This window comes from Dermacentor silvarum, chromosome 1 (genome assembly GCF_013339745.2).
Source record: "Dermacentor silvarum isolate Dsil-2018 chromosome 1, BIME_Dsil_1.4, whole genome shotgun sequence".
NCBI lineage: Eukaryota > Metazoa > Arthropoda > Arachnida > Ixodida > Ixodidae > Dermacentor > Dermacentor silvarum.
In genome coordinates this window covers 30,353,909-30,569,751 of record NC_051154.1, presented here as the reverse complement: position 1 = coordinate 30,569,751, position 215,843 = coordinate 30,353,909, and the positions used below count along the sequence as shown (strand labels likewise).

General features: G+C 43.5%; 4 protein-coding genes across 8 annotated transcripts in view; 3 read left to right on the top strand and 1 right to left on the bottom strand.

Annotated features, from left to right (window-relative positions):
* Nucleotides 1-34,307, top strand: part of LOC119459165 (aspartate aminotransferase, cytoplasmic-like) — a 35,283-nt gene extending 976 nt beyond the window's left edge. The window contains exons 2-9 of one of the 2 annotated variants that reach the window (XM_037720992.2): nucleotides 1,956-2,137; nucleotides 3,359-3,467; nucleotides 12,395-12,507; nucleotides 16,923-17,027; nucleotides 21,845-21,995; nucleotides 25,634-25,799; nucleotides 32,385-32,527; nucleotides 33,677-34,307. In XM_037720992.2, coding sequence (XP_037576920.1) covers nucleotides 1,956-2,137; nucleotides 3,359-3,467; nucleotides 12,395-12,507; nucleotides 16,923-17,027; nucleotides 21,845-21,995; nucleotides 25,634-25,799; nucleotides 32,385-32,527; nucleotides 33,677-33,822 — 1,115 coding nt within the window. In that variant the 3' untranslated portion in view covers nucleotides 33,823-34,307. The remainder of the gene's footprint in view (nucleotides 1-1,955; nucleotides 2,138-3,358; nucleotides 3,468-12,394; nucleotides 12,508-16,922; nucleotides 17,028-21,844; nucleotides 21,996-25,633; nucleotides 25,800-32,384; nucleotides 32,528-33,676) is intronic. The other variant, XM_037720999.2, reaches the window with a different exon arrangement.
* Nucleotides 34,308-58,011: 23,704 nt separating this feature from the next.
* LOC119459137 (protein O-GlcNAcase-like) lies at nucleotides 58,012-136,658 on the top strand. 4 transcript variants are annotated; one of them, XM_049666049.1, is made up of 16 exons: nucleotides 58,012-58,442; nucleotides 59,127-59,178; nucleotides 59,298-59,395; nucleotides 79,385-79,515; nucleotides 79,646-79,814; nucleotides 81,492-81,590; nucleotides 82,501-82,776; nucleotides 86,346-87,092; nucleotides 87,545-87,601; nucleotides 89,459-89,544; nucleotides 94,135-94,239; nucleotides 102,217-102,308; nucleotides 104,225-104,242; nucleotides 112,410-112,608; nucleotides 121,040-121,199; nucleotides 136,334-136,658. In XM_049666049.1, exons 1-16 carry the CDS (start codon nucleotides 58,361-58,363, stop codon nucleotides 136,468-136,470), a joined length of 2,508 nt encoding a protein of 835 aa, XP_049522006.1. In that variant the 5' UTR covers nucleotides 58,012-58,360; the 3' UTR covers nucleotides 136,471-136,658. The 4 variants fall into 4 exon arrangements, with proteins under 4 accessions (XP_049522006.1, XP_049522017.1, XP_037576897.1 ...); XM_049666060.1 differs by lacking the exon at nucleotides 87,545-87,601; XM_037720969.2 differs by lacking the exon at nucleotides 104,225-104,242 and having other exon boundaries at nucleotides 58,014-58,442.
* A 2,776-nt stretch (nucleotides 136,659-139,434) lies between these two features.
* Nucleotides 139,435-141,109, bottom strand: LOC119459154 (putative GTP-binding protein 6). The gene has a single exon (XM_037720986.2). It carries the CDS (start codon nucleotides 140,983-140,985, stop codon nucleotides 139,453-139,455), a length of 1,533 nt encoding a protein of 510 aa, XP_037576914.1. The 5' UTR covers nucleotides 140,986-141,109; the 3' UTR covers nucleotides 139,435-139,452.
* A 5,528-nt stretch (nucleotides 141,110-146,637) lies between these two features.
* LOC119459128 (eukaryotic translation initiation factor 2-alpha kinase 3-like) lies at nucleotides 146,638-203,606 on the top strand. The gene is made up of 18 exons (XM_037720960.2): nucleotides 146,638-146,908; nucleotides 151,206-151,403; nucleotides 151,585-151,712; nucleotides 158,340-158,571; nucleotides 158,660-158,795; nucleotides 163,996-164,130; nucleotides 170,757-170,876; nucleotides 171,254-171,374; nucleotides 177,530-177,638; nucleotides 177,775-177,893; nucleotides 178,986-179,108; nucleotides 181,937-182,080; nucleotides 184,426-184,834; nucleotides 190,387-190,536; nucleotides 193,860-194,045; nucleotides 196,105-196,206; nucleotides 198,971-199,033; nucleotides 202,859-203,606. Exons 1-18 carry the CDS (start codon nucleotides 146,726-146,728, stop codon nucleotides 203,030-203,032), a joined length of 2,832 nt encoding a protein of 943 aa, XP_037576888.2. The 5' UTR covers nucleotides 146,638-146,725; the 3' UTR covers nucleotides 203,033-203,606.
* Nucleotides 203,607-215,843: the final 12,237 nt, after the last annotated feature.

Genomic DNA, 215,843 nt, shown 5'->3' with positions numbered 1-215,843 from the left:
CCAAGCATGTTTGCTTGTTTATCTTTAGCCATCATTTGTTCATTTATTTTTGTCTGCAGTAGTACACCGCCACTCGTTCAATAGTACATATTATTATTATTATTATTATTATTATTATTATTATTATTATTATTATTATTATTATTATCATCATCGTTGTTGTTGTTGTTGTTGTTGTCGCCTTTGTTGTTCAACAAGAGTTTGCATTCCTCCTTTTTACATTTACGTTTGTAATGAAGTCCAAATTTAAGCATCCATATAAAGCTGTCAGATGCACCAAGTTTGCCATTTTTGTTTCCTGCCTTTGTTTTTCTTTTTCTTCCCTTTTTTCTTTCTTTTTGGTAGTATGCTGCTGTTCTGTCAGAATCATGTTCATTGTAAGCGACATGTTTTAAAATTTCACCTCCTATCTGCTGCGTTAAATCTTAAGATGAAAGACTGAACGGGGCACATCTTTTCAGCATCTAATTATCTCTGCTAGAGGCATGACCTTGTGCATGCATAAATCTGCTTAGGAAATGTGGCTAAAAGAGAGCTCGCAATACATGTTCATAAGTGAGAGAGGTAAAGAGTTAATCTGAAGTAACTAGTAATTCGAGGCTCATGAATGAATTAAAAGATGTTTAGGTGTGAACTCATGTCTTGTACAGGATTTCTTGTGCCCTTCTTTGCCAATAAATGGAGTCATACCAAGTCACACAACTTTCTGTCCTTCTTTCATGTCACTTATGCTGTAATGCGGTCCACTGTACAAGTTTAGCTAAAGTGTTACTCGTGCCATTTGGTTTGTTTTAGCATTTTTGGCTGTGTATGGTGCAACCTCACCTTTGTTTAAAGTTCACCTTTGTGCGTGAAAGTTAACAATTATATTTGGTGGTTTGACAGATATGCAAGCATATTTCTATAGCTCTTTTTTTTTTTTTCTGCTTGTTGCAATGTCTTGCTGATTGTACTATGGATGGGACACTCTAGAAAAATGCCACTTAGAATGAATGCAAGACACTGTAAATATATAACCACTGTGGAAGTGTTTTCACCTAACTACCCTCTTCTGTTATGAAAAACACTCATCATCACAGGCTAATGAATTCCACTGCACAACGATGGCCTCTCCTTAAGCACTTTGTTTACCCTTGACCTGCACCGACCGTGTTCACCTTATGCCCACAAGTAACATTGGCAGTCTGTTTGGAATTAGATCCAGGGGTTTTTAGCATTCTATATGATAGGTCTGTCAGCACCGTTGGGAAAATGCTTGCAGCTGTTTAAATCATGACGCTCAAGTTAATTGTGAGGTAGTGACTAAGTATTACACCAGCTTGGCCAAGCTCTGTTCTTATTGGAACAGAGTGTCTTTTTGGTCATTCGCTGAGCCTTTGTTGTTACTTCGCATCTATCAAACTTTCCATTGAGAGGTCCCTGGACAACCATCACTATAATACCATCTGGAGTCTTGTGAGCGCATGGGAACAGCTGCTCAAAGGCACTAGGAAGAGTAGCAGTATGTTCACCTCACGCCCATACACAACAATCTAGACAGCGTGCATTTTCGCAAGTGATGGGAAGGTCGATGGCCTCTATGTGTGCTCTGCAGAAAGTCATTGATGGAATCAAGTGCCACTGCAGACCATGTTTGTTTGTTTGACAACACTTACTATAATTAGTGGTCTCTCAATTACTAAAATAAATGCTACTTAGCTTTGCTACTGAATTGTACATTCCACATGGGAAGCTATAGAAGCACTGAAAAATGGTATTAATTATTAATTTTGTGTGAATGCAATTATCACAATAAAATTATTGAACATTGCGTGCCCGCTACAAATATGGTCCTAGCATTTCTGAGCGTAGAAGACCTCTCAATGTAATGGTGCATATGTCCGTGAATGATAATGAGGCGTAACATTTGTCTCTCCAGTCTGATTACATTGTGCCTTTTTATACTTTTCTTCAAGCTTACAGGACTGAGGAAGCCAAGCCATGGGTTCTGCCTGTAGTACGCAAAGTTGAAAAAGAAATGGCTGAGGACTCTTCACTTAACCACGAGTACCTTGGTCAGCTTGGTTTAGATGAATTCAGCAAGGCAGCTGTCAGCATGCTGCTGGGCAGTGAAAATGAAGCCATCAAAGACGGCCGAGTAATTGCCTCTTAATCACTTGTGTTATGTTTTTTTTTAGTGCTGCATTGCAACCCACCTAAACAATATTCACAAAACTAAAAAAATTTTGATTATAACTTGTTACAACTGTATCAGGATTGATCTCAAAACTTCTGATAGCATTTGTACTTGTGTAAGTGTGGTATTTCATTTGTTTGTCCACTTGTGTTGTCCGTTTCCCTCTTCTTGTGGTCGTACTATGCACCTAACTCTTTTCTAACTTTAATGTGGTACATTCCTGGAAGTTTGTAACATGAAAAACATGAATTTTTAAAGGTGTTGGAGCTGTGTGATCATGTGCATGAACCTACGCTACAGTGTTTGAGAAGCCACATCACTGTAATTAACATTAAAACTTACTCTATCATAATTTGTGTTTAGGCTACAATAAAATGAAATGTTCGTTGTGATGACAAGGAAAAAATGGCATTTCTGTTTGGCTCTGTCAAAAGCGAAACTTGGCAAATTCATTGTGTAAACAGTTGAGTGCCTCTTCAATAAACGCCGCCTCTACAATGAAATGGCCTCTATAACAAAGGAATAATTCTGTCCCAGTTCTATTGTTGAGCTGTGCGGTGTGCGACCTTTGCAACAAAGAGACCTGCATAACGAATAATTTCAGAGGCCCCAAGCACTTCGTTCTTCGTTATAAAGGTGTTCGACTGTGTAGTTGTAGAGCATGGGAGGTTTTTGTTCTGAAAATACATATTTAGTTGTGGCATGTACATAATATGCCATAATGGAGAGGAACACAAGCATTGCATTTAGAGCTGGAGATTTTACTTCCAGTGCAGAAATAAAAACTTCATTACGAGGATTTTATGGCACGAGAACTGTATAGCAGGTAACACTGAGTGCTGTTGCAACTTGCACATTTGCAGGAATTGCTGTTTAAACACAGATTAACTGCTGTCTTTCATGTTTATAGAGAGTGTCCTGACAGCTGCCTGTACTAAACCAGGTGCTTGACATGCTTAATTGCAGAGCCCACTCGGTGGTCTGTTGTGATGATTAGCTCAGATCAGTACTGAGTGCTTGATGTAATTTGATTATTCTACTTTATCTTACATCTGATTTCCCTAGAAAGTAGCTTTTCAAAGATCAGGATTTCAGTGTTATATTTTTGCTTATAACCAACTGAAATGTCAAGTGGATAACAGTGTTCGGACTTTCTGCTGTATGTGTGTTTATTATTTTTAGGCAGTCGGCATCCAGTGCCTCAGTGGAACTGGCTCATTGCGGGTTGGGGCAGATATGCTGCGTAAGCATGCGAAATTTACAACAGTCTACATGTCGACTCCTACCTGGCGTGAGTATATATATTTTGTTCTTTACTCATACAGTGGTATAAAGGCAAGCATGACTGGGGTTGGAGACAAGTATGTATAGTCTACACACTTGTGGTGGTGAAGTACAACTTTTGGGGGTCCTAACAAAGACTGAATACTCAAAATATTTCACTCCAGAACGATAAACACAAACTCATTTTAATTCCTTAATGACTTCACATGGGGGTATTACACAAAGGATGGGTGTGCTATAAATTGTCAGATTGACAATCTTCTTACTGTGTGAAATGGGTTGTAAATGTGCAATGAAGGCTTGTAAATCATTCATAGCAGTGATGTAGGAACGATTGTTCCAGTATGCAGCTGTACAAAAATAAAAAGGCAAAAAGATGCGAGTGTGGGTAAAAGGGGCAAGTGACATTTAGAAAATCAGCTGTACAAAGTGGAATGCATATTGGTGGCAAAATCTTGAGCTCTTCGTCAAGTCAAATGTAATATACCCAGTGGAATAGCGATAAGCTGGTGATATGGTGGCATAAGGAAAATGTCAGCAAACTTGAATACGCATTTAAAGGAATGCTTTTCATGCTTTCTTTTTATTTATTAGATAGCTTTGAACTCTATAGTCATGGTATAAGGCCTAATTTTTTCATATGCACAACAAATCATGAATTATACCATCTTTTAATGCAAGCAATTCAGAACCTGCCCAAAGTAGAACATGGCTGCATGAATGTTGAGCAGGACTGATCATGAAAATTGATGGTGTTAGCGGCATCATGCCACCAATGTGTGGATTGATGTGCTTGTTGCACGCCACTCCATGATCATGTCTTTGAATGGTTGAAATGATAGGTTAATAAGGGAGAGAAAATGAGAAGGGCTTTTTGCATTCCAATAGATGTGACAGCAGTACCAGCGGTAAAGTTCAATGTCGAAGCAGAAAGAATAGCCAATGCTGCGTGTGTCAAGTTTTGGCGACAGGGTCACAGTGAGGCTTGCAATCACTGCACCAGGCTGACTGATACGTGCGTCAACAGCTTGTGATCATGGTGCCACCGCCTTTAATTTTCGTGATGTAGAAACTTTTCTTTGTTAGCACAACATAACCACGAAGCCATGCTGCACTTGACGCCTGTGTGTCTTGAACAGATCACCTTAAAATATATTCTTACATACCATATATTGTTATGGCGGCGGGCATCACATGATGAAGTTGCAGCCGTGTTTAGAAGCCAGGTGAACTGTTGTGTTATTCGGTGATATTTGGCTTGTTCATACCACCGACATTCTTTAATGATGGTATCGACAGTGGAGACGTTCGCATAAACAAGCAAGTTGAAAGCGTCGTCTGCAATGCCTTTTAACATGTGTGCAACTTTGTCCAACTCAGACATGTGGTTGTCAGCCTTGTGGCAAAGAGCCAAGACATCCTGAATGTAAGCGACGTACAGCTCTGTAGACGTCTGAGCTCGAGTCGCCTGTTCTTTTTTAGCAGCAAGCTTGCGACCAGAGGTGTTGCCAAAAAGGTCGCGGATGTGCTGCTTAAATGTGTCCCAGCTTGTAATGCCAACTTCGTGCGTCTTAAACCATACCCATGGTGTGCCACCGAGATAGAAGAGAACATTGGTGAGCATGAGGATCAGGTCTCACCTGTAATTTGGGCTGACACGTTCATAGAGATTTATCCAGTTGTCAATGTCAACATCAGCCTGGCCGGAGAACATGCCAGGATCACGGACAGGAGGTAGAGTTATATAGGTGGGAGCCACGGGAGGTGTGATCGGCAAAGGCAGTGTTCCTTCATTGGAAGATATGGTTGCAGTAGCGATGGAGCGGTGGCTGCAGAGCTTCATGGTGGTACAGGGAACAACTCGTACTGCCACCAAAAATGTTACATAAAGAAAACACTATGTACAGGGTGCATTTACACAGAGATCCAAGGCTCTCAACAAAATGGCGGACAGCTCGCACTCGGAACGACACCGTCCTCTTTGTCGTCTTTGCCCAGTGATGACTCTTTCCTTTTGCCTTCAGTAGTAGTGTAGCAGTATTATTAATGATTTGGTGCATTTCGAGGAGTTTATGCACTATACTGTTACGGAGTTGGCAGCTTTATAATAAAACAAAATAAGCAAAATACAAAATTAGTGTGCCAGTATCCCATTAAAGGGCCCCTTAACAGGCCCTGTTGAAAATTTTGGTTATAGTAGTGCACTTTAAATATTAAAGCACCATTAAAAAGGGTTCAGTAGTAAGCAAATGAAATTTGTGAATTGATGCTGCCAGTAGGCGAGCTACCCTCCCCACAGCAAAGGCTTTCTTCCATTCCTCGATCAGCTTCCACCAGCGACATTCCTCCCCATCCTTCTCCCTTATTTGAGCTGAGGGCCGATTTGGCTTTGGTATCACAACCCGAGTCTCTTTTTTTCTTTCTCTGCCTTATTTTCTCGCTGCAAACAGACAAGCACGGTGTGCTTGTCTGTTTGCAACGTTGTAATACTGTGAGAGGCTCTTTAATGATGGTACACTTGTGTTGTATGAATATGATGAGTGAACAAACCTGGCTGTACGATTCTGTATTCCGAAATGTTTTATAATTTGTTGAGCATTCCAGACGGCGAATACATATTCAAGTTTCGGCCAAATAAGGAACTTGTGTGTAATTAGTTTAACAGGGGGGAGGGAGCTTTATAAATGATACCTTAAGAACCCTAAGATTTTATTAGCAGAAGGGATAATTCTAGGTGCATGCATCAACTAGTCAACATCATAAGATAGCACCATCCAGAAGTGCTTGGATTTAAAGTGTACAGAAGCATCAATTGGTCAGCAGTTGAGATAAGCAAGAGACGTTTAGAGTATCGGTGGAAAAAGAAAGTAGGGAAGAGAGTGATACAACCCTATCCATTACAGGCATAGGTAGCGCGGTACAAGGTAGATAGAGAAGTTTTGAGGAAGAGAAAAAAGATTAAGGAGATGTATACAAAAATGCTAAAATGTAACGCATGTATTGCATACCTGATTAAATCAAGCAGGCTAGGTGACTATTTGTCACCGCCTCATTTCAAAGGGGGTGCCAATAAATCAGCAGCAGCATCAGCAACACTTGGGCACTTAAATGCAGTAACTGGTTTGATAGGCATGTTAGCAGCTAGGTAGGGGCCAAAGAGTGGATTAGGATAATATTAAGTGAAAATGAACTTGACTTTACATTTAATAGTATTTAGGAAGATTAGCCGGCGATCACACCAGGTTAGAATGTTTATGTTCTACAGGGAAATCTGGTCGTTAATGTTATACCCATGCTATAAGGGCACAAAAAAAAATCAAATGCTTAATGCCTCAAAGTTCAATGCCATTTTCATGGTGCCACACAGACATACTTAATATCATTAGAAATCCAAAACAAGAGAGATGTTCACAGGTAGATGGAGGCTTGAAGTGATTAACAGTGATAAAACCGAGTGTCACTGAAGGCAATGTTTCGATAAGTCCCTTTTTCAAAACATTGGCTGCAGCAACATTACTTGTTCTCCCAGTGTTAATCACTTAGCTCTTTCAGTGTCACTGACGTACTGGTATGTTTCCGCATTTCTTTCCTGCCATGTCACTGACGTACCAGTACATTCTCCACTCGGATGTGCACAGTAACACGTAGTTGGCAAGTTCCTAGGTGGTTTCGCCATCTGTTGTATATTTCTAGAAGCATATTTTCTCCTCTCTGTGGGTTTGCTCGTTCTGTATTTTTTTTTTTTTTTAGCATCTGCGAAATACATCCCTGCGTGAGCGTGGTAGTGCTGCACGAAGCGCACCTCAGCAGATAGGAGGGGTGGCTCCCGGGCTTTGTACACCACTACAGTGGCCATTCTCCATTCAAATATTAGCGCCAGTGCGGAAGGCCACCACTCTTGCATGTTTCTGCCACATGTCGTATGTTTATACAAAGCTTTCCTTTTCTTTTCTTATTTATCTCATCTCCTGCTATCTTCACTACGGTATGCCTCCTTTCCAGTGACAAGGGCGCTCCTTGCGTCAGTGTGCTTTCTCTAGGATGGCTGTGCCCTCTGTCGTATCTTTCATCTGTTGATCAGCGGGGCCGCGTGATCGTTTTGAGATGGCTGCTTGCACGGCACCTTCAGCTGTTGATTGGAACTGTGGCCCTTCTGACTTCGAATACGAGACAAGTTCCGGCTCAGAAGATGACAGCTTGTCGTCTGAGAAAGAGGCAACTATAACCACATCAGATTCTGAACCTGACACCGTGAAAAAGTACTGAGAATGATGGTGGTTTTGAGTCTGCTGCGCTTTTTATTCTTGTCAGATAGGAATGTGAGGACCATACCAAGAGAGCATTTGCCATTATCCATGTCATTTATTTCCTTTTGCATAACCAAAATTAAACCGTTGTGTTCATTCTACAATATCCAAGAAAAAACAGAAATCCAATGCTGGGGGATGCATTACCTCCGAAAAAACCCGACACTGGAAGGGTTAATGGCATTAAAGCTTTCCTATTGCGTATACTATATCGGCAAATCCTCGTGTTTGCATATCATTATGTAATGCCACTTGTTCTCACATCTCACCCGGCTGTCAAGTTATGTTCTTGCTCCCAATGTTAGCAGCTTTGGCTGCATAGGAAAGACACACTTCTGAAGTAAAGAAATAATTATACTTGAAGTATGCCTATTAATGTTTTTAGTGGCGTTTCTTGAACTTCTGCCTGCTCAGTAAAATTTTTTATATTACGATTGCCAAACTTACTGCAGCTGTCACTATTGTGATGTTTAATGTCAATAAAAATGCATATGTAGCAGCAGTTTTACATATAGTGGCATTAAGGAATGCTCTAGACATTTAATGGCATTAACCTAGCTTGTGTGGTGCAGGTATTAGTAATTGATTGCTAAATTATGCAGTTGTCTGCAGACATGAGGATTTGGCACACATGCAATGGCAGATCACTAAGCAATTGAAAAAGTGTTAGTAGTAGGCGTTGATAGGCTAGTTTATCAAATGCTTCAGTAAAGTTAAAGAAAATAGCACTGATTTGTGTGTTATGCAAGTTTAAACATCGGTCGTGGAGAAAGATAGCCAAGTTTCACAGGAGAATTCCTTGCAAAACCAGTGTTGTGATGGATGGAAAAAGAGTCGGGAAACTTCAAATGTGTTCTATGATTTTTCAAGGTGCACTTGTTTAGGATTTGAACCGTTAGTGCAATGGTGAATCTGTTAACTTATAGACTGGAAGTTGATGCGTAGTTTTCATTGATTTGGTGGAATGCCAGAAGATGAAGACTGTGAAAACATTAAAAGTGATGCAGAAATGTTCTCAGTGTTGTCAATAGTTATGAGGCAATTTTGTCAATGCCCATGCACTGACAAGAATTCTAGATTTTCAGTCAGCAACATGATACCGCTGGCCAAAAAATTGTAGCAGGCATTTCATACATGGCACCAGCAAGAAACACAGGTATCAGAATGCTGGGCCCTATCGTAAAAACTGATAAGGCATTGATGAACATATTGTATTCAAAATCTGATAGGACCTCAGCCAGTTTATTAAAAATGTGGCTGAAATTGAAATCGCCAGAGAGCAAGATGCTTGTGCTGGGGTACTTATTAATTATTGCGCTCATGATGTGGTTTAGTTTGCAGGGAAACTTGGAATGGTAGTTGGAGGGCTGTAGCAGACACTATGAAGGAGCTGTTGTTTGGCATGGCAAATGAGCCACAATATCTCAAGGTCACATGATATGTACGGTGTAGCCTGATAACTCACTTTTTATGGTAATAAGAACACAGTCTCTTCTGCTGCTCCTGTTTTTTCAGAGCGGATATAAGTAGGGCAAGTTATACACACAGTTATCATGCACAGCGAGAGAATGACCAGCATGGGAAGAAGCACCAGGTTCATAGCTTGGGCACCTCTCACCTTACCCTCAGCATCTGCTGTGGGTAAGGTAGCTCACCTATTCTCACCCATAGCCTCACAACATCTGTGTCCGCTACTACTAACCCCTTTTATAAATTCCTGCGGTAAAACACTCCTGGATGCTGCTTTACAATATCCAGTGGAGAGCCAAAATTTTCCAAGGAGCCTGATGCTGAAACCTCTTTAATGTTCCACTCTCACATAATGTAAGAGAGCTTACAGTGCTACTTTATTCAGTACAGAACAAGCTGTAGCGAAGCAGGATGCACATTTTTTTTTTTTTTTCATGCATGCGTATTGGCTGCAACAAAGTATGTGTATATCATAGATATATATATATATATATATATATATATATAAATTGAGAGTCTGCTAGCATCCAGTAGTTGAACAGGCACTTAGAGGTTGAGGACGCCTGTACGAAAGAAACGATGCTTTATTTCCTATGTTTCAGCCGGGGTCCAGCCTTCGTCGGGAAGGGCTGGACCCCGGCCTTCTCTGACATATATATATGTCTATATATAACTAACGAGAAGAAAGGGCACCGAGGGGGCCCGATTTTTATTAGTAATATCATAAGAAGCCAACAAACAGTGACACCAAGGATAGCATAGACGAAATTATCAGCAGTTCTTAATTGAATTAAAGAAATTATAAATAAATGGAGATGAAAGTGGCCAAAAAAACTGGCCATCTACGAAACTATGTAACGTAATAGTTAATACATAATATAACATAATACAAAACCACGTCTTCGCATTACGCGTGCGATGCTCTTACCAATTGAGCTACCGCTGCGCCGTGTTCCCATCTACTTTCAGGGGTATTTATGGTTATCTTTTAGAACTAACCCTGGCATTGTTAGCCACCACCATCCCTCATGGCCTTGGCAGCGGATGTGGAACATCCTTTCCGCCGCAGGCGTCATGTCTACATTAACTTTTTCGGTGAAGGCAACTCAATAAATCCACACATGCTACCCGAAGGCATCAAAAGCTGCCGGATTCGAGACCCTCACTATTTGAGTCTCCCACTATGGCATGCCTCATAACCATATCGTGGTTTTGGCGCGTAGAGCCACAGAAATTTAATTTTAACACACACGTACATACATACATCATACATACGTACATGATACATACATACATACATACATACATACATACATACATACATACATACATACGTACGTACATACATATACATGCATATGCATACACACACACACACATATACATACATACATACATACATACATACATACATACATACATACATACATACATACATACATACATACATACATACATACATACATATTTCTATCGGTCTGGTAATGCATGCTTTTATGTCCAGTAGAAACCTGTGAACATTGGATTTGCTTTGGCTCTGTGATACTATATTCACCCTCTCCTTTCATATGGTTATTTCCAAAGTGGGGAAATGCATTTAGATTGAAATCAAGTGAAACAGTATTACAAAATCTTATGAACAAATAAAATTTTCATCTGATCTGCAGTGACCTTGTTTACCTTGTCAGTTCAGTTGAAACAAACAAAAACACTACTTAGTATCAGCGTCACAACTACCTGATGCGTAAACTCAGACATACAGAGGGAACTTCGCTAGCTTGCATACTAAGAAGTTCAGGAGTAATGTTTGATTGACAATGAGGCACTGAATAGCATTTTTGTTGCTTATTCATATTGCCCACTTATCTTGCGCTCAAGACATTTGAGAGCAAACTATGTGAAGAGGAATTGTGAGACTATGTGCACCCGGCTGTTGAAGGTATTGCAGGTTTCAGGCAAGTGATAAGTGTGGAATGGAACAAGGTCTTACAGTCAAATCCTTGTGACAAAGAACATAGCCTACCATGCAACTGCAAATCAGGTGCACTGGAATACATGCTGCATGCTTGTGTATGGCCGAAATGCATTTATTGGACAGGTGCTGGTTAGAGACCTTAGTAACTGATTTCTGGGAAAAGATCTCCCTGTGTATTATTTTCAGGTGGCAAGCATTTATCTGATGCGATGTTGACAGTGCCATGCATAGGTTGTTTCGCTGGAAGTTGCTATAATGAGCTTCTCCTATAGCAGACACTTTTTGCAGAACAAATGCAATTTGTTGTAGTTAGCTTGATTATGTGTGCAATGTGTCAATTACTGCAGTGGTTGCTGCATGGGTCACTGCTTGGAGGAAAAAAATAAAATCTTTGCTGGAATGTGAGCACTAGCATTGTCATGATTGGTTTCTTCCTCTGATACAAGCAGGGGGCAAGTTCAGTGGTCAGCGAATGCTTGGTGGCGGTGATGATCTTGTCGGTCTTGGCTCTCTAGAGAAGAGTGCCTTATCACTAGCAGCATCAGCCACCTACCTGAAAGAAAAGTTCAGAAAGACTATGATATGACTGACATCTTGTGTGGGCATGGCGATATTTTTTTTTTTTTTTTTGGCTGATGCAATCAAGAAACTTTTTGGAAGGAGCTGGGCATGGGGGGCAGGTGCATACAGGGGCTGCGAACAGCTACGTTGTGAACATTTTTTTTTTTTTTCCAACAAACATGCACTGAAAATTTGAAAGCTTATATAAATTTTACTTTCTGACTGTGAACATGTTAATCATAATATCTGCTCAATTTAGTTTGTTTTTGTCATTAAACCTGCACACAGATTGCATTGAAGATGTGATAATGGAAATAAGTTTTTTGTTATAACCACCACTTTGCATAAATGGGATTTCTATATGGGGTCTAAACAGTATCCTCAGTTTCCTTTAGTATCTGCATTTTCTGTAGTATTTTTGTGTCATTCAGTTTTTATTTTTATGTAGCAGCTATGAGATGTGGTCCTTAGTGATACTGCACATTGGGTGGTTGTGCTGCCTGACCGTATGGTGACTCAAATGTTATTTAAACGCTGGAACAGTGTTTCATGAGTGATTACTGATTTGTTTAGTCAGGCTTTTGCAATGCAGTAAAAATTGATATATTTTTTTTTCTTCAGCTAATCATGCTCTAGTATTCAAGTATGCTGGCTTTGAAAACATCAAGTATTACCACTATTGGGATGCCAAAAATCGTTGCCTTGACTTTAATGCCATGATTGAAGATCTGCAGGTACAGTCACCATGCTCGCTTCTTTATTGTTTGAACACAAGTGCTTTATATGCTTGGCTTCAATGCAAACCAAGATCACGTATCTGCAGCAGTAACATGATTTTGTGGTATAAAAATATTTGGCAGTAGCTAGCATTGAAGAAGGGAGGGTGTGGTTCTGTGATGCCAAATTAAAAGATTTCCCACTAATTTTAGCTGCCTTTTCTGGTGTTTAGTGGAAAAATCGTTCTTTTGCAGGTGGCAGGTTTTTTAGTGGTTTTCAGACCATATTAGCTTCTCAAATGGCAGTAAAAGAATTTGTAATTTTTTTATACTGATTGGTGCTTTGGATACAGTAAACACACTGCTTATCCATGCCCTTACAGGTAATTAGGGGAATAATCACCATGGACGTACCCAGGAATTATGCTCGGGAGGGGTTTTGTGGGGACAGTGGTGGCCATTTTGAAATATTCACTTACTTTTGCGTGTGAATCAAGCACATTGCTGTCGTAGAATAGCATAAACATATATATTTTGACATACACATACAGTAGAACCCCGCTGTTACGTTCCCGGGTGCTGCGTTTTCCCGGCTGTTACGTCGTTTTCGGCCGGTCCCGGCACAGCTCCCATAGAACCCAACGCATTGGTAACCCCGCTGTTACGTCGCAACTGTGGGACCGTTCCCGCATCATACGTTGCGAACTGCCACACGGCGCCGGCCCGAGCGGCCATTTTGACTTTTCATGTCGCTTGGCTTGGTTGCTTGACGATGGCATTGGCCGCCCAAAGTGCTGGGGGCGACATTTATTACGTATTTTCGGTTTCCGCCAGCAAAAGTATGGCCTTTGATATCCGCTTTTGCTATCTAAAGATGATGTCTATGACGCGTTGCGGCCCTAAAATTGGTTTTGGCTCATAAATGTTCCGTATAAAGTCCAAGGGCGATAACGCCGTCACCGCGCGCCGTATGCTTTCTTTCGCGCGCGAGACGCAGTCGTCGGCTCACCTCGCACGCTTTCACTCGCACATACAGCATACGTCGCCGCGCGCCGTATGCTTTATGTGCGAGTGAAAGCGTGCGAGGGAGCGCGACGTATGCTGTATGTGCGAGTGAAAGCGTGCGAGGGAAGCCGCGCGGCCGTATGCTGAATGTGCGAGTGAAAGCTTGCGAGGGGAGCCGACGACCGCGTCTCGCGCGCGAAAGAAAAGCAGGGAGGAAGCGCGCCTCCTTCCGTTGCGCTCGAGGCACCAGCGAGGGGGGGGGGGGGGGGGGGGTAGCAGGCAGCGTTGTGCTCTGGCATCATACTGCGCGGCGGTCTCGCGGGCCGTATCTTGAAAGCGATCTGCGTGGGGGCAGATTCTACGCAGTGTAGGTGCGTCGGCGGCTCGTGGCTTTGTGCGTGCTGCGTGTTCTCGGCGCTCAGTTTGGGTTGAAGCGATAGACAACAGCACGAAGGTCACTTCGCTCGCTTCTGCAGCGACGCTTAACTGCACGTGTCCGCGCTCATCGAGTGTGATGTATTCATGTTTGCCTGTGGGCGCTGACACCATGTTTGTTAATTAGTTAATAACCGAATGTTTACAAGTTTATACAGACGATAAAACTACTATTCTTACTTTGTATAGCTCATCGCAATCGATACTTCGGCTGTCGGGCGAAACTACTTTTTGTCGCACGTAAGAATTAAAATAATACTGTGTGCAGTTCAACACTACTCCCATTTCTCAATTTTTCTTGTTTCCTGGCTCTTGCGTTTCCCGGCTCTTACGTTATTTTTTTATGGTCCCGTGAAAGACGTAACAGCGGGGTTCTACTGTATAATGACATCTATGTATGTTGTGGTAAACAGTATATCACCGCAATGATAATTTCAGGGTTGTCAGAACCCTAGCCCTCCCCCTGGTTATGGCCGTGATAATCGCCATTGAAGGATATGTTTCTTCACAATTCTTCCTCCATGCCTTTCTTGAACAAAAGCCGCAGAATGTTCAGCAGTTCTGACTAAGGGCATTTTTGCACGCTGTGTTTTATTTTATTTCTTTCCTCCCTCTTCCCCTCCACCTCTTTTTTTCACGCACGTGTATGTGTGTACATTAACTCTTTTCTTACTGGGCCTGAGAAAATCAATCAATTTGATTGGCTGCATTTTGACACTTTGTTAAACACTGCCATTGGAAATATTCCACGAGTAACGCCATTCACTGTATGAAATGAAGACTGCAGTGTAATTATTGGTCAGATTTGGCAATATTTGGTGCACTTGGGATCGAGTTTTGAAAAATAATAGTTTGACAGGAGGTATCGTCAAAACTGCCCTCCAGTGCTCCTAGCATTTTGTCAATGAAGCAATGCCAATAAGTCCAGTAAATTGTGTTCCAGTAATTTTTTAGCTTTAATGCATAAAAAGATGTTTTGTTAAAAAAGTAAGTATAACAATAGTGCATTTTTACCACAAGATTTGACAGCGCTTATCTCAAAACTGGTGCAAGTTTCAAAATTCATTCTAAGCGGATGTGCCTTGTGAAATCACTGGCTTCAATTCATGTGTTGGGTATGTGTGGTGAAGTAATTAGTTAGAAAATTGAACTAATCAACATTTTAATTCAAATATGCATTTTGATTTTCAGTGTAAGTAATGTGGGCCTCGTCGAATAATCGAGTTCAATGAGTAGAGCTGTGCTATATGCCACGAGCAATTTTTTAAAATTCTGTTAACAGAAAATGCACCCGGTATGTGAATTCGTGAGTAGAACTTCGGCAAAATCCCTGTAAGCAATGCAACATTTTCATGTAAACTCCGAGGTAATAGTATATCATATTTGTCCGCTTCAGACTCTGTAATGTATACAACTTGCCGAATTGTGATATGTTTTTGGTGCAGAGCTTGTATAGTTGTAAACATTGTGCTACAATTTTGTTTTGTTTATCAATTTTAGTCAATTTTCATTCAAAAAGTTTCAGGTCCTAAATAAAAATCTTGCTTGCTACGAAAGCTTCAAATTTGCTTTCACTCTCAAACGCAACATATTTCATTTGAATCGATTGAGCACTTGTCTGATGAGAGCATTTCTTTTGAATGCTCTTATTGAATGCCCTGTCTGATGTATTTGAATAGGGAAAGTTGGCCCCAATCTTCTTAATGAATGGTGTTGTTTTATTAACAGTTTAAGGGAAACAACTTTGTCTCATGGTGCTGAAATTGATGCTGTGAACTTGGGCTTTCATCTTGCAATGGTTTCAGCGATATTGTTCAGTTAAGCCATAAATAACTTGCACAAAAGTGACTTGCCTCTATTCCTGTTCCACATTTGGCATGTAGCTGAAAAAGCACCAATCAAACAATTTTTTATTGATCTTTGTAATCTTTTTATTATATCTATTTTAACATTATGCACATGCAACATAATGTGCTTTTGTTGTGTAGAAGTATTTAATAGAGGTTATGTTTTCAATTCAGTGTAGTATGTGTTGCACAAATATTTACAATTTCTTTAATATGTGCTAAATTTGTTACATTGAAGAATACCTGAATTCGAGTTTTTTCTTTGAGCATTTTGATGAGCTGTGGCAGATGATGCAGTTATTTTTTTTTTCCACTCTAGTTTTACTATGATGTCCTGCTAAAATAATCTAAAAAACATTTAATACAGTAATGTGGTTTTTGTGTTACAGTTCTGGTCATAGTTGTAGTTGTAAGTAAATGCTGCTGAAATTTCTTTTCAGATCATTTGGCATGCTTGTATTCAATAAAACTTGTGTTTATGCATGGTGTACTGATATCAGGCGTTTAAGCATGGGTTTTTGATAGAATATGCCTGAATAAATGAGATGAGTTGAAGATGCTGGAGTTGACTCAGCTAGAATAGTGCAGCTACAGTACATAAAATAACCTTTTCTATAAATTTCTGACATGCCAGCAGAGAAGACTGAAGAGGCAGTCATGAGGTAGACAGAGCCACATTTGTCTGCACATCAACATTAGCACTAATACATGATTGTCATCATTGTCACTCTTGATCACTACCCACCGTGGTGGTGTAGTGGCTTTGATGTTGTGCCGCTATGCCCGACGGCACGGGATCCCATCCCAGCCGCCGCAGCTGCATTTCAAGGGGGGCAAAATGCAAGAATGCCCTTTTACTTTGCATTGGGTGCACGTGAAAGGACCCCAGGCGGTTAAAATTATTCTGGAGTCCCCCACTATGGCGTGCCTCCTAATAATATTGTGGTTTTAGCATGCAAAACCACAGATTTATTGTTTTTTGCTCACTAGCCATATACATAGTGAAGTTTGTCTGTAGGTATCGGGATGTTGAATGGCCTATAGAGGCATATTACTTCTGTCACTTAAGAGTGGCCTTTTTTTTTTTTTTTAACATATCAGTTTGTAAAATCTGGTGCCCTTTCTTTTTCTTATTGATGTGTGCAGAATGCACCTGAAGACTCTGTTGTTGTGCTGCATGCCTGTGCGCACAACCCAACTGGCATCGATCCTACAGAGGACCAGTGGAAGAAGATTGCTGAAGTCATGAAGGTTTGGCACCTTCTTTATTAACTCCTGCATAAAATTACCTGGTGTAGTCAAGTGTAACATAATTTGAATATATAAGTAGCAGTTACTGTTAAAGTATAACTGTTGCTGTAAAACTGTGGAGTATGGTGTTCACATCATTTTTGTGGCAACTTGCAAATGTTGGTACAGTGTGGTAAAGTTTGATGAGAGCAAAAAGCTTTACCCTTATTATTTGTAGTTTTCAGGCATATTGCAAGGCATGAAGTCTATTTCACCGCTCATTCCCATATTGTGGGAAGCATTTATGAAAAGTATAATCAGTGACTTGTACTAATACCATTGTAGAGCTGCGTATAAAATTCCTCTTTCCTGTGGGTACTCTTACATTGTGCAGACAGGAGTGGATGAAAAAAGTTGTCTGTGTCACTGCAAGTGGGCTTGTGTCCGTCAGCAACTAGGCCTGTTACTATTGGCATAAGTTTTGTCATGGACTGTGCCATTTCCGTGGTTGATGGCTGCAGTGTGAGTGGTATGTCATCATCAGAGTCTGCGTTTGAAACAGCATAAGCATTGCACATGAGCTCCTTGTCGGTCTGCACCTTGCTTTAAAATTTGGCAGGTGTGTTGCTTATATTTTGTTGTAGGCAGATCCATTAGTTTTTATTGCTAGTATAAGATGGCAGAACAACTGAGAAATGTGGTCTCTTAATCAGAAAGTGTTGTAACCAGGGTGGCAAACCGAAAAATGTACTGGTTTGGTTTGGTTTGGGTTCGGATTCAGCGAGCTTCGATTTCGTTCCAATTCAGTTCTGGTTCAGATAAATACAAATTTATAACTGTTTGCGATCTGGTTTGCAATGCTGGACCAGTTAGTGCAAACTGGTTCAGCACAGTAAACCTTATCCTGGTATGGTGAAATGCTACAGAGTGCTATCGACTTGTCCACATGGCACATGCACAGTCTTTGTCAGGAGGTGGAAGAAATGAGCTTTCTGGCACATGAGAGGCAGAAATCAATGTTTCTTACATGAATATCAATGAAGTTTAATATTGTGCAGCCACAGCAGCCATACACATAAAGACAGTCATCTTAGGCACTGTTGTCGCGAGAGGGCGTGGCACGCGGCCTAGTGCCTCGATGCGTCCTCCCTCTTTCCTGCCTTTCTTTTGAAATATTGTTATCCAAGCAATAGAAATTTATAGGGGTGGTCAAATACCAATATTTTCAAATCAAATCGCGATTACAAGTATTTGAGAAAAACGATCGTCCAATATCGATAGAATATTGAGTATATCCAATTTCAAAAAAAAGTGAAAGTGAAAATTTTACGGGGCCTGTTCGACAACAAAAGGTTTGTTTGCCGTGCCGCTAACGTGGTCGCGCCTTTAATTCTGGTGCTGTAGATACCATAAGTGGCTCCAAAGAAATCAACCTCTCTCTTCCTACGTCGGAGCTGTCTCCATTAGCGTCTGGAATATGCAGAAATGAAACAAGTGATCGCTTACTTAAATTCCGATGGCACTTCTTTACTCGTGAATTGCATTTCACTGAAACCCTGAACCGCCGTTATCAGGTATCGTTTTCTCAACGTAGAAAACAATTTACTGCATGCAATCCTTGCACTTCTAGAGGTATTTTGCATGAAAGAATTCTTACAGTGAGTTGATCCTTTTAGAACCGTACTGCAACACTATCGGAGGTATACTCTTGCAGGTCAAGACACTTCTGCGTCGTCTTTCACAAGTAAATTCGTCCTCTGGGATCATAGCCTCTTCACTGTTTTCAGTAATCACACTGAGAGAAAAAGAAAAAGGAAAACACGGCAAACTCACTAAAGTTAGTTTTGTGAAACGTAAACGTGCTCCCTGCGGCCCCGCATTTGTTTGGGAGACTAAAAGTTACAGCGCTTTGTCACTAATGACAAAGCGCTGTAAGTGCGCCCCTGTAAGTGCGCCCCCTGGGCAGTGCTGGTTTCCCATAGTGTTCATTGAAAAAGCAAAGGGCAATACTATAGTGCTGCGTATCATTTTGACGGAATCTAAACATGACGAGATTGGTCAAATAATAAACTTGTCTAAATCGAACACAGCAATTTCATAGGATGCCTAAGACGAGACATGCTTACTCAACGGCTGGTAATTGTGCAGAAGTGACCTCCTTTGTGTGTTTGTTCAGGTACTCGATCTTCTGCACAAGCAAATATTTAACAACTTCGAATAGTGTGTTCTCTAATTGAGGCTTCAATTCATATTAAGATTTTGAATATTTGCAGACACCTAGTAAACAGTAAGAGTCATCCGACACGTATAAGTGCACGGATTTGTAAATGCATATTCTCATGGTCATAACGAAATTATCAAAATGTTTCTTTTTTTTTTTTTCATAATTATCAGATTGCAACTAAGCAACATAACATTGCCAACTTGAGGATTCAGCATAGATCCAGGCGTTGAGATGCCAACAACGTGAACAGTCGCAGCGTGGTAATGCTGGGACCCTTTTTTTTTTTTCTTTTAAGAATGAGTAACAATGAGCAATGATGTTTTTCTCAACAACGTGGAGTTTATGAATGGATTGTGTAGATACGGAGAACATTTTGTGTACATATCAAAGACAGAGTTAATTAGTGAGAACGCCTGTATCTGCATCGAGTGGCCTAGCTTTCATGCTTTGACAGCGTCACTGTCAGCTAATTTTTGTTCTGCTTCAAGTAATTACTAGTGAACTGGTGGTGAGCGAACTGTAGCATATGATACAGCACAAGATCACATTGTATTGCATAAATTACAACTCCAAACTTCTAGTCTGTAGCAATACCCCCAAATTGGGGGTCTTTAAGGTAATGAAGTGTAAAAAGAAGCCAGCAAGTGCTTTTCTGCTCAGTTTACTGCTCTTTTCTTAAATAAAAGCAGATGACGACATTGGTGCTTCTGAACCATGAATAAGGACAGTTCATGCTAAATAGCACTACTTCCTACGCAACTGCATGTGGCATGGAGTCTTGCACTGACTAAGCACTGATAAAAAAGTCCAAATCATGCATATTGTGCTCTGGGAATGATTTCCAGAAATCGAAAAGTGCCGTACCCTGCTTGGAGGCGCCGAACGTGCATTGAACCATGGCATGCAATGAGCACATTTCCCATGCACTGAGAAGGTGATGGCATCCATAAGTGACTGCAGTGTTATTCTATTTCATTCTTAGAAAAAGCTGTGCTGGTGAACTACTATAATTAGTTTTCCCATTCTCTCTCCTGAAGGGCACCGTCTTTTTTGCGCTCCGTGTCCAGGCGTGGGCATTTTGTGGTGAATCTAGTAATTGTAGTAGCCAGCTAGAAGTTTGGAGGAGTGCCCTGGAACTTTTATCTAAATCTTGATAACCTTCACTGGTGCAAGGGGGGGGGGGGGGGGGGGGCAGCATTTAAGTCAAAATAATTTATTCTCTCTTCAAGGAAGAGTTTCTCTATGCCATGACAAAAACACCGCAGCCAGCAGCCTCAAAGTTGCCAAAGTTTTTTACAGCTCTGATTTCACACTGAAAAATGCTTAATTGCAATAATAGCTTGACTGTTGCTATAGCTTGCTGCCAAAAAAAACTATAGCTTCCTGCCAAAAAAATGTTTTGGCAGGAAGAAAAGGTAAACTTTCAACTTCTTCAAATTACCTTTGCAGATGTTTGTTTTTGATATATTTACAGTTGCTGGCAATGGTTATGTTGGGCATCAAATTATTAAGCATCCTGGTAGTCACTTGGATTGTTGTGTAGCAGTGACACAGTTTCTTTGAGTTCGTGGGAGTTTTAATAACTCTTTACTCAAAGGCCATCAGAATTTTCCCATGTGATGGAACTGTTCAGCACTGCTGCTCATCACTCTCTTTTGATCACTTCCTTTGCGCTGTTTTTATTGTTTTAGACATTTTATTTATTTACTAATTTATTTTGTTGTTGTTTCTTGAAATCTAAGCTCTTCTTCAGTCGTTGGTCGATCTCTGTTATATTGTTCTTTCCTTCCTCTTTCCTTCCCTTTCTGTGTGTTTTTATCTCCTCCTTCCTGAAAAGCAGGCAGGCATATTGTGGCAGTTGCCAGCCTGCTCCTTACTTTATTTTTTTCTTTTAATTGTTTATATACAGGGTGTTTCAGCGAACACTTTCAAAAATTCTTAAAGGTTGCCTGTGGCAGATAACACAATTCTAGTTAATGAGCTGGTCTACTCGAAGAGGCGGACAATACTTGCACAAGAAATTGAAATGCTTCGTCGAATAATTAACAAAAATTCACAAATTAAATTTTAAACTAATTACCTTACCTCGAACCTATGATTTCAGGAGGCACTCGCCTCCTGAAATCATAGGTTCACGGCATTGAAATATCTCTATCTCAGCTATTAATGAACCAATTTGAAAAATTCTTGTGGTAGAACGCTCCTTAGAGGGCACGTAACAACTTCCAGCATATAACCAAAATTTGCTAGGTGGCCTGGTGAGGGGTCCTTTAAATGCTATGAGCAAGAATTGGAACAGAGAAAGTAAACAGCTGGAAAAATGCAGTGGCGAGTAGAACAAGCCTAACAAGCATAGTGATTTGCAACTGGTCATATCTAAATTATGTTTACAGATGTATGTTAATGCAAATAGGGAGCGCGTTCATGAGGTGGTGTCATTTTTTATAAGATATAAAGATAATGTGTTTTGAAAACATAAAAAATAGATTGCATGGGCTTCTTTACGCCCCCCCCCCCCCCCCTCCACCCATTTTGCCATGCCTTGTACCATTGCCACTGTATGGTTGAAAGTTGACTAACCATGAAGAGTTCACTTTTGCTGTAAATTTTACAGGCCCGAAAGCTGTTCCCTTTTTTTGACTGTGCTTACCAAGGATTTGCTTCTGGAAACCTGGAAAAAGACAGCTGGGCTATACGGTACTTTGTTTCTCAAGGCTTTGAACTCGTTTGTGCACAGTCGTTTGCCAAGAACTTTGGTTTGTACAGTGAGTATGCGCTAACCTTGTGCATTTTTCTGTTCGACAAGTGTTTGTTACTTTGTGTTCTGGCATCTCAAGCATTGCATTTTGCAATAATCTATTTCATCATTGTAGCTATATTTGCTGCAAAATAATCTCACTAGTAGCAGGAGAGAGAAGCTCAGTACTAAAATATAGGGAGACGCCTAAGCTTTGCCTTTAAAGGGCCCCTCACCAGGTCTGGCTATTTTGAGCTGGCAAGCGCAGCGCACACATTGTGCACTAACGATCGTGTCTGCTAAGTATTACATCGCTACGCACTGCGAAAAGAGCTGAAATTTCAAAGCAAACGCTGTTTGCCCTTCTCCTTGCGGGCACCGTGCTCCCAGCCGGAGAGTTGACGTATATGTGCAAATGGGGGGGCGCCTATGTACATGTGTCTGCTGTGACGTCACTCTCAGTGACACGCTACTTCGAGAATTATATTCAAGGCAACAGCTGTTATTTGGTAATCTGTTTCTTCAGTAGATGAATTAAAGTTGAGAGAAATAATAAAACCTACAAACCGATTGCCTGCGTGTTTTCGTTTTACTTCGTACCATAGCAAGAGAGATTTACTTCCGTTTTGTCTGCTTGTTCCCATGTCATGCAGTCGCATGCGCACAGAGCAAAACTCTGTCATTTTCTACCATGTTCCAGTGCGGCGATCATGCTCTTTCATCCTCTCATGCCTGCTTCAATGCTCGTGATGGTGGCACTGATCAGGTGTTCTCGTGCATAGCACGCAAAGTCATCCGCTGCACGAAACGAGACAAATGCAACAGCTCGCGTGTGAGAGAGAGAGAAAAAAAGAAGGCGGGGCCCGTGACGTATGTGTCATGCGATCATCCAGCTCCAATAGGGGAGAACGCAGGGAAGGAATTTCGCTTGCGGAGGCTATCGGGGCAAGTGGAGAGTGTCCTTGTTGGCAGTGATGCTCGCCTCCTGAAATCATGGGTTCGTGGCACTGAAATATTTATATCTTGGCTATTAAAGGGACGCTGAACCGCCCCTCAGGCTTGTTGAAATAACTTAGTCCGTGGGTAGCATACGCTGCTCTGAACAACTCAGCCAAGTTTTGCTGTCGTATGCGGTGTGTGGAGCCTGCAAGCGGAGCGCAAAGTCACCTTTCTCTCAAATGCTCTCTTTTTAAACAGAACCCTGCTCCTCACTCTCTTCTGGACACTTTATTTCATAATAAAGCAGATTCCCATACACGGCTGCTATTGGTAGCTGCGCTCGCTATGCAGTGTAGATTACCATGACCGCCGCAGGGTGCCGCCATGAGTCCACTGGCTAACCGCACTGCGGCTCGCTGAGGGCAACCGCGTTTGGCTTACGTTTAGCACATCGTACGCACCAAAATCGGAAGTCGGGGCGTTTACGTTAACATCCAAAATGAAATTTGAACTGCGTTTAGAAGGCAGAGTGTTGTGGCCATGCCGCACTCCTCTGTAGCCTTCGCAGTGCAAGGCATTGAAGAAGGAACGGGAGCACAGCGGAGGCCATGTTTGATTACCAATAACTCCGCTTCTGCTGAACTCATTGAAGTACTTTTTGCGGCAAAGTATTTCTGAAATAGCCTATTTTCACTTCAGATGCATTTCTCCACTTCGATAAAAAGTGGCTCAGGGCCCTTTTAATGAACTAATTTGAAAAATCATTGTGGTAGAACGCTCCCAAGAGGGAGGGGCACGTAACAACTTGCAGCGTATAACGAAAATTTGCTATGTGGCCTGGTGAGGGGTCATTTAAGAGTAGAACGTAATAGCATCCAAAGATCCCTGACTGCTTCTCGCGCTTCCCGGAAACTGCAGCCTATGTAGCCATAATGTTTACCAGGAAACGCTGATGGTGAATGCTATGCACGAAGGTGAGCTTTTTGGTTCTTTTTTCTTTCTTTCCCCCGGCCGGCCGGCCCGCACTGTGGATACAGCGGCGCCACACTATGATTCGTAGAAAGCACGGGGCGTGTGCCACTCTGTGATTGGTACAAACGCGATACGCGCCTTGCTGGGATTGCTAGCGAATTTTCGCTCACGCTCAACGCCCTTGGCGCTGTGCTTACTATGTAATGGGGCCCTTAAATCTATTGCTTTAACAAAGTGTACAGCACAAGTGTGGTGGGTTTGGCCAAGGGTAATTCATAGCAACAAATGTGTACAGCATGGTAGACGAGGGCATGTGTTCTCATCTTCTTCCACAGTGTGCCCATTCATGGTTATGAATTACCGACTTGCCCAAGCCTCTACAGATGTAAAAGGTTCTGGGTGCTTTAATCTTGTGCTTTTAGTTACAATATTTTACAGCTGATTAGATATGTTGGTAGTGAATATTCACAACTTTCACGGCCTATAGGTGCTGCGGTTATACATCCAACATGGTGGTTGTTGAGACGATCATGATGCTGGCGGAATGTGTACGTTTGCAGAAGACCAGAGTTCTTTGTGCCGCAATTCCCCTTTAGTGTATGTTATTGCGTAGGCAGGGATGCGATGAGATTTTGTCATAACTGAAGACATCTTGGGTACATGAAATACACCCACATGAACCACTTAAATGCATAAAATTGTAAATACTGCAAATGCAGCAGCCTGTCAGGTTGATAGCACGAAATCATTGATGAGAGTTTTTCGCAAAGCATGAAATGATCATGCATACGGCTCAGTAAAGTGAGAAAAATTGTTAGAGATGTGCTTTATTATGTTTTGTCTGCAGTGTACTCTACAGCGTAAGGTTTTAATTCACTTCTGTCTTGGTCGAGGGCTGTCAAATCCGGCTTGTTTTGTATTATGAGCTTCAAAATGAAGAGGAACAGGACGAAGTGGAGTTTGCACGTGTGTAAGCAAACATAGTCAAAGAATTGTGTTTTGCACTTCACGACCAAACAGAAAGAGCGCTTCCAGAGACATACCCGAATACTGGTGATGTGCTTTTATTGAGTTCCCTTGATCAGGAAACGGGGGAGAACTCAGACAAGAAGTCATGCAGTAGCGAACAAAATCAGCGGAAGATAAACATAATCATTTTTAAGAAATGTATCCTCTCTTTTTGATTCTACATTTCCGGTGTTTGAGGAATTCGAGGGAAAAAATCATGGGCAGGGATGACAGAAAGAGTGCCATCAGCAAAGCAAACCAGACAAAAGACAGGGATATAGCGACTGCGGAAGATGTGAAGGTCAGGGATTATAAGAAAGGTATACTTTCCAGGCGCTTGAGACTGAATAATGCGACGACTATTTTGAACATGGGCCTTTCGTGATGCATCTTAGGCACGCTGCGTCTAGCAGCCACGTGCATCTTTTTGCTGTCTCACACAATCAATAAGAACTCTTTCTTGGCGATTTAGTGCATAAACCTATATCTGCTTTCCATGAATATCCCACACTTCTACTTTGGAACGGCATTGATAGGCTTGTTTCCCGCTGTTCTTTCTCTGCCTGAAAATGTAGCAGGTGCACGTCCCGCCAAGACCGATCATCTTATCACTGGTTCATGAGCAAACCGCGTGGTTTCACCACCGTCGTGAAAGTTGCAAATATCAGCAGGTGCCACTAAGGTTAGGCTGGACAACATGTGTGCCTTTAATTCCATATGGATTTTTTTATGTGTCTTACTTTTCAGATGAACGAATTGGCAACCTCTTGCTTGTTATTGATGACAAGGAAGCCCTAACAAATGTCCTGGCTCAAATAACATTGCTTGTGCGTGGGAATTATTCGAACCCTCCCAATCATGGTGCCCGCATTGTCTCTAAGGTTCTCAACACACCGGCATATTTTGAGGAATGGTGAGCATAGGAACTTGCGCTACTTTATTCTTTTGTGCCGAAACTGCATGGAGCAAGTAAAGTTAGGCATGGGATAATGGCAGTGGTGCACTACAGCATCCTGCTTTTGTTTGTTTCATATAAAACAGTGAAATGTTATGCTACTGGATGTATTGGCAAGTATGGATTACAAAAAACAAGATGTGGTTTGACCTCGCATCAAGTTCAAGTGAATGGCAGGCAAAAGTTCACCTTTATAAACCAACTGCTGTGTGAGGGCTGTTGCCCTGAAATTGGGTGTTAAGAGTAACAAGTTGTGTTGCTTAAGCCAAAAACACGTTCATGATTACAGCTGGAACAAAAGCCCCATTGCAGGAGCTTTTGTGTAGGTACCTAGGCATTTCATTGAAAGCAAAAGTAGTGAGCTTTTGCATTAATAGCCTGTGTAAACATTTAAAGGATACCTTACCAGATTTGGGCATTGCAAAAAAAGAAAAGAAATCCGCTTCCATTCCACCCTGTGAAAGTGGACGCACAACGAAGCTGTTGCTGACGTTATACAAGCACCACCACGTGACGTACACTTGCGTGCACACATACGTCATGTTTGCATGCACGTGTGTGGTAGCGCAGCATACATCCTCATTCTTCTAGGCCCCCTGCCATTGAACTAATTGAATTTTTCAAAGTAAATTGCGTCAGACAATTTGTAAAGTACGACTTACACACAAGCTGCAGACATGATAGTTTCAGGTTGTAATTCGAATATACGAGAAAACATATTTCTGTTACGCAAAAAAACTCAAAGCCCTTTTCCAGCTGCCGTTTGAGGTCTGTCTGAGTGACCATGGCCGCTAGGTGGCGGTACTGTTTTTGGCTGAGCACAGAACGAGCCTGCGAGAAATTCTGACCAACTAGAGGCTAACAGCTTTGCTGTAAAATGAAAAAGCAAGTGCAATGCATTGATCATATGTTGACAGCCATGTCTGCAAAGTGTTACTTTGGTGTATGGTGCAAAGGTGATGTATAGTGCAAATGAAAGCCTGTACGCCCTCCTCCTCAAAAGATCCTGTCTTCCTGCCAGCAAAGACGTCGCAGTTTGCATGCGATGCATTGCGCTTTCAGCACACAGATGGCCAGCAGCAGTGCAAGCAGCTTAGGAATTCCTATGAAATGCAGCGCCTAAGAGTGCCACTGAAAATGCATCACACAACGAGAAAAGTTGAGGAAAAAAGAGAGGGGGTTGTGACATAAACCTAGGGTTCTTGGATTTCAGGTAAAACCCGATAACTCCCGAACTTTGCACCCAGAACAAAATTTCTGAAAATAGAGTTCAACCTGATTTCTCCCTGAAGTATGCCCTTTTGTAAACAATAAACACAAATGGGGTCGTTACAAAACTAATGAACGCTGCCCATCTTTTGTGAGTGAGGGGTCAAATTTATTAAATTATTATAAGTAATATGTAATTATGGTATATGCCTCGTTTTCTCTTAATGCTCAAGCGAAAACCTGCATGAATAATATAAAAATGCAATATATTCAGCACCCGCCGAAGTTCAGTGAACGAAAGCTTGTTGCTTTTCTTAGTAGCAGCGTTTACATGAATTCCACACTGGCGCACTGCATCGCATAAATGTAAACTGCGGTAATGCACTAGGAAACGAATTAACGCAGTGCTGACGTTTCTCTGTATTGCGAATGGTAGCCGTGACGTTGAGAGGATGCAGCTACGTTATGTTCACAGAAGGGTGGCTGATTCGTCTAATTGGTGTTCCATTAGTTCTGTGGCAAGAGCATGTTTTTGAACTGGTAAAACAGGACAACAGACGGACGAGAGGCCCAACAGGTCCTCCCCTAGGATGGACATAGAAATTCCCCCAATCCATATAATACTGTATGTCAACAAGGGCTTCTAAGATACAGAAAAGCATCACATCTCCGTGAAGCATGCCCATGTGCAGTACTTTTTGTACTTTTTCCTTTGTTAAAAAAGTGATCAGAACTAAGTAAAGAAGGGATCACTAAGTCAATACCTATGTAATGCTTTTGTTAACATGGTTTTGTTTTAAATGTAATAATATCTGACAATGGGGGGGGGGATTTGTAGAGATGAGTATGTCACATGATTTGCGAGCAGCTGTCTTCTCCATTACATGTTCCTGCAAATGATTTTGCTTGTTTTAATAAAATGTGTGCATCCAAAAGGAGGCTATTACTTGTTTTAATAGTTTGTAAAAGTTACCGGAAAAATTGAGAGCAGTGGGATGAAAGACAACAATATCCCTGGTTTCTCCCCAGTGTTCCCGCCAAACAACAAAACTTCCTCCTCGGTCTTCCCCGTTAAAAATACCCCCGCCCCCCCTCCCTGAATTGAAAAAAATATATGAGACTTGAAAATGAAGGACCCTACACTCTTGGCTCTCATGAGGGAGAAGGCAGGGGAGGAACATTGCTTGCAGATGCTGATTGAGGCAATGGAAGAGAGCCTGTATGGTAGCGAGGGTAGCTTGTTTCCTTGCACCATCACCTCACGACATTTCATTTGTTTCTGTGTCAAGCATTACTATTTTTTTTTTTTTTATTCTTGCAGTATAATACTCGCTGGATGGTTCTTTACAACTTTATAACCAGAATTTACAATGGGGCATAGTGAGGGGCCTTTTAAGAGTGACATGCATATTAAGGGGATTGATCAACTGAAACCCGTTTCTAGATAATATCTGCGAAAATAACAATTGCAGTTTACTGCACTTCATACACTATATACAGGCATCCTTGATAAGTGTGTTACTGGTTACAAGATGGCGAGTCGGGCTAGTTGGTTGATGTTCATAATGGACAGATCTTGAAGCACACCAGCACACTCTGTCCTGTCTGCTTCTTCGTTCGCTTTTTGTGTGTGTGCTTCAGGATTTGTCCATTATGAACAGCTCTTGTTCTACAGAAGTCACCATAGACATATTCAGTCCTTTGTCCCATTTTGTGACCAATCTACGAATGCCATCCATGTAAAGTTTCTAAGATTGGGTTTTGAACCATTGTCAGATGGCAGTCTGCAATATCTGATTCACACCTCTGACCTTTCAACGCCTTCTTTAGAACTTGCAATGTTGAAGGCCATGGCTGTAGAGAAGGTGTTGCAACATTCCCAATGATGAGGAGTAGTCGAACAAGGAGTGTCGCTTTAAGCCAACGTTTCGATAAGGGGATTTGTCTTCATCAGGGCAGCAATTGCTTTCCTTAGCAGCATTTTTATGTATGCGTAGCTTATTCTACCCCACTCTCAATGGGGGAGGAGTAGGAGAATAGGCCACACTTTGCCCTGGCCTATAAACTTCTCCAGTAAACTGTTGCACATGTGCACTAAAGTTGAAGGCATCACATTCAGCTTGTTCTTTCAGCGATTGCTCTGCAGTCAGCTTACAGAGCGCTGCAAGTCACGTGCCCGGTGCATATTAATTTGGTGTTCCCTTTAATAAGAGTGGACCATATTGTAAATCTCTATTCCCAAGTACCAAAGTTAAAATAGCTCTTTTTATGCAATAAGGGTAGACTCCTGAGCATGTGCAGCACTTGGTTTCCTTGCGCAAAATTTGGGAGCATTAAACTTGATAAAGTTTCTAATATTCAATATTCAATTCGATATTTGTCTTTTTTTTTTTTTTTCTCCATCACTCAGTTTTACTCAAAATCTACCATTCAGTATTTGCACACTCGTAATTTTCAGCTTCCCGTTTGACTTGGTTATACTACTGAGATTCTGACATTCTACTACTGACAGTCTACTGCCGAGATTCTACTGACAGTCTAAAATTAACAAGATTTTTTTTTTTTTAGTTGTGGTATAGCACACTGGAGCAGGCTGCTGTGTAGTTTACCATAATTGATACCATAATATTTCTGTATAGGCTTGATATTTGCTATTTATTACATGAAATAGTCTATAGACACTTCCCATGGCGGCTTAGTGGCTATGGCATTACGCTGTTAAGCTCGAGGTTGCAGGATCAAATCCCAGTCCCAGTGGCCAGATTTCAATGGGGGCAAAATGAAAGAATGGCCATTTACCGTGCATTGGGTGCATATTAAAGAACACCAGGTGGTCAAAATTAATTCGGAGTCCCCCACTACGGCGTCCCTATGGCGGCCACGCCACGCCCTGGCCTATTCTCCTCTTCCTCCCCCATTGAGGGTGAGGGAGAGTGAGCTAAGTGTACACCCGTGAGCAAAAGTATACGGACCACAGGGTCACCGAAAAAACTGAATTTCTTCATAATTAACACACATAAACTGAAATTGACAAGTACACTGGAAAGTTCGCAATGCCAAGTTTGGACTGCAGTACTAAATTTCAAGTTTCATTCGCAGGCACTTGAAAAAATGGGCTTTTTCGCACAAACCGTGGTCTGTATACTTTTGCTCACGGGTGTACATAAAAACACTACTAAGGAAAGCAATTGCTTCCCTGACATAGACAAGTCCCCTTGTTGAAACATTGGCCTAAAGTGACATTCCTTGTTCAACTACTACTTATCATTTCAAGCCTCCATCTTCCTTTTAACTTCTGTCTTGTTAACATTTCCCAGTGGAATCTTTGGAATAATTCTTGAACATCACATGCAATATGTGAACAGGCATTATCTTGCAACACAATTACCCCAGAAGTCAATAAACCAGATCTCTTGTTTTTATGGATGTCTGAAAATGGGTCAAACTCGCACAGCAGCGTTCGACATTAAGGGTTTCTCCTAGTTTTTTGAAGTCTATTATTAGTGGACTCTCGACCATTTTCTGAAATGAAGATCCTTGTACCATGGCCGTATGCGTCGATGGCACAGAAAGCCACGAAAGCCTTGTTGCACTATCTCAAGTCGACAGGTCTTGGCGACCGTCTGTAGACTTCGTGCGAAGTTTCTTTGTGCGCGAAACTGTGCTCTCTCTATTTCTTTCTCTCTCTTTTCATCCCTATACCCCCTTTCCCCAGTGCAGGGTAGCAAACCGGACGTGCGTCGGGTTAACCTCCATGCCTTTCCTCTCTTCTATTTCTCTCTCTCTCTATTAGTCCATGGCATTCGAAGAACATCGAAGCATACTGGAAGAGTTTGCACTTGGTTCAAAACAGTGACGCCAGTATTCATCCTTATCAACAACACGCAAAACAGATGTCATCCCCCTCAACGGGTTACCGTTACAAATGTTCAAGGGAGCACACCATACACTCCAACTTCTGTCCCTCTGTCAACATCCTGGGAATCTTCTGTGCATGCACTTCGTGATACCCGAGACCTGTCACAATCTTGTGGGCAGTTCTGTAACCCATGTTCAATTTTTCTGTTATGCAATCAATGCTGCGGTATCTGTCTGCACAAATAGCGTCATTCTCCTTTAACAATTGTCCTCTGTGGAAACAACCTGAACTTGAGCAGGACGATAATAATCGCTTGTTCATTCATGTCTTTCTCTAAATATTCTTTCCCATCCATCTGCTCTTGTTTCCTAGGCACAAGCATCGCCATACACTTCTTTCAATGCTTCAGTTGGTTGACAACCTTTCGCACTGAAGAACTTATTACAGCATGTTGATCTTTGGATATGTTGTGTCTGTGGAATCCATTATCCATGGTTATTCCTGCGAAGACAAAAATCATTGCCAATTTATATATACTGTACATGAACAAGGACATATGCCATGATATAGTACAGCTACATATTCCTTTCGTCACACCATATTGCCGTTATGGTCAACAATCAGGTTCCACTTGATCACGCCATATAATTATTTCCAGACCTGATTTCAAATGCTGTGTGTCTGTCTTCATTAATTGACTCAGGTTTAATCATTGGTAAGCAGGAGGCCGCATACACTGTTAATATTATCAGATGGAAATGTCACATCACCTCGATATAGGCCATGCTGCAAGTCCACCTCCACTGTCCATTGAAGGTGCTTGAGAACTGATTGGAGGTTGTGGACTTAGTGACTCCAATTTCTATGATAATTATTCATAAGGTAATGTTCTGCTTGCATATATTTCCAGTATAGCATAGCTGTAACACTTGCTCAGTCATGCATTACGTACATGTTCTTAGTAACATTAAACACATATAGTTTATATATAGACTGCTTTTGAAAGCAAACTTTACATTTGCAGAACATTGTTATTGGAGAAATAAAAAAAGAAAGTGAGGGCAGGAACCTAGCAAAAGTATTTTTGCATGACATTTCTATTTGGGATACTCATTGCTCAGTGCTATAGAAGTTCTGTTCTAGAACAGAAGATATGCAGACTTTTGAAGAGACGCTAACTGTTTGTCGCTTGCACAAGGGTGGCTAAGATATTTTGATGCGTACTGGTACATCTTAACATACTGTGATAGAACTTGCAAGTGACAACAAATGATGCTATGTCACCTTGGCCAATCAGACGTGCAGACTGTAAAAGGAGCTGGGGTAGGCATGGCGGGAGAGGGGGAGAAGGGGAACAGGGTGTTTTCCTTCAGCTCTCAGTTTGTTAGAGGGTGTGTTAATAGTTTGTTTGTTTGTTTTTTCGGTGTTGGTTCCCCTCATAACTTGTATTTCAAATGTTTGGTATCTTTTTGCAGGAAAAGTCACATTCAGACTATGGCAAGCCGAATAATTTCAATGCGGAAAGCCCTTCAGGATAAGCTGCATGAACTAGGAACACCAGGAAGCTGGGAGCACATCACGAAACAGATTGGGATGTTCTCGTACACTGGGCTAAACCGTAAGTGGCAAATATCTGCAGTATTTTGTGTGGAAGGTTCAGTGAGAATTGTCAGTGTTTCTTTGTTATGAAGGGAGCCTGAGAGCCAACCACAAGGCAGTGCAAGTTGGACAATTGTAATTAATGATCTTGACTTTTGCACTATGTAGACACACAACTGTTAGAGCGTGGGAAATAAATAACACAGTGCATTTTTAAAAGTAACGGTATCAATAGCATGCGCGCACCGGCTTGCAAATTCATCTTTGAAAATGTCATTTTTCAAAAAAGCTGAAATTCCTCATAGGCATTGGAGCACTGTCTGGAATTTAGAGGTTATTTGTGTAGAACACACGTAAGCATAGGTGTGCCTCTTGATTTTTAGTTTACCTAATTCCTACGTTGGAAGGGTATTTTGATGTTTTTTCATGGCATTTGTGTTCCTTAAGCTTCTGTGGGTATATTGTTATGAATAAGTGGATAATGCAGAAGTTGTAGAATGGCTGTGCACCTGTTAAAAGTACTGTGACAGAATGAATAATTTAAAGAGCATTGATTAACTAACTTTTAGACAGGTGTGTAACAGCTTTCTAATGTTTAATAAGACTTAATTAGGATTTAGTAATGTAGATGTGCATCATTAGATTCATGTGGTACAATATGTGCATACAGATAAACCATTTCGTACATAATATGTGTATGTGTATACAGTATGTGTATCTTTTTTTTTCTTCTTATTTTCCTTCTTGTTCTTTTTTTAATGCAACTATTTGCTGCTTTGTCGAAGTACAATCACAATGAAACTGCCATTTCAACTTGTGTCCCATACCTCTTGCACTCTATATTGTGGACTCGCACAAACTGCCATATAAAGCCATTGCAGACTCCACCACATTATACCCACACAGTATTAAAAGCCAGAGCAGTCATTGCATAATCAAGATACAACCAGCAGCATGGGTTTCTTCATTGAAAGTAAAGAAAAGCTGTAGAAGGCAATAAGTCCAGCCTGATGAATCTTTACACAAAAGTTCACTCTTGGGAGGAGTGAGGGAGGTTCTTGAGGGTTTTTATGCATATCCATGTTGCATAGTTGGGTCTCAGTCTTTTTACTCAGCTTGATGAATGACACATTTTGTCATTTTTATTTCTCTCTCTCTCTCTCTACAGAGCAGCAAGTGCAGCACCTTGTGCAAAACTACCATGTATACTTGCCGAAAGATGGCCGCATCAGTATTTGTGGTCTGAACACTGGCAATGTGGAGTATGTTGCTAAGGCCATCCACGATGCAGTCACAAAGTTTCCCCAAAGCTAATCGACTGGCTAGTGTCATGAAAGAAATAGCGAAGGTTGTAGAAACACTCAGCCAAGTACTGAATGTGTATGGACTTTAGTCTTTAATCATCCTTTTTAGCAAGTAATTGTTATTTTGTGTTCAAGCTCGTATTTTTATAGAGCTTAAGCCTTTGAAGACTAGTTTTATTGTGACTGTTTTGAAATTGATCTGATGCTGCTAAGTGCAAAGCAGTTTAAGCATGAAGATGGTTGTAAAGAAGAACATGTTTTTTGTGCACTGATTATACCCCAGGCACAAAAAAGTATTTTTTGTTTCTGAGATAGTGAATTTACACTAGGCATACTGTTTAGATTTTTGAAATGGGCAATTCATCAGCTATCTATCTTGAGTGCACATGTTTTTATCTTATTCTACCACAGCATATGCACTGAATTGCCAAAGATGTATCTTTTGAAATAATTGTTTTTGTCTTGTTAATATTAAATTTGCTAAAAATCCAAAAATGCCTTTGTTCCTCTCTTTCACATTACAAAATATGTCTGAGCTCTATTTGTTGGACTCGTTCATTTATGGCAATTAGAGAAACTTTAGTATGGTGGAGACAGAATAATGTGGCTGGAAAAAGATTTCTGTCCAGGCTTCTTCTTTGCGCCTGCTTTTCTAGCACAATATTCTGCCTTTTCTTACCATGTACATACTATAAAAGCCCGGATAATATACGTAAATATTGTTGGTCCAGTCTGTGTACAAAAGTAACAAATTTAAATGTGACCACATGAAAACACATCCTTGCACCGCAAGAATGAAGAATGGATTTTTTTTTTTTTTTTTTTGTGGAATACCGAAAGAAAGGAATGCAAAGAATGGAATGCAAGTTGGCCACAAGAAAGTGTCTACTTTGGGCATCGCCCCCCGTGGTGGCGTAGTGGTTTTGGGGTTGCGTTTGCAAAGCCTGAATGTGTGAGATTGAATCCCAGCCACAGCGGCCGCATTTCAATAGGAATGAAATGCAAAAACGCCTGGGTACTGTGCATTGAGTGCACATTAAAGAATCCCAGGTGGTCAAAATTAACCCAGAGTCCCCCACTACGGCGTGCCTCATAATTGTGGTTTTGGCACGTAAAACCCCAGAAGTTATAGTCTGTAGAGTGTGCGTCAAAGTGTGCTATTGGCAATGGTATTGGTACTGATGTCTTGACAGAAGGTTCATGCAGAGGTTAGACAGGCAGCCAAAAATTGCTCTTTTTATAATGGTGGTAGGAAAACAACTTTGGTAGAGGAACAACTTTGTATCAGATATGCATGCAACATGTGATTGAGCATGCAGTCACTAAAAGCAGTAACCTAAGCACTTTTTTCTTTGATGTGCTGCTGTATCACTCAGTAGTTTTTAAGGCTTTTATGCCAACATGAGCATCATGCACAGTGGTCCCAAGAAGCATGGGTGTATCACATGTACTTTTAATCTGCAGAGTGTGGCATCATGGAGCCACAGTTGTTCTATCTTCTGAGCGCTTATTAGATTATGATCTTTGATCTTTTATGATTAGACTAGGATCTTTAATGAAGAGACAACTATTACATGGTATCAATTCAACAACAAGCCATATATAAATGCCTCGGCATATACATAAATGAAAGAAATACTTACTGAAGCACCCACTAAGATAATCTGAAAATATAGGAGAAGCGGAGTGCAGCAATAATGAAATAGCACTTTGGGGCCACAATAAATACGAGGTGGTGCATGGAATCTGGAAAGGAGTAATGCTGCCAGCGCTGACATTCGCAAATCAGATATCTTTCATGGTTGGAAGTTAACCAAATATCCATAGGCCGGTTGGCTTTGGGATCCAATAGTAAAACCACAAATGAGGCAGTGCAGGGTGACATGGGTTGGGCCTCTTTTGCAGTTGGAGAAGCACAGAGCAAAATTATTTTTGAAGAAAGACTGAGGAGCATGGATGAAAATAAATGGGCAGCTAAAGTGCACGAGTATCTGTATATAAAAAGCATGGACAAAAAATGGAGGAAGAGGTCAAGAAAGTTGGCAACCAAGTACAGGATAATTAAAACTGTAAACAACCAGGAATCATCAGAAAGAAAGTGAGAGAAATAGAAACAGTGAATTGGATGCAAAGAATGGGAACAAAAAGAATCGTGGAGATTTACAAGAATGAAAAGAAAAAAGAAGGAATAATCTGTACGATAACACAAAGGGCTCTGCCTTGCTATTTGAGGCTCGAGCCGGTTGCCCAAGGACCAACACGTACCGGAGCAAATATTCGGAACTAGATGAGGCATGCGTATGCTGCAGCAAAGATCCGGAGGGCACTCGGCACATCCTAATGGAATGTGAAGGTATTCATCTAGCGAGACTTGTAGGTAACGTACAGCTTCCAGAAGCACTTGGATTTAAAGTGGATGGAAGCATCAACCAGTCAACAGTCGAGATAAGCAAGAGACATTTGGAGTTTTTGTGGAGGAAGAGCAAGGAAGTGATTGATACGACTGGATCTGTTACTGGCATATGTAGCGGTACAAGGTATATAGAAAAGTTTTGAGGAAGTGAAAAAAGATTAAGAAGATTTATACGAAAATGCTAGAATGAAAATCATACCTGATAAACTCAAGCAGGCTAGGTGACAATTTGTCACTGCCCCGTTTCAAAGGGGGTGCTAGCAAAACATCATGATCATCATAATCACCAGAGGACACATACGTTTAAAGGCCTCTATGATTAAAGTGGATGCAAGCATCAACCGGTCAGCAGGCGAGATAAGCAAGATACGATTAGCAAGAGAAGCAGAGAAGAGATTGATACGACAAGATTCGTTATAGGCATAGGTAGTGGTACAAGGTAGAGGAGTATTGAGAAAGAGAAAAAAGATTAAGGAGATGTATACAAATGGTGCTAGAATAAAAAGCATGTATAGCATACCTGATTAACCCAAGCAGGCTGGGTGCCTGTCACCACCCCATTTCAAAGGGGATGCCACAAAATCATCATCATTGAGGTGGAGACGCTCCGCGGTGGGGTGGCTTCATGCGCACGTCCTCTCCCGCTCCATACAAGGGGGCAACATTCTTTGAAGGGGTCAATGTCGACAAGTCCCCCACGAAACCAGTTTTCTCGGCATGCTCTGCCATTTTTTATCTCGCCTCCGACGGCCGCCGCACACGTGCGTGGTTAGCAGCCGTCGCACACCTTGCCAGCCGTGTTGCGAACTTCTGCAAAATGACTGGGTGCTGCATCCCGCAATGCTCTGATAATTCGAGAAATGGCTGCCAATTGGTTGCATTTCCTAGTGATCGAAAAAGAAGGTTTCTATGGACGCTGAAGATTAAACAGGACAAGTGGCAGTCAAGGAACACCTCGTGTGTATGCAGTGTGAGTACAGCATATATGTTCTGCTTCTTTTCTTTCTTTAACGTGGTTTGTAATCGCGAATTAAAATTCAGGGAAACGGTGCATGTACAGTAAAGTTTACATTCTGTTACTCAGGTGGCTGCTGCATATGGCGCGGCCACGCGAGCCCTATCTTGAACGCGATCTGCAATGGGGACAGAGTGCACCAAGTGCTGATAGCTTCGTGTGTGCTGTGTTTATGCCGCTTAGTTCGTGTTGGAGTGAGAGCCAGCACGAAGGTCAATTCGCTCGTTGCTGCTGCCGCTCTTTCTCACGCCGGCGTTTTGACAGCGAATTTCCGCGGTCATCGAGTGAGATGTGTTCATGTTTGCTTGTGCACGGCATGACACCATGCTTGTTAATTTAGTTAGTAAGCGAATGTTTACACGTTTATACGGCTGATTCTAGTTGACATTAAGAGGAAAGAATGGAGTTGGGCAGGCCATGTAATGCGTAGGATGGATAACCGGTGGACCATTAGAGTTACAGAATGGATACCCAGAGAAAAGGGAAGTGCAGTTGAGGATGGCAGAGGTGGGGTGATGATGTTAAAAAATTTGCAGACGCAAGTTCGAATCAGCTAGCGCAAGACAGGGGTAATTGGAGATTGCAGGGAGAGGCCTTTGTCCTGCAGTGGACATAAATATAGGCTGATGATGATGATGATGACGGCTGATAAAACTACTATCCTTACTTCGTATAGCTGTCTACTAATTTGCTATCGCAATCAATGCCTCACCTTTCGGGCGAAACTCCAACTTTTTTGAGGAATTATCCAGGGCTGAATGCTGCGTGTTGTTCTACATTGGTGGTTTCCTTCTAAAAGGAATCCTGAAGAGGATAAAGCATTGTGTGCCATGCAGAGCTGCACCTTTGGGGGCAAGCACCAGCGAGCAAGCCTACCTATCCACCCTGAAAGAATACATTCGGGAAGGCAACAACCTTCATTACCCAAGCAATGAAGCGATGAAAGTGCTGAAGTCACGTGAAGAGCACTTCAATGGCATTGTTGCTTGGACTGACACGGTCCTTAAAATGAGGTCGTCGGCGCAGACTGTGGCTAGTTATCTCACTAAGACTCTGAAGCCAAGTGTGCAGGTATGCTGCCAGCACAAGGAGATTGTTGAGAACCTCAATTCTCATCTCCAGCAATGCTGAACTAAGGCTGCAGATACATCTGCGTGAACTGAAAGTACGAGTGATTGGGGGGCATGGGGAGCAAGATATGCGCCGGAGTCAGCCTCCAATATTGGCTCATTCAGTGCAACTATAGTCTACTGTTTGCTGTTTCTTTCTTGTATTACTTCCAAAAAATAATCTCCCGGCTGCACCATGCATGCAGTGTACGTGTATCACCTCTAATTAACTTTCGAAATGCATGAACCCAGACAATGCAAAGGATGCGCATCCTCAGTAAGTCTTAGATGTTGGCATCAGGACATTTGTGCATACTATGGATGACCTGCACTATTTCTAGAAAGCTCCTGATCAAGTCCATTTGTCGGTCCTTAGTAGATACTGAGAACATACCAGGTACATAGTTCGAAGACCATTTTAGGATGATGTCAGGACGTGTTCCAAGGCACTACTGTTTGACGCTACATGTAAATAGAGGGCAAGTCATTATTTACAAATTGGGTTAATATATGCGTGATGCAGCTTGGATATGAGAACCCATATTGTAGGCCTCCATTTTGATTTTGTGCACTTTCATGTGCTCTGAAATCTCAAATTTTGCGCCATTATTTCTTGCCACCATTAAGAAGCAGTTCGGTATCAAACCAACTAACTCTGGTGCAGTACCGCTTATGCACTTAAAATATCACAGCTTTCGACACCTGCTTTTGTTACTTCAAGAGAACCGTCGGTGGAAGATGCTCTTTGGACACCACAACCAATAATAACATGTTAGTAGTAATAATAATATTAGTAATAATTATGTTTAAAACAAAGTAGTCTACAAATAATCTTTTTTTTTTTTCCAGTTTGCCATTAGTATTTCGTTTTTGTTTATACTTGCGTTCGTTCGGGTAAGCATAAATCTCCCAAATGAACACACCTGGAAGCAACGTACTGAGAATATCCTGCTGAGGATGTTGCTCGGATATATGTCAAGTTTTCTAAATTACCCTGCAAACATTTTTGACTAGTATTTACTTTTCAAAAAGTTATGTGCTGAAATCGCGCAGAGGCAGATGGTGGTCTGTAGTTTCAGTTTACAACTGTTAAAAACGATTTTTGATGGACCAGCTCAAGAGGCAAAGTTGTTTGAGCTATGTCCGAGCTGAAAAAAGAAAAAAAGAAAGGATAAGCAAATAACTTGATTAGAGAAGACAGTTGGGATAGTTGGTGCTTATTACAGATTTGAGACATCATTAACAAGCTCGAAAAAGACACCGGATGACAATAAGAAGCACACAGGACAGGACGCCAGACTTCAACGGAATTTTTTGCTACGAAGAACATAAGGCAGCCGTCAGTGCCTTAGAGGCTGGTGGCCATCTGGCCAATCATTGCCGTAGGTGCTCGTGCACCGCGCAATTTCATAGCACTCGTGTGCTAAGGCAGCTCCAGAGGCAGGTTGATAGGGAAATATTCGAAGCGTCTTGTATTGAAAAAGCGGGTGATAGGTGCATGTAAGCACGCCGTCCCTGGCACTCGCCAAGAAAGAGTTCGTATCTAGAAATTAACCAGTCCATCGATTTGTTCCGATAGCTCCTGTGTTAGAAGGGGAAAAATTGTGTTCTGTCCTGTGTGCTGAGCTTCTTGCTGTCGTCCGGTGTCTTTTTCACGCTAGTTAAGATGTCTCAAGTCCGAAATAATTTGAATTACAAAAGGTCACGCAATATACCTTTTGAGAACACTTCAGCGTGGTTATTCCTTGTACGAACGTCTGTATATTCCCGCAGGGGCGTCTGCGCAAGCCGGCAGTTTGGTGTGTTGCGACACCACGGACCCGAGCACACGAGGGTCGGACCCTCCCGCGTCTAACCGTGCGCGGCTTAGCCGTGTCCGGGGAAAAGAGGATGCTGGGGGTTGAGCCAATGCTGAGTGCTTGGACCTTTATGGCCCCTCGGCGGAGGCAACACACCCCTTTGGCCTCGGCTTCACGTAGACGGCACCCCCGGGCTGACCCACCCGGGGGAAATCGGTAGTTGCCTCTTCCTGTCCCCCTCTCCAATCTGCGTCTTTCCCTCTTTCTTTCAATCTTTCCTGTCTCCTCCTCTCTTCTATTTACTTCCGACTTTCCAGGCAGCGAGGGTTAACCTTGTGTGGTACAACCAACCTTGGCTGTACATATTTGGTTATAGCGGGAACGTACAGTTGGCGTCTGCATGACTTGCTTCCTATATGTCCTGCGGCGTCCCCTTGTTGGGCTCCATGGTGGGCGGCTGGCGTTTCTGCCGAAATTTAGATATACCTATGGATCGTGCTTTCCCCAAACTCCCTGATCGCCCCCAGAAACGGGGGCGCACCGAAGATGTCTTCAAGTTTTTTGGCCACCAAATAGAGAATTTCCCGCGCTACCATGTAGTACACAGTGAAAGACCAGAGAAGACTGTGAGGATTATCTCACCGTTCCTCGTTTCCAAATGTATGACAGAAGCTATAGGCCCAGGCTACAAAGCAACTAAGTTGGCCAGCGGTGACCTCCTCTTGGAGCTCCGCGACAAAAAACAGTATGAAAAGCTGCCTAAACTAGTCTCTTTCGGACAAATCCCAGTTACGGTCACCCCTCACCGTACCATGAACACCATCCGTGGTGTAATCTCAGACGATGACATGATGGAGCTCACTGAGGAAGAACTTTTGGAAGGACTCAAAGAACAGAACGTGGTTAACGTAAAGCGAATTAAGATGAGGCGCGATGGAAAGGAAATTCAAACAAAACATGTTATTCTTACCTTTGGTTCTAGTGTGCTACCCGAGACCATTGAGGCCGGGTATGTCAAGATCCGTGTCAGGCCATACGTGCCTAACCCGCTCCGATGTTTTAAGTGCCAGCGATTCAGGGCACAGTTCACAGAACTGCCGAGGCCGTCAGACTTGTGCAAAATGCAGTGCCAATGAACACCTTTCTGAAGCATGTCAAAACACTCTCCACTGCGTGAACTGTGGTGGGGAGCACGCCGCATATTCACGGTCCTGCCCATCCTGGAAGAAGGAAAAGGAAATCGTCACAATCAAAGTCAAAGAAAATATTTCGTTCAAAGAGGCACGCAGGCGGGTGTCATACCTGCCAAAGAACACCTTTGCCGAAGTGGCGCGTCAGGGGGCAGCGTCACAACGGCTTCCGGCGGCTGTCCGGCCCACACACAGTGAGCCAGCAGTGACGCCATCCGCCCCCTCGGCGGCTGCAGCTAGCGCTGCTCCGCCAACTCACAAGAAGGGGCCATCGAACTCCGGGCTGGTGGCCTCCAGGGCCTCGTCCCTCGAGGCGAGGCCTTCTCGTCAAACCAACCGCTCGCAAGAGCGCGTGTCCAGCGCCTCACAAGAGGCGATGGACACAACAACCGGCCAGACGGCACCACCAGCGCCTCAGGAGCGGCGAGAATCTCGCGATCGCTCCAAAAAAGAAAAAGCCCGCATCACAGGGCCCAACAAGGGCTCTGTAGCTTAAGTTAGTCTCCTATACACACAGCACAAAAAACACTTTCAACATGAATACACAAATAATACAGTGGAACGTCAGAGGACTCCTGCACAACCTCGATGACGTCAAAGAAATCCTACACAAGTTTAATCCGAAGGTGCTGCGTGTTCAGGAGACACACCTTAAATCTACACAGTGCAACTTTCTCCGGCAATACGCCATCTTTCGCAAAGACCGCGATGACACCTTCGTGTCATCCGGCGGTGTTGCTATCGTAGTTGACAGAGGTGTTGCCTGTCGAGAACTGAAACTTCGTACGCCCCTAGAGGCAGTTGCTGTCCGAGGGGTATTGTTTGACAGGCTAGTCACTGTTAGCTCTATATACATCCCTCCTAATTATCATCTTAATAAAACTGAATTTCAGAACTACATAGATCAACTTCCGGCACCATACATAGTTGTCGGAGATTTAAACGCACATAACACATTGTGGGGAGATTCTCGTTGCGATGCGAGAGGGCGCCTGATTGAAAACTTTCTCTTTTCTTCAGGAGCATGTTTACTTAATAAGACAGAGCCAACTTACTACAGTGTGGCACATAATACATACTCCTCCATAGATTTAACTATAGTATCGAGCACACTAATGCCATACCTAGAGTGGTCCGTTCTTAAGAACCCTTTTGGGAGCGACCACTTCCCTATTGTATTAAACTTAACAAAAGAAGATATAAGCTCACCACACATTCCCCGATGGAAGGTTGACACAGCTAACTGGGAACGTTTCCGAGAACTTACGTATTTAAGCACGGATGATATTGCATCCTTTAATATAGAAGACGCTGTGGCGTATATTACAGGCTTTATAATTGACGCTGCCACGAAATGCATCCGTCAAACTAATGGACTAGCGAATAAACGTCGCATCCCATGGTGGAATGAAGAATGTAAACAAGCACGCAAAAACCAAAACAAAGCTTGGGGACGACTTCGTGACTCCCCAACTGCTGAAAATTTGATTAGTTTCAAACAAATAAAGTCCCAGGGTAGAAGAACACGTCGACGTGCTAAAAGGGAGAGTTGGGAGAAGTACATCTCCAGTATAAATTCTTACATGGATGAGACAAAAGTGTGGAATCGAGTAAATAAATTAAAAGGCCGGGAGGTACACCCATTACCGTTAGTCAGTACCCAAGGTGAGAGCCTGGCAGACCAGGCAGACTGTCTGGGCGAACACTTCGAACATGTATCCAGTGCGTCCCACTACACACAAGCATTTCTGAGGTTCAAAGAACGCGAAGAGCGACAGCCCCTTAAACGTAAATGTTCATCGAGTGAGGCCTACAACTATCCATTTACTTTAACTGAACTTAAGGCATCCCTCGCTTGCTGCAATGACTCGGCGCCAGGCGGTGATCGTGTCATATATGAAATGATTAAGTACGTACATCCTGAAACTCTGAAAACACTCCTGCATCTTTTCAATGCCATGTGGGCGGATGGGTATATCCCGTCCTCGTGGAAGGAAGCTATAGTCATTCCCGTGCTTAAACAAGGCAAAGACCCGTCCCTAGCCAGCAGCTACAGGCCAATAGCGCTAACAAGCTGTCTGTGCAAACTATTTGAAAAAATGATCAACAGGCGCTTAATCTGTTTCCTTGAAAATAACAAATTACTAGACCCCTTCCAATGTGGTTTCAGGGAAGGTATGTCGACAACAGACCACCTTGTTCGCATTGAGTCTTATATTAGAGACGCTTTTATACATAAGCAGTTCTGTCTTTCAGTGTTCCTCGACCTAGAAAAAGCTTACGACACGACATGGCGCTACGGCATTCTCCGAGATCTCTCTGCGATGGGTGTCCGTGGCAACATGTTAAACACAATCGAAAGTTACCTCTCTAATCGCACATTCCGCGTAAGAGTGGGCAACGCTTTGTCTAAGTCATTCACCCAAGAGACCGGTGTGCCACAAGGGGGCGTGCTTAGTTGCACACTATTTATCGTAAAAATGAGTTCCCTGCACACAGTCATCCCACGCACTATGTTTTATTCTGTTTATGTCGACGATGTGCAGATAGCCTTCAAGTCATGCAATATTGCCATCTGCGAACGACAAGTGCAGCTTGGAATAAACAAATTGTCCAAATGGGCGGATGAGAATGGTTTTAAAGTTAACGCTCAGAAGAGCACTTGCATACTCTTTACTAACAAGAGAGGCATAACGCCAGTCCCAAGTATTGCAATCAAAGGAGATGCGCTCTCTGTGAGCAGCGAGCACAAGTTTTTAGGAATCATTTTAGACTGTAAACTCACATTCATTCCTCATATTAAGCATCTGAAGGCAAAATGCCTGAAGACAATGAACCTTTTAAAGCTTCTGTCGCGTACGACTTGGGGTAGTGATAGAAAGTGTTTGCTTAACTTGTATAAAAGTCTTGTCCTCTCACGCCTTGATTACGGGTCAATAATTTATAATTCTGCAACGCCAAGTGCGTTAAAAATACTAGACCCCGTTCACCACTTGGGTATCCGTCTCGCTACTGGTGCTTTCAGGAGAAGTCCAATCCAGAGCCTCTACGTAGAATCGAATCAGTGGTCGCTTCATCTGCAGCGGTCATACAGCAGTCTTATATATTTTCTGAAAGTACAAGCGAACATTGAACATCCTTGTTATTCCACAATAAACGATATGACCGCTGCCACACTCTTCCGTAACCGACCTGCAGCGAGAAAGCCGTTCTCTTTGCGTGTGAGGAACCTCAGTGAGGAAATGGGTGTTCCGCTGCTTGAACAATGTCCTATGGCTCCAGCGAAACTATTACCGCCGTGGCAGTGGCAGCTCATTGAATGTGACACATCGTTCGTAGAGGTCACTAAACACGCGCCAGAAGCACACATTAGAATCCATTTCTTAGAACTCCAATCTAAATACTCGTGTACAGAGTTTTACACAGACGCTTCCAAGTCACATGCCGGGGTATCTTATGCAGCCATCGGTCCATCGTTTTCGGAATCCGGTGTACTGCATCCGGAGACAAGTATCTTTACGGCTGAGGCCTATGCAATATTATCGGCTGTAAAGTATATAATGAAATCAAAACTTTAAAAGACTATCATATTTACAGACTCGCAAAGTGTTGTGAAAGCATTGCAATCACTCTGCCTGTACTTAATGAGCTCTATTCCATTCTGTGTAAAGCGTATATATCTAACCAGCATGTGATTATATGCTGGTTGCCGGGCCATAGAGACATTGAGGGTAATGTTCGAGCAGACCAAATGGCCACATCAGTTACATCTCAGGCATTACATCTCCCTACAGCTGCTGTTCCTGCAACAGATTTGAAGCCTTTCCTGCGAAAGAAACTGCGAAGCCACTGGCAACGCTTGTGGGGTGCTGAAATAAATAACAAGCTTCACTTGATAAAACCACAATTAGGTTTCTGGCCCCCCGTAACGAAAACACGACGAACTGATGTCCTGTTCTGTCGTCTAAGAATAGGACATACATATGGCACCCACAACTTTTTGCTTACTGGTGATGAACCGCCAACCTGTGGTAGATGTGGTGAGAGGCTGACCGTCCTCCATGTCCTCGTGGAGTGTCGGGAAGCCGAAACAGAGAGAAAGAAATATTTTCCTCAAGCGTACCGGTATCATGTGCCTCTTCATCCCATCATGTTTCTTGGTGAAGAACCGCTTTATAACGCCAAAGCAGTCGTCGATTTCTTGAACGATGTGGTCCTGCATGTTATTAGCCCATTAAGGTCGTAGCGCATCCTCTTTCCAGAGGATGCCGCTGTGATAGCAGTTTTTTATAGCACATGCCTTCCAGGCCCTTGTGGTTCAAGGGCTCTGTTTAGGCAGTAGTGCTATTTGCCAATTACTGCATCTTAAATATTTTAAATACCGTGTCATTCTTTCTCAGTGCATTCTTCATTTCATAGTACACCTCATGAGTCATTGCCATGATTTTAGTACATGTATATTTTACGCACTTTACAGCGATTATTTTTAGGCCCCTTTACAGCCATGCTTCATGTACTTCTCAGAATTCATCGTTCCACTGCACACTCACAAACACTGACATGGCGCTCTTTGGTCATAACTGGCCCTTGCGCCATAAAACACCACACATCATCATCATCATCATCAATCATCATCAACGTCTGTATATTGTCAGCCGTGTGTGATGACGATGACATGCTTCAGTTGGAACAAAAGGTTATTTATTGAAATGGAAAACTAGAACTTAGCGATGCCATGGTGCTTCGGCTCGTCACGTTCCTCCCAAATCTCCCTGCGTGCCTTCATGTCCGCTCTCACAAGCCAGCATTAAATGGGCTCCTTGATGCCAGGTGGCACTAGTTGTCCATAGTTGATGCGGTCCCTAACACACCCAGGTTCCTAAATAATGCGTCCTCGCATTACATTAAACTATCACGAAATCTTCGAGCCAACGTGGTGGCTTTCTTTGTCTGCGTCGGTCATAGGAAGCTGTTGGGGCTTGAGTAGTTTTGGCGGCGTCATCTTGCAGTTGTGAAGTTGTGTCCTGTGTTTTCTCATGGAAGCACTTTAACTGCGTTGCGGTAGCCAACCTTGTTTCTGTGCAGTTGTTCTTCGTTCTTGAAATAGTGTATGTTTCCTTGTTGCGGTGAGTTATTGTATATGGTCCATCATACCAAGGATCAAACTTCCCAGCTTTTGTGGAAGTCTCGTACCATACTTGATCGCCTACTTCATACGGTGCTGGTGGGTGCTTTCGGTCGTGCTTGGCCTTCATGCTGCTTAGGTGGACTGTTACGTTGTCAAACGCTTCTTGCCTGGCCTTGTCAATGTCTTCTTGGGGCTCTTGGATGTCTACTTCTAGTTGGTTGTCAAATTATGCTGTAGGGCTCCATCCTAACCGGTTTCTGGTCCGTGAGTTCAATTGTGTGTTCGACATGTCTGCACAGGCCCATATCGTTGTTAGGGTGGGTGAAGACATTAATGTTGTTTAGCAGAGAAGTCTTCAACATTTCTGTTTGACTCTCCGTGAAGTCAGTGGGAACAGGCTTATGTTGAATCAATTGGGCGACTTCTTCTGATGGTAGTGTGGGTGCTTCCCGTGCAAATGTTGCCTTTGCGTCAATGGCTCCACACACTTTGATGGGGTCTGTCGAGGAAAATTCTGTCTGATTGCAGGCTTGCTTTGATATCTCGATGCTTTCATTCTTTGTGAACTTGTCTGGGCTTTGAAGTTCTGTTACAAAGTTTGACATCGATGGCTGTGGTTCCAGGACATTTTTTGTCAGTTCGTACACATCCTTTTTTTTTTACGTTTCGGAATATATTTGATCGTGTGGATGCCATTGTCAAAGTGCTCAATGTAGTCAAACGGAATGGCTTGTCACCAGTCGAGGCCTACCATCACCTGTGGTACAGTGTACTAGAAGGCGCAGTGCAGCGGGCGGCACTCTCCGCGTGGCTCCGGCGGCGGCGCCAGTAGCGGCGGCACTGCGATCGACGACCACTCTTGAAGAGAAGCAGACGACACACTCGCATCCACTGCGACGCTTGTATATGCTTGGCGCGCGCTGGAAACATTGTTCAGACTTTTGCCCGTAAGTACTTCGTTTATTTAGTCTGTATTGTCTGCTTATGATCAGAAAATACAATGCGTACTGCTTTTATTCTTTTTTTTTTTTTGCCACAAAAACAAAAGCGATCTCTGAAATAACTATAGCGCGTCTTTCCTCGCCGCTTGGATCTTAAGTGCCACGCTCTCGAGAATACGAGCAGTTTTGATCGCAATTGAGTCCCATCCAAATGAACTTTTTCAACACGTTCAGCAACCAGTTTGTTAAGTGACCGTTCAGCAACCAGTTTGTTAAGCTTACAGAGCCTGAGGGCGCAGACGAGTCTACGATCGCGAGCGAGCAGATTCGGACTGTACATAATCGCAATTGGCTGGCCGCATGACAGAGGAATTAAACGTAGCTAGGGTCCGCAAACAACGAAAGTAAGTTTAAATTAAGCAGGTACATTGTACACTCGTTATCTCCTTCGCTACACCTTTCTATGACACATTAGGTGACGGCCTGGAAAAAGAGAAAAAAAAAAGAAAAAACTGCGTCAATGAATAACGTCGCGCAGAATCACCTGGACTCGTTGCTGTTGACGCGAGCTGCAATTTTCACGAATTAAAAGCTACATAGAAAACATTCATGCACAAATTGAAAGTCGCATACGTCCACAGAAGCAATTTATTCTGAAAAAAAAAAATCACTGAAATTCATCTGTTTAACCATGTCCCACCCACAAAGTAAACACAAATGAACAGAAGACTAGCACATCAGTGATGCAGGAAGCCAAATGGCAATGTCAGTGAAATGGCAAAGCAGCTAAACGAGCTACAGCATTTCACAAAAGGGGCACAAGCTCATGGTCTGTGCAATCTGCAACTAAATGCTAACAATAAGGCATCACAGAGTATGAGAACACATATACGAGGTAGGGCACAGAACATTGATATCTGGAATAGCTTTCCACACTAATGCAGTGACAGTATTGCCATGGTAATGGGCAGCAAATGAGCTACACATGTGCAGCTGCTTGCTTTGCTTCGACTAATCCACACAATTAGCTAGGTGAAGTGCAAAAACAAAGTAAGAGCAGGTTAGGTTAGCGTAAGGTGTTTGGCTGAATTACGCTTCCTCAGCAGATTGGATTTGTTTTCGCCTTTCACAAAAAAGTGCAGTCTCATGATAACATAAAACCCGACCATACGTGCAGTTAGGCTCTTTTCATGGTCTTCGCAACCGACCTGCAAGGGGGAAGCATAATGTATCATGTGCAAAACATCCTTTCACTGTGAAATTTGCACCCACTGAAGCAGTTGGTAAACACATCTTTGGACCTCTTCTTTATCACGTTTCTCTTTGGAGGCAAGCGCTTCCTTAAATGTGGGACAATGTTATAGGCAACATGGTGGAAACATCGTCCGAGTAATCTTTGGCGTCCCCCATGGTATCCGTATCACCGTGCCATTGATCCAATGCACATATTCTCTAACGATGAAGCACTGCTCAAAATGTAGTTCACACACTGCGGAATCATGTGTAAGCCTCTTATCGCATCTGTGCAAATTACGTTCCCAAACGCTTCTTCGCTCCGGGTCTACGGGCGCTTCAAACAGTGCAAATTTCGCCATTTCTTTGCTTCGTGAGAACCCTGCGCTGCATCCAGGGGCGAAACAATGGTTTAACCGTTGCTTAGGAGCCATGTGCACGCTTTAGCACCACACATTGACAGAAAAGCAAGAGAAACAGCACCTAGAAGGAGGAGGAGTAAATTTTAATGAAGTGAAGGGAGGAGAAGGGAGCACCTAACAAGCGCCATAGCAAGCGCTTCCAAGCCACGAAGCAAGCAACCGCATGCAAGAGTGGGCGATTGCAGTGCCACCGCTTCTTTCGCCACCGGCGGCGTCAGGCGCCCTATGGGTCGCTGGCTCCGTGCGCTGCACTGCCCCTTCTAGTACACTGTACCTGTGGGGATCGAGGTGCCTTCCCGCGCCTCATCTCCCAGCTCGCGCGTGGCGCTTAGCTCGATCTCCGGGAACCGCCGCCGTGACGGCAACATGGCAGACATGGCTAGCGCGCCGGACCTACTTTCCCGCGTAAACTGTGCTTCTCCCCCCGGGATTGGACTTGCCCCGCGAGAACACGTCACCGGGACGCACCCTGATTGGCCTCCCGAGTGGCGGCCCCAGGGTACCCTCTCCACCTAAGCTCTCGTCCACTGAGCGCTTCCTCGCCGCGTATCCTCTGCCAAGACCAAGGCTCTCCTGGTCCACCCTCGTTCGGCCACCCGACGGAGCGCTGCCTGTCTCAGCGTAGGTGGCACCAGGGCCGGTATCTTGTAGCGATGCCTTTAAAGTAATAATGCCTTTTCGCGCTTATCGTGCTTTGTCAGTGGTCAGAACGACGGTCCGCTCACGATATCAACGTTATACGTGAGCGGACCGTCGTTCTGACCACTGACAAAGCACGATAAGCGCGAAAAGGCATTATTACTTTAAAGGCATCGCTACAAAATACCGGCCCAGGATACCATGGCAAAGGACAGTCACGTACCTGGGTCTGCAGATTGACCACCTGCTGACCTGTACTCCCGCTGTAAAGGCTGCTGTGGCCCAGGTCCAGAGGGTCCAGAAAGCCGTGAGCCGCATCTTCCTGAGGGGGCGAGGATGCTCGCCATCCTGGGTGCTGCGATTGCATTCTGCAGCCGCCACCTCCAGGCTGCTCTACGCCCTGCCACGCATCACGCTCTCACCAACCCGGCTGAGACGTCTGGAGCAGCTCCACCGAGGCTTCATCAGGAGCGTGCTGGGGTTGCCCCGGACCTCACAAATAGCAGCAACGCTCGCAGAGGCGTCTGTCTCTCCTGCTGCAGCAACGTGGCTTGCTTCATATCAACAGGCTGGCCCATGCCCCTGACGGAGAACCCCTGCTCATCCGCCTGGCGAGCCGCCCCTCCTCCAGGATGGGGAGCCTGGTCGACACCTACCAGGCAGTGGTCGGCCAGGCACCTCCAGCGGCGCCACTTCCGCCACTACACGAGAGGCGCTTGGTCATCTCCATCTCGCTTGAAGGGCACTCCAAGCGCCAATCTTCCAGCTGCACACTCCTGCAGGTTGCCACCTCCAAGCTGGAGGAAGAGCTGGCGGGGACTGCTCGTCTTCACGGATGTACCTTACGACTTACGACCTTACGGATGTACCTTACGAGATGGCGGGCCTCAACCTGGCCGTAGACCTGCTGGCAGCTGACCCTCCTGGAGTACCAGTCGCAGTGGCCAGCGACTCGAGAGCAGCCCTCCTGGTGACGAAGCTCCATGCCCTCCGCGCCAGTGGCACCGATGTCTCATTGCACTGGATACCTGCACACGTGGGAATCCCGAGCAATGAAGAGGCAGATGCCTTGGCAAAGGAGCACCTTGCAATGACTGCTGCTGAGCTGCCACCCCGACGCACGCGTGGCAAGGCGGAGTCCTCCGACACGGCTGCCTGACAGTGGACCGACGAGAAGGGAGAGATCCCTCCTGCTACGCCTACGGATTGGCTGTTGCTGGACAGCTGCCCGAAGCTTCCGTCTGGGCAGAACCGACTCACCAGCCTGCTCTCAGTGTGGGGCAGATGAAACGCTGGAGCACCTCCTATGTTTCTGCCCCGCACTCAATCAACACCGAAACAGCATGGTGGCTCAACTTCGCCCCATGGGCCTACCATAAGCCGCCAGCACGGACCTGCTGTTTCCAGCCCGCAGTCCCAGCAGGGTATTCAAGGTGGTGCTCGGCTACCTTGCTGATTCAATGCTGGCTGACCGACTGTAGAGGCACCCTGCCCGAGACGAGGACGACTACCCTCTCCCTTCCCCCCTTCTTCCACTTTTTCCTACTTTCTGCCCCCCACTCCCCGCCCCTCAGATGCTGAGCCGTGCTCCCTACAAGGGCTGCAGAAATATGCATCTTTCCTATCCACAACCTCTACTACTACTCCTTGCCGCGGCAGATGCTCACAGGCCCGTAACAAGGTGGTTACATGAGACCTTTGTTGTCGCGACTCCTCGCTCTCGCGCTTGGCGGACCGCTACCCGGTTAGCCCTAGCACAGCGGGCGCGCGTACTTGATCGGTCTTGCGGTGAGCCTTGGCCCGTAAGCGTCGTGACTGTCGCACCGTGCTGTATCTTGGGTGAATAAACCTGTGTTTGTTGGCAAACTGACTCCAGAGCCTTCTCTGCGCCGTGTCGGAGAGTCGATGAACGCTGCCGTAGTGCCTTTGTGCGTTGCGGAGTGGAGGAGCGTCGTGCCCTTTCCTGACCGTCGCTCATAGGGTAAGCCTTGTGCAAGCCCATCTTCACACACCTCATAGGGAAGGTTCTTGATTACCTTTGCTTCCACTGTCGCGCAAGCAGCACCAATAACAATGTTCACTTGAGTAGCACCAGTACGTTTGCACGAGTTGCCAAATGGACCGCCCAATACACAGTCCACGTCTGTAGCAACTTCATAGTTGTGGTTTTGTGCAAACTGTTCATCAATAAGTGTTACTGCTGAGCCTGTGTCCCAGAGTGCACGTGACGCGATGCCATTTACATTGGCTTGTAGCAGTATGATCCTGTGCCCACCTGTGTCTGGGATGGCGACACTGTTGATGCCTTGTGGTGAGCTTTTCGCTTGACGTCGTCACGCTGCTGCTGCTTTTTCTTCTTCTGTGCGTGTGTCTGGATCGGGGCAGTCTATTGCTCTGTGTCCCTTTTTTTTGCAATGGGCACATGTGTCGGGCGGTAGACGTGTGTATTTCGGCGCCGTAGTGTTCGCAGAGTCGGTTGTATTTCTTTCGGTCGGCTTTGGAGTTTTGCTGAGTGTTGGAGGCTTTCTGTCATCGTTCAGTCCAACATCTCGCCGGTCTAATTGTTGCACGTAATGCAAGAACTGGCTGATAGTTCCGCGTCGGAGATCGTGAAAGGCTGCCAACATTGGCTTTGCACTTTCTGAACGCACTCCCTGTACGAGCCAGTCGACCATGTCGTCGTCGGACAGTTTGTATGAACCACGTCGATGCGCTGGAGGCGTGCGTACATGTAGTCCGTCATGCTTTCGTTTTGTCGCTGTGCTCTTGCGTCATCGTAAGCAACCCATTGGCAAAATAGTAGTGGCTTGTCAAATTCCGTTTTCAGCGCCGTCGCCCATGTTGTCCAGTCATTGTACTGGTTAACCGTCGTTTGGTGCCAAGCGGCTGCACGGCCCCTAAGTCGTGAAATGCATGCCTGCGTTTAGCGTCGCTGCTTCCGTCCATGCGCAACGATTGCGCATTGATTCCACTGCGGTTTTCCACTGTTAAAAATTGTCCGACTCGGTTCCTGAGTACGTCGGCAAAGTTCCTGTTAGGTCCGGTGTTGTCGTTATTTACAGTGGAACGCTGGTACCACTGTCATTCGACATGCTGGGCGGTGTTCCCAATTGTCTTTCGAGAAGTCGTGCCATCATTTGTTGCGTTGTATTGAGCATCGTGAGCTCCGTCGTTTCGCTCGAGTTCGGCATAGTTCCGTTTTCGTCGTGGTTCGTCCACGTCACCAAGCGAGTTGTAAAAGGACTGTCTTCGAAGTTACCTTGTGGCGTCGTAAGCTGCAGATCGTTGGTGCTGGAGCCTGCTTCGTCCGTTATCAGCGTGGAGTTTTTCACTTCGGGGTGATCATTTTCCATGTTGGTCGTCGTTGCTGGCTGCACTCGCTGCGGCTCGCCTTGGTAGGGACAGCCTCGTCTTCTCGCTTTGTCTTCAGTTTCCCGTCCGCCTCGGTTCGTTCTACAGCGTAAGCTGTTATGGGCTCATTCCAATAGCAGTTTCTGGTCGCGATGATGCCGCCGCCGCCCCGTAACCGCCATCGCCGGAAATGCGAAAAAAAGTACCCGCTCTCCGCCGGGATCGAGCCCAGGCCCGCAGAGTGGGAGTCGGATACGTTACCACTGAGCCACACAAGCGCTTGCTATCAGCATAGAATAAAGAACTAACTTTGGCTATCAGGCAGAAGAAAAATTCCCTTTATACGCGCCCTATTGACCCTTTTCGCGGAGCAGTTTGTTTTAGAGAAACGAGATGGTGCTCACGGCGGCGTGCCATACGTCTCCTCAGCGACCGTGCACAAATACGAAACCATTACAGCTTCTACCTTGCTTCTGTGCGATCAGCTGTCGGAAATGCAACTGAGTTTTCGCTAACACACTGTGCTCCAATCATGTTAGATTGAATCACGTGGATTGAAGACGTGTGCAGTAGTTGGCTGCAAAAATAGTGACTGTCATGTTAAGGAATGGAATGAATCTGTGTGGCCAAGTTCGGGGACCGCTGCTGCAACTTTCCGAACGTGTTACCGGCACTTCGACATCAACGGCTTTCGTTGAGGATACAGAAATTTTCTCATCCGCCAGCCTTGTATCGCTAACCTTCAAAGAAAGGGCTTCATCCCCAGAACGTCGGCAAGAGTGAGTACCACTCGTTAAACAATGACAAAGGCAGTAACGCCGCTTCCTGTCGTAGTAAGTTTCGCGCACGTTATCTATACACATCTGTCCCAAATGGCAGGAAAACTTACGCCCACTCTATCGCCGACGTATCAAGAATAAGTGAATGGGCGCACGCTTGAATATATACGCACAATAAATGACGGACTACACCGATGGCACACGAATGGTCGAAGCTGAATGTTTCGTGACGGTCCACAATAGTAAGCGAGTTACTGACTGTAATATATATTTGCTACAAGGCATTACAATGTACAAAACAGCTACGTTTCAAGCGTTGTGCGCAGCAAGAACAAATCTATCGGAACTGAGCACACCCTCAAGCGATTAGGCAGAAAATAATCATAGTGGCCGCACCGAGGAACTTCACTGAGTCAGAAACTGACAGGCCACTGCTTCAAAATACTTGCCGAATAAATAACTAAGAGCAAAACACATTAATCCTGACTGAATTCATGAGTGGGATGTTTGGATAGCTTGGAATACATATTTGGCCCCGCATTTACAACAAGCACCATATGCGCTGCTAGCGCCGTTTGGACATAGCTTAATCAGCTCCGACTCCGAAAGCACTTTTGCATGTTTTCTGAAGCTGTGATCAAAGCTTCGTGTCGTCCACCTAGTCACCGTATACGATATCTCTGAAAACAGAGGTTTCCTAAGCCGCGCCGGCGTCATACACTTCCATTGAAAACAAGGAGGTAACGCAGGCAGTTGAGGCAAGCAATGGACGCGTCACCATGTGATCAAACATGGCAGCGCCCACGGTATCGCCGCGAAAAGGGTCAATAGGCTGGCGCCGACGACCCGAGCCTCCGCCAGTATGGTGGCGCCATCTAGTTAACGTGCCTGCAACCGCCGCGTGCGACGAGATGCGATTCAGACGAGGCGCGCAATCAACGGTATCCCGATGTTAGGTATTCTGGGTACCTCTTCGGTGCACGTTATGGCGTCTCCTCGCAAGGTACGAACCGCTGCTGAAGAAGCGAATCGTAGAGCTACGTGCGCAGCTACAACCAGGCATCATCAGGCTCAGCAGACTGCTGTGCAGAGAGCATTACAAGCTGCAGCTTGCCGCCGACGCCGGGCGGACAGTTCAGATCGTTCTCGTCAGAATCGAGGCGAAGACACTTTGCCGCGAAGACCTTGTGCGTGGTGCCGAAATTGGAGCTACTCTTGCGCCGCTCAACCAGCTTAATTACGCTGTGACTGTGCTGTGTGTGCCGCGCAGGCCTGTGACTTTTTTTTGGAGTCCTCGTCGCCATGTCAGCCGTGTATGATGACGATGACACGCTTCAGTTGGAACAAAAGGTTATTATTAAAATGGAAAACTAGAACTTAGCGATACCATGTGCTTCGGCTCGGCACGTTCCTCCCGAATCTCCCTACGCCCTGTCGTGTCCGCTCTCACAAGCCAGGATTAAATGGGCTCCTTGATGCCAGGTGGCGCTAGTTGGCCATGGTTGACCATGTTGTCCATGTTGATACAAAATGGAGGAAGCTGACCAGAAATATGTCAATCAAATATTTGGACTGCAGGAGGGGTGCAAACCAGGAAACAGCGGTTAAGAAAAAGGTTAAGGAAACAGAGAGGGGTCTGTGGAAAACGGGGATGCAGACGAAATCAGCACTGGGAACATACCGAACTTTCAAGCAAGAAATTGCCAAAGAAAATATCTACGATAATTCTAGGGGAAGCTCTTTGTTGTTTGAAGCCAGGACGGGAGTATTGCGGACTAAGATGCACCGAGTGAAGTACCAAGGTATAGACACGTTGTGCTGTGCGTGTGGAGAAGAAGAGGAAACGGCTGAACACCTAATACTTTTCTGTAAAGGGCTTAACCCTACAGTGCAAGGCAACGGGGCTGATTTTTTCAAAGCATTGGGGTTTAGGGACAGTGAAGGCAAATAGACTTTAAGCGGGTAGAAATAACCAAACAGAGGTTATCTGATTGGTGGATAAAATCAACGCAGGGGTGAAATTTCACCCACCACAAAGTACAAATTATGTTAATAGTCATGGCTAGGTGGCGTATGCCACCGCCCGATTTAAAGGGTTCAGCCTCATCCATCCATCCATCCATCCATCCATGACGCCATGGTTGACGCCATATGCCTCCTATATATTCTTATATAACTATCATAGTCCCTTAATAGGGGGACTAGGGTAATATGAAACTATGGTTGAATACCGTCTCGCGTCACCGCGCTAGGCAACGTTACTAGATTACCTCTAGTAACGCTGGCGCTAGGCGCAGGGAACGCAGGGTGAGTTTAAACTTGGTTTAAACATGGCGACCGCCGTAGCAGACGACGCGGTTGTAGCCACCCTGTACGGAGACTGACTGACTGAAAAACTTTATTGGTCGAAGTATTGACAGCTAGGGAGGGTATAGAGCGATCTTTAAGGGACGTTCCTTATAAACACTAGGTGGGCTCCTCATTACAGAAGCCCACTGGCTATAACCGCAGCTCGGGCACGCACGACCAAGGCCTTAATTCTGTCTCGCCAGGTCGGAGCAGCCGAGCAGGGCCGCCTCCCAGTCCTCCTGTACGGAGAAACTCCGCGGCATATCCAACGTATACTTTCTCTGTGGGCGCCGAGACTGATTGCGCATGCACACTCTTAAAATTGCGTTTTATTTCATTTATATGACACCATAAAAAAATGGTTTCTACAAAGACTTCAAGTAATATTTAAAAATGGCAGCTTTGAAATAAAAGGACGGTTCCTTTGGGGACCAGCCGCCAGTGGTGGCGACCACTTGGTCACGGGTGATATCTAACAATTAGTCGCCAATTAACAAAAATCGCAGGGAGAGGCCTTCGTCCTGCAATGGACATAAATATAAGCTGATGATGAATTAACAAAAATCAATAATTAACTATCTTTTAATTAGTTTCAGTGGGTTCATCGTAATTGGGGAAATTGAAGCGAGCGCGCGCTCTCCGTATAAGCTTCCATATCAACTTTTGTATCTGGAAAAATGCGATTACCAGCGGAACTGTGGCACCAGCGCGCGAAACCGAAACTGGGAGGCTGCAGCGAGCGCAACCCAACGTTTTTGCTTTGCCCCTCGAGGCAACGTTCTGAGCAGTGGCCGCGGGCGACGCAACCGTGCTCCTTGCTGTCGCAGCGAGGAGCATGTGAAAGAAAAAGTCAGGTGACGAGTAAGGTCAACAACATTAGACGTATTATTAATTGGTAAAGAAACAATTAATTTATTTTAATTCAACAAAATATCACACACAAGACGATCGAGCATACTGTGGTCCGCTTAGCACTGCAAAAATTAGGCATTAGCGTTGCAGTCATGTAAACGTTAGTGATATAAACTTCCCTTTTTGATGTCATTTAGAACGGAGAGTTCAAACTTTGAAAGAGAACGACGGTTACTGTAATCGTACGCACCTCATACTGTGGGGAAAGAAAAGCGAACAATGCGCTTTCATAATTACGTATTTGCGGAACAAAAGCGTCTAAAATTAAGGTACTGATGTTAGTGAAGCATACCGTTGTAAAGATGTTAAACTTTCTAATGATATGTACACATAATCATTATATGTCATTAATTCGCTGTGTATGATCTGAGTCAAACCCCGGAAGCACCGGGGGTTCCAGTGGTCCCGGCCAATGCCTCCTTTAGGAGGCATTGTCCCGGCTCGCGCCCCGACTAGCACACCCGCGCTACGTACCCGCGCCAGCGCCCTGCGCTTGTGGACCGCGTCGCCTGCAATGGTGTTCACCGCTATCGTGTCACTCTGGTACTACGCCATATAGAAACAGAAATGTACCGGGAGATGTAACTCAATCACGTCCCAACGAACGCCCCTTTCTTAAGGGCTAGACCAGGCCAACCAGACGTTGGCTAGACTTTACTTACGAATTCGACCACTTTGCATAGCAGACGACAAAAACTGGCGACACCATTCTGCAATCGGCGCTCGCAGCACCGCCATCGGTCGTGCTCCCGTTTATTATAATTTTTTTAATATTAAAAAGTATAATCAGTGCAGAATTAATGTGAACACTTATGCACAACATAAATTGTAAGCGTCGTAAGCATAGTCCGTCTGAATCACCGTGGTCTGTACATTTAAGCAGCCACAAAGGATGACAAGCAGTGTGTTACATACGGCGCTTGCAGCCCCTTATAGCGGAGGTTTCGAAAAGCTCCGCACATCCGGACATCTCGGCTCGAGCGGCTCGTGGCCATTGGCCCCTGGCAGCCCTGGCCCCTGGCACCCCTCGGCGGCCTCTGCCGTGGTTGTGCCTGCGCCTCCCGCGCTCCGGCTGCTCTTGTGTCCCATACCGTTCTTTCTTCAAAAATATTCAATTCGTGCGATTGGTTTCCACAAAATTCTGAACGGTATGGCGTTCTGGGAGGAATATTTAAGCTAATATGCTTTCCCCAGAGCAAAGACACTGGCGTGGAAGCTCCTTCGAGATCTGATTTCCAGAGTGAGCGTTTCCAGTCGTAGGTAAAAAAATGGGCGAAGAAGCGTCGTCTGCGGACCCGTCCAGCTGCATTAATTCAAGGAATCATAACTTGGCGTGTGGTGTCGTTGAAGGTGAGTGTCAATACCTTCATTTACGGCGTACCCAATCTGTGCCTGCCGGTTATCGTTGTATCCTACTGGCTGTGCCAAGCACCGTGCAGTATCTAGATTCTAGAATCGGAGCTTTAGTGGCGCCATTGAGATGCGTTACCAGATGACCAGACGCGGTTAATAGTTACACGGTTCCATTAGGTGCGCTAATTCCTCCCATAGTCGCTTCCGTAATATTTCCTAGATACTGCAATGTATTGACGTAGGGTTACATAAACAAGCTGGTTATGTAGGCGGGAGGATCGAAATTACGCGCTCGGCTTGTCTAGCACAAGTGGTGACAAGTGAGTAGTTAGGCGAATTCGTATGAATGTTGCGCCTTTGTATATGTCCTGAAGTGCAAGTACAACTTTGAGTAAGTTTTCTGTACAATGTCAACTGTCAGATTTTCTTGCGCAATCGCTCCCTGCGTGCATTCTTGCAAACTATGCGTTTCCCCGATTATACATTCATTTCGTCGAAATACTCGTAACGAATGTGATAATCGTAGCAAATTTATTCTGCTTGCGGTTGATCTTTCAAGAGAAGTTTTACGTTTGTGAGCCAGTTTTTCTAACAAAGTGATGTTTCTGCGTGCGGTTCCCCAATGTTTGGACAGGCATCAGTAACGTCTGCTCTGTTCCGTACTTTTTTCTTTCTCTTTAGGATTTTATGGACGGCCATGGACGACTGAACAGCGCAAAGACCTTTTTCAAAGGTAAGTGCAGTACGTCTGTAATGATATGTACCTGTATTTGTTTTAGGGAATATTTTATGGTCTGTAGCTGGCAGCTTTTACCAGTTTCCTTGGAATAAACCACGTATGTTTACTTATAGAATGAAAAAATTGGGCCTGAACACCTATATGTATGCACCAAAAGACGATTTCAAGCACAGAGCATATTGGAGAGAGCTTTACACGGTGGAGGAAGCAGGTGAGTTGTTTGAAATGTGTATGATTAGTTCAGACCTCATTATGTGCATTCAGTGAGCGAATGTTATCCAAACATCTCGGAAAATAAGTGTTTTTGCAAATATAGCATACTTTATGCACCCTGAGCAACATTACCTTGCATGGAATTTTTGTCACAATAGTCAAATCTTACTGAGTTTTAAATTCAAGTTTATTCATCAACGATGTCAGTTTTACATAAGAGTGCATATAATATTGCTAATACACAGGGCGCCCCATGAACTGTCAGGGGACTCCCATACATAAACAAAATGTCAAGCTGTTACGGTAACTGTATAGACAATTTGAAAAAAAAAAAAACATAGAACAGTGTAAAAATAAACAAGAAACTATAAAGCTGTTTAGTAAAAAATGGAGCATGATTATCATCGCAAATGTCAGTTGTTATGAAGAAGAGATTTTTACATAAAGTAATTATTAACATGGTTCTTGAATACATGCTCTGTGGGTGATTTAATGGTATGTGAAATAGAATTCCACAGTTTGATTGTGGAATCTTGCCTAGCATGCACAGTTTGTGTGCATGCTAGGCAAAAGACGGTTATCAAGTTCAGAGAACCTAGTGATGTTAGTATTTGCAAAAGTTTCAGCGACAAAGCAATCTATATGTGCAGTATTACAAAATACTTTATATACCACAATTGATAACTTAAACAGAAAGAGCTCCTAAAGAACATGAATGTTTAAGCTACAATAAAGTGGCATTGAATTGGATAAGAAATGACAGTCGTAGTACGAAGCGCCTTGTGAAGGCGCCCATGTGAAGTATGTGTTCCCCCAAGCTGATTCGCAATAAGATTAATGGCTGTGAATGGTGTGAGTGATAAAGCAAATGCATGATGTGTGGCTGACAATGTGTTTTGATGATTGCGTGTATTTCCCGTAGAAGTCATTTGGACAAGTGACTGCACATGAAAATTGAATTTCAGGTGCCTCTCTAAAACTACACTACGAAACTTTGTGCTATCAGAAATTTGTGTTCGGTTGTCGTCAAGACACAGAAATATAGATTTCGAAATTGGTGTTGAAGGGGAATGAAAAACCATAAAAATTGTTTTGGAAGGATTTATGCCATAAAAATTGTTTTTGGGGGATTTATGCTGAACATGTTCTTTTGACACCAAGAAGTTATGTTATGTAGATTAGCGTTAACTTTTCGCTTTAGCTTGTCTACATTATTAGTGCAAGTAAAAATAGTCATCTGCATATAAGATACTGTCAGCAATGGTCAGAACATTAGTTAGGTTGTTAATAAATACTAGAAAGAGCAGCGGGCCAAGTATCGAGCCCTGAGGAACACCTTGATTTATGTACTTAGCAGATGACAGTTTGGCATCATCTGAACAACTTTAGTATGATTGCTTAGATAGCTAAAGATAAACTGAAGTGGTGGGCCAGTTATGCCGTAAGATTCAAGTTTATGCATAAGAATTTGGTGATCAATGGTCTCAAAAGATTAAGTTAAATCTATAAACTCACAACCTGCAAGCCTTTGTCGATTACCTTCTTGATTTTAGTGGTTAAGGTTAGACGCACAAGTTGGGGTAAATAATGTGGCTGAAAGCCATACTGTGTAGATAATAGATTAAATTTTGCTGGGTAGGATGCTAAATGTGTATGAAAAAGTCTCAATTATTTTACTAAAAAATAAAAATACATATAGGTCTGTAGTTGAGTTCACGATCACCTTTTTTTTTTTAACAGGTGTTATTCTACCAACTTTCAGAGAATTGGGAAATATGCCTTCTTTAAACATTTTGTTAACAATGTCTGCAATGATAGGAGATAGTTCATTAGAATAACTTTATATGAGATGGGTGAACACAGTCTAGGCCAGGCCAAGTAGACCTAAGTGAACATGTAACATGAAAAACTTCCTCTGCCCTCGTAGGTTGCAAGTAGAAAGAATGAAGATGGCCAGGCAATGTTGGTAATGGGGGCTCTGTTTGAGAATCGCAAGCACTACTAAAATACTCGCTGAAGGCATTCGTAATATCAGTTGGATGGCAGTATGTTTGTGTGTTTTTATTTTTGTTAAATGCACATGACATTTAAGAAGCAAGAAGGCTGGGAGTTTAACAATGGTCTGTCTAATGTTTAATTACTTTGTATCTTTCAAACTTGTATGGAACGAAATGTAAACAAATAAGTTTTTTGTAGTTTCCTGATGAATTTTTTTACTTTGTAATGCTAAGTGTAATTCAATTACTTTTTCTTTTTTCAGTTACCAGTTACATGTAACCAGTTATTATTGATAAACTGTAACAGGTGACGCAGCTTTGAGCACTTTTTCGGGAACTGCAACAGAAAGCCCGCAGTCATGCCACGCGGCAACCTCGCACTTGCACATTTTCACGCAGGCAAACACAGGTGCTCAGTATGTTTTGTCATCTTAATGCTGCACCAGATGTTGGGCGATGAATTAAACCTGTGCTACTACGTCTCCATATTGAAGGCCACTTTGGATGTTGATGCCATAAGGTCGCCTACTGCCGATGTTTTTTTTTTTTTTTGCTTTTCATTGGCCCTACTGGAGCACCTTCTCCGAGCTCCAGCAACCACAATCTTATGCGCAAGGTGTTTAGTACAATGAAGCACCGCCTTTCACTTCAGTATGCATGTTTAGTGAGTTTTCAGTGTCACTACAAGAAGTCCTCACAAGAAAATGAGAGATTACTGACGAAAATTTTGAAAAGCAGTTGTTAGTGAGGATAAAGAGTATGTTAATGGCTGCGGAGTACACTGAAAGAGCCAGGCCAGCTTGTTCTTTACTTTATTTGTGCAGTAAACATTGGGATAAAGTTGGAGGAAAGTAACATAAAAGTAATCGATTACATTTTAGTAATTACTTGGTGGCTTTCGTGGGGCAGTCATTGGTCACTGCAATCTACGTTTTTAAATGAAGTAATTGTAATTGGTAAATTTTTTTCTGTAATTTGTACAAGTCTCGTATGTGATTCACCATCACATGTCAATTGAAACACGTGTAAAAATAAATGAGAATGTGTTTTGTGCACGATTACCTGGTTATAAAACATCCTTTGGGCCAAAACATCACAAATGAGTCTTGCCCTTGTGTCACTCACTGGCTAACATAGAAATGCAAGGTGTTCATTTATTTTTATTCATTTTTTCTTTAGTTTAGGCGAAAAGTATTGCCTGGTGCTGGTGGTGCATGGTAGCTCTTTGTCATACACTGACAAAAAAAATTAAAATTTCACCGTGGTCATTGCATTCCTCGACTACATCTACCTCCAGTAGAGTAATGCACTGTTTTAGTTGAAAGGAGAATGATGCATGGCTTATTCTCCTTATATGAACCGACTTCAAGGGTCCCTCGCCAAGTCTGGCCATTTTGAGCTGACAAGTGCAGTGCATACCGCACTCGCAATTGTGCCTCTAAAAATTACATAGCTACGCGCTGCAGAAAATGCTGAAATTTCGAACTAAACTCAGTTTGCCCTTCTCCTCGCGGGCGCTGTGTTCCAAGACGGTGATGACGTATATCAGTAAATGCACCTACATACATGTCTGTCTATGCTGGGACATCGCTCATAGTAACACGCAGCTCTTCAAGAATTGTTCAAGGCAACATCTGTTATTTGTGTGATCTGTTGCTTCAGTAGACGAATTATAGTTTAGAGAAGTAATAAAACACACAAACTGAATGTCGACGTGTGTTTTACTTCGCACCGCGACCAGTGTTCGTGTATCACTGACTTACACCGCTTGTCAGGTGTTCTCGAGCACCACGCGCAGAGTCGTGCTGTGCGAGAAACGAGACAAACGTAATGCGACCGTCAGTGGAAGTGCACCACGCAGCAAAAAAGCGCAAGAAAAAACAAAAGCGGGACCCGTGACTATGCGCCCCGCGATCCTCCAGCTCCGGTATGGGAGAACGCAGGGAAGGAATCCGCTTGCGGAGGCTAGATGGGGCAAGTGGAGATAGTGTCCTTGTTGGTGGTGATGCCCGCCTCCTGAAATCGTGAGTTCGCGGTGCTGAAATATTCCTTTCTCGGCTATTAATTAACCAATTTGAAAAATTCTTGCGGTAGAACGCCCCCAAGAGGGCACGTAACAATTTCCAGCGTATAACCAAAATTTGCCATGTGGCCTGGGGAGGGGCCCTTTCAGTGTCATCCTTTTAAATGGAGTTTAAGGTCGCAGTTGTATAGTAAATGCCACAGTCTGAAAGGAATGCAACACTTAATTTCACTGTAATATCCAGCAACTTCATTTCTTAGCTCAGACTTCTGTGGCATACATACTGTCACACCTTCATGATGCAAGCTTAATACTAGTTACCAATATTGTCAATATACTTTCGGGGGCTCGCCATGGTTGCCTAGTGGTTATGGTGTTGGGATGCTAAGTACGAGGTCGCGGGATTGAATCCTGGCCACAGCGTCCACATTTCTATGGGGGTGAAATGCAGAAAACACCCGTCTACTTAGATTTAGGTGCATGTTGAAGAACCCCAGGTGGTCCAAATTAATCTGTAGTCCCTACTACAGCGTGCCTCATAATCAGATGGTGGTTTTGGCTTATAAAACCCCATATATTCAATCTACTTTCGGGTTGCGCAGTTTGGTCAGCGTTCAGTCATGTGCATTGTGCAACTGGTTCATAAAGTGCAGCAAAATCAATGAGACCTGGGTATGTTTGATTTGTACATGATTCACTGCACTTCTGCACATTCACCTCCAGCACTTTGTAATGTGTTGTAGGCAAACAGTTTCCTACAAAACTTAAACTCTGGCACTGCGATTGTTCATCTACCATGAGAATGATTAGTACATAAATGTGCAATCTATGTCCGTGCGGCTTCAGATGTTTTTGGGGTGTTATTTCTTATGCTATTTAACTTTCCATTTACAAGAAACAGTATTTTTCCAAGTGCATAAAGGCAATAAGTTTCTGTGCACATGAATAATCATTGCAAATTGTGGCATTTATAACGCAACATATTTTGTTGAAGATTACCAAATTTGCGAAGCCATTTGAAGCCAGAAGGACCAAAGTTTAGGCAAATCAATGTACCACCCATCATTCGTATGCACTAGAATACATAGACTGTTTCCAATACTTGCTGTAGATGGCAGAGTCGACCGCTAAGCGGGCAGCGACCATATTAAGTCTCATTTAAATTCTGACGAAGAGGTTAAAAAATGACAGCGGTGCTAAGACAGCATCGGAAGTCAAAAACGATGCAGGCTACTTTACTGTCTAAACAAGACGGTGGCTGAGCAGGAAGCTTGACAGTGAGGTCATCTGCGCACAAGCAAATGTAGCCACGCTTCCCTATGCGCCTAAATGTAAATCACATCGTGTTTTTCATTGGTTCATACACTCGGAGTTAAAATACGGAAATAATGTGGTGCTTTTCTTAGCTTTTTCTTCTCATTGCTATTGTGCTGTCACGGTATCAAAGTGCGTGGCCTGCATTTGGCGGGTTAGTAGGGTTTCAGAGGCGCGCAGTGCGTTTGGCTGCAAAAGCGTTGAAGTGAACGCACTGTCATGCACCATTCACTTGGCTCTGCCGGAGCCAGGGCAGGGTTCTGGCTTCAGCCATTGGCATGAGAGTTGTGCACATGTACATTAGCGTTCCTGCTGAGCACCTGTGTTCATACCACACCTTGGTGCATACACTGGTCTGAACTGAATGGATAGCAAGCGTCAAGCTAAACTTATCTAGACATTTCAGTGGACACTAACAAATGCTGACGGTTTTCATGGTCTTATATTGTGCACCATCAAGGTGCAACACCTGCAGCGCCACTGGCCGTGCTCCTCATCACGCTAGCATTCTGAGACACCTTTCTAAGCCTTGGTATCACTTTGCCTTCGTGTGACTCTGCCTTTTTGTTGTAGGAGGCGCTGCATATATGTTTTGCAGCTGCCGTCAGGTTTTATTATTCAGGCTCTACAGTGTCAAGGCATTTATTTAAAGATATGCTCAAAAAAAAAAAAGAAAGGAAGCTCAGGCTGCCCCAATAAAGAGTCCACAAAACCCCTGCCCCGGTATGCTATTCTTGCCAGTGTAAAATTCTGTAATGGTGTCGTTTAAAAAAATTAGTAGTTTCGCCCGAAAGGCGAAGCATCGATTGCAATAGCAAATTAGTGGACAGCTATATGAACTAAGGATAGTAGTTTTATCGGCCATATAAACTTGTAAAGGCCGGTTCCTGTGACAGGAACCGGCCACATGTGACAGTGACATGATAATAGTGTCACAAAAGTAACGGTGGCATGAAAACAGTGCCCCAAAAGTGTAAACATAGGCATACTAACTAAATTTACAAGCACGGTGTCACGCACTCACAAACAAACATGAACGCATCCCAATTGATGACAGTGGAAACTCACTGTCTGTCAAAATGGTGGAGTAAGCACAGCAGCAAGCGAATTGACCTTTGTATTGCCGCTCGCATCAATGTGAACTAAGCCGTAAAAACGGCATAGGGCGGTGCGGCGCGCGGCGATGATTTTATCGGCCTTGGACGTTATACGGAACCTCACAGCGACGGTGGCGACGCTGACGGCATAAATCTGCCTGGAGTGTCCATATAATTGCTATCGCTATAAAAATTAAATTCTGGGGTTTTGCATGCCGCAACCACAATATGATTATGAGCCACGTCGTAGGTGCACGGTACACAGACGTTCTTTGATTTTGCACCCATCAAATTGTGGTCGCTGCGGCTGGGATTTGATCTTGCGCCCTCGGGTTTAGCAGTACAATGCCAAAGCTACTATGCCACCATGGCTGGTAGGCAGCATTTTAAGCCAATCAGAGTGCCATAGCAGCCCTCTAGGCCCATCAGAGCTGATAAGATGGCGAATTTGTCGATGTTGAGATTAGCACCCTGGTTGAATGTTTTCAGCGCTGCTGCTGTGAACAGAATCGCGCAAATACAAATTTCATGTTTTGGTGGCCAACAAAAACAAAAAAGAAAAGAAAGAAAAAATTGTTCTTGTCTTTGCTTCTTGCTGATATTTTGCAGCAGGATCACATTTTTTGCCTTTGTTTGCAACCTTGGTTTTGACAGCGCACCCCCCAGAGATTAATGGAAGCCAATTCGCAGGTCATACTTTGTCATAATGCAGATGCCAGAAGCAGCAAGATAACGTCACATCACTCACTGCAAGTGGTGCAGATGACGGCAACTGTTTTTTTTTTTTTTCTTGAAAAACCAGGAAAGTAGCAGTGCCAAGTGTTATATTGTTACTAAAAACACCAACAGAAGGCTATTTACACGGTATAGTTACAGTGCTAGTGCACGCATGATCAAAATGGTGATTGACTGAGATCAGCACCACTTCATCTTCCTCATCTTTTCTGCAGCCACACTGAGGTGGTATTTATCTGCGGCTTTCCCGTATTAATATTGAATGATCTGAACCATAAAATGCGATCTTACTGTGACATCTGAGGAAAAAGAGTAGCGGTACATGCAAAAGCTTTTTCTCTGTGTAATTAAATAGTACGACTACATCTGATTACGTTGCTTGTAAAAAAAAATAAATAGGGTGGTGTGTGTTTCTTTGCTGCACTTGCGTGTGGCACGTGCCGTACAGCAATTGCAGGAGCAGAGAGCCAATGTACAGGGACGTGTGTTTTTATATTAGAATCACACAAAAAAAGATGTGCTTACTGCTGCTCTGTTCTTGCTCAAATTTTGCAGCAAGATCGAATTTTATGGTCCGGATCTTTCAATATAAACCTTGGCGCTGCTAAAAACCTGGTTTGTGAAGAAAAAAATTGCGAATATGCTTTCCTCTCGGATGCGTACCTGAGCAATTAATAAAAACCGATCTCGAAGGCCATGCACTGCAGTTGCCGAAAGGGACATAGCCACCATGTTTTAAACATCACTCACTGCAAGGGACTCGGACAAATGTAAGGTGTTATGAACGGGTTGGCGTTTCATCTCGGCGCTGCCATCCGTTGTTGCGGGTCGGAGATTATTCCGCCGCTGCTGCCAGTTCGTTGGGATATCGGGTAGCGTTTAGGCCGGTGATCCTTCAGCCAAAGGGATGAGTACGTCCGGGAGTAAGAGCGATAGAAAAAAGGGTTTATTCTACAGTATTTACAGTGGCTCCAAATATGGAAGCCCACTCCATGGGAGAGCACTTTGAAAGTCTCAGCTCACTACATGTCTGAGTTCATATCGGAACACGTCAGGACACACCACTGCACGCAAGGTGTCTCCTTATAAAACATTGATCTTCCCTAGTTGACCCGACTAGGGAATCAGATGACCTTGATGCGGCCAATCAGAAAGGCCATCTTGTTCGCTGAACTCCGCCTCTAACATTGCACCTTCGAAGCAAGGACGAGGCAATCCGGAAACGGGGTTGACACTCCTTCTACGAAAGTCGGTGACCTGTTTCTTGCCCTCCGACGGTCAGCTTGCCCGGGTCGGGAGAATGGCCTTTGCACTAATTCCCGCGTCTAACGAAGGGGGGCAAGCTTCGTGAGCTTCTTTGTCATCGCGTCCCAGCTGGTGTCGCGCCGCGTCGACAAGTAGGCGGCAGCTGATGAAGGGGGTGGCATCGTGGGAAGCACCTAAAGAATGCGCACTGCCTAGTTGGGGCGCTTGTTTGCCTGTCTCTTCGGTGTCTGGCACTGTCGCCGTCTCGGTGACGCTCATGAAAGGGCCTGCCTCGATGGGAAACAATCAAAGAATGCGCCCGGCCGATTCGGGACGCAACAAAGGTGTGTTCTATTCCCTTCAACCACCTGAACCAGTTAACAAGGTGCTGCACCCTGTCATTTTTTTTTCATTGGTCAGCAATGGTGCAGTCTGAACCACGGCATTCGTTTCAAAAGGTGTGCAAACTTAGTGGCGACTTACAGATGTGAAGCAGCAGTGCAGCAGATGACGCAACACACAGGCGCAAGCGCCATTAAAACTCCGCTTACGCACGTCTGCTGTGCCTACACAAGCACGGGGTGTTACATCTCGGAAGCCGATCATACTTGCCGTTCGGGACATCTCAAAATTACGCAGCACACATGCGCACATTAGTCGTACAAAACCATAAAATGCGATCGTTTGAAATTTGAGCAAGAACAGAGCAGTGGTAAGCGCAAAATCTTGGCACTGTTACTTACCCAGTTAGCAAAAAAAAAAAAAAAAATCAGAATTTTCTTTTTCCTCTGCACCCCACACAGTGAGTGTTTAAGGGACACTGAAATGATTTTGTGCAAACACACTGAGTCGTTGGGCCCTTCTGATGGCACATTTAAGCGCTCCGCGTAAAGCGTGTATACGGTTTTTAAAATGTGCATCGTTACTGATCGCAGCGATGCTGCTCCCCTGAGTTTTAAGCCGCCCCCTCTCAATTTATGAAGTTAGCCCAATTGATGTCAGTTGGGCGAGCTATTTGATTGGCTACCCAGTATGCATCATCGATAATTTTTCCAACTTTATGGGGAAGAAACGTTCTTCTTAATAATTGAAATGTTGGTTCATTTGTTTCTATAAAAATAAAAGTCACAGCAAGAGAATGCACAATTTATCACTACGCTAAGCACTTCCAGCACACAGCATGCGTCGTCTGCTTGCGTTGCAACATTCTCTGTGTTGATGCGAGCTGCGCGGTCAGTGTTGGTCTTGAGCTTTCTTTTCGTGAGCACCATGGATCGCCCTTGTTACGTTGCGGGCTTCAAATCTAGCAATTGCCGACACGTCAAGCTGCGACATCGTGTCCCTCTGCAAGTCACCATGCGAGCGAAGTGGCTGCAGCACATCGGGCTTTCGGTATCCGATCGGTACTAGCATCTACATGTTTGCAAATGTCACTTCGCGCCGGAGGATTACTACCATAATAGAGAGTTTTACCGGTCCAGTGTTCATGTAATCGCAAGCACAAGTGGACTGGGCATTTTACCAGATGAGCGAAGGCACAAACGTGAACGTCCTGCAGTGCAGGTGCAGCCACCTGGCGGCACAGATCTCAACCGTACTAACACGGAGCTCATATAGCAGCAACCAAGTGTATCCTGCTTTGCTACTGGTGTAAATTTTCAGCATAAGCGTTATCGTGAACACATCTCTTTAAATGTTTAATGTTTTACACTTGGTTACAGCAACAGTAGCCGTGTGTGTGGCTGGTTAAGCTTTGCGCCACCAGGAGGCTGCACTGTGCAGGCCGCTCATGTTTACCCTAAAGCCCCTTCATCACAGCAGTAGTAATATGGAGGGGCTGTAGTTTACACCTCCGCCCATCTGCCAAACGTCCAGCTTGCCTGCGTTTACAGGAATACCAGACATGATCGGTGCTGCGACAGAACGTTTGTTAGGGAGGCGGGTAACTTGGTAATTGTCCGTAGCTTTCTTCATGTGAGACGCTTCACTTAAATTGTGCGGCTAACGTTTTGCTGTCTACAAAATTTGTCCAAACCGTTTCAGGGACCCTATAAGAACCATGAGCATTGCGCCTATGTCACTTCTGGTGTTTGCAGTACGGCAAAGCATGGCCTTAGAGATTCATTACATCGTTTACATTACATTACATTCAAGCATTCGTTTGGGGGTGCATTCGAGCAGTGCAGACACAGGCAAGTTCATATCGTAATATCCTAAGAGATTCCTCACCCCTGAAAGAAACCCCACCCCTGTTTTTTGCATGATTTACTTTTTTTTTTTTCATTACACCAAAAGATAGCCCACTTCTCACAATACCACCACCCTGGAGGAATGACACTGCTGCCGCCAATAGTGACCACAGCAAAACGGAGTCAGTTAGCTACTGCCGGAGAAAAGTAACAATGCTGACTGGGAATGATAGTTCATCCCCCCTTTGCTGCAAGGGTGACCTTGGCAGAAGCTAGGTACCATGGGAGATAGGTGACCAATGCTGAATGGTCATCTCACCTGTTGACCACGTCGGGCCATGCGCATGATGAGGTCATGAATATTTTGCTCAACAGTGGTAGACACTCATCTCTTCAATGTTTTTAAAAAGACTGAACAAGTGCATATAAACAAACCTTCGCAACCTTTAGATACAATGTTTTTTCTTTCTTTTTTTTTTCTCAGGTTTTCTTGATTGTACACCAAAAGTTAACACCCTCCAACTTTTCACCCAATTTGCTCTAGATTTTAGGTGTGCTATCTGGGATATTAAGGGGGGGGGGGGGTATACCAAGCAAGTAACAGTGGCAAGTGTTATAAGCGAACGATCCAAACCAATGAAATGCGATTTTGCTGTAAATTTTTAGCAAGGACAGGGCAGCGATAAGCACAACATCATTTTTCTATGCTTGTAACAAACAAATCTTGAAGGCTATGCCTTTGCGGGATGCTTGTGCAGGAACAGATTGTGGAGCCAGAAACAGGAGATAGCTGCTATGTTTTCGACACCATCTATTTTTTAGCTATGCTTGGAGCCACGTGACAGCGCTGGGTGAATGGAAGTGTTAGAGGTGCTGTACAGTAACTCTAGGAAGTGCAAGAGCAGCAAATGGAAAACAAATGTCACTCACTAACCGCGAGCGCCAAAAACATCTTGGCAGGAGCTCCGCAGGGGCATCTGCGTCGGCAGGAGTTTGGCGTGTTGCAACACCACGTACCCGAGCACATAAGGGTTGGACCCTCCCGCGTGTGCCATGTCTGGAGAAAGGAGGGCCCTGGGGGTTGAGCCAATGCCGGGCGTTCGGACCTTTAAGGCCCCCCGGCGGAGGCAACACACCTCTTTGGCCTCTGCTTCATATAGACGGCATTTCCAGACTGACCCACCTAGATGAAATTGGCAGTCTTCTTTTCCTGTCCCCCTCTTTAATCTTTTTCTCTCTCACTTTCTATCTTTCCTGTCTCCTAGTCACATCTTCTCATTTCCGAATTTCTAGGCGGCAAGGGTTAATCTTGTGTGGGTAATCAACCTAGATTACAGCATATATTTGGTTGTAGCAATGATGTACTGCTAACGTGTACACAACTTGCCCTTGTTATGTCATCAAGTCTCCTTGTTGGGCTCGGTGGCGGGTGGCAGGCAACACTGCTGAACATAATGCTACATACTATGGGATCAAGCTATCCTCCACTTCCTGATCGTCTCCCTCACAAAAGGGGGTGCACCAATGCAACACTCAACTTTTTCATCCAACCTAAAGAAACTTTCCGGAAGCTCCACATTGTGTATTGTGAAAATCCAGACAAGGCTGATCGAACAATCTCGCCATTTCTTATGTCAAAATCTCTCACTGAAACAATAGGAATAGGTTACAATGCAATGAAGATGGCTAGTGGTGACTTGCTGCTTGATCTGAGTGATAAAACACAGCACAGCAAGCTGTCTAACCTCGTGACTATTGGGGAAAAACCCTGTCCCCATTTCTCCTCACTGTTCACTCAACACAGTTCGTGCAGTAATGTCTGAATGAGACCTTTTGGAGCTCAGTTAAACAAAACTGCTTGAAGGATGGAAGGGGCAAGATGTAATCAACATACAGAGAATCAAAGTGAGACAAGATAACAAAGAAATCCCAAAAAAGCACCTTATTTTGACCTTCGCCATGAGCAACCTACCATAGTTCATTGAGACGGGGTATATTAAGATCCATGTGAGACTGTATATACCAAATCCCTGCTGATGTTTCAAATGCCAAAAGTTTAGTCACGGCTCACAGAGCTGCCGTGGTTGGCTGTTGTGTGTTAAATGTGGAGCAAATGACCACCCTGCAGATAATTGTCAAGGTGAACCTCACTGTGCTAACTGTGATGGAGGGCAGGCACGCTGCATACTCGCAGTCATGTCTCAAGTGTAAACAAGAAAAAGAAATGCTAGTGCTCAAGGTGAAACACATTTCTTTCAAAGAAGCGTGTGAGCGTTTTTCTTTTGTTTAGCACACAACGTATGCCAATGTGGCGTGTCATGAGGCTGCGCCACCTCGGTCGGCTGCTAAGATCACGAGCTGTGAGCTTGCAGTTCCGCCACCCGCACCCCTTGATGGAAGCAGCTAGCGCTGCCTCACCTAACCTGAGAAAAGGGAAGCTGGCCGCTGAGTCAGTGACTCCCAAAATTCCGCGAGAGTCTAGGCCCGTGGCATGCCACGCTGCCGCCTGCATGGGTGTCCAGGAATGGAGGTAACCCCAGGCCCTTTGGCGTCAACGGTGCTGAAGGATCGGCGTGCCTCGTTAGCGCACACTAAGGCAGGAAAACTCACAAGAGTTTCTGCGCCTCTGAAAAGCCCGGTAACATAGCTGTGCAATGGCTGTATGAATGTTACAATGGAATGTCATAGGACTTATTCACAATCTAGATGATTTAAAAGAACTCTTATCTGAATTCCAACCAAAAGTGTTCTGTCTTCAGGAAACACACTTGGGACCCTGCCACACAAATTTTCTAGAAAGTTTGTAGTGTTTCGAAAAGACCACAATAACTCTTTCCCCCTTGGGTGGAGTGGCTATAAATACAGACAAATTAGTTGCTTGTCAACATCTAAATATTCAGACATCTCTTGAAGCCGTACCAATCTGTGCCATAAGTTGGTAACGGTTTGCTCTTTGTACATCCCTCCTAATCATCATCTAACCAGGGTTGAGCTTGAGAACCTGATAAACCAACTTAATACTCGGAGACCTGAATGCCCATAATCTGCTTTGGGGCAACCCACGCTGTGACTTGAGGGGATGTCTCAAAGAAAATTTTCTTATTTCAACTGGTGCGTGTTTATAACAAAAAAGAACCTACATTTTATAGCTCAGCACACCATACATTTTCTTCAGTTAGTCTTGCCATAAGTTATTGATCACTACTGCCAGATTTAGGTGCACAAAGAACCCCAGGTGGTCCAAATTATTCCCGAGTCCCCCACTATGGCGTGCCTCATAATCAGATAGTGGTTTTGGCATGTAAAGCCCCATAATTAATCACTACTGCCATATTTAGAATGCAATGTCGTAAAAAATCCCTACGGAAGTGACTATTTTCTGTTGTTTCAGACCACTGCAGATACGCTTGATTCCCTGTCCTGCCCAAAGAAATAGAAATTTAATACAACCACTTGGGAGAAATTGAGAGAAGTCTCCCTTCTCTCATATGACACAATCGGACATCTAGCAATTGAGGAGGTGAATGCATTTCTCACGGAAAATATACTAAATGCGGCCCTAGAGTCCATCCCACAAACAGGACACACTCGAGTTATTACCAAGCCGTGGTGAAACTGTGAGTGTGAAATAAGCTAACAAGAAGCAAAATAAAGCGTGGGATAAGCCTTCACATTACCCCAACACAGAAAATCTAATCGCTTTCAAGCGAGCAGCAGCTAGTGGTGTGAGGCCGAGAGAAAGCTAGACAAACTATCACACATAACCTCATATAAAGATAAAAAGTAGGTCTATGCGAGAGTGCGAAAGCTTTAAAGGCCAAGCTCCTAGCTCATTCCCATTGGTAAATAATCTAGGCTACACACTATAACTACAAGCTCACACACTAGGTGAGCATTTTGAAAACATTTCTAGTTCACTGTGCGAAAGAGTTATTGGCGCACAAAGAACAGGCTGGACGCAGACTAAATCTTTCCCATGAACGAAGTCGAGGGGGCTATAACAGCACTATAACAACACACTAACTAAACATCACTCTAAATAGTTGCTGTTCAGCTCTGGGCAAGGACCAGATCAGTTACAAAATGCTAAAAGAAACTGCCGAAGCAGACGCTTGAATGCTTGCTGGGCCTTTTTAATAAATTTTTTGATGCTGGCTATTTACCCAGCAGTTGGAAAGAGGCAATTGTTATACCGATCCTCAAACAAGGCAAAGATTTTTTCATGGCCCACAACTGCTTTCTGTTGCTACCTGCCAAGCATGACCAGCCAGTTGGGCATTCTCAAGCAAAAGCATGAGAATGGTGCGCGCGAGAAATATTTAGTGACAACCGTGTATGTACCAGTGTTATCCATTCGTATAATTGGAAGGGGATGCCTGCTGATTTGGTTTGCGCAGTACCATTCACCTAACGACAGATGCACAATAGTTAAAAATGTATAACACTTAGTCTTGGAAAGATAAAAGATTGATTAAATCTAACTATGGTAGATTTGGGTGGTCAATCAGGTCCTCCCAGTCTGATTGCAAGATGCTCTAGATCTACAGTCGGGGAAAGAATGCACCACTCGAATGGCGGGTCACTTTTCGGAGAAATGAGAGGGAAGGAAGTGAGGGCCAAGGGAAACTTTCGGTGATGCCCGATTGAATGCCCCCGCACCACACAGCATTATAGCATCATGGCGAGCGAGAGCGAAAGCCAGACACAAAATGGTAGGCTACGAAAACGACAGTTACAGTGGCCATCGCTTGCAAGACGGTACTGTGCCAGCACAGCACGTTTTCAGTACTATGATAAAATGCTGCGACCGCTTGCTGCGCGATGCAAAAGAACTGAAGGAGCCGCGAACAAATGCAAACATTACTGCATCGCCATCATCAACATGAGGCACACAAAGCACGACAACACAATTACGAAACTGCCTAAACGGCCGAGCCAACATCGGAAAAAGCAATGTTAGTGTGCTGACGAAAGCAGCATGGTGCTAGTGCGACTGGAAACCGGCTAGATCTCGCAATTTATCTAATGTCGTTGGCGGAAGCATTTCTGGGCGCTCCAAGTTGGATTTCAGCGATTTGAAAGAACCGACGGAATGTATTCGGAGTGCCCTTTTTCAACCACCCGAACAAGACGATTACCTCTGAAGTGCTCTGAAACTATCACCCGAAGGTGCCAGTAATTTTCTACAAAAATTGCTACAGGAAACTCTGGCACTAGTGTCTATGGGAGCTGCTAGTATGGGAATGATGGGCAGTAAATGGATTTCCCTAAAATTGGTCCCTCTGCCTTCAAATGGCTCTCTGACTTCAAAAATTATCATTTTTGACAACATAGTGAAATATAAACTCAACAATTCGCAATGATAATGCACGTGTGCATGTTTGTTTTAAACTGCCATCACCATCTCAACACTGGTCAAAATGTGTTGAGACGGTGATGGAAATGAAATGACCACGATTTACAGTTATAGAATTTATCACGCTGTTTGCGATATATGTTGGAATTATACAAGTCTCAAAAAACCAGTAAGTGGCGTGGCCAGGCGATGTAATCTTGGTACTCCGGATATAGTGAATGAGATTACTGTACGTAAGTCAGCTGTTAATAAGTACAGCATACTTATTGCTTAAAATTGCAGTTATCGCACAGATAATAACCAAACTTGGTGAGGAGCTTCTTATGTGCTTAGGAATCCAAAACAAACAAAAGTAGAAAACGCATTTTTCTGGTAAAAATTGCGGTTTTAGCCTTGCATCTCCTTAAAGGGGCCCTGAACTACTTTTTATCAGTTGAGAAATGCATTTGAAGCTAAATTGGACTACAGTTAAACCTGGATATAACGAAATTGACAAATTCCTGAAAAACTTCGTTATAAAGAGTATTTCGTTATATGCAGGTACGGCACGAAAATTGGAAAAAGAAACGCTTACCTTATTTACTTCATTGTAACGCGCACCCGTTTTGCGTGACCAAAAGAGAGGGAAAAAATTCTTTACATATCTTGCGTTTCTTCGTCGAAGCACTCATCCTTGGAATGTCACACCAGGTACTGGGATGCATGGACGCGTGTCGTTTCACACAAGCGCGAGGCGTCGGAAACGAAGAACGAGCGACACGATGGCGTCGTAGTGTCGTATAGTGTCACCTAGTGTCAGGTTAGGGAAGTGACGCGCAGAGACTTGCGCAGGTAACCAAAGAGTGGCGCTGCCAGCACGTTGAAAAAAAATTTTTTTTTTCTTTTTTCGGCAACATCAACTGGAAAAGGGAGAGTGCTGGCTCGGCGGGCTAGGCCAGCTGCAGCAACCGGCAGGATCAGGTTTGAATGAAGGGAGGGGGAAAGGTCACGCCTGCGGCGGCAAGATCGCTGGGTCGAGGGATGCAGGCTCGCTCGCACGCACGCACACGTGCGTTCGCTCTCGCCTCACGGTAGCCGTGAATTTGAGCGCGCCAAGCGCGACGGAGTGCGCCAAGTCGCAGCATAGAACGTGCTTCCGGTTGCTGCTCGCGCAAAAATGACAAAACTTTGGGCGAAATCTCTAGGTTGTTGGCGGGGAAAATACATTATTTTGAGGGGGGTCTCCCGCTACCACTTCGTTACGTAGAGGTCTCAAATACATGTGCTTCTATGGAGCAACGGCGGGGAATAGAAAAACTTTGTTATATCCAGGAATTCGTTATATGGAGGTTCGTTATAAGCAGGTTTAACTGTATTTCAGAAGTACTCTGCCCCAAAATGTTTTTCAATGCGTTCAGCATTTCCACTGCGAAAGCTACGGTGGAGCGGGGTGTGCCCACAATGCTCCACCTACTGAACGTCACCGTGGCGTGCAGTTCAAATTTCATTTTGGATGTTCATGTAGACGCCACTATTTCCGATTTTGGCACCTACGACACGCCAAATGTTCCGAACGCGCTTGTCCTCAGCGAGCCACAGTATGCTCAGCCAGTGGACTCGTCGCGGTACCCCACGGCAGCCGCAGTATCTACGCTATGTAGCAGACCGCAGCTACATGCAACTGCAGTGTTTGCTTTGTGCACGACAGGGCTATAGTGCACGCTCGCGCTCATATGCTCCTGTCTGGCTGCACTACGTGGTGCTACGCTATGTGGCTATGGGAGTAGCCACATCCAACTTGCGCATTTTGAAACGCTAATAGCTTAATCCTTCCGAAGGGAAGTCTGCCACGGCGTTTAACCAGGCACGGCCAAGAGTGAGTGCGCGCTGGCAAGCGTGCTTGTGGTCTCTTTCCGTACTGCGCCCATTGGGCATGGTGACGATGATGCCTGAAACAGTCTGAAAGCGACGACGACGCAAACCAGCCTGGAACATCGGCGGCCGCAGCCCGGCACGCCCAACTGTAGTGCTTGTAGTTAAATTTTTGTAGCGAAATACCTGTTCAATGAAAAATTTAGATTTTTTCGGAGATAGTGCCTAATAGACGGCAATACATTTTGTATATCATAGTTTTAGTAAAATTTTTTTCTTAGTAGATACAAGTGTCTTTACAAACCTTGTTCAGTTTTGTCACACAATCTTGATTTTAGCATTTTATATCTTTTTTATGACATCTCGTTAATAAAACTTTTATGCATGAAAAGTGCATTTATTTTGCTTTCTGTTTATGTATTACATTAAATGTTGAGTGCAGTAGTTCCTTCAGAAAAAAAAAAAAAAAATCTGCCGTAACATACAAAAAACATCTATTTTCCTCACTAGGGAAAGAGTTAAGTTTCGTGTGGTTCGAGGCTAGTTGAGTGTTCAAAACTAGTCAAAATTAGCGAGACCCAATGGATACAACACTCATAAGCTGGGTGGTTAAAGTTTAATTCCTATGTAGGCGGTCGAGCATGAGCAGACGATAGTCGGATTCTTCCGGAAGTATGTTATTATTAACAAAATTTGAAAGCAGATTTTCGCTTAATTCAGCCTGTTTATTAAACTGCGTCAATAAATATACGCAGTAACTGTAGGAAGAACCGCACTGATCGAAACACCCTTCTTGATGTCAGCTGTTGGACAATAGCAGCCATCAAGGCCACAAGTGTGGATGTGTTCTGTTTCCGACCCTGTTTCCTCTGTTGTTTTTGAGCTATATTATTTAATTTACTTATAACTGACCCTGTTGCAAGACTGGACCACACCCACGCGACGATGCACATGCAGAAAAAGACTTCTTTCCTTGTGAGAGTTCGCGCATTTGTCTGTAGTGGATTGCCGGATGTGAAGTGTGCTTGTTTTTCTTTTCCTTTGTTGCCCTGTGAAAGTGACGCCACAGTGCCATCATTCTGATGAAGAAATCATTCAATAAATGATCCTGCAATAGTTGCTTGTAGCCTTGAAACCGTATGCTGAAAAGAAAATATGTATCAGTGATGTGATGAATGTATGATGAATGATGTATGATGAATGTATAAAGTGATGTTGCTTTGAAAACGTGGCATTTTAAATACTGTATACATTTGTGAAGTAGTAGCCCCCTTTTCTTTACCTTCATAGGATATGGTTCTTGCATGTATATTGAACAAGGCAAATGGAATGTGGGATAGCAATCACCATCTGGTGGCTTCTGCAGAATCTGCCATATAGTGAAATAATGCACAAATGAATTGCAGTTGCTTTTTGCCAACTCATCCTTTATCTTTGAAACTTTATCTTTGAAAATCATCTTTATTTTTATTTTTAGCTTTATAGGTGTTTAGTGAAAGGGAAGGGACACCCTTTAGTTTAGTGTTGAGAAGTGAAGCTTTATTTGCATGTTTCAGATGTGAATGTTGTAGGAACTCTGCATGAAAGGCGTTGTGCTCATCAGCCATCCTGTTCGTTGCATATTTTTTAGGTCTGGATCTTAATAATCATGGTGTTGATTAGTAGTAGTAGCTTTTATTCCTTCTATATAAAATAATTGCTTTTGCTGCCTGTATGCAGTCTTTTATCAAGCTTTGCATTTAACATTGATTACTATTCACTCAACCCTATTATACTTCTGCAAACAACCTGCAACACTGTTGTAACTTATGGTTGTGATGCACCTTACTGTGATTTAGATACCTGTAAATGCAGCATAAAATAACACCTTAAAATAACACCTTTTTCTTTTCTTTTTTTTTTTTTTTTGCATTTGACTTTTTTCGCTACATAAAGCCGCTTTAGTTAGCTGTGTTACTTTGCCATTTCTGTAATTTTATTTCTAGCTTCTTTTTCCGCTCCCATATCCTCTATTTCTTTTCCTTTGCTATTGCGTTATTGTAAAAGGTCTCTGGCTATTAGCCGACATCTAATTGTTGAATTAGTGTTATTTCTCCAATGTTACTCTTTCTTTCCTTAAAACTGCTACTTCAATGCCTTCCCCCCCCCTCCCCCCCTTTTTTTTTTTTTTTTTTTTGTAGAGCACCTGACAAACCTTATCCAGGCAGCTAGGGAAAACTCGGTCAACTTCTACTATGCCCTATCACCTGGCCTGGACATCACTTATTCTAGTTCAAAAGAAGTCTCCTGCCTCAAGAGGAAACTAGAGCAGGTATGAGATAGTACTCTGCACTCATTATTTCCACTGCTGCATTGTAATATGACGAGCATTAGACACAGGGAAACAAAGCTTGATGTTAGGCATTCTCTTTTTTTTTTTTTTTTACTATATCATTTTGCAGGTGGCTCAGTTTGGATGTGGTGCATTTGCACTCCTCTTTGATGACATTGAGCCAGAGATCAGCGAGACAGACAAAGAGGTGTTCCAGTCATTTGCACATGCCCAAGTGTCTGTCACCAATGAAGTCTACCAGGACCTGAACCACCCCAAGTTTATTTTTTGTCCAACAGGTGAGCAGCAGCACTCTGCTAAATGTGTTTCTGTGTAAGCATCAGCAGCGGTGGCGGCAATCCCTTGAAGGCCCTTGTGATAGTGCACACCTCTGAGCAGCCAGGCAAAATTGAAAACATACACACTCCTTGAAGCAGAAATGGCCATATTGCAATTAAAGCAGCTGGGTGACAGAATGTGTGACCAACTGAAAAGCTGTTATGTTGGTAAAGCTTGTTTTCCTAATAGTGGTCCTGAACCACTTTTTATCAAAGTCGAGAAATGCATTTGACCATAAAATACACTATATCAGAAATACTTTGCAGAAAAAATTACCTCGTGCCGTGTGGCTTTTCTTTCTAGGAACCCGTATGGGTTTCCTTTGTAGCAATTGCTACGACTGGGTGGATGTCTCATTTTTGCATTTAATTACTTCTCTCCACCTAGTGGGTTTCCGCTGAACTATTACGTCAAACACTTGCCTTTGCTTCGAGTTGTCGATGAATTTGACTTTGCCCTGCCATCTGCTAGCTGCCGGGTTAGCTCAGATGGTAGAGCGGCTGCTCCGGGAAGGCGGTGGTCAATGATATGATAGTGGGTGCTTTTGGAAGTACATAATTCTTATTGAAATTCGAAACACAGATTTTTCTTACTTCAGCTTGCTTATTTAACTGCGTCAATAAATTTGCACAATAATAGTAGGAAAAAGCACACTAATCCAAACACCCTTCTTGATTGATGTCAGCTATTGGCTAATAGCAACCGCACATGGAAATCTGCTATATGATGAAATATGGCAGCCCTTTAAAAGAGTGAGGAGAAGGCTTTTGTTGAATAGAGAGTGTTTGAGAAAAAAATTACACCATCTTCCCGTAGGGGAACCCTGAGTAGTATGCGAAGCAGCCATGGGGTCGACTCAAGGTAGTTTTATCAGCTGTATAAACTTGGACATGCAGCAACACCAGCAACGCGCAGAACTGTTGTCGATGCCGTCGGTGTTTTGCCCGCGTTCGCACCGAACGCGCGCGGCGTTGGTGACTGTTGCCAGTGCCTCTGGGGCGCCTACCGTCACGCCTCTAACCTAAGCTGCTTCGCATTATCGCGCGCGGAGCCGCAGGTGTTGCCATTCGTTGCGCAATCCGGAGAGGAGAGGAGCGTCGGAGAGGAGGGGGAGGAGGATGCGCATGCGCAGTTGGGGTGTAGACGCACGGCGGATGGATGGATGGAGGGAGGGAGGGAGGGAGGGAGGGAGGGAGGGAGGGAGGGAGGGAGGGAGGGAGGTAGTGACATAGCTCTGACCATAAGCTACTTCGCATCTAAAGGTGACTTCGCACTCCGCTTGCGAAGCCGCGCGCACTGCGCACGATTGCAAATTTTCGCTGAGATATTCACAGCAGCGTATGCTGTCTCTGGACTCTGTTTTTCACCAAGCCCGCGAAGCCGCGCGCACTGCGCACGATTGCAAATTTTCGCCGAGATATTCACAGCAGCGTATGCTGTCTCTGGACTGTTTTTCACCAAGCCCTAGGTGTGGTTCAGGACCCCTTTAAGCTTTTAATGCTTGCTTTAACTATAGTTCACAAAGACTATATATGGTTGCATTTGATGATCAACCTTTCACTGCCTACGACCCTGTTGTGTACACTTATTTTACTGTATAAATCACATTTGCTTTTTTTTTTCTCTCTTTCTCACAGAATATTGTGCTGCCAGGGCTGTTCCAAATGTTCAGAATTCTGAGTACCTGAATACTATTGGCCTGAAGCTAATGCCTGGAATCGACATCATGTGGACAGGTGAGAGTTCTGTATTGAGTCACTGCAGTCGCTGCAGCATTCACTATTTGTTACTTTTTAAAGGCTGTAATAGTACATAGGTTTGTTGTAGTTCATTACACACAGTGGTAGCTCAGTGACTGCATGGTTGTGCTGCTGATCATGAGTTTGAGCAACACAAGAACAAGGTGAGAGAAGGAGCCAACGTTTCGACTAGTAGACTTTTTTTCAGGTGACATGTGCTCTCCTTGGCAGAGTTCTTGTTGTCGATCCACCGATTGTACAAACTCACGCGGTTGTAGTCGTCGAGCCATTCGTCGATGTCGTCACCGCGGAGTCCCGCTAAGACAAAAGAATCGCGCTGAGGGCTCGTCACAGTCCAAAAGGGCACCGCAGATGGAATCGTCGGTGTTGTAGGGTTATAGATACTGTGCCGAGAAGAGCATATGCCGCCTTGAAAGAGAAGTCCACTCGTCGAAACGTTGGCTCCTGCTCTCACCTTGTTCTCGTGTTGTTCATCGTCTTGAATTTCCATCTCCTGCATTCCCTGTGTTTTCTCTAATCATGAGTTTGTAGCTTTGTGATCCGATTTTAATGTGGGTGAAATTTAAAAACATTTTTGTACTGAGGTTTCGGTATGGAGGTTCTAATCCAGAGCCCTCCATATGGCATCTTCCATCCTTAGTTACAGCTTTGGTATGTAAGATCCCATTAGTTATTGGTTTTTGTGAGCCATCTTGGCATTAAAGTGCTGTATTCCTGACTAAACGATTTTGCAAACACCTTGGTCATTGCATTGTCTTGTCATCTATCTTCTTCCCATCTCACATTTGTTTGGGATCTCCTGTTACTTTTCACACTTGTACATTCCTAATAAGCTGAGCCTGCCCTCCATCTTTTTTTTTCTCTATCTTTTTTTTTTTTTTTCCAGGGAACAAAGTGATTTCGAAAACAATAACAGTCCAGTCGATTCAGGAGCTCACTGAAGTGCTGCGTCGGCCCCCAGTGATATGGGACAACCTACATGCGAATGACTATGACCAGAAGCGTTTGTTCTTGGGACCATATAATGGTCGGTCAACAGACTTGGTGCCTCATTTGCGTGGGGTCTTGTCCAACCCCAATTGCGAGTATGAAGCCAACTTTGTCCCAGTTCACACGTTAGCCCAGTGGAGCAAATGCAGCAGTGATGGCAAGACAGATCTGAGTGAGCCTGCTCTTTTATATTATTCTTGCTTAGTATAATTGCTTGCCGCGAATTGTTTGCCTGCAAGTGCACACCGTTTTTTTTTAAAGCTATGATGATATACTCTTGCTGATAGACTGAATTGGTGGCAGAAATGATCTAAGGGCAGCTCTTTTTGGTGCTTGGCAGTGGTGCCTCCTACTGATCATCAGTGGCATTGGAAAAGAAGGGTGCGGAGGAGGGGAGGTGGCAGGAGGCCTGTCACTGCCCTATCCTGCGGTATAATTGTCCTAGCTGACATTGGCGTGACAGTGCAGTAGACACAAATGACTGCCTTTCTCCCCACCTCCATATACTTCCAACCCCCATAAGATCATGTACAGTATTGACATTTATGCTGTGGATGTGTAATCTTAGAAGTAACTAGAAGTCATGGAACCCTTATGAAGAAACTTATTCTGTCTGCAAAATGCAGAAAGGAGAAGAGTGCATTGGCTTATCTACTCTTGCCCTACGCAAGGCTGTAGCTTAAGAAGCACTGTGGTCGTGATGACTCTGCTCTTTGATGTAGGGCCACAGACAATGACTTACACCCCTGCTGCATGTGCAAATAAGATGTTTTTAAGTGCATAATGCCTTAGCATTTAATGCTATTAGATTGATGCCATATGCAAAAGCGATAAGGCATAATTGGTTGCATGCTTGAATAATCTAGTTTCTTAACATTCTTCTTTAATCTGAAACTATGCAATCATGGTTCATGGATATCATTTAATAGTATTTTAGCCACAGTCAACATTATTTTCAATGTAATTAGCAGTGTAATGGAATGCACACTTTCCCCTACACTTACTCTAAACGGCATATTCTTATGTACAGTGCTACATCAAACAAGTTGTACATTTCAGTGAGAATATAGGTCTGTACAGGTGTAAACATTTGACATTGTAGCAAATTATTACCACCAGATGTTCCGCTGACTGCCTATTGCTTGTGAGCAATAATACCTTACATATTAATATTCTAAGAAAAAAAAAGTAAATTAAAAAATGATACTGAAATTCGTTAGCTTTAGTTCCACCAAGTACTTTATATGCTACAAACTAGCGTGTAACGTTTGAATGACAAAAGGGAGAGCCGTGAATCAGTTTGCAATAGGTAGAGGAGTTGGTGAGGTTGAAAAAAAAATTTAAGTGACAATTGCAATTTTTTCAGAAAATCTGCATTTCAAAAGTGTCCTCATACCTATTAAGCAATTTCTGGCATCAGGTTTCTAATACCAAACTCAGTCGAATCTCGTTAATTCGAACTGGCGCTGTGGTCCCGTCAAAGTTATGTGTATACCAATGGGCGAAAACGCCCGGTAATTCGAACACGAAAGCATTTGTGACGATTAATTCGAACATACCGCGCACCAACAATGCTCTCAGCAGCGCGCCAAATTACGTGGCGGCGCCTCCGACCGGCATTGCTCCGAAAAGCTTAGGCAAGACCCCTCAACACCACACGGAGAAAAAAAGAGAGAGAGAGAAAAAGAACCGCGGTGGAAATTTCGCTCTCTCAAATGGCAAGGTCGCCGTTTCTGCGTCGCGCCGGAATGTATGTGCCTATGTCTCAGCCAACGCTGCGGCGTAGAGGGAAGCAATGGCGGAGGCCAAGTCTGGCCAACAAAACTACCCACGCCAGCCAATGCCTCGCTTCAACGGCAGAAACCGAAACTTCAGGGAGCGGGCTAAGCTGGCGTCGGGCGGGCGGCGGGTGCGCATGGAGACAGTCGAAGGTGAGGGAGCTACGAGGGAGTTGAGAGGGAGCGCGAGGATAGCCACCGAAGCGACGGGGTTGCCGAGGCCAAATCCGCTTCCCTGCCGCCTTCTTCTGTCACCTTCAACGGTCCCCGCACGCGCACGCCCATCGCCGTGCCGGCACCGCCCGCTCCCTGAAGTTTCGTTTTCTGCTATTATTGGGAAGCGAGCGTTGGCCGACGTGGGCAGTTTCGTGGCCCTCGCTCGCTATGCGCTTGCGTGCCGTGACATTTCAGGACTCGCACCGTTCGTACGTGGTGCTATGGTGCTCTAATACTTCAAAAATAGGTCCTTTCTTTGATTTGAACTTATTTTATTTCGAACAAATTTTCGGGCCCCTTCGAGTTCGAATCATCGGGATTCGACTGTATAATTGTTTGAACACCTGTCAGGGATATTGATCTGCACTCCACTGCATTTAAAAGTTAAGCAGGACTTTTTTTTTTTTCTTACTTGAGCTGAAAGTATGTTGCATCATCAGTCAAGCTAACTTATAACAAACTTGGCCATCATAAGACGAAGTTTATAGTTTGTTTCCGACCAGTTACAACAAAGTTAGCTCCCTAAATAAGGCAACAACTGTGTGTATTTTTTAAAATGTTTGTGTGTAAGGGCTGGCAGTATCTGTAAATAAATAAATAAGTAAATATAAAAATGTTCCTCTTCAGACTTGACCATAATTTCTAGATGGTCTAGAGCAGGTGCCAGGAGCCCTGCTGCAGACAGTTGCTTCGGGCAGGTGATGTAGGTTGCTGCGGTTGGCAGATTTAAATGATGTAAAACCTTATACCTCTAACCTTATGGCTAAAATGAAGCAAAACCGGAAACTGCTAACCACCTGACTACACAATAGGCAGCTTTTGTATTGCCACTGTGGGGATGCTGCCCAGGAAGAGCGTGTCATGTCCACCTTGCTAGTCCATCGATAAATGAAATTGTAGGAAAATTACAAAGGAAATGGGCATGCATAGAAAAGAGTTGCACTCCTGGGTGTGTAATGGAGCTTGTTCATTTCTTTGAACAAAATAATAAGTTGGAATATGTTCGTTTTATCTGAGACATAATGCTAATGTATTTTCTGAGGGCAAACTATGTTAACCATGCCATTGCTGGTCTTAAACAAAGGATTATGAGTGGGTTCTCTCTATTGCTTGCTGTTTTCAAGATTAGTCTGCAGATCTAAGCATTAATGAGGCATAATTCAAATTCAGTAGCTTATATTTTCTTCAGGCACCAATTTATTCTGGTGATTAAAAATTTTGTCTCGGCACATTTTCTATGCATATCAGGAAAAAGCGTACAGTAGAAGAACAAAATAGGAAATTTTCAGTTTTTCTTAGTTTTGTCAAGTTAAAGAATGTGAACTCCATGCGATTACTCTCAACAGTAACGTTAGATATGAGAGCGTCAACTATTTGATGTGTAGCACACACATAGAAAACACCTATTTAGTCACTTGAAAAATATGTCTAGTGTAAAACATTATGAAAAACAATGAAAAAAATGAATTCGCTGCATGTCGACACATTGATACCCAGTCATCTACTTTCCAACTCCTTTTACTAAAACACTTCACACATTTTTTTCAAACTTGCAGCACAAGTTCAGTATGATGTAGGCAACTTGTTTTAAATATTGGTATTTTCACTGGTGGGGGGGCTTTTGCTTTTGAGGGGCAATTTTGCCACGCACAATTGTGCACACAGCATCTGAAGTGGATATATGTCGATGCATAGTAGTGCCTCTCTGTCATGTGAATCAATATTGAGTGGAGCATGTTTGTTTCAGATGAGTCTGTAAGTGCAGATATCCGGCTCGAAACTGAGGGTGAGACAGAAGAAATGACCTCGCACTTGGAACCACATGCATACCACCCACGCAAAGCGCTGCGAGCAGCACTTGTTGACTGGTTGCCTGAGTTCTACCGGACCAAGAGTGCGTATGGACGGCTTCTGTCTGGTGCCTTTCTGGCTGGTGGAGGCACACCAACCCCACCGGGCGGCAATGCCAGTACCAGTGCCAATGTAGCAAGTAGCGGCCATATTGATGAGGCATCCGCATTCCAGCCACTGTCAAGTGAGTTGGTTAACTCACTAGTACAGCTGCCTTCGACTCCGCTGGAGCCCATGGACTGCCACTCATCCAGTGAAGCCATGCAAACAGAAGACCCAATAGACGACACACGGCAGTTGACTTTGGAAGACCTTGCCCTTCTGGTGGACCTATTCTATTTGCCTTTTGAGCATGGAAACCAGGGAATTGCTTTCCTGCAGGAATTCCACTGGCTTCGTGTCAATGGCCATGTTGTATGGGAGCGCTGCAAACATGGAAATGCAGATTCTGAAGCAGGGCTGGCTGAGCTCGAGGAGTGGCGCAAGCGGGCATCTAAGTTTGACCAAATGACACAAGCTGTTGGACGGCTGTTTGGACGACTAATGTTTGTGCCCAACCGGGCCGTGCTATATGACCTGTACCCATACCTCTGGGACATCAAGGGTGTCATCTCATTGCTCAACTCGTATGTCAAATGGATAGGTGAGTGGGCCATTGAAGCAATGTGCCACAGGCATAGTTTGTCTTCTCAAGGCACAGAGAACATTTATTGAAGTCTTTTGGCAACAGCAGACATGGGTCTGGCTAGATTAAATTTGCAGGGCAATATTGGTACAAAAATAATTTTAATTTTTGCTCTTGGTTTTGTTCTGTGTTAAAGGACCAAGTCTGGCAGCTTGTATTTATGACTGTTAAATGATTAATCGATTCTGTACTGCATCTTCTCATTGTTTCTAGCATGCTCTTGTTACATGCTGAGTAACTTGCTGGCTGTTACGACCCTCACTCTGGGGAGACATGCAGCCTCTCTGTCCTGCTTGTGCTGCCTCAATACTGGTTGACTGGTGCTGCGATGGAGGAGTTTTGCCTGGACAGACGTGGCCCCTGCTGCTCTAACCCAAGTCTCCTCTCTTGTCTCTTCATGTTCTGCCTAGCTCTGGGAGACGTGCCGTGCTCTTCTCCATTGGGCTTTGCCTCGCCTTCGTTCTCATGTACGCACCCGGTGATTCTTCTCTTTCTTCTTGTCCATGTGGTGTTCATTTCCAGCGAGGCAGTTAATCACATTGACCTCAGACCTTTGGTCTATGGTCCACTTCCATTGGTCTTCAGGTCAAATGACATGCATGGTGTGCAGTGCTTTTCGAGCAGTAGTGCCAGTTGTTCTTATGGCTGATGCGAGCCATGCTGTTCACTTGCATCCAAAAGCGAGCAGAAGGGTTGTGCAGCGAGTGCTTTTGTTACCATTGTATAGGCACGTAAGAGAAAACCAGAAAACTTTGGTGGTTATGATTGCAGCTCTATTCACAAGAAAAATGTATCTTCAGTAAATGGTATGGGAAGTCCACCATGACTGTTTGGTCGGCCTCTGTTAGAACATTTGCTGTGATCCTTAAAGTGCATTTGGTCGAATGTGCACATTGTCATTTGTTTACATGGTATAATTACATATTTTTGAGCAGTACCACCTCCTGTCTGCATTAAAGTGGTAAGGTTGCTTCCTCTTATCGTGTAAGTTTTCTTTCCTTGTTATTGTCTTTATACTTTTCTGCACTCCAAAAAAATTAGGCCAAAAGATTTGTATAAGTGGGAAGCCACTGCTTATTTGTGCTTGCAGTCCAAAGCTTCACATCATTAATGGCTATATCAACAGTCGAGCACTTGCAGCTAATAAGGAATTCTGTGCTGGAGGGTGTATTTGAGTTGCAGTAAAGGGACATCCGTAGCTATTGTACATCTGGTGCCCATTGTGTGGCTCACAAGAATCATGCAAGAATAATGTTCTGCTCATGTGTAGTATGTTTCTTCTCATGAACAAGACTGCCAGACTGTCTGATTCCTATGCTTATTTTCTATAAATATTGACCAAAAATTATTCGACCATGCAATAGCACAAAATGTATAACGGGAAACTGTATGAAGAATTGCCGACCCATACAAGTGGAAGATAATTGGGTGCTTGAATCCAGACCCCCCTACAGTATCTCTCATAGCCCAAATCTAGCTTTGGAATGTAAAGCTCCATCAGTTATTAGTGCATCTCAAAAATTTGCTGCTTCCGTGCTTTTGTTTCTTTTTTTTTGTCTTGTTTATTTGTTCATAACCCGTTTTTGTTAAATTGGAGCAGCTTCAAAGTTTGGTATATATTTTCGCGCATAGTTGCAGCCACTCCATGTTGGCCAAGTACAATTTTTATTCTAGTGGGGGCCTTGCTCCGGAATTCATGAAAACAGTGAACAAGAGTTACATAAAAGAATATTTGTCTTTAAGCTATATGTTCTGGATACCTCAGGAAGGAAAGATTTAAAACATTAAAACAAACATTAAAAGAGTGACAAGCACTCTCAACAGGGAACACGTACTGAGCCTTTGAGAACTGGTGAAGTGTCCTGGATTCTTGAGTTAGGTTAACCATGTGGTAAGCAATTCACTCATTGGAGTATTAAGAAGCACTTATTTCACATGCTGAGAACATTTGTCTCTTGTCTTTTCCTGGGTAATATCAACCTTGTGCTCTTTCCAAAAAGGTGTGTCCACATGTTCTGCATAACAGTAAGTATGATGTACTGTGATATGTGCAATCATTCCTTAGCCCAATGAGATAAGCTTTTTCTAGGGTGCTGGGTAGTTGTAAACTTGGACATTTGTGGTGCGCAGTTGTGGGTCATTAACGCAGACTGCACTAACAGGGATCTGCTTTTGCTTCTCGTTTCCTGTTTTGCTACCTTGTGTGTGTTGCCCTGCCATGCTTTTCTGTGCTGTTTCGGCAGGCTCAGGGAATTTTTCGATTGCTTAGCTGCCGTTATTGTGCACGTAAAGTAACTCTACCATGATCTTCTTTCATTGCACAGGGTTCTCAAAGGGCTACAAGGAAGCATTTATCAGTGGGGAGCAGGAACCTTGGCTCTTTCGGGGTGGGCTGACAGCTGAGCTACAGGTACGTCTAACTTGGAGATGTTTTGTATTTGCTTTAACTCTGCATGTTAATGCATTTTGTATTTAGATTTGAAAACTATTGTCTTATTATTCTTTCAGTGCAGAATGGCCTCATACTTAGCGAGGTATAACACACGAGATCTATAGGGACACTAAAGCAAAATATTTTGTGGAGCTTAGATTGAAAGATCAGGTTGATGTAATAATGAATTCATCATTTGTAGTGACAACAGAGCTTCTGTAAGTGAGAAAATGACGAAAATGGAAAATCAGAGTGGCACTACCTGTTTTGTACTATGGTACCTCTCGTGTGACATCAGCACTTGCTGATTAGAGCAGTAGAGAGGGAGGTCACGTGGGGATTACGTGAACTTGTCCATTTTGGCACGATCACTTCAGATTGAGGAGCAGCAGTAACTTGGGCAGCAATTTTGTACACAACAGTCATATATTGGCATACAAAAAATGATGATAGACTTCTGGACGAATAATCTATTGATCTATTTTCACTTAGTGTCCCTTTAAGTATGCTTCTGTGCTCTGTAACTTCTTCAGCACCTTTAACAATGTGAAAGTGTGTTTTAAAGGGTCGAGTAAACGGTTCGGAGAAATTTTGTTGACATGTAGGGGTACAGTTACAGTAAAACATTCGCATCATAATTTAAGTCGAGCGTCTCATGATTACAAGTTACCCTTCTCCCTAGCTATGCTTTTTCTCCTCAACTTGATCACCGAGTGATCGGGGCTAAACTCCACCTTCACTGGCTCTGTGTCATGATGTGACGTGTAGTCTACTTCCGGTTGTCTTGGAGTCAATGTGCGAAGCCTCTCCAACCTCTCCGCTAGCCACCTGGCCATCGATCCCCAGCTGGAGCTATCCAAGCAGTGTGTGTTGCGAGCGTTCTGTCGCAGCGCCGAGCGTGTCCGGTATTCCGGTAACCACAGGTGAACTGGGTGTTATGACAGATGGGCGGAGGCGTAAACTAAAGCCTATGCATACTACTACCGCTGTGATGGAGCTTTAGCGTAGCCGTACATGAGTGGCCTGATGACATGCACGCTCTAGCCACCTGGTGGTGCAGAGCTTTATCAGCCAAACACAGAGCTAATATTGCTGTAACCAAGTGTAAAACATTCTAAACATTTAAAAAGACATGTTCAAGGTTATGCTCCTGCCGAAAATTTACACCAGCAGCATAGTAAAATACACTTGGTTACTGCTATATTAGCTCTTTGTTTGGTTGAGCATTGTGCCACCAGGTGGCTGCACCGTGCAAGCAATTCACGTTTGTGCCTCTGCTCATCCCGTAAAACGCCCAGTTCCCTTGCGCTTGCGTTTACCCGAATACCAGACACGCTAAACTCTATTGTTATCCTGTGGTGTGCAATGACTGCCACAAACGCATGGATGCTCGTGCCGATCGGATGATCGGATACCTACAGTCCGAGCATGTTAAAGAACCCCAGGTGATCCAAATTAATTCGGAGTCCCCCACTACGGCGTGCCTCATAATCAGATGGTGGTTTTGGCACGTAAAACCCCATATATTATTATTAATATTATTATTATTACCGACAGTCCGATGCGCTGCAACCACTCCGCTCGTCTGCTGCCTTGCACAGGGACACGATGTCGCAGCTTGACATGTTGTCAGTCACCACGTTTGCAGCCCACAACGTAACACAGGTGAAACATGGTGCTCGCTAAAAAGAAGGATCTAGACCAACACTGACTGCACAGCTATCTTCAACATGGAGCATGCAACCCATGCATACGACACTTGCTGTGTGCCGGAAGTGCTAGAGTGTCCTTGTCCTTGTGCATTCTCTTTCTGTTAATTTCTTTTTATAGAAACAAATTAACTAATATTTCAACTATTACAAACATTTGTTCACCATAATATTATCAATGACGCGCCCTCGGCAACTAATCTGATAGCTCGCCCTATGGACGTATAGCTTTATGCGGAGCGCTTAGATGTGGCAATTAATGATCAGAAGGACCTACCCCAATGACTCAGCACGTTTCTACAATATCGTCAAAATCGTTTCAGGGTCCCTTTAAGGTGCAGTAAGCCTTTTTGTTTAAGAAATTGATTTCCTAAGTCTACTCCCTTACTGTAGTCTACTTTAGCTTTTAGAAAATATATAGCACTGGCACATTTGCTACTTCCATTGTGTGCATTTTACCCAATGTCTTGAATGTAATTTTACCCTTTTTTTTATTGTGTTGACTGTGGAAGTTACCTGCTTTGTTTTATCGTTACTTTGGATGTTTGCAAAATTCTGTTTGATAGTAACTACTCATCTGAAATGCATGTTTTGGTTTTATGAACTTTTCCTAGTGGGTAGTGTGCATTTCTACACTTGTAGGCTGAAACTAGATACTGTGTGCACATACCATTGAATGTGCATGCTACTCCCTCTTACTGCTGCTTATCTCATTAACAACTACCAAGCCCGAGCTGTACTTGTTTTAGTTATTTGTACCAATACTGCCACTGACAAGCCGTACTCATCCAGGCTACAACTGCTTCTGCTTTGCTTGCTCAAGACTACCGGCGTTTGCCAAACCAGTTCGCGTTGTGCATTTGAGTTTTGGCACTTGAAGATATTCTTCAGTGTTGTCGATTCCTTTCGTTATGTGCTCAAGTAATTCCACTCGAACCCCACACATTAGCTAAGGGGAAGTCTCTTAAAGCAAATGTTTTTATTGATATTTCAGGTGAATATAAGAGATAAACTGCACATTTAATATATATTTTGAATGCAAATATATAATGTGCAAATATTTACTGGAATAAAATGTAAATGGTAAATTTTGTGCACTTCTTTTTTTAAGAACTTGACAGTGAAAGGGTTAATGCGACAAATGTGAGTCACTCTTATAGAAGCTAGCGAAGCATCTGCGCATAGTACAACATTGATGGACTGAACGTGCTGCTTCAAGAGGGGCAGTGCATTGTCTTCTTTGGAAGTGCTCTAGAAAAGCAAAGTTTGTTAAAGTTAAATTTTTTGTTTGATTGTCTATTTAGCTAAGGCTCAACACTGTTGCACTTAACGTATTTACTCGCATAATGAATGCTTTTTTGTTCCCGAAAAGTATGCGCAAAGTTGGGGGGGGGGGGTGCGTTCATTACGCGTGGTAAAATTTTGAGCGATTTTCTTTCTGTGGCCACCTCTACAAAAAGTCGCAGTTTCGACCGAAAGGCGAACCATTGATTGGCATAGCAAATGCATATACAGCTACACGAAGTAAGGATAATAGCTTTATCGACCGTATAAGCTTGCAACCCCCCTCCTCCCCTCCCCCCGGCACCATGCGTTCGACGGAATACGGCGCGTTTACTCCCTCGAACACAGGAGATTGAGGTGCGATCGTCGGCGGTGAAGGCAAAAATGTGCCTGGAGTGCCCATATCCATACAATTGCTATCGCTATAAAAGTAGGAGACACAAGGTACAATTCAGCGTCTGATATAGCATCCGATACGATACAATTGTGCCCGCTGGAGCCCATATCAGATGCCGAGTCGTACTATGCCTCTCCTACGTCACGGCAGCAAGTTCAGGGTGCTTTCATTATGGCAGTTCAAAGCTCAAGGCGGAGTTTGCTGTGTTCGTCCATCCGTTCTTACCATTACACTGACTACAACGGCTGTCATCATTGTCATGTCATCGTTGTCCGGCCACTTCCTCCTCCTCAGCTTTACGCTCACTATAGCGCAAAGGAAAACAAAACTGCCTCCCGTCACCACCAGTAAGATTCGAACTCGCCTCCCTGTGGCTGTCTGCACTTGGGACCTGGAAGGATGGTGGTGTTGAGAGGATGGCGGTGTTCATATTGAGAGCCTGCTGCTGTCACATTATTATAGTTCAAAGCTGGATAAATTCCTGTAGTCTGCTTATTTTTTGCAATTTTTGAAATGCTTCTGGTGCTTGCAGTACGCAAAAGTATGGCCCTCGAGATTGACTTCTATTACGCCGAGGAAGCTGAAACTTGGGGTGTGATTTCATTTCATCACCTGTTAGTGTTGCCAGACTGCTCTATGGTTTAACTGCAATATTACAAAAAATTGAATACAAATTTTATTGCACCAAATTAGCTCGTACTTTGACAGAATGCATGGCATGCATATTATTTAACATGCAAGGCATAATTCAAGCTTGGAAATTTGGTGTCATGGCCCCTTTAAGTACTAGAGAGCACTCTGTATTATTCATTAGGGTTTACATACAGTTCAGGCTGCTAAGAGATCCGCCGTGGTGTCTCAGCGGCTATAATGTTGCACTGCTAAGCACAACGTTGCAGGATAAAATCCCGTTTAGGTGGCTGCATTGCGATGGGGGGAAATGCAAAACCCCTGTGTGCCATGCATTGGGTGCATGTTAAGATCCCCAGGTGGTCAAAATTCATCCATAGCGTGTCTCATAATCAGATCGAGCTTTTGCCATGTAAAACTCCAGAATTTAATTTTTTATTTTGTGCTATAAAATTTCAGTCCATGCACACTAGAAATCTATTTTAGTCCATTTTTACATACAAAGCTGAACTTTGTACATAGTTGGTGTCATTTATGCTTTATCTGCAGCGGCTGCTCCCATTGGAGAGTGTGAGTGATCTGTTCCTCTACAAGCCTCCAGAGTCACCCAGCAACAAAACGTACACCATTCGGCCATACCTCCCCAGTGATGAAGTAAGTCTTTCAGCTTGTAAGCTTTAACCACCGCAGTGGCCTAGCGGCTATGGTAATGCGCTGCTAAGCTCGAGGTCGCGGGATCAAATCCCAGTCGCGGCGGCCGCATTTTCAAGGGGGCGAAATGCAAATACGCCCGTGTCCCGTGTATTGGGGGCATGTTAAAGATCCTCTGATGGTCAAAATTAATCCCTACTATGGCGTGCCTTAACTTGTTCTCGAGCATCTTTGTTAACCTCCAAGTTTCTGCCCCATATATTAGCACCGGTAGAATGCAATGATTGTACACTTTTCTTTTCAACGACAGGGGTAAGCTCCCAGTTAGGATTTGGCAATGCCTGCCGTATGCACTCCAACCCAATTTTATTCTTCTGTAAATTTCTTTCTCGTGATCAGGGTCTCCTGTGAGTAATTGACCTAGATAAACGTACTCCTTTACAGACTCTAGAGGCACACTGGCGATCATGAATTCTTGTTCCCTTGCCAGGCTATTGAACATTATCTTTGTCTTCTGCATATTAATCTTCAACCCCACTCTTTCACTTTCTCGGTTAAGGTCCTCAATCATTTGCTGTAATTCGTCTCCATTGTTGCTGAATAGGACAATGTCATCTTAGGACTAACGTTAAGAGACAGGAAGAGAGCGGTGTGGATCAGAGAACAAACGGGGCTAGCCGATATTCTAGTTGACATTAAGCGGAAGAAATGGAGCTGGGCAGGCCATGTAATGCGTAGGATGGATAACCGGTGGACCATTAGGGTTACAGAATGGATACCAAGAGAAGGGAAGCGCAGTCGAGATCGGCAGAAAGCCTGATGGGATGATGAAGTTAGGAAATTTGCAGGCGCAAGTTGGAATACGATAGCGCAAGACAGGGGTAATTGGAGATCGCAGGGAGAGACCTTCGTCCTGCAGTGGACATAAAATAGGCTGATGATGATGATGGCGTGCCTCATAATCAAATTGTAATTTTGGCTTGTAGAACCCCAGAATTCAAGCTTGTAAGCTTGTTGCAGAACCAGTGAAAGCAAGTATTTATAACTTAACAAATCGCAGCTTGTTTTCTATTGCTTTCTATTCTGTATGTCAGTGAATGAATCGTAGGAAAATACTGTTGAACCCACTTATAACAATACTATTCAGGTGCCAGGAAAATCCCATTGTTATAACCAATAATTGGTATTACCGGCTTACACGCAAAAAAAGCAGAGAGGAAAAACATACATACATTTTAAATAGAAGTACAGTCAAACCCACTTACAGCACTACCGATTTTAACAATGCTCAGCTGTAACAATGAGCAGCCCCGGCACTGTGAACTTTTTGTGTGTTCTATGGTAAAATAAACAGGTTACTATAATGTTCGTATGCCGCCTTACTGGCTTTAACAATTAAATCTAGCTACTGGATGTCCGCGCCGAAACGAAAAGGAATGTGAAATCAAAGGGGGGAAAAAAGTGCGAGCTACCATATCTGTCTGCGTGACGCACACCTTCGCCGAACCCGCCTGCTGCACACCACACAGCACGCCTTCATCAATTGGCCCAATGCATTGGCAGCCTTGCGCGCCCCTCTCCAATCTCCCTTCCTCTCCTGTGATACACCAGTCGACTGTGCCGACGTTGGAGGGGTGGAAGAGAGACGGGAAAGAGACGTGCAAGGCTGGTGATGCGTTGTAGGGTGATGTGTGGTGGGGTGATGCGATGCGGGGCACAAAGGTGGGTGTAGCACGCAGGTTGGTGCAGTGGCTTGCATTTCTTCTTTTTTTCTCTCAATGATTATGCATTATTCTTTCTTTCGGTGCACACACCCAGCATCCAGATTTGGTTGTTGTGACTGATAATGCGACATGGAGCATTGTAGTAAGCAGTTTATTTCACCATAGAATACATACAAAAGTTGGCATTGTATATGTGGCTCATCGTTATATCCAATGTATATTGTTAAAACCTGTATTGTTATAAGTGGATTCGACTGTATAGCCATTTTTTACTAAATGGTTTCCTTTGGGCCACACTGGTGCTATAGGCAGCGTAGCTGAAACTCGGAAGTGATAAATGTTGCCAAATATTTCACATTTCGATGCATTTCAGACCCTCATCCTCGGGGTCATTCCATGCAAACTTTCCCAATGGCTGTGCTCAAGTATCTCCGATTTTTTTTTTTTTTTTTTTGAAATATCAAATAATAAATTTGACGGGGAGAGCTTACCCAAAATATTTGAGGTGAAAAAAAAAATTAAGGGCAATTTGATGAATAATCTAAAACGGTGCCAAACCAGGCAAAAGGAAAAAATTTCTGATGAATCCAGTCTTCATTATTGAAACAAAACTTACATTATTACAGTTGGTAGACATGCCTCTTTTATTAGAAAACAATTTGGCCACTTTTTTATATTCTTATTTCTGTAATTTGCTCCTAAAGTTTACAAAAATAAAGCGTTTTCTAGAACCTATATGCAAAAAATAAATGGTTGGATATGAAAGCCCCAAAATGCTCATAGGAATGTTCACCAGGCATATTATCTGCCAAAATTGGATTTATGCCTCTATGTTGTGCATTAGCACCACAAACCTGCATTTAACTTAGAAAACGCAGCATTTTGGCCTGTGTATGCACGTAAATCAAACAGTGTAGCAGTCCTTGTAAAAATCTTGCACGTAGCAGCCATCAGAGAGAATGACTTCAAATATTTCTACTGAAAGTGTTAAAAAAGGTGATTTTTGCTTAAGGAAGAAAAAGTTTTTGAAGTGAAGACCCACATCGCAATATTTTCTTGGAAATTGGGCTTCACTGCATGACTTTATGGCTGGAAATATAAACTGGATTGACGGCACACGGTACTGAAATGTTGGAGATGGATTTGTTGTGTCCAAAATATGGGCCAAAAGACACGGTTGTGTAGCACATTAATGTGGTTTGACTTAGAATTCCTGTTTCCATGAAAATGTTGGATATAGAGAGTGTTTTAGAGAACGCATTCGAAATTCCTTAAAGAGCCCGCTCACCAGGACTACCCATATTGAGCTGACAAGCGCAGTGCATATAATGTGTGCAAACGATTGTGTCTGCTAAATATTTCATCCCTACGCACCGCGGCAAAATCTTAAATTTAAAACCAAACGCCGTTTGCCCTTCTCCTCGTGGGCGCCACGCTCCCAGCCGGAGAATCGACAGTTATATCGCGCAAGTGCGCCTACGTACATGGCAGTGCTGTGACGTCACCTATATTTATGCATGACATTGAGAATTATTCAAGGCAGCCTCAATTATTTGTTAATCTGTTGCTTCAGTAGACGAATTAACGTTAAGGGAAATAATAAAACATACGAACCGAACGTCTCCATGTTTTTGTTTTACTTCGTACCGTATAGCAAGAGAGATGTACTTCTGTTTCGTCTGCTTGTTCCCGTGTCGTGCAGTCGTGTGCGCAGAGAGCCACACTGACATTTTCTACCATGTTCCAGCGCCGCGATTATGCTCTTTCATCCTCTCACGCCTGCCTCAATGTTCTTAATGGTGGCACTGATCACGTGTTCTTGTGCAGAGCGCGTAAAATTGTCTGCTGCGCGAAATGAGACAAACGCAACAGCTTGCGTACGAGACAGTTACTGGAAGTGCACCACTCAGCAAAAACACGCGAGAGAGAGAGAAAAAAAAATGGCGGGGCCTGTGACGTATTTGTCACGCGATCCTTTGGCTCCGGTATGGGAGAATGCAGGGAATGGGGGGGTGGGGGGGGAGTTCGCTTGCGGAGGCCAAGACAGCGCAAGTAGAGAGAGTCTATGTTGGCTGTGATGCTTGCCTCCTGGAATCATGAGTTCGCGGCACTTCAAATATTTCTGTCTCTGCTATTAATGAACTATTTTGAATTCTTGCGGTAGAACACTCCTTTGAGAGCACGAGAGCATGCAACTTCCAGTATATTACCAAAATTTGCTATGTGGCCTGTTGAAGGGCCTTTTAAGGGGGGGACGCGGGTTCTAGAATGGTAAAAAAACGGCCAAAAAATTGATTTTTGGAAAACCGCATTTTAGTAATGTTTGGGCCTTCAATCATCTGCCCTCAAATTATTAACTCTGATTTTGACTGGTAAATAAGGAAAAAAAATTGGCTTTCAAAACGCCACGGGAGCCGCAAAACGGCCTGCGCCAGGCAAAATTTGTTCAAACTTCCCGCGCGCGCCGCGGGCGCAGCCGCCTGCCGACTGCCACCATTTTGGGCTTGTTTTGTAGCTGTTTTCTTTGTGAGCATTTTGCGCCGGCTCAAGCGTCGCTCAAGCTGAATGGCCGCTCTCGCCGCTTTTCTAAAGGGTGGTTCCGGGCCTCTGATTGGCGCTGATCTCTAACTGGCGCTGATTGGCGTCTGATTGACGCTGCGCTGTGCTCCCTATTGGGCAGAAGAAATAGGCATCATTTTTCCTTAATAAACCACCACTACTACTGAATGGGCGTAGCGTGCGCGCGCAAGGTGCCCCCCCCCACCCCCGTCTCGCGCCTTCCATTGGCGGGCGCGGCCACCGCGGCGGCCATTTTGCTTTTTATTTTTCATTTTTTTGCATGCGCCGCTGTCTCAGTCCTCCGTTGCTCCCGGTTTTTGGTGGTCGTCTGCTACACTTGTGTTCACGCGGCTATTGCATCGTCTTTTCGTCTTGCGCTCGTCTAAAGATAACATGTCAATCTTACGGAAAGAAACGAAAGCGTCCATGGAACGCACGGCTGAAGATGATCGCGAACGAAGGCGCTTCCCGAACACAGTGAAGCCCAGAAACGCCACATTCTCCAAAAAAGTGCTCTAAAAATAATGTACAACAAACCTTGAAATTGCCCCACTGCGGAGCTTTTCTCTAAAAAAAAAAAAATCTGTAATAATTGCAGAGGTGTTTTTTCTGTATAACTTGTGACTCTCTCTGCAGTATAAACAAGAGATGATACACAACATACCTAACTCTTCATGGCACAGTGGTACTGACCTCCCATATTGTGACCTATGAATATTGTACTCAATCACACTTCTATGTTACCATACCACAAACTAATTACAGCTTTTAAGATGCTGCAACATGTCTCCCTCCTTCATAATATTTAGAGCAGTAGTATATTTTTGTTATCCTGTACCAGAACAGATTTGGCCAACTTTCTCAGTTATCCCTACTGCTATTCGCAACTCAAGTGGACTGCAGGGGGCGCTGCGAAAACTGGCTGCGTCTGGCTACACTGTGCAACATGGCGGATATACGGAGGTCGCCGCAACTGCCGTGTTTGATCTACAGTACACTGTAGGTTGATGATTTTCGTGCAGTGTGATGCCGGTTTGCGCTAATTTGTGGAAGAAAAAGTGAATGGCTTACGCTGACCAAATCATTTTAGCCGATCTGAGAGAGGCACAGTGGGTAATGAGGCTGAAGTGGTCGCACGGTGTGTGCAAACATCTGGCGGGACAGCGGACCCGCACGAGATTCTGATGAAAATCACCAATGTATTCTTGAACCCATTGGTTGTGGAACCGAAGTGCTCGTGCACTGTTGGATGGTTGGAAAAGTACAAGCACGTTTCTGCTGCTTTGATTCGCTGTGAAGGCGCGGATAGATAGTCTGGTGTTTCGAGCGTGCGAGACAGCGGCCGGCGAAGTTGGATATGTCACGCTGGCCTCGCCTAAAGTCCCTATATAAGAAAAGTACCGCCATCTACTCTTTCCTCCGCCGCCTCCTCTCCTAAAGCGCTTGCTTTTTACTTTTTGCTTGCGAAAGCCAAGTCGACGGTGGCGCACCTAGAAAGTCCACGTTGAAGCTTTCAGGCCGGGCGCGCGCCGCCGCCGGCGACTGCGGCTGCGCAGAGGACTTTCAACATGGCTCTGAGGCGGAAAAAAAGAAAATATAAAGAAGTGAAAAGCACGCGCTATCATCGTCCAATCGGAGATACAGGAAAGAGAAGCGGCGTTTCTCAAAGGATGGTGGTACTGTTCTTATATAGGGACTTTAGCCTCGCCAGGATTGCCGAAATCTTACAACCTGCTCTGTTTGGCACGTTTATCATGGTCTGCAGCAGCGCACTGACGTGCGCACCGACAGCAGCGCATCGACGTACAGCTGTTGCCGCTGTACATGCAGACTAATGCGCAGCTGGCACACACTTCCTCATTGTTGTTGCCTTAACAAACTTTCGTTCGGTGAAGGCGCAAACTCTGCACGCTCTTTTCAGTCCAGAGGGCAAGTGAACCTAAAATCAAGCTTTGCACTTTATCGCGAGCATGCACTATGAATCTGTGGCAAACCTTTCCCGCTACTTTTGCGTTCCTGTTATCTATTTTACATTCAAGATTTGTGTAACGTGACTGCTGATTCGCTTAGCTGTAGTTATTGCAGTAGTTGGCGCATTGTTTCTCTCGTAGAGAACAAAACGATAAATAAGAAACCGAAAGATCTGCTTACTACAATAGAAACACATTTGCACACCATGTACAGGTATGGCTTGTGCTGTGTGGCCTGACCTTGACTGATTACTCCCCGCTGTCTACGAACATGTCGCTTATGGCTGGTGTGTAAACTAATGAAATAAAACAAATGTTTCTGTGTAAATTAATGTTAACTAAGCTACTGCATTATGAAGCTAATTAATTTTCTATGTTATTCTATAATTTGTGTCCTGCACTTTAAGTGGCCGAAACTGGGCTCACCTCGGAACTGCCAATTTCCTTCAAAAACTGATAAGAGATACAATTGCTTTGATAGTTATGCTTTTTCAAATGAGCGCCTACTAATTTGCACTAGTTACACCGGTAGCATGTCCAGGTCGCAAGGAAGGCGTACCGCTATGCCACCCCATAGTTATTTTGCACGCTGGCGGGTACATGTGGTGCTTACATAGAACAATTTACCGACGTTACCCGGGAGTACCTGAAACTTTGGTGCACCGATTTTCGTTGATGAACCATACTCGGTAGTTCCACATTGTGCGTCGCATGTGTCCGATATAACAGCTTTAATCAAGGAAAGCCTGAGTACCGCGGCTACAAACTGCATTACTACGCCGGCTATCGCATGAAACTGCAAGTTGCAGCACGCATACGCTGAACGTTATCACGATGGCAGTAACAACCTCAACGCAAACTTCCTGAAGTTAGCTGTAGCGCTTTACTGCAAACATAGTACAAGCAACAGGGTCACATTCTCTTCACACAAACAACAAACCGACCCCCACCTGGGGAAAAGAAAAAAAAAAAAGAGAACCTTCTCGAGCAAGATGTTGAGAACACAACAATTGCCGTTGTCGCAGCTTGTTATAAGATTCGCAATCCATGTGGCTCTTCGGCGCCGCAAAACGCAGCATAATTCCTCGGCCGCTGCCGCGTCCCAAGGAATCCCGGTCAACGGTTAAGAAGGATGAGTGGGGGTTTAGGCTGAAGCCTCTACCCCGTCATCTATTTGACGGGTGCAAATAAAGTCGCTTCTCTCTCTCTCTCTCTCCTCGATCGTGCGGAGTTTCGTAGATGGTGGCTCCATCATACTAGAAGCGCTCCCGATCGCAGTGCGAATGCTACGGACGGAGTATCTGCTCAGACGCTCCGACCTCCGTACGGGGTTTCCGGCGCTCGCCGCTAGGTGTTGCATGAATTGGGAGTCGCGAATACTGATGGGTACTTTATTTCAGTCTGTGTTCTTTATTCTTAAATAGCTGCATGTTTGTTTTTAAGTATTAAGTCGTTTTTTTGTTCCTACCATGAGCCTCTGCTCTCTTGTTGCCACATTTGCTGCCAAGAAATGTAGGGCTTGAGAAACACATCAACTTCCGAACTTCCCGTTAAGCTTTGTTGAGCCTTTTCTCTCGAAGCCCCACCACTCTTGTGAGCGGAAAAATAAAGCTCATTCGTTCAAGTCAGTTTTATGTGATAAACAGAACATGTTGCTGACCTGCATTATTTCTGTAATGGATGTGAGCCACTTATTCATTTGTAACTCTCTTCTGCTTTTCCTGCAGTCACTTGTTTATGAGGTGTGTCGAAAGACTTGTGACGATGGTATGGATGGAACACAGGTGTTTCCAGACTTTCCTAACCTCATTGGTGACAAGTAAGTACTATTTTCTTGGCAGTGAACATTGTTGTTGCTTTTTCATGGTGTACTCCACACCCCACCTTTTAAAATTTTTTATTATTACTATTTTAACACCACAAATTTATGTTGCTTATTTCTGTCATAGACATAAGTTTAGGTAAGACACCGTCACATTGTAGATTTGAAATTTAACCCACCACGGTAGCTCAGTGATTATGGCATTGTGCTGCTGAGCTCGACCTTGCAGGTTCAGTCCCGGCCATGTTGGTCGCATTTCGATGGGGGCGAAATGCAAAAACACTAGCGTATTTAAATTTAGGTGCACGTTAAAGGGACCCTCAAGAGAAAAATGACTTAATAAGATGTGTTAGTAAATTACCCTTCTACAATACCAAAAAAGCGAATCTTGCTGCAAGGAGATGCTTGGTGTAAGCCAGAAGAGAAGCGAGAACGAAAGACGGGGGTGCCGACGGTGCCTTGAAATTCCCGCACCAGTTGACTGAGACGTCATGGAGTTGGACATGGTCTGCTCGGGCCTAGTTAAATTTTTATTGGTAAAAATGGACTTCATTCTGGCCTTTGTTTAGGAGCTCTAATGTCATTTCTACATCTTCTTCCATGAAGCCTTCAAATGCAAGCTCGCGTTTGATTCGAGCGCGTGTTGGAACCTGGGCAAATACTGCCAAATGAAGTTGCGGTGTGTTACGGCATTTTCTATGCCTCTTGATTAATTCGACCAATTTCATTGGTCCCGTAAGGATCAAACTAACGGAAGTCGACTGTAGAAAATTTCTACTTGCAAGACAGTCTTTGTATGTCTGTTAAGCTTATCAGATGTTACAACCACAAAGATGGGAAATGGGAAGAACAATGCATAGCATTGCCTGTGCCTGAAAATTCTAAAATTCTTTAAGAAGCTACTATCTGCAGTCATTCAAATGCAAACAGCTGAGTGCGTGGCTTTTGTGCAACCTAGCGAAAATCGACCTAGCCAGAAGAGAAGCGAGAACGAAAGACGGGGGTGCCGACGGTGCCTTGAAATTCCTGCACCAGTTGACTGAGACGTCATGGAGTTGGACATGGTCTGCTCGGGCCTAGTTAAATTTTTATTGGTAAAAATGGACTTCATTCTGGCCTTTGTTTAGGAGCTCTAATGTCATTTCTACATCTTCTTCCATGAAGCCTTCAAATGCAAGCTCGCGTTTGATTCGAGCGCGTGTTGGAACCTGGGCAAATACTGCCAAATGAAGTTGCGGTGTGTTACGGCATTTTCTATGCCTCTTGATTAATTCGACCAATTTCATTGGTCCCGTAAGGATCAAACTAACGGAAGTCGACTGTAGAAAATTTCTACTTGCAAGACAGTCTTTGTATGTCTGTTAAGCTTATCAGATGTTACAACAACAAAGATGGGAAATGGGAAGAACAATGCATAGCATTGCCTGTGCCTGAAAATTCTAAAATTCTTTAAAAAGCTACTATCTGCAGTCATTCAAATGCAAACAGCTGAGTGCGTGGCTTTTGTGCAACCTAGCGAAAATCAAAGGGCACAAACATGTACTACTAACGGTGGTGTTTGCATTTTAACAACTGCAGATTTGTTTATGGTGGCTGGAGTATTAATTTTGCTGCGTGGGAAAAAAAAAAAAAAACTAGTTGCATTCTGGAGCTTCGTGCATTGATCACGAGGTAACTCCTATGTTAATTTTGGCGTTATCACTAGCTGTGGGATGAGCTACCAACAGCACTGTATGCAAGGCCACAATCTTGATTTTTATTTGCACATTCTCAACGCAAGATATATATATTTTAGCTTGCTTGAAATTAATGTTTCCAGAATGCTTGCTGTTGGGTGATGTTAATTGTTGTTGTAATTTGTTATATCAGTTTTAGTAATGCTTTAATAAATGGCTTCCAATTCTCTTGAACAGGCTTGTACTTGAATTTCTGTAAGTATGAATTGAAGAACATGGTTCGTCATCCTTAATCATGCCTGCATTCTTATGTGTCAGTGCACATGCTCGAGTGCTCACTTTCTTGCATTGAAGAAGCATTTTCTTTAGTAGAAGGTGTATGGACACCTATATGACTTAGCACGTGAAATGTTCATGAAACCAGGCATGCTGTTTACTTGTCTGGCCAGTATGTAGTTGCCCCATTTAACTGAAAAGGGCATTACTATCAAGGCACCAGCCAGATTATGTGCGGACTTTTGCCTGGAATGCATTAGTGCATTTACATGTCTGCGTCATTTATGCTGCTTTGCTGTTACGAGATTAACGTTGAGACAGTAACACACAATACTGTCAACATCTGTGAATTGTATACAGCCACACAAAGAACACAGGTGCATGGCTCTTCTGCCAAAAGCCTCTGGTTTGTGATTATTCTTGCTGATATACCCGGTGTGCGAGGTATTTGAGAACACCATGTTGGCTTCAGGCAGAGAAGAATATCTCCAGCAAAAATAGACATATTTTCACCAAACTTTAGGAAATACGTCTCTTACGGTTTATTTCCACAATTACTCAATGAATCCGCCATCCGCAGGAATAACCGATTCAATTCAGCTTCGTAAACGACTGCATGTGCGGATCAGGTGGTCCTTAGAGATGTTGGCCATTTAGTCAGCAATGGCGGCCTTCAGCGAGTCTGTATTATGTGGCTGTTTGTTGGCCTCTCTCTCAACGACGCCCCAGACATAGTAGTCGAGCTGGTATAAATCTGGAGAACTAGGAGGCCACAAGTTGGGAGTGACCGCCGGAATGTCGCGACACATCGTCAGAAAAAAAAAAAACATGAAAGGGAACCACTCACGAAGAAATGCATGTGTACTTTCCACTTGTTTAGCGGAAAAGGTTGCATGCAGTGCACTGCTGGGGCGCCATTGAGGTCGCTATTCGGAGCGCACATTCAATTTTGCCGGCTGTGGCCTAGGTCAACCGTTCATGGTGAAACTGAATGCGCGCTCCGAACAACGATCTCCGATCATGCCCCTGCCCTTACCTACGCTGCTAATGTGTGCCATATGTACTCGTGTAATGAACACCCTTTTTTCCCCTAGAAATCCAATGCAAATTTGGGGGGAGGGGGGGGGTGTTTATTATGCGGGGTAAACGTTATGGCATTTTATGAGTAAGCGTTCTTTGTGAAACTGCTCAAAATTTGGGATTTAGTGCTTCAAAACGGAGGTTTTGTTTTTTTCCGTAACCTGCTCTAAATTGGGATTTTGCTGCTCCAAAAATTGCTCCAAATCCTATTTTGGCTGTTGCACCACTGTGTGTATTGAAAGCAATGCAACCTGTGCTGCATATTTGTGATGTGCACAGAACTGCCGTGATGGCTGTTATTGTGGGCCAATGTACACCTTGCCCGAGTATACTCGTCTGGCCACTGATTCACATCGATGGCCGCGGCATAGATACCGTATTTACTCGCATAATGAACTCGCCTCTGTTCCCGAAAAATATGCGCGAAGTTGGGAGGGGATCTTACGCATTTTTTTTTTTTCCACGGCCACCTCTTAAAAGTTTGTTTCGCCCGAAAGGCGAACCATTGATTGCGATAGCAAATGTGTAGACAGCTATACGAAGTGAGGATAGTAGTTTTATCGGCCGTATAAACTTGCAAACATTCGCTAACTATGTAGATTAACAAGCATGGTGTCAGAGCGCACAGGCAAACATGAACACATCGCACTCAATGACTGCGGACACTCGCTGTTAAAACGCTGGTGTGAGCAAGCGCAACAGCGAGCGAAGGGACAATCGTGCCGTGTATCGCTTCAATGCAAACTGAGTGGTGAGAATGGAGCACACACAAAGGTATAAGCCGTCGTCGCACCTAGATTCAGCCCTTGACGCAAATCGCTTGCAAGATAGGGCGCGCGTGGCTGCGCAATGCGGAGTTGCTTTGCAGTTGCTACGTCGCCGCGCCCCTTCCTCTCCTCCCCCCAGCGCCATGTGTGCGACGGAATACAGCGCATTTCCTCCCTCGAACGTGAGAGATTCCGCAATCTTCAGCACTGATGGCAAAAATGCGCCTGGAGTCTCCATATCCATATGATTTCTATCGCAATAAAAGTAGGAGACGCATGGTACGATCCGGCGTCCAATATGCCGTCTGATACAATCGTATGCGCCAGATGCGGACGCCGAATCGTACAGTGTCTATCCTACTTCACAGCAGCAAGTTCATGGTGTGATCATTATGCGAGGAAAAGAAAAAACGCACTTCTTCATTGGAAAAGTGGGAGGTGCGTTCATTATGCGAGTAAATACGGCAGTTCGTAGAAACATTCATAGACTGGTAGGACCATCTACTTAGAAGTTTGCTAAATAAAGTTTTATGACAGTTTTTGTTTTTATACAACAAATGGCATCACAATCTTTATTGACTGTCGGTGTTCTCGCATCTCTTTCTGACATGGCAGATGGGCACGAAAAGCCCGAGCAATTTTTTTAATGATGTGGAAATTCAAGAACTCTATAAGGAGTTCTTGAAGGACTTTATATTGATTATGAGGTGTCTTCAAGGGATGACTACGACGAAGAGGCCTTGTTCCCTGAATGACATAAATTATCCTAATTCAGATTATTAATTAGCATAAGTATTTTAAAATTTTCTGATTTAAGAACTTGTAATATATTCAGGAACGTGTCGCCAGGAAAGAGCATTTCAATTTAAAGCCTGCTGATGTGTTGCTTAGATAGAAATTGAACTTGTTGCACTTTGGAAAAATACCTGGCACCCAAAGGTTTAAAAAGGTCATAACATTTTTGTTTCTACATCGTCATAATGAAGGGAGCGATACTGATTTAGGGAATTTTTCAGCTGGTAGTTAATGGTTAGTTCAGCTTGCTAACTTTCGTTGTTGATCACAATTTGTAAATTCTCAAAAGCATTAAAAGAGCCCTGCAGTACCTTTAGGGGTTGAATGTGTCCGTGTTGTAAGGCACATCTCACTAATGTTTTTCCAACAAAATTTTTTTGAATGTGTCTTGTACAGTGATTCCACTCCTGCGCCAACTGCGCGAAAGTGCGCCAATTGGGATTTACTGCGCCATCCTGATACAATCGACGAAAATTGCGCCTAACTGCGCCAAACAGTCTCGGATTTGACGGCGTCTATCGCCAATTGCACCACCGGGGAATTAAAACGTTCAACGTGACGATAGGGCGAGCCTTAGTTGCAACCTTAGCTGCAAACAGGAGACGAGAAAGCTCTAGCGCGTACGTCCCAATTAAAGTCACTGGAACCTGGAAAGTACCGCAGCCCTTTTCTCTTAGCCGCCGTGCCGCCGATTGGTCAGTTGCCGTCAGGTGATCACTTTCCACTATAGATGGCGGATCTAAGCCGCGCCGGACGAGATAAGCAGACAGACATCGCTCGCACACGCCGTGCGTACGAGTCATCAACGAGGTCAGATTTTGCATTTTGTATAATTTAGTGTATATGTAACTTTCGTAGACTTAAAACGAAAGGAAATGCCCGGGTGCTGCACGTTCGGGTGCAGCAACCGCCGGGAGTCCGGGAAAGAGCGACAGCAAGCGCCGTGCTATCTCTGGCTGCACCTGATAAAGAGCGACAAGTTCACTCCCGCTTGGTGAACTTGTTGATATCGCAAAGCTGAGAAGCTCCTTGCGGTATTTCATCGAACTCCCTAAATGCCATAATGTGATGGAAAAGCTTCTTCGCGCATTTGCTTTGAAGTCTACGGTTTGCCTTGAGTAAACAAAGCGAGGAGGTGCTCAGAAATATGCAGAACCGAGCAAAATGTGGCTCGAAGAGCGACGGAATACGGGCGGCTGTGTCAAAAATAACAAAGTGTAGTGAGAAAACCACTAAATAAAGATCGATCGACCTGTCAATGTTGAAAATTAAAATATAGATTTTCTCGTGTGTTGTTTAAAACAACACGAACATGACCTGGTTAATTCCGTTTTAGCATCTCTTTTCCCGTAGTGCAGTCAGAGACCGTTTATTTTCGTAGAAATAGATCTGTATGAAACATTTCGTGCGCGGTTAAATCAGTAGCCACGTTAGAAAGCGATAATATCCACGCGTATAAACGATTTTGTGGCAGCGCTTGATACCTAGTCATCCGAAAAAAATTTTGTGTGACACACGAGCATCGGGATCGCTTTGCATTTAGAACGGGTGGCGCACAGTTGAATGCTTCACTTTCCGAGTGCAGTAGCCGACCAATTTTCCGGACTTCGCGGGGACTGAAAAATCGAGCAGTCCGAAAAACCGAACAGTCCGAAAAACTCGCCCCCGTCCCCCAAGAGAAAAAAAATTATGAGGCTTAGAGCGGCTTAAGAAAAATGTCGCACTTTCGCCCAAAAGGCGGAGCATCGATTGCGATAGCCAATTAATAGACAGCGATACGAAGTAAGGATGTTAGTTTTATCGGCCGTATAAAGTTGTAAATATGCGCTTACTAACTAAATAAGCACGGTGTCACGCGCGCACAGGTTACATGAACACATCTCGCTCGATGACCGCGGGGATATTGACCTTCGCGCTGTTACGGTGTCTAGCGCTGTCTATTCTCTCGCTTCAACGCGAACGTCAAAAAAAAAAAAAAAAGGCGCATACGAAGCTAGTGGCACTCGGCGCACGCCCTTTGTACCCATCGCAGATCGCGGGCGCACACTTCGGCCACATAGCAGATCGCTTTCAAGATACGGTGCCTGCGCGGCAGCTCCGTCGGCAGCCGCAAGAGCAGAACGCAACTGCCCACCGTCTCCGCAGCCTTCTCCCCGTGCCCCGCGAGCGAACGAAGTCCGCACGCGCCTCCGGCCGCCTTCCTCTCTCGCGTGCGTGAGAATAAATTGCGGTTGCTGGCTGACCCTCCCAAGCTTTCACCCGCACACAGCGTACGGACCGAACAAAAAAAAATAAAAAGAAAAGCAAGTGCAGCTTGTTAGAACGTTTTGTCGGCCAAGGAAGAGCGGGCATGGCCTCGGAGACGAGGGGATAGCGTACGTGTACTGATCTTGAAGGCTGTACAGGGGGCACTGGAAGCCAAGCCAGCGGAAAATCCAGCATGGCGGCCTCCAAGATCGGGTAGCGTGGCTCGGAGCGAGCGATTTAGTCCGGAAAATCGAACATTGGCACCTAGATTCGTCCGAAAAATCACTCGCGAAAATGCATTAGCTCTATGGGAATCCTGCCGGTACATCTATGAAGTCCGGAATATTCAACAAGTCCGAATTTTTGGAGTCCGAAAAATCCGTCAGCTACTGTACTTGTAATTTACATCGTATCTAGCTAAACGAAATGCGGTTTTGTTTGTGGATTTCACAGGGCCCACTGCGGCAGCCATCGTGCTGTTCTTCACTGTAGCAAGCCTAGAAAACCCGAGGAAGAGCTGCTCGTCTTTTCCGCGCAGTGTTGCCTGCGCAGTGTTGCCTGCGCTCGCTCCAGCGGTTGCAGTACTTTCCAAGTTCCAGGTTCCAGTGACTTTAGCAGTGCCACGCACGGCGCCGTCGAGCCGCTTTTCCTTGCCGTCGAGCTGCCTTGCAAGGCGGCTTGACTGCAAAGTGCGGTTTCTGCCGAGGCTCGCGGCTTCAAGGTTAATTGGCGATTCATCGGCGGACGTTATCTACTCCGGAAACGCAGCTAGTAGCTTGTTTGAAGCGCAGCATGACGTGGTTATAATAACTGCGTGCCGCCAATGTGTCCATCATTTCTGTTTATGGATATTACCGATGACATCTGGGAAAACTAGCAATATACGAAATGATATCAATTTGTGTCTGTGTGTGTCGCATGCACACAAGTGCATCTTTATCTCCACGAGATCTGCAATAGATGGAAATGTTTACGAAGCTTCTCGTGAGAACATAAGAATTATTCAGGTAATTGAATGTAAATTGCAACTCGCTTTTCGAAATACTAAAGGATGTGAAAAATCAGCTGCTCCAAGCTGCTTCAAAATGCCAAATTGCCTGCTCCAAAGTGCTCCAAAATGAAATTTCTGATGCTCCAAAAATTGCTCCAAATCATAAGTCCGCAGTAGCATCACTGCTTGTATGAACAAAGTTATCGGGAGTCAAATCCTGCTGCTGCTGCATCTCTGTGGCCTTTCTTGTCTTTTGAACTGCACTTAATAGTGCGCTGCCATGACCATTGGCAAAAATGCTTGCCCTGTTCTACGCATCATTGTGCCAGGCTTTTGTACTAGCATTAGTTCGAGATTTTGTGTGCCATGCATTGTTGCCATCTGGTAGCAGGGAATGATGCAATTGTGCTGATACTATAGCTTCTGAGATTGTGTGGGATGACCTGCTGTGCTGAAGTCCAATCTCAGAGGCCATAGTATAAGCCGTAGCCTTTGAGATTGCACTGACATGGCTTTTTCTGTGGCCGTTTCAATTGGCCAAAGAGAATTTATCCATGGAAAGGGACATGGCCAACCTTTCTGTACCACAGCCCTGGAAGTCGAGGGGTTGTTGCACTGGAGTGCTGGCGGTGTGGCACACGTGGGAAAAGCTGCGCGGGGTCAGAAAATGTCTTGCATCACGCGTATCACATTGGAAAATAATCTACTTTTCACACAAAGACTGGCCTTTGCCAAGAGTTAATTTACAAGTCTCCATGTTAAAGCAATTCCTTTACTCCGTAGGATTTGTACGTACAAGCTTCAAGGTGAAAAAGTAATAGGAATTCAACACACAAATTACATACGTGTTTCTTCGGGGACAACATCTAATTGCCATAAATACATACACACACTTTTACACAAATAAGAAAAAAAGAAAACAGCCCTTGAAAAAAAATTCTTGCATTTTTTAATATTTCCTAGGGGCCCTTTAACTTTCTGATCTAAAAAAAAAAAATTAAAATAAACGTTATTCTTGCTTGACTTGCTCCAGCCATGAAATTTCCTTGCCCCCTTCTTTTTAGTATCACTTTCACTTCTGCCATCCTTCTTTTCTCCACATTTTGCCTCCAAGTGTGTGTGTGTTTTGATAGCTGTTACATCTTGTCTCCGAAGGGACATAATTTTTTTGTTCTCATGTTAGTACTCTCTACAGTTTAAATGTTGTACTTGCGTTCTCTGTGCAGAATTTTTCCTGTGGTTCATGGCTGAATCATTTATGTTTCTCAACTCTTTGTCTTATAATTTAAGACACGCTTGCACACGCACTTGGAGTAAGTCCCCATTCAAAAACACAAGTTTATTTCAACATTTCAGCTGGGGATCAGCCTTTATCAAGATATTTTTTTATAAATTCCAGTCCCCGGCCAAGACATTAAAATAAATGTTGTATTTTTCAACGTAGACTTGCTTAAATATTCATACAGTTGCCAGAAACACTTCTTTTAATTATGTATACATACATATTTATCTGTGTGTGTGACACACACACATACCACACGTTTCCTTTTGAAAGGAACAATTAGAATATCTAGGCCCCTGCCATTTTTGACGATAGGCTGGGCAACATGGCTAGGCAGACATGAACAGCTGAAATATGTTCAACGATAATTTTGCTAATTAAGTAAAATAGGCAAAATATTTTTAAATAACTTTAGGATACATGTAATTGCAAAATTGAAGCTGAGGAGTGGTGCAATCATGTCTGCTTAGCAGAAATCATGTCTAGCACCACTTTCAATATGCTACCTTAAAATGTGCTATGAAATACATTTGCATACCATTCAAGTTTTCTAAAAGCGTCCCTCTAACAGTTCAGGACAATCTTAACTGGAATGCTGAGGCATCTTTTAGCAGATTTTGGGGTTTCATTATCTTTATGTAATTTTGATTACAATTTGATTTTATTGATATCAGGGATATTGAAGTGTTGAAAAGTTGCTTGACATTCAAGAATAAAAATTTGCCTATATGAGCAGGCATTACACAAGGCGTCATAAGTGCAGGCAAATGTTTAGTCGCCGCAAGCACATATTTAAACTGGGACACTGTCTATGTAGCAAAGCTACACAGATGGGTTAATCAGCCTACAGGAATTTGAGTTCCAGGTGAACTGGCCGTGAATGATGCCCAGGATGTAAAACTGTTAAGTGTTATTCATGTGTTTTTTGGTGGCCATGCATTTTAGTTGTACCCAAGTTAACTACTTTTTACCTTGTGTGCGCAGACTGGTCGGTGGTTTTCTAACCCTGAGCAACGAGTACTGCTTTGTTGTGGAGGATGAGGCAGGGGTGTGTGGCTACGCATTGGCTGCACTTGATGCCCAGCAATTCAACAAGAAGCTGGAAGTGGCCTGGAAGCCCGAACTGTGCATCAAGTATCCTGCACCCATTAAGGAGCCCGCAGAGATGCTTAGCCCTGCTGAGGTGGGACATGTTATGTTCGCTGCTGTTGTGTGTGTGTGCACGTGCGTGTGTGTGTGTGTGTGCGTGCGTGCGCGTTGCTATGTCCTGTGACTTATGACAGTCACATAGAAGTGTGAGAATTTTTGCTTGGAACTATCAGACTTTCTTGCCATAATACAGTAGAACCATGTATCACACAATTGCGGTTTGGTGATGTACTGAATGTTGGTGCCTAAATATTGAGTTTTCCAGGAACTTATGAACTGGTAAAAAAGAAGTGTGCTGAAAATAGTCTTTATACAAAAGTAAGAAGGAAGTCTGTTAACGGTGTATTTAATATATTCTTTATACAAAAGTAACAAGGAGGTTTGTTAACAGTGTATTTAAAATATTCTTTAACTCTATTGAGTCATTTTTTGTGTTCTCGATCGCAAATGTTGGCGCCAGGAAATCATACGTAACTGGATTACATCAACGAGGTTATACTGTACAGTCGAGTCCCACTACAACTAAATTCACGAGACACTTAACAAATTTCGTTGTGGCGGAACTTCTTTGATGCGAAATTGGTATGTGTATACGTACCAAACAGCAAATCCGCGAACGAAACCAAAACCATCGTCCGGGAAATCTTCGCGATGCCGTGGGGGCTGTGGGGGTCTCACACGGGCCCTTCGTGCAAAGGAACAACAACATAGTACAGTCGCCGACCGATAATTCGGACTTCGCGGGGATCGCGAAACAGTCCGAACTATCGAATGTCCGAAAAAACGAATTCGGCAAGAAAACACTATTTATTTACTAGTTACAGCACCTGAGGCTGAAAAAACTGTTCAATGCTTTGAACAGTATTCCGCTTGCGCAGAACCAAATCTGCTTGAATTAGGCCAAGCGTCACGTCCTCGCTGAAGCACGACGAAAGCACCGCGAGGGCTTGCGCAAGGTCTCCATTCGTTGGCCCCGCAGCACACGTTGCGTTTTCCTCAGAGTCGGAGTCTTCTTCCACGGGCGCGAGCACTTCATTAACGATTTCCTCGTCAGTGAGCTCGGCATAGGACACTGTGGCACTGTCTACATTAGCGAAGTTTCCGAAGTTCACTGTGGCCGGAATGGGCACGCCGCTGCTTCGCAGGTCTTCTATCAACTCGTCTCCGCTCACGTCCGGCACAGTAGCCGGCAGTTCAGGTGCAGGGTCCTGCGTTGCAGCGTCCGATTCAACGCCGGCAACAAATCCTGCGTGGCGGAAACAGCGGTGGATTGTGCCTGCTGTCAGTGCCTTCCAGGCATCGGCAACAATGTGAACAGCTGACAACAAATCCACGCTGTAACTTTTGCCACTGTCGATGCACAGCACCATGCGACGTAGCAGGCGTGACCGGTAAAACACCTTTAGGTTCTTGATGATGCCCTGATCCATGGGTTGGAGGACGCTCGTGGTATTTGGTGGCAAAAATTCGATTTGAATTGCCTTCAAATTATTGATCAGGCCATGGGCACCGCAGTTATCAACAAAAAGCAGCACGTTGCGCTTTTGTGCCTCAAATTTTCTATCGAGCCTGCGCACGTAGCCTTCAAATAACTGCTGCGTAATCCAGGCTTTCGTGTTGGCTTCATACAACACGGGCAAACTTCTAATGCCTTTAAAGCATCTCGGGTTTTTAGACTTTCCGATAACCAAAAGCGGTAGCTTTTCACTTCCGGACATGTTTGCGCCTAAAAGAACAGTAACCCGTTCCTTACTGTGCTTCCCACCATGGCAAGGATCTCCGGAAACAGCAAGCGTCTTCTCTGGCAGAAGCTTATAAAATAGTCCGGTCTCGTCACAGTTAAAGACATCGTCCGGCGAGTATCTGCTGAGCAAGGTCTGCAGCTTGTCAGTGCGGTAATTCGCGACCAACGTGTTGTCTGTCCACAGCACCACTTTCGCCGCACATTTTCTTAAAGACGAGGTCGTATCGCTTCTTGAAGTTGCGGAGCCAGCCGTCGCTGAACTTGCAGCCTACGATTCCCATCCGTAGCGCGAGGGTGTCGGCCTTTTGTTTCAGTAGGTCACCAGGTATGGGAATGCGCTGCGCAACCATGGTGCCTAACCAGATATTTAGAGCCTCTTCAAGTTTGGGGTATGTGCCTTGACGGAGGTTTTTCTTCTCGGCCGTAGCACATTTCTCGGTCGCTCCAAGAATCTTGGCTTTATTCTTGACGTAGCCCGAGATAGTTTGCTTCGAAATGCCGAATTCCCGGGCTACCTCAACCTGTGACCGGCCGTTCTGTATGAGCTGTACGACAGCAGCTTTCTGCGCCATTGTCATTGTCTTGTACTTGCAGCGCTTCGTCACCGGCGCTAGCTGCGAAGGTGGAGTTGGCGCCATGCTCCGCTTCTTGTAGATGAACGATACTACCTACTGTTGAAGTACTGCAGGGACAACCTCGTGGTCAAAACGTAGTTATCACGGGCGTTACTACGCAGCACGCTCAACGAACACGGAATGGCGACTGAGGCAACGTTCAACACAACAAAGCACAAAAAAAAAAAAAAAAAAAAACAGCAACGGAACCGGAAAACGATGGTGATGGCGATGCGAATGACCTACTAGCCTCAGAGATTTTGGGCCTGTATGAGAATCTCTGAGGTTCTACTTCACAGTTTGGTGGCAGTGCTGGCGTCAGTTGGCAACAGCGACAATAACAAAAAGTTTTTCGCGGACCGCGCGGACGGAGTCCTAAATATCGAATGGAGAGCCCTAGTTTGTCCGAAATTTCGGTCGTTGTTATGCATGGCGTCTATCGCGGGAACGGCGGTGCCGCAAAAAAGTACGAATTACCAAGCAGGTCCGAATTTTCGGTCGTTGACTGTAGTGCAAACAATCAAAAGAGCATTTATTGCACTTTTCATACACTAATGCACACTAGCCGAATTACTACGCATAGAACATTCACATGGGCGCGCGACAAATCAAGGAAGTCCGACTCACCGCAACGGGATAGCAAGCGAATATGTGCACCCGCATGCTAAACACCAACGCCTAATCGTTCGCGTGTACAGTTACACGAATGGTGACGCGTTCGAACGATCCGTGTTCGTTCATACCGGTGTCCTGTTGAACTATGAAGTTCAACAGGGGAATAGCAAGATTTTGTTAAAAAATGCAAAGAAAGAAGTGAAAAGAAAACTACACAAAGGCAATATAAAGGGTGTAATTTGTAATGATTAACGAACTTATTAATGACTATATGGCAAACATGACAACACTAGGTGTTGGAGCGACTTCAAAAATATTAATTTCAACTGCTTGCTCTTTTTTTTTTTTTTTTGCATGTTAAAAAAACGCCTGTGAAATATAAAAATATACCACGTGAATTGTCAACGTGCCCATGTGTGGAGACGACGGAGCTCTTTCACGAGCTCATTGGGAAAGTAAACGCCTTGCCTCCCGCACATCACTCTGCACAGTGTGTCGACTGGTTCTCAAGCGTGTGATGTAGAAATAAAGAAAGAAAAAACTTCGCGGGAGGTATCAACTTACCGTCCTTAGTTTTATTAGCACGGACTTGCTCACAGACGAATGTTTTACCATTATCTTATCATTGCGCCTGTCATCATTGTTTCAATTTATAGTCAAGAGAAAAAAAAAACGCCGTAGCCAACTTGCTGGATTCTGCGCACTTGTTATCGCTTTGCCCTGGCCATGTTCATGCGATTTTTCCATAATCCGTCATCAGCGCGTGTCGCACGCTTGAGAACCAGCCCAAGCACGACGCGCTGCGCAGGGTGATGCACGAGAGGTATGATGTTTACTTTCCCACTGAGCTTGTTAGAGCACTGTCCTCGCTGCGCATAGTCACGTGGTATATTGCATATCTTCAACACGCGAAAAAAAGCAGCGTAAAATTTTTATAATGATGTTGTCCAAGTCCCTCGAACACTTCATGTTGGCATTTCTGCTGTAAATATAGCAATGGAAAAGTTCATTAAATAATCATTACAAATTAAGAACACAAAATACAAGACTCTTCTTCAGGTGGCTGCTAACAACATGCAATTAGCTTCATCTGCATAAAAGGCCTCCCCCTTTTTTTTTAACTTAGTGCTTGATGACTGGGACACCCGGTATTTCAATCAATCAATCAGTCAGTTTATTTTCCACTTCAAAGAGCGGAGTTCCAGGAAGGCTCTACAGAGCTTGATTGACAAGGGTTCCTAGCCCCTGTACAGTTCATTACAAAACATTTTAAAACAGAAAAAAAAAACCTCATGTGTTCGTGCAAATTTAATGCAGGGAACACAGAAATGCAGCTGAAATTCATATACAAAATGAGATTAAATATAACAAAAGAAAGAGAACCAACCATGGATGCAAAAAAGAGCTATTTATAAAATGCATGAAGCTCTGACCTGCTACATGAAGTAATGCCAATACCATTCTGCGCTATATCATTTAAAACGGAGGGCATTGTAATTATTGACACATGGGCACCATAATTTGTGCAAGGTGTTTTTCTCTCGAACTTTTTTCATATGCTGCAGAGAATGTATTGAAGCGTAATAGATTAATTCTGCTGTATTATTGAGGGCTGAAATATTTTTTACTTCATATACAGGGTGTCCCAACTAAAGGTAGCCAATGTTTTAAAAACGATGGAGTGTGCTAGGAGGCTCAAACCAACTCTGTGGGGTTGAGGATCGCATGTTCTAGTCTGCAGTACTTTTTTTTTTTTTTTGCAAAGTCAAATAATTAGTATAAACTAATTGCCTAACTTTAAATATTGGCTTTACCAAGAAAGTGCCAATACGAAAGTTGTAGATCACATTTAAAAATGGCTGACTGAAGTGTTTGCAATTAAATACCATTGATGGAGCGTCTTGTAATTGCCTTTAAACAACCGCGTGATAGCGCCATTATTTCAGCACCCCCAAACGACCAACCAGTAAAGGACATTGTTTGCATGCCTTCTTTCGAGACTCACTCGCGTACCCTGTTGCGATTGGGCGCACAGAGCGAGTGGCGGTGATGAAGGTGTGTCGCGCTTCGACTTGACATGGCATAAACATACCTTTCGCTCCACTTGTGGAATGAAGCCCGAACACACGAGGCAAGAAGGGGTCTCACGGCAGTAAGAAAGAAACACAAGGGCTTTACCGCGGCATTAGCTCACTGGAGGCATGGACCACGCCACCCCCTCAGGCCGATGCCTGGTGAACTATCAACTCTTTATGGGAGTTTACGCGCGAGGCCGGCTTTACCGGCAGGTTATGAATTTGTAGGTGTTTTTTGATGCGAAGCAGCTTATGCCGGAGGCTTTGTCCGTCCCGCGGCGTCCCACGGCGCATGCGCGTCCCCTCCCCCTCTCTCCCCTCTCCTACGCTCCTCCCCTTTCTCTCCTCTAGGAATCTGGAGCGGCACGCACGACAGGTGGTGCGACAGCTGCATACTCCGCTGGGGGCACCACGGTAGTTCCGCGGTATGAAAATGACGGAGCGCGCGCACCTCATTCTCTCTCCTTGGGCCGCTGCCGCGAAACCATCTCCTGCTCAAGCTAACTATCTCCTTGCTGCTTCGCATCCACACATGGTTCCCTTTAGTGAGAGATGGAGTAATTTTTTTTTCCCTTGTGAACCCCGCCATTGACCCTTACCCCTGCTTAGGCCAATGAGCCACCCTTTTCATTAAAATTCATTCTCTCTCTCTTTAAAGGCAGTTACAGGATCCATCAATGATGCTTAATGCAAACACTTCAGTCAGCCATGTTGAAATGTGATCTACAACTTTCGTATTGGCACTTTCTTGGTGAAGCCAATATTTAAAAAGCTAGGCAATTAATTGACTTTGCAAAACGAAAAAAATACCGCAGACTAGGACACGCGATCCTCAACCCGAATGAGTTGGTTTGAGCTTCGGCGGCTAAGCAATCATGGGTGACATATGCATCCCACTGCAACTTCGTAAACCAAACGGAGTGTTTTGAAAGCTGGCACAATTTTGATGTTATTGGAAAGCAAACTGTAAGATTCAGAACAGAGTATACTTATACCCTTCGGGCGGATGAACGTGGTTTTTGTTTTTGAAACTATATTTGTAAAGCATTAAGATGGACCAACGCAAAAGCATCACAAGCATTTCATTAGCTTTTCTAATTAATGTGTCGGCACCCTTACCGATAAAAAATACACTTGTATCATTGGCATATATAACATTAAAAAGGCATTAGAGTAAACATTTGACATCATTAATGTAAAATTGATTAAAAAAAGCCCCAGCTACATTTCCCTGATTAATCCGTAGCATTTGTGATGAATGTCCATTGATGCTAACATACTTACAGCGATGTGACTGATAAGAACCAGTGAGTTCAAGGGCATGTCCTCCGATTCCATAGTTTTGTACCTTGGCAAGAAGTATGTGATGACTTAGGCTGTTGAAAGCCTTCTTAAAATCAATGAAGAGGCTTAATACCATGGTTTTTTTTATTGCGATAGCAATTATATGGACACTTCAACCGGATTTCTGCCGTCGTCGTCGCTGTCGCCGTGAGGTTCCGTACAGATTCCAAGGGCGATAAAATCGTCGCCGCGAGCGAAAGCGTGCAGGGGACGCGTGCGCTATCACGGAGAGCGAACGCACGGCCGAAAGCAAACGCAACCATCGCGCGCGCGAAAGGCCGTTGTGGTATGGGAGGGAGGGAGGCGTGGGCGACGCTGTGCTCCGGCACCAAAGCGTATCCTGCAATCGGGCGTAAAAGGAACTTGCCACTCAATCTTCCACGCGAAAGCAAGAAAGCGGGAAGGCAGCGCGGGAGGGAGGGGGCGCAGCTTTTACTCTGCCAACAACTCGTTCGTACTTTGCCCGGCTGTGGCCGTGGCCCGCGCTGTCTCTTATCTCCACACGGCTCTGACCTTTGTATGCGTTGTGCATCCGCCGCTGTTTCCTTTGAAGCGATAGACCGCACGAACCTTGCCCACTGCGGCGGCTGTGATTGCTGCCTGCGTTTTGACAGTCGTCTGCGGTCATTCAGTGTGATCTATTCATGTTTGCTTGTGCGCGCTGACACCACGCTTACTAATCAGTAAGCGGATGTGTCCAAGTTTATGCAGCCGATAAAACTACTATCCCTACTCCGAATAGCTCTCTACGAATTTGCTATCGCAATTGATGCTTCACCTTTCTGGCAAAACTGCGAATTTTTTTTTCTTCAATATTTTTAAGAATCTTTTTTTGGGGGGGGGGGGGGGGGGGGGCAAGAAGTGCAGTTTCTATAGATCTGTCTTTTTTTTTTTCCTGAAACCATGTTGAAATGGCACTACAGTATTTTGTCGCTCTAGAAAGCGAGAAAGACAAGTTAAAATTATCTTCTCGAGGCGCCTAGAGAAAACAGGAAGTAAAGATATTCTTCTGCTAAACAAGAGGAGCTATGTAATACAAGTTTGGTAACTCCCCAATCAGAATCATAAGTTGAACCAAATGCTGAATTTTAATCTTATATGCTTGTATCCATCATGTAATATGTCATTTCTATTAAAATTTTAGCACTTCGCGGGTCTTGTAATGCAACACGAACGCCCTTCCCAAACTGACTGACTGAACCTGACTTATTCGTGTGCCATACGCACCTAAACGGTAACCATACCACGCTAACAAAGAATAATTGCCACTAAAATGCTAATTTTGCAATCGGAAAGTTTAGTGGGCCTGTGTAAATTTTCCTTTGTCTGCTCGTTGTGACCATTTGCATTTTAAGAAGTTAGAAGATATAACATGCCTTCAAGGAGCTGAATCTGGTTTTGCTCCCAAACAATCCCAGTGTACTTTATGAAGTACACCATCATAGCATTTGAAAGAATAAAGCATGATTCATAAAACTCGCATAATGCAGTTACAGTCAGTGGATACCAAAAATCAATGAAGTTGGTGCTTACATTTTTTTTTTTTTTTCTTGTGTGTGTGTTAAAGGGTTCAATTATGTACAGCAAGTCTGTCCAATAAAGACATTGATTGGAACTTCTATAGTTTCGAGAGGCAGCATGTAGCGTTTCACTGCTTTAGCCGTTTCCACACATGTTGCACTTAGTGATGATCAGCTACTTGGAGCCAGTTCAGGTGCCAACTATGTGAACATAAATTATGTGAAAAAGGCAGCCTGCTCGTGTTTGCTGTTTTTTTATCTGTCTTTTGTTAGCACATATTTTTACAGTGTACATAACTTGCCCGGTCTTCGATTTTGGAGAAAGTCTAACATCTTCTCTTGTTTTGACTATTCTGCTGTGTTACTGTTATGGTAATATATAAGTGACACGGTTGAATTTAGAATAGCAAAGCACTTTTAAACATGCAGGTGTTGCTGGCATTTGTTGTTTTTATTTGCATTATATCTTAGGTAAAGCAACTCTAGATTGATCTTTCTTTGTAGAACCTTGAAATCATGTGAATGCTAAACAGTGCATAATTGATCTTTTCAGGAAATAATGAGCAGCTTCCATTCAAGGGCTGTCAAAGTCCCAGACATTGTATACAAGCATCATCCATCACGTGTGACCATGAGTATGCTGCCCTCAATCATGGATTCTAGCGTGTCGAAGCGTTTGCTTGCTTGTGTGCTGGCTGCACTGAAGGCAAATGGTGAGTCTTGAGTTATCATTTTGTTGGTTTAGTCAGCTTCTGTGTTCTAATAAGTTCAGGAATGCCTTGCCCAAATGCCAAAGAATGCTGCGTGAGAGATGTTCAAGTAATGAAGTCTTGCATGCTCAACATCAGTTTTCAGGGATGCTTCAATGTTGGGTAATGTGCTTCACTACAACCTAGAGTATTAACATATGTGTACTCTCATTCTCAAACGTGCATTTAGGTAGTTCAAACACTTACGGCAAGTTGTTAGTTTAGCGAGAGGTTTTCCCTTGAAAGGTAGTCTTTGAATCAATAGTCAATCATCAAATAAATAAGTACAGTCAAACCCACATATATCGAACTCGCAAAAAAACTGGAGTTAGTTCGATATATCGAGTAATTCGGTATAGAACATATAAAGAAATTGGCAATGTACAAAATGCACCTTATTAAAAAAGTGTTCTTTATTTCCTAAATAAATGTGCGGCGGGCATATTAGCCTGAGAAATAGTCGCCCATCTTCTTCTGCTTTTTCATTTTTAAATTGTTGAGCATACGCTTTTCAACATTGTCGAATGACTCGGAAAAGCCGAGCCTTCTATGGACAGCAATCACGGCGAACAACGCTCAGTGCATGAAGTGCATCGGAACACTTGGGCGGGTCAGAACTGCTTGGGTCCTCACAGTTATTATCGCTGGCAAGATCCCTAGCCAGATCGGCAACGATGTCTTCGTCAGCGAGCTCTCCGGTGGTCGTCTGTCGCTGCAGTCCCATCGCAAACAGCACCCGGGAACGCTGGCTAAACAAATCAAGTTCCTCAATTGGTTCATCGCAATTTTCGGATGAGGTTGCACCAGCCTCGCCGGAAACACAGAGTCCACAATGACGGAAGCAATTCTGAATTGTTTCTTTTTTGACGTCATTCCATGATGCATTCAGCATCGTTATTGCACCCAGGAGGTCAATTTTCAACTCCCGGCCAGTGCAAAAGTTTAGCAAAAGCCATTGCACAAGGCGCTTTCTATGCCTGCCTTCAGTGCACGAATGACACCTTGGTCTAAGGGCTGCAGCACTGCGGTTGTGTTTGGCGGCAGGAAACAAAGCTCGATATTGCTGACACTTACCTTACAATGATGCGCAGAGCAATTATCAACAAGTAAGCAGATTTTTCTGCCTTCGCTTACCAGGTCATTGTCCGTACTCGGTGGGCGCCGGTAGCACCTGGTCTCTTGTCCGCCTTAGCCCTAGTGTCAGCCTTATTTTACAGTATCGTACTCAGCGTACTTCTTGGGATGCTGTATGCTGCGCCAACATCCAACTTCTTTTCTCCGCGTTCAGCTCTTCTGATGATTTCCAGCTTTGTGGATATTGGCAGGTTCTGCCGTTTCACGGCAGCCATCTCTTAAGGAGCGGACGAGCGCTGCGTTGTGAGGACGCGACTACGCACACAATCTTGCAACTTACGAATGACAGAACACTGAAGCAATCGAGCCGATCGCATGCAGGCGCACGTGGCCGTGAGTGAGAGAGAGATAGAGTAGTCGAACTACTTTTTCTAGGGGGTGGCTCTCCGAGGAAGCAAAAGCAGCGACGCACACGCGCAGTTGGGCTAAACCACTTTGTCTGGGGGGGGTAATGGCGGCTCGCCGGTCACGTATACGGCGCTCGCTGCGCAGAAAAGCCAACTTCTGGGGTAGTTTTGCGCTGCTTGAAGTTCTATATATCGATAGCGGCTGCTATATAGTCAGGTTTGACTGTAAATAAATAAATAAATAGTTGGTGAGCTGGCTGATAGCAGAGCGTCGTTCTCATTGGTGGGACAAACAGGAGCATTTAGTTTGCAGAACAGTGGCTGTTCAATTGTTCTGAAAGTCAAATGGTGGTTAAACCAGGAGTGGTATTCTTGGGTGATCACTTTTGGAGGTATAGTACTGTTACTTTCGTGAGATTACAACGGACTCGCCACCAGATGTGTTGGTGTATATGGCCAACAGCATTTCTGGTGTTGTGCCAAGCATGTGCTCTTTTCACAGTGCCAGGAATGCTGTTAGTGGTATACTGTCAACTTCTATTAATTTGGCCGTGATGGGGCCGACTAAATTGGTTGAATTATCCGGCGGGTTGAATTACACAAGAAGCAGAAAAAAACAACTAAACACTGCTGATTCATTTGGCAGTATTTTCCCCAATTCTAACACGTCCCCAAATGGAATGCGCCCCCACTTTTTATGGGCTCAATGTAGAAAACAAGTGTAAGAATGACATTTGAGCTCCTAAATAAAGCAGAAATCGAGCGTGCACACAATTTTTTAGCAAGAAAAATGTACCACGCCTTCAAGTCTGGCAATAAGAAAGACGAAACCAGCAAACTTTATCTTCACAGAATGAAGATTTATTTACGTAATGTCCATCGTTATCACTCCCAGGGAGCACTTTCTATTAAAAGAAATGCACCATGCTGTCCTGCATACTGTCCATAGTGTTTGATATTCTGCATTTTTTCAAATGACTCCGCGACTTTACCTTCAGGTGCAACGCTTTGGAGGCTAGAGATAGTTTTTGCTGTGGCTGCGTTCGCCCTTAGAAATAGTTTGTTGTTTATTGACAGGTTTTTGTGAAAGTGCTCTTTATATAAGCTCAGTTCTTAACAGAAAAATGAATTTACCCTTAGAAACAAAGAAATCATATACTCATACAGCTGCTAACACGTTGTTTTAGATCAATTTGCTTTACGGTGTTCATTTGCAGCCCGTCACGGCAGCCTCACGTGCAAGCTCGCGCGAGTTAACGCCACTGGCGCGCAGCGAAGCATAGACAGAACGCGCGGAGTGATAAATTTTGGTGACCATACTCCTTGCGTAGCTTCCATAGCGTTGCACCTGATGTATGAAACGGTGTATATAGACGAACAACATAGCTAAGTCGTCCTCTGATGCATGCAATTCTTTGGAACACCAGGAACATGTGACACGACTTGTTGCAGCTATCTTGACATCCAAAATAACTTATCGTATGAATGTGCTTTCGTAATCAGATGGCAAGCAGTCTGTTGTTGTCCTCGTGCTATGCAAGAACATGTTCCGTCTTGCCATCCATGGTCGCCATCTTGTGATGGCAATGATGCTGGCTAGGCTGGCTTTGATGGTAGGCTGTTGCGAAAGGGGTTTTTGTTTTGTGTCAGTTTGCACTGCCCAAGCAGTTATCAGGCGAATTTTTTGGGGGGAAAAAGGCACATGTTAGCATTGGGTAAATACTGTAATAATTCATTGTGAGTACCATTTTTGCGTTAAAATTTTTTGTGGGCAGGCCGAAAATAGGCATTTTTAACAGGAGATGATGTGTTCAACACATTTACTGTATCCCAAGTTCTGCCAAGTCTGATGTGCCACTTTTGGAGTCACCACTGCAGTCACCATTGGGGTCGGGCACGTGCGTGATGACCAGCCAAATTCAAATTATCTGACGAAGGCTAATTTTCGGATCGAAATAACGTAAATTTGGTCCCATAGTGTCAGGCTAGTTTGAGCGGCAGTTATTGCGCGGAAATGGGCGACAGCCAGGACCTTTGACGTGTCCACTGTCTCAAAAAGGGATAGTATCTTCGAAAGCGATCACCTGAGAATACTGCCCTGCATGTTGACATTCATATGTGTTCGTGGAAACAGCAACGTACAAGATGTGTATCTACTAAATATTCTTGTTTGTTTGGTCCTCCTATTTCAGCATGAAAATTATTATCGAATACGATTGCTGCATTTTTGTCTCCAGTGTTTAGTTTAGGCTGACATCACAGTGGCTGATAATTTATTCCTACTTGCATCTTTTCGTGAAAAGCTTGATAGGAACAGCAACGTATTAGCTTACACTGTTTTGCTACTTGAAATGAAATCTGCAGGGAAAAGGCGCACAATGTTCTTGTACACTGCTGGTTCAATCCAAAAAGCCAGTGTTTCTGGTGCTGTGAAAAGTTCTATAGTCGCAGATCTGTGGTGGTTATACACATCTCCTTGAGTCATGGTGTACAGATTTGTGGACGTGACTTATTTTTGCCATTTCTGTGCAGTTGTGGCAAAGAATAGACCATAAAAATTATGCTTAGGGTAGCTAAATTGAACGTTCTGCTTACCTCAAGTACCTTCATTTTACTTCGGAGGGAAATCTATCGCTACCAAAGGCCGCTTTGGAGAAGGGACTACAGTGTTTGACTGTAGGTGTGACGTGGCACGTTATGGCAGCAATTGCGAAATAATTTTTTCTTTCTAGTCATGCTTCCAACCAATAATTAACTTGTACAAGTAATTCGCACTAGTGATTCAATTCTTTCTTATGAAGAAATGTATCATTGCTGAGCACACAATAATTAGATACTTAATCATTCTGTAATTATGGTGACTCATCATAAAATGCACGAAGAGTCATGCTACCACCTTGACTTGCTCTTAATGGAGTCTGCAGCACCTTGGCATAAAATTACATAAATTTCATACATTTATCAACAGCTGATCATAATTCGTGACTGAACGGGATATTACAAAACATTCTTAGGTAGTAAAACGTTCACTGTAAGCCTTGCAGTATTTGGCTGTGAAGTGAACATACGTTGCTTCAAAACAGTATTTTTAAGTATGAATTTTGTTCATATATCCTTCATATAAAAGGAAATACACATTTTTGGAACATAACCAGAGCTCACTCCTGTCAGTTCATAGCAGATAAGTCTAGCTCAAGGCAGCTCCCTTGCGTTAAGCTTGATCTTACTAAGTAACCAAGGAATGTGCGCCTATCTGCCATCTCCTCCTTGCACTCGTTCGTGTGCGGGTCATGCGCCAAACCTTGGGGGTAATCTCTCCGCGGCAGGTGCAAATGCTGAGCCAACATAGTTGGTGCCTTCACGCGCATTTTGTTGTTCCCGTGCATCTAGTGTTGGCGGTCGCGGAATCTCGAAGTTTCCGAGGCACGGTGCAAAGCGCCTGCTCACATTGTGACTGCGAGCTCATGGTCATCGAGTGAAATCTGTTCATGTTTGCCTAAGCGCGCGTGACGTCGATAAAACTACGAACCTTACTTCGTGTAGTTTTCTCTTTGCTATCGCCATCAATCTCCGTCTTTCTGGCGAAATTGTGACATTCTTTTTTTCTCAGGATGAGTATCTGTATCTTTTTACACTTTTGCTTTTCATTTGTGGGTGCAAGCTGTGGGGCACTAAGTGCAGTCAGCTATGACATGCAAGATTTGCGGCGCTGCGCGATGCAGCACACGCAAATCCTGACGCTGTGAGCCAGGTCGATGCATTGCTCTCGGTGCATTCTGCACCGTACACGTTGGCTCTCATAATCGTGCTATTATGGCCCAACCTTCTTGCAACTTGTTTATAAGTGCTTACTAACAAGATACTATTTATCAGGAATGCTCTGGGAATTTATTAAGTTGAGTATAGGGACTGTTAGAAAAGTATCCGACCTTTTTTTTTTTCCGAACACCTGATGGATATGAAACATGCACGCTTGGATCAGCCAACCTCGAAGCTTCGTGCGCATGCGCGAATTTTTTCCCACCTGCCGATAGCGACAGTCGCTGAGACGCAGCGTTTGAGTGAGGTAGTGCGTAGTGCTCTCGTCGATTTCTTTATTGCAAGGAAAATGACGGAGCGACTGGAACAGCGCTACTGCATCAAATTTTGCCACAAACTGGGCGACAGCCAAGTGGAAACCATTTGGAAGATTCAGACGGCTTGCGGTGAGGATGCTATGAGCAGCACACAGATTAAGGAGCACTCGCCATGGTTGCTCACTGGCTATGGTGTTGGGCTGCTGAGCATGAGGTCGCGGGATTGAATCCCAGCCGCTGCGCCCGCATTTTGATGGGGGCGAAATGCGAAAAGACCCGTGTACGTATGTGTACGATTTAGGCGCACGTTAAGAACCCCAGGTGGTCCAAATTTCCGGAGTCCCCCACTACGGCGTGCCTCATAATCAGAACTGGTTTTGGCATGTAAAACCCCGTAATTTAATTTTAATTTTTCAGATTAAGGAGTGGTACAACCGGTTTAACCCTTTGAAGGTCGCATTATTTTGAAAAAAACTTTCCCAGATGGTCAAATTAGTTTATTGTGGATATTGAATGTACAAAATGTATAAAGTCGGGAATAAATAGTGAAAAAAAATTAGAAACAGTATTTTGATGTCGGCATCACTCGGAACTCCAAATGTTCCATAATATATCAGTGGCGTATTCCTTTAAACACGGTTCTACGCACAGCGCCTTATCGCGCAAATCAAGGTAGCGCCAATCAAAGAGCAGCGCCAATCAAGGTAGAAATCAGCTTCCGCCGCATCTGCAAGAGAGTGCCGACAAAGAGAAAATTCACGTTTCGCGCGCCTCCGTTGCGATCATTCGGCGGAACCGAAACCGCGTAAGCGCGTTGCCGCAGAAAGCGAGAATACCTCGTGATCGGCGCTGATAAACAAGCTAAGAGCGCCAATCAAGATAGAAATCAACTTCCGCCGCCCCTGCAAGAGAGTGCCGACAGAGAGAAAACTCACGTCTGGCGCGCCTCCGTTGCGATCACGCGGCGCAACCGAAACCGCGTAAGCGCGTTGACGAAGAGAGCGAGGATACCTCGTGAGCGGCGCTGATAAACAAGCTAAGACAGCGCCAATCAAGATAGAAATCAACTTCAGCGCCACTGCAAGACAGTGCCGACGGAGAGAAAACTCGCGTTTCGCGCGCCTCCGTTGCGATCACGCGGCGGAACCGCAAGCGCGTTGCCGCAGAGAGGGAGAATACCTCGTGAGCGACGGTGATAAACAAGCTAAGAGCAGCGCCAATAAAGGTAGAAATCAACTTCCGCCGCCCCTTCAAACGTTTCGAGCGCCTCCGTTGCGATCACGCGGCGAAACCGAAACCGCGAAAGGGGTGTCGCCGCGGTCTGCGCGACGCACGCGCTGAAACTAGAAATCAGTTCTGTTTATCTCCGCAAGAAGGTAGCACAAATGTCAAACGCTTCTTGTAAGTCCTAAAAGGTGGCAGCACCTCCCGGTAAGCATGCATCGTCATTATGGCGCGAAATTTCAAACGGAGGATCGAAACCGTACCCGTACGGCAAAGACCTTGCGGGACAGAAAACCGCCGCCGTACAGATACGGCAAAAACCTTCAAAGGGTTAAGGATGGCTGCACATCGGTGGAGAGCGAGCCACACTCCAGTCGGCCATCAACAAGACGAAATGACCAGGTCATTGCCGAAGTGAACGCTGTGGTGATGCGGGACTGTCGTGTGACTATCCGAGAAATTTCGGAAGAGGTGGGCATCAGCACTTTTTCTGCACATACCATTATGACCGAAGATTTGGCCATGAAGAGAGTTGCAGGCGAAATTTGTGCCGAAGCTGCTCACGGTGGAGCAAAAGCAACTTCGTGTTGAAGTCGCACAGGACATGCTGGATTCCACAGACAGTGACCCCGACTTCATGAACACCATAATCACTGGTGGCGAGTCTTGGGTGTATGGGTACGACCCGGAAACCAAATCCCAGTCGTCACATTGGAAGCATTCCACGTCACCAAGACCAAAGAAGGCCCGGCCCGCCAAGTGTGCAGCAATGTGAAAGTGATGCTGACTGCTTTCTTTGACTCCCGCGGTGTGGTACACCACGAGTACGCACCACAGGGTCAAAGAATCACCAAAAAAACTGTAGGGATGTCCTCCGTCGCCTACATGGTTCTGTGCGGCGCAAGAGACCGGAGTTGTGGTCAACAGGAAATTGGCGCATCCATCACGACAATGCTCCTGCACATTCCTCGCACTTGTTTCAGACTTTTTTTGGCAAAAAACGAGACTCCTGTAGTTCATCAGGCTCCTTACTTTCCTGATATGGCCCCCTGCGACTTCTGGCTGTTTCCCAAAATCAAGAGGCCATTGAAAGGAGCGCAATTTCAGACAAGAGAGGACATTATGGCTGCAACGACAGCTGAGCTAAACTCCATTCCGAAAGAGGGGCCTTCTCGGAATGCTTCCAACAATGGCAGCACCGCTGAGAGAAGTGTGTGCGAGTCCCAAGGAGACTACTTTGAGGGTGATTAGGTTTCCAGCGCCCCAGTTATGCCAGGGTTTTTTTTTTTTTTCTCCTCCTCCTCCCCCCCAAAGGTTGGATGCTTTTCTAACACTTTGTTATATGGAAGCCCATCTGTACTCATGGGTAAACAATGGATGTTTACCTACGGAAAATATTTTTTGTCACTTTATGGGCACTCTAAAAAAACTTGTGATAACCTTTTTTCATAATACGTCAATCTGAAGATTCTAAATTTGCAATAATAAAACTTGACCCTAGGAAAAAAATTGACCCTCACAGGGTTAATTTGCAAAATTGAATAATTCACTTGTCCTCTGGTCCTGACAGGTGTGATGCATTATTTAATGTCATCAAACTCTCATTAATTAGGACGCATTTGGCTGCACACTGGTTAGCTCTTTCCTTACCGCTCGAAATTGCTCATTTTGGATGCTTCTATGTTTGAATGTTTTATTTCAAGACTTAGTAGTCACAGCGTATATTGCAATACATTAAAGTATAGCCTGATTTTAGATTATAAATTATAGACTGGTGTTTTGAATGGATGTAAAGCAGTAATAATTTCTCAGACAATCTTTGATAATTCATATGTGAAACTTCAAAGAGACACTTCAAGGAACATGAAGGAAAGTAATAATTTGCTATTTTTAGTATAAGTACTGAAATTAAACAAAATCTGAAAAACAAAATATTGCACCAGGTTCCTAGCAACAAACTCCAGATTACGCAAAGAAATTATGAAGATTTGTTGGCATCAATACTAGCTGTAGTGATGCCCAGGCAATGTGGGAAAGTGGTTGCCTCGAGAATGTGAAAACGGGTATGTTCCTATTGTGCAGGGAACATTTGTTTTTACTCGCTGCAGCAGTTAGCTGGTTCTTTCTTCAGGCTGGTGAAGCTGACAAAGCAGTGCTTGCTGGGTCAGGGAGCATGCAGAAGCCTCCTCATTTTTTATTATTGCATTCGATCAGCTTTTCTGGGCAAGCAAGCTAGTCTAGTGTGAGTTCACCTGGTGCTGGAGCCTCCACATGCTTTGTTCAGTTGCTGCACAGTACTGTGGAGTGTTGCACAATATTGTACAGTAATTTACACGTGCACAGGTGGTGTCTTCACTGCTGCTTTCATTAAAAAAGTTATCTTGCCAAGTTGGTTAAAGCGCTAATATTGAATCATTTTATTCAGGAAGTGCTAAGAGCACTGGAGGCATGTTTCGACGATACCTCCAGTCGAAGTTTTATATTTTTATACTCTCCCCAATCTGCCAAAAATGGTAAAATCCAACCAATAGTTAAATTTCGGTCGTCATTTCAGACAGTGCATGGCGTTGCAACGTGTGAAAAGGCTGCCGAGCGAATTGGATCTATTTCTGTAGGCCTGGTAATGAAAGAGTCAATTTGGACTACCCTCGGACTGCGCTAAGCGGTGCAAATGTGCAACGCAAAAGAGCTAAAGCTGTGCAAGCATTGAACCAAAATGAAGTAGCGGAGTCCGCATCACCATAGTCATCTTTGGAAACTGCGGGAACAACAGGAATGCTTCGATCCTATTTGTGCCTTTATAGACTTTATTCTTGTGTTTACCGCCGCGCATGACACTGCACAGGCTGCATGCCTTCAGAACTGTGTTATTGCCATCCATGATTGCATCAATAGCGACCGCAGTTTCATTCGCAGCAGTTGTGGCAAACAGTAGTTTCCTTTTCACTCATTTCGCATTGGCCACATGCCTTCAGAACTGCATGGTTGCCATCCATGATTGCGTTGATAGCAACCACGGTTTTTGGCTGTGAAGGCTGTTGCACATAATAGCTTTGTTTTGGCTTACTGCAATGCACACGTAATGTCACAAACGCAGTTGTAGCTTTTGAGAATGAAGAGCAATTTTACCACGGCCTGCACACTGGCATCAAACCTGCCGCTACATCGCGATGGACGGATGATCCAACCAAATCACTGGTGAAAAAAAAATCTGGATGTGCACACTGTAATGAAAAGCACATCTTGGATGAAAACATGTCTTGCGTCACGACCACAATGCAAAGGGAGTCGCCACGCCCTCGCCACTGTGAGCTTTAATCAGTCACAAGATGAGAATTGCAGCTTCTGCACTGCTTTTGTGCAATATAGAAACTTGATTTGGGGATCCGTTCAGTAAATAAAAGCATGTTGATGTAATTAATATTTGTTTGCTGTTCTCCTGATACCTTCGATAATTTGACATTTGGTTAATTTACGTTTTTTTTTTTTCCTTTTTTTTTCCCTTGTGAAATTAGAAGAATTGAGGTTTTATTGCATTGAGGTTCGACTGTACTGGACAGTTTTAACCCTTTCACTGCCGGGTATTTTTCTCACTGCTCCTCACCCCTGCCGGGTATTTTTTATTTTTTATTTTTTTTTTTTTTCCATGTTGGTTCAGTGGAAATTTTATGCTAGTAATGCACCATGATACTCCACAGGAAATGTAAAGAGAGAAGCAACGGCGGAGTCCCAGTCCACCCAACTTCCCGATAACGGCAGAAAACGAAACTTCAGGGAGCGGGCTAAGCTGGCGCCGGGCCATCGGGAGCAGCGGCATCGGCACAGTGGGGGAGCTATGAGGGAGTTGAGAAGTAGGGCGAGGGGAGCCACCGAAGCGACGGCGTAGCCAAGGCCAAATGTGCTTCTCTGCCATCCTCCTCCCTCACCTTCGACGGTCTCCGTCCGTGCTGGCGCCGCTCGCTCCCTGAAGTTCTGTGTGTTTAGGAAATAGGTGGCGAATGCAATTTTTTGCGTGAACGCAATTGCTACGTGTTCTGTGCGCTCCCCCTTCCTCTGACGCTGCACCATGCTCCCTATTGAGCAGCAGAAATAAGCGTCACTTCCCACAGTAAACCACCACTACTACTACTACTATTATACTATCGAGGTGCCGGATTCTTCTCGTGATCGAGTTCCCAAGCGCCGTGCGTGGACGGAGTAGCAACACAAGCGGCAGCAGGCCGACTGCGAATCCACCGACCCCAAAGTCGTAGCATCTGCAGATCGCTTTCGAGATAAGACGCGCGCTGCAGCGCAAACTTTGGCGTTGCTTCAGTACAAGTCACGCACGCTGCCTTCCCGCTTTCCGCGCTTGTGTGCAATTTGGCTCACCGCCGCACGCTTTCACTCGCACATACAGCGCGCGGGGACGATGTTATTGCCCTTTGACTTTATCGGAATATTGCAGCAACCACAACTGCAGTAATGCTATCCCAATTATATAGGAATGGCACCCATACGCTTGCGCGTGTCCCAGTAGTGCACCCAGGATCTCTGCCGGGGGGGGGGGGGGGGGGGGGGGTGGAGCAAGTACTTTGCATAATATGCAATTTCCTTGCTTTCCTTGCTTTAACCACAGGAATCCAACAGCAAATAAAATGCCTAATAATTATAATAATGACACCAAGGATGATCACAATGTTTATTTCTTCAGCGTTTTACTCAAAGTAATTTTAAGAGTGAATGAATAAATACAAGATAGTGATAGTGTTTTTGTTAATCAGGAGAATTCGACCTCAAGCCATCTCCTGAATTGTAATGAAAATGTGAACAGAGCACTGAAGGTACACGTTGTACTGGTGGGGCTGGACGCGTGGGGAGGGGGGGTAACTTGGCCTCAGGGCGGGGGGAGTGGGGGGGGGGGGGGGGGTGCGACTAGCGTGACCCGTGTTCACGGAGTGAAAGGTCACTAATTTTTTTTTGTGTCCGAACGAAGAGGTGCGTGTTCTATAGCGGTGCGACTTATGTACGTTTTTTTTTTTTTTTTTTAACTGCAGTTTTGAGGGGGGGACTTAAAGCCCAGAAAATACAGTATACATTTTTGGAAATTTGTTTGCATTTGGGCCTAATAAATCAACGATTGTTAAGATGTCATACGACAGAGTAAGCGCAATCTGACTCAATCCATTTCTTACTGATGTTAACATCGTGTCTTTAATGTGGCTTGCTTTCCTTGTGCTCTGCATTGCTACGTAGCATCCACTAATGCAGTACAGTTAAACATAAATGTAACGAAGCCTGTAAAATCGTCAATTTGCTTTGTTATATCAAAATGTTGTTATATTGAATTTCCACCTGTTATGCAAATAAAATTCAAGGGGCACTTAGTTATCCCTACGTAGATAAATGCGAAAGCATGCGACCACAGTGCGATGACTATGCACTTTCATTCGTTGAGTAACTTCATGACCAAAACCTTTTGATGCATTGTGTAATTGCGACAACCAACGGTGTTTGTCACAAGGTGCGCACAACACAAGGTCGTTGGTTCGAGTGCTTCAGTTAACTGTGCCTTAATTAACTTTGTCTTAAATAAAACCAAAGGTCGTGGTTTCTAGTGCCGTAATGAACTCTACATTACTTATCTTCACCTTAATTAACATTGCCTTACTTCACTCTGCCTTAACTAACGTCACCTGCCTCAATTGGCTCACTTGGGCTCACTTGATTTTTGGACCATCGCGGTCACGCCAACGCTGTATTTTCTGCCTCATGAGCCATATAATGCTTTTGCATTAATAAGCACTCTCATTGATGAATTTTACACAGAAGGGGCAACAAAATTTTCCCAATTATCTGGCAATCGGAAAAAGCTCATTTGAATGATAACAAAAATATTTCATTGAGTTTGACTCTGTGATGAGATACACTTTCATGCCGTGTCAATGATATCTTCACATCGGCGGTACGAAGCGAAGCCAGCCAGGCTTTCTTTCCCGTCCACTCTGCCCCCGCGGCTCAGTGTCGCCCGCAGTGGGATGATGCTATTATGAAAAGCGCCGGCAGTGGGGGAGCAAATGCCTTGTCTGTCTGCCGCTTTAACGCGTCTCCATAACTCGAGATTACGCAACCTGCAGCGCTAAATGCGTGGGAAGGCAATGCCCTCAACCTTTGCACTCGTAGCAGATTACCTCTAAAACGGGGAACGCGAGCTGCGTATGCGCTTGGCCACTGACAGCCATGGCCGCGCTAGAAAAGAAGACATGCTCCAACCTCCCCACTCCTGCCCTCGCGTGCATTTGATCGCATTACCGCGAGCTCGCTCCCTTCCCACCCTTCTCCCTTGCTCATGCGGGAAGATGGCGCTCAAGCCACTGTCCTTCTTGGCTCACCCTAGCACGTTTTCACTGGCACGTAAAGCATACGGTACATGGGACGCGATAGGGTCTTATCGCACTTGGACTTTATGCAGAACACGACTCTGCTCTGCTTCGGCGGTTTCGCTCCGTCACGTGATTTGAGAGATGCATTCACAAGCAGCTGCATTTAATTCAACTATTTCACCATCTGCTTCTGCGGAAGTTTCCATGTATTGTCTCGGTATTCCTTCGCAGTGGCCATGAAATTTTGTTACATTGAAGTTCTGAATACATGGTGTTCTGTGGACAAGTAATGAAAAGTTAAATACTTCGTTATAGAGAATTTTGTTATATTGAAGTTCATTATATCGAGGTCTAACTGTATGTCAATCCTAGTTGATCCATCTGTTTGTGATCATCACAGAAATCCTGGAATCCACTGCCGCAAGTGAGCTGTTCTAATTGTCCATAGTCTTTCCTAAGGGGTACCTCATATAAGCACGTGAAAACCTGTAAGGTTTCCCGTTCCTTGAATAGGCACTCTTGAAATATTGGTACACTTTTTCTTCTATTGTAAGTTTGCTAGTTCTCAGCTATACGTTTGAGCTAATTACATAGAGGATCACAGAAATTTAGTTTAGTCAACATACTGAATTGCAGACTGGGAAATTGAACAACTAGCAAACCTTCACACACCACATCTATGTATCAAAAGCAACGATACATTGTTTTGCTGATTATTAGCCAAATTAGCTGCATGCACTAAATGAGTCTCCGAGGGCTGCTGTAAGCGCATGGGGGCTGGAAAGCATGAAGAGTTACTGTCAAAGGTTTCTTCATGCATGTGATACCATACGAAGAACATGTTTTGATTCTGCTATACAGGGAGTGAAACTGCTACAGCTGAATGTTTTGCTGGCTGGTCTATACGAACACAGTTGCTGTGTTCAAGGTACTCTATCATTTCTTAAGACTGGTGAACCATTGGATTTAACAATTGAAAAGGTTTGACTGCATCGCTCAGTTGACTAACTGTACAGACTAAAACTGCCAATTTCTTAATATGCTTTGTAAGAGCTGAAAAACAATACTTTCAGGCTGAAGCATCATGTTTATGCCAGTAATTTTTGTGCAAGCTTTTTCTTATATACACGCCCTAGCAAACCCAGTGAAGTGCAGGATACATTGTCCCTTTAATTGGGACAATGTGTAAATGTTCTCTGTATAAACTTCTCTTGATAAGTCCAAGCCTCTGTCCCTCTATTGGTTCCTTAGGCAGTGATGTTCAACCACAACTTTAAACACCCAGTGGATTTATGGTGACAGAACTGCAGCAAACAGTTGAATAAGCCCCCTCCCCTTCTGCTGCCATGCTGTTTAAAACCCATCTGTTATCCTACTGTACAAAGTGCTTGTAGCACTCAACTATCCAGTACCATATATCAAGTTAGCATGCTTACACACAAGCTGCAGAATGTGTGATCATGAAGGTGGAGTGGTGCTGCCATTGGTGTTAGCCATTCCCATTGCATGGTGTGCACAAATAAGTTTCTGTACGCAGTTAGGAAAATTAGGATAAACTCCACTGGAATGTGTGTTGTACTTGTGGGTAACTTTTTCAAATTTTTATGTCAATGAGTGTTGCTTATGTACATTCGACTGGTTGCTACCACGCTCCAACTCTGAGAGCAGTCGGAGTAATTATATTATTGAGATTCTGTTGGATCTCGGTTGTGCTCCCAGCTCAAAGGCGAGAGCCCCTCCAGCGCTCTTAAGCTGAAGCGTGGCGCTCTGAATGAATAAGCCAAATGTGTAGCGAGTGCCCGAAAGCAACCAGTCGAATGTACCGTTAGTGTGGAGTCTTGTAAAACATGCCTCACACTCAACTACAATTTATATGCTCTGTCACAGTGACCCCATTATTTACAATCATGCAGCTTCTATACAGCATCAGTAATGGTTCTCTCTTATCTCTGTAGGATCACATGGTGTATTTTCTCAAGTTACCGTGGGAGACAAGAACGTCATCGACTTTTACACGAAGCTGGGCTTCCTAGAGATTGCTTTGCCAGACTTTCTGAGCGATGACGTTTTCTTCCTTGGCCGGACCTTCTAGCCCCAAGGATGTGCCTAGAGTGCATTACACTGGATAGGCATCTCTCAACTGCAGCATGCTCGCTACATTCAGAATATACCTCCTGTGGCAAGGGCTGTTCCAAGGAGAAAGATCCCATTTTGGGTTATGTTTAGATATACACCATGTAAATAAATTTTTAATGAGTCCTTTCTCTATCACTTTTAAAAGCTTGTCTTTTATGTGCATTGTTTTTTTTTTTTTTTTTTTTTTTTGTAGCTGTGTTAAATACAGGCTTAGAAAATGTTAAAAGAAAAAAAAAATTTCATTTTCAGTGACCAAGAGCGTTTTAGAACAGATTTTGTAGCAGGAAAACTGGTGATTTGGATCAAGATTTTGTAGCAGTCAACAATGAGGATTCTGAATGGTTATCCAAAGGACATTATTTCTGCACGTGAAAAGGGTCCAGAGTACCTGTGTACATCATTGCAAATAGTCTTGAAGATAATCTGCATACGCGACCAATCACAAACAAATAACCATCACGCGGCCACAGTGAGTCAACCAGCACACTTGAAAAAGAAGGTATTGCATGTACCCAGTGGTAAAGCACGACACACAAAGGCATGCAATACTCGAGGCAATACTGTGACGTGTGGTATACAGGATGACCATTTGAGCAGTTCTGTTTAGCTACTAAAACGGCAGAGCTACAAATGCACTACGTTATGAGCACACAGATAAACGTGACATACCGAATCGGCTAATAACATCCAAGGTGGTAAGTTTCAGTTTGCCGAGTGCGGACAGTCGCCATGCCAAACGTGAAAAGTGCATGTCGGTTGAACGTGTCTCCGACCAAGGACACGCTGCCAATACGAGGTACAAATAATGCGTGCCTCTTCCTCTCTACAATCACACTCTCGAGCCAACAAGCGTAATGTGCTAAGCACACACTACTAGGCCGAACAGAATATCCTCCTAAACTGCACACAACCCGCGAATGTGGTGCAAAGAGTTTCTAAATGGCTGACCGTGAACATGCGCGAGTGCACACTGGATTGGATTAGCCAAGTGACCCTTCAGCTCATTTACCTTTTATAAGTGGCAGGAGATGCGACAACACTCTTCACATAGGGTGGTGTCGACTGCCACCTGACCTTCCACACAACTTGTCTTTGCAGTGGCCTCCCATATTGCACGCTGCAGCTTTGGAGCAATTTAATTTGTAGCATGAATGTAGCAGCTTTAATGAAATGTAGCAGATTGATCAGGTTTTACTCTTCATTTTCGGGTAAAACCTAATAACTCCGAAGTTTAGCACCCCAAACAAAATTTATGGTAATCAGGTTAAACCCGATTTTTCCACGAAGATTGCCCTTTCATAAAGAATAATAAATGTAGGTATTAGAAAACTAATATATGCTTCCCAACTTATGTGATCAAGTGGTCAATCTAGTATTATTGTTATACGAATATCATATATGCCCCTTTTTAACTAAACATTCAAGCGAAAACCAGCATATATATAAAAATATATTCAGTGCCTGCCAACGTTAATTGAATGAGTTTGTTGCTTTCTTGTGTAGCCGTGTTTACATAATAATGACAACGCATTGCATTGCATTTTCCACATGTCGCATACAAGTAAACTGCAGTGATGCATTGTAGCAAGCAAATTAACACAGTTCAGAGTTGCTCTGTATCGGGAACTGTAGCTGTGTCGTTGACAGAATGTGTACCCAAGTATGTTACATTCAAAGGTGGGTCTGGTACGTCTAGTGGATATTTCATTAATTCTGTTTTCAAGAGTGTATATTGGGAACCAGTAAAATAGGACAAAAGGCCCGATCGATCCCTAGGATAGACACAGAAATGCTCCCAATGGTTGCGACAATGCCCGTCAACAAGGGCTTGTTAAGGCAAGGAAAAGAATCTTGTCTCCTGTGTCTGTGAGCGCTACGTTTTTGTACTTAAAAAATGCAGAGGTCAAAGTAACCTAGGTATTGTCAAACCAGTCTGTATTTGCTGTTTTCAGTAATGTGGTTTCTGTTAAATGTATTAATAATGCCTGATGAGATATGTAGATACTAGTTTGTCACACGATTTGCGAGTAGCTTTCTTTGGCATTACATGTTCCTTTGAGTGATTTTGCTTGTATTAATCGTTTGTAAGAGTCGCCAGAAAAGTCCAGAGCTTTGGGCCCCTGCCAGGCAAAACCCCAATTCCTCCCAGTTTTTCTGCCAGAGAGCAAAACCCCCCCATTTCTCCCTGGCTTTTCTTTAAAACACCCAACTTTTACACCCCGAATTTCAAAAAATATAAAGCTTGCAAACGAAGCACCCTACTTGTATGGTGTAGCAAGGTAGACATTTGGGCGAGTTGGCAAGGTTCTATAGTGAACTAGGGGAGCACTTAGAAGACATAGAAAGCCGAAAAGAACAAGAGCATTTACTTGCAACGAACAGTTTGAAGGAAAAACGCATATATAAAGGAAACGTAACTGCGATCTCCAAGCATAAAGGTTGTTCCTTGTGAAAATTAGAAAATAATCAAGCCTCATGAAAATCCATCTAAATACGGAATTTCAATTTTACCTCAACTTTTCCGCAAGCCTCATCCAGTCTAAAAATGGGATGAGGCTTCCATTTGTGATTTGGTTATCGCTTTTAACATTTGACGCCTGCGCCATGTGGCCTGTTGCATTTTCATTGGGCTTGATTATTTTTGAGTATTCACATGTAAGGAGCAGCGTTTGTTAAGCTTGGCGATTGTGCAGTTCTGTTTCCTTCATATATGTCTTTCCTTCAATAAACTGTTAGTTGCGAGTAAGCGCTTGTGTTGTCCTTTTCTATGACTTTTTTATATGTTGATTGCGCTCCCCTACTTCACCATGGTACTTCTGTGCTACTGCTTGCTATTGTTCTTGCATGCAAGAAATTTACAAATATTTGGTTCAAGAGCACCGCTAAGACAAAGGCAAAATAATTTTAACCGTGGTTTAAGTAAACAGACATTTTCTTTTTACTCCAGACCATATGTACTCCCATACAGGTGTGTAAACTTTGCCTTTGTAGCAGATGTGAGTACAACATCCACAATGGAATAGTTACTATCGCAATCGTCCACGGTACACGTAATGAAAGTGCCCTCCCTGTACAGCCAGCTGTATTCGGATCCTCCTGTGGGAACACGAAACCTTTCCACTGACCGGCCAGTGTTTTTGATGAGCCTCTGCTCGATGAGGATGCGCAGTTCTGCAAGCCCTGTGCCATCAACACACGAAATCGGCATGTACTCCCGTCCGCTCTCGGGCAGCAATGATGGCAATAGGTCGATTTTGTTGCCCACTTCAATAATGCTGTCGAGAAGCTTAGGCGGCACGCCTATGTTATCCAATGTTTGAAGAACGTTATTGCGCTGAGCATCGCAGTCGGGATGGCTCAGGTCAAGTACATGAACGATGACGTCTGCGAGGACGACGTCCTCGAGTGTTGATGCGAAGGACGCCACTAGAGTTGTGGGTATATCCGAGATAAAGCCCACAGTGTCCATGTAGAGGACACACTTCAACATGTTAAGTCGACCTGCATGCGCAGTGACGTCGAGCGTGGCGAATAACTGGTCGCGAGGCTGTAGACGGTCGTCGTTCGTCAGCCGTTTTATGAGCGCAGTCTTTCCGGCATTTGTGTATCCGACAACGGCCACAGTGGGGAACTCGAGCTGGCGGCGTCGCTTACGCAATAGGCTACGCTCTCCCGTTAGTTCGCCCAGCTGTCTGCGGAGTGCCGCCTCGCGGCTCTGGAGCAGCTGTTGCTGGCGCTCGTAGTAGGTCTGGCCCGTGCCAGACATATTGCGGCCTGTGCCCTTGTGCAGATGCCAGATGCGAGCACGGTAGTACGGAATCTCGGCAAGAGCTATCTGCAGCTTGGCTTCTTTCGTGCGAGCATGGTTGCGAAATATGTTCAGCACCACTGTGTACCTGTCGTAAATGGGCAGGCGAAAAAACTCTTGGAGCGCTACGTGCTGGACGCCTGTGAGGATGTCGACATTGATGAAAATGGCAGTGGCAGACTTCTCCTTGACGCTGTCCTGAATTCTTTCTAGGTTTCCGGACTTGAATAATAGCTTCCTCATGTCGTTGTCAGTCTTCAGCGTAAGCCTGCCTGCGGCTTTCCAACCTGGTAACGTTTCCAACAGGGTGACTGCTTCAGCGAGTTGCAAAGCGGTAGTAGTATCCGTCCTCAACCGGCGTCCTTTCTTGATTCTAGGCTGCACTACGAGAACATCATGACCCCCACGAGGCAAGTTGAGCAGGGCGAACTTGGGCTGCTGCTCTACATAGCTGCTACACTGCACAAAGTTTTCGAACTCCACGTAATCGATTTCAGTAAATGAAGTTCGTAGCGTAATTAGCGAGCTCTGTGTTCTGCGCACACACAACTTTGATCGAAGCGCTAGAGAAAAAAACTGACGGACAGAACAGGGATGCAGCATAGTTGCAGCATAGTAACCAACATGTCTTGCAATAAACGAGATATTAGGAAGTGTCACCATTGTGAAGTGTTACAGACGATAGTCGAACCATTCAAAAGTTGACATAGCAGACAACGAACCTGTACCCCTACACGAGCATACTGCACCACAGAACACCCATACAAACTTGCTGCACACCCACAGTGTCCAAAGCGCCGGCTCCGGCGAGGGCCTTTTTCTGTGAACTGCCGCGCCGCGCCGCTGCTGCTCCGGACCCGTGGCGATTGAGAGAGATGGCAGAAAAGCGGTGGGCAAGGAGAGTTTTCAGTTATTTGTACATGAGGAATGTTGATACAAAATGGAGGAAGCTGACCAGAAAACTGTCAATCAAATATTTGGACTGCAGGAGGGGTGCAAACCAGGAAACAGCGGTTAAGAAAAAGGTTAAGGAAACAGAGAGGGGTCTGTGGAAAACAGGGATGCAGACGAAATCAGCACTGGGCACATACCGAACTTTCAAGCAAGAAATTGCCAAAGAAAATATCTACGATAATTCTAGGGGAAGCTCTTTGTTGTTTGAAGCCAGGACGGGAGTATTGCGGACTAAGATGTACCGAGTCAAGTACCAAGGTATAGACACGTTGTGCTGTGCGTGTGGAGAAGAAGAGGAAACGGCTGAACACCTCATACTTTTCTGTAAGGGGCTTAACCCTACAGTGCAAGGCAACGGGGCTGATTTTTTCAAAGCATTGGGGTTTAGGGACAGTGAAGGCAAAATAGACTTTAAGCGGGTAGAAATAACCAAACAGAGGTTATCTGATTGGTGGATAAAATTAAGGCAGGGGTGAAATTTCACCCACCACAAAGTACAAATTATGTTAATAGCCATGGCTAGGTGGCGTATGCCACCGCCCGATTTAAAGGGTTCAGCCTCATCCATCCATCCATCCATCCATCGTGGACTGCAGACTAATATTTGGGCTGCAGGAGGGGTGCAGACCAGGAAACAGCGGTTAAGAAAAAGGTTAAGGAAACAGAGAGGGGTCTGTGGAAAGCAGGGATGCAGACGAAATCAGCACTGGGCACATACCGAACTTTCAAGCAAGAAATTGCCAAAGAAAATATCTACGATAATTCTAGGGGAAGCTCTTTGTTGTTTGAAGCCAGGACGGGAGTATTGCGGACTAAGATGTACCGAGTCAAGTACCAAGGTATAGACACGTTGTGCTGTGCGTGTGGAGAAGAAGAGGAAACGGCTGAACACCTCATACTTTTCTGTAAGGGGCTTAACCCTACAGTGCAAGGCAACGGGGCTGATTTTTTCAAAGCATTGGGGTTTAGGGACAGTGAAAGCAAAATAGACTTTAAGCGGGTAGAAATAACCAAGCAGAGGTTATCTGATTGGTGGATAAAATTAAGGCAGGGGTGAAATTTCACCCACCACAAAGTACAAATTATGTTAATGGTCATGGCTAGGTGGCGTATGCCACCGCCCGATTTAAAGGGTTCAGCCTCATCCATCCATCCATCCATCCGTGGGCTTTTCGCGCTCGCGAAGCGCGTGAGAAGCGAGGGTCGTCTGCTACGCTCTGTAGTTTTTTGCGTTCAGTTTCCACGCAAATCACTTAAAGTCTATTTAACTTCAACAGTATGGTGCTGCATGGAGCTTACCCATCTTTGAGCATTTCTTTGTGCTTGGGCAGCAATATAATGCAAAAACTAACGTATCAAACTCATCAGCATGGCCTAGCTCCGGTGCTAGAGTTCGGGAACTGTATTACGGTAACTGTGCGTGCGTAGAAACGCGCTAAATGAGCCCGCGCAAAGAAAGCACGTAAAAAAAGAAACGTTATTCGCATGGGTACGCGGGCAATAGCACCATGCTTGCATGAATTAGAGTAACGAAAAAAGTAAATTACTCGCGCAGTCAAGTGAAATACTTACGTGTGTGCAGTGACCGCTTCGCTCACCATTACGCGCTTTTCGCTCACGGTCAGTAGTGGTTTACAGTTATATGCATATGTATTTATTGGAATATTTTGTAGCCACGACAATATTTTATTATGAGCAGAGCAGACTGAGAAGGTGTAAGGGAAGCAAGAGAAAGAGCAAAGACGGCCCTAACGCCGCAATATTGTTGGCTTATTTCGCTTCAGAGAATGCTTACACGAACAATTCTTGCTGTACGCTATCTCTTCAATACAAACTTCGCGCAGGATGTACCTTAAGGTTCACCGTTAGCGAAGCTTTTTTCAAATTCAGACATTCGAAAGAAAAGCCATTCGATTCAGCCAATATAGCAAAGCAAATATAGCTTTTTTTTTTTTTTTTTCGACATTGAAATGAATAGATAGGTACTACTGGCCTAGCCATTTACTAATTTGTTATGTAAAAGTTATTACTGCAATAGCCTTGTGATCCGTGAATCCTCTCTGAAATTACCAACATGTAACTTCTCATTATATATCATAGTTACTGCGTAACGACGTGTTATTTTTTACGTAAACTAACAAGCATTCATGGCGCGTGGCGATGTTTGTGCTTGCATTATATTGAGTGGAAAATCGTCTTGGAAATTACTGTCTTTGATGCACTACAAATATCGCTATTGATTCTACATATCCCTAAAATAGTTACCTTCAATAACAGCAAAAGAAAAGTTTATGTTCTGGTGATTTGTTGCATCTTTCATTACGTAACTACAAGTACGTAGTTATTGATCAGTAAGTATATTTGCTGTGTACGAACCAGCGAGCATACGCAATATTCCTAAAGTTACTTTCATTTTAAAGTTCGCTGAGTGTTTGCGCTCTTGCAACACAAGAAGGCGAAAGACGAGTTGCACATACGTAATCAGTCATGTTTGTTTTCTGACGCTTGCTCGTAATTATGAAATGAGGCATACGTATACAATGTTGCACTGTTAGCGTTTCATTTATTTTGGTTTGTCTTGCCGCGTATATTTCTCGCGTACCCTTAAGCGCGGACCAAGCGAGCTATAAAAGGAAATAGACAAAATACCCGTGTTCACAGCCGGCAAACGCGTTCTCTGTGCGGTGCGTCACTGCGGTTTTACCTTGCGGTGACGTGGTACTTAATATATCCCAAATTATCGCGATGTTGGCTAATAGCAACCAAAATATCAGGCTCGTAGCAGACGCCCGCCGCCTTGGCGCGGCTTCCGCAGCGGAGAAAGCCCACGATGGATGGATGGATGGATGGATGGATGAGGCTGAACCCTTTAAATCGGGCGGTGGCATACGCCACCTAGCCATGACTATTAACATATTTTGTACTTTGTGGCGGGTGAAATTTCACCCCTGTCTTGATTTTAGCCACCAATCAGATAACCTCCGTTTGGTTATTTCTACCCGCTTAAAGTCTATTTTGCCTTCACTGTCCCTAAACCCCAATGCTTTGAAAAAATCAGCCCCGTTGCTTTGCACTGTAGGGTTAAGCCCTTTACAGAAAAGTATGAGGTGCTCAGCCGTTTCCTCTTCTTTTCCACACGCACCGCGCACGTACCTTGGTACTTACCTTGTACTTACCTTGTTGTTAAGCCCTTTACAGAAAAGTATGAGGTGTTGTTAAGCCCTTTACAGAAAAGTATGAGGTGCTCAGCCGTTTCCTCTTCTTTTCCACACGCACCGCGCACGTACCTTGGTACTTACCTTGTACTTACCAAGGTACTTACGTACCTTGGTACTTGACTCGGTACATCTTAGTCCGCAATACTCCCGTCCTGCCTTCAAACAACAAAGAGCTTCCCCTAAAATTATTATAGATATTTTCTTTCGCAATTTCTTGCTTGAAAGTTCTGTATGTTCCCAGTGCTGATTTCGTCTGCATCCCTGTTTACCAAAGACCCCTCTTTCACAGACCCCTCTTTAACCTTTTTCTTAACCGTTGTTTCCTGGTTTGCACCCCTCCTGCAGTTTGATTGACAATTTTCTGGTCAGCTTCCTCAATTTTGTGTCAACATTCCTCATGTACAAATAACTGAAATCTCTCTTTGCCCACCGCTTTTCTGCCATTTCTCTCAATCGCTCCTCAAATTCTATCTTGCTGCTGGCTTCCCTGCCCTCGAATGACGTCCATCCCATGTCACCCTTTACCCCCTGATTTGGTGTTTTCCGTGTGCTCCCAGAGCCAGTCTACCTACCCCTCGCTGCTTAACTTATATTCTAGTTCAGTATACTTCCAACCTTGCTCGAACCTCTGATCTCATGCACAGGACCAAGTAGCGTCACGCTTTGAAGAATGCCGCCGCCTCCTCGCACACCCTGTCCGAGGCCGACGCCGCGTCGGTATTGGCCATAGAGTTTCACACTATAGTGAGAAACTCTATGGTATTGGCCTAATGGCATCACGTGGACCGTCGAGCCCCCGGGCGCTGGCTGCGTTTGTTTACGATCACGCTCCATCGCCATTTTCGCCCGAGAAGCGTCTACCGACTGGCGAGGAGCACGACGATAGCGACGAACACAGTCGGCGATCGTCGAATCTGATCAGCGGTGAAAGATAAACAAGTGCACGTGTTTCAAGCGGTGTAGGCGGCGCAACGGTCGAAAAAAGAGCGCGAAGGAGAGGAGAAAAGCGGAGGAGGAGAGTGTGGCTACTTTTTATATATAGGGGTTTTAACCGCGTTGCCGAAAGTCAAACTAGGGACCATCACCCCTTTCTAAATCCCTCTCACCACTTCGTACCTATTGTAATTCCACAGTGCCCTATTTTTCATCACAGCCGCATTTCTGCTACCTTTAGCCGTTACATATTTTTCATGTTCCGTTAGGTACTCAGCCCCATTGTTTATCCACACTCCAAGAGCAACAACTTGTGGCACCGCATGCCGGCAGCTACAGAAAGCAGCAGGTCAGGGAGGGTTTCCGCGCATTCCAGGAGTACAGTGTACCAGAGTGTGCAACACGCGGCAACCCTCCCTGAGCTCTAAAAAGCGAACAAGAGATTAGAAAAAAATTATTGTTAGACTTTAATTTTTTAAGGTGGCATTATGTTTCGTTTTTGCCTCCACAAGTGTTGAATGCTGAGTGCGAAACTACGTCTATCTTTGTACAGCCAAGTGAGAACACGTCATTGCTTTACACGTTGTGGCTTGGATGAAAACAAACTCAACGTCTGCTGCTGCATGTTCTGCCGCTGTTCCTGCCGTTCTGTGGTCCTCACGTGATGCTCAGGATCGTATGCTCTTGAGCTGTCATGCCCGTATAGTAGCCTATGATGCATTTATTTTACGCATTTGCGATTATTCTGTGTATTGGCGTCGTTCGAAGCACGAGCGACTCGTCTATGAAAGAACTTCCAGATTGCTCCCAGGCTCCGAAACCAAGCGACGCGAGGAAAGACGTTCAGGTGAGAGCATGACTCATAACGCGGCTAGTGGCCGAACGTTTCTTCGGGAGTTAGTGCGACCCATAGTGTACGGAGCATATTGATCATTGTTGCGGTATCATTAAATTAATCTCGCTGTTAATTATCCTGTCGATGCGCTGTATCCCACGCACATTTTTCCTGTTCGCTCACAATACTGCTATTTTGCGTGCCGGTGTCTTGCATGACACTTGTTGGATGGTTTGTTGGGGAAAAAAATAAAGAAAAAAAGCGCTTATGTTAATTTTGATATTCCTGTGCGTCTGTCAAGGTTAACTCCTAGGCAGAACGACAATGCGTGTTTTGTCATCGTCAAAATGTCAATCGAACGTTGCTTCTTGGTGTATTGACTCACTCACAGCTGGCATTGAATTTGTAGTATTTTGGAAACACACAGCTCTATCCTTCATTGTTGTTTTTACTATAAGAGGGAATGCTGATTTCTCAGTGCAAGAACTTAAGGTCCCTACATTTGCTTTCTTACAGCGAATTATTCATTGTGAGCACACTCGATGGCAAAATATCGGCTCTGGATCCCCAGGCTCATGGAAACCTTGTGTGGTCGCACGAAACGGGCCCGGGAGGGCTTCTTTCTTCAAGTCTCAGTAAACTGGAAGTAAGAAATGCGATGGAATTATTATTATTATTATTATTATTATTATTATTATTATTATTATTATTATTATTATTATTATTATTATTATTGATTGCATCCAGTCCATACGTTGATACATGTCTGTTGCAGTTGTTACTTCTACTTCATTGTGAAAATAATCAGATGTATCACCGGATTTATAGATAAATGTGACTGAAATGTAAATTTCATGATGAATAAACCACCAACCTAACTTCATGGTTGTAGTCACAAGTTTCCTGCAAAAATTACTAGAGGGAACTCAGTTGGTGTGATGTCTCTGTGCACATGCATAATCATTGTGAATTGTGAACGCAATATTTCGTTAAAAATGGTCATTTCGCAAACTCGCAAAAGCCATTTGAGGCCAGAAGGACGGAGCGTAGGCAAATTCGTGTAATACCCATAATTTCCATACTGGCTGAACTACCATACTTGCAGATGCAGTAGACACTAGTGCTGAATTTCATTCCAGTACTTCTTTTCTAGGAAATTTTATGATTGTGGTGACTTGAATGCCTTTCTGAAGTAGTAGCCTTACCATGGTAGAGCTCTACTTTGTAGCTTTGTGCTACACTCTAATGGGTGACAATCTTCCCTTTAGTGAGTATTAAAAATAAAAAGAAAGTTTTTTAATGTTAAGGAAACCACGGAGAATCATTCGATGCTGACTTTTGCAGCTTTGGAATGTAACCATGTATAATGTGTTCTAATTAGTGGCCTTTTAGCGTTTTACAAACAGCGTAACACAAAATATTTCTAAGGAATAGTATATCTGACACCAGGGGTACCATCCAACCTCTTTTGTTCACTCCTTAACTGCCGATGACGAGGTAATTTGTCAACTTTTCACAATTTTTTCATATGTGTATATATGCAGTTTCTTGTAATTTTGACAAATTAGTAATACACAATGACTTTTGCTATTTTTCCCCAAGAAGACCAGTAAAAATGCATAAGTAATTCCTGCTATTGCATCTTTTAGAAAGAAATTGGTGCAATATATGCACATTAAAAAAAATTCTGCACTTGAAAAAAAAAAAATTCAAAATTTGTCATATACAGGCCCTGAAACACTTTTTAAACATAGTAAAATAATGTTGCCAATCTGTTAATGAGGCTTCTGTGAACAAGGGAGCCAAATATTATTGTACTGCATGCAGCCGGGAATTTACAATCTTGTGTCAAAAGCAGTGAACAGATGCTTGCTCTCACATCCACAATGTTGTTATCGAAAGCTACTGAAAAGCAGTAGACCGGCCAACACTATTGGCTGATTTTTTGATCGCGAGAACATTCTCAATGATGCATAATTGCTAATTTTGAGTTAAATAAATGAAAAATACGTATGTCTGCGTTCTCAAAAAGACCGAAAAAATATTTCATCTCTACACCGCACGCGTGGCCACCGCACGCGTGGCCTAGCATAGTCTAACGCGGCCGCCACAAGGTGCTGCGATGAGGTCTTTTGGCCGGGGCTCTACCCTTTTGGCTTCTCCGCTGTGTAGCTTACAGCACACTAGTGGAGACGAAAAGAGAGAGAAACCCGTGTGTCAGTGCGATAACTCCACCTATAGTTGCAGGATTCAAGAAATTTTTTGCTGCACGAGATTCATGAGGCCATTCTATGATTAGTTAGAAAAGTGTTTCCGGACCCTTTTAACTGCTCATGACGAGGTAATTTGTCATCACCACGAGCATCCTCTGGTGCCAATGATGAGTCAACTTGGTGTAGATTTTCCACAATTTTTGTACATGTGTATATTTGCAGTTTCTTGTAATTTTGACAAATAAACAATACACAATGACTTTTGCTATTCTTTTTTCTTTTTCAAATACCAGGAAAAATAGAACAGGCATTCCTGGTGTCATACTTTTTAGAAACAAATTAGTGCAAAATATGCAGGCATAAAAAGAATTCCGTACCTTCAAAAATTTTTTTTAGATTTGTCACTGCAGTTAAGGGCTTAAGTTACAAAATAACATCTGACATAAAGCATTGCCATGAAAGAGATACATCATCCATGGGCTTTATATTTAATAGATTGTTTGTGTTTCTATATTGATGCACTTTCCTGAAGTGGGGAATAATTTTGTTGATTACCATTTAAGGGCTTAGAATTTTCTTTGAAAAATAATGTGCTCCAGGAAATCACTGTTGAAGGTGTGAAAAATTACTTTTATGTTTAGTCATTAATTTAGTAGCGAGGTGGTTCTAGTGAAAATATACCAGGTAAATAATAAAGGTGTGCATTGTGTCCTGACATAAAAAGTTGTGAATTTGTTACCCGCTGTGGTTGCTTAGTGGCTACGGTGTTGGGCTGCTAAGCACGAGGTCGTGGGATTGAATCCCGGCCACGGCGGCCGCATTTCGATGGGAGCGAAATGCGAAAACGCCCGTGTACTTAGATTTAGGTGCACGTTAAAGAAACCCAGGAGGTCCAAATTTCCGGAGTCCTCCACTACGGCGTGCCTCATAATCAGATCGTGGTTTTGGCACGTAAAAACCAATAATTAAAAAAAAAAATTTCTTTTATTTTGTCTTAAAGCATTGGTTAGTTCCACTAGTATGCAAGTGTTTTGAGCATGAGCCTTGTTGAGATATTCAGCAGTGAGCCTCGTTCAATAAAGAGCTGTTAGGCGATGTTCATACTACAGTCGAGCCCATTTATAGTGGCTTCACCTAGCACAAACTCATGCGTAGTAAACATCCTTTCATCCTTAGTATAAGCTTTGCAAGACAGCCTACAGCTCAGTTGCAGTATCCTCATTGCTGCACTAAGTTGGTTCAAATGAATTGAACAGACTGCAACATCACAGCATCAGGATTATATGTTCCATGAACTAAGACACAGAGAGTTTGCACACATGAAAGTTTGTGCGAGAGGGCATGTATGATGCACAGTGCTGTGCTCTCACTTCAACTTTAGGATCACTTACCCACATTTTCCAAGACTTCTTAAATGCTTGTGGAGGGACTGTGCTGCCCCTTAAACCTGGCTGTGGATGCAGCCATAAGTGCAAAATGGAACAAAGCTTTATAATGGATTCAGAGTTGCAAAAATCTACTGTGCCATGGTAGGCCACACACACTGCAAGCGCATAGATTGTCTGGCAAAAGTTAAGAGTGCAATAATTGAGTAGATATTGCGTAACCCTTCAACTGCCATGAGAAATTTCGAAAAGCTTTTCATACCTGAAGGGTGGAATTTTTATATACCCACATATTTGGCACCAAACTTTTTTTTTTTTAATATATCAGAAATTCTCATTGCATTTTACTGATCTTGTTGAAAAAAAATTGCAAAAGTCATTGTGTATTAATTGTCTGTCAAAATTACAAGAAAATGCACATATACATGTGTGCAAAAATTGCAGAAAGTTCACAACGAGTTAACTGGTCATTGGCACCAGAGGATGTTCATTGTGATGACAAGTTACCTTGTCAACATGCAGCTAAGGGGTTAAACTGAAATCTCAGCAACACGTCCTTGGCAAAAAAGTTGCGCGGCTTTTTTTTTTTTTTTTTTTTCCTCTGTGTTAGACATTTACCCTGCAAGTTTGTCACCCTCAAGGGTTGTTTTGAAGAAAAGCATAGTAATCTTCTCTTGTGGTGACCATATTTTGCACCACTTAGTTCACTCTGAGTGGACTTGACTGTAATCTCTTCCATTGCACTGTGGTCTTGCAGTGGGCTTGTAGTGTGAAGTAAACAAGCCAATAAACGAGTTGGAAGACCTTGAGGCAGCTTTCTATCAATGAAAAATTTTATGCACAATGACGGCATGGCCAGTCCTTGTTGCAATTGTTAGGGGCAGCGTAGCATCTCGCATGTTTGGCTTCTGTATACGCCTGTGCCGTGTGACAGAATCTGTTTTGACAGTGCCATGCAAGCAGAAATAATGGAATCTAAAGGGTGTGAAAGGGGGCATCCTTGAGCGAGAAAAATGGATCAAGCTACGGTATACAGGCATCTCCAGAAGCTTAACACATGCTAGTAGATGCTACATTGCACCTAGGATTTGCAGTAAGGATGGTTTGTGCCACTATTGTGCATGAAATTTTACAGTGCAGGAAGCTGCCTTGTAGGTATTGCAACTCATCTATAATGTTAATGTGAATACTAAAGTAAATTCCTAGTGTTGCTGCTGTTCGCCACCCTATGTTTCTACAGTGTGGTCTCTATTTGTGTAGGCTTTGTAGATGGTTCTGATTTGGTGCTGATTTGGTACTTTTAGCTAGTATGATGGCATTCTCCTGTTTTATGTTCTTTCTTCAGATGCGTAACAGAGGTCAGCGGGTGCGTCTTGTGCCATCGTTGGATGGCTCCTTGTACAAATTCGATGGAGAGACAGTGGAACCACTACCTATGTCTGCAGATTTCCTGCTGAGGAGTTCATATCGTTTAGGTGATGATCTTGTCATCACAGGTGGCAAAGAGGCTCGCACTTATGGAATTAATATTCACACTGGGCAGGTATAGTAGCTCTTCCGTTCTACCGTAGTTGTTTATTTTTCGTCTTGCTTCTGCAACGCTCATGTGGCACATGTGGCATGTACCTCTTGTCACATCATGCAAAGCACCTCCAGAATAGGTGTACTGCAACTACAGAACATAAACTTGCATTCTTATGTACTGCTGTGGTGTTTGCATACAGGTGCGGTACATTTGCACAATGAGCGGCTGTGACAACACAAAGGAAGACTTAAGCACTGAGGACGTCTTAGTTGTGAAGCGCAACACCCAGACTGTCAGGGCTATTGAACCACGCTCTGGGCGAGAAAAGTGAGTGGACTTCGTTGCTTTGACTTCTTTCTTTCTTAATCTGCATGGTGATGAATGTGCAGCTGGTCACTGCAATTTTATGCAACCCCTCTCAGCACATCACATTAAACTGATTTCTGTGATATTTACATCCATAACAAGACAATTTACGGCTATTTATTGTCCATTTCGAACTGGCTTTGACCACACTCACTCACTTTTAGCACAGCTATGTGTTTTTTAAAAATAAATTATCTGAGGTAGCTAAGGCAGGAGCATTCATTAGTACCTGTTTGCAGTTTTTTATACTGCATGCGGCAGCGTACTGAAAATAAGCTGCAGGAATGCTTGCATGAACGAGTGTTAAGGTGAATTTTTGGAAGGTATCATGCACTTGTCAAACCAATACCTTCTATCACTTTTAAAAGGAAATTGTATGTATTGTCACGTAGTAGTGACGGTGAATATTACAGCAGCAAAACGGTGAATGATGAAACTAACTTTTTCTTGGGCGAACTTGTGCCCACAAAAGCAAGTTACACTCAAAGCACAGCGATAGCAGTGAACACGGTCGGTGATCGTCGAAGGTTCTAGTGTAATTGCTGATGCCCACGTAGTTTCCAGAAACTACTACACAATTTGTGTTGCGCGTGTAATCTGATAATACAAGGTTCGGCGAGGACATACACAACAGATAGAATGAACGACAACATTCACGTAAGTTCCAAATCATGCAGGCGTGTCTTGCGCTTAGCGATAACATTAAACATTTGTTAGCCGGTGCACAGCGGTCACCGGAGAAAGATAAACAAGTACATGTGTCAGTATATGCTAGTCATTTACTTTTGCTGATTTTCCCCCTCCTCTCCTTCATTCTTTGCAATCCATGTTACTGCCTTCACCTGGAAAGGGGTCCTGAAACACTTTTTGTAAGAAAACGTTGCCGATCTGTACAGGAGGCTCCGGGGAACATGTGAGCCAGATATTATTGCAATGCTTGCAGCAGGGTATTTACAGTCTTGTGTGAAGAGCAGGGAAAAATGGCTTGCTGTCGCATCTGCAGTGTTGTCATGCAGAGTCATTGCAAGTAGCTGGACCCACCAACACCTATTGGCTGATTTCGTGATCGCAAGAACATTCTCAGTAATAGTATAATTGCTAATTTTGAGTTGAATTAATGAAGCATATATATGTCTGCGATCTCAAAAAGACAGACTAGTCATTTCATCTTTGCACTACCGGTTTACACATGAAAATTGCGCGTAGCTGCGCCTGCTGCGTGTGGCCTCCGAGCGGCATGCTGCATAGCATAGTCTACCACAGCTGCCACGAGGTGCTGTGACGAGACCTCTCGCCACCAAGACACTCAACGACGAAACCGCCCGCCGCCGTGACACTCAACTTAGGGGCAGGGCTTCGCCCCTTACATCCCTCTGGTCAGGCGCGTAGCCAGGGGCTGATGGGGCTTCAGCCCCCCCCGAAATTTTTTCGTGCTGGCATGCACCGCCGACCAAAACAACCACCGACGCCGGCAATCATTCTGGATTTTGTCTACAATGTCCTTTTCATGCTCGAAAAAACATTTCAGCACAAACATTGCGAACTCGGGGCTGGATTTCATGACAACGCCCTTGCACCTGGAGTCACGTAACGCAAGGAGCCCCATCCGAGCACAAACTTTCAACAGCTTTTCGATAGTGAGCGGGCGCGTTGCGGCATCTCGCAGCGGCCGCAGAATATACGGAGTGCATGGATTTCAATTACGAAACTTTATGGGTATATTCTCATAAACTTTTCACGCGAAAGGTGCGCTGACATTTCCAAAGGCATGCTTTAAAAGATTTTCAAATACGCTCTTGCCAGCCCCCTCCTAACTTACCTGGGAGACCTTACTTAGGACTGCCGCCGATCTCAGGGAACAACTGAAAATCGTCACTTGGGCCGAGGGAGTCGCCCCCAACAGGGGCCACCCTGAGACCCCACCACGATTTTCAATAAAGATGTTGTAACCACCTCAATTCTAGAACTTTATGGGGTTAATGTTCTTATAAACTTGGGCCAACATGCGTGCACTGGAACGCTCGTGTCCAAGCCGTTCCATAAATGGAAGCGCGCGCTCGCAATCTCCCACACACACGAAAATACTAAATATCACCGTGACTGTCAGCTAGCAGCTGATAATTTTCTCTAAACATTTTCAGGAAGCGTGCCCAATGTGATTGATCAGCTGGACCAGGGCAGGCAAAGTAAAATATGAGAAAACAGAAGAAAGTGAACGGCCTATTAATGAGGATTTTTTTCTTCTTGCGGGCGACAAGGTCTGGCTTTCCGTGGCTACAGGGACAGGGGCCCTATGGATTTAAGCAATGCCCCTGCTGAAAATACAGGCATTTTCAGAGTGCTTCTTCGCATGCGAGCTGATTGTGGAGATACATATCTGAAGAACCATTTGGAAAGTTGCCCCAGTACTGCCTCGTATTTAAGCCCAGACGCACAAAACCAAATTATAGAAATTTGTGATGACGTTATCAAAGAAAGCTTAGATTCAAAAGCAGGCTGCTTCTCCATACTTCCTGACGAAACGAAGGACATCGCTGGAATCGAACAGCCTACTGTTTCTGCAAGGTACCTAAACAAGTATGCCAACGACATCGAGGGAGTGTTTTAGGTTTTAGCACCGGAATAGATGCCCATCTCTCACTGCGACAGCAGGTTCTATGTAAATGTGTAAATACTGCTGCAGCTTCTAGTCACCCTTCCAGTGACCACTGCCAGCGCAGAGAGAATATTTTTTAACAAGAGTTTACTAAAAAACTACTTGCGCTCTACAATGTCTGTGGAACGCATGGTTAGGCTGGCGCTTCTATACACCCACAGAGACGTCGGCATCAACGTGTCCGAAGTCATTGACCACTTCGCTCAACTTTCCCGCCGAGAGAAGTTTGTCGTTTAGATAGCGAAGCAGCAAAATACAAATTTTACTTGCAGCAATGCAAGTAAAAAGCACTGTTCCTTCAGGTCCATAAGTTCTTAATTATGAAAACGTATGACCGCTCATTAGCTTTTAAAACCGCAGAAATTTTCGCCGTTTATTTTAGCAGTTAGCATCATGATCACAATTATCACGCGAATACAAAAATTACGAGGATACCAATAAACAATTTTGACCGAGCTTGCTCATTGAAAGCCCGGCCCACGCGGCGTTCGCCAAAAACACTCTGATATTGGGTAGTTCAACTTACCGCATCATTTGTGGCCTTCGTTTGTCCTTTTCTTTCCTTTTCAGCTACCTGCTTTTATTTCTTTTTTGAAACGAAGGAATACCCGCCTTTAATTTTGGGTGCAGAATAATTGTTGGCGTTGTGCAGGCAGTTAAATTACACATTTTCGTAATGATTTATTCATTATTCCTCTATTATTCTACCCACATGGCACTGTCGCGACCGCTTCATGGCCCAAGTACATATCACGATTTCTGCGATCATAGTTATGTTCTTGCCAGGATCATCTGTCTTTCTGTGCGCAAAGTTTACTATCTGTGACTGAGCAACATGTTTATTTGTCGTATTTGACGCATTATATACACTGACGTTTGCTTAAATACGTAGATTTATTGGAGACTCATATGTATTTTTAAATATCTTATTGCGAGGTTTTGTGTATACAAGCAGTGAACTTTGTTTCTAGTGACTCTTTTTTTGCCCTTTAGCGAGTTGTATCTTTGCTATTGTATATTCCATTCTATCTTCGCATTTCTAATATATACTTTGCAGAACTCCCACTTTTTATTTGTACTCACTGCTACGAGTATTATCTCGGTGTAATTACAATACACGACGAATTACAGCTGCTCCTGCGCAATCGATTGCAGCGAGGGATAGCGTCATTGAGGTTTCTTCCTGGCCGTTGCATATGTAGAAAAATGTAAACAAAGTTCTTGAATGACAAAGATTCATCAAAATATTTGTTCTCAACTTATTCATTTCATGGCCTTTACGTTTTTCATATAAGCTGCATGCACTGCTTTGCTGGTTTCGAACTGATATTGACCCTTTTCGCGGCAATCCCGTGGGCGCTGCCATATTTGATCACGTGGTGATGCGTCCATTGCTTGCCTCAACTGCCTCCGTTGCCTCCTTGTTTACAATGGAAGTGTTTGACGCCGGTGCGGCTTAGAAAACCTCTGTTTTTGGAGATATCGTAGACGGTGACTAGGTGGACGACACGAAGCTTTGATCACAGCTTCAGAGTACATGCAAAAGCGCTTTCGGAGCTGATTGAGCTATGTCCAAACGGCGCAGGCAGTTTATATGGTGCTTCTTCTAAAAGCGGGGCTAAATATGCATTCCAAGCTTTTCGATTATGAATTCAGTCAGGATTAGTGTGTTTTGCTCTTTGTTCTTTATTCGGCAAATATTTTGAAGCAGTGGCTTGTCAGTTTCTGACTCAGTGAAGTTCCTCGCTGCGGCCACTATCTGATTATTTTCTGCCTAATCGCTCGCGTGTGTGCTCAGTTCTGAATCCGATAGATTTGTTCTTGCTGCGCACAAGACTTGAAACGTAGCTGTTTTGTACATTGTAATACCTTGTAGCAAATATATATTACAGCTAGTAACTTGCTTACTCTTGTGGAGCGTCACGAAACATTCAGCTTCGACCATTGGTGCGCCATAGGTGTAGTCCGTCATTTATTGTGTGTATACAGTGCGCATATATTCAAGTGTGCGTCCATTCACTTATTCTTGATACGTCGGCGATAGAGTGGGCGTAAGTTTTCCTGCCATTTGGGACAGATGTGTATAGATAACGTGCGCGAAACTTACTATGACAGGAAGCGGCGTTACTGCCTTTGTTTAACGAGTGGTACTCACTCTTGCCGACGTTCTGGGGATGAAGCCCTTTCTTTGAAGGTTAGCGATACAAGGCTGGCGGATGAGAAAATTTCTGTATCCTCGACGAAAGCCGTTGATGTCGAAGTGCCGGTAACACGTTCGTAAAGTTGCAGCAGCGGTCCACGAACTTGGCCACACAGATTCATTCCATTCCTTAACATGCCAGTCACTATTTTTGCAGCCAACTACTGCACACGTCTTCAATCTAACATGATTGGAGCACAGTGTGTTAGCGAAAACTCAGTTGCATTTCCGACAGCTGATCGCACAGAAGCAAGGTAGAATCGGTAAGGGTTTCGTATTCGTGCACGGTCGCTGAGGAGAGGGAGGTATGGCGCGCCGCCGTGAGCGCCATCTCATTTCTCTAAAACAAACTGCTCCGCGAAAAGGGTCAATAGTTCTAAAGTTCATGTTATGTTTTCTTTACTTATTAATTAGACAAAAAAAAACACGGAAGCATTGATATCAGTTATTTCTGCCACAATTTTGGGGACATACGGATATATTCTGTTATGAAAACATACATATTTTAATGGACAGTGCATAACATTCAATAATTCTTTTGCAGCATCTAATATACAATGAAATTGGCAATGCAGTTATTATTCATGCATTTGATCCCTCGACAAATTCTATAAGGAGGAGGCCGCGCTGCAACCTGAGCCCCCCCCCCCCCCTGAACAAAATTTCTGGCTACGCCACTGCCTCTGGTGTAGCTTCCAGCGCGCTAGCAGAGACGAAATAGAAAGTCACGCATCGGTGCAATAACTCTGCCTTTACTTGAAGGGTTCGAAAAATGTTTGCAGCATGAGATTCGTGAGATGACATTTTTTTAATAGTGAGACCATTCTATGATTAGTATTTCGAGTATTTAAAGTATTTCGAGGCCCCTTTAAGTTTGCTTTCTGTGTTGGGTCTTCTCATTAACGTGCACCACGCCATTCCTCATCTTGTATTAATCCTCCTGTATTAACTTGTATGCACAGTGGGCACTGCCCCATTTGTCCTGATAGCTGCCAATTTTATTTATTCCTTCTAGAAGCTTATTTTCACTGTGGTGCCTCCTCTTTGTGTCTTTACAATCTGTCAAAGGGACCCTGAAACGATTTTGACGATTTTGTACAAATGTACTGAGTCGTTAGAACTGTATCGGTATGCGGGCTTAAAATGTGAGCACTGTTCATCATGATTGAATGTTTGTGGGATCTTATTTTTTCTGGAGTCAAAGTGGTTGAGCCAGGCACTTTGAGCCAGGCACTGTGAGCTTGGCTGTGAGCTGGGCTTTGAGATTGTGGGCACTGGGTAACATGTCTGGAGCATCAGTGAAGATAACTGTTTACACAAGTGGTGGTGATGTAGGGAAAAATAAATAATTGATAGACAGGTTACTCCGGGGGGTTAAGCTGAGAGGTTGAACTATTTAGCAAGTGAAAGGTTGCTCTCAGTGGTCCCTTGAGATTTTAACAACCATTCCATGCCATCAGGTACAATTGCTGTCGATCTCGGTAGTCACTCAGAATGACTGTGTGGCTATTGTCAGTCACCTTTGAATTTGATGGTCATTATATGAATGTCTATTGACAGCGTATGTGTGCCAATGATATTAGTCAGTCAAAGGCTAATGAGTCATTTGTTGCTTCTGTCTGGGAATTTTTTACATTTTTATCCTTGGTCGATCAGCAGTGTAACACTGAAACTGCTGCTGGCATTCACTTTAGTGTTCATGGCATCTTTTTTTTATTTTTATTTTTTTCAGGTGGAACTTTAGTGTTGGTGAGAACCAGCTAACTGTGTTGAACGGCTTGATGGCCAGTTGCGCTGGCAGCAGCAGTCAGAGTAGTGACACCGACTCCTATGTGGTGGAAGAGCCCTCAAATTGCTCTAGTGAAGAAGGTTGCTCTAAGGAGAGCCTTATTCAAGTGGTGGTGCCAGAAGGCCTGGTTGCCTCCACCAGTGCAAGTGAGGGATCACTGGAATGGTCTGTTAAGGTAAGTACGCTTCCTTTCCGCACAGACTTGCAAGAGCAACAATGCCCTGATATTTTTTGATGTTGGCATTGCTTTTTTTTCCTTCTAGCTTCCGAGCCCAGTTGTCGGAGCATGGCATTTACGAAATGGGGAGTTGGAGGTTGTTGACCTTTTTGAGCACAGTCGTATCCTTGGTCTGGACGGCCCTAACCAAAGCAAGCAAAGCAACCCTGTACTATATCTTGGTAAGTGGCATCTAGCACTGATATGGAATGTTGAATCCATGGCAGACACACAGCTGGGTGGTTTCTTACAGCACTTGCCTTAAGCCAAAAATTGAATCTCCATTTACTGGAAAGCCATTGTTTGTTTGTAAAACTGTCTGACGAAACATTTTTGTGTTTAGTCCTTTATTCAATTGTCAAATTTGATTTGGCCATGAATTCCTTGTTCTGTCCTGCTGTGTTGATTCTGTATAACCTCTAATCTTACTTCCTTAGTTACCACTCTACTCTGTCAGAGTCTGTAATTGTTAATTTCAGAACGTGTAAATGTTGCACTTAATGGTATATGTGGGTCTGAAAGGCTTGCCTTTTTTATTTGTTTTAGCTTTCACTTGTTTAATTACACTTTGCTATTCTATTTGCTTATAAACGGAACAACACAAACTTCTGCTAGTGGTGAAAGGTGCACAGTGTATCCAGAAATCACAAATGCCATGCTTCAGCACTTGCCATTTGATGCAGAGGCACCAGCCTCCACTGCACGTCTGTATCGACAAGTATTGAAGCCTGCCCACTTTTACGCATATTTTCTGTCACTTTTATATTCTAACAGAAAACAGCTTAAAAGGGCTTTATGTGTCTACTTCGTGTTGCTGTGCAGCATTTAAGTGTGTTATTCTCATTGTGTAGTGAAAGGTTGGTTTTCGTTGTGTGTGTGCAGTTTTGCATATCTAAAATTATCCTATCATAAGGAAAATCTGTAGGGATACTTTTTTATGTACACAGAATGCAACCATCTACAGTTACAGTATGGCCAGTAATATGTAAAGGGGCCCTGCAACACTTTTTATCAAAGTCGTGAAATGCATTTGACAGTAAAGTACACTATTTTAGAAATATTTTGTGACAAAAAGTATTTTAGTGTGTTCAGTACAAGCGGAGTTATCGACAATCAAAATCGTCTTTCATCCCCTCCGTGGTGCTCCTGCTGCTTCTGCCGCGGCTTGCATTGCAGCGGCTATGGTGGATAGGGGCTGTGCTCAGAATGCTCTGCCCACTGAACGTCACCATGGCACGGAGATTAAATTTGGTTATTTAGGTTCACGTAGACGCCATTACTTCTGGTTTTCGTGCTGCCTTCGACACGCCAAACTCGGAGGCTGTCGCTCTGCTTACAGTTGAGTTACTATAGAGTTTATATGCTGCAACGGGGGCGAGCACTATCGCTGGGGCGTTTAAAGTCTTGGAAGTAGTTGAAAGAAAGTGCAAAAGGTTTTCTCTGTGGCCGATGTGTAGCGCACCGTACCAGTTGCCGTGCGAACTTGGGATGTGTTGTTAATGCTACGATGGACCGCTTTGTGACAGTGGCTCGCTTCAATCCGCACTCTAAGGGCCCATTCACACTTGCGACTAGGCGAGGTCGTGCGACCGATTGCGACTGGTGACCAGAAAGCTACTCAAGACGAACGATGTTCACACTGACAAATGCAACCGACGAGTCGCTAAACCGAAATGTCTCACGATATGCCATTCATGTCTGCGTGAAATGTCATTGCCTCGTAAAATAAGCGTCAGCGTAAACGGACATCCTGTTCCTTCGCATCTGATTGGTTCAGCTGTTCTGCGACTGCGGTTGCGCGACTGAAAAATCGAGCAGAGAGCGACTGGCCCGAAATAGTCGCATTTCGAGAAAAGCGACCATTTGCGACTACTTGCGACTGGTCGCTTTGCGACTAACTTGGTCGCGCGACCTCGCCTAGTCGCAAGTGTGAATGGGCCCTAAGCAACGCGTAAATGTGATGCTTGTTGAAGTTGCGCGTCTTGCGGTAACCGACGCAGTGCATTTTTATCGCCGACGCCACCTTTGTAGTCAACAGCTGCACAGCGATGTTGCCATTTCCTACTCATTTTGAAAAAATGGCTTTTAAAGTTTGTTTCACACAACTTTCACAATTGCAAACATGATGAGCGCTGCATTTGTGCTGCACGCCTGCTTGTGTTCAAGTGAGCCCATTTGTGAAGAAATTCTACACACAAATGCAAAGACGCACTGGTGCATGCAGATGTGCACTGCGGTATCGGTCAGCAAACTTCAGTGACTGCCACGATTTTGTGCTGTGGAGATGTCAGCACAACTCGAGCGGACGACGACTGCTGAATACTGGAAGTACAAAACTCGGATTTCTGTGTCAACACTTTGAACGCAGTGGTATTACCTAATTTCTTTTACGTAAGGTATATCATGAGTATTGTTACCATTTCAGACACTTTTGTTTCTGGAAGTTGTTCTTAAGTTTTTTGGTTAATAACTTAATAACAACACATCCAGCCAATACAGTAGAACCTCGTTGATAAAATCCCATTATGTACGATTTCCTGGCGCCAACGTTCGCAATTGAGAACACACAAAAAATGACTCAATGCTGTTACACTTCTTTTTTAGCAGTTCATACGTTCCCGGAAAATGCGATATTTTGGCACCAGCCAAACTGCGATCGTATGATATGTTTTCTGTCTGCTAGATCTGATGTAAACAAGAAAAGGTGCGAGGTGCGCACCATCACGAACAGTAGCCACCCGCCGCAGAAGCTTCCCCGGAATAATTGCACAGCCATCTCATGTGAAAATGCCGTGCGCACTCATTGCTGGTACCAGATTTCCTAATCTGGTACCAGCAAATATCCTCGTGGGTCGTCGCACGCTGCATTGACAATTATCGCCACTAACCCTATTGCAATAAGCATCTTCAACTATCTGTGTTACAGTACGTGGGGTGTAGTGCCATTGAAAACCTACTGCACGCCTTTAATAGGCACTAACCCAAATGCGCTATTGTTCCCTGCTGCACGCAGTGCGATGCGAGTGTCATGGCGGCATCGTTTCCACCGTATTCTGGCATCGCCCACCAGCTTGATTTTTTTTCAGTTTCCTGTCGCCGTTTTAAATCACTGTTCAATAGGAAAATGACAGGATCCATCTCAGATCGCATGGGCTTCACCAGCTGGACGTGTGTCGGCGTCTCGTTCTGCAACGATTCGCGCCCTGTGGGCATGTCAAAACTTCCTGCCAAAATTCCCATTCCCTGGTTGAAGAAGCTGCTAACCTAGGCAGAATTCGAGGAGCGAAAATGAACAGGTGCCCCAGAAAGTAAACGGAGCACGCGAGCAGTGGATAAAATGCATCTCCGTGTGCTAGCAGTGGCAGCGCGCACTACAATGTATGTGCAAAAGTAATCTGCGGTAGCCACGCAATGTGCTTTTCACCATTGCCTCATCGAAGGCTCAGTCGAAGGAGAGCTCATTCCAACGGCCACCACTAGGGGAGCTCTTTGCACCTGCAGCAACCATTTATCAGCGGCAAGCAGCTCTTGCCAGAGACATTTGCTTCATGCATGTGTGCTGATCGTCTTTGGTTGAGCTTTGTTTCTTTAGGAAACAAATAACTGCGTTGTCAATTTTTTTTGTAGAAATCTATATTTGTACTCCTTGAATAAAGAGTGCTAATTGGCTCCACGCGGTGGTAGTCTATCGCGTTTAGAAATCGCCGGACCGCGACATGACCACCAAGTTTGTTCCCAGCGATGGTGAGACAACAGCGATCGTCGCACACCTCGAGAAACAAAGCTTGGCCAATCACACTAGAAGTGCAGTCAGGAAGCGAATGATTCTGAGAAGAGCTGCTTCATCGATAAATGGATGCTGCAAGTGCAGAAAGCTCCCCCAGCGTCGACTGTTAGAAGCAGAGCGCTTTCGCCAGAGCCGTCGATAAAGCAGTGGTAAAATGTGTATCGAAAGGCCACCGCAGATAACTTTTGTGCATGCTCTGTAGCATGTGCTGCCGATGCTAGCGCACAGAGATGCAATTCAGCCGCCACTTCCGTGCTCCGTTTACTTTCTGGGGCACCTGTATGTTTGCCGAAGCCGCAAAAATGACAGTGCATGTCTTGGGCCGCTCAGGCCTCACCAGCTTGGCACATGTAGGTGTCTCGTGCTGCAACAATTTGCGCAACGTAGTTGAGTCAGTTGCACATTACTACCACAGTTGAGTCTGTCAAACTTTTTAGTGTCTTCAGATCGTATGTCAGATCGTACGTTTTCCCAGTTCATTTTTTCTCGCACATTTTTTCAAAAACGTATGAATGCAGTTCTACTGTAGTTGTATGAGCACGCCATTGCGCTATCATGTGCAGATTAGATGGCGGTGGTTTCACGAAGCCCTAGGAAAGCACTGCCGATCTTTACAGCGACTTTACACATTCCCCGCTGCTTGGAATTGAGTAATACTTGGCTTGGGTGTTCACGAAAGCATTGTCTTGCATCTAGTATGATGAATTTTTCATGCTCAAAAAGTCTTGCAGGGCTCCTTTAAGAAAAAGATGGCTTGCCTTGGAGAGAGTCAGTAATATGAATCTTGAGAATACTTAAACTTTTTGAATGCTACAACTTTCGCAGGCGAATTCTGGCTTCTTAATTTTGCCTTTCAGGTATTGAGAACCAAACAGAGTTATTACACAGTAACCATTTGAAACGATTAGTATATTGAAAAATGCATACCATTTGGTGACTGTTTAGTCATTGTACTCTATATTAAAAAAAAAAGGATCTACATGAAAATAAATGACCATTGTGGAAAGAATGAGCAAAACTTTATCACTGCCTCAAATTGTGTAATTCTATCTCTATAACGAAAATGCCCTTTTGAGGAGGTACACCTTTCATCAACTTGAAAAACAGCCACATATTGCAAGTGATGTGATGTATAATGAAGCGACTTAGCATAAAGTATTGCTTCATGCATTTTAATCTTAGTGTGCATAATGTGTGTGAACACGAATGTGTACTATTCAGTTGTAAAAAGTGCACGCTCTTTTATTTAAATATGGTGACAAAATAACAGTGTGCTGTTAAGCATATTTGCTGCTTTTTACGAGTTCAGTTGTTTTGAAAAGTTTAAAAATGAATATTTGCACAATAAGAAACCTGGTGATTTATAGCAAAAGCCTCATTGAAAAACTGGTGACTAGATTTAGCTTGCATCAAAGTTTTGGCTTGTGGGGGTCTTCCCCAACCCGTTTTCTCAAAATCTTAATTATTGCCTTATGGTTTATTTTTTTCTGGAAATAGCTTTTCCTGGAAATTCTGCGCATATTTATATCTGGGTTTGGAGCTGCACGGCATGACAGTCCCTTTTCCAGTCTCCACACTGTTATATTTATGCACAGGTATGCATGACAGGCAGCTTTATGTCCAACATAGTGGCAGCATACAGTCCGAAGTTTCCGGAGCCCACTTGCAGTTGATTGATCCTCACAGGAGCAACTTGCCACAAGTGGAATGGAAGCCCTATCTTGCCTCAGGTAGGGAACATTCTACCAAAATACTATCTCATTAGCAGAATAGGATCATGCAGGAGGCCTTCCAACCAGTCGTTTCATAAAACTCAAGCGGTAGCTGCATAGACTTTCAGAGCGTACTAATTGCATTGGAAGAAAAAAAAAGAGCAGTACCTCTTAACCATATAAACACCTAAAAGTATGTTTATTTTTTATATAAATGGGAAAAATACATTGAGAATAAGCATAATCAACGAATAATCAGTCTCCTCTGATTGCACATTCAAAAGAAAGCGCTTTTGAAAGCGCGTCGTGTGCCAAAATTCTTGTTCCCCATCCTGTGTTCCGGCCATAAACAAACAAATGACGCTTGCTGCGTGTCATTCAGTGTCGGCCAAAGACGTTTTGCCAGAAACTTCGTACTCAATACCGAAACTCTGCAAGAAAAATGTTTTTCTGGTATGTTGCCCGTCAGCAACACTGGTTCGTGAAGGGTTTATCATTCATTTTATTTCTTGGAGCATTGATTATTGCATTCACCATTTAAATGAAAGGGTTAATAAATGCGCTGTCACTTCGTCATTATTTATTACTGTTATTTTTCTTGCTTCATCACTAAATTTCAGTACTATTTTTGCCTTTTTGATGAGGTTTATAATATGCATTTTTTCATTTAAGGATCTCTTCATTGCTCACCTTGTTTTAACTATGCTCAGAATAAGTGTTAAACATGGCTCATGAATGCCTTGATTTACCTAAGAAATCTTGTTAACCATAAGTTTCTTTAATATGTGTCGTATTAGTGAAATAATAAAAATGAATCACGCCTTACCATCTCTGAGATTGCTGACTTTTTATTGCATTAATTAACGTGCTGCGACTGCAGGCTGACACTTGCAGTGCCCCCTTCACAGATGCATCATCATGCCATACCTTTTTTTTTCACCTCTGTCTCACATGCTGCTCTTACTTGACTTACAACCTTAAAGGGACACTAAAGAAAAAATATGAAGTCAGGCTGAATTGAAAGATTAGGCTTCTATTATAACGAATTCAGTCATTTGTAGCGAGGAGAGAGCTTTTGTAAGTGACAAAATGATGAAAGCAGAAAATCAGAGTGGCGCCACCTGTTGTGGACTATGGTACCTCTCCTCTGACGTCAGCACTGGCCGATTCACAAATAGCACCATAGAGGGAAGTCACGTGGGGATTACATCGTCATCTGTTTTGGCATGGGCGCTTCAAACTTGCTGTGTGAAGCCATCGCAAGGAGAGGGTAAATCGGCAACAATGGTAACAAAACATTGCGGCTTGGGAACGTCAGTGGTTCGTTCTGAAGAGCCGTCAGCTATAGATTCTAAGTGAACCGGGCAAGGCTTAGCGACAATTTTGGCAAAGAGGTCAGTGGCAGTGAGGCTGCTGGCGACGTTGGATCGTAGCCGCGAACACTCCTCTGTCACTGAATGACCACGTCGCTGTGCCACAGGGAGATCTTGCTGGGCGATCCTCTTTGTGACAGGGAGATCTCGCCGTTTACTAGCAAGACCGCCGTCAGCCAGCCACAAACCGTCTGCAAACCACAAACGATGTGTGGTGAGTTGCCGTGCCGCTAATGTGGATGCACCTTTAATTCCTGCGCTGTGGACACCATAAGTGGCTCCAAAGAAATCAGTGTCACACTGCTTATGAAGGAATGGTCTATTTGTGTCTGGAATATCCAGAAATGGAACAAGTGATCACTTACTTGAATTCCAACGGCGTTTATAGCTTCTTCACGTGTGAATTGTATTTCGCTGAAACCTTGTACCGCTGTTGCCAGGTACAGTTTTCTCAACATAGAAAACAATTTGCTGTATGCAATCCTCGCCCTTCTAGAGTTGTTTTGCATGAAGGAACTCTTACAGTGAGTCAATCCTTTTGAACTCGTATCGCAACCCTATTGACGGTATACGCTTGCAGGTGCTAGTGGTTCCCAGTTTCCTGCGCAAGACACTTCAAGAGTGTTTTTCCCAAGTAAATTCGCCCTAAGTGATCGTAGTATCTTGATTATTCTCAATATTCACACTTGGATAAATGAAACAGAAAAACATGCCCTCAAGAATAAAACTCGCTAAGGTTACAGTTTTGTAAAACAGTGTACTCCCTGTGGCCCCGCGTTTGTTTGGGAGACTAAATGTTATGGCGCTTTCTCACTCAAGGTGCTGAGGGCCATTTTTCACAAGCGCCTCCTGGGCAGCACTGGTTTCCCATAGGTGGAAACCGCAGTTAGAGAACTGGAAGTGGGCTTCACGCCAAGCCGCCTAACGCTTCATTTGGAATTTACACTGACAGCTCTCGTCATACGTGAACCATAGGTGTACATTTCATTTGCTTTACATCACATGCATGGCACTACTACAGCCGGAGATCTTGAATCGGTCGGTCTCCTCTCAACGTGCGTTCAAAAGAAAGCGAGTCGCATGCAAAACTTATTTTTCCCCGACCTGTGTTCCTGCTCTAAACCAAAAAATGACACTTGCTGCCTGTCATTTAGTATTGGCTGAAGACATTTAACCAGAAACTTCGTACTCAATACGGAGACTCAGCTAGAAAAAAAATTTGTGTCTGGCATGTTGCCTGTTGGCAGCACTCTTCAATAAAGGGTTAAAATGAAACCATGCCTGTTCCTCAACTGAATCATATGGTTGGAGAGTACTGTGTACGTTTGTGTACACCAGATGCATCAGTGAGACAATGGAGTGATTGGAGTGTATGCTTAAGTGTTGTGTGCTTTTTGTGTTCCTTAGTCAACACGTTTTGCTGTGCATGTGCAGAGTAATTGCTAACTGTCGATTGAAAGTGAGGTGTGGCTTGTTCATGTAAACTACTATCACTTCATGCAGCACAGTATGTGTGATGCTTGTCTCTGGGAAATGCCAGAATTCTACACAACACCTTTGGCTCATCATAGGAAAGTTAACTGTGTGAGTGGAAGAAAGGAACACCATACAAAACGACACAAACAATATGAGCCCTCATACTGTTTCTATTTGTCTTTGGTTGTGGTGTCCTGTACTCCATTTGTGCAGTAGTTTTTTTATGGTAATCATAAACCAACTAGTTTCTCAAGATGTTCTACCCTCTGCTCGTATTCTGCCATATGTGCAGGACATTTTGGCTCAGATGGCCACTGCACACTTAATATTTTAGGTCCCACATTGCTGTCGAAAGCATTGCTGTTAGCTATTCCTTGTGGTCAGTGCTGAAAACCTTGCTTTTTGTTTTTTTGTCTTGCATGATGCAGCATAAACACACCTCACACATCAAGCATGACATACCTAGTAGATTATAATCTGTGTGCTGTGGCTGTGCTTTCAATGCGCTTAACTCTTTTGTTACCGCGTCTGTAGAAAACGATCAATTTGATCGACAGTTTTTCTATGCGTTGTTTAACATTTCCGTTGGGAATTTTATACTACCAACATCATGCTTGCATGATGACTGAACTTCAGCTATTTGCCAGATTTGACAATTTTCGGCAGATTGGGGAGTCTGGAAAAATCAAGCTGACTGGAGGCATCATTGAAACTACCCGACAGTGCTCCTAGCACTTCTTCAATAAATAGACACAATATTTGCACTTTGGTCAAATTGGCAACATGAATTTTTAGATAACCGCAGCAGTGAAGACGCAAAAGCTTCTCTCGGGTTGTCGATTTTGCAATCCAATGTATAGGCTTTTTTAACAATGTCTAAAGCAACAGTAGATGCTCATGAGTGCATGTTATTTTCATAATGGTGTTTGACTAATATCAAGTGCAACTTTATTTTCACAACCATGGGTTGCTTTTTATCCATCAGCACTTTGACCGCGTATATGCAAATTATTACGAGCAATCCTTTCCATGATGTGGAGTTTTTACTTACAAAAGAGCATGCAGTTGATTTCAGACCGATCTTCGACTGAAGCTCGACTAGCTGTCTAATCTCTTACATTTTGAAAACCGCCTGTGTAAGTGGCCTTATTCATTACTGTACAATATTGTGCAACACTCTACATTACTGTACAGCATTGTACAGGAACTGAACAACGCTTGCGGAGGTTCCAGTGCCAGTTGAACGCACACTAGACCACTGTCATGTGTGAAGACTTATGTGCGCGTGTCTGGTGCGGCGGACACCTAGTGACTGTAAAAGAAGAAAAATAATGGCGGGATTTGGCGCGAGCTCGCCTGACGCGGCACCTCCGCCAACAGCCAATCATGAAGACACACGGGTGCTGGAAGAGGGAGCAGAAAAAGAGAAGAAGGAAGGCGGCGTTTGAAAAGAAGAAAGGCCGGTGTGCGGAGTGGAGGAAGCGAGATTGTCGGGCTCCGGATCCGAACCTCAAGACTTCAAGAGCACCGGGCGGAGAAGCGAGGCTGTCGGACTGTGGGTCCGACTCTCATGACTAAGGGAGCGCCGGGCGGAGAAGCGATGCTCTTGGGCTGCGGGCCCGAGTTTCATGACTTCAGTGACGATCTGGCCTCTGTCCTACCTCCAGCCTTTGGGGTTCGTGGGTCCTGGTGACATGGTGCTGAAGGCAAGCCTTTCCTATTCCTCTCCTGTGACTCCTTGGCCGAGCTGCAGACGATCCTCAAGAAGCAAGCAGCGTCTTATCCTCACGCGACCGACGCCCTGCAGCTGACTGGCCGTCGCAACGCCGCCCCGTACAGCTGCACCGACGCATGCCAAGTAATTGTGACCGGTCACAGACTTTACTGTTTTATATAATTCTTTATTGTGTGAGAACATTTAGAATTGCATGAATGTTTCTATTAGCCTTGATATCTTGGTTAGTTGGTTTGTGTGTGTGACAGTATGCGTTAATTATATGTTCATGTCTCGTTAAAAATCGGCGTCGTTCTTTCTTTTCCCCGCTGCGAATTAGTCTCAGTGGTGGCCATAATAATTCAAACCATGCAAGTGTAAATACACTCCCGGGTAAACAACCCTTCGTTGACTTAGGAAAACCAAATCATCACAACCATCTTGCTCGCACACAAAAGCTTTTTCGAACGCAATAATCAAGTATGAAGAGGCTTTTGAATGCTCCCTGACCTGACAACCATTGCTTCACGAGCCTAAAGAATGCGCTAAAAAACAAAGCAGGGGCGCGATCTTGTACGCGTTCCAAAATGGAACGGAGGCGGTCCGTTCCATCGAGCCGCACATGATTGGTCAATTTGAACCGTGAGCCGCACACGATTGGTCAATTTGAACCATGACGATCAAATTGACCAATCGTGTGCGGCTCGATGGAACGGACTGCCTCCGTTCCATTTTGGAACGCGTACAAGATCGCGCCCCAGGTGGCTGCTGCAATGAGTAAAAACAAGTGCTTCCTGTACAATAGGAACTTACCCGCTTTCACATTTGCAAAGATACTGCTTACCTGCATAGCATGGGCATCACTTTGGCTAGTATTGACACCAACAAACCTTAATAATATTTATTTTGCGTTATCTGACTCACAAAAGTTGGACACTAGGAGCCAGGTGTATATTTTGTATGTTTCAGATTTTTTAAACTCTTAGTACGTATACTAAAAATAATAAATTATTACTTCATTCGTGTTCTGTGAGATGCTTTACAAAGTTTCACACAAGAATTCTCAAATTACCTGAGCAATTATTACTGCTATACATTCATTAAAAACGCCAGTGATCAGGCTATAATTTTATGTATCGCAGTATATGTTGCGACTGCTACGTCTTGAAATAAGATGTTAGAACATAAAAGCACTGAAAATGAGCACATTTCTAGCGGTAACGAAAGAGTTAATCTAAAAGACGTAAAGAAGAGCTCTATCAGAATGGTGCTGGGAAGATATCCAAGCTGTTTTTGTTGATTACCTGAATGCCTTTTTCATGCATATAACGCTGCTCATACCCATGAATGCATTATCCATGGGCTATAAAATCTATGATAAATGTCTGTAGTGCGAATTTCTTTTTTAAAGGGCCCCTCACCAGGTCTGGTCATTTTGAGCTGACAAGCGCAGTGCATTCAATTCATGCTCACAATTGTGTCTGCTAAGTATTACATCGCTACGTGCCGCGGAAAAAGCTGAAATTTTAAACCAAACACCATTTGCCCTTCTCCTCGCGGGCGCCGCGCTCCAAGACTGAGGGATGACGTACATCAGCAAGTGTGCCTACGTACAAGTATATGCTGTGACGTTGCTCATATTGACACGTAACACTTTGTGAATTATTCAAAGCAACATGTGTTATTTGTGTAATCTGTTACTTCAATAGACAAATTGAAGTTAAGAGAAGGAATAAAACACACAAACCGAGTGTCTGTGCGTTTCTGTTTTACTTCGCACCGCAGCAAGAGAGATCTACTTCCGTTTCAGCTGCTTGTTCCCACGTTGTGCAGTCACGCGCACTGACAATGGCATTATGTCATTTTCTACTGTGTTACAGTGCGCGTTCATGCTCTGTGATGCTCTGAATTTTGTCGTTGCCTGTACCCCCCCCCTATGTAATATCCTCGGTTGCGAGGGCCTTTAGGGGTATTTTGTATAAATAAATATAAATAGTAGCTAAAACCATTTCACACTTAACACAGTTGCTAATTTGAAGGAGTATGAATTAAACACTCAACCAACAAATTTTACTTTGCAGCACCTAGCCGAACACCAATCATCAACACTGGCAATAAAGCAGCTCCTTCAATGCTGGAAGAATCTAGTTCTTCCAGGAAGGCACTCATGATTAAAGATGACATTTTAGACTATCCTTTTGGTAAGTTGCGCTGTGCCGCCTTATGTTTGTTCTCTGCTCTACATTCAGCCCATAAAATGTTTGTTGCTCTCTTGTTTTGTCTGCAATGTATGTTTTGGGAATAATTGTCAACAAACAAATTAACAATTTAATGGCAGTGGCTACCTCTGTGATGTGTACTGCATGAAAAAGTGGAGTGCAAATTATGAAGCTGCTTGAGCTTTTTAAAAGCAAGCAGTTTTTTTCTGGTGTATTGCATGACATGGCGAATTGTTGGTGTCATTCTTTCGTGGTGTCTATTTTAGGAGAAATCAGTTTATTTTCCATCAGTCTAACATGATTTTGATGTGGCATTCTACTCACGGCTTCAACTCTCGTGGCTTCTTTTTTTCATCCAGACACTGGCTACTATCTCTACAAGGGTGTTGATTTAGATAATGATTCAGTGCTATTGTGTGAGAAAGAGGAAGTGGCTGAAACCTTCAATGAACACATTGTTAAGTCTTTGCGCTTTTGGTGGTAAGTTCACCTCATCTTGATTCTCAAATGAAAATGTTACTGTTTGTTTTTACTGTGTTGGAAAATTTGTAAAAAAAAAAAAAAAAGAATTGACACACTGTTTTTGAAATTGAAAACTCATTTGACTTCAAAAGTTGGAGACGTAATAGCAGTGTCTGGTGGCATACAAGTTCAATCCGAAAGTTCCATGAAACTTACTATGCTTCCTCGAAAGAAAATGGTACACTGTTCCACTGATGCATCCCCCCTCCAGTAATGAGCTAATGTGAAAATTTTTGTTCGTAATAATGACATTCATTCACATTGTCTGCTTTTGTAAGGGTCCGAGTTGTGTATGTGTGTGTAGGTGCATTTTGCTTCCGTGGGTTTCTCTCAATATGTCTGTGTGTGTCTGCATGTGCAAACACACATGCTGGTTTGTTCATTTAATCCATGCGCACCTTCACTCGATTCTCCTTTTGTTCACTTATCAGGAGATGGGACATAAATTCTCTATGATGTTGTGCGTTCCAAATTCATCTGTCACAAAGTTCTCTTGTAGGCATCATGTGACAAATCATGGGCTTCAGAAAGCTCACAATATTTATGAATATTTTATGAATTCTTTTTATTATAGCATCTGTTATTCCAGTTTAAGGATTTCTTTTTAATATTATGCCTGTATTGTATCAGTTCAACCACTTGTAATCTTCGCTGTGGCTCATGGCTTCATCTCCAAATGCTTCTTCTAATATTCGGTGGCTCCCCACCGACCTCCTTCCGTGTCATTAACAAAAGTCCATTCAAATCCTTTGCTCTCTCATGCCACTGATCACAGCCAACATGAAACGGCATCAACATACCTTTACCAAACTGCACAATGCGAATTAATTTCACAGCTTGCAAACAAGAACTTGCAGATTACTTCATTACTTATGCTATTAATTTACTGTGTTGGCAGAGTAATTGTACTTTCTGAATCACACTGATATGTACTAATAAATAATCTGATGATGTTGAATTGGTATGATCATGTCACATATGTCGCCAGTTTAAGTGTGCGTAACCCTTTAACTGATACTTCAACACTTCTACAAAGCCTGTAAAAATGTACAAAACAGAGATCACTTTAAATTAAGACATTTAGCTGTACATTTAATTTCTCTTAGACAACGGGGTTTAGTGTTAAATGGTCCAAATTTCTTAGAGTGCAGAATTATTCTCATACACTAAGGATAGGTGGATTTAATAGAAATTATTTCTTGTAGTACATGGTTGTATTGAGTTCAGATATTTGAAATACTTGTTGCTTGCTTAAATTACTTATTTAATGTCTTATGGGGCAAAATTAACATCAGTGCTACTCTACCTACACATGCAAAACATTTCAGGTCTTTATCAGCTGCACATTTCGCAACATTATTATTTAGTTTAGGACAAGCTTATTCAGTCAGTTTCCAGCTGCTGCTTGAATGTAAGCCAGAAACAATGTTCAAGTAGTCATGGACTTTTTCAAATTTTATGTTGGGCTATTACATTCATGGGAGCTGCACTCTTGCAGTTTAATTAAGTGTTGTGAATTGACAGAGCTTGGCAAAAGTGGTCAACAACTTGAATGCAGACTGATAACACTAGTTCAGTTGATCAAGCCATATATTTATTTTATTTTATTTATTTATGCTATTCATTCATACTGTATATCTTATTTATTTACGTTATTTACTGATACTGCAATCTCGGAGTGATTTTACCAGTGTTGAAAATATAAACATGAGTCACAAAAGGCAAAAGTAGCAAAAAAAATATGCATATGTAATTTATGTACTTAAGGGGAGACGTGCCTCAAAAATATTTTTTTGAGGTATTTGTACTAGATATTTAAGAATTGACCAAATTATAGAGTTTTTTAGTCAGATTTCAAATATGGCATTATTTTTTGTGTGGCAGCTATAGTTCTTGAGTTATGTCCTTCACAATGGCAAAATATAGCGATTTTATGGGCACTTCATTATGTATTAAATATTTAACGAAAAGCATTGTGCTGTAGCTTATTTAGCTCTTTGTAGACCATATTTGTACCATAGACCGCAAAGTGCCAATATATCTTCAAACAGGGTGCGCAATTACTCGAACTATGAAAAAAAAATTAGGACACTCCAAATAATCTTTTCCACAATCTCATGAAAATAAACTTGTGCACTTATAATTGTCCTATAGTAACGAAATTTGGCATACATACTCTTGAGGATATGTACAATGCTGATATCTACTTGAAATTCCAATATATCCCAGCAGTAGTTGGGCAAGTAGTTATATTTCAGGAAATTGTAAAAAAATATTTTGTTGAAATGTCCTATTTTTTTTTTTCATAGTTACAGTTATTGTACGCGCAGTTTGGCTAGATATCGGCACTTTGCAATCTACAAGGAGCTAAATAAGCTACAGCACAATGCTTCTTGTGAAAATTTAGTATATAAAAAGTGCCCAGAAAGACGACTACAGTATATTTTGCCATTGTACCATCACTTAACTGAAAACCTGTAACAACTGTGCAAAAACTAATGACATATTTGAGATCTGCATAAAAAAACTATAAATGGTGGAATTTTTAAACCTCTAGTACAAATTAAAAAAAATGGTAGTTTTGAAGAGCGTCTTCCCTTAATAAATATGCGAAGTACTAGATTGGTTATATAGAATTACGCAAAACCAAACACCCAACTAAGGAAACAAAGAATGTATCACTAGGCTGTGGAAGTTGTTTAAGATGTGAAACAAATGATGGTATAAATTTTTTGAGTTCCAATACTTTGCTATCCTTGGAGAAAATGCTGTTGCTGTGCATCCAAAAATGGCGTTATCAGATTATGGTGCTGTCTTGTAGCATACCTGGAGAAAAGCGATATGAGCACCTTATTATGTCCATTTATTACATGATATAAAAAATTAAGACGAGATGCTTTGATTTTTTTCGACTTTAAAGAGGGCAAATGTGCCCTACCTAGCAACGCATTACAATTATTAAATTGCTGAACAAGATGGCTGGGATTTGACCTCGCAACCAAGATCGTGCTTAGCAGCACAATGAAAATTCCCACTTTTCACAACCTCAGGTGACAGTGGGAGACGTGCAGAGATTTCTGATAAGCTTCAGATATGAATATTTTATATTTTATATTTTTAAATATTGATATATCAAACATTTTGCCACCCCCTTCGAGTTTAATATATCTGGGATCAACTGTACTTAAAAAACAAGTCATGTAAGTCTTCTAGAAGCTTCATCGTTCGCTTCACCAGCCCTTTATTGCTTATACAGTCAGCGTCCGATTTTTCGGACTCTCTAGGGGCCACGAAAAATTTCGAAAAATCAGGCAGTTCGAAAAAACGAATGCATGCCTTTTATTGCCCCCAAGCGCTCAAATTGCCACAGGCACATCCAAAATAGCTGTGAAGGCCTGCCAGTACACTTTTTAGGTGTACCATAGCTCGTACTGTGCTAGGAGGCGGCGGGTGCACGCGGATATAATTAATCCCGTGACAATTGCCCCTTCCCACTCTTGATATTGTTACTATTGATAATTTGCTTCACTGCATTACTTCGCGTATGTTTCACTGTGTAACACTCCTGTCTTGAGGCAAAGCTGACTTTTGGGAGCCGACATGCAACGCGTCGTGCTTTCCAACTTTCTATAACATTGGAGAGGATTACAAAGGCGGAGTTGGCGCCATTGCTAAGAGCAAAGAATTGTTTCAATAGTAGCAAATGTCGAAGTAGCAAATGTCGAAGTAGTTAGTAGCAAATGTCGGAAGTAGCTAGGCCTGGCATTGCCGCAGTTGTGGCTACGGCTGCTAGCGGATCTGTGTGCGAGAGCGCCAGTTTGAGGAGGCGAGATAATCAAAATGGCGGCAGTGGTGGGTTTGAATAATGCTGTTTCGGACCTGCGGTCATGGCAAAAAGTAAAAAACATCGGACGGCGAAGGTTTTTTGCATCCAAAATTTCAGGTGTTTTTATACATTGACTCTATGGGGTACGTGGCGGTGCCACGAAAGCGTCCGAACTATTGGGCATGTCCGGAAGATTGGGTGTCCGGAAAATCGGTCGTTGACTGGACACATAAAAAAAAACTAGTCATGTAAATTTTTGGAATTTGAAAGTGATGGCCCCCAAATGTGTCCTCACCTGAAAAGATTTGCAAGTGTGACAAAGGTGTCGTGCCGAGCAAAAATGCCTCTGGTATGCTATGAAACGGGACCTTGAACATAAACATTCTTATTTGTATTCAGCTATTCCCTTACATTGAAAATCATCTGATGTGGTTTCTGCACTATTTTATTTTGCTAGGGTTCATAGCTCCACATAGTATGCCAAATTGAGCGTACACTGCTGCAACTTGTTAAAATTCTTCACCCTTAATATTTATTAGTATCAGCTCAACATCAAATTTAAGCTAGCATGTGTCAGTACCCAGTAGTAGTACATGAAGTATATATATATTTTTTTAATTGCTCAATGCTCAATCTTTGTTACATTCCTAAAAGAAAACCTTGAAGCATTGGTCTGCCTGGCGTTGCTGCATTATTTGGTGTTGCATGTGGCACCATGTGGCATTAGATGTTAAGAGCATGCTGAGCACATTGTTTCTGATAAGGTAGCATGCCAACGCTAATTTAATGCCCATTATATGTGTGCTTACAGTTGTGGACTAAAGCTCCCGATTAACAGCGCAAGTCACATTTAGAGAGAAAACATAATAAATAAAGTTTACTTCTACATTTATGATCATTTCTTGAACAAAAGTGGCTGATTCGATGTGTCAGATAGACTGTTAAAGAACAGTTTGTCTGCTGACCTTCAGGTACAAGGTTTTTTTTTTTTAATGTCCGATCGGTCGTGTAATGAAAACCACGGTGAAGATCAGAACTGTTTTATTTGGAACATTTAGGTACACTTTCCACCTACTTCTCTACATAGTCCCCGTTCCGATTGAGACATTTGTTGTAGCGTGGTACTAACTTTACCCTCGTCATAGAAGGCAGCTAGCTGGCTGTGCTTTCAGCCAATTCTGTACGCTCATCTTCAGCTCGTTGTCCGAGTCAAACTCCTGTCCTCCTAGCCATCGTTTCATGTGAGCAGAGGTGGTAATCGGAGGGAGCGAAGTCCAGGCTGCAGTGATGGTCGTGCTGCGTTCCATTAATTCCACTTAGAGAACACGATTGCTGTCCCAGAACACAGTCACCATACACTTTCTGCTGGAGAAGGTTTGCTTGAACTTTTTTGCTTTCGGGGAATCAGAATGCATCCATTATTTGGATTGCTCTTTTGTTTCTTCAGTTTCGAAACGAACCCATGTCTTGTCCCGTGACGATTTTCTTCAAGAAATCTTCTCCTTCATCATGGTAGCGCTGGAGAAACTTTAAGGCTGTGCCCGTTCGCTGTGTTTTGTGATGGTCGGTCAGCACCTTGGGAACCCACCTCGCACAGAGTTTGCAGTACTGGAGTCTCTCACTCACGATGGTATAGAGAACTGACCGTGAAGTTTTCGGAAATGAATCACTCAACACAAAAATTGTGAACCGACAATTTTCTCGAATCGCCTGATCAACTCGCTGAACAAGATGATCGGTTGACACTCGCTTCCATCCCTGCCCGCCTGCATCATGAACGTCTGTGCGTCCTGCTTCAAAGTTTCTGCACCATTGCCGTACTTCGCTGTTGGTCACTCATGAAAGTTGTACCGTACACATTACTCATTCATCAATGAAGCTTGGCTGCATTGCATCCCTCAGCATGCAGAAATCGAATGACAGCACGCACTTCACACTTAGCGGGAGACTCTATTGAGCGAGGCATGTTTACATGTTCACTGCGTGCTCAGAATTGACAACTGCGACCTCACGCGAACTAGAGACACTGCTCAACACATCTGCGCACAGCGTCATCGGATTTTTCTTGTGGTTTTTATTTCACGACCTATCAGACCTTGAAAAAAAAAAAAAAAACCCACATCGTATAAATAATCTGTGCTGCAATCGATACTGGAACATTAACTGGATGTTTCTTATGTGGCATACTGTTCATTTATAACATGTTTTGTCACTTTGTTTTATTCTGGTCTGTCTGTAATCAGGAATCTAAATGAACAGTACAATTTCCTCCTCTTTTTTTGGGCAGGAAGGAAATATCATTGATTGTTCTAGCAACTTTCATGATCAACATTTTCATAACGAAGCATGTGCTACGACATTTCAAGCTCAAGCATCTGCAGGAACTGTCATCCAAGGTAATTTTTTTTTCTGCAATGCACTGTATTTTAAAAAAAAAAAATTCAGGAAAAAAAAAAAGAGAGAGAAAACGCTTGTGTTGCACACTTTAGCTGAGAGGTGTGATTGCTTCCCATTTACTTTCTTTTTTCTTAGGATATAAAAAGTAGCTCAGGATCAGAGTCTGCAAGTATACCTGCGCCTGAGCAGCCTGTTGGTCAACCTTCTGTAGAAGTTGGCTCTGCTGTGGGAGACTTGCCCAAATACACTTCCAGGTGATTACAGCAATCCTGTTTGCAATGTATTGTGGCATAAAGGTAGCTTTGCAGCACCCATTAGAGCCTGAGCTCCTGCTGAAACCTTATGCTAAAACGCATGGCTTCTTCTTAGTTTCTTCTTTTCTATCTTTCTTTTTTTGAAATCAAATTTAGGGAAACGAAAGCATGGGATTTTGTTTCTGGATATTTTCTTGCTGTAAGTTCGGTAGATCTTGTGGTCCTTTCTTCCTGTCATGATTTCTTTGTGTTATTTTTGTCAGAGGTATATAAAGCGCACACGGACGTGCACACGCGCGCACACAAGCACACACACACACACACACAGAGAGAGAGAGACAGACAGAAATAATTTTTTGCCTATTTTTCATCAAGTTAGTTAAGGAATCCAGTGTAGTCGCAAATAATGTCTTAGCAACCGCAATGGTTGCTGAATAGACATATTACTGCTCACTTTCCAGTAGACACTTTGCAGCTGAGGGTCTTCTATGTTGGTGCCCAGCCAACGTAATACAGTAAGCAAAAGGCCTGTCTGACAGGTGCTTATGGTTGACTTTTTTTAAAAATCCATGTGTTCTATCACTAGGTAGGTGATGCACAAACTGAACAGCATTGTCATCTCGTTGCTTCCTTCTCCTATTCATTACAGTAGTCACAGAATGGAAGTATTCAAGTATGCTTTCTTACATATTCGCTTTAAACTAGAGAAATGTTACAGCAAAGGTAGTGAACAGTGTGAGGTACTTTATCTGAAAAAGTAAGCTTCTGAACTTGTTTGGCACTAAGTTGGCTTTCAAGAATGTAAATCAGATATATGTGCAAATTGTAAATGCAGACACTACTAAATATGGCAGTGCTGTGGTTTAAAACAATATTTCTCAAACTTTGGTGTGCAATAACGTTTAGTGAGGTTTGTGGCAACTGCCCTGAAGGTATCCCACATGCCAATCATCATCTCTGAAAAACGCAAGCAGGATGTCTGGTCAGGTACAGCCTGTTGCAGAAGTGTGAAGGCTGCCACTAGGTTAATGGCGCCTACCGCTGCACGCCTGTTTGCCTGAAGTTTGTTCAACTGGGTTTTGTGGCATGCAGGTACCTTGCAGACTTTGAGCCCGTCCGCTGTCTTGGCAAAGGAGGTTTTGGGCTTGTTCTTGAATCACGGAACAAACTGGATGACTGCACATATGCTGTGAAGCGCATCTGCCTCCCAAACAAGTATGTTGTGCTATGTGTAGCTTTCTTCGCTCTTTGCTTTTATGCCAGTACCACACTAATTAATAACATTAATAACTTCCTCGTGCACTGCAATTGAAGGATTGTCATCGAAAGTAACTTAACACACAGTGCTTACTTTAGAAGCCAAGAAACAATGACACCAAGGACAACATAGGGCAAATTACTTCTACTTACCTATAGAATTAAAGAAATTATAAATTAATGGAAATGAAAATGGATGAAAAAACAACTTGCCGCAGGTAGGGAACGATCCCACGTCTTCGCATTACGCGTGCGATGCTCTTACCATTGAGCTACCGCAGCACCATTTTCCCATCCACTTTCTGGAGTATTTATGTTTTACAACTAGAAACTAACCCTGGGAGTGTTAGCCAACGTAAGTGGAGCACTCGCTATTCCTCATTTCTGATTCATGCACTTCTCATTCCTCATTCATACGTTTTCCCAGGTATAATATCACTATAGCTTGGTCTCATCAAAAGGCTAATTGACACCTAGTACTACAGTGAAATCTCGATGATACGAATCTCATGGGGTCACGAAAAATATTCGTATTAGCCGAAATTCGCATCATCGAAACACAAATAAAACTAGCTAAATTAAAGAGTCAGAGGTGAACTCACTCAGGCACACGCACGAAAAAAGAATTTACAGTATAGACCACTTATAACGTAACCGTCTATAGTGCAGAACTGGCTACAACGCGGCCTTTTCCGATGCCTGTTTACCCTCCAATAGAACTCCATGTATACGCATACCGCTTAGAGTGCAGCCGCGTGAGACGAAATACTGGTTATAATCCGGCTTCCGTGGGAAAATCTCGCCGACAAGGGCGGTAGCGAGCACGCTTCTCAACGAGGTGCGCCCACCAATGGGAGAGGAGATCAACGAGGGCGATGCGGAGACGTGGAGCAGAGTCCAAGGACTATAAAATTGTCGCCGCGCGCCGTATGTGCAAGTGAAAACGCGCGGGGCATGCGTGCCTTCACAGAGAGCGAACGCACAGCCGAGAGCAAACGCGACTTCCGTCGCGCGAAAGGCCGTGGGGGTATGAGAGAGAAGGGGGGGCGACGCTGTGCCGTGGCACCAAATGCCTATCTTGCAACCAGGCTCAAGGGTAACTGGCGATGCCATCCCCCACGCGAAAGAAGCAAAGCAGGAAAGCAGCGCGGGAGGGAGAGATGGGGGGGGGCGGCTTCTGCTCTGCCAACAAATGCGTTCTTGTACTTAGCGCCTGTGCCGGCTGTCGGTGTTGTCGCGCGCGCTATATCTTGAATGCTTATGGGGAGTCGAACCCACGACCTTTGGTGGGAGTAAACAAGTAACAAGAAGTAACAACGCATTCGAACGAGAATGTCAAGTAATTTAATGAATGTCTCGTGAGCGTGCAGGCTTTCGCCTTCATCCCCTTTGGTGTGTGCTAAAGTGACTAACTCATACCATGCCTTTTTTCGTTAACTGCATGCAGAGCTTCCTCTTCGCACCAGAGCAGTAAGTTACTCCTCCAAAGCATTGTTTCCTTGATCCAAATAGCAAATTTTTTCTGCTACAAACCGTGATTTTTCCTGCTCCGAAAGCTCCTACAAAAGACCAAGTGGCACTTCCATCACTGCGACTTTAATTAAGTCTTTGGAAGAAAATTGCGCTTGTTGTCATCAAAGTGTTCATTTTTATTGTTTGGGGACATGATCTTTCTTAGTTCACCTTATTTATACAGGTATGGACGGTTTTCAGTGCCTTTCAGCAGAATACTTAGTTCACTTAAAACAGTGTGCTGTCAAGTAGCAAGCCATTTATTTATAGCTTTCTGTCGGAAAAGTCATTCTTTTAATTTTCAGATGCCTCCTATGCAAAAGGTGTGATTTTTCTGTTTTGTTGTTAATATGCCTAGTCAAAACAATGCTGTTCAGTTCAGAAATGAATTATACATGCAGAAAACGTTGATGATATATCTATCTCTTAAGTGTTGATGTCGCTCTGGTGTGCCAATTTAATTCATTTTCAATATATTGATTACAGGATTGATACATTGAAAATTATTTGATGTAAAGCTTTGTTAAGCTTATTTTTTCCAAGTCTAACTTGCCAGTTACTATCATGAGACAGCATGACATTTAAACTTTGCAAGAGTGTCGTAAGGTAGGTTTAGCAACTGAAGTTTCTTGTTTATATATATATATATATATATATATATATATATATATATATATATATATACACATATACATACAATGTACTAGACATTCACCCATTGCTCCTGCAGAACCTCTACAAGTGTGGCTAACAAGGCCTTACATTATATTACATTTTAACTAACATTTTTAAACATTTCTTTATTTCTTTTGGTAGTAACGGAATGAAACCAACTACCACCAAAACTGCTAACAAGCACTGAGATTGTTTGCTTTGCATTCTTGTTTGATATCTTTTTCTGTTCGTTTTTATTTTCCTTCCTACGTGATTTAGGGTGCTTGCAGTATGGTAGAAATATAGGCAAGAAAAATGTTCATTAATGCTATTCTCCCGTTTTTGCCCTTAGAAGTCCCATATCATTCTTTTTAGTGGCGACATCTGAGCTGTGTAAAGAAACCTGCTTGCAGAACTTTGTGTATGACAAAATGCTGAGTATCTTCTTGACCTCAACATCATGGCCTCTGCCACCTGCTACAAAAACAATGCCTTTCAGGAAGGTACAGCCCTAGACATCTAATGCTATTGACATTGCCCACCTGGCTCAGGCATGTCACTGCTGTTTTCATATTTGTATTGGTTGTGCAGTGTTAAGTTTGTGCGCAATGTTGTTGCAGCCCCGAGGCTCGAGACAAGGTGATGAGGGAGGCAAAGGCACTGGCCAAGTTGGATCACTCAGGCATTGTGCGATACTACAATGCTTGGCTGGAAAGCCCACCTCCAGGGTGGCAAGAACACCAAGATGACGTGTGGCGTGGAAGGTTGGTTTGAGTTTCACCATCCTGTTACTTGACTGCCCTCAAAAGTGGGATGGGCTTCCAATTTCTCTATGCCATTGGGCCTCTAGCACTCGGACAGGTGGGGCTTGCAGTTGCATACACAAAAGTTTGCAGGAAATTTTCCCCTAGAACAAAAAGAATGGTCGCCAAAGTTGTGCATATATGAGATTTCAGATACAAGTCTAATAACCTTATTTTTCGCAGGGAAAGTCTCCCGTGAGTGGAGGGGGAGCCCACATATAGTGGTGACCAGTATAGCGTATGCACACTCACACACGCTCATGTGTGTGTATATATATATATAGCAGAAAAAAGTGATTCAGGGTCTGGGCAAATATTGATTGTGAAGTAGGCACGTATAAAGCGATTTATTGACGTTTCGGCCCGGGGTCCGACCTTCCGGGAGACCAAGTCTCCCGGATTACTCGGGAGACTCCCGGATTTGGACCATTTCTTCCGGTCGTATGGTTGACGGGAAAATCTCCCAGAAATTGTTGTTGTTGTGTCCTGTTTCCGCGTCTAGCACTTTGTCAGACCACATTGGCAAAAAAAAAATGCAACCCAATGTAGTCCAGTTAGAGGTTCATCGCGCAAAATTAAGGAAGTAGTAGGGGAAACTCTATACCTGCGTTATTTCGTTAACCGCAGAGCCGCCCCTTATGCTGACAAGGTTGTTGGGTGCCCTAGTGGTCCTATAGTCTTATTAAGGTACCCAGCGAATGCCGCCTTCCGCGACTAGCAACACTAGACTCTCCATCGTTTGCCTCGGCGTCAGCCGCCCTGGCATTGCATAGGCCTAGGGTCAGTCATGGACTTAAAAGCAAGGAGCGCTAGCGCAAAAAGTATCTTCAAGTATTTTTAATGTAGTGCTCAACCGAAGTGACGCAGGGTCTTTTGTTGATACCAGAGAGTAATGCAGAGTGCGAACGGCAATTTAACATTGTGGAAAATACGAGGACGCAGTGCCGCTTGTCCATATGTTGCTCATTCAAGTTGCTGGGAAACGTCAACCTCGCAAAATGTGAAAGAAATATAATTTCTTACAATCAGTCATTATCTGAATAATTTTTGAACACCCATGACGTCATGGTAGCTTAGTTAATTTGGCATTGCGCTGCTAAGCATGGGCTTGTGGGATCAAATCTCGGCCGTGGCGGCCGCATTTCGTTGACGGCGAAATGCAAAAGCGCCCGTGTGCCCCTCCATTGGGTGTTCGTTAAAGAACCCCAAGTGGTCCAAATTAATCCGAAGTCCCCCACTACGACTTGCCTCATAATCAGATGGTGGTTGTGGGACGTAAGACCCGAGAATTTAAATTTTAAGGAATTTTGGAGGCAAAATTAGCAACAACGAAATACTTGCAAAAGTGTGACCTTGATGTTCATGTGGTCATTTGTATATCTGTAAATAAAATTGTAATGAAGTTCTCCTGGCAGTACTTGAAACTATTGAAGTTTGGGGAAGGGGGCGGGGGGCTGTGTAACCGACTGCCCCCCCCCCTCCTTCCGGTGGGAAGATCTCCCGGATTTAGTTTATCCGAACTTGGCAGGTATGCAATACTGGTTGGGGAGTACCCCCACAAGGGCTACCTTTTATTAATTCAATGTCTTTTTGGTCCCTCTGTCTAGTTTTTCACACTCAGCTTATGGACTTTTCCTTTTTGTGCACCAAGACCCCCCTACCACTGGTTTCTTGACGAATAAGCCTGCTGAGTGGAGGCAATGACTCCGGATATTACAGTATGCAATTGCAGTATGCAACAATGATTGTTGCACATCCTGCATAGGTGAAGACCCGTGTTAGTTACAGCTGTCTATCTTCATCCACAACCCACTGCTAAGCGAACTCGGGCAAAATATTTTGCAATTTCTCTATTCCAAATGAAAAATTATCTTCTGCTTCAGAAGGTATCATTGCTGAACAGAGAGGCACTGATCATCACTTTTGCTGAACTTATTGAGCATCACACTTGGAACCCTCCACGCTTGCCACACTCTGGTACTTGTTCATATTAGTCAATGTGCTGTCAAATATATCACTAAATTAATGACATTTTGATGCCATTTGTTGGTTCAGATCAGATGTCAAGTTCAAATTACCTATCTAGTCTTCCAAATTGGCAAGGGTTGAACCAATATGCTTCTTAGGTAAACTGTAAAGGGGCAAAAGGGAATATTTGCACATTGACCAACAGGTTTCATATGTGAGGCATCATATTGATGCAGTTGGTATTACAAATGTGGCCTGTTAACTTTCTGCTATATTTAAATGTGCTATCCTCTCTGCAGTGCATTTCTATTTTTTGAACTTCTTCATTCCTTTTGCAGCTTTGACACATGCATATCCTTCTCATACTCTGATAAGACTACCACATCGACTGCAAAAGACTCTTCCTGGGGAAATGCCACACGCCCATTCAACCCGTTGCGGCCTTTTGAGGACCAGTTTTCATTTGGGGACTTCAAAAACAGTGCAGTGCTGTCTTCTATGGACTCTTCGTCGAGTGGCATCACTACTGATCGCCACACATCAAATGACCGTTCTTTGCGCATGCCTTTCTCTGCGTATGCAACCACTGATGAAGATGACTCACTAATCGAGTTTGAGCGCTCCTCCAACAATGCCAAGGAGAAGTCCATATCAAAATCTTCCTTAAAACCCAAGCAAAATGGCGAGCGGCCAAAGAGTTTGTCACTACCTGAGTCACCACCTGTGAAAGTCTACTTATACATTCAGGTATGTATAAGTAAACCATGAGGGCATTCTCAGGTCAGTTTTTTATATTTCTTTATACTATTCAAATTTGCTGAGAATGTTAAATTTTTTTTTTTTTTGTGATTAGCGTTTATTAGCATTCTTGGGATATGTCTCACTTTCCGCGGGCTATCTTTGTTGTCTCTAACTGTTTTCCCACCAACTTGAGTCACTGGGAGTCCGTAGTCTAATGGGTAACCCATTAGGCTGCTGTTCTGAGAGAACAGGGTTCAAAACCAATGACCGAACCAACTTGGTTCGACTGTTGTGTCAACAAATGTGCCACTGGGTACGTGCCGCTCTGCAATGAACCTCTCTGATGCCAAATTGGGTCACTGGTTATGTGCCAATATGTGGCAGTGGGTATGTGCCACTCTTCAATAACAAAATAATTGTAAACAAGTATAAATAAGTATAAATAAATAATAAGTAAATATTCAGACAGTCTTGTCTGAATATATACTTGCACTCGGACCACGTGTGGAGTTTGCGGCGGCACTGCTAGATGGCACAGCATATCCATAGATGGCAGTATTTCTCTGCAGTGCCAGTACGTTGTGTCGCTACATTGCTTCAGTGCTAGTTGCATTAACGTCGACATTCATTTTGATGTGGGTTCTGCCAGAATGTTCTGAAATTAAATTGTCTTAGATGTAAGGTTTGTTGGCTCAGCAGTGAGAAAAAAAGAAGTTTAGATTAACGAAAAGATGTAACGCAAGTTCTACTTGTGGGCACTTTCTTTTGAAGTTGCTCTGTGTATGCACACTGTGTATGCTTTTTATGTGCTTTGTGGGGTCTCACATTGTGCTCTTGGGACAAAGTAACGACAACACTGTAGTGCAAACAATCACAAGGGCATTTATTGCACCTTTCATACACTAATGCCTGCTAGCTGAATTATTGCCAATGGAATATGCCGATGGGCACGCAACAAATCTAGCAAGTCCAACTCACTGCGACTTGATAGTGAGTGAATGTGTTCGCTCTCATGCTGTTCACCAATGCCTAGTCGTTCGTGTGTACGATCACGCAAACGGTGACGTGTTCGAACGATCGTGTTCGTCCATTCCGGTGTCCTGCACCCGAGCCTCGCGAGACGGTCTCGCAGAGAGCGTGTCGGCACACGCACGGTATGTGCGTGCCGCTCACCAATCCCAAGCCAGAAATGAACAGCCTACTCCCTTTTTGCCCCGCTGTTAGGTGGCGTTAGCAGCGCAGCACTCCCTCTATTTCTCGTACTACTCTGCAACCACACCGACCGCCGCTGGCATAAAGCCACGCGGCGAAGCCCGACCACAGGAGACGGGAGTGATGCGGGAAAAACAACATCAGGGGATGCGTGAGAATTGTGCATTCCCATAGCTTCAAATGCCATTTGTGTGCATGCAGGGTGCTTTATAACTGCACCAAATTTAGAAAATTAGTGCAATATAAATCATATTGACATTATTTTTATTTTTTTATTGTTGTTTGTCTAAATTGGCAGCCTCTAGATAAAGAGTGATTTGCACCTTTACGTGTATGAATATAGATATAATTTAAAATTGCAATTATTGATCTTGTGTAACTATTGCATTCGAGCGGTTTGAAGCCTTTGAAAGATACACAAACAATTATTTCACCTTCACAGGCTCGTTTAAATGAAACTGACTCTGAAAAACAGTCCCCTTGACATCCACCTTGCCCATGCTTGCATGGTGCCTTGCAGTTTTATTATTTTTTTTTTTTTTTTTGCTTTCAGCAGCAGCTAAAGGTCATGTCGGTGGTGCACTAAATCTATGCCATCATTCCATCATGCATCTGTTCCGTGCCGCAGAAAGTGTTCAGCTGTCAGCGTTGCCACTACCAGCATAAAAATTCTAGGCTGCTTGCCGTCAAAGAAAAAGTAAGAAAAAAAGCTAATAAAGGAACGAAAGCAGGTCAGCATCAAGGCACTGTCTTGTGGGACCATACCGTTGGTTATGTTGGCAATGTGATGGATTGTGGAGACATAACCTTCATAGGCACTCTTTTTCCAAGTCAGTTTCACCTTCAATGAGTCTTTGAATGTGACGTATTCGGCACCTGTGTATGTCCTCATCATTCATGTTTGTGTGAACGTCTTTTTTCCAAGTGCGCTGCTTCACCAAAATCATGGATCGCCAACTAGCTCATCAGTACCTATTACGAGAAATAGTTGTTTGCTTCACTAGGTAATGTCGAAGGTGGTCTCCTAAATGCTCAGTTGCATTGCCCACTTAAATCAGTAATTAAAATGTTAACCAAAGCTTGTTAATTAATCACATAAATATGCAAATTATTGCTTATCTCCAGCAGTGGCCTCAAACTCGTCTCTGACATCGGACCGCATCCAATCCACATAGCACCTTGAGGGCTGCATTGCTAGGCGTGCAGCACCCTTTTCTCGCCCCATTTCTCCGATGTTTGTATTTTTCTAGCTCGAGAACTACTACATCTACCTTGCTACAAAAAGCACTGAGAGTTGGGCGAGTCGGGAAACAAGCAGCAGCACAGTTGAAGGGAAGCGTGCCTCATAATCAGAACTGGTTTTGGCACGTAAAACCCGAGAAGGGGAAGAAGTTGAAGGGGAAAGGGGAGGAGCACTATTCAGTATTATTTCGCACTGCTACCAATGGCCATTTAAACTGTATCCTGGGATGTGGTAACTAAATTTATGCCTTTATCACACAACTTTTTCGTCTCATTCCAGTTTTTTTTTTTTTTTAATAGAACATGAACTGTATGTAAATCGTGGTACATATAAACATGGCACATATAGTAGTTGTGGCACGAGCCGCAACTGAGAGTTCTGCGGGCCACATGTTTAGGCTCCTGATCTAGAGGCTGCATATGTGAACACATAACATTATAGTGATATTGGGCTAATTTCTAAAATTTAATGCAGCTGGAAAAAGAAAAAAAGTGTCCTGTATAAGCACCCTTTATGTATGTTAATTTGTTTATAAGCCAGGCCTGTCTCGGTGAGGTTTCAAATTTTGGTGAAAAAGCTACGTTTTGCAGATTTTAGATGAGTAAAAACAATTTTGAAGTTGATTTTCCAAAACAAATGAAAAGTCTGCAAAAGATTATTTCCCACTGCTACCAATGGCCATTTCAACTGTATCCTGGGATGTGGTAACTAAATTTATGCCTTTATCACACAACTTTTTCATCTCATTCCAGTTTTTTCTTTTTTTAATAGAACGTGAACTGTATGTAAATCGTGGTACATTGTGCATATGTACATATAAACATGGCACATATAGCACATGTTATATGTTATTTTGTATTTGACTTCTCATGATGTAGTGAAGTTTTTAAACATTGAAGATTTCTCACAAGTCAGTTGATTTCATTTGCTATTTTTGTGCTAATTTAGTACTTGTACCACTCGTTTTTATTAGTGCAGCTTCAATCAAACTGCACGGCAGTTTCAAAGTATATATTTTGAAACTTATTAACAAAAAAAAAAAAAAAACATTCGGTTTGTTTTATGAATAATACCCAGTAATGTACCATATGTGATGCAGCAAGAACATGCTGCATCACAGGGATTCGTGTCAAGTTCCTAAGTCACGTATATGTAGCTCACTTGGCCTAAATTTTATTGCTAGATGAAATGCACAAAGTAGACACATTGGAAACATGTGCAGAAAAGCATAGAAATGAGAAGAAAAAAAAAGGAACTGGTTCAATCTACTGGATGTTCTCTCTCTCTCTCTTTTTTTTCTCTTCTTTTTCTTTTCTTTCTTTCTTTTTAATCATACAGAATTTTTAAAAATTGCTTGTGGCAGATAGCGTAATTCTAGTCCTTGAGCTGAATTACTCAAAGCGGTGGACATAACTTGCATGAGAAATTGATATGCAAAATTAACTAATTAACAAAATGTCACTAATTTACTTTTTAATTAGTTACTTTACGGCACATATTTCAAATTACGAATTGTAGCAGGTGAGTTTGCGGGGCACATCCTTTGGAACAAATTCTAGGATCACATAGGTTTCGAAATATGCATCGTGAAACTTGCAGCAAAAATGCACTGTTGTACCAATTACTTTTTCAACAAACCGCCGTTTTATGTATTGAAGCATAGAAGTAACTGAAACAACTATGTATTTCATCGCACACTTTGGCAATGAATATCTTGGAACTGGTGTTATCCTGAAAATTTATTTAAAGTGGCTACGCTTTGCAAACTCCCCCGCCGCAATTCATAAATTGCAATATGTGCTGTAAAGTAAATGATAATTTTTTTGTTAATTCATTAGTTATGCATTTCGATTTCTCATGCAAGTAATGGGCATGTGTTCTAATAAGAAAGCTTTTATTTCGCCCTAAAGCTTCACATTGTCATTTTCAGCATGCTATGTCCTGAATAATTATTTTTTTCTGCACTTTACTCATACACCCAAAATACAGAAAGTGCCGAATTGTTTACGTACCTGCGCGCCATGACAGCAGCGACCCCCAAAAAAAGTAACTCCACTCATTGCCTGGCTCAGCAGTAGCATGCAAGTGGCAAGCTGTCGGTGTTGGCTTCCACCAATCGTGAGCATCATGTTCCAACTGAGGGTTGCAGCCTACGCATTGATGATGTGTTTGCCAAGTCGTGCAAGTAGCAGAGTTACATCTGTTATCATCACTTTCGAGGCATCTGGTGTTGTGGTGCATGGGCATCTAAACATGCGGCTGTCTGTATTTTGCACGCTGCGAGTAAAGCACAGAAAAAATAATGACAAAAGGCAGCGTGCTGAAAATCACTGAAAGGGATGTTTTAGGAAGCAATAAGAGCTTTCCCATTGAAAGTTACGGTCTTTACTAAAAAATATTAATTTGTTTTATCAGCTTGGCTTGCATTAGCTGGGACAGCCTTTTTTGTTTTATCCATTTGTTAAAGTTGACATTTTTGTTCTATTCTTACTGACTTTGTATTCACACTGTAGATTCTTTACAATGGTTAGTTATAAGGCCAAAACTCCAATCCAAATTCATTATCAGCAGCACTAATATTTCCTTCTAGCTTGCAGCTAAAACCATTGCGTCTCTGGCAACCGCCAAGTTGGCGAGAAAATCTAAAAAGTGCCTTTCATAAGCTAACAATCGTGCCATCTGCTATTAAGAACAGAAGACTGAAAGGCAAGTAATTGCAGATGGCAGCAGCCAATGCAGTGGCCCTGCAGAAGTACTGTTGAGTGTTTGTGAGCCGGTGAACATGTCATACTCACCACGCCAAACAACATAACTGAATTTTTTCATGCATAACAATATAGGCATATGTCAGAATTGTTCTTTAGAATAAAGGCTGTGGTAATTGCAGTAACTATTTTGTTTTGTATTTTTTTTAACATAAGTACTCGTGCTGAAACAACCCTGTTCTTGCAGTACTACAATGGAAAACTTACATGCATTTCAACATACCTGTCTGGTTTTCTATGCATCTTGCTTTGTGAAGTTTGGAAGGTGGTGATTACTACTTGCTAATCATGAAATAATCTGTCAATACTCTTTCCATTTTTTTGTGTGTGTCCTGCAGATGCAGCTATGCAAGAAAGAAAGCCTGAAAGAATGGCTGCATGCTCATTCTACTGATCGCAACTATGAGTCTGTTCTCGACATATTCTACCAGATTGTCAGTGCAGTTGAATATGTCCATGAAAATGGCTTGATTCACCGAGATCTGAAGGTGTGTTGGCATTTCTAGAACTTTACTCATCACATGTTTAAGTGTGGCAGCGCTCAGATGCAATAAAATGCTTAAAATGTTCAGTCACAAAAAAACATTGTTTTTACCAATTTTCTCATGCTTCAGCATTTGGAATGAAAAGCTCAAATGTTGCTTGGCAATAAGATAAAAAGTGTGGCAAGATGTCACGTTTGTTTCTAACTTATATATTGTCTTCTCTGCTTTTGCAGGTGATATTTTGTCTAATGACGTGCTTTTTTCCTCCTACTACCCTCCTCCGTCTTTCTTTACTCGGTTTGGTAAATATTTATTACATGAGGTTGTGTTATACAGTGGACTCTTGTTAAACAAAACTTCAAGAGACCGGGAAAATTGGTTTACTAAGAAATTGAGCCCAAGGGCAAGGCCAAGCTAAGCAAACTCAAAGCCACTCGCAGCTTACTGACATTGCCAACACAAAGCAACAACAGCAAGCTTGGGTTCGATTCGTGAGCTCGAGGGTTATTTTTTTTTTTTTTTACACGGTCAATGGTGTGAATGGTCTAACAAACGTACGTCCTGCAACCTACTGTAACATTATTTGTGTGGCATTTAGTGTAACAAATCCTTTTTCCTATTTGTACGAGAAACTGAAGTGTGTTTCGTTCATGCTATTTACTTATTTTTTAAATATATTTTTTTAATTCGCCATAATCTGTATTTACTTTGTAATGTGTTATATGTAACCTATTGTAACCTATATATGTATTTCCAATCCTGCTAAAATTCTCAATGGGAATTGCAGTATAAATAAATAAGCCACAACCACGGTAGAGCCACACTAACCACAGTTGGGTGGCTAACCATGGCATCAATCAAAGCTAGCAAAAGCTGCCTTGGCGATAACGTATGGAAAACTGGCAATAAACCCTGGTAAGGAAAGGGAAAACAATGATGCTCGTTGTTATGTCACTGAAGTTAGCTGCTCAGCTTCATTTTCTGTAATATTTTAGTTTTGTTTACCTAGAGTTACAAGAAAAAAAAAAAAAAGGTGGTTCTGTTTAATAGCAAACTTTTTTTTTTTTTGCTTTGCCTTAAGAGGCAGATTTAGCTCAGAGCTCCTATCTAAATACATGGGAAAGGATAAATCATTTTTCGTGGCAACCACTGCACCAAATTTGATTAGATTTGTTGCATTTAAAAGAAAACATCAAAATTTAGTGACTGTAATTTTTTATTTAGGCCATCAATGTTTTAATAAAAGTTGTTGAAAATCCCAAATTTTCAGAAAGTGAAAGAAAACTTAGTAACTCAGCAATAATAAACGATATCACAATTCAGTGAAATGCATCTAATAGTACATTAAATGGACAAAATTGATTTATTATATACATGGCTCTCTAAAACTCCACAAATATGCGAGGACTTTTTCAAAACTCATGTAAACAATGTAAGAAATTCACGTAAGATGTAAATTGATATATCAAATTGGTCTGTTTTGGATGCTCTAATGAATGCAGTTTACAGAACTGCGCCATCTGTTCTTGGTACAGAGCTACAAGTTTGTAAACTTTGTGCTTACATTTTTTTTTTTAGACTTACCAATTTTTGAAAATTCTTTTTGAAAAATTCAGACCTTAAATCAAATTCCGATTCCAACAGTCACTAGAATTTAACTTTTTCTCTCAAATGCTACAAATTTCATTAAAATCTGTCCAGTGGTTATCTCACAAGAGCGTTTCTTCATTTTACATGTATTTGAATAGGTGGCAACAGAGTTGGGCCCAAGCTAAACCTTCCTCTTAATGCAACACCAACCAATCATGAGGCTGTTGGTTCATTTAAGCGTTAATTTCATTTAAGCAATTTCTGTTATAGAGATCCTACAGTATACTATATACTAATTATTGCATCAAATACTTACAGAAGGCTTACTTACTGTTTCACGCGTTAAAAATAGTGGGCCTTGAAATAGCTAAACACTGATGACTTGCCTGTAAAAATGCATCAGAATGTTTTGCCCTACACTAGCGCAGAGTGCATTGGTATATTAACGCTATATAATCAGAAGAAGCTGCAACATTTTCTACGGTGGTATTTGTGATAACAAAAAAAAAAAAAAAGAAAAACACCATTGTACACATTTGCAAATGGGAGACATAATTGCAGAGCTATACACCGTACTAAAGAGCTTAAAATTCTACCTGGTTATGTCAGTTGTGCATAAACTTAACTAAAATACACGTGCATACTATTTCTAAACTTATGCCTCTAGAACTTATTAGAACTTTTGTCACTGCCATTGCAGTGGCCACACTACCTTACAAGGCTGGAACTCAAGCGCACACTACTTATTTAAACTCAATTGTGATTTGTTGAGGATTTGTTTCACTGATGTGGAAAAAATTTAAAGAAGGACTGTGCGTTTCACTATGCAGCATCTCTATTACTTTTATTTGGAAACAAAAGGCCCAGTGAAATGCTAATATCTTTCTGGCTGGCATTCAAAAGGAAGCATTGTGTCTGCTGAAAATTGACGCTCAAAATTGTTTGTGTAGTCAGAATATACTGGGCTCCCACCCTTAGAAACCTTCTTCTAATACATTGCTTTAGTCTTGTTGTTAAAGTGAAGAGCTTTCTATGACTCTTTCACGGGTTTTAGTGGTTGGTGGTTGGCGATCAGATGTTGGAACATAAATGCCAACATAAATTGCATGCGCGCACTCGTGTTGGGGGGTACGTTCATTGCCGAACACCGTCTGTCATAGGCACACATGCTGTCCACCTATACTACCGTTAGAGATGTGCTGTTTTTCTGTTATCTACAGAATTACGCAATGAAACAGCAAGCACTACCTAAGTATCCTCACTGCAACAGACATATGTCGTTAAGTGCACCATTGCTTTAATGAAGCGAATACTAGCGTTCTTGAATTCTTCGGCTATTTGCTTACATGACAATCATTGTCGTTCATACCTGCACAATACAGTGGAACCTCGCTGATACGATTCTGCGTTATACGTTTTTCGGGATGATACTTTTTTTTCTTTTCCCGATAACAAGATTTGGTTGGATAATGCATTGGATGATACGATTTTCAGATGATACGCTTTATTTTACAGTTCCCGTGAAGATCGTATCAACGAGGTTCCACTGTATTTTCATTGTGCAATACCCAACTCTAAGAGACAGAACACGAGACGAAGGTGACGCAACACGGTGCTGATCAGCTCCGTATTGTCACCTTCATCTGGTGTCCCATCCCCTAGCACTGGTGCAGTGCAGAGGCGTTCTTCGTTTTGTCATCCACACTCTGTCTTCCTCTTCTGCACACATGGCACAGCCCTCCAACATCTTTTTTGCCATGGATGATGCCATCAAGGTGGGAGATTTTGGCCTGGTGACCGCTTTGACAGGTGGCTCAGTGGTAGCTACCCCGCTGGAGGCACCTTCTGAAGATCTCTTCTCCAGCAAGTCGGGACGTCTCACTGACCAAGTGGGCACCCAACTGTACATGAGCCCAGAACAGGTGGGCTCAGTGGGCTTAATATTTTATTCTGTCTGCATTAGGTCAATAATGGAAGACAGCTTTTCAGTAGAGTATTCAATTTCTGTTTAAGTGTGGACAACTTTCCAGTACATAAGATTATAAATACATTGCAGTTCATTACAATTTTCTTGTACTAGAATATGTGTGTATGCATGTTGCACGTGTAATCACAGTAAGCACAGCAGTGTCATGTTGACCTTAATTCATTTAGGAGCATGAAAATTTGTTAAAGGGGCTCTGAAACACTTTTCTACTAATCATAGAATGACATCACTATTAAATTACGTCTCCTTGCAAATCTTCTGTTGCAAAACTTTTCGAATCCTTCAAGCACAAGCGAAGTTAGATGTACTTATCGGACCGACAAGGAGCGTTCTCTCTCTTTTCATTTCCACTCGCATGCTGGAAGCTACACAGGGGAGATGGCAAGGGGCGGCAAGGGAGCAATGCTCTGCCGGCCCCACCCAAAGGTTGATTGTCTCTGCGCCAAGACGGCCGTAGTAGCATCCTGTGGCAGCACGCTGTGGCGGCCGCAGAATCTATGCTATGCTATTTATTTAGTTTTTTTTTTTTTTGACTTTTTGAGATTGCAGGCATGTTTATTTTTCACTTATTTAACTCGAACGAGCAATAATTGTATTACTGAGAATGTTCTCACGATCACGAAATCATCACACTGTTTACGACCAAGCACCATCTGATATAGTCACCGTCACCTCAGGTGTCCCCCAGGAATCAATCTTAGGACCTCTGTTATTCCTCATTGTCATTGACGACATCACTTGCAACGTAGAATGTAACCATTAAACTTTTTGCAAATGGCTGCATTATATGCAAAGAAATTAACAGCCCAGAAGAACACGATATTCTCAATAGTTCACTCAAAAAAATTGCTGAATTGTAGTATGTGACAAATGTCCATAAAAAAAAAAAAGAAATAGGTCTGCTTGACAATTACAGAAAAAAGAATCACTCTAGGTTTACCTATGTTCTTGACGGCAGTATTCTTACTAAAGTCAACCAGCACAAATATTTAGGGGTCACTTCATTGGGATTCACACATCGATATCGTCACTTCTACTGCCCTGCGGAAGCAATTTTATCTTAGACGTCGCTTGCGAAACACACCGTGGCATACCAATTTGCTAGCCTACACTACGTTCGTGCGCCCTATTCTAGAATATGCCAACGTTGTTTGGTTTCCGCACACAATATCTAACATGAATAAAATAGAAAGGGTCCAAAGAAAAGACATCAGATTCATCTACAACAATACACCCGTAATGACTTGCCTACTAACTTGTTAGTTCGAGCAGGCCTTCCAACACTATTTGCCAGAGCAAAATTAGTGCGCTTGAAATTCCTACACCAGATACTCTACAATAGGCTGAAAATAGATTCTTCCAAGTATTTATCATTTTCAAAATCTCACGCCAGAAACACTCGTGCACACTAACAGCGTACTAGTTCTATAATGATACATTTCAATACTCACTTTTTCCGCTTGCAGTGAAAGCATGGAATAAACTGGACCCAACTATAACTAACACAGTTTGCTTTTTAACTTTCTAAAGCCTACTGGATTCCATAAACCGATCATATTGGCGAACCTTAAAAACGTTTAGTGCTGTTATTTCTCTAATCAACTCAATAAAATGATTACGCTGTTTTGTGTACAGTGAATTTTAATGGAACTGCATTGTGAACTGCAAATGTATGGCACCTTTCTGTTGTACAGTTTTCCTTTTGCTTTGTTTTCTTGGCCAGTGTTAGGCTATTCATTGCTGTTCTCCTGCTGGAATTGTATGAATGCCCACCTGCTATGGTCTAGTTCGAGACTGGCAGTATTGAAAATAAATAAAAAATTCAATAGCTGTTGTGGGCTTCACTGCTTGCGATGACGCTGCGTGACGAAATTGTGAAGGAGGGGGAAAGGGATCTACTATTGCCTGCTATGCAGCTAGGCTGTAGTAGTTGCAGCAGTGCAGCTACTATTAGCACTTTAAATCATGGGTCTTGGCTCTTGTATGTTTTGTAGATTGATGGCCTCAAGTACAACCAGTCGGTGGATATCTTTTCTTTGGGGCTTATCTTCTTTGAGCTTCTGTGGCCTTTTTCAACTCAAATGGAGAGAATACAGGTAAGTTTGCATGCTGCAGCTCCTGAATTAGCATTAACCTTGTGTTATATACTAGTGAAGCATGCCATTAAGAATAGTTGTGGTCAAGCAGAAAAATGTGCTTTATTCTCCTGTCACTTACCAAATGCCATTCAAGCAAAGGTATGTCAGCTCACAAGACGTACACCTGTGAGCAAAAGTATAGGGTCGCTGTGAGCAAAAGGACCACAGGGTCGCCGAAAAAAGTGCATTTCTTCGTAATTAACAAGCATAAACTGGAATTGATAAGTACACTGAAAAGTTCGCAATGCCAAGTTTGGACTGCAATCCTCAATTTCAAATTGCGTTCATAGGCAGAGGGAAAAATCGGCTTTTTCGCACAACCCCTGGTCAGTATACTTTTGCTCACGGCTGTACATAGTTTAAGAATGGCAGCAGGTCAGCCAGTTAACCTACATTTCACACTCTAGTCAGAATTCTTTGCAGTTTTGAAACATTTGCTTTTTCAAAGCTTCATCTTGACACTGTGTAAATTTTGTGGAAGGTGTAAAATCACAGATTGAAAAGCAAACTGAAATAAACATGGTAATGTGTACAAAAAGTAATCAAAAATGCATCCAAAATTATTTGCAGAAATGTCAAAAAAGTTGCCCCCCAATCAGTTGACAATGTTTATGATAAATAAGGCATAGGAGCCTAAAGTCAAAATCTTTAGGCGAAGAGATGGAATACTTACTGGGGAAAATATGTAAACTGCCCCTTTTTTCCACAATAAACATATTAGTTAAGTATACTTCCTGTTCTGACTATTATCATTGTAAATTGACTGGCACTGTGATTCGGGGTTGAAGATCATTATTGTAATCAACCATAAGAGAAGAACAAAATGTATGGTGTAGCCGATGCACCTGGGGCACATGTGAGTGTTAAAGCATATGCTTCCCAAATTTTCAGCATACAAAATGCAAACCAGGAGAAAGAAGTTTAAGCACTATGTAAATTTATTATTCAGTAGACTTTGCTGTGATCTACTCTGATAAGACTAATTTTCACTAAGCTGAAGTGAATCTCTGATAGATTGAACTTCTGGTATAACAAACGGGCTTGAAAGGTCCTCTTGTGTTAGTCTTAAAATGGAGTCTACTGGAGTTAACAATTCTGCTGTCTGCCAGTTATAGAAGTTCCAACAGTTGGAAGCAGCAGTACCGATAGTGTCACCTGTGATGTGGACTTATTATGCGAAGTGTTATGGAAACAAAATGCTACGTTGATTTTGAGAACTTCTGGAATGCTGTTCAGTGTGACTGCACCATGAAATAATTGTTTCTTCAGTTTGAACATGTTTTGGGTTTACAGGGTTAACAGGGCAACCAAGCCACATAGCAAATTTTGGTTATGCAGTGGATGTTGCTACGTGCCCTCTTGGGAGCGTTCTACCGCAAGAACTTTTCAAATTAATTCATTAATAGTCGAGATACAAATATTTCAGTGCTGCAAACCCATGATTTCAGGATGTGAGCGTCACCGCCAACAAGGAAGCTCTCTCCACTTGCCCCGTGTAGCCTCCGCAAGCAGAATTCCTTCCCTGCGTTCTTCCATGCCAGAGCTGGAGGATCGCGTGATGCATACGTCACGGTCCCCACCCTTTTTTTTTATTTATTATTGCGCGCTTTTTTGCTCGTGGTGCACTTCTGCTCACGCTAGAGCGCGCGCGCTGTTGTGTATGTCTTGTTTCGCGTAGCGCACGACTTTGCGCGCTGTGCACGGGAGCATGTGACTAGCAGTATAAGTCAGTGCTACACGAACACTGAGGCAGATGCAAGCGGACCACAGAGCATGATCGCGCACTGGAATGTGGTAGAAAATGACATAGTTTTGCTCTCAGCACGCGCAACTGCGCGACGTGGGAACAAGCAGACGAAACTGAAGTACATCTCTCTTGCTGAGGTGCGAACTAAAACAAAAACACGCAGACATTTGGTTTGTGTGTTCTGTTATTTCTCCTAACTTTAATTCGTTTATTGAAGCAACAGATTACACAAATAACAGGTGTTTCCTTGAATAATTCTCGAAGTGTCTCGTGTCACTATGAGCGACGTCACAGCATATACATGTACGTAGGCACACTTGCTGATATATGTCATCCCTACATCTTGCAGCCCGTGAGGAGAAGGGCAAATGGCGTGTAGTTTGAAATTTCAGCTCTTTCCGCGGCGCATAGCGATGTTATTCTTAGTAGACACGATCGTGAGCACGCATTGTATGCACTGCGCTTGTCAGAAAATGGCCAGACCTGGTGAGGGGCCCTTTAAGTATAGCCACGCTGTGCAAGCAATAAAGTGCCACACAATAAAAGGATTGGAATCTTGTGAACTGTCACTAGTGTGAGACCCCTTCAATAAATGTACCTTTGTGTTATCAGCGGAAGCTACTAAGCCATGAAACAGATGCATTTAAGTGTTCAACAAAGTTGAATATACGAGTTTGTTTTTCTTTCAGATGTTCTGTGCTAACTAGTGTTGAAGATTGGGCGAATTGGTACAGCATTACGAATTTGATGCAGCATGGCAAAGAATCTCAAGATACGGTCAAGGTGAAAAAAAACAAAAAGGAAAGATTGCTGGTTCACACTCTTTCCTTCTTGTTTTGCCCCTTGGTCTTGTCTTCAAATTCCTTGCCACGCTGCATCAAGTTTGTAATTGTGTGATAACCATTTTTGTCTAGTGATTTGCCCAATGTGCAAGCTGTCATGCCCTTGCAGTTGTACTTCTTTTTATTTATTTAGGTCCTTATGAATGTCAAGAGGCTCAACTTTCCACCAAAGTTTGTGAAGACCTATGCAGCAGAGGTAATTGTCATTTATTAGTTGTCTTGAATAAGGTCATTGCCAGACATGATAGATGATAGAGTGATAGTTTTTTTTGCTTTCTTTTTGCTGTTGTTGACCATATAAACTTTCAAGGGCCGCGTCCCTCCTTGAACATTCGCTTAGTAACTAGTAAATTAACAAGCATGTTGTCATGCTCGCAGAAGCAAACAGGTACACATATAACTTTATAGCCGCGAAAACTCGCTGTCAAAACACTGCAGTGAGGAAGCGCGGCAGCAGCAGCGAGAGAATTGACCTTCCAGCTGCCTCTCGCTTCAACGCAAACGAAGCGGCGAAAACACAGTGTGCACTAAGCTATCAGCACTCGCACTTTGTCCGCATTGCAGATTGCTTTCAAGATAGGGCCCGCGCAACACTCAGCAACCGCCGAAGTAGAACCCCCCCCCCCCCCCCCCCCCGTGCCTTGCACGCGACGGAAGGCGGCGCACTTCCTCCGCGTTTCTGCTCGCACATACAGCATACGGTGTGCGGCAACGATGTTATTGCCCCTGGACTTTATACGGAACATCACGGCGACGACGACGGCAGGCATACATCTTGAGTGTCCATGTAATTGGTATCGCAATAAAAACAGATTGGAATAGTTTTTCGTTATATAGCAGCCCAGGGTTGGGCTGGGTCTGCGGTGATATGTGTTGACCCAGAAATTGTTAGTGTCAATTGGACCGAGTAACTTGAGAACATTTTCCGCTATCATCATGAGTGTCGGCGTGGGAATATATAGTTATATCGTTGTTACAGCTGTCACCGATTCGTCGTCGGCGCGAAGTCGATCGACGGGGTATACAAGCCGGTTGGTCGTTCCGTACTCAAGCGAACACTGTGAAGAGTCAGAGTCGGGAGTAAACAAAGAAAACAGATATTTATCGACTGATAAATATACACCATTAATAAAATAAAATAATAAAAAAGACGCAAGACAGACTAAGACACCTGAACTTAATATAACACAATGATGACAGAGAAATATGATGAGCAATTAACAATACATATACATATGAAACAGGGTGCGGATCAAATATACAAGAATAACACCTAACATTGTTTCACTAAAAATAAAGTTCAAAAGAAAACAACAATGTCATACGCGTGGCCGGGCAGCAGCAGCAAGTCCATAAACCGTGAAGTCGGCGCGCAGAGCTTTCCCGAAGAATGCTGACGGGCCGATCTTGTTGAGGTGGATGCGATTGCTGGGCTGGATTTCCCGGGAGTCTAGATCTGACGACTTCCCTCCAGCAGGTTCAGCTAACTTGAGGCGAACTACCGTGAACTTCGTTGCAGACGCTGGTTTGACATCTCGTATGTCAACTAGTTACTTGGAGTTCCGACACGGCTAGGCGGCCCAGGCGATACTGGATGGCACTAGCCCCCCGACGGCTTCTCAGCAGCGCATAGGTTCAGCTTCTAGACTAATTAGCAGGGCCCAAAACCTGCGCTTAAATAGCCTCTCCTTTCCCTAGTTCCCTATGTAGGGGAACTACTGGTATGCTGAGTTCACCTAATTATTTCATGACTCCTCCCAAAAGTCTTGACCGCGCCCCTTTCACCAGGAGTGAAGGACGGTAGATTCCCCTCTCTCCAAGGTCGAGCCCCGGCACTGCACCACACAGATGCACATGCACCCCTCTGGGTCCGTTAATTGGCGTGTCGTTTTCTCAAAACTAGAAGCCGCTCTATGGGGCCACGACGTTTTTGACGCCCGTTAATCGGCGTGTCGCCTTCTCGAAGTTATATGCCGCACAGTGAGGGGGGGGGGGGGCACGACGTTTTTTGGGCGGCCGTTAATTGGCATCAAAACCACTCGAAAACTCTCGAAAATATGCCGCTCCATGACAATTGTAGTGCCACCGATGTTTTCAGCTTAACAGGAACACATGTGCCGTGCCGTGGCTCGACCCACTCTTCCATATTCTAGTACGCTATAGCTACAAAGATTGCTTCTACTAAGCGCTTCGTGTTGGTTTATTCAGTGTTTCATCGTGGTTTCGAAGTGCGCTACCATATTCCATTATTCCACCAAAATTCAGATTGGCCTGCTCCAAACTGCTTAAAAATGAAAATTTATCTGCTTCAAAATGCAATTTTGTGTGCTCCAAACTGCTTCAAAACATTTTACTACAGGGTGTTTCAGGGTGTTTCATACAGGGTGTTCATACAGGGTGTTTCAGCGAACACTTTCAAAATTTATTTAAGGTTGCCTGCGGCAGATAGCCCAATTCTAGTTAATGAGGTGGTCTACTCGAAGAGGCGGACATTACTTGCACAAAAGATTTGAAATGCATAATCAACTAATCAACAAAAATTTACAAATTTAGTTTTTAACTAATTACCTCACGGCCCATATTGCAATTTACAAATTGTAGCCGTGGAGTTCGCAAGGTGGATCCATTTGGAATTAATTCTCAGGATGACACCAGTTTGGAGATAATAATTCCCGAACTTTGCGGAAAAATGCATTGGCGTTCCAGTTAATTGTGTGCTTTAATGCATAAAACGACGTTTTGTTAAGAAACTAACTGCAACGCCAATGCATTTCTACGCAAAGTTCGGGAATTAATATCTTGAAACTGGTGTCATTCCGAGAATTCGTTCCAAGTGGATCCGCCTTGCGAACTCCACGGCTACAATTTGTAAATTGCAATATGGGCCATCAGGTAATTAGTTAAAAACCTAATTAGTAAAATTTTGTTAATTATTCGATTATGCATGTCAATCTCTTGTGCAAGTAATGTCTGCCTCTTCGAGTAGACCAGCTCATTAACTAGAATTGTGCTATCTGCCGCGGGCAGATAGCACGAGGCAGATAGCACAATTCACCAGGAGCACAATTCACCAGGATAGCACAATTCACCATATATATAATGTGTGTTAACCTTATAAGATTTGATCAGTAACTTTATTTTTGAACTGCCTTTTCACTAAATATTTTTTAGCTATGTCTTTAGTACCAGAGGAAAACTACAGGTGACATACGTGCTGTGTTAGTGAAGATTAAAGTCTGGTTTTTGTGAATCATTTCAATGTAATGTTGATTTTATCTCAACATCGAAATAACAGATGTTTGTTGGTACTAATGACACATGGATATACTGCTTTGTTCAAAATCTGAATGAACCCATTGCTTTCAATTCATGCAAAACTCTCAAGGCTCACCAGTGTAATGTGTGACGTTATGGAATGAGGTCTATAAATATAGATGGGTGATTTCACGTTAGATTGTGATGCCGTGTTGTGGTGAATGTTCTGACTTACTACGCTTCATTTGTATTGTTGTGTGCTCAGTATATGTAAAATAAGTATATGCGATGTCATAGCGATGTGATGTGAGCTGGTGCAGTAGACTACTTGGCGCAGTGAGCCTCGAGCAGCAAATGTTGATTTTTTTCCCGCCGAGAAGTTGGCTCCGCGAAATGTAGATGGCGTTGCCGTGCCTCCATAAGCCGCCATTGCAGGATGTATGGTCTCCTATGGCACCTTCGCTACCATGCGTACATATACCTTGCATCATATACACAGCAGCCATGTTGAATAGCTGATGCAAATGAGCAATGTCACGAAAAAATTTCTTTTGAAGTTTTGTCCTTACAATGTTTTAATTTAATTTGGTTTTTGGCTGCTGATTTGTCAGGCATGGGAGTCTTTTTACCTTAAAAGTGACTTTCATTGCATTGATGCTAATATCCTCTGTATAAATTATTCGTGCTCCTATCAAAAGGTTCACTTTGTCGCATGACTTCCTCTGTGACTTGCCTTGTTAATTGCTGTCACCATTTTATTTTCCAGTGCAAGCTCATTGAGCGTCTCCTCAGCCATGACAGTGAGAAGCGGCCATCTGCTAAAGACATTCGTCAGCACCCACTTTTCCGACCATTCCAGCCAAGCGATGAAATCGCCAATTTGGCAAGGCTCCGTCGCCGCAATCTTTCTCATAGGCAGTCATCATCTCTATCCGAGTGATGGCTCCTTCCTTTCTCGCCTCATTCAAGCATTCCTGAACACATCCATTTGATACTTGCTGTCTATTCATCAAAATATTTGACTGTTGCTTTTTTTCCACGTTTGCAAGGAGCAGAAATTTTCCATGTGTCTCAAGGACAGCAACACTCGCATCTTAGATGTCTTGCCATTCATACATTTTTACCATTCGACTCTAGCACGAGACAGGTAAATAATCCTATCTTGTGCAGAGCTTTCCTTTTTGTAGCAATAGGAATTGATTGTCAGTGCATCATCAGACTGGACCAGAACTAAAAAGCATCCGCAGCTGTTTGATGTTGCACGACAAAGTTATTGAAATGCCAGGCCACTGTGATATGCCTGGGCATTATTTTTGGCCACAGCAAATTTATTGGTGTGTGGAAATATTTGTTAAGTCAATGTCATGAGGTTAGCCCATCTTTATGTAAATACCATGTTTACATTCTTTTCTTTTTCTTCATACAGCAATGCTGGCTGTGCTTTGTTAATTATATATTTATAGTTCTGTACAGTACTGTACATATGTAAATAAAGGACGTATTTGTAACACGTGGCATGGCGTCCTTGGTACTATAGACCTATTGCACTGCTACCTGCAGTACAGCAGGAGTGTCAGATTTCATTGTGCCTCTACAGTGTAATGCCAAAGAGGCACTGAAACACTTGTTGAACATGGCAAGAAAATCCATGGTATGGAAAGGCAGGTTTGCAAAACATGGACACAATAACAAGCAGGACAGCACAAATGCCAAAAATAAGAAAATGTTCCCAATCTGTAGACAATGCTGCTGTGAACATAAGAGCCAATATTATTCTGCTGCATGCAGCAGGGAGCCTACAAAAGATTGCTTCCTCTTTCCCACGGCTTTCGAGGCCCCCTAGACCCTAAATTATTAGCAAAAGCTTGCACATGCAATGCCCACCCTTGCATATATTCTATGAAATGGAGAAGGGGCTGTTTTTAATGCATCCTGCCTGTCCCGTCACTGGTTCTGGTCATTCTGGGCCACCATTGTCAGGCACCGACCTTAGAAGGTTGCCAATATGCACTGCGGAAATGAAAAAAAAAAAAAATACAGTAAGCAGGGCAATAATATAAAACCACTGTCCCAGCAGAGAGGAACTTATGAATTGAGGGGAAGGGGAGAGTGAACAATGCATTCATTAGTAATAGTCAAATCTCAATACAACAAACCAATTCACAACATAACAAACTTTTTTTTTCCCGATCTTAGTTTCATTAAATTAACGAAACCTCAAAATAACGAAATTTGCAATACAACGAAGTCTTTTGCTCCAAGTTATATTGCTCCAACTTTGTTATATCGAGGTTCGAAATTGTCACCATTCATATTTGGGCATTTTAAAAGTTTATTTGAATATATGCTTATTAAAATTCATCGCACTCATTCCAGCATGTTTCTCAAATTTCAGAAAAGTGTTTCAGTGCCTCTTCAGTATAAAACAACCTTGCACTGTAGCAAGGTTGCACTGTAGCAAGCAATAAAATCGGGCCCCTCGGTTCCCTTTCCTCTCGTTCAGAATATAGTATACAGGCACAGCTTGTGCTGTAAGCTTTTTGATATAGCTATTGGGTTGTACTTCTAATAATTGTCATTAACACTGCCCTGACAGCCACACACTTGTCAAAGCTCCAGTGTTCCTGACAGGAAAGTAGTGGACGTTTAGAAGGTGCATGTACTAAAAATTATTCTCTCCTGTCTGCAGCGACCACATTGCCATAGCAGCAGAATGCAAAAGCACCCCTTGAGCCGACATTTCAATTCGGTGTTAAAGGTGGATTCACATGATGGACAGTATCAGCTATTCATTCTGCGCATGGCTCAGTTAGTGGCACCAAATCGTGCCGTGAAGAGGTAGTTCGTGGTGCCCTTATGCAAGGCAGAATTCAGTGCTGCTGCAACACGCCATGTTGCCTGCCAAATAAATTGACAAATCGGAAGTCAAAATTAACCTGGAGCCCTCAACAACGGGCCCACTGTTCTTTCACCATGACCGCATCCCTCATATTCAATTGCATACATTTGTGATGTAATTAACAGCACAGTGAAGATAAGGATGAAGGTGAGTAGCACAAGTCAAGTAATTTTATTTACAGAAAAGACAAGACTGTCCGAGCAGTTGAACTGCACTGGGGAAGAGGTGACAGGAGCAAAACAAAACCAGAAATGATGATGAAAAGGAAAAGAGTAGATTTGCATGTGCACTATGCAGCAGTTCAATAATACAGGTGCCTGCATGTCTTTGATCCTGATGGGATATTCTGTCTACCCTCAAAGGTTACCTGAAACCAGGCATCTTTGCTGCACAGGATTCGTCTGGGCGTTGCTTTCTCGATCCCAGTGCTATGTTCATTTTATTGGCTGGGTAAACAGCCCTGACTGCAAGCACAGCCAGGCGATTGAAATGCTTGAACATGTGTTTGCCCAGCTGATGTGCTAGAGCAATGGACGCTGGACATTTTCCTAGCCATTGTCAGTAGGCAACTGCTATTGGAGGCTGCTGTTCTCAGCCCACAGTCTGATACTACAACTGCAAGGCAGACAACAAGCCTTATTGTCATTTCTGCGTGCCACAGAACTGGACACAAAAGTGTAGAGTAGAGCAGACCCTTATGTGGAGGTACCCACTCTGGAGGATTGGTCGAGAATTGGGTAGAACAAATATAACAAACAGTACATTTAAATGAGAAAGAAATGAAACACAAGTTGAGTATAGATAGACTACTACCAAAAGAAAATGAATTTTAATGGTCAAGATTAATTAAAACATATAAATAAATGAAACAAGGCAACATGCACACACACAACACAATTTGGTCTGAATGAGGAAATGAAACCACATGGAACTTGAGAAACGCCCTGAATGCATGTGCCGAGCAAATATTCCTGTCACTGTGGCCTAAAGTTGAGGCACCCAAGGATAACAGAACAGGAACAATAAATAAGTCCAAGATAATGAAGTGGTGTTTCGAAGGTCTTTTTTTCGTAAAGTAGAAAATTGTTGACAGAAAGAAAGAATAGGTTTCATCCACAGGGTGTGCCATAAATACTGGCACAAGGTTTATGCTTAATATCAGGAAATCTTTTGTTACGTATTTACCCAATATATTAGGAATGCAACACAAAACAATTTATTCGATGCCTCTGCTCTTGGCCTTCATCATGGCCTTTAAACATTCTGGGTACACTTGCATTGCGGCCCACAATGTATCCCCAGGAGAATTTTCCTCCATGCTCGCTCCAGCGATGCTTGCAGGGCCACTAAGCTGGTGTGCTGAAGGGCAAAGGCCTCCTTTCAAAAATAGCCCACACAGAAGTCCATTGGGTTTAGTTCAGGATACTTCACCAGCCACACTTCAGCTGAAATGAAGTCGGGTGTGAGAGCGCGACACCACTGCTGTGGTGTTGATTTGCTCGTTGATTGTTCTGCTGAGGCACCGTCCTGCTGCAAAGCTACTCGCTGAAGTGGGGCAGGAATGAGGGCAGGAAATGAGGCTCTAGTATATTTTTAAAGTATGTGAGTACCTATCGATCTTTGCACCCTTTGTCACGAAAAACAAAAGGAATGTGGCCAGTGGTGGCATTACCCCAGCTCAATCTATGAGACAAGGCATGGGAGTTTTGAAAAAATGTCCCAACTGGATGCATCAGCAAGCTCTGTCGTTAGAACAAGAACACGCGAGTTCTGAGTGTTGTGATGGGCCTCTACCGTGAAAATTTTATCATTGGTGAAGACGGTTGCCGAGTGTTCCCCATTTGTGACCCGTGCCAACAGCAGCCAGTATTTCTTCCATCTTGCCTTTCTCTGCACCTCCGTCAGTCCATGTCTTCTCTGGAACTTGTAGGGAACACCTACCCTTCATGCGGCTCTTCTCATTGTTGTCGGCAACACATTCAGCTCCAAGGCCAGCCTTTTGATGCTTCTCCGTGGCTTGCATTGGATACTTCCTGACAACTTTATTATGGTGAGAAGTGGCCACAGAGACAGTACAACCACTGTGGGTTACATCCTTAAAAGTGCCACGTTTGAGAGCCCAGTGGACAATCTTGCGGTGAAGTTTTAGAATTTTGGTGACCTCAGAAGGAGTGTCCGGCCTCGCCCAATGACAAGATTGCATATCGATGTGATCCAGGGCCTCCCATTTTCCGAAAAATAAACAAACCAGCATTAAACACGGTTTAAATACAGAAGAAAGGTTGAAGAAATGTTTCACGAAACAATGTGGAGAAATGTCTGAAAATTAGAGGGACAATTATCAGTCAAAGTGTGTGACAATAGTTATGGCGCACCCCGTACATTACAAAGAGAGCATAGCGGGATGGGTGACAGACCAGTCCTACATAAGTACACATTTAGAGCTGCTTGCACCCGCCGCGGTAGCTCAGTCAGCTAAGGCGTTGCGCTGCTGAGCTCGAGATCGCGGGATCGAATCCCGGCCGCGGCGGCCGCATTTCGTTGGAGGCGAAATGCAAAAACGCCCGTGTGCTTGCGTTGTAGTGCACGCTAAAGAACCCCAGGTGGTCAAAATTAATCCGGAGCCCTCCACTACGGCGTGCCTCATAATCAGAACTGTTTTTGGCACGTAAAACCCCAGAAAGAAGAAGAAGAGCTGCTTGCGACAGTGCAGCCTAGTGACAGCAACTTAGATCTGTGCATTTGACATAGCTTGCTGTACAAAGGACACTGCAGATTCTGAAAATCTGAGGAGTTTGTTAGAGACTGGAAAAAAAATTCACACATAATTTGTCTCCGAAATCTAGTCACTATGTTAAAATCTGATAAAGGAAGAATTGAAATAACCAGACCATGCACCCACCTACGCTTTCACCAACGAATCAATCATTTCATTAAGAAATAAAACATTCTCAGGCATCCAAACCAATCAGATAAAGTGCACTGGGGCAGTGCACTAATGATTTGAACACACACAAATCCCACGAGTCACCAGAAATAGTGACAGAGGCTGTGCACAGAGAGAATCAGTGATGACCACTGTGAAATCTGCTGATGAATTTAATATATGAAGGGTTAGAACTACACTTCAAAAAAAGTTTATACCCTTTGGGGTATATCTTGTCAAAAGTACTGAAAGTTGGGCGAGTTGGTATCTATTCATCTTGTAACAGCGCTTGTCTGTCACTTTCACTTTTTGTCCTCGTTTCTCGTGTGCGCGCTGCAGTTACAAGATGTATATCTTGTCCACAAACAATAATCATCATTCATCTTTCTTGTGTTTCCTTTTCTTGAAAACTCTGTGCTTGCTCGATACTTTACTGTTAAGAATGCTATGTCATGCTGGTAACATGCATGCCATTCATCAATTGGAAATACCAAGCATGCACCGCTAAAGAAAGGAAAAGCACACAAAAAAGATGACGATTATTGTTAGGGAGCAAGATATAAGCCCCAAAACGTACAAACTTGAATTTTTAGAGTGTACTGCCAAAAGTTTTGCAGCAAAGATATGGGTACAAACTCTAGAAGGCGAATAGAAAAAGACTAGGGGAGCTAGAATATGCCAATGTCATGCGTTTCTTGGCTCCATGAGGCATCAGTCGCAAGAACAACATTGATTGGTACATTCATAAAGCAATTTTATGATAGTATATGTTTAACCTGTGATAGAATGAGCTTTGCATTACTTGGAAAAGTATAACCATACTGGATCTGAATGAAATTAAATATTGCAACAAACAGGAGGCACATCACAAATTCGAATGCTCAATGGATAGAGGAGAGTTTGTACAGAATTTATTTGAGGTGTGTGGAATTGAGACCAATGCAAATCATAGAAAAAACCAGACTAAACTATTCGAAGTGTTTGAAAATGTCTTAGAGGGAATTCACATACCCTAAAAAATTATTGTACCACCAGCAATCAAAACCAAATTGCAAGAAAAAAGGATTCTGGTGCCGATACAAAACTTCATTCATTACCAATTTAGGTAGCCCTGAACACAGTTGCAAAGCCTGCCTCCCCAGAAGAAGAAAAGACTGATGCTTAGAGGCGAGAGCCCCAGAGTAGAATACATTACCTAATTTCGGGACTTGGTGAAGCTAGATAATGTATACTATAGATTGATAACAGCCACAGGGTGGCTTCGCACATCCCCGATTTAATGCTGCTCAGCCTACGCACCAAACCAGTCGGAAAATTTGCAGAGCCAGTTGAAAATAGTTGTAAAATAATGGCAGTCTCCAGCTGAAAATAGACTCCACCTCAGCCAGTTTTCCAGCTGGATTTAGTACCTCCAGCTGGAAACTACTGAAAATAGCACTTTCCAGCTGGAAGTGGTATTCACTGGCTAGAAAGTGACAGGTCTTTGTGGGAGCTTCGCACTTACATTTGGAAACTTTTGATGTCCTGCTGTAAGATGTCCAAATTTACACCTTAGCTGGTGTTATGAATGAGGAAGTGTGCAGCAATAGAAATTGTATTTTCTAATTAATGGACCGAATTTTCTAAGAACTTGTACAATCTAAGAAATGTTCATTTCAGTTTCAGCTAGAAATGCCATTGCCAAGAACAACCAGGATCTCGGCAAGGATCTCGACTGCCTTTGAAGAAACTTTTATTCTAGTTTTTTTGAAGTCTGGACCAGCGTTTGCCTGGTCAAATCATGATGTGGGAGAGGTCTTATCATGCTTAATCATATGATGAATCCCATTTCACAAGTTTACAGAACACTGCGTTAGTATGTTTTTGCTTCTAAACTGTGAAAACTGGCCCCTATGTTAGCTACATACACGAAGTTTGACCTTCAGGTACAAATTCATGATGCACTATTTTATATATGGAAGTCAAAGAATGCGATCAGTATGACTGAGTTTTGCTTTGTTCTTCCACACTTTTATTGGCCTGGCAGATATTTCTTTTTACACTCCTTGCTCTGTGACTTCAGCTCAATGGCGTATTCGTAAATCCAAGTTTCGCCACCAGTGACGACCCTTTGCAAGACATTGCTGTCGTCTGAAGTTTTCCAATCAATGCAGCATTCTTTTCGTTGCAATTTTAGCTCAGGAGCTAGTCAGCAGTTTCAGCAATATCCTGGTGCAAAAAAAAAAAAAATGTATTTCAAAAATTTCCATCAAAATTCGGTGAACAATTGACTTTCTTTAAGTTTTTCTGATATCATTTTAACAGTTAAAGGCGATCACTGAGAGAACGCACATGATCGATGCTTTCATTTTCGTACAAGGTGTATGTCTTGCATAAACTTTGGGGTCTTCACGGTGCAACGACAACAATGACGTCCTATGGATGGACATCCACTACCAGGAAAGGGATATCCTAGGGATGTGTCGAATAGGTCCTGCGGACGTCCCTAGCATGACCATTTGGCCGCATTTGTGTCCTGTGGACATCCCTTGCATGCCCACGAGGGACATCATGGGGACATGCTGCGTGCATTTTATGGACACATGTATGCCAGGGCCTTTTGCACAGTGTAAACTTCTATTATGGATGTAGCTCGCACATCCTATGCAATGGGCAGAGCACCCAGGCATCAAGAACAGATGCAGTGTGTGCACGTGTTACGCACGCACGTGTACAAAAGTGCAGCATACTCCTCATTCTTCTAGGCCTTCTGCTAAGCGCAATTATTGAACTGAAGTTTTCTAAGTAAATTGCATTAGAACATTCGTAATGTACTATAATGGTTTCGGATAATAATTCGAACATGCAAGAAAACACAATTACGTTACGAGGAAGCTCAAAGACAAAGCCTCAATTGGAGGGGGAAAAAAATATGCATATACAGTTAAACCTGGATATAACGAAATTGACAAATTCCCGAAAAACTTCGTTATAAAGAGGATTTCGTTATATGCAGGTTCGGCACGAAAATTGAAAAAGAAACGCTTACCGTATTTACTCGATTCTAACGCACCCTCGATTGTAACGCGCACCCGTTTTCAGTTTTCGTTGAAGCATTCTTCCTTGGAATGTCACACCAGGTACTGGATGCGTGGACGCGGGTCGTTTCGCATAGCGAGCGAATAGCGAGCGACACGATGGCGTCGTAGCGTCGTATAGTGTCACATAGTGTCAAGTTAGTGAAGTGAAGCGCAGAGACTTGCACAGTAACCAAAGAGTGGCGCTGCCAGTGTGTTGAAAAAAAAAAGATTTTTTTTCTTTGGCAACATCAACTTCAGGGAGCAGTGCTATCGCCCCTGTTGTTCAACCTAGCCCTCAGGCAACTGTCGGTATCCCTGTCGGGAATCGAAAGAGTTCACCACACGATATACGCCGATGACATCACTATCTGGTGCACCGGCGGCAGCGAAGGGCAAGTGGAATCCAGCCTACAAGAAGCAGTCGACCGTACTGAAACCTTCCTCGATGGCACAGGCCTACGATGCTCGACAACGAAGTCTGAACTACTACTCTACAGACCGGTCCGCAAAGGTCCTAAACCCAGGGGTTGGAAGCCCCTGGACGAAGTTGACATAGAACTACACACCAAAAGCGGGGCGAGCATTCCTAGGGTCGACACCCTAAAGGTGCTGGGAATGTTCATCGAGTCCACCGGAGGTAACATCACGACGCTCAGAAAAATCACGACCAAGACGGAGTGCATGATTGGATTAATCAATAGAATCTCCAACAAGAGGGGCGGTCTAAAGGAGGACAATCTCCTACGGCTATTCCACGCATTCTTAATGAGTCACATAATTTACGTGGCTGCAATGCACAAGTGGTACGCTTCTGAAAGGCACAAGCTGGACACGCTCATCCGTAAAAGCATCAAAAAAGTGATAGGAGTACCAATAAACGCCAGCACGGACCGCCTTCTTCAACTAGGTGTACATAATACACTCGATGAAATCATCGAAGCTCAGGAAACGGCTCAAGTATCACGACTCTCTAGCACCCCTGCTGGGAGGGAGATTCTCGCGATCTTAGGAATCGGCTCCACTGTAGCGATGGAACGCACATGTGAAATGCCCGATTACCTACGGGACAACATTACGGTTTCTCCTTTTCCCAAAAACGTGCATCCACAACACAATGCGAGCAGGCGCAAAGCTAGGGCTGTGGCATTGCTCCGGAGCATAAAAGCCTCGCCTCACACGGTCACTTTCGTTGACGCGGCCCAGTACGAGCACACATCGGACTTCGTCGCAACGGTGGTCAATCACGACGGGCACGTCACTTGTGCGGCCTCCATCAGAGACAGCACCCCGGCTAGGGCAGAGCAGGCTGCGGTCGCTCTTGCACTTCTCGACGATGAGAGAGCTGAAATATTTACTGACTCGAGGGCGGCGGTTCGGGCATTTGCCTCTGGTGCCATCGCCAAGGAAGCTCATCGAATTCTCCAAGGCAAAGTCATCCAGCCACATACAATCACGTGGTTCCCGGCCCATCTCGAACCCCAACTCGACTCCCTCCGCAACCTCAATGACATCGCACACGTCCAAGCGCGCGAACTAACCCTCCGCGCGGACGCCACTGCAAGTCGAGGTTCCGTCGATTCAGGGCTCGTCGAGTTCCGTGACACTCTCTCCACCTTCAACGAGGTTACCAAACACTACTACCTTGGTAGAAGACTATACCCTCCCCCACACGGGACACTAACCAGACCTCAAGCTGTCACACTACGCATGCTTCAGACGGGATCATATCCCAACCTGAATTTATTCCACTACATCAATCCAGACTGCTTTAGTCCAGACTGCCCTAGCTGCGGACAATGTAGTACTTTGGAACACATGCTCTGGGGATGCCCCTCGTTACAGAGGGGCCCGCATCGATGCACTGCAGAGGAGTGGAGCTCTGCTCTTCGGAGCTCCGACCATTCACGCCAATTTTGGGCTGTCCAGAGAGCCCACGATGCGGCGCTGGAGCTTGGTCTCCCCGTCCCGACGTGGGTGCGGCCCGCGGCTTCGTCGCCTCCCTGAGAGGGGGCAACAGAGCTTCTCAGGACCTCCATTAAAGTTCTTTGTCTGTCTGTCTGTGGCAACATCAACTGGAAAAGGAGAGTGCCGGCTTGGCGGGCTAGACCAGCTGCAGCATGTGGCGGGATCAGGTTTGAATGAAGGAAGGGGGAAAGGTCACGCTCGCGGCGGCAAGATCGCCGGGTCGAGGGATGCAGGCCTGCCTCGCGCACGCTCGCACGCACGCACACATGCACTCGCCTCGCAGTCGCGCGCCAAGCGCAACGCCGCCGCTTCGCATTCCGTCGCGGCGTAGAAGGTGCTTCCGGTTGCTGCTCGTGCAAAAAATGACAAAATTTGGGGCGAAATCTCTAGGTTGTCGGCGAGGAAAATTAGTAATTTCGAGGGGGTCTCCCGCTGCCACTTCGTTAAATAGAGGTCTCAAATACATGTGCTTCTATGGAGTAACGGCGGGGAATAGAAAAACTTCATTATATCCAGGAATTCGTTATATGGAGGTTCGTTATAGGCAGGTTTAACTGTATATGTAAAGAAAAGTGCATGTGGCATAATCTTGGGACATCCATGGCAGGATATCCGAGGAACACTACCATGGATGTCTCAATTAAGGTTATCCCACATGGACGAAACAGGTCCATGTGCGATATCCTTGGGACATCCGTGGTATATATCCGAAACTGGACGTCCGGTGGATGTTTTAATTGTCTCTGAAATGGCGCATGTGCATTAATTATCGGGACATGATTCGGATGGCATATGGACGAAGTGTTTTCACTGGGCTTGGGCCTTCCCGAAAACGCTGGACCCACTTGAACAGAGTTCATTGCATTACGGCATCCTTTCCATATAGGCCTAACTTTTGCAACATTTGATGGATGAAGTTATGCACCATCCTTGCCCAATTTAACAAGAAATTTGATATTTATCCTTTGTTCCGTATGTCTGTTTGTCAATCTCTATTCGACAAGGACTAAAAATGCGTTAATTGCACAAAAAGTACACGGATAAAATTCTGCTTTGTCATACAGCATGCAGTCCGACTCATGCTAGAGGTCAACCGGGTCCTTTCGAGTGGAGATGGCGACGCCGCTACACCCTCTCCCACATTTTTACTCACTCCTGCACGACATACTATACTGATTCTTAACCGATTCATTCAATCACGGCCGCTCGATAAACACACCGGGTTCATCGAACGACCATGATTCAACACCATATGACCACCAATCGACCATGCCGGCAGAACCATTGTCGCTGCAGTTTTATGTTCCTTTTGCAGGTACAAGTTCACCAAATAAATTAAGTTCATCACATGGTTCATCACCTGCCTATGCCCGTGGTCATGTTGGCTGAGTTGGTTAACGCTCATATATTTGTTGTATGACATAATACAGTGTTTATTTTTGTATGCCCTAATTTTACATATTCTTGCTTTTAGTTTATGCCTGGTTGCCTATAACTGCATGCAACCGTAGATGACTCTACTGTCATTGCAACATCTGCAAGTGCACCTAGATGTAATTTAGCTTAATTATCACCGTGGTTTGCCTTGTACAACTTCCATGATCTTGTTTTTATGGAAGGCTGTATGGCTTAAGTGATTACTTCAGGCTTTAACTGCATGACCATGATTTGCGATCTTGTAATCCACAATATGAAGGTACTTCTAAATCATTAAAATCCCATCCGCCCCGTGGCTATAGCTGGTTTATTCTGGCAACAGCTGGCAGGATGGGGAGCAGCCAGGTCAAACTGTGCATAATATATATATATATGAACGAGAAGAGAGGGAACCGAGGGGACAGGTTTTTATTAATCATATCATGAGAAGCCAACAAACACAGACACCAAGGAAAACATAGGAGAAATTACGTTTACTTACTAATTGAATTAAGGAAACAATAAATTAATGGAAATAAAAGTAGGTGAAAAAACAACTTGCTGCAAGTGGGGAACAATCCCACGTATTCGCATTACGCGTGCAATGCTCTTACCAGTTGAGCTACCGTGGCACCGTTTTCCCATCCACTTTCCGGGCTATTTATGTTTTACAACTAGAAACTAACCCTGGGAGTGTTAGCCAGCGCCAACACTCACAGACCTTGGCGACGGATGTAAAGCATCCTTTCTGCCACAGGCATCATGTAGTGCACGTTAAAAAACCCCAGGTTGTCAAAATTAATCTGGAGCCCTCCACTATGGCGTGCCTCACAATCAGAACTGGTTTTGGCATGTAAAACCCCAGAAAGAAGAAGGCATAATGAGTACTATATATATAGCATCTATTGAAAAAATTTAATGAAATTATGGGGTTTTACGTGCCAAAACCACGATTTGATTATGAGGCACGCCGTAGTGGGGGACTCCGGAAATTTGGACCACCTGGGGTTCTTTAACGTGCACCTAAATCTAAGCACACGGGTGTTTTCACATTTCGCCCCCATCGAAATGCCGCCGCCTTGGCCGGGAATATAGCATCTATTGCCACAATAATTAATTGTTAAAAATTGGCGCCCATGTTTGACCTTTATTGCGCATGGTCTGTTGTTGCACAGTTTACCATGCATTGTCTTACACAAACAACATTAGAGATGGTTTCCAACGAAAGAGATTTGCTCCCTCCCACGCAGCTTGCGCGAAGGAGTCAATCGCGACCGAGAAATTCAATCCCTATCAAAAGTGCGCCGTGTGATACCGGTGTCACACGGCGATTGACGATCAAGCGCCAGATGCCGTTAGTGGACTTTTCAAAGTACCCTTCATATTACTTTTAATGCAAGAACCCTTTGTAGGATTCTTTATAGGACACTTTGTTTTGAAGTAAGCCCAATTTTCCAGGATTTTTTTTTGTACGATGATCAAATCC

What these genes read in the sequence shown, in the direction of transcription:
- LOC119459154 (XM_037720986.2), bottom strand. Translation starts at nt 140,985, where the DNA reads ATGGTGACACTTCCTAATATCTCGTTTATTGCAAGACATGTTGGTTAC.
- LOC119459137 (XM_049666049.1), top strand. Translation starts at nt 58,361, where the DNA reads ATGGGCGAAGAAGCGTCGTCTGCGGACCCGTCCAGCTGCATTAATTCA. An exon ending in TTACACGGTGGAGGAAGCAG is followed by an intron (nt 59,396 to 79,384) that starts GTGAGTTGTTTG and finishes TTTTTTTTGTAG; the next exon opens with AGCACCTGACAAACCTTATC. An exon ending in TGATGGCAAGACAGATCTGA is followed by an intron (nt 82,777 to 86,345) that starts GTGAGCCTGCTC and finishes TGTTTGTTTCAG; the next exon opens with ATGAGTCTGTAAGTGCAGAT.
- LOC119459128 (XM_037720960.2), top strand. Translation starts at nt 146,726, where the DNA reads ATGCTGATTTCTCAGTGCAAGAACTTAAGGTCCCTACATTTGCTTTCT. An exon ending in CCACGCTCTGGGCGAGAAAA is followed by an intron (nt 151,713 to 158,339) that starts GTGAGTGGACTT and finishes TATTTTTTTCAG; the next exon opens with GTGGAACTTTAGTGTTGGTG. An exon ending in CAACCCTGTACTATATCTTG is followed by an intron (nt 158,796 to 163,995) that starts GTAAGTGGCATC and finishes ATTTATGCACAG; the next exon opens with GTATGCATGACAGGCAGCTT.